Raw genomic sequence first — 286430 nt, forward strand, 5'->3', positions numbered from 1 at the left:
CTTTCCAGTTCCCAAGCTGAAGCCTTGCCCTTCCAGGTCACTTGTTTGGAGCCCGAGGTCACAGCCCGGGCAACACCGCCTCCTGGTGGCAGTCACCAGACGGCAGGCGAGCCTTCACCAACCAGCACGATCCAGGTTCAAATCCCAGCTGAGATTGCTCTGGGAGGCTTCCGGTTCTGCACCTTTGGGTCTGGCCCAGGGGGACTGCTCCTCAGAGAGTGGGGAAAGAGAGCTGCACAGTCAGTCGTTGTCAGGGTTCTTCCAATGCAGAGCGGCCGACGCCCTCCCACCCTGCTCCACCGGCACAGAGGAGAGTCCCTGGGACCATGAGGCTTCCTGTGTCATTGTGTCCTGCGAGCTGTCATGGCCTGGGGGGAGGCGGGGCTCAGTGAGTGCCCTTCTCCTCTGTCATCTTCACTACCTTCTTTCACCACCACCACGAAGCACTCAGAACACTTGGGTTCTGTAAGCACAGGCACATCCGCTTGACCCTGAGTCCTCATGGGAGCCCTTCTAGTTTGCTGATGGGAACAGAGACTCAGAGGGAGGAGAGATAGGGCCCAGGCCATCAGGCTTTTACACGACATTGCGCTGCCTTGTTCTAAAACTGCCTGTGGCTTCTGCTGCCCACAGGGCAAAGTCCCAGGGCCTCGCAGGTTGCAGCTGGTCACACCAGACGCCAGGCCCCACCCAAGCCTAGCCTCCGGCTGCAACCTTTCCTGTATCCTCCAGGTCCAAGGCAGTTAGGCGTCCTCAGCCCCACAAGGGCACAGGCCCCTGTGACAGTGGGCACATCTCACCCACCCCACATCCGAGAGCGCGGGGTCAGAACCAGGCTCAGGCACAGATTCTTCGGGATGAAAATAAGGGCCAGCCTTATTCCTCCTCCAACCTCCCCCTTCCTGCCCTAAGCCAGGGTCTACCCACCCTAAGGCTCCTCCACAGGACAGACGCTTAGTCGTTTTTAGTCGCTAAGTCATGTCCAACTCTTTGTGACCCCGTAGACTACAGCACCCCAGGCCTCCCTGTCCTTCACTATCTCCTAGAGTTTGCTCAGACTCATGTCCATCGAGTCAGTGATGCCATCCAACCATCTCATCCTCTGTCGTCCCCTTCTCGTCCCGCCTTCAATCTTTCCCAGCATCATGGTCTTTTCCAGTGAGTCAGTTCTTTGCATCAGGTGGCCAAAGTATTGGAGTTTTAGCTTTAGCATCACTCCTTCCAAAGATTATTCAGGGTTGACTTCCCTTAAGATTGACTGGTTTGATCACGTTGCAGTCCAAGGGACTCTCAAGAGTTCTCCAACATCACAGTCCAAAAGTATCAGTTCTTCGGCATGCAGCCTTCTTTATGGTCCAACTCTCACATCCATACATGACTACTGGAAAAACCATAGCTTTGACTATACAGACCTTTGTTGGCAAAATAATGTCTCTGCTTTATAATATGCTGTCTAGGTTTGTTATAGCTTCTCTTCCAAGGAGCCTTTTAATTTCATGGCTGCACTCACCATCTGCAGTGATTTTGGAGCCAGGGTGACTTGCAAAATCAAATACCATAATGCCAGAGGAACAGAAAACTTTGATGACATGCTCTAGCCACACAACCGACACGTTGGCTCCAATTACCTATCTGATAAAGCACCAGCTTCTAAATGTGGGCAGTGAGGTAGTCCAGGTCTGTGCCTGCCCACCACTCGGGCCACTGCCCTTGGCTGTGCCTGGACCTCACCTCCAGGGCTGAAACCCTTGCGGGCCTCCAGCGGCAGTGGCCACTTCCCGACTCTGCACCTAGCTGCTGGTCTCTGCAGCCTGCAGGGGCAGCAGTAACAACTAACCATGTATTGGGGTTTGGTTTCCATCCACTAGCTCATTGCAAACTTATTGTAACCTGTGCCAGAACTATGTTTATTATGCCCATTATAGAGATGAGGGAAATGAGGCTGAGAGAGGGACTCCTTGGAAGTGGGAGCAAGGTCACGGCCAGGCCCCAGGACCCCTGGAGACCAGCCCATGACTGCTGCTAAGCCTGAAGAATCTTTGTTGGAGGATGAAGGGTAATGGGGCTGCTCTCCTGAACTGGGGGACTCAAGCAGGGAATTTGTGTTTTTCAAGTCTCCCTGTGTGGAGGAGGCTGCTTGCTCCCAAGAGTGTCTCTAGAGGTCTGTGTGTCATGGCCCCTCATCCTAGGCAGCAGTCTGTGCTGGCAACCCACGCCGTGCTGCCTTGCTTTCGCTGAGACCCTGCTGTGTGCCGACTCCAGGCGGTCTGGTCCCTCTCCCCTTGGATTCTCCCCATTGGTGTTTTTCTTTCTGTCCTCCCGAGCCTCTTCTGACTGCCTTTCCCTTCTCTTCCTCTCTCTGCAGCACGGTCTGTCTGTCTCTCCCTCTTCTGTCCCTCTTTCTGCTGACCCCTCACTCCTGGATCCTCACTCCTTCTTCTGTCAGTTTTCTCTCTTGTCCGCCTGTCTCCTCCTGTGTTCCTCTCCCCTCTCCCTGTTACCATCCTGCTCCGTCCTCCTTCCACGCTTCCTGAGTCTCAGGGAACAGGAGGCAGGTGAAAACTGGGGAGGGATCATCTGGGAAGCCTGTGACTCTCCAATCCTTGTCTGGGGACTTGTGTCTCCAGGCTGGAAATTTTATCGTTCTTTTTTTGTGACTGATCAGGGAGGAAGAAATGGGAAATACAAAGACAGAAAGCATAGGAACTGGTTTGCAAGCCCAGAACTGACATAAAACAGGGTTTTATGAATATTTTCTGAAAAATAATTTCTTTTTATGGTGCCATTTAACAGGGGCTGGCCCGGTTGGCTTCCTGGCTGCAGCGAGTTGCAGATGGAGGTCCCCAACTCTTCTCACACCTCCCAGCTCCATCCTGCCAGGAATCGGCCAGGCCAGGGTGCTGCCCCTGCTGCAGCAGTCCGGTGGCGGGGTGGTGTGCGTGTAATGATGAGGTAGGGAGAGGGGAGGCTGATTCCTGGACCATTCAGTGAGCCCTGGAGCTCCCCAAACCCTCAACTCATGGGAGCCCAAGGTGTGCAGATCTAAGCTTATGATTTGTGTCCACTCATAACCCAGACATGGCCAGAACATTCTGGCTCCAATATCTCTGATTAAGATCGTCCTGGACACCAGCTCCATGGCTGACGTTCAGACCCTCCCAGAGTCAGTGGATTCCCTGGGGCTTATACTCAGGGAGGTGGCCCTCTTGGCTTCCAGTTCTCGGTTGTTTGACCTCACCACCTCTGCTTCACTCCATGCCAACTGGCAGCGAAAAGCCCCTCCTGTGGTCCCCTCATCCCAAATCTTCTCAAGCCATGGAGACTCTGCTTGGGATTGGCAGAGCAGATGGAGCTGGGGTTCTTGCTGCAGCCAGGAAGTGACTGTTATCTGCACGCTTTCTCTCTGCCTAGGAGGTGCTGTGCCCACTTCCCTCGGTTTCTCTGTCTTCCCAGTTCCTCGCTCCTCTTCCCTCCTCTTGCTCTCCGTTTCAGAAGCAGTATGACAGAATTGTTCCCCTGGTCATAAAGATCATCTTCCCCTTCACCTCCTCTGAGGTGGGAGAGGGTGGTAGTTTTCCTTCCTACCTCAGGCACCCACAGAGGAATATCTCCACATGAAAACGGAGGTTGCTCTTTCTCAAAGGAATTTTAGTGACTACAATCGGCTCCGCCTCCTTTCGTGTAAATAAGGAGACAGGTCCAGAGAGGGGCGTAGCTTGCCCGCGGCCACAGCGCTGGCAGCAGCAGAGATTGCAGCGCAGGGCCTGCGGTCCCCAGTACAGGTTCCGTTGCAGTGGACGCTGCGCCGCTGCAGGGTTGGCTACAGGGCCCTGGATGCTCAGGGCCAGGAAGGAGAGGCCTCGGGGGACATAGAAAGATGGAGGGGGAGCGAGGGCCCAGAGGGGAAGAGATCAAAAAGAAGAGTCCGAGTCAGAGGGAGCTAGAGATGGCCAACTAGCCCGCCTTTATCCTGGGGTGGGATCACTTCTCCATGGAGACACCCTGGCCCCTCGCACACACCTCCCAGAGTCAGAGAACCCTCCTCTGCCTCCTCAGCGTTGCATCCTGATTCTGAAGCTCTTCCGCACCCCCTGTAGTTTTCTCCCTGGACCCAGCTCTGATCTTTGTAGCTGTATGGAGAAAGCCTCTTATCTGGGGCCACTCTACAGAGAGGTGGGGCTGAGATGGGGTTCTCCCGAATCTAATGATCTACTATCAGAAGGAGCATCTGGTTTCTCCCAGGAAAAGAATGTCAGCAGGAGCCTGTCCAGAGCTCAGGGCAGGAGAGGTGGGCAAGGCTCCCAAGAAAGGAGGTGCAAACACGTGAGTGTACCAGGTATAAACACGGGGTCGCCCCTCTTGCCACCTGCTGCCATATGGAGAGCACGGTGTCAGGGGCTCTGATGAGTCCCTGGTCCCCTGGGTCACTCAGTCCATAGTATCTGAGACCCCATTCCTAGGCTGTAGCTTCTTGAACTGAGGACTACATCCCCCAAGGAAGGACAAGGGCTTCCTTTCCCACTGAGTGTCTAGGCAGGTAGATGATGGCTTCCTTTCCTGAGTACAACCAGAGCTGGAGGGGCAGAGAACACAAGGTCACAGGCTACAGCTGTGATATTTACACTATTGATGCCAACTCTAAAGACCATCACGGTGGGGCAGAGGGTGGGTGGGGAGCAGGAGGCTTCCTATCAGGAGCTCTGTCCAGAGTCAATGGGTGGGAGAGAGGTCTGGGCTGGCTCCAGGACACAGAAGAGGCATTGGGCCTCGGATGGGACCTAACCTCACCCACTGCCCTGTGAAATGGGGGAGGCAGAGGCCTCCTTGCTCACCTCACAGGCTGTAGCCAGCACAGCAGAGCTTGAGTAAAGGTTAAGGAAACAGTCTGGGAGCTTAACTACTTGGGTTGCGATCCTGGCTCCAGCATTTATAAGCTGTGTGATTGTGAACAAGTTACTTAACCTCTCTCTCTCTCTTTCTCTCTCTGTTATTTCATCTGTAAAACAGAGATAAGGAAGAAGAGTTGTGAGAATAAAATCAGACAGAAATGCTTGGAGCACTGTCTGATGCATGGGAGATGCTCAGTAAGCACTTGCTTGCAGTTGCATCTTGTCACCTGTCTCGCGGACGGGCTGCCCGAGTGCAGTCCACGTTATTATAGGAGCCAGCAAGGGCTCATTAACATGGTCAATGAATTGGCTCTGGTGAGGGCTCTGGGATTTCAAAACTAGAAACATGGCCCATCCCAAACCTCTACGTGACCTGCCCCCTTCTGCCACCAAGTCCCAGGGGCCACGCCTCTTCCCGGGTGGACCCTTACAGTACGGTCACCTTGTGCAGATCCTAGCCAGCTAACACTGTGATATCTGATATAAAAGCTCTATTGTTTACCCGAAGTCTTGCCTCCCATTCTTCTTCCTCCCCTCCTTCACTGACTGTGTCTTTCTTCCATGAGCACTCACTAGATGTCAAACCCTGTGCCTTAACAATACAGAGATGACCAACCACGGTGCCTGCCTCAGGAAGTCAAGGGGAAGGACAGCCACATGCAGGTCATTTCTGCACAACCCAGGTGCACAGTAAATGGGGTGCTGTGGGGCCGGAGGGACAGAAGGGCTGACGCAGCTTGAGGATTAAGGGAAGCCTCGTGGAGCAGATACCGCTGGAGCTGGGCTGTGCAGGAGGTACAAGAGCAATGAATGAGGGGGAGAGATACAGAAAGACAAGGAGCACCGGGGGAAAGTGTGTGCAAAGGCAGAGGATGGAGACGATTAGGGTGAGTTGAAAAAACACGGAGACAACCTGCAGTCCTACAGTGCTAGAAACCAGGCGGGGAATGGGTGAGATGTGAATTTCATGCTGGGGACATGGGCAGGTTGAGGTTATCAGAGCGCCTTGTGTGACCTTGACTTGTGTACTAGGAACAGTAATTTGAAAAAGCCGGGGAGGTTTGTGGTCGTTGTTGTGGTTTATAGAGTTCACTTGGGCTGCCGGGCTTGTAGGGGGTGGGGGGTGGAGAGTGGGCCAGAGAGCACACAGCCCTGGTTGGCAAGGGAGAGTGAGGACACCTGGGCTAGGCTGGTGGCGGGGGAGGGAGAGAGGTGAGAGTGTTAACAAAGTTGAATCAGTAGGTGCTGATGAGTGAGAAGTGAGCGAGGGGGCCCCACGGGTGAAGCCAGCTTCCAGGTTGATTGTTCAGATGAACAAAGCTGGAGAGGGCTCCACGGACCCCACGTGGTGTGAGGTCTCTCAAGCCGCTGGACCCCTGCCCAAACACCCTCCCAGAAGCTGCCTGAATTTTTACATGGAAAGTGGGCCCATGCTAGGTCCTCTGCACCACCGCCTCAGGTGCTGGCCCTCTGAGCAAAGGTGACTCCCCACACGGCCCCCTGCGGGAGGAGGGGAGCCATCGGCATGCAGAGACACTGTCACGTGGAAGTCATCATATCTTTTATTAATATATTATGCTACAAAAATATTCTTGGCAAAATAACATTAATAGCATCTTTCTTTGTCTTCTATTATATTCTTAAAGAACTCTTCAGGATAATTCACAGAGGTGAAAGGAAGAGGTGATTAAAAGCGCAACATCAGGAATACCTTTCCAATACATTACGATCTGAAGCTGTGTCACACAGAGAGAGTGGGGCCGGGACGCCCTGCAAGCTCTTTGAGGCCCAGGAATGGCACAGGGGCTCTGGCTTCCCTTGCTCTGGGCTAGAACATCCCTTGACCAGGAGTCAGCCCCTGCCGCCCCAGCCACTGGGGGCCCAAGATGGCTGAGAGCCCCGCCAGAAACTTCTTAGACTGAGAGTCTTATTCAAAAGTCCACTTTCCCGCAGTGGGACTTGGGATGAAGGGGCCCTTCGAGGTGCGCTACTCTCTCACCTTCCTTGCCTGCCACACGCTCCTGATCCCGTGGCAGCCCTCAGGTGCTGGGAGGAAAGCTGAGCATAGGGCTGGGGAGGGGGGAATGCCTCACCTTTGTGGAGCCCCAGGATTGCACGTGGCATTCCCCAAGCAGGAAACAAAGTCTCCATGTGACAGATAAGGAGATGGAGGCTCAGAGAGGGGCGGGGACGTGCCCAAGGTCACTCAGCAAAGTGGAGGACTCTCTAGGCTATCTCTGGCAAGGAAGAGCCTACACTCGGAGAAAGAGCAGGGAGAGCTGAGAGGCCTCCCCAGTGGCTCATCGGTAAAGAGTCTGCCAGGAATGCCGGAGACGCAGGGGACGTGGGTTCAATCTCTGGGTCAGGATAAGCCCCTGGAGGAGGAAATGGCAACCCACTCCAGTATTTCTGCCTGGAAAATCTCATGGACAGAGGAACCTGGCGGGCCACAGTCCAAAGGGTTGCAGAATTGGACACGACTAAACACACACACACGAGGGAAAGCTCAGGGTGTGCTGATGCTCCTGGGAAAGGGCCTGGGAAGGCTCAGTCGGTCCTCAGGCCTCCCCTTTTCTCTCCCTCAGTGTCGGCGCGGGGCAGGGAGGGAAGGAGTTCTGGGCTGGGAGCAGGGGCCTGGGTTCCGGTTCAGCCTTGCCCCACTGCCCAGAAGTCCCCCTGCCCCAGGGCAGCAGGCAAGCATGCCAATTCATGTCAGGCCTGGCTGGGCTGTTGAAGAATGGGGGTGGAGGGTGGGGGGAGTGAGGCTAGACTGATTTCTGAAACTTACTGGTTTAGAGAGCCAGCCCGGGTGATTTTTTTGGCTGCTTAGATGAATTTTTGGAAAAATAACAGTGTTCAAAGAACCTGAGTATTAAAGAGCCAGGAGGGACCCTACCCCACTGCCTTGCCAAGACTTCAGCTCTCCTACCACATCTCCAGCCAGTGGGCCAATTGCCCCTGCTCACACACCACTCCTGATGGGAAACTCACCACTTCTAGGGACACCTGCCATCTTACGACTGCTTTGGCTTTGCGGAGACCCTTCTGCCAGCAGAACCAAGGTCTGCCTCTCTCCTTTCCTTCCTCATTCACTCCTTTCTTCCTCCGTCCTTCTCTGCACATCTCTTGGGTGGCATTTTTGTGTCCAGTGAGGATACAGGGATGAATTCACAAGACCCTTGCCACTGAGGAGCTCACAGTATGATAGGAGAGCAGAGACACAGTCAGTGCAGAGGGCTTCCTGGAGGATGTGATATCTGAGTTGATCCTCAAAGGATGAGCAGTTAGGGGTGAAAGAAAGGCATTTCCAGGCCTGGGAAACAGCATATGTGAAACAGCCTGTCTGTCGTGGGAAGGACAAATATGCTTCAGTCTGGCTACGCTTCATAGACTCCAGATCTTTGACGCTCAGAGCTGGGGGGGCCCTTGGTGGCCCGCTGCAGCTTCCTGCAGCTTGACTTGTACACCTTCGTGGTCCCGGCCTTCACAGGGTTGCTGGTGCTCAGAACAGCCTGGAGGGAGATCAGGAGACAGGGCCATGCTGACCTGACCTAGAAAGCCCCTAGGTCATTCCGTCAGCCGTTCTGGGGGACAGGACCCAGGGCCACCAGGAACATGCCGGCCCTCAGTCCTTGATCTCCTCTGCCTGCCTCAAGGTCAAAGGTAAGAGTCCTAAGCCAAGGATTTAGGATCTTAACAATGCTCTCAGAGAAACAGGGGCATTTTGTGAGGAGAGGCACATATCATATGCCGGAAAAAAATGTCAGCAGTGGTGGGTGGATTATTCCAAATCACGTGAGTGACTGCGGACGGAATGATGGTTCCCTGGCCCAGGAAGAGAGAATTCAAATGCCCCAGCTGTGCAGATTTCTGTCCATATGCCTCTGGTCTTTGGAAGTATAAGTCAGCAAGTTCTCTACTGCTTGGGCGGGGGGGGCTTGAGGGATGTAAGTTTCAAATCCTGGCCAGTGGTGGTTCCTCAGGGAACAGTGGATATGGGCTGCAGATGTCTAACTCACACTGGCCCTGGCTGTCCTATCAGTATATGTCTACCTGATCAGGCGGCCCATCTGTCTGCGGCCCATGTGGCTTCCTTTAAACACTTGAGTACTTGGTGGAGGGAGAGCTTGGGATCTCCCAACCTGCTCAGAGGAGGGATCTGGGGAACCCGCCTGTGGTCAGGGGCCTGGACAGAATGACCTGTAAAGTTCCTTCTAAGAACCTGGGATTGGGCTGCTTGTTGCCTTTTGATGATGAACTTCTCTATGCCAAGAAAGGCGGCTAGATTTGGCCCCAGCGCAGAGCCTGGCACTGTGTGTGTTTGATAATCACACACTGCATTAATTTACCTCTTTGGCCCCATGCCTGGCACAGATCTGGGCATGCGGTCAGGTGCTTGGACTGTTTACCAAGTGCTTCATCTCTAATTAACCTCGGGCTCTATCTCAATACATCTCATGCCACACTCTGCCCTGAACAGAGGGAAATCTGGCCTCTGTGTTTCTAATTCCTTTACACTTATCTCATCCAAATAGCACTCCGCGCCATCTATTTGATGTCCAACAGGCCTTCTGAGCCTGCTTTAAAAGTCAGCTAAGCCCCTTCCGGCTCAGAAATAGGAAGTCACATTTCTGCCAAGGATAAATGGACTCCAGCCTTGGCCGGGGTCAAGTTCAGTTTACAGTGTGGTACCCACGGGGCTGGCTGGACCCTGTGGAGCAGAGCTCAGGGCTCCTGCCAGGTCTCAAGTTCAAACATATTCATTTGGGTCAGAACTGAAAAGAATTCAGCTGCCTGCCAAGATGCCCCTGGGGCTTCTGACCATCCAATGAGTTGCCCAGAACCCTACTGTCTCAGATAGGAGGCAGCTGCCAGGCTGGGCACAATGGCACTGATGCTAATCAGACACTACCAGGCCTGCTAGGGAAGCCCATGGTGCGGCATCGCTGAGCAACACTGAACTAGCATCAGCAGGCCTGCCCAGCTGTGCAGCCTTGGGGAAGTACCTCGCCTCTCTGGGCCTATCTTCTCACTGTTCTTTTCTGTTGAATGAGGGCCCTTTCCGCTCTTGCGTTCCAGGACCCTGTAACTAATGAGCTGCCAGCCCAGTGAGGGTCCAGGGCTGGGATGCAGCCAACCTGGGCCCTCTGTCTTCTTGGCTGTCACCCTGGGGACAGAGGAGCTGGTCAGCTTCTCTGAGTCTCGGTGGCCTGCCTGCCCCCGTTTGGCTGCTCTGTCTCTGCAGGCCCATCACAACTATCCTCCAGCTTCACTGATTTGGCAGGAAAGCCTCTCATTGGCTCCAGGATAAGACAAGTTGGGGCATGGGACACGTGGCAGAGCCTGCTGCCAGAGCCCTTTGGCTGGAGGGACCAACATGATGACTGTAGCCAAGCGGTCTCTTTGGCTGCAGTAAGAAGCGTGTGCTGGCCCATTTGGTGAGATCTGCCTACCTTGGAACTTTCCTCTGCACAGAGAACCTGACAGACATGGTCCAAGAGACAAGTGTTGCTTTTGAGTCACCCTGATCTAGGGCCAGGTGCTGGCTGGGGAACACTGAACAAGTCCCTTTATCTTGTCCAGGGGCTCAGTTTCCTTATCTGTGAAATGGGGACAATCACATCTCACAGAATGGCGTGAGGATCCGTGATAAAGTGAGTGTGCAAAATGCCTGCCAGACTTTGAGCTAATGGCAGCTCTCATTACGAGTATCATTACCATGGAATTCCTAGAGGCCCTGTCTCTAAAACCGCACTTCTGTGCTCCTGTCCTTTGGCTCAGCTCACTCCATTTGGTCATGACTTCAACAGCCTCTCCTATAAGCCGAGATGGATTAATGATACCAGCCAGAACAGGGGGAGTCTAGACTCACACCCCGGATCTCCCACTTGCTTTGTGACCTTGGGCAACCGCCTTCTTCTCTTTGGTGAGTTTAACCATCTCAGTTTAACCATCTGTCACTTGGGGCTGGGGGGACCACCTCCCTCAGCGCCAACAGCCCTTCCCCCACCCCAGTGCTTCGGTCGGAACACTTACCAAGAGTTCTGGAGGGCCAGTTCACAGACACTCAGGGTTTTCAAAATAGCAGCATTCTCTTTCCTAAAGTACCTTCCCAGCCCCAGGATGCATCCAGGGGAAGGAAGGACCGTCAGCGTTCACATCTCTGGCTCCCAAGTCCAGTTTCACAAAAGCTAAGCCTGTCTGCCTGCCTCTCCCTCTGAGGACCCCACGGTGGGAGAAGCCAAATCGGCATGCTGGAGGACTCCACTGATCCAGGAGCTAGCCAGTTCAAAGCCACAGTCCCTGCAAGGTCTCAGTTGTCCTGGCAACCTGGGTTCACCTCCTGGGTTGGTGATGGGGCTAGTTATTAACATCGGCCACATAAAAATAGTTTTATCAGTAGAATAAATACATTTTTCTTTTTTAATATGGACACATATTTTACAAAAGAGCCCCATAGCACTATGGGAAATTAAGATCCTTCTACAAAAAAGAAGATGTAAGTCAGGTACAATAAAGCTCTAGTGTTTTAACGGATCCCATCTGGACTGCCCGAGAGGTGTCAAGCACCCCTGAAGGGTGGCAGGGGCAGTGGGTGCGGCTGCAGACCTTCCCGTCGGTTTCTCTGGCTTCTTTCTCTGCTCCAGGCAGGCATGCGGCCGAGGTCAGGAGGGTCCGAGGGTGTGCAGCAGGGAGGAGGCTACTATGCTGGCAGCAATGGCAGGGAGCAAGCCCAGGGTGGCCAGGGAGCGGCCGGGCGCTGAGCTGCTGGCGGGTGCTGGCTCTTCCTGCTGCTGGAGTGGGTCGGAGAGCTGGAAGGGGGGCTTGGCGGTCCCGGAGCTGTGCGTGGTCTGGAAGGGCTGTGGGGGTGGCGAGGCTGTGGTGCTGGAGGGAGAGAGATACATGGAATGTGGAACGGCCGCTCAATAGCCTTGTTCTGGGCTGTCATCTTAGAGTTCAGATCCAACTTTCTGTTCTATCTGGGTTTTCTTCCCTCATAAAATGGAGAGGGAAACAGAGGGCTCAGGCATGGAACGTGAGCAGCCCAGAGCCACACAGCCAGCCTCCAGTGTGACCACTCAAGAGAACTGAGTCCTGGGCAGAAAGCAGTGAAGTGTTTTGGGAGAGATCCATCTGGAGTCACACTGCGGCAGGCAGTCCTCACACTTATGTACGCAGGGGCCCTGGGCTTCCTGCTGCCCTCCCCTCCCCAGCCTGAAATAAACAGAAAAAACAGTACACAAACAGCAGCCACTGTTAACTGAGCACCTACCGGGAGTCTACACTTCACTACCAGCAGAATCTCTGGTCCTCAAAACAAATGTTCCTCGGGTCTCATCAGATGAGAAAACTGAGGCTCCACAAGGCCAGCTCAGAGAGGGAGTGGGGTGGTGCCTCTGGGGGCAGGAACCCTGGTGACCTCACTCTGCATAATCACAGCGAGTGTTGGTGAAGGTGATCACTCATGAACTGATCAAAATAGAAGCCAGTTTGGGAGGTCACAGGTGAGGTTCCTGGCTCAAGAGAGCCCGTGTGAAAGAGACATGGAAGGACAGAGACAAGAGAGTGAGACAGAGAAATAAGAAGAGGTGAAGTACCGAAGGAATTGGCGGGCTGAGGCCAGCACTTGGTGGAACTGGGAAGCGGAGGGGAGGGCGGGGGGCCGGGACCAGGTTACTGGCTCAGGTCCAGCGGAGATAGGAAATGATGAAGAAAGACAGGGGCAGAGAGCAAGGCAGGGACTGGGGAGGACACAGGACAAGGAGGGAGGCATAACAAAGAGAGACCAAGAGGGAGAGGGCTCTGGATAAAGGAAAGCACTGGACCCCACAGGTGATGGACCTACCCCTGCCCTGTGCAGCCCCAGGCAGCGGAAGGCAGATGGAGATGCAGGTGGAGGATCTGACAAGCCCCATCAGCCTAGAAGGTCAAGGCTGGGAGGGAAAGGCCAGGGACACGCAGAGAGGCCCCAGCCCAGTGTGGAGCCAGGATGGCCTCGCAGACGGGGTGACACTGTGAAGGCGGCGAGGCCAGCTTGCTTATGGCTGAGGGCGTCTCCAGTGGTGAGGAGAGCACTTACGCACTAAGGGCCCTGCGACAGCTGTGCCAACACGCTGCTGCTGTTCAGTCACCCGGTCGCGTCCACCTCTTTGCCACCCATGGACTGTAGCACACCAGGCCTCCTGTCCCTCACCATCTCCCAAGTTTGCCCAAGTTCATGTCCATTGCATCAGTGATGCCATCCAGCCATCTCATCCTCTGACGCCCTCTTTTCCTTCTGCCCTCAATCTTTCCCAGCATCAGTAGGGCACTGCTAATCCTCAAGACAGCACTACGAAGCAGGCAAGACCATTATCCCGTTTTACTTGTGAAGAAACAGAGTCACAAAGAGGGTAAGCATTAATAACTCGCTCCAGGACACACAGCAGGGACGGGATCTGAACTGGGCGCCTAGTGGGTGCTCTCTAGCAGCTGACAGCTTGGCAGGGAGCCTGCCCCTCTGTGGCTGTCTGCAGAACAGGAAGCCTCCTCCCTGTAGAACACTGCCGGCTCCCCAGTGCTTACCCCTCTCCCTGATGGGCTGCTTACGCCCCAGATCAGCCAGGAGTCCCTGTGCCATCTTGGCTGTGTTCTCACGTGCTGGGCATGAGACCCCAACCACTGGCCACATCACTGTGGTGAGCCCTGTAACCATCACTGCTGCAGCCCAGCCTCATCTCTGTCCCAGCCAGACCCTCTCACCCACCCTGGCTTAGCCTCGGTGGGGGGTGGGGGATGGGCAGAGGAGCCCATGGGTTTCAAGCACATCCTTGTCTGTACATGGATCGGGACTTCTGATCAGTGTGTGTGCTCGGCAGTGAAGGGGCTTATCATTCTCTGCCCTGACCCTCCATCTCTGCTCTACTCCGAGTCATGCTGTGGCTGCAGGAACCCACCACATCCTCTCACCCTGGACTCTACAGCTGTTACCTGTGTGTTCCTGTCTTTAGAAATTCCCAGAGACCTAATCAGGAGAGGCGGGTGCACATGCACCATGGATGGCAGGAAGGTGTTTCTGGACAGAGACTCTGTGGGTGGCACAAGAAAGAGGGCGCAGACGGCTTCGGATGCTCCTTATGACCACCCCCCAAGTCTGGCCTGTCCTGCCTCCCACCCCGTGCCAGCCCTCGGAGCACCTGAGACCTCTCACATGATTTGGTGTGGGCTGACCTCCCCTTCCCGGGCTCTCTCAGGAACACTACCCTCCCCAGCCACATCTAATGTCCTGCCATTTTCTGACTCACCTTTGAAGACCTAATTCCATGTCCCCTCACCTCTTTGATCTGTCCTCCAAGCCCCAAGACCCCTGGAAGAGTTGAAGCTCCTATGAAGCCTTTCATATTTCTCACTGCTCACACTGCCATTGGCACCTAGTTCTGCACATGAGGCTTGAGTGGGTTTTGTACATGAGGCATTATGTACAAAACAATGCCTGGTACACTGGGACTGCTGTATGGCATTGGCTGTTTTTAGCATGATTATGACATTTGTGTCTTCATCTCTCTCACTAATAGCGTCCTCCATGTATGGAGCACTTCCTGTATGCTGGCAGACGCTGTGCTCCATGCTATACATATGTCGTCTCATTATTCCCATTTCCAAGATGGGGAAACTGAGCCTGAAGATGTGCAATGGACTGTCTGCCTCCCCAGTCTCAGGTGGGCTGAGGTGCCATCCCTAACTGGGGAGATGGAGAGCCTGGGAGTGAAGCATGGTGCTTCCTGTCGAGACCTCACACACCTGCGGATGGAGGCTTGCCAGGGTCAGAGAGGACGCCTCCTGCGGTCTCAGCCCTCGGAGGGGATCTTGCACATACCCAGCAGGGCCACTACCACAGCCCCTTCCCTCCCTTTCTTTTCTAGGGAAAAGTCCCTCCCAGCTGCTGCCCTATTTTTTCAGATCAAGAAGCCAGGAAGGCTGGCCTCAGAAGGGAGGCTGGGCTGCCACCTGAGATGCCCAGAATGGGAACCAAGGCTGGCTGCAGCCAGCCCCCCTCTAAGAAGGAAGACAAATAGGCATCTTGAAAACTGTGTCTCACAAGGTACCCAAAGGCATTTGCTTTCACACTTTGAAAACCAAAGATGCAAGCTCCCCCTTGGAGCCTGAGTAGGGGTTTTATATGTTTGGAAGGAGTCCCAGGGAAATGGAGTGAGGTTGCTGGGGGGGGGGGGTTGTCGCAGTGGGCAGAAATCTTCTCCAGATGCCCCCACCTCTTGGGCCCCCTCTAGAAAGCCCAGGCCCCAGTCCAGATCCCAGCCCTGCCCCAGGCCCATGCTGGGGAAAATTGTCTCATGGCAAAGCGGCCTCAAAGCCAAACCAAACACCCCGAGTGTTCCCAGGCTCTGCAGACGGCTGGATCCAAGGGCCGGGTGTGCTCAGAGCTGACAGGGACCCTGGTGTGGGCAAGGGCTCTCTGCCTGGGTGAAGGCAAGAGCCCGAGGTCCCTGTCCCCTGCATGACTTTGGGCAAGTCCTGCCCTCGAGGCCTCAGTTTCCCTGTGTACAATGAAGGAGCAGAAACAGACCCTTGGCTTTAAAGTGTTTTCGAGCTGTAGAAGCCAGAAGTGGGATCACAGGCAGAAGCAGAAGATATGATGCACAGAAACGCAGGGCTGGTGGCTGAGATGTGGCAGCTGGCTTCCCTGAGGCCCCACTGTGGGGCTTCCTGGAGGAGGGCCCCCATCCTGGCACTAGAGGATCCCTAAGAACCACCCGGGACTGGGTCTGGGGAGTCCTGGGGCTGTGGCTCTCTTGCAGTACAAGCAGGTGGGCTCCTCAGAGGGCTCCAAGGAGACAAACGGGAGATAGAGCTGGAGGCCTGGCTGATGGGCAGCCCTGCTGGCTTGGCGTGGCCCTTGCGATGTGGTCAGGCTGGAACCATCTGGGCAGACTGGGCAGATGCAGGCAGAGGTCTAAAGTGACCGGTATGCCCACAGCTCCCTGTCCTGATATCTAAGGCCCACGCCAGCCTCCAGGCCACATGGTCTTCTCTGTCAGGACTGTCTTCACCTTCCTCTCAGCTTCCTTGGGTCACTTCACCCCTCAGGGTCCCCGACCGTCCTCCCCTCACTGACTGGATTCCCTGCCAGGCACAGGCAGGCTGGCCGTGGCTGCAGGGCTCTTTCAGCTGCACCATAGCTGGGAGCAGCCCCTGCCTGGCCACAATCCAAGGCTCCTCCTGCTCTAGTCCCCACGAGCACTGGACGTGGGCTGGGCACACTGCACGTGGCCATCACATTCTTGTTTAACTGTGTGCTGCTCACCCAGGGGGTCATTTAAGCCTGAGGTGTGCTGATGGCCCAGGAGCCGTTTCCCGCTGGGGGATGGGGCGAGTGGTGCCCTAGACCCGACTCTGAGAGTCAGCCACCAACGGGGGGATAGCTGTTCCTGAGTGTCACCAGTGGCCTAATGCCAGCTCACCACTCTATAAGCACCATCTTTTTACTCTAAGACTCAGAGCAAGGACGAGGAGGGGCTGGGGATGCTGCCCAAATTCATATATGTTCCCATCCACTGAATGATCTTGTTCTCTGATCAGATGGGGTCCTGGCATCATGAAGAGACGCTGAGCACCCTGTCTAGTCCCGGGAGACAGCCTGGCTGTTCTGCGAGAAAGCTGAGCTGGAGAACCTCAGGGCAGGCCGGCAGACCAGTGGGAAGTATGCAGAGCCCTCCAGGGGTCCAGGGCAAGAGGACACAGTTCTCTCCTCCTCCGCGGGGCCTTGGGCCATCTGCTCAAACCTCGGGGGGAAACCGAGGCCCAGGAGGCCAATGACCCCCTGCTCATGTGTGTCCTGCACCCCCACTCCTGTGTGGTGGCACCCGCAGGGCTCTGCGTCCACCACATACAGACTCCCACCTCTGTGCTTGGCTTCCGGCTGTGCCCAGAGCTCGGGAAACGCTCTCTACCCTGCACCTGCTCCCTCATGATGGTCCCAGCGCCCTGCTCCCTCCTTTATCCAACTCCCCCCCTCCCCCAACGCCCGAGCACACACACACCCCCCAGCGGCCCAGCAGTGGACTGGGAGACAGCAGAGCTGGTGTGACCTACAGAGGACAGCCAAGGCACTAACCGTGCAAAAGGAGAAAACGAGGACTGTCGCAAATCTGACTGATCGGGGCAGTGGCCTGCACAGAGCCAGCGTGGGAATCGACTGCGCCCTGACCTGCCCCCTGCTGTTCACGCCACTGCCCTGTTGCCCCCCACCCGGCTGACAGACGCAGGGGGCTCCCTGACAGCGCTCCACCGCGGCTGCTCAACCATCTGCAGACACATGCCCCACCCCTTCCTTGGGTCCCCATAAATCATCCTGCCACGAGCTGCTGCTTCTCTAAACTTCCTTCATCGTGTTTACATTTGGGGTAATGAGGGGCGAGGGGAGGCCAGCCTGCTCCAGGTGGAGTCCTGGTCGGGCTCTTCAGCCCCCTCCTCACTCTTTCCCTGCTTCTCTGACTCATGCATGTGGTCAACAAACGCTCACGAGGCCTCTGGTGACCCAGAAGAGTCAACCCAGCTCTGATCCCCAGGGCCTCCCAGCCTAGACGCAAGTGAGGAACTGCTGTCTGTGAGAGCATGCCAGGACAGGGGCACCCGAGGCACCCATGGATGGTGCGGGTGGGGTGAGGATGGGGGCTGTGGGAGCCGGGGCCGGGGGGGGGGGCACAGGGAACACGATGCGGGGAGGAAGGCGAGGAGGAGGGAGACGCTCGTCAGGCAAGGACATCAGGGGCGTCTGCATGGTGCTGGACGACTGTGACTCTCAGCATCTGACAGAGCTGGCTGCAGCTTCTGACTCCCTACCTGGCTTGAATCCTGAATATTCATTGGAAGGACTGAAGCTAAAACTCCAATACTTTGGCCACTTGATGTGAAGAGCCGACTTCATTAGAAAAGAGCCTGATGCTGGGAAAGATTGAAAGCAGGAGGAGAAGGGGACCACAGAGGATGAAATGGTTGGATGGCATCACCGACCCAATGGACATGAGTTTGAGCAATCTCCGGGAGATGGTCAAGTAGAGGGAAGCCTGGTGTGCTGCAGTCCATGGGATCACAAAGAGTCGGACATGATTGACCGACTTAACAACAACAACAGCAACAACAACCTGATTTGACACACGGTCTTGGGCAAGACCAAGACCTCACTGAGTGTCAGTTTCATCGTTAGTCAAGCGAAGCTGACTTCCGGGACTCTTGACAGGACTAGGGGTCGTGATGGATGTAAGCAGCTGGCACAGCAGGAACTCAGCAAATGTCCACTCACACCCATTCCCCCTCAGAGAGAGAGGCAAGGACAAAGGTGGGGGTGGGCCATGCACAGTCTGCTGTGCGGCAGCACACAGCTCAGCCAGGACGCCCCAGGGGTCTCACAGGAGGAGGGCAGAAGCTCTGCATCCAAGTGTACCCAGTGAGGGATGGGCGGCAAGGGAAAGCTCTGAGAATCTCAGGCTTGAGGAGGGAGCTGTGCCGGGGCGTGACTGGGGGCCGGAGACCCGGGGTACCTCGCTTCAGGATCACGGGTGGAAGATGAGGTCCGGCAGAGGGAATGGAGAGCAGAGGATGTAGCCAGGGGGGTGGACAACTGTTCTGTGCTCAGTTGTGTCTGACTGTGCGACCCCATGGACCGTAGCCCACCAGGCTCCTCTATCTGTGGAATTCTCCAGGCAAGACTGGAGTGGGTTGCCATGCCCTCCTCCAGGGGATCTTCCCGACCCAGGGATGGAACCTGGGCCTCCTGCATTGCAGGCAGAGGGGGAAGCAAATTGAGAAAACCCTGAATGGAATGAACGCTATAAGGAACCCAGTACTGCCAGAAGGGCTGCAATGGACTCCAGGTCCCCTCCAGAGAGGCCTCCTCTGCTTCCTCTTGGAGAATGGCAAACTTGGAAGCTCTACGAGGGTGGGTAGGGTGAGACCTGGGAGTGGCGGGAGCTGGGCCCTTGCATCTAGGTCCTCGGGGACCTCAGCGCTGGCTTCCCTGTAACGCAGAGAAACTTGCAACAAACAGGCTGCCTGTTGGTGGAACTCTTCTTCTCCAATCCAACCAGATGGAAGAAAGTTATCCAACCACAGTTTATCTATTGGGACTGAGAAGGGATCCCTCTAGTCAAAGAAAAGCTGTTTTCTTCTCCTGAAACCAGGCTCTGTATTCCAGAGAGACATTTTGTGAGAAGGAAACCGTTTGGAGTCATTTGCTGAAATTTGCCTTTCAGACATGGTTAGGAGCTGGGGGTCTGTGGCTGGAGCTGACAGCCCAGCTTCCCTGCTGTCATCCCAAGGACCAGACCCACTGCTGGCCGTGTCTGGTCACCGGGCAGGCTGATCGGGGCCCAGGGTGAATGGCCTGACTGGGAGGGTTCATGGGCTGCCAGCCACTCCCTGGTGGCTCGTGAGCCCTCTCCAGGGCTGTGGAGCGGCTCTCGGTAATGCTGTGCTCTTGTTCCTGACCATGCCGGCACAGGAGCCAAATGTGTCGAGGCCAATATAACTACAGCAGTAACCCCGCCTTGGGCAGGGCAGGCCCGTGGGACCCCTGAAGAAGCGTGTTTCCCAGCAACCCAAGGCAGGCGCTCTGAAACCAATATAGGCCAGATCAGCAATGGACTCGACTCTTACTGGCTGGAAGGCTCTTTAAGACATTGCACAGGCCGCACGTTAAGGCTGTAGACTGGACTATGTCAGCTTTCTGTCTATGACTCAGAGACCTGGCTGAGGGAGGATCTTGAAGGGAATTCCTGTGCAACCCTGGACAAGCCCCCACCCCAGGCCTTGGCTCACCATTGGTAAACTCAGAGCTGGATCCACGTTTCCCAAAGCTGCTCAGAAGACTCTAGCGCACATTCAACAAGCAGCTTTCCGGTTCCAGTGCAGCATGTCCCCATATATCAGGGCCACAATGGGGCCTGGGGTATCATTTAACAAGTACCCAAGGAGATTCTATCTAGGGATGCGGAGGAAAACCCCAGATAATGATCTTTAGGGTCCGGGTGGAGACTCTTGAGTCTCCAAGGGCCTGGCACTGGGCACAACATCCGGCGCTGGGCACACAACCTCCAGCGCTGGGCTACCACGGTGGGCAGGACTCTGCCCGCCCTGGCGGTCATTCCCTGGGACGTCCTGGTTGCTCTGGGGACACTGTTCACCAGATGTGGAGATTTCTGCCCCAAAGTGGAATCTAGGGAGACCACCCACTGCTGGGCCTGCTGGTGGAGGTTGGAAGGCAGCGTCGTGGTTACAGCAGGAGCTGTGAGCACAGACAGGCCAAGGGATTGCTGCAGGGAGACATGGGCAGAGGACAGAGGACCACTGCAGCACCCGCCAGCCCTGAACAAGGATATCACAAACCCCTCAGCCCCTCCTCAGGAGCCCACGGCCTCCACCTGCCATCTCTCTGACCCGCTGCAGAGGCTGGCTGCTCAGACCATCCACCCAGGTCTAGGGAACTCACAGCCTTCTGATGTAACCAGCCTGTTCCATTTCCTCCTACTTTCACCTTCTGGCCCCTGGGACAAGTGGGGCCTGCTGTGCACCCCAGGTGCCTCCAGGAAAGCTAAGGGCAAAGCAGAGTTTTGTCCACTGCACCTGAAGGGAGCTGCTATTCACTCACCTTTAACTGGAAACTGACAAGTCAGGTGTGCGCATGCTCCGCAAACCCTGCCGGATGAACCCGGGACGAGCCTATTCCGATCGAGCGCCCACCCGCCACGCTTCCTCAGAGCCGGACTCGCGGATAACAGAGCGCGTCCGACCCTGCTGGGTCTGAGGTAGGCCGGCCAGAGAGAGGCCCAGCTCCCGCAGACCTGTCTCCCAGCTCACCTGTCCTCGATGCGCACCCAGAGGTCACTGAACTGCCGCGGCCGCTGGTGTTTGTTCTGCCGCTTGAGCCACTTCTTCTGCCGTCCAAACTCCTCCAGCTGGCTGAGGCTGTCGGGGAGCAGCAGGTGTGGGGACAGCGCTGGGTCCTCCTCCTCCGGTGGGGCGGTGGGGGGCGCCGATGGGGCCGCGGGCAGGGCAGCAGCTGGGGTCGCTGAGGCGGGGCTCGCCGAGGTCCCCGCGGGTGGAGGTGCAGGGCTCCCGGCGACAGGGCTGGAAAGGGGCAATGGTAGGTGAGGCATGCGTGTTGGCGCCTGTCATTCACGTGTCACAGGGCATACAACTCAGTGGGTGGGTTGTCGTGGCAGGAGAAGGTGCCAGGGTGCCCTGCTGAGAGGCACCCAGGAAAACTATTGCCTAGTGTCAGAGAGAGAGCTTTGATCCCTGCTTGCATTTATTGACTCAATGTGTGAAAGTGAAAATTGCTCAGTCGTTTCCAACTCTTTGTGACCCCGTGGACTATACAGTCCATGGAATTTTCCAGGCCAGAATCCTGGAGTGGGTAGCCTTTTCCTTCTCCAGGGGATCTTCCCAACCCAGGGATTGAACCCAGGTCTCCCGCATTGCAGGCAGATTCTTTACCAGCTGAGCCACAAGGGAAGCCCAATACTGATACAATAAATATTTATTAAGCATCTACCCCGCACCAGGAACTTTCTAGGCAGTGAATGTCAGTAGTGACCAAAATAGGCAAAGGCCCTGCCTTATTCGTGCTAATATTCTAAAGCAGGAGACAGAGAGGAAAATGTGCATGATGTCAGACAGTGGTAATTGCTGAGGAAAAAATAAAGCAGAGTCACGAGGGACAGTGTGGGCCATGGGAGGGGGCTGGCAGGGAGGACAGTTTGGTCCCTGTTGGTGACATTTGAGCCCAGACTAGTAGGAGTGAGCCCTGAGTGGGCATCTGGTTCCGTATCTGACCTTGGTCAAGGTCTTGTTCACTCAGCAGCTCTGGCTGAGGGGCCTGAGGCGAGTTGCCTAACTTGTAATGTGGTGTACCTCAGTCTCCCGCTCTGAAAAATGGGGATATTACAGCCAGTGCCTCATAGCTGCATCACGACGGTTTTGTGAGTTAACAAAGGCAAAGCACTCAGAAATGGTGCCTAGCAAATAGCGGCTGAAACATTCTAGTAATTGACATCCTTAAATATGAAATATTAACATTGCTGCTGTGTCATTTGTCTAACACACATCTCCTGAGCACCTTTTCAGGGGAGGCAGGACAGCTTGGAGCAGGTTAGAGCTCAAGCTGTGCTGGGCTCCAAGGTGGGTTCAGTCCCCGGCTCTGCACCTTCCAGGCTGTGTACCTAAGGACAGGGACACAAGCGTCTAAGCAGCTGCTGGCTATAAGCGGAAGTTAGTCACTTCATAGGGTTGTCATGAAGATGAGAGATGAGGTCTTAACATAGTGCCTGGCACAGATCTGGCCTCTCTTTAATGTCGCCCACAAGGGAATGGAGCTGGCTGCAGCAGGCACTGATGTGCAATTAAGTGTGTGGTGTGGAATCCATATTCCATACAGTGGTGCACAGACACCCTTCAGCCTGGAAACACCCTCCAGTCCTCTCTCTTTTATTCTTTCCTCCCTGTGGTCTACATGGAATTCCTGCTGGGGACATCTGACACGGGGAATGTTGGGCATGGTCCCAAGAATTGTAAAGGCGAGGTGGTGCCCAAGGGAGTCTGTCCCCCGACTCCATTCCACATGCATGAAAGGGGTGAGGGATTTCTCTCTCCTTGAAGGACAGAAGGCCATCAGCTAAGCCTGTCCTCCCCCAGCCCCCATGGCAACCCCAGATTCCCAGGGTCCAGGAGATGCCGCAGCTGCTGGGAAGATAATTCAAAACAGGCAGACAAAAAGATGGATCCAGGAAGCACCTGTGGTCGATGATGGCTTTTATTGTTGGGGCCTCCTCGGCATCCCCGCCCCCTCACCCCACCCGCAGGATTTCAGCAGAGACTCCGGCTGAGAGCGGGCCAGGGTCCATGGGGGCATCCCCCCACTACTGCCTGGGCTCTGAGATGAATAGGAGCTGAGGCAGCATTGCTCAGCTGCCTGCTCCCCTGCCCTGTTGGGACAGACACAATGAGCTTTGAGGTGAAGGTCCTTGGGGCCTGTGGGGAGGGGGAGCTTGAGGAGGGCCTTGTTCCTGAGGCTACCTTGGGTCCCTTACCCTTCAAGCACACGCCTACCCTTGACCCAGTACAGACTGATTTGTGCTGGGCTCAAATAGTCAGGAAGAGCAATCTGGTGAGGCTGACTCAGAAGATAGAAGGGGGAGGAGTCCAAGGTTTGTAAGTTCCTCCAGAAGTGCCATGGAGACAGGAGGGCATGGGCCTGGAGCTGGGAGACTAGACGTTCCAGGCTTCAGGCCCATCTTTGCAGAGTGAAGAGCAAGGCTACAGTCATTTCCGAGCACCTCCCACCCCTGAGCCTCACCCCCAGCCCTTGAGGGAGGGTTGTGGTGAAGACCTCAGGAAGGCCCTAGAGCCAGACTTCCACTGAAAGGAGCTCTGTTTCAGCCTGGGACTGAACCCCCGTTAGAGCCCAGGACAGCTTGAGCTCTAACCTGCTCCAAGCTGTCCTGCCTCCCCTGAAAAGGTGCTCAGGAGACGCGTTTTAGACAAATGACACAGCAGCAATGTTAATGTTTCATATTTAAGGATGTTAATTACTAGAATGTTTCAGCCGCTATTTGCCAGGCACCATTTCTGAGTGCTTTGCCTTTGTTAACTCACACAGCCTGCAAGCGGCTTCACCTCTCTGGGCCTCAGGTGCCTCAATTTTAAGGTGGGGATACTCATTGTTCCTGCCTCACGGGGTTGTCGTTAGGATTTGATAAGCTAAAAGCACTTAGAACCCAGTACACAGTGAGTAGTCAATAAACATCAGCAATGATTATTCAGGGCTTCCCAGGTGGCGCAAGTGGTAAAGAACTGACCTGCCAATGCAGGAGACATAAGAGATGCAGGTTCGATCCCTGGGTCAGGAAGATCCCTGGAGGAGGGCATGGCAACCCACTCCAGTATTCTTGCCTGGAGAATCCCATGGACAGAGGAGCCTGGTTACAGTCCACTGGGTCTCAGAGAATCGGACACAAGTGAAGCAGCTTAGCACACACGCACACATGATTATTCAAGCTTCTTTTGGACTCTGGGTTCATCAGGGACAAGGGCCTAAATCGCTCTGGCCATCGCTGTGAGGAAGGCTCCTGCTCAGGTTGGCCTGGTTTGGGATTCTGTCATCGTCTTCCAGGGCCGCCCAGCATGCGCTGATGCCTCTCCATGCCCAGCCTGTTGCTGGCACTGTGGACCACAGGTAAACCCAGCTGGCCTCCTCCCTTCCTCGGCTTCCAGCTTAGAGGGAGACAGAAAACCCCGCAGAGAGAGGGGCCTCTATCTGGCTCTTTGGGCTGAGTGAGTGTGCTCTAGCAGGAAAGTCAGGGGTGAGAGACCCAGCCAAGAGACAGCAACAGGCAGGTATAGTCAGAGGTGATGAAGACAAGGTTTGGGTGGGGCTGAGACTCAGGGCAGAGGCCTGGCCCTGCCTGTTGTCATTATGGCCTCATCTGGATTCAAGGCCTGGGCATCTGCCAGGTCTTCTAGGCAGCAACCCAGAAGTCCTACAGAGTCCCTGCACCCCACCAATCACCAGTCTCGAAATCTTGAACATCTCTCAAGACAGTGCTCCGCCCATTCCCACCTCCACTCTTCCCCACCGTCCTGACCTCCTGCCAGGATTACCCACCAGCCTCCTCCCGGTCTCCCCACCTCCAGCCTAGCCCCCGCTCTTGGGTGCCTGCTGAAGGCCGGTCCCTAGGAGGCCCCAGAGGGAGACTCTGCCCTCCAGGCCTGAGCAGGAAGGCAGGGTATGGCCCTCTGTGCAGCACGTGGTCAGGCATGGCCTGTGGACCAGCAGCAGTGGGCCAGCCAGTCCCCCGCCCCCAGAGGCCCTGGCTGCTTACCTATGGATGGTCTGCCCTGCAGGCGTGTGCTCCACCTCCAGCCCTGCCTGCCGAAGGACATCGATGACTGTGTTGTTCCCCAGAAAGTGACCTGGAACACAAGAGACGAAGTGGGCTCAGCCACATACCAGGTCACTGGTGATTGGAGAGAGCCCCAGGCCGACGGCCTAGGCCAAAGTCAAGGGCTAGACTCCCTGAAAGGCAGTGTGGTGTAGCTGGAAGATGGGCCAGTGCCGCCCTGCCTGGATCCAAACCCCGACTCTGTTGCTCATCCGTTGTACCGCCCTGTGCCTCAGTTTTCCCATCTGTAAAGTGGTAACAACTGTACTAGCAGCCTCGAGGGTTGTTGTAAGGACTCCAGGAACACTGGCTGGCATGCAGTAAAGGCTCACCGAGTTTCCTGTTGCATCACTGTCCCACACACCATCGAGCTGACCCCAGCTGTGGACTGTCCCGGTAGGGACAGCTTGCAGGAGTCACACAAGGACCAGCTCTGAGAAAACCTCCTCCAACAGGCCTCAAGGTCCAACAGGTTTACGGCTCAGCTTTGTCAGTTCCAGCAGCAACTCAAGTCTCCCTTCCTCGCAGGGAAATGGAGGCGGGGTTCTGTGTGTGCATGTCTGTCTCCTCACTAGGCTCCAAGAGGCAGGGACCACGTGGCCACTGCCCCCACATGCTCAGTACGCATTGTCTGGACCCAAGACTTTGAAGATTCGTTTGTTCACCATCTATCCACACACTGCGACCCAGGCCCTGGGATGGTCCCTGAAGACTCACTGAGGTGTAAGATTCTGGGGAAGGAGAAAGTAGTAGGATTCTGTGTGTTGGGAGACAGGCTTCCCAGGTGGCAACAGGGGTAAGGAACCCACCTCCCAGTGCAAGAGACAGGAGACAGACGGGTTCAATCCCTGGGTCAGGAAGATTCCCTTAAGGAGGGCATGGCAACCCACTCCAGTATTCTTGCCTGAGAGTTCCATGGACAGAGGAGCCTGGTGGGCTACGGTCCATAAGGTCTCAAATCCCCATGGAAAAGAAATGTGAAAAAGCAAAATGGCTGTCTGGGGAGGCCTTACAAATAGCTGTGAAAAGAAGAGAGGCAAAAAGCAAAGGAGAGAAGGAAAGATATAAGCATCTGAATGCAGAGTTCCAGAGAATAGCAAGAAGAGATAAGTAAGCCTTCTTCAGTGATTAATGCAAAGAAATAGAGGAAAACAACAGAATGGGAAAGGCTAGAGATCTCTTCAAGAAAATTAGAGATACCAAGGGAACATTTCATGCAAAGATGGGCTCAATAAAGGACAGAAATGGTCTGGACCTAACAGAAGCAGAAGATATTAAGAAGAGGTGACAAGAATACACAGAAGAACTGTACAAAAAGATATTCACGACCCAGATAATGCACTCACCTAGAGCCAGACATCCTGGAATGTGAAGTCAAGTGGGCCTTAGAAAGCATCACTACGAACAAAGCTAGTGGAGGTGATGGAATTCCAGTTGAGCTGTTTCAAATCCTGAAAGATGATGCTGTGAAAGTGCTGCACTCAATATGCCAGCAAATTTGGAAAACTCAGCAGTGGCCACAGGACTGGAAAAGGTCAGTTTTCATTCCAATCCCAAAGAAAGGCAATGCCAAAGAATGCTCAAACTACCGCACAATTGCACTCATCTCACACGCTAGTAAAGTAATGCTCAAAATTCTCCAAGCCAGACTTCAACAATACGTGAACCGTGAACTTCTTGATGTTTAAGCTGGTTTTCGAAAAGGCAGAGGAACCAGAGATCAAATTGCCAACATCCGCTGGATCACGGAAAAAGTAAGAGAGTTCCAGAAAAACATCTATTTCTGCTTTATTGACTATGCCAAAGCCTTTGACTGTGTGGATCACAATAAACTGTGGAAAATTCTGAAAGAGATGAGAGTACCAGAGCACCTGACCTGCCTCTTGAGAAATGTGTATGCAGGTCAGGAAGCAACAGTTAGAACTGGACATGGAACAACAGACTGGTTCCAAATAGGAAAAGGAGTATGTCAAGGCTGTATAGTGTCACCCTGCTTATTCAACTTATATGCAGAGTACATCATGAGAAACACTGGACTGGAAGAAAACACAAGCTGGATTCAAGATTGCCGGGAGAAATATCAATAACCTCAGATATGTAGATGACACCACCCTTATGGCAGAAAGTGAAGAGGAGCTAAAAGCCTCTTGATGAAAGTGAAAGAGGAGAGTGAAAAAGCTGGCTTAAAACTCAACATTCAGAAAACGAAGATCATGGCATCCGGTCTCATCCCTTCATGGGAAATAGATGGGGAAACAGTGGAAACAGTGTCAGACTTTATTTTTTGGGGCTCCAAAATCACTGAAGATGGTGATTGCAGCCATGAAATTAAAAGATGGTTACTCCTTGGAAGAAAAGTTATGACCAACCTAGATAGCATATTCAAAAGCAGAGACATTACTTTGCCAACAAAGGTCCGTCTAGTCAAGGCTATGGTTTTCCCAGTGGTCATGTATGGATGTGAGAGTCGGACTGTGAAGAAGGCTGAGCACCGAAGAATTGATGCTTTTGAACTGCGGTGTTGGAGAAGACTCTTGAGAGTCCCTTGGACTGCAAGGAGATCCAACCAGTCCATTCTGAAGGAGATCAGCTCTGGGATTTCTTTGGAAGGAATGATGCTAAAGCTGAAACTGCAGTACTTTGGCCACCTCATACAAAGAGCTGACTCTTTGGAAAAGACTGTGATGCTGGGAGGGATTGTGGGAAGGAGGAGAAGGGGACAACAGAGAATGAGATGGCTGGATGGCATCACTGACTTGATGGAAGTGAGTCTGGGTGAACTCCGGGAGTTGGTGATGGGCAGGGAGGCCTGGCGTGCTGCGGTTCATGGGGTCACAGAGTGGGTGACTGAGTGACTGAACTGAGCTGAACTGAAGTCATGTGTGTTGGAAGGGGAGGGGGCTGGTCTCCATCTCACCCTCCACCCACTAACCATTCCTCCAACAGACTTTTATGACACAGTTGCTGTGACCAGCCCCAGAGTAGACCCTGAGAACACAGAAGTGAATCATTTGACCCACTGCCCCAGATGAGACCAGGTTTGGCCCTCGGGCGGGATGCAGTTTTGAGGTCTGGGAATACGGTGGAGGCTCTCCCAGGTTCCAGTTAGGGAGGTTCCTCAAGAGGCCAGTCCCTGCTGGGAGTTGGCCCCTCCTCCGAGCTGGACCTCAGTCTCCCCAGCGTTCAATGTAGGCGGAGAGGTGGTGGCCCTGCACCCTCCCAGCCCGAGTCCTGCCTGCAGCCCCACACCCGAGGGCACTTCGCTCCTCTCCTGCTCACCATTCACCCCAGAACCTGAGGGAAAATTCTTGCGCTATCACTCTAATTGCCTGCAATGGATGGTGACAGGTGGGAAGCTGGGAGGTCAGCATGTTGACAGCCCCAGGGAGATCTAGGAGCAAGCACAGGAGGTGGACAGGCTGTTGGGGAACGGAGGGAGGGAGGTTGGGACTGCACAGTAGCTGGATGGGGAAGTGGGGCGGTGAACCCGGAAGCACCCCCCGCCAGCCAGGCCTATACACCCCCGGGCTGGCTTCAAGATGCCCTAGCAAGTCCCCCACCTGACAGTCTCCCTCTCAGTGACCTCCCACAGTCCCTGACATCCCACCTCTGGGTCACTGTGAACCACAGGTCTGGGAACGACAGTCTTTGATGGAAGCCCCCGCACTCACTCTGGGGCCCTGGGCCAGCCCCTTACGCCTGGACACTCTCGGGCTCTCTGTGGACAGGGAGGGGCTGGGCTGCACCACAGGCTGCCCTGGCTGCCCTGCTCACGGGGGCTCCGGAGACCCCTGTGAAACTGTGCTCTCCCTCCCTCCTCTTCTCTACTCATTCACTGCAGTTATCTGACAAACACTGAGTGTATATCCAGAGGTGGATGGTGGTGAACGGGGAGGGACCTGTTCAAGGCACTCATGGTCTTGAGAATGGAGGTCCTTTGATCCGGGGTATGCATGATGCTAAGGAGATCAGCCCTGGGATTTCTTTGGAAGGAATGATGCTAAAGCTGAAGCTCCAGTACTTTGGCCACCTCATGCGAAGAGCTGACTCACTGGAAAAGATTCTGATGCTGGGAGGGATTGGGGGCAGGAGGAGAAGGGGACGACAGAGGATGAGATGGCTGGATGGCATCACTGACTCGATGGACGTGAGTCTGAGTGAACTCCGGGAGCTGGTGATGGACAGGGAGGCCTGGCGTGCTGCGATTCATGGGGTCGCAAGGAGTCGGACACGACTGAGTGACTGAACTGAACTGAACTGAAGGGAAGCACAGGAGGTGGTGTGGGCACTCAGGAGGGCTCTAATTCAACCTGGGGGTAGGGCAGACTTCCTGGAGGAGGCATCGCTAGCTGAGGGATGGGATCAGAGTTAGCTAGGTGAGGATGAGAGTGGGGCAGCGGCGGGATGTTCCAGGCAGGGGTAAGGGCATGTGCAAAGGCTAGGAGGTCAGTGAGGCTCATCTCACCCCATGAGCCCTGACCCAGTGTTAGAGAGGGTGGAACACAGAAGATTCTGCCAAGGCTCCTCTGTGAGTCTCCCCTATGTGATCCCAGGCAATCGGCTGCCGCCTGCCTCAGTTTCCCTGTATGTCAGATGGGCCTGGATCCCTTCTCACGGAGGCTATAATAAAGCCCTAAGAGACAGGAGGAGTGAACATCCTTTGGAAAAGCCCAGCGTGCACCTTAGAGCAAGGGACTGAGCCAGCCCTGGGCTGGGACCACCGAGCTGACCCCACCCTTGCCTGCCCCCAAGCGTGGTTGGGCTGGAGGGGCACCAGGTGTGGCAGCCTCCAGGACATAGGCTGCAGAACTTCCTACCAGCAGCTCTTGGAAGGCACTCCTGGCAGCAAAGGCCATTCCTTCCCTGCATCCATGGAGACCCATTTAGAGACAGGGGCCTCTGGGCCCAGCAGTGGTCCACACAGAAGACAAGAGCCACAGGGAAAACAGGGCACCCCAGGCTGCATCGGAGCAGATGGCCGTGTGGCCGCTCTGAAAGGGGCGTTCCTGGAGCTGGCAGAGGGGGCATTCAGAGGGGCCCAAGCCTTACGGGGCACTGGCTAGGTCCTGCACGCTGCCTGGCAGCATTTCAGTGTCTGGTCTGCATCCTGTCTGCTCCCTCAACCTCAGTAGTTCCAGACCCTTACTGTGCATGGTAAGACCCCAACAGAAGACTTCAGATACTTTGAGAAGCAGGAAGCAATCAGCAACAATTTTTTTCCCCAAATTCCTATAAGCCTTACAAGCCTTCACCTCCTTCCCTCCAGAGTGGAGGGCAGGGGGGGAGGTCTGCCCCCTGCAAGGGGCAGCTCCTGCAGGAGGCCCGACTCCTATGGTGTTCCTGCCCCAGGACTGTCCGGCAGAAGCCCTCGCTCCTGACCGCGAGTTCCCGTCGCCACTCCCTCCCTCGCCCTCTTTGAGGCTTGGTGTCACAGGACACCACAGCACCATTCTGTCCTGTTTTCTTCACGGCTCTCACTGCTCCCTCTCTGTCCCCTCAGTGGGTTCCTCTTTCCCTTGCCTGATAAATGTGGGTACCCCTGTGAACGCCGTCCATGGCCTTCTTTTCTTCTCACTCTATTCACAATCCAGGGAATGTGAATCCATCCATCCATATGGTTTCAGAGACCGCAGTGCCGTCACTGAACTGTCACTGACCACAGCTGCTATTCAGGACCCACTGTCCTAGCCTGGACCCCTTTGTCCAGTGGCTTCCCGAGCATCCCCCACCCAACATCCCCCAGAGCCTCACCCTCCCCTCCTGGGTGTGTCTCAGCTGAGCTCTGCTACCCTTGTCAGATGGACCCATCTTTGCTCTTCCTTCTCTCTCCTCATCCTCGTCCCATCAGTCACCAGAGTTCCCCAAATCCCTCTGAACCGTGCTCGGCCCTGGCCCAGGTCACCACCAACTTCTGCCAGAATCACTGCGTGTCGCATCCTCCCCACTCGCTCCAGTCCTCTCTCTTCACCACGGCTGGAATGAGCTCCTCACACCTCAGAGCTGCCTCTGTCAGAACGAGTTCCCAACATGCCACTGGAGTGGAGACCAAGAGCCTTGAGAAGGCAAGGTACCATGCCTGATCTTTGCCCCCAAGGCTAAGATCAAATCTGGCACATGGTGGTGGCTTCACGAATGTTTGCTGAGTGAATGACTAACAGGATCTATTAGTCTATATCTTTTCCATGATCTCATCTTTTCTCCAGGAGACCTGAGCTCGAGGACCCCCTCACCCTGTAGCCCTGGCCCGACCCCTTGGTGAGGCTCCCCACAGATTCCATCGATCCTGGGAGCTTGGCCCTCAGAACAGCCCCAGTCAGGGCCTGGGGCATGCTGGCCCAGGGGTTGGTAGACAGGGTTTGGGCTTGCCTCCAAGGTCACAAATCCTGAAAAAGGTACCACACCCATCCTGGAACCTGCAGGGAAGGTGTGGACAGTTTCCAAAGGGGCCCCTCGGTGTCGGAACTTAGCCTGCTCGGCTTGCCCAGGCTCCCGGGGTCTCCTGGCCACAGCTCAGCAGCTGACGGCTGCTCCCCAGCCAGCTCTCTGCAGGAAGGCACATCCCATTTCATTTACTGAGGCTGCATGAACCAGGAGAGGAGGGTGGCGAGGGGGTGGGGCACACAGAGCCACTGAGACAGAGTGAGGGAGAGGGACACAGGGAGAGAGGCAGAGAGAGGAGAAACACTCGCGACAGACGGGGAGGGGAGAGCTCCAGAACACAAGGAGACTGAGAGGAGAAGAGGTGAGGTGACAGGGGCTGGGATGCAGGCCACAGCTGAGACTCAGAGACAACAGCAGGGAGAGAAGGAAAAGCAGAGATGCCGTGACAGCAAGAAAGAGATCCAAAGAGAGACAGGAGGAGAGAAGGGAGAGAGAGATGAGAAGAAAAGGAGAATCCAGCAATGAAAACAAAGGGCATGAAGGAGAGGCCGACACACTGATAGCATCAGGGAAGGCTTCCTGGAGGAAGAGCCCTGGAAGGGGAGGGTTCAAATAGACATATGGGCTTGGGCAGGAGGGACAGGCAAGAGAAGGAACAAGGGCCTGGAGGAGGATTATAGGTTTGACAAATGGTGGGCTGGTTTGGTCCCCTGACCCCACAAGCCAGAGCATCACTTACAAGACATCATATACAGTCAGGGTAGGGGTCTGGCTCTGAGCAGGCAGAGCCCCACAATGTTTTAGTGCAGAGACAAAGTTTCCCCTTCTTTAAGCAGGCCTATGCCAGGGTACAAAGCTCAGTGAGCAGAGCATAGGCTGGGTCTAGTCCCTATCCCAGGCTTTCCTGGTGGCTCAGTGGCAAACAACCCTCCTGCCAATGAAGGGGAGACTCGGGTTTGATCCCTGGGTCAGGAAGATCCCCTGGAGAAGGATCTGGCAACTCACTCTAGCATTCTTGCCTGAAAAAGTCCCAGGGACAGAGGAGCCTGGTAGGCTACAGTCCATGGGGTTGCAAAGAGTAGGACAAGGCATTAGTGACTAAACAATAAGTCCCTACCCATCAGCTGGGCACAGTCTGACAGCTCCCATTAATCCTCTGAGACAAAAGACAGGGTAGGACAGAGCTAATAATCCTGTCCTGAGGTTAGGACAGACCACCTGTCTCAACAGTCAACCAGCTATGTGATCTCAGACAGTTGCCTTCCCTTCTCTAAGTCTCAGTTTTCCTGCAAAGGAATCTCTCACCTTCATGATTCTATCATGTGATTACTTGAACATAACCTCCTCCTCAGTGAGTCTCCTGGGCCACAATAATTTTCAAACATTAATTCATTTCATCTTTGCAGCAGCCTTTCCAGGTACTCCTAGTTTACAGATGAGGGAACTGGACCTCAGCGAGGGGGCGAGGCCTGCTCAAGGTCACACAGCCAGCAAAGGCAAAGCTTGGACCTCCATCCAGAGATGTCCTAGCTCGCTGCATGGGCAGTACACCCACTCTGAAGTGCCAGTGGCTATGAGGGATCCCAAGCTCATGTTGTGGGGTCAGGGCATCATCAGAAACATGTGTCCCTTGCTGGGATCACCAGATCGGAGAGGAAAGCGTGTGAGCGTTCAGTGCAAAGAATGCTCCAATTAACAGGGTAATTTTAAGACAGTGTTGGGGGGCCCGGCGGAGGGGAGGAGGGGGAACCAGATGTTCCCACAAAGGCTCCAGAGTAACACAGGCTCCCCTCGGCCAGCACACATGTTTTCTCTCCAGCGAGTCCAACGGGTTTCCAGTTTTCTCTTCCTAGAAGAGGGAGTCCAAGCCCATATTTATGTTCTGTCTGAAATTAATGCAAGGGGAACTTTTAAGTGCTAATCTCGCTGCCAGAATCAGTTGCTGGGTATCAAGCAATGGCAGTGTTTGTTTTCCTGAGGAAGTGTGGCAGGAAGGCTAGACGGATGAACCTGGGGGTGGACGGACAATGAGGGATACCCTGGGGCTTCGAATCTCCCAAGGAGGGTCCACCTGGGAAACTGGCAGTGCTGAGCTTTCTTTCTCCAGCTCTGCTGGCCAGGCAGGGCTGGACTGGGGCCTTGTCAGTCCTGTGAGGATGGAGACGATGTCTCCCTGTACCCAGTTTTGTGCCAGGAGCTGAGGCACACGGTCCCCACCCTGGAGGGCATCACAGTGCAGAGGGGAGACGGGCGCACAAACAATCACAGGACAGAGTGAGCCAGGCGGCGGCAGAGGGGTGCCAGGGGCTACGGGGCCGAAGAGGAAGGGACAGGATGCAGCCTGGGGGAGGGGCCGGCCTCCTGCTTGGGCCCCATTCTCGTCCCATGGTGAGGATGCAAGCCCGGGGTTTTCTGCTGGACCTGCACCCTCAGGACCTGAAGCCTCAGGGTTTCCTCCGCCAGCCTTCACTGGGTCTTCCTACAGGCCAGGCACGTGCTGGACGGACTGGGGGACCCTGAGGTAGGTCAGATGTTCCTGCCTGCCCCTCCTGGGGTCTGGCACCGCCCCAGGTCCAGGCAGACTGTGCAGAGCGACTGGAAATCAGCAGGAGGCGCTGTGGAGAGAGCTGCAGAGATGGACCCTGTGATGGGCTCTGTGAACTGCAGGGGGCAGTGCCCAGCTCGGGGCGCCCTGCCTCATGGTTGCTGCTCTTTTCAGCATCCAGAGGCTCCTTTCCTAGAATGGGAGCACCCAGCACCCCGGGAGAGCACCCTGTTGGCCAACACGTGGGCAGGGACACTTCCCGAGCTTCACTGTCCCTTGGAGCTGAGACTGGCCATGGGGGTCTCTCTCCAGGGTCCCAGCTGGGTCCTCAGGGGCCACCGAGCACTTCAGCCCTTGGATAGCCCTGCTCTCCCCTGGAGGGAGTCCTGTTCCCGGGGGCCTCTGGGCTTTGAAATAATAGTGAGGAGGCAAGAGCTCATGAGTGCTGAGTGATGGCACTGTAGCATGTTCTGAGGCCACTTGTGCTGCCCAGTGGTGCCAGGCTCCTCGCCCAGTGATGCCAGGCTCCTCTTAGATGGGCTCTGAGGGTCGAGAGAAGCCAAGCACCTGCTCTATCCAGGCTCCTTCCTATGAGGAGAGGCACTGGGCTCCTCGTGCAGGCAGTCTGAGTCTGAAGCCCAGACACTCTCTTCTCTCCCTGCCTTCCCCACATGTCCAGCAGGAGTGCTGAGCCCGAAGCTGACATTTGGGCCCCCTGGCTCACAGACAGAGCTCCAGTCTAGTCCAGAGCGCAGTTAGGTTGGCTCCAGTTAGGGACGAGCTAGCAGATGGGATGTTCAAACTGGCTGGATGCTCTGGGCTGAAACAGGAAGGGTGACTCTGGCCAAGGACTGCAGGCTAGAGCAAGCATGCCAGCTGCCAGATGTGTATATGGTGGGGCGGCAGGGCCCTTTGAAACACCGTCGGAAATTCTGAAACACTTCTGGATACTGTGTGGCCTCATGTTCCAAGGTGGAGTATGGCAGATGATTGGTGTTTGCCTGGGAGAGGAGAAAAGTGGCTGGGCGTGTGCTGTTTGCTGGGCCCCTTGTTTCCAAGGTCCCCAGGGCCCTGCGTGAGCTGTGTGTGCTCTTCTGGGCTTGGCTATGAGCGCTGAGGGGTTTTGTTCCTGAGGCACCCAAGTGATCAACCAGTGGGGGAAGCAGGTGGGTATGGGCCTTGCCCTGAGGACTGTGGGGATGAACTGGAAGAGGAACTGGAAGGCAGCTGAACATGCATCGGGAAATTTCAACCAGCCAGTTCACACCTCCTCCAGGAAGCCTTCTCTGACTTACCTTCCCTCCTAGAAGAGTAGATGATAAATGTGCTCAGCATGAACAGAGTTGTGTTAGGAAATCCTGTGGGACTGGGGGAATCCCAAAGCGGAGGTCCAGGCAGGAAAGGGGAAGGGCATTCTCAGGTGAACAGAGGAGCAGCTAAATGACTTTTTGGTGGAGTCTGCCTGTCAGGAAGAATGGCCTAGTCATTGTTGACCACTGTTTCACTCAGTTCTAAGATTCTTGCTCTACTTATCTGTACCTCGATTTATCTACCCACCAAAGGGAATGATCAATATCATTTCGTCTCCCTCTGAGAGGCACTGAGGACATGAGAGTCACATGACCCGATGGATATGGGTGTTCTTCAAGAAGGATGGCACCCACTCTCCAAGGAGCAACAGCTGCTGTTATTAATTTTAAATGTTACCGGTATGCAGTGTGTTGGATTTCTGTCTCTCCCTTCCTCAAGCCCAAGCCTTCATCATGAATCAACTTCTGTGTCTCGGCCCCATCGGTGTGTCTCTGGTTATGGGTCTGCTTCAGCTGGGGTATGAGAGAGGCTGGAGGCTGGATGTGTGTGTGCTTGGGGTAACAGATACAGCACCTCTGTCTCTGGTGCTCCCACAACCTGGCTTTAGACTCTTCAAATCCTGCTTTAGATTTGAAGAAGCAGAAGTTTGGACTTCTGCTTCCTCTGGTAGGGGACAGGTGGCAACAGGCCCACGTGGAGGGATTTCCAGGCCCTGGAGGGCTCTTAGCTCCATCCTCCTTCCAAAGAATTCAAGAGTGATTGATGAAAACTCTGTGAGAGGGTTAGAATGCTATGATGATGGAAGGCTGGGATATCAGAACCACATAATCTTAGAACAACAGGCTGTTAGGGTCCAAGGAATTTGGAAAGTCAGAAGTTAGAATTATATTCAAATTATTGCATGCTAGGGTCACAGGATATATGATAACCACTGGCTGTCAGAATTCACAATGAACAGGCCCTGCAGGTTAACTGGTCTACCCTTGAGTTTGGCTCGTGTCTCCAGCCCAGCTCTGCCAGCCAGCCCCTACATTATGCGCTCTGTTTCAGATTCTATCTTAAGAAATGGTGGGTGAGGGGGGAAAACAATGCAGTTACCAACTTTCCATTTTGCTAAGGAGGGCCTCTAAAAGCCCCATTTGTCTCATATTACCATTGTTTTTTTTTAAGCAAAAGATGTTTATCTTTAAACACAGTAGAAAGATGATTTCAGAATATAAGATAAGCTTATAAACTGAATTTTTCATTAATAAATTCTCCACCTTGTACTTATTTTTCTCAGTTATGTGGAGACCAGAGGAAATCCAGGGACACACTTGGCTCTTTGAGAACCCTCAGGATCACCTTGCCAAACTGCATGGGCCTGGCATTTGGGAATCAGCCCTTCTTTCCCCAACCCCAGGCCAATACACCCTTCCAAGGCAGGGGCCTGGGTCCTTTCAGAACATCTGGGTTGCACCCTGGCCACAGCCACCTTACAGGGAGGTGGGGCTTCCATCTGGGCCTGTTTAGAGTTGTCACACATGTGCACACCCTACTGCCCCTGAACCTGCTGATTAACCTCCAGAAGAGGTCAAACAGCGCCTGGATACAGAAACATCACAGACACCAAGGAGGGTACTCTTCTATGGGATGTGCCAGATAGAAAGACACTTGCCCACAGTATTGTCAACCTGTCTGGAAGTACACAGCAAGGGCACCCTGTCTGGGTGGTGGGGGGTGGGGGGGGGGGGGGGGGGCAGGCGGGGAATGGCCTGGTAGAAGACCCAAGAGGCAAGGATTCAGGTTGAAGGTCTGCCTGCCTGTGGCCTTGAGGAGGCCGTTCATCCCCCCTGGGCCTTATTTCCACCTGCAAAATGAGTATAATAGCTCCCATCTCCTGGGATTATTGCAAAAAGCAGGGGTGATGCAGTCCAAGAGCCTGGAATGGTGGGGCTGGCCCTCAGTAGAGCTTTTCGGATAAGGGTCCTCCACCACAGTAGAGAGTTTAATGCTGCTTCCTAAAGCACATCTGCTGCTGCTAAGTTGCTTCAGTCGTGTTCGACTCTGTGCAACCCCATAGAAGGCTGCCAACCAGGCTTCTCTGTCCCTGGGATTCTCCAGGCAAGAATACTAGAGTGGGTTGCCATTTCCTTCTCCAATGCATGCATGCATGCTAAGTCGCTTCAGTCATGTCCGACTCTGCGACCCCATGGACAGCAGCCCACCAGGCTCCTCTGTCCACAGGACTCTTTAGGCAAGAGTACTGGAGTGGGTTGCCATTCCTCCTCCAAAAAGCACATCTAGCACAGTCCAATGAGGCAGGTGTATTATCCCCGTTTTATAGATGAGAGACTGAGGTCTTGGAGGTGAAAGGGCTTTCCTAGGTTCTCTGAATTAACAGTGATGAAGCCTGGCTTTTTATCAGGCAGACTAACTCCGAAGCTCTCACCCTCTGCATCAAATGCCCCCTGGAGAGCAGACCAGAAGAGAGACCAGTTGGCCTACAGCACTGGGAATCCCAGTCTGTGCTTCTGGACTCCCAGGAAGGGGTTCTAGAGCAGGGCTGGACTGGGGAAGATAGGTGCTGATGGACCAGGCAGGTGGAGACTCTTTCTCTCTCTCACTTAGCGAGTCTGAGGCTGGCCGCTGAGGCTGGTCTGCTGTAGAATGGCAGAACCTCAGGCTGTAGAGTGATAGAACCAGCAAGGCTGGGCTGGGGATGACTGGGAGTCGTATAATTATGTTTCTGTATCCTAAGCTATTTCCTAGGGACATCCATGAAGTTGGATTGAGAAAACTTTGCATGAGCAGACACCTGTTGGAGGATAGAGAAGCATATTTCCAGGGGTACAGACCCTTCCTCCCACAGCCTCAGGGGCCCTGTACCTCCTTTGGGGGCTGGACAGGACATGGGCTGCGAGTCAGGCTGACTCAGGTCCCCAGTGCCCAGGGGTCAGGGAAGGCCCAAAATGGAACAGGCATCCAGAGGGTGCCGTAGAGCAGGGGAGCCTGGAATTTGCAGACCATCCAAGAGCACTTAGCCTGTCCCTGCATGTACATCCTCAGCCTGCCAAAGGACATGGGACTCGGGAGGTACATGGACATAAGGACACAGCGAGGCAGGCATGGATTTTTGTCACCATGAGTTGTGTAGGGTGGGTCCCATGCCAACACACTGACTGTCACAGGTCCACTCAGCTGGCTCCCTGCCTGCCTGTGAGAGCAGAGCCCCTGACCACAGCTCCAGGACCAGGCACTCGTCCTGGCTGTACCCCCAAATCACCATGAGCTTCACCCACGTCCTGGTCTGTGTGGAACTCAGCCGGCCCATGGCTGCGATGAGGCAGGCAAGCTCGAGCTGGAGGCTGAACCCAGCTTTGAAATTCTTAGGATAAGGGTAAATGTGCAGCACTGAACAGGCCTTCTGCTCCAGGTATGGCTGAGCCAGAAGTGGCAAGATTGGCCCACAACCTGGGCCTGCTGCTACAGGGCAGAGGGTCTCTGAGAGCCAGGGTGGGGTTCCCATTGCCCTGGCTTTACTGCTGGCCCTGCCCAGGCTCTCCAGGCCCAGGAGACCAGGACTGGAGGATCTGGTCAACATTCGCCCATGTATTCCTCCCTTCACTCATACATTATACATTCATTGAGCTTGAAACCTGTTAGGTGCTACTGAAAACACAGGGATGATTAAGTGGAGTCTGCGCTCCCGGAGTTCAGGGCACGGGTGGGAGACAGACCCAGCACCGCTCACCCACTCCACTGTGGGAAGCAGACTGGAAGCAGCGAGAGGACCAGGAGGCTGGAGCTGATGGAGCTCACTGGGCCAGGACAATGGCAGGGAGGATGGACAGAGTAGACAGGTGTGAGGTCTTTTGGGTAGTCTGTCGAAAGAACTGACCAGAAATCAGCCAGACTTCAGAGGCAGGGAAGAACCTGAAGGCGGGCAGGAGGCGTGCATGCTGGCCTGTGCCTGAGTGGACACTTGTGCCCTGTGGGCTCGAGGTTTCAGTGTCAGGGGCTGCCCAGGCCATCGTGATTTTCAGCTCTAGGCTCTCCTGTTTCTATACTCACAGAAAGGAGGTGCTGTTAGCCACCTCCAGCCCATGGGTGCCTGATCCTGAGCCTGGGGGGACGGTGGGGCAGGTGGAGCGTGCAGAATGCTGGTCCCTCACTGGCCTCCCTCAATGACTGGGATCTCTAGGGGCTTCTCTTAGGCCAGGGGAGGAGCCTGGGGGCTAGCTGAGCTCCGAGTGGCTCCTCTTTCATGGTCAGCTGTGGGCCTTTCTGCCCGGGGACTCTGTCTATATGCCCATGGGGGGAGGGCTGGGATGGTGAGTGAGGGAGGGGTGTGCTGGGGAGCACTTCCTTTCCAGTACGGCCGGCCGGCCGCCAAAGCTGGGCCAGGTTCCCAGCAGGTGTCCTGCAGCCAAAGTCCTGCTTCCTTCAGGAAGCCCCTCCCACCGCTACAGGAATCCCTCCCGATCCTCAGAAGTCTGTTTTACAGCTCCTGGAATCGCGGATGGCCCAAGTGAGTCCTGGCTCTCTACTTAGATGAGCAAACCGTGGTTGCCCACGTCGAGGCAGAGGCCGCATCAGGCCATGGCACAGCCTCAGTGCGAGCCCACAAGTCTCTGTCCAGCTGCAGGTGTGGCTCTAAAGGGGCCATCGCAGACGTCCTGTGTTTCTGAGGCCCTCCCGTGTGCCTCTCCCGTGCTGAGGGCTGCAGGGAGGGAAGACAGGTGCAGATGCACGAACCCTGGCTCTTGCCCTTTAGCTAATCAGGGTTGAATGAGTGGGGATGGGGAAGACTTCCAGTAATGAATCAGGATGTCCATACAAGCCCTTTTGTGTGAGACCGCTTGGCTTGATCCAGCTCAGCCTGATGTAGGCAGGCAGCGTGTGGGTATTTAGCCAGGGTAGGGAGGGGAGAGAGAGCAGCCAACCACCTCGTTTAACTCTCACAAAACAGGAGGTGAATTCATTCAGCCCAAACTGCCAGTAACACGAATAAAAAGAAATAATGTTTGTCTTGCAGCTCTGGAGCAAAAGCTGACAAGGAGGTGAATGCGGTATCCTGGTCCCAACGTGGACAGCGCTGTCCTCAGCAGAGACAGCCATGGAAAAGAAAGAAAGAAAGAAAGAGTGAGAGAGAAGAAGGAGGGGACAGAGAAGAGAGGAACAGGGAGAGAGATGCTGAGCAGGTGCTGCACCCGAGAATCTGGTGATGATAAAATTTGTATTCATCGTCCTCATCATAATGGTGCCGATAACTGTGGCTGCCATTGTGAGTTACTCCTCCACGATACTGATCTTTATGACTATTCCACAAGGTGTGCGTGGGTGCTAAGTTGCTTCAGTCATGTCTGAGTCTTTGTGATTCTAGGGACTGTAGCCCATCAGGCTACGCTGTTCATGGGATTTTCCAGGCAAGAATACTGCAGTGGGTTGCCATTCCCTTCTCCAGGGGATCTTCCTGACCCAGGGATTGAACTTGTGTCTCCTGCACTGGCAGGCAGGTTCTTTACCACTAGAGTCATCTGGGAAGGGAGGTCTTTTCAATTAATCACATAATTATTGCCATCACTGCCCATTCATAGAAGAGAGACTTGAGCCTCTGAAAAGTCCTAGAGCCTGCTGAGGCCATGCCTCCCAGAGGGGGCTGGGATCTGAAGCCAGGGCTGCGGGATGGCAGAGCTGCCCTCTCCCCACTGGGCCACGTGGCCCTCACCATCTTGGCCTTTGCTCTGCAGGGTGGGCCCAAGGCTGGGCTGGACCCTGGGAACTGGCATCAGTTCTGGCCTCTCAACATGGCCTCCAGGGGCTTAAAGGGGCCACAGAAGTCGCCCTGCTCTGGGCAGCAGCCACTGCCCTTGCCCATGAGGACTGTTACAACAGAACCTTGGACCAGAGGTAGAGGACTTGCTTTGGCTCCCAGCTCTGTGGGACACTAGGTGGCTTTTCCTGCTCTTTCTGGGCCTCAGCTTTTCCCTTTAAAAAGTAGAGAGCCCAGCAAATTTCTCAGCCCTGAAGGATTCTGCAGACAATCCCCTCCCCACTCCGGCCCAAACCTGCTCCGAAGGCAAAGAAGCAGATCTTGTCTTCGTTCTCCTGCAGAAGCGCCATGACCCTCTTCCCCATGCGCTCATTCCTCTTGTAGATGAGCTCCTGGCGGAAGTAGCTGTCAATCTCCTGGGCCGTGACCTGCTCGTGCGGCGGGAGGGTGGTGTTGATAAAGTTGGGCAGCTGTAAAGGCAAGACAGAGGCTGCCTTCAGTTCTTTCCGGAGCAAGGAGGGCTTCCAATAAGCACACACAGCCCAGTGTGGGGCCAGGTTGAAGTGAAAGTCAAGTGTTAGTCTCTTTAACTCGTGTCCAGCTCTTTGAGACCCCATGGACTGTAGCCCACCAGGCTCTTCTGTCCGTGGAATTCTCCAGGCAAGAATACTGGAGTGGGTTGCCATGCCCTTCTCCAGGAGATCTTCCTGACCCAAGGATTGAATCTGGGTCTCCTGCTTTGCAGGCAGGTTCTTTACTGTCCGGGCTACTTACCTTTATTAAGGTAATTGATGTTTTTCATCAATTCCAAGATGCTTTGAGATGACTGTTGTTATCCCAGTTTTATGAGTAAAGGAAGAAGAGCAAAAGGTCCAGAGACAGGCGGAAAGTCACACAGCTAACTGAACAGAGAGCCCCGGATGCCGCCCTCGCTCAACGCATCACTCCTGCACCTCTGCCTTGTTGAACTTCAGCCTCTGGACATTGAGGTCCTGGGAGGCTCTCCCTGTGGCACTGACCCTGTCACTGGCACACACAGCAAATCTGGCTTAGCAAGCAGGAGTAGCGAGTCAGCTGAGCTGCCTGCCTGCTATAACAGGAAGGCTGACCTGGGCTTTGGCCCTGTTCTGATGCTGTGGGACTGTGGCCAAGTTACTAAACTTTTCTGAGTTCCAGTTTCCTCATTTACAAGGTGGGACTGACGCTACTGCGGCAGATTGCATGACATGATGGGTGCTGTCGTGGACACCTTTCAGCCCATCCCCCTCCAAAGAGGTTAGAGGAGGGGTCATAGCCTTTGGTTTTCCCAGCGTATGAGCACTAGTTGACCACTTTCCGTTGCCACCACTATCTTCCCATCCCCAGCTCTGCCACTTCCCAGGGTGTAACCCAAACCTTCCATCCCCCCCCCTTTTTTTTTCCTCCATCCCTTCTTGAAAACTTCAGCTCCAGGACCAAAGCCTCCTCCCATAATGATGGCTTGTTCAACAATCTGGCTTGGAACTATCCACATTGCCTAGCTCTCAGTCCCATGTCCACACCCAGCCATGTGGTCCAAGGCCAGCATCTCTGACATGTTCTTGAACGAGGCACAGAGCTCCTTGAGTTCAGGGACAGCACGTGTGCCATTCCTAGGCCCTCAGTGCCCGGCACAAAGTCGGTGACCAGCACCGGTTTCTGGAGCCTTGACTACAAAGATGTGCCGTCCCTCCCCACTCCCACTGCGTTGCCTCTCTAGCCTGGATGGTGGATCCAGTGCCCCAGGACTGTGTCCTTCAGCAAGTGGGTGGGACAGGAGAGGAAGCTGCGGACCGCAGAACCTGAGCCCATGAATCAGAATGAACCCTCTTTCCCCACAGCCCACTGGGGTCACTAACCTTCAAGCCCTTGCTCACAGAATATCTTCCCCCTGGAGTCCCCCCTTTCCTCACTCTGCCTCCACCAACCCAGGCCCAAAGTACAAGACCCGAGGCCCAGATGACTGGTGGACGAGCCAGGTGGAGAGTGCGGCATGCGAAGACTAAATTCCTGCAGGTTTTAGCCCAGTCACACGGCTTCTAGAGTCGCTGATGAGTTTTCAACCCTTTTTCTGAGGAAAATGGTGGTATCTGTGGAGGCTGAACCCAGAAGGACTCAGTGGAGGCTGCGACCCCTGCCTCTGCTGTCTGTGGCCAAGCATGAGTACATTCCCCAAGAGAGAAGGGAGGGTCTTCTCTGCCAGAAAAGCCTGGTATGCTGTTCTGGGAGGAACAAGACAATGAGGTGACTGGGGTTCCCTGCGCTGGAGCAGTGCGCAGCCTGGTGAGCTGTATGCAGCAGCTCTCCGAGTGCCCATCAGGGCCAGCACAGAGTCGGTGCTTAGGACTGTTTGGTAAATGGATACATGAAGGAACAGAGTTCTTACTCTCTCCCCTAATCATGGAAGAGATGCTTGGCAGCCCTGAAAAACCGGGCCACACCTGGACTTGATGCTGCTATAGGAAACTCTGCAGACTTCTGAGTGGGGCTGGAGCACAAGAGAGACTGACTCAGAGGGGTTATTTCTGGAACATGGCTCTCACAGGCTCCTCTCCATTCCTTGTGTATGGAAGAGAATGTGGGACACTGTTGTACCAAACAATAAATATTTTTTCAACGGGTGAGTGCATGGATGAATAAATAGGCTTGCAGGCAATAGCTCTGGAGATAGTGAACGGGAGTCCTGAGGTCAGACAGCCGGGTCAGCTCGGGCTGGAATCCCTCTTTTGCCATTTACCACTTGAGTGGCTACTGTAACTTATGTTACTTGGCCTGTCCGAGACTCAGTTTCCAAATTGGTCACATGAGCGCTATATACATTGTCATGGTAGAAAGGAAATCTTAACTAAACATCAGTACAACTAACTCAGAGGATGGAGCTGGCTCCCTCATCTTTCCCCTCTGATGGCAGAGGCTACAGCAAAGGGTTGCCTTGCACAGAGATGGAGATGACAGAAAGATGGCCTTCAGAATCATTGGAGGGCATGAAGGCTGCTTCCCTTCCCCTCTTCCAAGGGTCCAGGCATATGCCTTCTTCCTGGGACCTCTGATGTGTCCAGCCCTCTCTCCTTGGCTCCCTAAACATGAGCGTGCATCTGTGGAAGCTGAATCTCCATCCATTCTTTATGGAGATTTTCTTTTTAAAGAAAAACAAGAACCAGAAAGTCCAGCGTCAAAGTCGTGAAAAGGCTGGGTTAGCCATTCGGTTCCCTGAGCTGCCCAGCAGCTGGCTGATATTCTCTGCGTGTTTCATGCTGATGGGCCCTGGCTCCAGGCCAAGGATGAGGCCTGGCTGGATGGAAGCAAATTAATGATGCCATTAGGTTTGTTGGGAGCCTTAAATCTCTTGCGACAAGTTCAAGTGCAGGACGTATGAAAAAATTTTAAAGAGGATGTGTCAGGTCCCCAGGGCCCTAGAATGATGGATCCAAGATGGAGTGATGAGTAGATGGGCCTGGCAGAACTGGAACAGGGTCGTGAGACTCCCCTGACTCTCATCTAGGACTGGGTGGTTTAGAGGTCAAGTGCTCAGGTCTGCTAATGTCGCAACCTCATCCCTTCTCTTTACCTTGTCCATCCAATAGACACCTTCCAAGAACGTCCATGGGTCCAGCCCTTGGTCCACTTAGGAGGCCACAGAGAAACCTCAGACTGGGTCTGCTGCCCTGGATGAGGCTCATGGCCAGTGGGGGGATCAGAAGATTGGGGGATGTGTGATTTCAGAGGGCAGTGAGTGATGTGGGAGCATGGATGAGGCCCTGATAGGGTGGCCACGTGTCTTGGTTTGCCTCGGACAGTCCTGGTTAATGGCTCGGGTAGATTGATTGCTGCATGCTAATGAATTATTCTGACTCAATTATATTTGACTTTTTACTCTCAAAAGTATCTAAATATGAATGATAAATATATATATATATGGCTATTCTACACCTAATGCAAGCTAGGGGGCTCAGAGAAGGCTTCCCAGTGGATTGCCCTGCTGATCTGGGACATTGACAATGCTGGTGATTGGAGAGCGGTGGGAGGCCAGGGCCTCAGCTATTTCTGAAGGTGGGATGCGAGGTTAGGGGGATGAGGTGAAGCAGATCAAGAAGCAGACCAAGCGTGAGGTGTGCCTAGTCCCTGTCTGCCAGAGTTACCATCCTGGGCCCTGCCTCGGCCCCGGCCTCTAGAGGCTGCTCCAGCAACCTCAGCACTGCAGCCAGAGGCAACTTTCTGACCACATCTCTGTCTGGCTTAAACACCCCAGGAAGCTGGCCTCTCAGTGAGCATTCTCACCCCTGCATGGTCTGCCCCCTGCTTTCTGCTCGTTCCTCAGGACCTCCCACCATCCTGAGCACTGGCCACGCAGCTGGCTCTGCCGACCAGTCCCTGCCTTCATCTGCATCTGGCAGGCTCTACCCTCAAGCCTGGGACTCAAGACTCTACTCTCACAGCACCTTCTCCCTGAAGCCCTCCCCAACTGCATGTGATGATCGCTCCCCTCCAGCCCCTGGGTCCTGCAAGGCCTCCATCTGCAGAGCCCTTCTCTGTTAGCACATGGGCTCTGGATTCAGCATGGATACCCTGACGTCAGGCTCGTCTGTGTCTGGGGGCAGGGCTGTCTAGTCCCGTGAGTGCTAGACTCTGCCTGTGCACCCTGGGTGCAGCCTGGGTTGCTGTTCTAATCTGGGTGGGCGAATCTACCTGCGCCCTCTAACCCACTTCAAGTATAGGCACTGTGAAGAGACCCTCCAAGGCAGTTCACCCGCCAGAGATGTGTCAGTGGTTCTGGACACAGGCGCCAAGAAAATCTGAGCTTGTCATGCCCGGGGGTCACCCCACTCTTCCCTGTCTCAGTTGAGTGTTATGCTGTCTGTAGCCACAGCTCTGTCCTGCACACCCCTTGCCCCAGGCTCCCCTCAAGCATACAGCTCCCTGGCTGCCCAGGGCTCACCAGCCTCTGCCCAGCAGAGGATGCAGGGCCAGGCTCTGTCATGGGGTGACTGGCTGGTGATGCAACTGTGAGCCTTGTGCTGCCAAGGTTCTCCTCCTTCTCTTCTCCAGGAGCGAGAGGCAGAGCACCTGGAACCCCAGCCTCCTGTGCAGGACCTCCCGATCCTCCCTCCCGCACACCTGCGTTTGCCCTTGTGGCATTGAGGTGAGGTGAGGTGAAGTCGCTCAGTCGTGTCCGACTCTTTGCAACCCCGTGGACTGTAACCTACTAGGCTTCTCCATCCATGGGATTCTCCAGGCAAGAATACTGGAGTGGATTGCCATTTCCTTCTCCAGGGAATCTTTCTGACCCAGGGATCGAACCCGGGTCTCCCGCATTGGAGGCAGACGCTTTCACCTCTGAGCCACCAGAGTAGTTCACTGATATTTGCTCTGTGCCACACCCTGTGCAGGGCAGCCTCATGAGAGTGGGCAAGACGCCCTTGCTCTAGTGGGGTCCCTGGTTATGCCTCCAGCCTAAACTCTCACCCCTCCTCCCGCTCTCTCTTGCCTCCAGCCCATCCGCATGGTTTCCTCCACGGGCACATTCTTCCGCCTCCTGTCTGTGGCCAAGGCGGGTTTCTCCTCTGACCTTTCATCTTGCAAGAATGTTTCCATCTCTGCCCAGCCCTGCTCCACCCCTACCTCCAAGCCCACCTAAATTCCTGCTCCTGCCATGGGCTCCAAGGTCATTCTCCTTTCTCCCCTGGTCATGCTTTGTGCCATTGCGTGTTGAATCTCCCCTTTTCTCTTAAGAGACCCTCAGCCCTCTGAAGTCAGCTGTCTCTGGCTCCCTGCCATATCCCTTTCCATATCCCTGTGACTGGCATTTATAAATTATTTCTTTCAATCATCCAATATTTACTGAGTACTGTTCTGTGCCAGGCTCATTATCAGTGAATAAAACAGGCCCCAATTCTTGCCCTCAGGGAGTTAATGCTGTAGTGGGAACGGACAGACAACAAATAATCACTGACCAATGAATCGAGATATGTAAGTGTGCGAGAAGATGATAAAAAGCCATGAAGGAAAAGTGGAGCACAAGAAAGGCGACAGGTGGGGAGGTGGGAGGTAGGCTGCAATTCTAGACCAGGAAGCTGGGCCTTCCTCCCTGAGACGATGATATGTGAGTTTCTATCTTGAAGGGAGAGAGGTGGTGAGCCATAGTGATAGCTGGGGAAAGGCCTTCCTGGCAGAGCAAATAGCCAGTGCAAAGGCGAAGTGTGCAAGTGGGCTCATGGGTCAGCGGGGAGGCCCATGTAGATGGAGTGATGTGTTGGGGCAGGCAGAGGGCATGGGGTGGAGGACACCTGGTCCATCACGGTGAAAGACCATGGGGCCATGCAGGTCATCACAGAGATTCTAGCTTTACCCTGAGAAAAATGGGGAGCAATTGCAGTGTCCTGAGCAGAGAGATGGCCTGTTCGGACTAATTCAGCTGCCTCTTGAATGAATGGATTACTGAGCACCAGACGCAGAAAGCACAGGGAACCTAGAGGTGCCCAGGAGAATATCGAAATCCATCCAGAGCATCAGAGTAGTTTTGAAGAGATGACACTAGACCACGGCCACGCGGGAGGAAACCCAGAGAGAGGAGGCTGAACAAAGGCAGAGCAGTGGGAAAGGGCAAGGTAGGGGAGGGCTACAAGTGGCAGAGGTCCTCAGAAACAGGCCCTGGGCTGTGATGAGGTCCGTGGAGGGTGGGGGCGGGTGGGGGCCCCGACTGCCTATGAAGCGTCTTAGAATCGTCCCCAGGGCAGCGGGAGACCTGGTGGAGCCACACTCCACTCCTTGACTCCCTCCCACCGTCTGGCCAGCCGGGGGTTAATCTTTGCTCTAGGACTCGAATCCAGGCAGAGCGCCCTGGACTGGACTCAAGCCCAAGCTCTGAGCACCTGTGAGCTTTCCCTTCCCTGGGCTTTAATCTCCCCAGATGCTGCATGGAGCCAAGCTTCCAGGGTCTAGGTCTCAGAGCCACACACATCAGGCTCAAGCGGGGCTCTTGACAACATAACAACTAAGCTGTGTGGCCTTGAGCAAGTCTCTTCCCCTCCCTGAGCCTCAGTTTCCCCATCTGTAGCAGGGATGCCAACAGCTCCTGCTTACCAGCTGCATCTGGCACATAGTAGGTGTCTAATAAACACCGTCCTAGAGGCCTTGGTTATACGGGCACCCTGGAAGCTGCCTGGGCCTGGGGAGAGGAGCCTCACCTGGGAGGTGTCGTGGTTGAAGATGACGGCGTTGAGGTCCCCGCAGTTGTAGTGCTTGATGAGGTCCTCAGTGGTGTAGGGCGCCTGCAGGCTCCCAGCCCGCACGCTCTCGTGCTGCAGCAGAGTCTGGTTCAGGGCGAACAGCACCTGAGCAGAGGGAGGACAGGAGTCAGGGCTGCACTCACGGCCCCTGGCTGAGGTCCCTGACCCCTGAAGGGAGGGCCCTCCACCCACTGGACTTCGGGGCCACAGGCCTGAAACAGAGTGTGTGAAAATGAGGGGAGCCTGACATGAGCTGGTGCTGCTCGAATGCTCCACGGCCTTTGCTCTTCACTCGCTGGCTTCTCACCACACTCAGCCTGCTCTCATCCCCAGCCCTTTGCCCTCACTGGTCCCCACTCCTGCTCTGGGCATCAACAGCTTAGCGAAGAAGGTGGCAATGGGAATCCTAGTTGTTTCAGGGTTTTGGAACGATAGGTGAGTTTTTTTCCTGACTGTTTTCATCTGTGCTTAGAAAAGTTCTAGAAGAAGCACAAACTCATTTTGGAATCAAAATACACCCCAAACACTGCAAAACAAACAACGGAACCAAAAACCAGAAAGCCCATTAGATATCAATGCCCAACCCAAATGCAACCTCCTTCAGAAGCCATCCTTAAACCAGGCAGAGGGCTTAGGAGCTGGGACCTGAGTCAGATCTGTGTTGCCACTCAGCACGTGTTTCCTCCAGCCCCTCTGTGCTCTGGGCCACCATGCCAGGCCCTGGGGACACAGCTGTGCCCAGCCAGACCAGATGGCATCAGGATCACTTGGAGGTACAGCCAGGCTGTGGATTTTTAACAGGCATCCTGGGAACTTCTTTAGCAGTCTGATGGCTTCTGGTATTTGAGCCCCATGGCTCTAAAGGAACATGGTCTGCCCAAGGTATAAGGCCCTGAGAGATGATCTAAAATGTCTCATTTTAGGTGGGGAAATTGAGGCTCAGGAGGGGAAGGGGCATGCCCAATTCTGTATGGCTGGGACTAGAGCCAGCTCCACATATCTGTGCACCCAGACTCCTTTGGTCAGCAAAAGGGAGGAGCTTGACCATGAAATGGGTTATTTAACACAGTGAGAGGGAAAAACAATAGCAAATCCTGTGCAAAGCATCAGCAGGTAATCTCAGGCCTCCTGTCTTTGTTGTTTTTCCAGCTCCAGTCTACCTGGCAGGGCTCAGGCCCAGCTCATCTGGTCTGGGAACAGGGTCCACCCCAGCCTCTTGGTCCACATTGATTCAGGCCCATGCACCTCTCACTGCAACCCATGCGTTTTTGCAGACCCCCCCCCTTCCCATTTATATCATATTCTTCTGCCACAGCTATCTTTTAAAAACACAAATCTGATTGATTTTATTTTTCTCTTTTTTTGCTCAAAATTTTCATGGATGCCTCCTGCCCTGAAGATAAAAGCCTAGCTCTTCACTGGAGCACGCACGGTAGTGACTTGGCCCCTGCTGTGGTCAATGACCTTATTTCCAGCCCTTGTGTCTCCCAGTGCTCAGCTACTTAGCAATCTTCTGACTCTGTGCTTCGTACATGCTGTTCCCTGCACATGAGAAACCTCCCACCTCCACTCTACTGCTTGCAGATCCAGACTTGATCTTTCAGGCTCTGCTTAGATGTCTCCTCCATGAAGATTCTCTGACCACTGGGGGCTGGGTGAAGGCCTCCCGCTGAAGCTCTCATAGTCTCCCTGTGAGGTAGAATGACATCATGACCTCAAACCTTAACCTCCCCTTATATACATAGAGTGGGCATGTTTGGTTGTGAGAGCTGGACTGTAAAGAAGGCAGAATGCCAAAGAATTGATGCCTTCCAACTGTGGTGCTGGAGAAGACTCCTGAAATTCCCCTGGACAGCAAGGAGATCAAACCAGTCAATCTTAAGGGAAATCAACCCTGAGTATTCACTGGAAGGACTGATGCTGAAGCTGAAGCTCTAGTATTTGGTCATCTGATGTGAACAGATGACTCATTGTTAAAGTACCTGATGCTGGGGAAGATTGAGGGCGTCAAGGAGAAGGAGAGGAGGGTATCAGAGGATGAGATGGCTAGACGGCATCATTGATGCAATGAACATGAAGTTGGGCAAAGTCCAGGAGATGGTGAGGCACAGGGAAGCCTGGCGTGCTGCTGTCCATGGGGTTGCAGAGTCAGACACGACCGGGCGACTGAACAACAACAATATACATACACCTGGCCAGGGACCTCGGTAGCTCCCTCACGTTCTGACTCTGGACTTGCTACGTGACAGATGGAGGCCAACATCACAAGCCTCCATAGATGAATGGAGAACGCATTACACACGCCCTGCGGCCGCTGCCTCGTACATGCCCACATTGTCTTGGGAACAGTCCATACTGGCCTGCTGGAGGGTGAGAGGCGTGCAGGGCAGAGCCCAGCTGCTTCCATTGTTGTCCCATCAAGGCCGTCTTGGTCTGGCCAGTCAGCTCCCGGGCAAGCAAGTGAGCCCAGCTGAGCCCACCTGCCTGCAGCTGGGCCCAGACATCTGAGCAAAGGCTTCACAGCACAGCTGTGCTGAGAGATGAGCGACCCACCCTGCTTCCTCCAGCAGGGCGTGAACATCGGATTGTAATTACTATTTCACTACCTCTCTCCCCACTGAGGTTATGAGCCGCTTGTAGATAGGAATTACGTCCTATGTATTTTTGCACCGGCAGCACTCAGCGCTGTGCCTGGTAAAGAGATGGTGTCACACATCCTTTCTTTAGCACTTTGACACCTGCTGTGGTCAATCCATCATTCAAGGTTGCTCCGTAAATCCTTCACACTAGCCCCTAGAACTCTGGCATTCCATCAGCACTGGGGGCACGCTGCCACCACGTGGTTCCAGAACACCTAATCTGAACAGAAAACTCAGGCCGTATGTATACAAAGTCTGGGGAAAATACTCTCCTGGGCAACGGGACCAAGCTTGTGCTTGTGGGATCACCTCCGCCCATCCCCTCCCACTTTTGTTTCCAGCGGGGCAGGGGAGCTGGCGTGCACGGAGCTTGACAGCACAGGCTGCTCCCTCTAATAAGCCGGCTGGAGATGAGGTCAGGCCCCACCAGCCTACCTCTGGGCCTTCTCCGGGCCTCCAGGTTCTGGCTGTTCCCCTTGAAATCTGATCTGCAGCCACCTGGCGCGGGGTGTCGATGGCGGCTGGGTGGCTGGGGATGGATCACAGGAGGCAGTGGCCCTGTTGGCCTGGACTTCGCTAAAGCAACAGGCACTTCCTCCCGCCCGACACATGCCTGGGACGAAGGCATCCATGTCGGGCTGGAGTGCGCTCCTCCTCTGGGGGGCTGGGACACACAGACTTCCTGTGACCACACCCTGTGCTGCACACACCTGCCCCGCTGATTCTCAGTGCCGGCACCACCTGGCCTGTGCTGAGGTCACCGGCTCAGGCGCCCAGAAAACCTGGCTGGAGGGGAAATGGCCCCCCTGGGCCCTCTTCGACACATGGAGTCACCTCCGCAGACATGTAGCCTTCGTGGAGCTGGGAGGTGTTCTAGTGAACGAAGAACATCACAGTCTATAGGGTGCTGAGAACAGTCCTGGCATGTAGTAAGTGTGGAATAAATGCTTGTCAAATACAACTTGGAAGAAAACAGTTAGGCCTAAATATTCTTGGATTAGAGCTGGAAGATCCCTTAGGGTCCAGCGGTTTCTCAAACCTTTTGTAGCCATGGAATCCTTTCCTATTGTTATTGTTTTCCAAAGAAACCCTGCCCGGAACTCAAAATGTGCAGTGGATAGAAATGAAAACTTCCCTGATTGATGTAAAGGAAGCAGGCTAGTGCCTGTCTGAAGTCTCACTGGCTCAGTGACCCCTGTGACAAGCACCTAGTGCTTCTCTGTGGAACCCACAGGTGCCCTGGAGCCTAGTTTCAGAACCACTGATCTCTTCCTATGTCCTCTTCATATGGAAGAGGAGAAAGGACAGGGCTTCAGAGCAGGCAGGATGAAGCTTGCCCAAGGCCACACAGTGAGCTGGGGGCACAGTGAGCTCACTGTTCCCCAACCCCCAACTGAGGACCCTGTGCTGTGCCCTGGACCACGTCTGGGGCGGGGTTTCCAGATGGCCACTAGCACAGTCCACATTCGTCCCACGCACCTTGCCAGATCCATTTTCTTTCAGAGCCTTGAAAGACAGCCAGAAACAGGCAGGGAGCATTTGTTATTAACATATTAGAGATAAATCACTGCAATCAGACTATTCACGAAGCACCCCTAGGGTGGCACAGCTGAGGAGTGATGAGACTGGGGCTGAAACCCAAGCCTGTCATTCCAGACTCCCCTCACCCCCACCACAGACCCCCGAGCTCCCCTTGGTCTTGGCACTTATCCCACTGAAGTGTCCATTTCAGGCAATTCCCTGTTCCCTGTCTAGACTGAGAGCTTGGGGTGGGTGGGGAGCCTGCTTCTCTGGTCACAGCTGAAAAGCACACAGTCAAGAACTACTTCAGAGAGTAGGATGCTGGCCTGAATACCATGCATGGCCTTTCCCCACCATTCCCTGTCTTGTACCCATCCTCTGCAATTTGAAACTCGGTCCTCATCTATTTATCACTAGGATAAGTACATTTATTGAGCACGTATTATGTGTCAGGAACCCTCTAAGCCCATATTAACTTATCTAACCTCTGATGCTGGGAGGGATTGGGGGCAGGAGGAGAAGGGGACGACAGAGGATGAGATGGCTAGATGGCATCACTGACTCAATGGACGTGAGTCTGAGTGAACTCCGGGAGTTGGTGATGGACACGGAGGCCTGGCATGCTGCGATTCATGGGGTTGCAAAGAGTTGGACACGACTGAGCAACTGAACTGAACTGAAGTGAACCTTTACAACAACTCTGAGACAGGTCTAGTAGTAACTCCATTTAATAGATTGGAAAAAAAATAAATGAAGCAAAGAGATAGAGAGTAACTCAATGAAGGTGACAAAGCTGGAGAAGCCATGGCAGATGCATGGGACCCAGCCCTGGACCCCATCACCTCAATTCACCACTGCCCTTGGGTCTGCCCTCTGCTCTCCCTGGGAAAGAGCCAGCGGGGACAGTCCTTATTCACAGATGGGAAACTGAAGAAGCAGAGGGGAAGGGGACTCAAGGCCACTTGTCTCATAAAGGACAGATGTGGGCCATGAAATTTACTTTTGTCTGGCTCCCACAGGTTCCCACAACCAGGGCTTCAAAGTAATACATGCTTCTTCATGAACAATCTTGGTACTTCCAACAGACATAGGGAAGCTACACTCATTCAGGCATTCAACAAGCATTTACTTTCTGATTTTCTGCAGGCATCTGGGATGGTTGGCTTAATTGGACTTGGTTTCCACCTACAACACCCACTGGCTGTCATCATGGAGCGTGGTTGGTAAGTGGGGACTACAAGGCCCAGCGCACGGGCAGGAGTCAGTGCCCTGCTTCCTGCTTCCTTGTCATTCATCCTGAATCCCCAAGCCTGGCCCAGCTCAGACTCTCAGGCCTCGATGCCTTCTGCTCCCTGCCACTTTAGAATAACAAACCCTCCTTGCCTGTAGCCCTGGTGGCCAACTCTAGGATAATGTTTATGATAAGCCTTTGACATGAAATAACAAACATGGGGTGAAGGCAAGAGCCACCTCACTCCCTTGGATTGCCATGTGGGGAGGCCTGGCCACCAAGAGCCCCGAGGGTCCCAGCACCCCCCTCAGTGGTGCCTGCAGGCCATGAGGTGGTCCACAGTGTCTGCTGAGCGTACGCCCAGAATTTGAACACATCTTCAAACATGGGCTTCGGATGGAGGGAGGGAGGCAGGCGCCAGGAGGGTGGGGACAGGTTTATTGTTGCAGATTAGTCCAGTAAACAGTCCAAGAGGGGCTGGAAGGGTGAACACCACGACCTGTGTTCACTTGTGGGCCTAGCAGCGTCATGAGAAGTGTGAAGAGAAGGAAGGACCCGCTTTGTTAGGAAGGTGTTTGAGACAGGCCTGGCTCTCAGGCTGGTGCTGCCACGTCTCACCCACCCCGAAGCACAGGGAAATCACAGCCAAGGCCCCAACCCACTCAGTGGTGCGGACAGAGCAGCCAGCATGGGCCACACACTGTTCTAGGTCGGGGGATTTAGTCAGGGACAAAACAGACCTAAATCCTGCTCTCTCTGCTGGGGAGGGAAAGGAGAGAAATAAAATACTTGGCAAAATGTTAATATTTAGTGAGTTAAAGACACAACAGTGGTTCCATTTAACTGAAAGTTCAGACCCACTGCCCCCCGTCACTTTAGGCTCCTCGTGCGTCTTAATCAACAGGCAAAGAAGGGAGTTACTGTATGGGCTGGGGGATTGGTCCTGACGAACCGAGGGAATCAGACTGCTTTTCCACAACAGAGGTGAGGATGAGCATGTCCCCGGGGCAGGAGATCCCTTAGGGCATCTCAGATTACCAGGCCCTGTGCGTAACCAATGTTGATGGGAAACGACAATGACCCAGTGCAGGCAGGATGTCTCATGGCCCAGACCCTCCGGAATGAAGGTTTGGGTCATCCCACCAGGTAAAGAACCACGGCCAGCTGAGAAGCTTGCAGAAGGCAAAGGGAATGGGTAGTGGTGGTGCTAAGAGATGAAGGCAGTTATAAATACCAGTTTCGACCACATGACCAGTCACAGAAAGAAGGACCGTCCTGGAGTATTTCATGAATTTGTTAAGGATGTGTGTGTATAAAATCTTTGCTTTCTTCTTTCTCTTCTTTTTCTTTTCTTCTCTCCCATCATGGTAACAGAAGACATGTTGACTTTGTGGTTAAATTTTGTTAACTCAAGTACTTTAAGTATCAATTCAAGTTATGGTACATCAAGAAGAGTAAATAACTTCCACTCAAAGATTCTGCATCCTCTTTGGGGGAAGGCATTAGTGTGCTTTGGTTGTACATAGAATTGTTGTATCATGTTAGGATAAATGAGGCTTCGGTATTATTTATTTGGAGATTAGGTACCATTTTAAGGAGATACTGTATGAATGCCAACTAGAACAAGGGGTGGACTTGTGATGGTTAATTTTGCCAACTTGATTGAAATTGATTGGTATGACGGGTTCCGTGGGCCGTGATAAGGACGTTGAGAAACTATCCTACACCATAATCCTTCCAGAGAACGGATTGTTATTCCCATACGACACTTGAAGAAACCGAGGCCTTGAGGCTGGTGAAAGCTCTAGCGTGAGGTTTCACACTGAAGAACTGGAGCTGGTATTCGAGCTCAGCTCCAGCTGACAGGTCCTGGGCCTGACTCACCAGGCTGCTTCCGGCTACCCAGACAGACAAGCAGGGACCAGCCTGTGAAGCCCCAATTCTGAGCAGTCAGTTGGGCAGGAAGAGGTCTTCTAGGGCCTCAGTCATGGGGCCTGCTCAGAGATGGCATATGAGGAGAGGAAAGAGGTCACCTGGCCAAGGAACCGCACCTGTAACATGGCCTCCTGCTCTGTTTCTACTCTTTGCCCCGCCTGATGGAAACTTATTTGACTCCTCTCTTATGCTGAATTCTTCTTCTCAGCCTCAGGACCTGCCCCTTGCTCCCGCTTCTGCCTGGAACCCTCTTTCACCCAGCAGCTCCCACTCCCCTTTCACTTGGTTGCAGAGGCTCCCGTCTCAGGAGGACTGTCCTGGGCAGGGCCGGGCGAGTTCCCTGCTCAGTGCCCCCGAAGCACTGTCACTTTCTGAACCATTGCACTCCCCCTGCTTCATTGCTTTTTCTTTTAGTTTATTCATGTATTAGGTTTTGGCTGCACTGGGTCTTCACTGCTGTGTGCGGGCTTTCTCTAGATGCAGAGACGGGGGGCTACTCGCTAGTTGCAGCGCATGGGCTTCTCAGTGCGGTGGTCTCTGTGTAGACAGTAGGCTCAGGTACATGGGCCTCAGTAGCTGCAGCGTGAGGGCTCAGCAGTTGTGGCCTGCCCACTCTAGGGGCGTGGCTTTTAGTAGTTGCCGCACAGCGGGGTCATCATGCAGGCTTCAGTAGTTGTGGCTCTTGGGCTCTAGGGCACAGGCTCAGCCGTTGTGCACACAGGCTCAGTGAGCACAGGCCTGTGCAGTGTGCTCTGTGGCCTGTGGAATCTTTCCAGACCAGGGATTGAACCTCTGTCCCCTGCATTGGCAGGCAGATTCTTTGTGCCACCAGGGAAGTCCTGTCATTGCTATTTAATGCTCGTTCTTCCTGCTCGGTGGTGAATGCTCCAAGGGCAGGCAAATTGCCTTCCTTGGTCTTGGCTATTTCTCCAGCAAAAGGCCCAGTGCCTGACGCTTACATAGTAGATGCTTGAGAAATTTCTGTAGAAAGAGTGAATGGATGCATGCATGAAAAGCTGGACCACTCACCCCAGGACCACACCCTGAGCAGCTCCCTGCTGGGACTCCATACCCCCAGGGCACAGAGGTGGCAGCTGAGCCCCTGGCCCCTGGGCCACGTGTCTGTCAGCACTGATGTGGGTTGGGGTGAAGGGCAGCTCTGCCTTGCAGGAAGGTTTCTCCAGCCTGGGGGAGATTTCCTCAAAGGTTAGAGCTTGCCCGACTCTGACTGAGATTTATTTATTTATTCTCCTTGCTCCATCGGCAGGACCAAAGCAGCGCTGACAACTTCCCTGTTTCCTTCTCAGTACATTGAGTCCCCTGGCCCCCGGCACAGAATCCTGTCTCCTGACACTGTGCCACTGAGCAGCAGGCCTCCAAATAAACACAAGGCTTTCTGGAGCCAGGGACTGGCTCTGGGCTGCCAGCTGGGACCAGAGCTCCCATCGTCATCTAAATCTCCACTATAAAGCCCTGAGTAAGTCATTTTCCTTCCCTGGGCCTTGGTTTACCCACCAGCAAAAAGGACCCATTCACAGATTCATTGAATAAATATTTATTGCGTTCTTGTACCAGATGCTGTTCCACACCCTAGAGGGACAAGAGTAAACAGAGCAAATAGAGATCCTTGTCCTAATGGGAACTTTCATACCAGTAGCAGGAAGCTGACAATATACAAAAACAACTAGTAAAATATCTATGTTAGGGAGTGAATGTAGCTAACAAGAAAATAAGGCAAGGAAGATAGGAAGAGTGTGTGCATGTGTGTGTGTGTGTTTGTGTGTTGGGGGATGACATTTTACATGAGATGTCCAGGAAAGGCACAATGAGAAGTGACATTTGAGGAGAGGTCTGAAGGAGATGAGGGGACTGTCAGGTCATGGGAGTATTTGACAGATGGAAGGGTTTTCTGGGCAGAGGGAAGAACAAGTACAAAGGCCCTGAGGCAGAAATGAGACTGATGGGTGTGAGGAGCAGGAAGAGGCCAGCATGGCTGGACAGGAGTGGGCAAGGGGGAGCTAGTCGATGCGATCTGTCTCAGGCAGAGACCCCACAGAAAACAGATGGTGCACTGCCAGTGAAATGAGCTCCAATGAAGTTCAACTGATTGGGTAATTGAAGAGCATTGCATGATGGGAATATCCACAGGGGTGTGGGCCAGGGATGGCGGAGCACTGAGGAGCAGCAGCGATGGGAAGTTTTCCTGCCCCTGAGCCTTAATGGGACAGGAGGGGTCAGAGACCTGAAACCAGCCAGAGCCACAGCCGTCAAAGGGGACAACAGCCGTTGTTCCATAGTCTGGACCATGGTGGCTGGTAGGAAGGAGGAAGTGGGTGGCGGCAAGAACTATCCCAAATTTCTTCCCCTCCTGCCAGTTCATCCTCTGCCTATGCTTCTTATTGAAACCAGGATGAGACAGGCCAAGTGATATTGTGTCAGCTCCGGGCTCAGAGCATGCAGAGCAGAGGGTTGATCTGGAGAGGCGAGGGGGATTCCCAGGACACGGGCAGAAAGGTGGGGAGCACATCCTGTGGGGTCTGTGGGCCCTGAAGGCCTCTCGCTTTCCCCGAGGGGAATGGAAAGTCCCGGAGAGGCCGAGCAGAGGTAGCTGCATGGAATCTGGGGAGACAGCGTGAAGCAAGGAGATGAGGCTGAAGATGAAGGCGGCTGTCTTTCTCCTAAAGTGGAAGTGCTGAGCATGCTCCTCCCTCCCCTCCACATACACACCCTGTCCCCAACCCCAGCCACAACCCAAGAACTTGGACTTGTCTTCTAGTGCAGGCGTTCTCCGCTCCGTGGACGCCCACCGGTTAGACCTTGGTGGAGCAGCCACATCCTCTGTCTGCCCTGCAGTGTGGGCTGGCGGGCCCTCTGCGCTTTCCTGGGCCGGCCGCGGAGGCTGACTCACCCTCGCTTTCTTTCCTTCTTTTCTCTGAATGCCTCATTTCTCCACCCAAAGACCACCCTTCAAGATCCCAGCATTCCTCTTCTGTCCTTCAAGTCATGCCAGGAAATGCTCATAAATCCGGAGCCACCCACGGGAGGAGATTAGCATTCTGCTGGTAGGGAGGCTGATAGTTAGGCTGGGGATCAGGCTGGGGTGGGCGGTGGGGACAGGGCCGGAGGCTTGGGGTCTTCGGGAAGGGAGTTTGTATGGGAGTCTGCTCTGGTGGATGGCAGAGGGGTCCCTTGGTTTTTGGTTTTAGGCACAAGTAAGCCCAAGGGAGGCTGAAGACCTAGATTCTGTTGCTGCAGGCTCTAAACCCAGACTAGGAGTTGGCCCACCTTCTGGTCACAGGGTTTCCCTCTGAAACACGAGGGTGTGGGAGTATCCAGCTCTGCCTGCCATGTTCTATGAAGCCAACATTTTAGGATAGTGACACTCCACTATCTTATGATTTAACCTGTCTATGGTTCTAGGCACTTGGCATAAGAAAGTTCATTTATTCTTTGTAACAGTCCTGTGAGGCCAACATTATTGACTCCATTTTACAGACGGGGAAACCAAGGTGCAGAGAAATAAGTAATATCACATGCAACCCCACTGTTAGGGTTTTACATGACCCCAATGACCCCAGCCGCAGCTGTGCCTAGGCTTAGCACTCCCTGACCCCAGCACTGACTGTCTGTCATGAACAATTTTTGCTCCCCAGTAACTACTTCAGATCTCCTAAGTTGAATACACACCATGAATGGAGGAAAAAAATAAAAATATATCAGGATCCTCTAGGCCTGCCTATTTTCAGTTATAAACTTTTGAGGAACTTCAAGGTGGTGGAGGAGTTGGACAGAGAAACAGGTAATTATAAAACACAGGGATAAGTTAGTGATAAAAAGAAAAAACAGGGACCTTTGGGTTTCAGAGAGAGTTTGTGATGCACCCTGGGAGTTGGTGAAGGAATCAGGCTTTAAGCTGGACTGTCCAGGATAAGTAATGTTTGGAGAAAAGTGTATTCAAGGTAGAAGGGCTGGGAAATGCATGACATATTTTCAGATGTGTCAAGAGTTAGGCCAGGAGGGGACCCAGTGGTGAAAAGCCTTTAGTCTCAGGCCAAGGGCTCTGTGCTCCACCCACCCCTTCCCTGCTGGATGTTCAGACAGTGGGCTGGTCACCTGTGGAGGAAAAAATGGGTGGGGAACCACAGATGAGCAGACTGAGACCCTCAGAGGGACAACGGTCTATGCGGCAGGCAATCAGTTGGCGGTGGCCATGGTTACCACCATCATCGTCATTATCGTGAAGCAGCTGCATCCACTGGTTGGCAGCATGTCATTTTTATTTTTCCTGCTGTCTCAGACCTGCCTGCTGACACAGCTGCCTCGACTTCAAAAGGCAAGTCTCCATTTTCATTTGCAAAATCAGTATGAAATTCCTAGAGGGCTTGTCTAATTCCTTCTGGTCTGACCACACAGCAATTACCAATTTGCAAGGAGGAGGGGGGGAGCCTCGGGGGCCCGCCAGCAGGGAGGGGACGTGTTCTGCCTTGAGCCTGGGCAGCGGCCAGGGAGCATGGGTTAGGGGTGGGCAGTTCCAGGTGGCCTGGGGTGGGGGGTTGGGGGGCTGGCTCCTTGAGCACTCGGTGCTGATGAGTGAAATCGTTTCTCCGCTAAGTCACAGGCTACAAGTGTTCGGAGACCAACCACACAGAGCAGCAGAAGGGGCAGGGCTCTGACACTGACTCAAATCTGGGTCCTGGTGCATGCAGGCTGTGTGAAGTTGCCATTCTTTGGGTGGTATACTGCCATAAGAACACGGGCCAGACCCTTCTCCTCTCCAGGTCTCAGCTGACCCATCTGCCAAATTGGGGAGAATAATGTTTGTTCTCCCTGCCTAGGGAGCTAGCACCCTAAAAACCTTGGAAAATATTACTGTTCTTTAGGGCATTTAAAGAAGCTTCTGTTCCCTTAGCAGCGGTGGGGTGTCTCTGGGTGCAGGGGGAAGGAATGAGCCAATGTACATGGACTGATTCCTATTCACCCCTCAGTGATCACTATGGATTTGTACCAGGGCTGGTGCTGGGGCTGTGGAACACTATCAGCACCATTTTTATCCTCAAGGAGCTCAGGGTCAAGAATGGGGTAGAGTAAGGCTGGAGGCACCCAAGGTAGGCTTGCAACCCTAATGTCGCTCGTGAAGCTGAGCACAGGGATGGACACAGTGCTGTGGGAGCCCAGCTGGAAGGTTGAGGGGGGGGGATGCTCATTCAGCCAGGGGAGGACCGCACATGGGACTCATGGAGGAGGCGCTTCGTGGTAGGAGCACACATCTGCCACACAGAGGAGAGAGAAGAGGAATTCCAGGCAGTCTCAACGTCCATGCAAAGGCTGGGTGAGGCTGGCAAGGTCAGAGGAGTGCTGACGATCTCCTGGGCTGAATATAGCATGTGTGGCTGGTGAGGGGCGTGAGCTGGGACCAGAGCAGAGAGATGGGATGAGATCTGAAACTCAGACTTTATCTGAAGGACCACAGGGAGCCCTGGAAGTTATAAAGCAGGGAACAACCACTCAGACTTTTAATTTAGAAGCTGCCCTCTGGCTGCTTCACTGAGAAAGGATCCGAGGAGCCGAGGCCACAGGCAGGAGACAGTCTTAGACCTCTTTGGGCTGGGAGAGGTGAGAAGGCCCCACCTGGGCTGGGGGGCTTTGGGGATGAACTGAGGAAGTGAAGGCAGGCTAGAATTCCAATGCCTTCCTGGCTTGGATGATCTAGAAGCCTACAACTTAGGGCCTTGAGTCTCTCCCCTTGCTTACCACTGGTACCTCTCCCCTACCCCAGATTTGGGGCTGGGTCCTTACCTTCTCTTCCATTTCAGGAAGCCTTAGTCACACTCGGGGAAGCAGTTGGATGAAGAGGAGCAGGCTCAGAATGGCAAGGAAAGAAGACAGCATGGGACTGGAACGGGACCTGCAGCCTTGACAGCGCAGGGGATTAACAATCTTGCTAGGGTACATCAAAGGTGACAGCTGCATAGAACTTGGCCTCATGGACAAAACTAAAATACAGTCTCAAATTCTCCTGCTTTTCACTGGTTTAGTCACAGGGGACACTTCTTGGCAGCAAGAGAGCGGGGGACTCTGGCTCTACCAAGAGAATGTCAGGTGAGGGAGGATCCTTAGTTCCTCCGTGGGATCTTATTGTCAAAAGAGGACCTTGTGGCCCAGAGAGGGCAGGAAGGTGCCCAAGGCCACACAGCAGTCAGGAGGATGAAAACTAAGACAGGAATGAGGCTTTACTTGGGCAGCTCGGGTCTCCTAGGCCCCCTTATCCTTTTCTTCTCCCCACCACAGAAAAGGAAAATGTTTTTTAGACCCAGGCAAAAGAATGTGAAGCTGAAATCCGAGCCTTGGGTCTTGGGAAAAGAATACAGAGAAATCAGACATATTCTAGAGGAGCAGAGATCTGCTTACCCTGCAGACAGGAAATACTCAGGGCTGTCCAAGGCCTCCTTCCGCGCAGGTCAGACTTGGGAGGGCAGGTCGAGTGTGAGCTGATGGGAACACGGAAGTGCTGGGTAAAGGGCTAGTCCACCGTGGGCAGTTCCTTACCTGTAACCTTCTCCTGGGGCCTCAGGCCCAGGCTGGCATATTCCACTGCCTAGCCTGGATCTGTTGCCAGGGCCCTGCCAGGCCAGGGGCAGGCGTTCTTGCTGGCCCCCACGTGTCCACACTCACACCGCTCCGGCCCCATCTGGAAGCTTACCACCTCTAAGAAGGAATCCTTTCCACTCCAGTCTTTGCTTGTCTTCTCTTTTTGCATGCTTCTGCAATTGAGAAGGGCAGCAAAGGACCAGAGTTTCTGCCTTGCAGGGTCTGGGGCTCTAAGAGTCTGCGGGTTCTGTAAGGATATGCGTGTGCACGTGTGTGTGAAAGAGATGGAGACAGAAAGATAGACAGCTGAGAGATTCAGGACGGGAGCATGGCCTGTCCTGTGTGCTATCCACACCGTTAAAAGCCCTAACCACAGACTTACATTCACCCATGTATCAAACAACAAACATCCCATCTAGGCAGGAGACCCAGAAAGACTCAAATAAATGTGATTTAGTTTTGCTCCTGGCTGACACCTAGGGGCCCCATCAACCATTCTCCATGGTCAGTCTCAGGCTGGCTCACTGAGGTTCTCTGTGGTCTGGCCCCTACCATGTTTGGGTCTGCACCCTCATTCCCCTTCACTCTCTTCCTTTTAGTTTTACTGCCTCTTGCTGTCAGAGGGCACTGCACAGGAAGATCCTGAGCTCGAGCGTCAGGGTCTGGACTGTTCCTGGTACCAAGTATCCCTAACCTGATGCATGCCCACTGGTTCTGGGTCTAACAGGGAACGGGATGCTATGTATAGTCATGATCGTTAAAAACCATAAATGAGGCCAGGGCACTGCTGGGCTTAAATCCTCATGGCTCTGCTCTGCTCGAGGAATAACCATGGACTCATTCAACACGCCTCTCAGCTCTGCTTGGCGGGCCCTGCCTGCCTCCTCAGATTTACCGCGCTTCCTGCCCTCTTTGCTCTTTGTTTTCAGCATGCTGCCTTGACAGGTTTTATTTGAATGTGATCTTTTGTTCCCACCTCAGCCCCTTTGAACATGCGGTTCCTTCTGTCATGCGTGCCATTCCCATCTCTGCTCTCTTTTTGGCCCCATTAACTCCTATTTATATTTGTTAGTGGTTTAAACATCACCTCCTGAAAACATCTTCCCTGATGCCCAGATCAGTTCAGGGTCCCCATTCAAGTCTCTGCTATACCTGGCATCTTTCTTCAGTATGCTCATAATAGTCTGCCTTCATATATTGACATATATAATCATTTAATGTCTGGTCGGAAGTGAAAGTGTTAGTCACTCGGTCACATCCTACTCTGCTACCCTATGGACTGTAGCCGGCCAGGCTCCTCTGTCCATGAGATTCTCCAGGCAAGAGTATTGGAATGGGTGGCCAGTCCCTTCTCCAACCCAGGGATCAAACCCAGGTCTCCTGCATTGCAAGCAGATTCTTTACCATCTGAGCCACCAGGGAAGCATCATTTTGACTTCCTTTGATTAACCATTTGTTCAATGCCTGACACTGTACAAAATTCTTTCATTTAAGCTCCCAACAACCCTCTGAAGTAGTTACCATTTTTATCACATTTTACGGATGACGCAAAGGAGGCACAGAGTTGCTAAGTGATTTGCCTGAGGTCATACAACCAGAAAGCCCTGGATGAATCAAGACAATCTGGCCATTTAGCCACGGGCCAATCCTCTGCCTATTGCTGTGGAGACACGACAGGGGTGGGGACCATGTCTGCAATGCTCATCCTCACATCCTCATACCTCATCTTGGGCCTACCACTGGCAGCCACACCATTAAAGGGAAGGATGGAAGGACGGACTGGAATGCCCACTGTTAAAAAGATCTCCAGGAACAACCTTCAGAGGCCACATCTGCCCTGCCTCCTGCCTCCTGACTGAGGAGAGTAGTGTTCAAAACCAGTAAGTGTGAATGCTCTGTGGTGACCTAAATGGGAACAAGACCCAGGAGAGAGGGGATATATGTAAACATATAGCTGATTCACGTTGCTGTACAGCAGAAACTAACCCAACATTGTAAAGCAACTATATGCCAATAAAAACTACTTAAAAAAGAAAGAAAATCCTATTGATTGTTCAAAAGTTGATATTTTACAGGTTTCTATGTCTAGTCACAATCCAATAAAATTAGGAATAAATAATAAAAGTTGATCTAGAAAAAAAACCAAAACACAGTAAGTATACTTTTGTAAAAAAAGATGGAGCATGCAGAGAATGCAGCTATGGAGTCAGAGCTGGGCAAAAGCCCAAATGTGGACCAGAGCCTCAGGGTTTTCTGAGGGGCCTCAGAAATTGTGCAGTCCAGGGCTTCTCAGCTGCAGGGTTTCTTTTCAAAGTCCGTTCAGCCCAGGCGCCTGCCACATCTTCCCAGGGACACGTTGCAGGTCCAGGCTTGTCTGTGTGGTGGCAAGAGGCTTGTCTCTGCCTGCAGGCAAGGCTATCGCAGGGCTGAGATGTGGACCATGGAAAGGGCATTCCTTCTACGTCCTGATGTCTGCCTGCTGGAAGCTTTGCCTCCTGCTGGAGGAGCCAACCTGCTTCTGAGACTGGCATCTGTTCTGGAGAAGAGGTTCCAATCCCTTTACTGGACGTGAAGAGGGCCCCTCACCACCCTCTCCCTCAGCTGCACCTAGGCTCCAGCATCAGGAACAGGCCTGGGCGGTCAGTAAGCCTGGGAGGCTTCCCCCCAGCTCCCCGGCCCCCCTTTGAAGGGGATCAGGTTCCCCCACAAACATAATTGAACAAAAATATGAGAGAGAAAAGGTCTTTGTTCTCCCATTTACAGCGTCAGAAAATATGTAACAAATTAGCCGTTTATGAGGCAAGAGAACGGGGCCATGAGCTGCGGCCAGGAGGTGCGGCCGCCACACAAGGGGGCCTTTCAGCACGCCGAGTGCGGGGGGCAGCCAAGCTGAGAAGCATGGCTCACTGGGCCTGGCACTGGTGGGGCAGATGGAGGCCCCACCTGACCCCTAGCTCGGACTGGGTGAAGCCTGGCGAGTGGACACAGGGCGCCAACCAGGCAATGAAGAATGGGGTCCTAGGAAGGACCGGGCAGTGGGCGAGGGGAAGTGGGGACCTCAGAAAGCCTGGCTTCCCCACCCACCTCTGACCAGCTCCCCAGAGTGACTCTGATGACCTCCTCCGTGCTGGGGACTTGCTTCTCCATCCCTAACAGGGGAGCCTGGGCTATGCTCTTGCGGCTCATTTCTGCCTACAGAAAAGCCTGGTGATGGCTTCCCTGCTGGTTCCTCTGAACCTCAGAACTAGGAAGGTGGCTCTTGGCATTACGTAGGATTTTTCTCTCAAATATTTTTGATTTTTCTTTTAGGGTCTGATCAAAAATTCCAGCTGAAACACCAACAGAGGATATCATTGAGGTCAAGAGGAACTAGTGAGGGGATGGTTGGCTGGGCAGGAAGCCACCTCCTCAGAGGGAAGATGGGGAGAGCATTTCTTCTTCTTTTTGAGTATTTATTTGTTTTATTTGTCTGCTCTGGGTTTTAGTTGTGGCATGTGGGATCTTTTAACTATGGCAGAAGAGCTCGCAGTTATGGCGAGTGGGATCTAAGTTTCCTGACCAGGGATCGAACCTGGATCCCCTGCACTGAGAGCATGGAGTCAGCCACAGAGCACCACAGAAGTCTCAAGGGAGCACGTCTTTCTTCAACCTTGTCCTGGCCGTTATTTGCTTCACCAGCGTTTCCAGAGGAGCAAGGGGTGGGCTGAGAGCATTTGGAAGGGGCTCCTTTGGGCTATCCTGCTTGGCGATTCTCAGAGCTCGAGATTTCACATGACCTACGTGTCCCTCTGTGGTCCTGAAGCCCTGCGACCTCAGCAGTTCACTGGTGTTCTACGGTGCTGGCAACTCACGACCTGGTATTACTGATTCTGCAGTTGCCATGTGTTCCTGGGGCCTGTGTTTCCCCATGCCCTTCATGCTGCTGCAGGGCTAGCACATGGCCGGCCAGTGAATGTCCTGCAGTCACTCAGGGCTGGGGTCTCTCTTGCGGCAGCCGGGTCATGGATTCATGGAGTCACGGTGTCTGTGCTCACACTGGCATGCACTTTCCTTTCGTCGCGTGGGGCAGGGGGCCCACGACAGCCCCAGGCCTCTGAGAGCACAAGCTAGTGAGATCATGGGTCCATGCCAGTCTGGGGTAAGCAATTCCCGCGAAAAGCAGGGTGCTGGGCTTCGGCATGAATATCCTGAGTGTTTCGTTTGCAGTCACAAACACATCGCTTTCCTGGATCTGATTTTATTTATTTTGATTGGATCTTAACAGTTCTTTACAAGGTTGAAACCGAAGCCGCCTGAGGTCCCTGGGAGACTTGCTAAAACTTCAACTGCACCCAGTTTAGCAGAGCAACTTGAAAGTCAATCAGCGGTGAGGGACAATTTGCCTCATTATTTCCAGCCCTGGAATTTGGCAGCAGACGGAATTCTAGGCCTGGCGTGGACGTGGTGCAGGGCGATGAACACAGCAAGGTCTGTCGCCCCTGGCTGTGTCTGAGTAGGGTCTGGGGCCAGTTGGGCTGATATTCCCTCTGAGGGTGGGTGGTGCCATGAAGGCTCTCCTACTTGGGGAAACAAGGGCAAGAACCCCTCAGACCCCAGGTTCAAGGTTGCTGCTCCAAACCTGTGTGGATCAGTCCTGTAGGTACAGGATTCTGAACACCCCTGCGGGCTGAGCCCTGGCTGGGCTCTGAAGAAGCACATACGGAACAGGACATAGTTGCTATTCTCCATAAAGCAGCAGGGAGATACTGGGGCAAAATCTTACAGAAGAGAGCAAAGGGCCCTGGGAATGCCCAGGAAGGAACACGAGGGGCTGACGCCTTCTCCATTAGGCCTTCTTTTCTCTGTGAGGTCCACGCTGACCCCCAACCTCTGTGTGGTTCCCACCCCTCTCCCCACCCCCGCTTTGTAAGCACTATCATTTTCTTCATTCGCCACTTTCTAACACACGATGCTAATCACTCACTTATCACATTTCCTCCCACTAGAAGGTAAAACACTCACTAAATGTTTGGCATGTGAATGAATGAATAAACTTGGTGGCTTTTTAATACCAGTGACCATTCCCGGGACCTCCATTGCAAGTCCAGTGCCCCAAGCCTCCATCCCTTCAGCAGCAGGGTGTCAGTGCCGGGGAGAAGGGAAAGTGGGGCTTACATACCATCACACCCAACTGCTCAGAGAGGAGCAGGGGTCTGTCCAAGGTCACACAGTGCAGGAGACCTCAGGATGTGCTGGTGGATCCTTCTGCTCCCTGGTCAACCAGGGAGGGCCTGGCCCACTGCAAGCTCACCGGGACAGAGCCTGTGTAAGAAAGGAGGACCAGAAGCCCTTGGCAAGGCCAGCAGCAGTGGATCCCACCTTGCTTCCAGCCATCCTGCCCTCCCTCCTGGCAGGAGAATAACAACAGTCAATGGATACCGTTTATCAGGTACTGAGAAATTTGTATCATGTACACACTTTATAAAATCTCAAGCCTCTTGTCAATCCTAGAATCATGAATATTTCAGTTTGAAAAAACAACAAAACTAAGGCTCAGGGAGGGCGAACACCTTGTCAAGGTCATACAGGGCGTGTTCTTTCCTTGCTCCAGGTGCTTGTGGTGCCTCGTCTGGCATCTCTTCCCCATCCCTCCTCTTCTCCTGCAGGAGGTCCCCAGATGAGCCTAGGTTCTCCTCCTCAGCTGTCAGGGGTCAGTGTGTGAGAAGATCCAGGGCAACCCCTTCACACCACGGTGCTAATTGCTTGCTAATTGCTAATCGCAGGCAGTTAAGGGAGTCAGGAGTCGGGAGGCTCCCGGCAAGTGCCGTTCTGTGTGAGGCTGTGCTGCGGAGCCTCAAGAGGCTGGCAGGGGAGGAGGCTCTGGGTTTGAGTTGGCAAATCAGGTCACCTCTCTGAGTCATCATCCCTGTCTTCCTCCGGAAAGGGGAAAGAAGAAAGCCCAGGGCTGTCGGAGGAGTCGGGGGGGGGGGGGGGACCTGTGGGAACCTGATTCAGCACAGGGCTCGGCTCTGGGAGCAGGAACCACGGCTCTGACTCTCAGAACTGGAAGGACCCCACATGTCTCCCCGGCTTGGCGATCCTGGCAGTGTCACTGTCTGGCAGGCACGAGGTGGGTGGGTGGGGTGGGTACCATGGCTCTGGGGAAGACTGGGGGTTCCTGAGCACGTGTATCCCATCCCAGGCCACTACAACTTCTAGAAAGTGCTTTTCCCACTGAATCAGACCCTGCCCACCACCTCAGTCCAGCCTGCCGGCCCCTAGAACTGGTCTGTGCTCTGTGAGCTGGGGAAGAAGGCCGCAGAGGTTTGAGGCAGCAAACACCCTGCATGCGTGCAACCCACCTCCTCCATGGAGACGCCTAGCTCGAGAACCTGTCTCCTCTGGGCCAGCATGAACTCCAGACCCTCCAACCCAGGCCCGTACTCTGGAGGTGCACCCTCCAGCCTGTCAGCATCTCATCCAAAAGCACACATTTGAGGAAGAAGACATTCCACATAGGTTGAAACGGTGAGGTGCCGCCGATTAACTCTCAGCCTAGCCTGCCAGAAAATGTCATTAACCTCACTGCCCAACCCCAGCGCGGGGCACTCTGGTCTCTCTCAGACCTTCACACAGAGACGTGCTCAGGTGAGCACACACACACACGCACACGTGCACGTGTGCATTCCCCCTTGCATATATACTCCACAACACACCAAGAGATCCTGCACAAATTCTCCCGTAGACACACACCTAGATGTACACAGGTCCCCAGACGTAGACACAGACACACACACAGAGTCACACTTAATTATGCACACACTCCCTGTCACAGTCTCACACTCATGGTCACAACACACACAGAGACACACACCCACACACTTAAACACAATCATATACACATTCATACTCACTGTCTCTCACACACACACAGAATCAGACACACATTCACACTGTCTCTCACACAGTCACATACACACACAGTCAGGCAGACACTTCTGCTATGCTCTTGCTGCCCCCCACACACCTGTGGGCTTGCCCTGGGATAAAATCTCTCTGCTCTGGGGATCTATGATCCCAGAACAAGGCCACTGCTCAGGCAAAGTGACACATGCGGACCTCACCTCGGCTATCTTGGGCTCTAATAGACCTCTTCCGGTGCACCCCCACCGGCACCCTCATCACAGTCAAGCATGCAGGGAGGACACATCCACCCTCCTGTAGAAGTAGGACAAACTCCTACTCGCTCAGTGACCTTGGGCAGGTGCCTGGATCTCTCCAGAGCATTTCCTCATCTGTCAAATGGGGACATCTTTCTTGCAGGGTTGCTGTGAAAGTTAGAGATAATGTACATACCACACTTTTTGTTTAATTCTTTCCATTTCCTTAACAACCTTATGAGATGGGTGCTATTATTACTACCATTTTAAGAGAAGGAAATTGAGGCACATGGAATTTAAAGAGCAGACATGCTTGTGATCATTGGGCTTCCCAGGTGGCTCAGTGGTAAAGAATCCACCTGCAATGCAGGAGATGTGAGTTCCATCCCTGGTTTAGGAAGATCCCTTGAAGAAAAAAATGGCAACCCACTCCAGTATTCTTGCCCAGGAAATCCCATGGACAGAGGAGCCTGGCGGGTTACAGTCCATGGAGTCGCAAAAACCAATACAGTATTGTAAAGTAAAATAAAGTAAAAAAAAAAAAAAATAATAATAATAATCTGTAAAAAAAAAATGAATGAAAGTAACAAACAAAAAAAGGATCGGACACAACTCTTTCTTGGACTAAAGGCACTGAAAATCTCATCTTCTGACTTCAATTCCAAGTGGGAATGGAGGGTTTGCTGCCTCAGTACGGTAAGGTCAGGGTCACTGCCCGGGGCAGGATATTTTGGACTGTAGGGAGAGGCCTCAGATGCCCTGCCTGACCTCCCTGACCTGGAGCATGGGCCTCTGCTTGCATTCCCCTTATAACAGGGGGCTCACTAAAGCCTAGGGCTTCAGGGAGGACGGGCCTCTGGTGGGCATGCTTGGTTCTCGGTTGTGTGTTTGCTGGTACAGGGGGAGCAGGGGTGCTGCTGGTCTGGGAGGACAGAACAGTACCTCGGGTGAGGCCTCCAGCCCAGCTGAAGCAGCGTCAAAGCTGCAGAGGCCTGTGAAGGTCTTCCCTCTAGCCGAATCCTCTGGGTTTTCACTGGGTTGGATGGAGGCCTAGAACCGAAGCCGCTGAGTTCCTGTTCAGAATTTCTTCCTCTGGGAAGCCGTGTAAAGGGTGAGATTGGAGGGGCTCCAAGGGTCACCCCACTTGCAGGAGGGCTCCCCAGAGCTGAATGAAGCAGCACGCTGCTCCCTCTTGGGAGGGTGGCTAGTGTCATGCAGGCAGCTCCTTGGGCTGGCCCCTGGGTGGGTAAGTCCTGTCCTGGGGCCTGGTTCCTGCTGCTGGCCCCAGGAAGGTTACTGGCAACTCTCTTGTCCTTCCTGTGCCTGCATTTCCTCATCTGTAAAGTGGAGGCTGTTAAACTGACTCCCAGGGTCACTATGAGGGTCAGTGACACACAGGAAATCAGCCGGCACAGGGCTTAGGAGAGGACCCTGGTCAAGGACCGTGAGGAAGAGGCTTGCCCACAGGGTCTGCTGTAACTGGGAGAAACAGGGTTCCGGGACTGGTCATTCTTGGTCCTCTCCCCTCACTCCTTCTGTCTGCCTGCCCAGGCAGGCGGCCTCCTTAGGCAACACAGATCTGTTAGGTCTAAATCCCGCCAACACCACAGAGGCAGGGCTGGTGGGGGAGCCTCTAGTGATAAGGGTTATTAGCTCCCCTCAACATTCTGCAAATTCAGTCCTAGACTGAACTTACTGACCATCCACACTGGTGGGGGGCGGGGGGTGATGTGCTCTCTAGTCCACGATCTCAGTCATTACAGGATCCTATGGGTGGACAGGGTTGCCTCCCCATTTCACAGATGAGGAAACTGAGGCCCAAAGAAATGCAGCCACTCACCCAGGCATACAGCTCACCTAGTAGGTGGGGGAAGCGACACTTAAACTCATATCCAAAACTCATGTCCAAAGTCCACGTCCTATCTTCTCCCTCCTCAAACTTGCTAGAAGCAAAGATGACAGCAAAGGGCTGTGTGGCAGAGGGGTCCCTGAAACTAAGAGGGCCGGAACAACATTTGAGGCTCCTGAACCTTTAATAATTTCTCCCCTTCTACTCTATTCCATAGTTCCCAGGCCCCAGTGCTGCCTGCAGAGTGGCTAATCGCGGGCAGTTACCGCAACAGCTCGTCATAAACAGTCTGTAAAAGGCCCGGTAGCTCACACCACACAAATCCAGAGAGCACCCCACTCCCACACGCATACACGTGGAGGAGGCCAGCCTGGCCAGCTCAGGCCCCGGACCTGCTGGGTACTCACCTCGGAACAAGGCGCCACGAGGGAGACAGACAGCCAGCCCAATTTTCCTGCAGCGGGTCTAGGGCTCAGAGAAGAGGGCACCCTTTCCAAGGTCACAGAGTGGGCTACGGGCAGAGCAGGACGAGGCGTCTTGGTTTCAAAAACACATGAGCAAGAATAAAGGTTGACGCCACTGGTAATTTCCAAAGTACTTCCAAACCTGGGTTCTCACAAGTTCCCACAATAGCTGTCTTGGAAAGGTAGAAAGTGAGTCTCAGAGAAAGAAAGCCATAGTCCATTCCTAGCCCAGGCCCTGGAGTGACCTTCCCACAGCACGAGTCCAGCCACACCGTCTCACTCCCAAGCCCTTGCGGCTCCGCATGGCCCCTGAAGCACATACCTGACGTCTCCTTCCTTAGACGCACCTCCCACTCACCCGAATTACGATTCTGAAGCGGGGACTAACTACTCATGAGTCGCCCCAGACACCAGTCTCTTTCAGGCCTCCACACTTTTGCTTAAGTTCTGACCTTTGCCAGGACATTTCTCCTGCCACGCCTTTACCTGGCTGACGCTGCCTGGGTTGAGCATCTGTTCCTTATGGGTTTCCACTGAAGAATTCCTGGCTCACTAGGACTGGATGCTGAGCTGTACAAGGGCGGGAACACCCAGCCTGGTATGGAGCAGGTGCCTAGGAAGGCTCTCATTTCTGGGAGCACTGTCTCTTCTCCCAGGAAGCACCTAGCCCCTCAGCCACCACTAAAGGACTCCGTATGGGCTCGGGGAACCCTCTAGGGGAACGGAATGGGAAGAAGCTGCTGAGTTCCCGGCAGGTAGTGCTAACCCTTCAAGGGAAGCCCACTCTCTGCGGTGGGCCCTTGAGCTGGGAGTCAGGAACCTAGTTCACATTCTGCCTCCAGCACTGACTTGCTGTGTGGCAATGGGCCTGTTTTCTTGTCTGTTCCATTGGGAGAGGTCTGAGGCTCCAAGAGAACAGAGACAACGTCTATGTGCCCCTTAGAGTATGCTCTGTGCTCCACAGGTGGCAGAACGCAGCAAACAACCTTATAACCCACCAGCTGGGATTTTCAGTGGGGTGGCTGCAGTGTCGGACTCTCACTGGGGCTTGGGTGAAAGCTCGCACATACTTAGAGAGTCACGCAGCCCACCTGGCTTCAGGTGGCCTCCAGTGGGCTCCCTCTATCACACCTGGGTCAGGGCAGAAGGGTGGCTGGCGCTGAGCCCACAGACATAACTATGGTTGATGGAGAAATGTCTGTCTTCCCAGATGAAAAGCTATTCTTAATTTTACCACTGCTTTTGGTTTGTGGTTGAACTCATGATATATAATTTAAAATCTATTTAACTCATGATATAGAATGTATTTTACATCTGTCATTTATTTCAAAAGATACATTTATTTTGAATAAGTAAAAGAGGGTCTGAGATGTTCATGTTGAGTGAGAAGGGACCACATTGTTAAAACACAAAGAGTGGAGAGACACTGTCTTGGTTAAAGGGATGCTTCATGGGTCCAAGCTCCATGCAAAACCAGGCAGGATGGATGGGTGACTGTTGGGTGGGGAGGAAGGGGCTGGGGCTGTCCAGGGTGCCACCCAGGCTGCTTATCCCCCTTTAACACCATGCATCCCAGCAGGCTCCCCAAAGTCAGCCGCTGACATCTGAGAACTGGAAGGGATGTGATACAGGGAGGTGGCCAGTGAATTCCTCAACCCACTAGCTAGGGACTCCGGAAATATGAACGGATCAGGGAAGTCTGCAAGCAGGTTGCCTGATTTCTCAAATCAGCAGGCGTAGTTAGGGCATCCACACATGCTCTGCAGCGAAAGCCTTGGCTTCAAACGCCCACGTCACCTCCTCTGTGTGGCCCGTGGAGAATCCCTTGGCCTCCCTACTCTGCACACATGGCCCTTAAACTGTCGCAACAAGAAGCACAGCGAGGTGGAGATGGCCGAGGGCACTCCTGGAGGGTTCGGAGCCTGGAAGAAGCATTTCCCTCTCCGCAGATTCCTGAGGCACCTGACCTGCCTGTGATGGGGAGGTCAAGGCCTCTCATGGCCCAGAGGAGACACACGGGTGGATGGAGAAGAGGCCTCTGAGGGAGGAATCATCTCAACAGCGCAGAGCGGGAGCTGAGGCCCCGGCAGGTGGGCAGCCATCAGCACTTTGGCCCGTAGAGTTGTCCCCTCCTTTTTTAACAGGAGGAATTTAAAGAAACAATTTACTCAAGCTGGGGCCATCACTACCTTGGGTCAACCACCCCAAAGGTGCCACTTTGGGGCTTGGTCAGGAGAGCTGGGGCACTGGGGCTTCAGGAGCTGGAGTCCCAGCAGCTCAGATAGGCTGGGACCTCAGGCTAGGGACTCAGCCAAGAGCCTCGGGTTTTGCGTGTTAACTCGGGGAGGGTGAGCCTTTCCTCACAGGCCTGTGTCTCACAGCAGGTGCCCTGAAGAGCAGATGCTCCCTCCAAGGCTCAGCTCCCACCCGCTGTGCTCCTACCCCAATGGGTGGCACTTTCCCCCTTGCTGGCTGGTCCCCTGGAACTCTGAAGGCTTCTAAACTTTATCTGCCAAACAGGCCCCTGAGTTGAAATTCCCTCCCCCAGGCCAGATGGGGGTCTCTTATTCTCTGATTTGGCCCCCACAGCGAGGGAGGGAGGGGCCGTGCACACAGGAGGAGTTTGTCATGTCCCTTCCACCCACCTTTTGCATGGAAGAGGGTGGTTGTGGGTGAAAGGTGCACTCAGGTCACTTGGCCAGCAGCAGCTGCAGCCTTTGAGGGGACACATGGGCTCAATTCACAGGAGCAACAAAGAAAGAGTAGTTGGCGAATGGTGCCCTTTAGTGGCTGAGCTCACAGAGGCCAGAGGCTTGAGTCGGCTTCACTGGGGCCTCTGAGCTGCTCCTTGCCTAGGGTGTGGGCTTCTGGAGGAGCTCCCTGTGCTCAGACTGCTCGCCAAAGCCGCCTGTGGCCTGTAGATGAATTGAATATAACCCAATGACAAAGTGAGCCCCAACACCAAGAATCTAAATTGAGAAAGGAGGGTCTTTGAAGGTCAGGGGGCTGCAGCCCCTCAGGGCACAGGTGTCCCCTATAGGGGTATCTCAACAAGTGAGGTGGGGTAGCAGAAGTGGGGTCAGAACCCAGCCCCTTTCCTCCCTGGGCCCTCAGTGACAAGAAGCTGCTCCTGTCCCACATTGCCTGCTGAGGTCTTGTCAGGTGACAGACATTAGATAAGACAGCAGTCCTGGCGGGGACTGTGATGGGAATACCATGCTTTCATCTGACCCAATGCCACCCTGAGTCTGCAACACGGGCAGGGCAGGGAGGGTCATTACTGCCAAGGAAGCTGGGGCCTGGAGAGAGAATGACCAGCCCAAAGTGACCCAGAGAGTCCCTGTGCCGGCCTGTTCCCTTTTGCTCAGACATCAGGACTGGCCTGGCCTTGACTTTCCAAATTCTTACAAGAAGCTAATTTTAAATATTCCCCCCAGGGGGGCAGGACACAAGGAATGTGCCGACTTCTCTGATCTCAAGGCTGCCCATAGCCCTCTTTGGCCTCAACAAGAAGTGTCTAGTTTCTGGGGGAGCCCTAGGAGTCACTCACCCCCACCCTAGCAGAGGTGCTCAGCTTGCGCAGGGTGGGAGAAGAGTGGGAGGAACCTGGGCTGCAGCTCCAGGGACTGGGGGCTGTGCTCAGCTCCTGCCCTGGCTCACAGGGGCATGCTGATGTGCGGCTCCCCCATGCCTCAGTGTCTCAGTGGTCATACGGGGCTCACAGCCCAAATCCACCTGCAGGAGTAGATGCCTGGCCTGGGGGTCACCCGGGTCACCATCCCCCACTGGATCCTCAAGTCCACCATCCTCAACTCTTCACCCCACCACTCCTGTTGGCCCCTGCTCCCACGTTCAGGCCACCTCCTGGGTCCTCCCTCCCTCATCCCTGTCCCTTCCACTTCTTTCTCCATCAGTTCTAAGATCCGAATCAGAACACAAACACAAGTGTACAGTCAATGAACCTTGCATGAATGAATCCCTCCATGATACTGAAGATCCTCCTAAAACACACTGACAGCTTTTTTGCTGTACTCTATCCTTCTTAGGACCGGAGAAGGAAATGACAACCCACTTCAGTATTCTTGCCTGAAAAACCCATGGACAGGGGAGCCTGGTGGGCCACAGTCCACGGGATCGCAAGGGTCAGACACGACTCAGTGACTGAAACACCATCCTTCTTAGCATAAGGTCAAGTCATCACCTACCATCAGGGACCTGGCCTCTCCCTCCTCATCGCTCACTACTGCATACCCCACGTTATGCTTCACTGCTCTTTGAAAACCTCAGGCCCTCTCCAGCCTCTGGCTCGTGAACCTGCTTTTCTATGCCTTCTGTCTAACCTCTGACCATCCTTAGAAAGCCAGCTGAGGCCCTTTCTTAAGTCCCTTTCTCACTAGGTTGGAAGTCCTCCTCTGTGCTAAGCACTTCAGCTGGTCTTTTCAGGGTCTCACTGCCCTGCCCCAGGCAGGACCTCTTCTTGGACCGGACCTCTTGAGAACAACCCAACATGACCCAGAGAGTCCCTGTGCTGGCCTGTTCCCTTATGCGTGGACATCAGGACTGGCCTGGCCTTGACTTTCCAAATTCTTACAAGAAGCTAATTTTAAATATCCCCCCTGGGGGGCAGGACACATGCCTTCCTTATTCACCCCTGGTCTTGTTCCCAGACCCAGGGACAGACCTGGCCCACAGGATGACCTCAGTGCATCTTAGAGGAACAAACAAAAGTCAGATCTCTTGCAATGACATCAAATACAACAACCCTGATGGGCAGCTGGGCAAGGGAGTGCAGGGGTTCACACAAACCAGGCATTGCTTTGCTACTGAGAAATAAAGTGACTTAATACACTCTTTTGGATGAGAAAACCCTCCAGGCTGGTGATCAGAAGGAACTGGGTTCAAGCTCCAGATCTGCCTCAAAGCCAAATCGCCTCCCTTCTCCAGGGCCTCAGTTTCTCCTCCTAACAAAAAGGACATGACCCCACTTTGCACTTTTTAAAGGATCAGACAAGATAATGATGGTGAAAGGGGCTTTGACAAGTACAAAGCTCTAGCTAGATGTATAGGGTGACGGATATTATTCAGACACAAAGAGAGTTTTCTCTAAAGCCTGTTATCTCGTCTTTATTTTCTTTCAAGGAAATCAGACTAGCCCGCCTGCATTATTGTTGGCACTGTGCACCAGGGGGAGAGGGAGGCAGAGAAGGAATCTTTAAGAGAGACTCTCTGGGGGACACTAATATTTTTAATAGTTTGTGGGTTATGAAGCAAATCTCTGTTCTCCGTATTATATATCTCGGCCGAGCCTGAAGAATGTTTCCAGAGTCTTTAATGAAACTGAAGCAGTAACCCAGCAGAGAGAGAGAAAGGAAGAAAGAGGAGATTTATTTGCAGAGATGTTTGCTCAGAGAGAGGAGAAAGCAGTCAGAAGCAGGGGGCCTGACTCGGCCACATTCCCCTGCCATCGAGTGCCCTGATCCTGGCTCTGGTCACTGCCAGACCACCTGTCCTCACCTTTGAAGAGCATAGGTGGTGGCCGAGTCCACGGCCTCTTCTCTCCAGGGCTGGGGTTGGTGCGGGCGGGGGGCTGGTGGGGGGGTTTGCTGCTTTCCCATCTAATGGTCTGGAGAGGAGGGCGAGCTCGCCAGCAGCGGGTAGACTGGCTTTTACGGCACGTAAGAGAGCCGGCTGCAGCCCAGGGCCTCGGTGGGAGAGCGGAATTATTAATAGATCCTACCGAGGCCTCGGGAAAAATGCAGGACTACGTGGAGTTTAAAAGGTCAGCGTGAATAACAAAAACAGACTTTCTGGGGAGTCAGAATGGGTTTAAAATACACTCAGAGGGGCCTGGGGCTCCTTTGCCACGGCAGGCGCAGCAGGACCGGCTTTGTGTGTTTGCAGGCGTGCGTACACACCTCTGGGTTTGTCAGCTCCCAGGGCGCCGGCTGGAGACTTCAGCCTCACAGGCTGTGTGCTCTGGGCAACTTTTGAGTGCCAAGAATGGCAGCTCAGGGGCTCAGCTGCTGTGCGCTGGGGGGACCACTCATCTCTCTCTCTCTATAAAGCGGGGAGAGTGGATTAGCTGGGCCTAAGAACATTCCCCACGTGGCCCTGGCGCTGCACGGACCTGGGTTCATGTCCTCAGCCATCGCTCAACTGGTGAGGGGACTCTGGGCAAGTCGGTTTTTCCTTTCAGCCTCTCTGTGTCCTTCACACCCACAGGGTTACTGTGGGGATGAAGCAAGCAGAGTGTTCAAGACACGTGGTTCCGTGGTTCTTTCTCCTCCTGCCAGGCCTCTTCTTTCAGTCCATCTCCTATCCTTTCTCTGCATTTTAGAGGGTTCATTCATTCGATTAGACCAATATTTATTGAACACTACTATGCTCTCAGTGCTGTCTGAGGCCCTGGGATATGGTTAAAACCTCCTGTCCTCTGGAGCTCACATTTTATGCTCACTGGTATCCGCCTGTTCTGGGCTGGAGGTCAGAACAGAGACTGGGAGCCCCAGGGCTCTGGTCCAGTCAGATTAACATCATTATGATCCCAGGTTAGCAGGAAAAAGGATACACCACAAATGAGAAGATGGTGTCAGTTTTAAGATTAAGTCTCAGGTACTACCTGGCTGAGCAAGTCAAGAGTTACAGCCTAGAAGAGAGACTGAGAATTTAAAGCTGAAAACAGCTTCCCCAGATGGAGTAGTGGCATTTGGTTGAGTTCAGATAACCAAGACCCCAGCCAAAGGTCCAGCCAGTCCATGAGCACTGGCAAAAGAGGTTGCAGGTGACAGAAGATGCTGGGATGGGTTAACATACCTTCCCTCTTGGTAGTCATAGCAACCTAGCATCCCAGCTCCTCTTATAACATTTACTTGTACTTCATCCTACCTTGATCATACCTTTCTGAGGACTCCTATGACATTCATTACGAGCTTGCATTTTGGCACCTGGTAGACCTTCTGGACACCCCACTTTCCCCTTCATGCCCATGGATACTTCCTCCGGCAAACATGCAAGGAATTAGATGTCACCGAACTGTACAGTAGAGTAAGGACATATCAAAATTCTCTCCTCAATGAAAGCAACAAGAATATTGGGGGAAAGAAGATCAGAATCAATTTTTTGAGAAGTATGGAAATTAGCCTAAGGATTGCAGGAATCCAGGGAGCATGTACTCAAGAAAAAGGAGGTTAATTTTGGTAAGTATAGCAAATTTTTTGATATTTTAACTTTCCCTATTCTCAACCTCTACACTCCTTTGGTGGTAACCTTGAAAACCAACAACTGCAAATACAGTGAAAATCAGCAGTTTGGCAGTCACTGGAGAGTACAAAATAGTATTGAGGGAGCTCCTTTATAAGCCTCATTTCTAGAGAACTGCCATTCTACAACCTGCTGGTAATGACTTAGAAGTTCCAACTCTCAAGGCTGCCTGTATGTGATCTGACTTTGGGTGCCCCTCATGCTTATAGCCTTTTCCCCAGGGATGTTTACTGAAAAAAAAAAAAATCAGAGCAATTGTTTAACATCAATGCAGTCTGAGGTAGTGGATAACAGTTGAGGCAAATAGGGCTTCCCTGGTGGCTCAGACGGTAAAGAATCTGCCTGCAATGCAGGAGACCCGGGTTTGATCCCTGCATCAGGAAGATCCCCTGCAGAAGGAAACGGCAACCCACTCCAGTATTGCTGGGAAATCCCATGGACAGAGGAGCCCGGTGAGCTACATATATAGTCCATGGGGTTGCAAAGAGTTGGATTCTACTAAACCACCACCACCACCACCACCACCACCAATAAGCTAATTTGAGCAAAGACTTCAGTTGACCGCATATGACAAAGAATACACATGTAACATAACCGTCTCAGAAAAACCACAAGGGAAATAGTAATAACAACAAACAGCCTGAGGAGAGGGAGAATCTGATTTCCAGACTTGTCATCCTGCATTATTTTGAATGCCTAGTTTTCAACAAAATATATAAGAAATTCATAGAAACAATTTTGCCTATAAACAGGGGGAAAAAGTGATCAACCAGAAGTATCCCTGAGGAAGTGCAGTAGTTGTACTTACTGAAAAAAAAAAGACTTTCAATTATCTATTTTAAATATGTCTAAAGAATTAAAAATGTCTAAAGAACTAAAGGAAAGTATGAAAATGATGTCTCACCAAAAGGAAACTAACAATAAAGAGACAGAAATCCTTTTTATAAAAGAAGCAAATAGATATTCACATATTGTATAACTGAAAATCACAGTAAGTGAAATGAAAAGTTCACTAGAGGGACTCAACAGTAAATGTGAGCAAGCAGAAAAAAATGTGCTACCCTGAAGATATGTCAATTGAGATTATTCAGCCTGAGGAACAGAAAGAAATAAGAATTAACAATGAACAGAGACCCATGGACACCATCACAGTACCAAGACAGGCATAATGGGGGAGTCCCAGAAGAAGAGGGGACAGAAAACAGGGGCAGAAAGAATATCAGAGAAATAACAGCTGGCAACTTCCTGTATCTCATGGAAAACATTAATCTACACATTGAAGAAGCTCAAAGAACTTCAAGTACTATACGTTCAAAAAGATTGACACTACACATATCATAATTGAATTGTTTAAAGCCAAAAATAGAGAACCTTGAAGGCAGCAAGAGAGAAATGTCATTGCATACCTAAATAAAATTAATTGCTGATTTATCATCAGAAATCATGAAGGCCAGAAGGCAGTTGGAGGATGTATTCAAAGTCCTGAAAGGTAAAGAATGTCAATGAAGAATTCTGTATCCAGCAAAACTATACTTCAAAAATGAAGGAGAAATTAAGATATTTGTAACAAGATAAAAACAGAGAATTTGTTGCCAGGATGGCCCTATAAGAAATACTAAAAGGAGTCTTTCAGGCTGAAATGGAAGGACACTAGACAGTAACTTGAATCTACATGAAGAAATAGAGCAATGGTAGGGCTTCCCAGATGGTGCTAGTGGTAAAGAACGTGCCTGTCAGTTCAGGAGATGAAAGAGACTCAGGTTCGATCCCTGGGTTGGGAAGATCCCCTGGAGCAGGTACTGGCAACCCACTACAGTATTCTTGCCTGGACAATTCCACGGACAGAGAAGCCTGGTGGGCTAGTCCATGAGGTCGCAATGAGTCGGACACAACTGAAGGACTCAGCAGTAGCAGCAGGTAGCTTTATAGGTAAATATAAAGGATGGTATACATTAGTTTTTTGTAACTTTTCCCCTACCATCTCGTTTAAAAGGCAAATGCATAAAACAATAATTATAGATCTGTGTTGATGAGCTTTATTATACCTAAGGATATAATTGGTGCACCAAAAACAAAAGAGGGGGAGGGAAAGAAGCTATGTAAGAACAAAGCTTTGTATACTATTGCAATATAAATTGATATTAATCTGAACTAGGTTGTTATAAATTCAGTTCAGTTCAGTCACTCAGTCGTGTCCCCATGAATCGCAGCACAGCAGGCCTCCCTGACCATCACCGACTCCTGGAGTTTACCCAAACTCATGTCCATCGAGTCGGTGATGCCATCCAGCCATCTCATCCTCTGTTGTCCCCTTCTCCTCCTTCCCCCAATCCCTCCCAGCATCAGAGTCTTTTCCAATGAGTCAACTCTTCACATGAGGTGGCTAAAGTACTGGAGTTTCAGCTTTAGCATCAGTCCTTCCAGTGAACACCCCAGACTGATCTCCTTTAGAATGGACTGGTTGGATCTCCTTGCAGCCCAAGGGACTCTCAAGAGTCTTCTCCAACACCACAGTTCAAAAGCATCATTTCCTCAGCCCTCAGCTTTCTTCACAGTCCAACTCTCACATCCATACATGACCACTGGAAAAATCATAGACTTGACTTTGTTGGCAAAGTAATGTCTCTGCTGTTTAATAAGCTATCTAGGTTGGTCATAACTTTTCTTCCAAGGAGTAAGTATCTTTTAATTTCATGGCTGCAATCACCATCTTCAGTGATTTTGGAGCCCCAAAAAATAAAGTCTGACACTGTTTCCACTGTTTCCCCATCTATTTCCCATGAAGTGATGGGACCAGATGCCATGATCTTCGTTTTCTGAATGTTGAGCTTTAAGCCAACTTTTTCACTCTCCTCTTTCACTTTTATCAAGAGGCTTTTAGTTCCTCTTCACTTTCTGCCATAAGGGTGGTGTCATCTGCATATCTGAGCTTATTGATATTTCTCCTGGCAATCTTGATTCCAACTTGTGTTTCTTCCAGTCCAGGGTTTCTCATGATGTACTCTGCAAAGAAGTTAAATAAACAGGGTGACAATATACAGCCTTGACATACTTCTTTTCCTATTTGGAACCAGTCTGATGTTCCATGTCCATTTCTAACTGTTGCTTCCTGACTTGCAATAGGTTTCTCAAGAGGCAGGTCAGGTGGTCTGGTATTCCCATCTCTTTCAGGATTTTCCACAGTTTATTGTGATCCACACAGTCAAAGGCTTTGGCATAGTCAGTAAAGCAGAAATAGATGTTTTTCTGGAACTCTCTTGCTTTTTCCATGATCCAGTGGATGTTGGCAATTTGATCTCTGGTTCCTCTGCCTTTTCTAAAACTAGCATGAACATCTGGATGTTTATGGTTCACGTATTGCTGAAGCCTGGCTTGGAGAATTTTGAGCATTATTTTACTAGTGTGTGAGATGAGTACAATTGTGTGGAAGTTTGAGCATTCTTTGTCATTGCCTTTCTTAGGGATTGGAATGAAAACTGACCTTTTCCAGTCCTGTGGCCACTGCTGAGTTTTCCAAATTTGCTGGCATATTGAGTGCAGCACTTTCACAGCATCATCTTTCAGAAATAGCTCATTAAAATGCTAATTATAATCCCCACAGAAAACACTAAGAAAATAACATGTAAGTAGTCTTAGACCTGGGTTGTATACCAGGCCACCCAAAATGGCTGTTCTCTTGTTCTCTGTACATCCCCTGCTCAACCAACCTTGCTTCAGCTGCACCCTACTCACATGCCTGACCTTCCCTCTTAATGATAGAGCCTAATCAGTGAATGCCTATATACTTGGCCCAGGCCCCAGCTAGTGACTGCTCTAATTATGAGATCAGAACTATCTCTACTACAATAGTTTATCAAAGGGGTGATTGAGCGATGGGCCCCTCTGTCATGGGTTCCATGTAACCAGTGAGCCAAACTAACATCAGTTCCCTCTATAGCTGGTAATCTCCCTCTCTTTCCCCAAACCCGCTTCCCTGGAAGTGAAGACTGCCGCTGTGTTCTGCCCGCTATTTCCTGCACTATTTTCTGCCCGCTATTTCCTATGATGTGAAGTATCATTCCAGGACCTTGCTTCTGATGTGTAAGATCCCTCATCTATTAAACACCGATGTCTCTGTCATTGCTTCCAGACTCTTTGGTCAGTGAAAGACCAAAGCTGTATTTGCCCAGCTCTTTGAGGCTTCCAGGCCTGTGGGGTACAGTCCCACGTAGGCTCACATGATAGGGCTGTCATTTCATTGCTAGATGACCTTTGGCAAGCTACTTCCCATTTTAGCGTCTTAGTTTCCTCAGTGGCTGTAGTTAATCCACACGTTTATCCATTCCCCCAGCAAGGCAATGGATATGCTGTGAATATCAAAGAGAAGATCCCTTCCACTGGATGGTGGGGGCCACCCTGGTAAGCTGGTTGTGAACTTGTTCCTCATCCTTCTCAGCTGCATGACTTTGGACAAGTTATTCAACTTCTCAGAGCCTCAGTTTCTTCTGTGTACAATGGGGACACAGCAGTCTATATGGAGTTAAGTGTGGCCATGGGTACTATCCTTATCCGGCAGAGTGCCTGGCATGTAGTTGTTGTTGCTGGTTCAGTCGCTAAGTTGTGTCCGACTCTTTGTGACCCCACGGACTGCAGCATGCCAGCCTCCCCTGTCACTATTTCCCGGAGTTTATTCAAACTCATGTCCATTGAACTGGTGATGCTATCTAACTATCTCATCCTCACATAGTAGATATCCAATAAATGTTGGTGATTACTCTGAACTGCGAGCAACTAAAGGGCAGGGAGGTTCTTTAATCATCTCTGGGTCCCCAAAGCCTGGCATAGAGCAGCTGTCCAGTAGATGGAGTGTTCACTCAACTAAACTGAAATTCACTGTCCCTTTTGTCATTCAAACAGAAGCCTAAAATCCTGTGAAAGTTCACACCACAGGGAAGGGGCTTGGGGCTCACGAGGCCAGGGTTGGAATTAGGAGAGAAAAGTCATTGGTGGGATCCATCTCTGTTCCCTGCTGGGCTCTGAGAGTCCAAGGCCAGGCCAGGCAGGACCTTAGCAGGAAATGTCATAACCTTGGCATCAAGAAGGAGCGGATTCGCGTTTTTCCCACATTAGGACATCTTGCTAAGAATGGGTTCCTGGCTCTGAAAGATATTTGGGATTCAAGGTTAATTAGGCCTCATTTAAAATTTCTTAAAGGGACCATGTACTCCCTCCATCCCAGTCACTCTTCCTGACAGTCTCCACCTGCCGCCTCTCCCTGTCCTTCCCGTGTCACTCCATCTCCCTTCCACGGTCTCCAAGAGCCTCCTCATGATTGAGTCCAAGCTGAGCACCTTGGGCCCACCTCCTGCCCTGCTGTGTCACCTGTACCATCAGGCCTCTGCAGGGCTTGGAGAGGGGCTAATCAGGCTTCTGGGGTAACTCGACTACCATGAGTGGAAAGTCCTCCTGGGACCTCCAAGAGTGATAAGTTGAAAAGCATCCCACAGGGCAACAGTGCCCAAGACTCACACAGTGGGCCAAGGAGCAGGGAAGCAGGAATCACATTGTTTGTTATAAGGCCCTTCCAGGCCCTTCCCATGGGTGTCCTCACTTAATACTCAGCAGCACTAGAAGGCTCAGCATCCCTTAAGGAAACTGAAGCCCAGAGAGGTTCAATACCATGGTCAAGTCACAGAGGGAAGGAGTGGATCCAGGACTGGCATCCACACTGTCTAAGGGCAGAGGTCACACTCTCAACCAGAACCCACGTAGCATCTCAAGGTAGGACATCTGCCTGGGAGGCGAGGGAGGGCAGCAGGGCCCCCCGCAGTGGCTTAATTTAGGGTTAATTCACAACTTGGGGGGTTGAGTTTTAGGAAAACAATCAGCTTCAAAGAAAGCAGCAGCAGGAGAAGCAGAATGAGGGAGGACGGGAGGGTGCAATTTGTTTGAAATCAGAACTGGCCTTGTTCTTTCCTTCCCTGCTAGGGACACTGGCTTCCCTCCTGAGACACCCACAGCTGGGCCCTGGACCAGGCTCACTCTTCTGGGAGGCATTCGCCCAGGAATCTGGAGATGTCTTAGCAAGAAAGAATGTAAACTGTCCTGCTCAGACGATGGGGCATGAGCAGGGAAGGCTAAGGCCTGGGAGGGAATCACCCCGCATCTCTGAAGGGGGATCAGCAGCATCTGCACCCACAAGCAGCGAGACCACAGATCATCTCTGAGGCTCCCAGTGCCTGCAGCTTACTGGGTGTCCTCGGGCGCTTCATTCACCTCTCTGCATCTCCTGTTTCCTGCTTAGAAACAGGTGTTGAAAGATGCTTTCTGCAGTCAGTGACTGCTCACAGGGTTAGATATTCACATCCAAGTCATTCCCCGGAGAAGACTAGTCCCCTTGGGAGCACTTTTAAAGAGAGGTAGTGTAACACACAAGCCAGCAGCAGAAGAAGGGACTTGATTATCCCCTGGTGTAACCCCACCACCAACAGATGGGAACAAAGGCCCAGAGGAACAGGGACTAACAGAGGGCTACCCAGCAGACTCAGCACGTTGGGACGTTGACCAAGTGTGGAGAAAGTAGATGGAGGAATGAGCTGCTTACTCAGAGTCAAGGCTGACCCCTAAGTGCTTCCAAAAGGGATCACTGAAGAGAGCAAACAGGGGGCTCCAGCGGGAAGGGCACACGGCCTGTTGCCCAGGGCGGATCTCTGTCAGCCCTGGATACCCTCAGAGAGCCTCATGGCATGGGGGCACTGGCTAGGTGTGGTGACCATCTATCAGTTCTGCTTTGTCCTCTACCTTGAGTGGGCCATGCCGGGCTTCAGGCTCTGGGAACAGGCTGGACGTCCACTCAAAGCTGCGGGATCACTGATATGAAATGCTCTCATGACAGGTTATGTCACAAAATGTAGTAGGTGTTATCAAGAAGGCTCAACTCCACCAGAGTCTGTCCTCAAAGAAGAGCCCACTGAGTAAAGAGCAGGGCTCTGACAGGCACACCGTGACCAACTGCAGGGACACAGGGGACATGGGGGACCCCCATACTCAGACCATCCCCCACTTCATGTGCAAGGAGCCTTGAAGTTGAAAGTGTTAGTTGCTCAGTCGTGTCCAACTCTTCGAGACCCCATGGACTGTAGACTTTGTTCATAGACTTCTCCAGGCAGGAATACTGGAGTGGGCTGCCATTCTCCAGGGGGTCTTCCCAACCCAGGGATCAAACTCAGGTCTCCTGCATTGCAGGCAGATTCTTTACCATCAGAGCCACCAGGTCTTCCCTTTAATCTTACCCCTATCCAAACACACACACACACACACACACACACACACACACACACACACACACACACACACACACACTCTAGAGCATCGACATGCACATGCTCAGGCACCCACTCACACATGAATACACATGTGCACACACACTCACTCATCTATCCAGTCTCCTAGTCAGGCTGAGCTGGCCTCTTAAATGTCTGGATGCTAAATGTATTAAATGTCTGGACGCCATTGCCTCCAGACCGCCTCATTCTCCACCCAAACTAGCTGATGGACCTCCTCACTGAGTTCCTGCAGTCCGTGCTCCATCCAGCCTGCAGCCAGAGAAAACGTTAGGAAATGCAAATCACACCTCTGAGGGGAGAGGAACGGAAAGAAAGAACTAAGGACATTCAAACTCTGGAGCAAGCCCAGCTCCTGTGTCAAGTGGGGGTGACTCGACGAACCTGGCAGTGTTCCTCCACCCCCATGATTCTGACTGCTAGCAACTCAACTACTTACTGAGCACAGTCAAAGGGCCATGTGCTTAGCATCTGTGGCACTACTGAACCTCTCCCAGACTCTACACAGCTGTGGAGTGGAGACCCTGTCCACCTGGTGGAATAAAGGGGAGGAAGATGAGCCAACAGGTGGACGGCGTGGAGTGAGGTATCTGGCCCTCTGTCCCTGGCCAAGCCTATTGCTGTCACTACCATCACTCCTGTAAATCTCGGTTGGCGTGGGTTTCCCCATGTGGACTGCGAGTCCGAGGCAGGGGGAGTTTACGTCCTCAGATTCAGTTCTGGGCCCTGGGCTGCAGATCGAGCCTGGCCACAGATCAAGTTTGCTGAATGAATCTTTGTCAGCTCATCAGAGCTCAAAGGGGCAGGAAGAGACCAGAATGCAGAGCTAGCAAGTTCATTTCACAGATGAGCAAAGTGAGGCTCAGAGAGATTTCAGGATGGGTGTGTGCTTCCCCTAGCAGGTTATCCTTAATGGCGGGGTAGGTTTATCCTTTTACATATGGGTGCTCTCATGCTGGGAATAAGGAGGTTAGGCTGGCCTGTTCCAGGGCTGTCCTGTCATTCTCCATGGACATCCACTGCACATTGAGCCCTTTCAGGAGCATTGTCTCCATTAGCCCTAAACAGATCTTCTCCCTTTTCAGAAGCAGAGACTCAGAGGCTCTGAGAGTTTCAGGAACGTGTTCAAGACCACATCCATTAGGCTGGAAACGGTAAGAACCATGATTCAAACCCAGATCCCCCTGAGCCTAGCATTCTTTTCTTTGCTCACAGACCCTACAGCCCAGCTCCTTGGCCCTCCTCGAAACAAGACAGGGTGTAAAGCCAGCCCCAGACTTGGTCCTCAGCATCCCCCAGAGCACTCATGTCTGAAACAGAATTTGGCAGGCCCACTGGGATTAATTAATTACAGGCCTATCTCCAGGGTGGCCCTGTCGGCTATCAAGGCTGCTGCATACCTGTTGATTACATAATCCATAAATACATTTGACATCTTTAATTGGAATCAGGCCCCCCAGGCCCTGCCCACAGTTGAGTTACGAGCTCCAAACTCCCTGTTGGCAGCCTTGAGCTTCTGCCTGAATCAGGGCCCAGGGAGGAGGAATCAGTTAGGGGCTTGATGACATTTCTCCAGGATTAGGAAGCAGAGGGAAAAAAAAATAAAATCTCTAGTGTAAGGAAGGGGATCTTCCTCAAGCTCTGTGGCTGTGGGTCACCTCCAATCCCATCTCTGCAAATCCAGAAAGCCTCCCGTGGGCCTTCTGCATCCGAGCTGCTGGGACCATGTGACAGCAGAACAGCCATATTGGGTTTGACATGCGGGGATTTGGGGCTTTCTTGCTGGAATCCCGCAGTGGTCTGCCTTACCCCTCTCATCTCCCAAGGTAAGCCCAGCGCCTCCCCAGCCTAACACGCAGATCCTGCAGGCACAAGGTGAGATGCTCAACTTGCCTGGACACTGCAGGGGTGCCTGGGCTCGTCTGATCCCGGAACTGTCGCCCACCAGGGGGGTAACTTTGCAAAAGTGACACAACTCACCCGTGGTTTCGCGCCCTCATTCATTCCCTCCTTCATTCAGTGTCCCTGAGTGCCTTCCATCTGCCAGGCTGTCTGAGGGGTGTGATGCAGGGGTGGAGGGGAGCTGTATGTGCTGAGCACAGTCCTGTCTGGAGGAGCCCATAGTGCAGAGGGCAGAGTATGGGCACAGTATGGACAGAGGGGTGGGGTGATGCAGGGCTGGGGTGACACCTCAACTGGGGGAGGGCTGGGAGGAGGGAAGAGAGGTTCCCTAGAACTGAGCTGGTCTTTCTGGACAGATCTGCAGGACCTACCCACTGTCTCTTCTGCCTTGCTTTCTTTTTTCCTTTTACATTTTTTTTTATGTGAACCATATTTTTAAAAATCTTCATTGAATGTGCTTTATGTTTTGGTTTTTTTGACTGTGAGGCATGTGGGATCTTTGCTCCCTGACCAGGGATCCAGCCCCTCACTCTCTGCACTGGACGGTGAAGTCTGAACCACCGGACCACCAGGGAAATCCCTGCCTTGCTATCTTGACAACAAAACAGTTGCTGTGAAAATTTACACAAAAAGCTTGTGGAAAGTGCCTGGTATGATACAGCTGTATTGACACTAGGTTCTAAACTTTTTTCCCATGTCACATGGAAAATGACAATATTGGGCACACTGGGATAAAAGATGGGGGCTTTAGTTACCCTAATCCTTGCAGGAACACCCAGAAGGCTTATCTTTGGGGAAGCTCTGCCTCACTGGGGACTCACATCCCCCAGTCTGCCTCTAAGAGTTTACCGCCCAAGCCAGAGCATCGCCCAACCTCCTGCCCTGCTTTCTCACTCTACCTGGTCCCTCACTGGGGCTGGGACCTCCCAGAGGGAGGGGTCTGGTCCCACTGTCTCTTCTTCTCCCCCAGCACCAGATGCTGCAGAAAGCCTCCATGGTGTGGAAGCCCAAACACCAGGAAAGAGAAGGCGTGTTCTATGACGGGGCACGGGAGCAGCCAGGGCTGAATTTAGCTCCCACCATGGCTGTGTGCTGGCTGTTCCCAACCAGGCAAGTGGTTGAGCCTCCTTTTCTCCTCACAATGCTTCCTAATTGGTTGACTGGGTGATTCATTCATAGGAATGTGTCTACTCCATTCAAAGATTGTTTTAGATCCCGGGGATATGGCAGGGAACAAAACAAACCCTGTAACATGCTGAAATTACTTTCTAGTGGAAAGGCAGGAATTAACAAAACAAGTACATATTTTGGATGGTGGGTGGCGAAAACCACTGGGAGAACATGAGGCAGGGGATGGGAGACCAGAAGGGTGTGTGTGGGGCTAGTTTAATTAGCGTGGTCAGGGGAGGCTTCGCCAAGAAGGGCTCCTGTGACATGTGTGTTTCGCGCCCTCATTCAATCCCTCTCTCGCCCAGCATCCCTGAGTGCCTTCCACCTGTCAGGCTGTCTGAGGGGTGTGACGCAGGGGTGGAGGGAAGCTGTATGTGCTGAGCACAGCCCTGTCTGGAGCAGAGGTCTGAAGAGGGTACGAGAGTATCCATGGAGGACACCTGAAGAACATTCTAGACAGAGGGAGTCTCCCAAACGTGAGGATGGAGCACCGCTGGCCCGTCTGAGGAGCAGTAAGGTCAGTGTGGCTGAAGTGCAGCGACAGGGGTGGGGTGGGGAGAGGCATTAGGCGGTAAGTGTGCAAACGCGGGGTGATCATAAGCAGGACCTCGGGCCATCACGAGGACCTTGGCTCTTTCTCAGGGTGAGGCAGGAGGCACTGGATGGCTTTAAGTCAGGGGTGGTGAGACTTGCATTTTAGAAGCTGACGGACCACTGTGTGTGACTGGCTGCTGATGGACACCTTGAACAAAATTCAAGGGGGCAAGGCAGAAGCAGGGAGCCCAGGGAAGCAGCTACTTTGGGGGGCGGGTGGGGGCGGGGGGGGCGGGTTCGGGGCCGGGGAGGTAGAGGAGAGGTGGTGAGCAGTGGGGGGTCTGGACTCACCACGGGGGCAGAGGCGACGGGACGTGCCGACCAAATGGACACAGGGTGTGAGGGGAGAGGAGTGGGGAGTGAGGCCAGCTGCTTGGGCCTGGGCGCCCATGGAAAAAGTGAGAGTGCTAGTCACTCAGTTGGCTCCGATCCTTTGTGACCCCCATGGACTGTGGCCCGCCAGAATTCTCTGACCGCGGAATTCTCCAGGCAAGAATACTGGGAAGGGTAGCCATGAAGTTGGTAGCCATTCTCTTTTCCAGGGGATCTTCCCAACCCAGGGATTGAACTCAGGTCTCCTGCATTGCAGGAAGATTCTTTACCATCTGAGTCACCAGGGAAGCCCATTGGAAGTGTGAGTCCATTTCCTGAGATAGAGGAGAATGTGGGAGAAGGTATGCAAGGGAGGGGAAGACTCAGAGTTTGGTGTCCAGTGGCTAATTTGGGGCACCTGCCAGACAGCCAGATGCAGGCATCACAGAGCACAGCTGAACACCAAGCTTTGGGGTTGAGGAGGGAAGTCTAGGATAGAGCGAGACATTCGGGAGATGACTTCAAAAATGAGTGGAGGTGGAAAGGAGGTTTGAGGATGAGCCTGGAGCCCTGGGTGTGTGGAGGTCAGAGCTGTGAGGAGCCAGGCCACTGCAAAGGAGCGCCAGGCAGGCAGGAGGCAAAGACAGGGGCAGCCCAAAATTCAAGTATTGTAGAAATTGCTTCAGAAAGAAGTTCTCCACAGAGTCAAGGCTGCTGACAATCAGATGCCCTCGCAGGAGAAGATGGCTGAGGCAGGTGTGGAGCCTGAGGAGCAGAGGGGCCCATACACCAGGTCATTCACCTCCCTCCCGGGATGCACACTCAGAACAGGTCTTTCAGGAAATGGAACAGCAGGGCCGTGGTATCTCTCTAGATGAGTTCCTGGCCCCAGGCCCACAGCCGTGGAAGAGAGCCCCAGCAGAGGCTGAGCAGAGCCCTAACTCTTGGAATGTCTTTGAACCCCACAAGGAAAAGCGGGAGCTTGGGAAGCAGGTAATTTTAGCCAAGTGCTCAGTGTTTGCTTAGAGTTCGGGTGCAGCAACCAGTTAATTACTCAAGTAAATCATGTCATGTCCCTGCAGCCGCTGTGCAATAACACCAAGCCGACCACACTTTTAAGGGTGATAGAAGCCTCTGAGTGCGAGCTAAGAGGTTTTATAGGCCACCCTTGAATGGGCCTCTTTCTCCCCGAGCCTACAGGAGTCATATGTGTCTATGCCTGCTCAGCAGCGGGGCTGGAGGGTGGCTCTTGAGGGCCACTTTCTTAGACAAGGTCTGTATGACCTGGGGCCAGTCCAGGGCTTGCTGGTAGCCCAGTTGGGAGGTGGAAAATTCCATCTTGTGTGACCTTGCTCACATCATCGTCATTGTGACGTGTTTCCTCCACTGCTCGGACACCACCCAACCCTCCAACTCAAATTCATGTCAAGTCAACAAACATCCATGGGGCCTGGCCCTGTGTGTTGCACTTAGAACCCAGGGGCTGATGTACGTCTTCCCCTCCAGGCAAATGCAAGAGATGGGCAGAGACTCTGTTCATAGGGGATGACAGAATGAAGTCTGTGCTTCATAAGAGGCAACAGTGTAATGAGATGTGAAAGTCCAGAGTGAACAATGGATTCTGGGATGGTTGTTCCTACAAGGACAACTGGGATAAGATTGCAACATGGGATTTGGGGATAAAGGGCTTACAGACAGGGAAGCAGCATGAACACAGGCCCAGGGACAAGCTTAGAACTCTTGACTCAGACACTCGGAATCCAAGAATCTCAGGCTGCTCCATGAGTCACAAACTAATGGGTCCATAGTACCATTAGCAAATGCAAGTATTTCAGCTCTTTAAGGAAGACAGAGGTTTCCCTGGTCAGATCTCTTCCCTCCCCCCCAGAGCAGGCGATCCTTCCACCAGTCACCAACAGGTGACACCTTCCAAGATGGGTGGACACGTGGGTCAGGGTTCCATCCTGCACAGGTGTTCAATCAGCATCTTTATCACCATCCATCAATCTCTAGACACTGACCAGGTGTGTTCGTGTCACCAGCTTTGTCCCATGGTGTTCCAACATCTCTGCCATGACCCTTCCTTCCAAATGTGAAGTTCCCCTTGCCACCAGGGCTGGTGTTTCTGTTGCAGGTCAGGGAAGGGGCTGAGTCCATTGGCATGCTAACAACTGGTAAGAGTCTAGGACCGCAGTTAGGAGCTTGGTCTCTGGTCTAACCATACCTCGATGTATCTGATCTCTCCTTCCTTAATATTAGGATAACACTGGGCACCACGATGGCGTGTCACTTACCTAGAGCCAGACATCCTGGAGTGTGAAGTTAAGTGGGCCTTAAGAAGCATTACTATGAACAAAGCTAGTAGAAGCGACGAAATTCCAGCTGAGCTATTTCAAATCCTAAAAGACTATGCTGTTAAAGTGATGCACTCAGTATGCCTGCAAATTTGGAAAACTCAGCAGGGGCCATACGACTGGCAAAGGTCAGCTTTCATTCCAATCCCTAAGAAAGGCAACGCCAAAGAATGTTCCAACTGCTATACAATTGCAATTATTTCACATGCTAGCAAGGCAATGCTCAACATCCTTCAAGTTAGTCTTCAATAGTTAGTGAACTGAGAACTTCCAGATGTACAAGCTGGATTTAGAAAAGGCAGAGGAACCAGAGATCAAATTGCCAAGATCCATTGGATCATAGAAAAAGCAAGAGAATTCCAGAAAATGTCTACTTCTGCTTCATTGACTACGCTAAAGCCTTTGACTGCATGAGTCACAACAAACTATGGAAAATTCATAAAGAGATGGGAATACCAGACCACCTGACCTGCCTCCTGAGAAACCTGTATGCAGGTCAAGAAGCAAAAGTTAGAACCATGGAACAATGGACTGGTTCAAAATTGGGAAAGCTGCTATGTCAAGGCTGTATATTGCCAGCGTGCTCATTTAACTTATATGTAGAGCACATCATGCGAATTGCTGGACTGGGTGAAATCACAAGCTGGAATTAAGACTGCTGTGAGAAATAGCAATAACCTCAGATATGAAGATGACATCACCCTTATGGCAGAAAGTGAAAGTGAAAGTGAAGTCGCTCAGTCATGTCCGACTCTTTGCAACCCTGTGGACTGTAGCCCACCAGGCTCCTCCGTCCATGGGAGTCTCCAGGCAAGAATACTGGAGTGGGTTGCCATTTCCTTCTCCAGGGGATCTTCTCAACCCAGGGATTGAACTTGGGTCTCCTGCATTGCAGGCAGACGCTTTAACCTCTGAGCCACTGGGGAAGAAAGTGAAGAGGAACTAAAGAGCCTCTTGATGAAAGTGAAAGAGAAGAGTGAAAAAGCTGACCTGAAACCCAACATCAAAATACTAAGATCATGGCATCTGGTCCCATTACTTCATGGGAAATAGATGGGGAAAAATGGAAATAGTGACAGACTTTATTTTCTTGGACTCCAAAATCACTGCAGACACTGACTGTAGCCATGAAATTAAAAGACACTTGCTCCTTCAAGGAAAAGCTATGACAAACCTAAACTGCATACTAAAAAGCAGAGACATCATTTTGCTGACAAAGGTCCATAGGGTCAAAGCTATGGTTTTTCCAGTAGTCATGTATGGATATAAGAGCTGGGCCATAAAGAAGGCTGAGGGCCAAATAATGGATGTTTTCGAATTGTGCTGGAGTAGACTCTTGAGAGTCCCTTGGACTGCAAGGAGATCAAACCAGTTAATCCTAAAGGAAATCAACCCTGAATATTCATTGGAAGGACTGATGCTGAAGTTGAAGCTCCAATAACTTGGTCACTTGATGCCAAGAGTCAACTCATTGGAAAAGGCCCTGATGCTGGGAAAGATTGAGGGCAGGAGGAGAAGGGGGCAACAGAAGATGAGATGGTTGGATGGCATCATTGACTCAATGGACATGAGTCTGAGCCAACTCCAGGAGAGAGTGGAGGACAGGAAAGCCTGGGGTGCTGCAGTCCATAGGGTTGCAAAGAGTCAGACACGACCAAGAGACTGAATGAAAACAATACAGGGCAATTATTTTGCTCTTACTAAGAGTTTGGTATTGGGTTAAGAGATTTACAGGCATGATATCTTCTAGACAATCTGTGAGATGGGCGCTATTACTCTCTTCTTTTATACTGAGAGACTGGGACGGAAAGGTAAAGTAACTTGCCCATGGTCACCCAGCTAGTAAATGGTGGAGGTGGGATATGGACCACGGAAGTCTGACTCTAAATACGCTAGTAATGGCAATAATAATAACAACAACACATCCTTTTCCAGGGGTACATGCAGCAAATTCATTGAACAGGTGGTGTTTGAAATCTGTCTTTAGGACCTTTGTGTATAAAGAATATGAGTATATGGCCCAAGGCAGTGTGACTGCTGAGAGATTATTTTTTTTTTGTAGTGAGAAATACATTTTTTATAATCTGAGTAATTTCCTTCTAATGTGTTTAGTCCCCATTAAACTGTGCACTTCTTTGGGGAAATAAACATGCTGTAGTCAACTTGAAATCCCCAGAACAAAGCCCAGCAAACAATAGGTGCTTAGTATGTGTATGTGTGCGTGCCCAGTCACTAAGTCATGAAGTCTCTTTGTGACCCTTGGGACTGTAGCCCACCAGGAAATCCCAGGCCTGGGATTTCCCAGGCAAGAATACTAGAGTGGGTAGCCATCTTCTTCTCTGGGGATATACCCAACCCAGGGATTGAACCTGTGTCTCCTGCACTGGCAGACAGATTCTTTACCATTGAGCCACCTGGGAAGCTCAGGTGGCTAGAAGATGCTTGCCGACTCACACAGTGGGTTTCTTTTCTCTGGGGTTGACCCGCATGTCTGGCATGTCAAGGGCTGGAGGGAGTACATATCATCTTACATATTTGCACTGGGGGCCTGGTGTGTGACCAGGCATACGAACCTCCCAAGTTTGGCTTTATGGCAATACTTTAACAGCTTCTGTGCAAAGACTCCTACGCCTCTCAATGCAAGGGTTAAAAAAAAAAGACTCAATATAGTATATAGTTAAGATGTGGTTAATAACACTCAGCATGCCTCCCCCTCCAGTTAATTAGGAAACTTTATTACAGGAAAGTTGAAGTGGCTTTTTTCTTTTTCCCAAGGGAAATGTACCAACTTCTGAGAAGTGGGAAAGAGGGATGCCAAGGGCTGCTCCATCATCATTTCCACCCCACACTCCTCTGGCACTACTGACACTCACCCAGCCACCCAGCCAGTCTGGCTCATCTTCAAAATGGTCTCAGCTCACACCTGGACCGTGAGATGGAGCAACCTGATAGAAATGGTGTGTGCCCATCCAGGAGTCAGAATCCTGTTTCTCCAATTTGCTGCATGGCCCCAGCAGGTGATGCAACTGTTCTGGGCTTGGTTTCCTCACCTGTTGAAAGGACTGGCAGCTGCCCCTACCTTTGAGGAGCCTGGGTGGTTGAGTAAGACAGTCAGTGAGGTGCATGAAATATGGAGTTTGGATCTCTGGGAGGTCAGTACATCCGGCCATTTCAGGGAACAGAAGGAAAAAAGTTCCTTGCAGGAGCTCCTTAGGGCTACAGACTAAGCATCTGGGGGACTCTCTGGGTTTTTCCACTTCAGTCCACTGTTGAGCTGGTACACGGACAATGGGTGACCAGAGGGGGCTGTAACACCCACCTAGACTGGGAGTGATTCCCATCCCATAAGACATTCCAGCTTAACATAACACAGGCTAGGTTAGGTTAAAGCACACACACTCACTCAAAAATGAAGGTTGGGTGCCCTCTGACCCTCAGTTCAATAGCTACCTCCCGGGCAGTGATGCTTGGGAGACAGGAGAGTCCACATCAAAGGATGGAGATGGGCAGATTTATGGGTGTGCAGGGGCTTCTCCCAGGTGTTTCTGCTCCAAACCCCTCCCCACTGGGGCATCTGGAGCGGAGGTATTGGCCTTGGAACAGGAGGCCAAAAAGGGCTTTCCCGAGAGCCAGCTACTCCTCTGGGGTCTTGCAGGGGATCCTGAAGGGGGTCCTGCAATCAGGGAAGCTGGGTCCACAGCCAAAGCAATATGACCCTAACTGACAAAGCCTGAAATGAGTCCTTTCTGGCCAGGCAAAATGCTTCCCCTTCATGCTGGTCTTCACAAGTGCCTCCCCCATGAAGCCCTCTGTGGTTCCCACAGGAAGGAAGGATCAGTCACCTCTGTGTTCTCAGCACATATAACTCCTTTTATAGAGCTCCTCTTGGAGGGAGGCCTGTATTTAATTCACCCTTGTGCTTGCAACACCCAGCACAGTGCCTGACTTGGGTAATTATGTACCAAGAAATGTGGGTACGATGACTGTAAATGTTCTTGATGGAGTTATGGAGAATGATCTAAAGAGTGCGCTCTTCACCGGAAAGGTGTGGAAATTTAGGCCCCGGGGTGGGGGTGGGTGGCTGGGTATCACTGCCCAGCGTGGCTGCTGGCAGTCAGCCACCAATGCATGACGGAGCTCAGGACTCCTTCATGCCGGCTATAGAGCTGGTGGGTAGCTCTGGCAGGATCTGGGCTTGAGAAGCGAGTTCTCCCACCTTGCCCTGCTTGCATCCACTTGACTAGGCTGCACACAGCCCAGCCAGGAGAGGGAAGTGTCCACATTACAAAAATCATACGAAAGAAATTATGGATGGAAAAATCATTACCTTATAAATCGGCCGAGCTGTTCAGAACTTGTAGGAAACAGGGCATATAAAATTCATATGGCACATTGGGGCTTTGCTAGAGCCTCATTACAGCCCTCAGACTCCAGTGAAATATGTCCTGACCCAGAGAGGCTAATTTTCCTTTATTAATGACATGGGGCGGGGCTGACACCATAAATTCCAGCTACCTGAGGGCCCTGGAGCTTGGGACAAACTTTTGAGCGATGAGTCTCTCAAGGCTATACTGGTCCCACCACACCCTGGACTCTGTCGCACCCCCAGGAAGCAAGGCAGCCTCCCTCTGCCCCAGGTGCCCAGTCCGAGGACCACAAAACAGAATGGAGAAGGCGGAGGTTGGGGGCTATCTTTTCTCTGATGAGGGCCTGACCTGAAATGTTACATAAATCAGCCCCTTAATGGGAGATGGAGTCCTAAGAAGGGGATCCATGCATTACTCCCAATGCTTGGTGTGATTCCTGTAACAGAAGTGTCACGAACGATGCCATCTGCATTCCTCAAGCCTGGTCTATGACCAGGGTCAGGCTTGGGCTGTGACCAGTCTCAGGGCTCAGGCTGTTCCAAGTGGGTAGAATGAGACTCTGGTCACAGGCTCATAGAGGATCCGAGAATCCAGAGTCCCAGACATAATATCAGAGAACAGTCAGCCAAGCCTGGTCCCTGGAAGCACACTTGGCCCCTAGCCCGTGTTTCTGCCTTTGTTACAGCTGTGGTCAGCACCCAGGGTTACACAACTGAATAATCTTTGAGGTTAAATTCTCTCCTTGCTCATGATACAAACGAGGAAACGAAGGGCTCACCAATATCCCTGGTTGCAGGGAGCATGAGCCCAGGCCACCTGCCCCACCCACTGCGGTTTCTCCACCACCCACACTCCCTTTGCAACAGAGGATGAGGGTAAATGTGCAGCCACAGCCTGGCCCGCAGTCCTGGCTCCTGGCTCTTCTTGACCCTGTGTCCCTGGGACAGAAGAAAAGGGAGAGCTTGTCTGTCTTCCCGGATAATCCATCACACGTCCCCAAAATGTCTCCCCTGTGGCCATGGCTTTCTGAAATGCCCCAGCTGCCTTTGTCCCTTTGGGTCCACAATCAGCAACCTTCACACATAGATGTGGTGCTCACAGGTTGCCTAGTCGTTGACCTGGGTTGAGGCAGGAAGTCTGAGAAGCAGAGTAGCTGGGTGGCTGCTATGGGCTGAACTGTATCCCCATCCCCAACTTCATGTTGACGCTCTGACCTCAGAAAGTGACTGTACTCAGAGATGGAGTATTGAAAAGTAAAGATATAACTTTGCCAGCAGAGATCCATATAGACAAAAATATGGTTTTTCCAGTAGTCGTGTACTGTTGTGAGAGTTAGACCATGAAGAAGGCTGAGCACTGAAGAACTGATGCTTTCAAATTGTAGTGCTGGAGATCAAACCAGCCAATGTTATAGGAAGTCATCCCTGAATATTCATTGGAAGAACTGGTGCTGAAGTTGAAGCTTCAAAACTTTGGCTACATGATGCAAAGAACTGACTCATTAGAAAAGGCCCTGATGGGGGAACAGAGGGAGGCTGCGGGGGCCGCACGCCTGGAAGATGGTGGTTACTAGGTCTGCGCGGCCTCGGGAAATTAAATTAATTAAAAAAAAAAAAAAAAGAAAAGGCCCTGATGATGGGAAAGAGTGAAGGAAGGAGGAGAAGGGAACAACAGAGGATGAGATGGGTGGATGGCCTCACCAACTGGTTGGACATGAGTTTAAGCAAGCTCTGGGAGTTGGTGATGGACAGGGAAGCCTGGTGTGCTGCAGTCCATGGGGTCGCAAAGAGTTGGACACGACTGAGCTACCGAACAACAACAGCTGCTAGTTAAAATGAGGTCTTCAAGGTGGGTCCTAGCTCAGACTGACTAGTGCCCTAGTAAGAAGAGATGAGGACACATGGAGAGGCTGCACACGTGTGTGCAACATGGCAAACACGTGTGTATAGAGGGATAGCCCTGTGCAGAGGCAGGAAGAGGGTGGCTGCCTGCAAGCGCAGGAGAGGGGCTTCAGAGGATGCCAACCCTGCCAGCACCCTGTGATCCCTGACTCCACGGGAAAGCAGACATCTGCTGCTGAAGTCCTCAGTCTGTGATATCTGTTACAGCAGCCCACACTGACTTGAGAGAGGTTTACCTGAGATTTGCCTAGACCCGAACCCAAGTCTTCTGACTCTTAGTTCTGATTCTTCCCTACTGACCAAGTGGGCACCTCTTGATGCCCCTAGTAGCTAGAACGTGAGTTCTGGGACAACAGAAGTTGCATCTTTGCTTCGCTGTATCCATCATCTGGCAGACCATCATGAAGCGGGGGCTTCGTGAGTCTCTGCTGCTTTTGTTAAACCACGTGTGAGCCTGTGAGGTTTGTTTGCTGGATGAGGAGATGGACGGGGCTGCCCTTGGAACCGGAGGAGGGGAGGAAGGACAGGGCACACTTGGCCCCTCAAGGCTAACTTGGTCCCTGCCTGGTGCTTTGGCCTTTGTTACAGTTGTGGTTGACACCCGGAGTTACACAACTGCCTTCTCACTCAGTCCCCACCCCCTTGCAGCCGAAAGTGGAATCCCCTGATGGGACATTTGGCACAATGTAGGGTTTCACAGGCCTGTTCCTTCCAGAAGGAGATGCAGACCCGGCCAGCGCTGGCCCACAGACTCACAGGAGAATTGCAAAACCCAGGCGTTCACCCCAGATCAAATTCCCTGGCCTTGGGTCTCTGAGCTACTTGTTTATACCGAAGAAAACCTACTTCCCACCCTCAGCAGGGAGGCAGCTGGACACACACACAAATGTGTCATTGGGCCATGGCAGAGGAGGGACGGCTTCTTAGGGAAACTTCTGCCATTGCAAGTCCTCAGAGGATGCTGCAAGCTTTGCTTCGGAGCTAGTCCAGGCCCTTTGGCTGGGGCATGGAGCAAAGGCCTGGACACAGAGCCAGTGGACACAGATGACAGTGATGAAGAACTGTCTTGCAGTCTGAGCTATCTTATCACAGAGCAGGCTGCTCCTGGCTGTGCTGTGTTTGCCAGCAAGACAGTATGAAACAACCAAACATCACACAGCATGTTGGCAAATGACCCCAAAGACCTCTTCTGGCCTGGAGACAGTAGGAGTCCAAGAATCTAGATTCATTCATTCAATGAACATTCGTCCAGTACTGAAGCCATGCACTGTGACATATGAGACTCTGCCCTAAGGAGCTGGTGGGAGAGAGGGAAGTGGACAATTATAGTCCGGAATCATGTGTGCAGTGGCACACGTCCAAGACACTTCCGTGGGTTGGGTTCCCTGCCCACGTCCCACCATATCTCCACTCCTGGCCAACTTCCAACTTCCAGCCCCTGCGTGTTTTTGCCTGAGGCTTTCTCTGACCACTCAGGTCTACCCCACCCTGAGCCAGCCAGCGCTGGGGAAAGAATGCCATCCTCTGGACCAGTGATGGACAAGAGCCAGGGTATTAATACCTCAACTCCCCTGCCTCCTGGGTGTATAATTGTGAGGTGCATTGCCACTGTGAAGTGTTAATGTGATTCTCAGCGTATCCCAGAAGATTGGGCTTCCTCTGCCAAGCTCACTTCCCCAATGCCCTGGGTTCAGTCTCAAAAACATGACTTGTATTCAAATCCTTCACTCAGGGTCTGCTTAGACTTTAGAGTCACAGACTGGAGGGAAGGGACAGGAAGGGAAGTAAAGAGAGAGAAGGGGAGAAGTTGCTTTTTGACATTACACTCAGTAAGAAATGTAAGTCTTCTTTTGAGTGACACATAAGCTGAAGAAATGTCAGATAGTTTTCTAGAGTCAGAGAGTCCTGGTGGAGGCCTTCTCTGTTACTTGCCAGGTGCGTGACCTTAGGTGATGATACTCAACCATAATCAGAGTGATACTTCCAACTCCATAGGGGCATGGAGAGAATTAAATGAGAAGAACATGTGTGTGTGTGGATCTCACAGATGCTGACTTACTAAGTATCAATACTGCCACTGCCAGTGTTCGTTGCTCAGTCGTGTCTGACTCTTTGCAACCCCATGGACTATAGCCTGCCAGACTCCTCTGTCCATGGAATTCTCCATTGGGTTGCCGTGCCCTCCTCCAGAGGATCTTCCCAACTCAGGGATCGAACCCAGGTCTCCTGAATTATAGGCAGATTCTTTACCATCTTAGCTACTAGGGGAGCCATGTATCAATACTAGATGTGAGCAAATTACTCCACAAGTATCGCTCTCCTGACTCCTCCCATCAACCCTAAGAGGCAGGGACCATTACTATCACCATTTTATTGATGAGGAAACCGAGGCTCATGGGAATCAAGTGAACCTCCCAAGATAACTCAGGTAATATGTGCTGGCGCTGGTGGCTCTAGAATCTGTGCTCTTAATCAGTGTGATGAACACAGCAGGTCCTTGAAATAACAGTGGAGCAACCAGAAGCCCGCCTGAGCCAACGCAGGGGAAGCTGTCAAGAGCTATTTCAGAGCTCTGTGCTAAGGGCTACACTAAGAAAGCTGAACAGAAAGACAGAAACTGTCCAAAAAATAACCCGAATCCAAACACCCACAAGCCCCAATGGTGGTCCCTGGCGCGGCTGGGCTCCCAGGGAACCTCATGGGCTCTGGAAGCAGCGCTGGGCCCAGACTGTGGCCCGAGGAGGGAGGGTGGGGCTCAGGGCACAGCTGCCCGAGGAGGCCTGAGGGGCTCTTTGCTCCAAGGAGCCCATCTCATTAGGGCTGGAAGGCCGCCTTTGCAGCTGTAGGAGACCAGGAATTCCAGGCCAAAGCAGTCTAACCGACTATGACCAGAAATGAGCTTGGGTCTCCCCCCACTAGCTCCCAACCCACCATGGGATCCATTTTCATGATCCCCTTGGAATGGTGTGAGCTGGAGAGAGCTAGAAAGGGGCCCCTTGGGGCATGTAGCACAAGGGATTGTAACTGTCCCTGCAGCCCCCCTGGGCCACCACTGCAGGACAAGACTGGCCAGACTCCCTGGGAACCTGATCTCCTGGTGGAAGCGGCAAACCCTCCAAGTGCGCTGTGGCTGCCTGTAGCTCCCTGGTGCAATCCATTTCTGCTTAAAAGCGCCAGCTACGTTCTGGACACTCATTAAATACTATTTCACTTAATCTCAGAGGAGGGGCTACTACTGCTGTCTCCACTTTGCAGATGAGGAGATGGGGTGGGAGGTGACGGTATTAAAAGCTGAGTAATTTATCCAACTTCACTTTCCAAAGTGTCTTTGACTCAAAGGCTCTTAACAGCCATAATAGTTGCCCCCAAGCTGAGTGACTCAAAGTGTACTGGCTGGTCATCTTTAAAGTGGGGATGATGGGATGATGGTACCTCTCTGCGGGCCTGACTTGTCATATTCTCTTTGATGTTTTAGGGCTTTACTTCCATGACTTGGCAGAGGCAGCCAGAACCGGGTGGGATAGGTAAAGGGAGGGGTAGGGTGGGAAAGCTTCCCGCACATCCTGGAGACACGCCAAACAGAGAAAAACCTTTTCTAATGAATATAGACTAAGCAGAGAGGCCCCTGTACAAATATCCTGAACAGGGAACTGCTTGGTGATCAGGCCGAGGGCCACTCCCTGGGTGCTGTCAAGCCAGGGATGTCAAGCTCTGGGAAATGAGCAAACAGAATCCTGCAGAGTCCACATTCCTCAGCCTGCAGCCTAGGGCCCAGACCCAACAATGCGCCCTGGCATTGTCCGGCAGTGGTCCGGTTTGGGAAGCGGAGCAGGATCAATATTTGCTGGTATATATTGGGTCATACTTTCAGCAGCATCTGTGTTTGGACAGCCTGGCCTCCCACTGTCCAGCATCTCTTTCTGCATATACTATGGGCCCAGAAGGTTCCCACAGGAGGGTGGAGGGTGGGCATTAGACTTGTTGGCTGTGGGTTGGGAAAACTCTGGTGGGATTTCCTATAGTATCTGACTTCTAACATTTAATGTATTTCAGAACAAGGAGAGTCATGCAAGCAGGAGTCTAAAAAGACCTCGGGAAGCCTGGCCCAGGGCTTGCTTGCAGACCACATTATTTAATATGAGTTATTCCCTTCTTTCCTTTCAAACCCTATAACCTGTCCATCCATTCATCCATCCATAAATCCATCCATCCATTTATCAATCCTTCCAATATTTATAATGCTCTAAATACCTTTGAAAGTTTATTTCTTCTCAACCATCACTGGTCCTGCCCAAGTCCAAGCCCTTCTTGCCTGGATAACTGTAACCATCTCTTACCTAGGCTCCCTGCTTCCCGCCTCCCTCCCTGTAATTTAGTCTCCAGGTGCACCCAGAGAGGACTTCTGAATCACCAGAATGATCATGTCTCTCCCTGCCTAAACCTTGCAACAGCTCCCATGCCTGCAGGACCCAGCCCAGCTCCTCAGGTGGCTTTCAGTGGCCTTCGTGCTTTCATTACTACATCTTTCTCCCTCTGGTCTCATCCTGGTCTCCTCTCCACAATAATATAATGTAACGGTTATGAGCAGGACTTTAGAATCACAAAGACATGGCTTTCAACTCTACCACCTAGCCATGTCTTAGGTCACTTAAATTCCTGACCCCTGTAAAATGGGATGGGCTCTTAGAATTTCAAATTCTTAGCACAATGCCTACCACCTACAGAGCTGGCCACCAGCCAGAGAACAGGGAAAGGGGCCATACAATGATGTTTGAGCGCCTCACCTTCTCCTGAACTCTCTCTGTGAAAGGAGATGTTCACAGCTCGATTCTCTTCCTGCCTCTGATTTCTCCACTCAGAGATTCTGGTTCGGTTCTGATCAGGAAGGAAATTATAGGTATGATGCTTGGGCATCTGAACTAAGATTTCCTTCTTTTGAGGTTGTATAATCAGTATGCAACCAGAACAGAGATGTTTTATCTGGCCAGCAAAATAGAATCACTTTGCCAATTGTTTAGAATAAGCCACAGTCCTCTACAAATTGATGGTGAGGGTCTCAGCTCTGAGTGGTAGGCACCACAGGCAAGTTCTTTTATACATATTAACAACATTGACAAGGGCAGTTATCCTGTTAGGGAAGCCACCATGGTGCCATCTGCATTTTGCCCTGAGGGCAAGTGAAGCTCCAGGAGATAGTAGTTCTCAAAGGTCAGAGTCAGTATGTAACAGAGGGAAGGTTCATGTCAGACTTGAGCTGGTTTTCATTTTGTTTGGTGTTTGTTTGTTTCAGTTGGTTATATTTCATCAAAGAAATGTAGGTCGTATAGGTGGTGAGATGCGGAGGAGAGACCACCGCTTTGGGGGTCACATAACCAGAGTTCGAAGCTCAGATTTTCCACCTAAAGCTGTGTGACACTGGGCAAGTTACTTGCCCCCTCTGAGCCTATTTCCTCATTTGTGAAATGAAGATAATAAGCCCCCTTCTTGGAATGTGGCAGATTAAATGTGAAAGGGTTTAACAGAGCACCTTCCACAAGTCTGGCACTTCAGAGGCCCTTAGACTGTGGTTCATGTGGGTTTTTGAGTCAGACTGTCTGGGTTTTGTTTAAACATCTTATTTTTTTAATGAAATATTTCAAACCAACAGAAAAGTACAGAGAACCTAGCAAATGCTTGTATTTACCACTGAGATTTAACACACATTGATCTCCTATCATCTTTGCTTCACATATGTTCTAAAATAAATAAAATTACAGCATCCGAAGTCCCCTTGCCCCCTCCTTGATCCCATTCACCTCTCTCCCCTTACCCACCCCAAGAGCTAATCACTTCTGAGTTTGGGCTGCATCCTCTTTGTCTGTGTTCTTATTCTTTTATTACATGCATATGTGTGCATAAACAATACGCAATATTGTTCCTTCTTTAGATTTGCATAAGGGAGAAGACTGCGCGTATTGTTCTCTGATTTGCCTTTTTAACCCAATATTATGTAAGTGAGGTTTACCCATGTTGACACATGTAGGTCATTCATTCTAACCGCCACGTCGTGCTCCATCACAGGGACAGAGTATGCTTTATTTATTTCCTTGATGGACAGCTCCCAGCCCCCGGTCCACGCTGTTTTCACTAGACTATCACAAGGAAGAGAGACAGGAGAAGGGAAGCCACTTTCCCTGGAGAACAGACAAGCCACTTTCCGAGTGTGTGGCTGGACACAAAGGAAGTCCCCTTAAATGCTGATCAGCCTGGGTGAGGGTTACCAAGGCAGCCCAATATCTCCTTCCCCTAGTAACACAGGCTTGGTGTTCTCTGCGGGCGGGGGAGAGGGAAGAGTGGATAGGACCTCTGTTCCCTTCTGCTCATGCCCCCCTCACACAGTGTGGAGTGCTCCCTGCCACTGCTCTGAGCTCTTTCCCCTGCTCCGATGGGCCCAGGTGCACCTTCGGCCGCCCTGCTGCAGGCTCTGTGCTGGGCACACAGTAGGTGCACAGTAAACACTAGTGACAGATGCAGAAGAGCGTGACATGAAAACGAACGGGCACATGTGGACGATGAAGGGACCAAGTGGATGAGTGCCATTAGTTCTCAAATATAATTCTAGGCTTAGGGAGCTGTCTCCGTTGACCTTGGGAACGCAGACGGGAGCAGGGCTGAAGTGCCATCCTCGGTTCTAGACCCACTTCTGCCACTGATGGCCTGTGCTCCCCCACACAGCCAGGTGGCCAGCTGTGAAGCCCAGGACTCTGAGCTGTGTCCCTGCTCCCACACACCCACCCCCACGCCCGGTTGCACTGTCCTGTCGGCAGTCTCTACTTTCAAAGAGCACAGTCTGGGATGAATTCCACCGATGGTAAAGGAGATTTATTGCCCCACAAACTCTTTTTATGCTCCTCCCTCCCAGAGACTTTGATGGATTTTATCTTGATAAATGAGGAGGCCTGCACCCAGCGGGCGGGGACAGGGGTGCGCGGGGAGCGGGGAGCCTGGAAAGGAGAAGGAAAAGTAAAACGTATCAGAGGCTCTTCTCTGCTGCCATGCAGGTGGGGCTGGCGCTCAGAGCTCCTGCAGGGCTCAGAGATGGTGTCTGAATAGACTTTTGGACCACTTTCGCAAAGTTCCAGCTTTCTGGGCTTTGGACTTGAATGTCATAAATGCACCCTCTGTGTCTAAGTGGTCAGTCTTGGTGGAAGGCAAGGATTTTCTTTAAGTGCTCTCTCCTTCTCTCACACCTGGGCCTGAGGAGGCACTTGCTAATCAGGGACCTATTTGCGTCCTGGGCCTGACCCCTTCTTGAAGCCCCACGGCTGTTGCTTTTGTGTTCAGACTTTGCTGGTACCTGACTCAGATATTGCAGCTGGAGGCCAGACCACAGCTGTAGATTTGGCCTTGCCCTACTGTGCATATCCGCCTGGCATCCTCCTACTCATGCTTTCAGACACAGGGCCACAGACCCCTCCTCAGTGCCTTCCTGGGTATCCCTCCAGCTCCCTCCTAACCCCTGTGCCTGAGGCCTGATGGTATACCTGTCTCTCCAGCTGACCCCCTAGGGCATCTGGGCTGATCCCAGCGTCCAGGACAGGCAAGGCACAGAGAAGGCCCCCAACAATGCACAGAGGAGTTGAGGACACAAGCGACCTCTCCCTGGGTCCCTGTCCCTTCCTCTAGGGGGTTGGCTCCCTGGATGTGGGGACCGTCCCTTACTTCTTTCAGCATCATTTATGTCACGTATTGCTGCTCAGCCAATGGTAACTGCTGCTACCAGTGTCTACGTGCGACACTGCGGCAAGAACTTTATTTCTCATTGAACACTCTAACAGCCTGCAAATTAAGAACTCTCCTCCCCTGTGGCAGTCAGCGTGGGTGAGCCCGAAAGGGGGAAACAACTTCCAAAATTCACCCAGCTCTGAAATGCAGGGTGAAATTCTAACATGACCTCTCTGCCCCGAAGCCCCTGGGGTCTTCACTCTGCCTTATCCTGCACTGGTGGGCAGTGAGCGGCCACAGACCTTCCAGGAACCTGCCAGAAACCAAAGACTCGCCTTTGCCTTCCAGGAGGGGCTGAGCTCGCAGGTACTCTGGGGAAGGGCCTCAGACTGGTGGCCGGGTAGGGACGGGAGGGGTAGGGATTGGAGGGCACAGCGGGGAGCTCCAGACTGGGAGGGGGATCGAGTTGACTTGGTCAGGGTGGTGGCCCTGTCTGCTCCCTAAACCAAAAGCAGCCACAACTACCTCCCGCCCCCGATCCACACACATACACTGTCCCCTCAACCCCCAACACACAGGCTCCTTGAGCCTGCTGGGAGGTGGTCTTTGCAGCCAGGCAAGGTCGGTGAGCAACCGTGGGGCTCCTGATGGGAGTTCACTGTTTTCTCAGACGCAAGGCTGTCCGTCTGTTCATTCCAGCAGACCCAGCTTTGCGGGCCTGCCCCTTTGGCTTCCCATCCTTCCTTCCTTTCCTCTCCTCCTGCCATTCAGCCTGCCCCCCACTCCACCTTCAGATGCCCTCCCACTGCCAGCGCTGGGGTCCTGGTGGTTACCCAGAGCCAGCCATGCCTGACTGGGAAATGAATATAGTGACCAAGGGCCCGCCCAGCCTAGCTGGAGTTGGGCCCCAGGCCCTGCATCCAGAATCAGCCTCCCAACCCCATTTATAATGCCTCCTCTCAACAACTGTGTCTGAGAACAGATTCATGGGCCCCCGGGCATTGCTGGCCTTGGTTTTGACTTGTAAAGCTCTGGCCGGGGAATTCAGCAGTCTTCCTGCAGCAGCCCCTTTCTGGCCTGGCCCTGGGGTCACGGAGGCTTCTGAATGCACCAGCAGGCGCTCGGGCAGAGCCAGGCAGGGTAGAAGAGTGGTCCACGTAGGTGGAGATGCGGGGATGACGCTGCCTGGCCCAGCGTGGCTGGTTCCCCACCACCCCCACCCACCTGAATGGCAAGAGGCTCCGCCCGGCTGCTCCCTGGGGAGTCAAGTCCTCAGCCCCTTCCAGTTCTGATGCTTCTGCTTCAGTGCTGATCTTACCACACTTGGTATGATAACCATCATTCCTCATGCTGGGCAACTTTTTGTGGTTAACCAAACTCTCGGGACTCCTGATCTCATTCAGCCCTCACACAACCCTGGGGTGCCCTGCTGACAGGTGGAAATGCAGCTCAGGGAGGCACGGCCCAGCTGGGGATGCAGTGGGATGAAGACATGAATCGCCTGGTCAGATGGCCTTTCCGGGAGCCCCTGCAGCACCCTGGCTCAGGTGTCGGGGATGTGACGCCGCAGAAAGCAGGCCTTGGTCCTTGGAGTCCTGTGGCTCCCACTCTCCTAGAGATCTGACCTGACTCACATCACTGCCCCACTCCTTCAACTCTCCTGCCTCTTCGCAAAGGCTCCTTTCTTCCAGAATTCTTTCCCGCCGTGACCTGCAGCCCCTCCAGCCCTGCACAGACAGCTGCACAAGCTCTCCTGGTCATGCGAAGCCCGCCTGTGACCCGCACTGGGCGGAACTGTCTGGAGCAGTCCTGTCTCTTCCTCCCCTCTGTCTCTTAACCTGCACCTCCTGGCACCTGGCATGGGGCTGGGCACCCCTGATAGGCTAGCCAGGGACTTGAGCTTGGAAGGAAACAGTTCAAGCCTCTGAGGCCTTGTTACAGGTGATATGAAGAAGTGATGAGTTCCAGACTCTTGAGTGACAGCAGGCACCCTCCTCTCCTCTGGTCCCAGCATCTTCCTAGTAAACTGAGCGTCTCATAGACCGAGGGAATGCTAGCTTTAGGGAGCACCTTTCAACCCTCCCATGCAACAGCTGGTCTGACCTAGGTGACCCCAATATTCCCTTTCAGGTTGAAATTCTTTGGTTATCTACAACCGTGATTCTCAATCTGGGGGCAATTTTCTCCCTTCAGCTCCCTAGGAAACATTGTCTGAAGGCATTTTTAGTTGTCATAAGTTGGGGGGAAATACTCCACGAAGAGTGTCCTTGATACCTGGTAGAATTGGGCAGCTTCTATTCCTGGTAGAGGCCAGGGATGCTATCCTATAGGACATGGGACAGTGTCCACAACGAAGAATGAGTCCACTTCAAACACGGATAGTGCTGAAGAAGCTGGTCTAGGCTAAGGAAAATGACATGATTGTCTCAAAATTTCCTTCCTCCCGTATCTGTGGTTTTTTCCCAGAGTGGTTTGAAGCCATCTCTGTTTATTTGTTAGGAACAGATGGTGCCGCACTGGGCTTTTTCCCTCCCAGGAGCTGCATGGCAGCACATCCTGGAGACATGGTGAGGTGGCTCAGACAGAGACCTGGCGGTGGGGAGAGGCCCTGCTTTCAGCTGAGAGGGGGCAGGGCTGGAGGTTCTGATGGAGGTGTCTCATGAAGGCAGTGAGCAGCCAGACCTGTGTTGAAATCTTAGCTTTCCCACTCGCAGCTGTGTGTCTTTCAGCAAATCATTGACCTCTCTGAGCCTCAGTTTCCTCATCTGCAAGTTGGGCATGAAATCTTCTACTTGGGGTTATTGTAAAGGTCAAGTGCAATACCCCTGTGTATGCTGGGGCTGGGGAGGCCTGTGCTAAGCACCAAGCTGGCACTCAGCAGCTGTTCGTGTGGTCACTCCACCTCCCGTCCTCACCCCACTCAACACTCCCAGCTTAGTCTTGCCTGGGTTTCCACATTTCCAAGTAAAGAATTTGCAAAAAGGTAGGAACCAAGGCGTCACCTTCCCGTCTTGCCTCCATTCTCCATCTCTGACCAGCTCACTGGCAAGTTCTGAGGGTTTGTTTTTTTCAGAAAGGCTGTGTGCGGCTGGGCTCTCCTTTCCTGTCCCATTACTACCACCCTGTGCAGCCTCATGTCGCTCTGCTCCCAGCTGTGATTCCCCAGCTCTCCCTCCCAGTTACCTCGAAGGCCTCCCTCCTTACTCCCACCATCAGGCTGCCCTCTGAAGGCCCATTAGTCTTCCCTGAGAAGAGCTCCCATCTTGTTCAGGAGCCTCTGCTGGCCAGCCCCGAGGTGTGGGAGAAAGTTCAAGAGTTCCACTCAGACCGGAGGCTCTGCCCTTCTCCTTCAGGTCTCATCAGCCCAGTCTGCTCTCTGTGTGTGCTGGCAACTGTGCCTTTCCTATCTGCCAGCACTTTAAGCAGGCAGCACCCTGCCTGGCGTGCCCACCCTTACTGCCCATGGTCAGGCTCCGGTTCACCCTGCAGCATCCACTTCAATGCCAAGGATGCTGTCAGCCCCCAGCCGCCCCAGGCCCACCAGGGGACATCACTGTCACAGTGACCACTCCATGTTCTGATGGGCCCAAACTGTGAGCTTTCCCAGGGTACGGGCTGTGCCTTTGGGTGTGTCCAGGAACCGTGGAGAACATGGCACAGTACAGGCTGGACAGATGCCTCCAAGTGGCGAGAGCTGAGGATATGAACCATGAGTTACACATTCCACCATGTAGCAAAACCGCCTTTTGTCCACTCTCTTTGACCCTCACAAGAGTCCAGAGCTGCATGTTTATTACAAAAACTACATACCAAGAGGAAGAATCAGAAACTTCCCAGTGATCGGAAGCGGCACTTCTTTTTTGTATCAAAAATAGCTCTCTAACAAAGCCGGCCAGGAGGCCAAGGTGGCACTAAGGCTTGGCACCATCTGGCCAATAACAATAATAGCAGCTGGCAGAATCCTGCTTCCTGAACCAGGCATCCCACATCATGGCATTGACTGGCATGATGGCCCTAGCAGGTGGGTAGCACTGTCTCCATTTCACAAAGAACTTGACCCTCAGAGAGGGAAAGAGGCATGCCTGCGGTAACACAGCAAGTGGAACTGAGGGTCCAGGGGAGCTGCCCTTCCCGCTTGGTACCTTGCTCCCAGAGGGGCAAGTCTGCCAACTCCAGGCAGAGGCTGTCACAGACCTGTCCCAAGTGACCTTTGCCAGAGCCAAGCATGCTGCCGTGGAGGAACCTGTCCATGCCATCTGCCCGGAAGGAAAGCCTGCCCTTCTCTTCCCTCTTCATGGGTTGGGCACAGGTACCCCAGTGGCCTCTGGTCCTCCCCTTTCCTGTTCAACAGTCATTCCTGAATTTCACCCCCATGCCCCATGCACACCACCTGGGGCCAGATGCCTGGCCTTGGCCTCATTGCTCTCAGATCTGCAGGAAGGCCTGACTGTTGTGGGAGAGGAGGCTACAGGGGTTCCTGGGCACAAGGCCTCGCAATCTGCTCCTTTCCTGGGAAGCTCCTCTCTTTAAACAACACTTCTGTGAGATGCCAGCCTCCTTCAGCATCAAACTCTGTCCTAGCCCTCCCTTCTGACAGGCCATCCCCTTGGCTTGCAGCAGGAATCAGGAAACCAGGAGGTGTTTGAGAAAGGAGGCCTGACCTCTCCTCTCTGGTGGGCTTCCCACCACCGCCAGGCCTCCTTTCTTCACTCTCTCTCTTTCTGTGAGAAACCTCAGGGCCTCCCTCTCCAAAGTTCAGGTTTATGGGGACTGAAGTCCATCGCATCACTGGTACTCAGACCTGCTGGCGGACTCTTTATTCACTCACGTTCCCAACAAACTTCACCCAAGGTTTAATGATTAAATGGAATTTCGTTAGACATTTGATGGTTCACCTTTATGGGAAAGAATAAAATTTTATGGCCTGGGCAGTGTCCCAGAGTTCAGGAAACAGGCTTGTGGGAATTCAGAAGAGAAGTCAGGACTCTGGCTCCTGCTCTGGTCCCCACCCCCTCTCTGAGACTTATTTTCTCACTGGTCAAGGAACAAGTTTGCACCAGTTGGTTTCTAATGGCCTTTCAGCATCCCGGGCCCCTGTCACTTCCTGCCCACGGCGGTGATAATTCTGGCCAGACCATGGCCAGAATAAACACACAGACCAGTGAGAGGCAGGCGCTCTTGGGAGGTGGAAGGATGCTACTGTGCACTGCGGGTTAGGAAGCTGTCAGGTCTGGGGCTCAGATCTCAACTTTCCACATACTGACGGCTACTTTCCCTCCTTCAGTCTCCTCATATTTGACGGGAGATGCTAAGGATTGTGTAAGAACTAAAAGTGAAATGAGGTCTGGACCTAAAGAGCCCGGCACACCGCATGACTTGTGATCACTAAAGTGAGTGTTAGTCGCTCAGTCTTCTCCGGCTCTTTGCAACTCCCTGGACTGTAGCCCTCCAGGCTCCCCTGTCCATGGAATTCTCCAGGCAAGAATACCAGAGTGGGTTGCCATTCTTTCCTCCAGGGGACCTTCCCAACTCAGGGATGGAACTCAGGTCTCCTATATTATAGGCAGATTTCTCTACCGTTTGAGCTACCTGGGAAGCTATGACAATTGTTAAGCCTCATCGCAGCTCGAGGAACTCCTTCACATACGCCCTGTGAGTGGGAAGGTGAACCCTGCTCGCCTGCTTGCAAGATTCTCTTCTAGCAGGTGATCAGCCCTGACTAGAAAACATCAGACAACAGGCAGAGCTGTGCAAACCCAAGTGCTAAATTCAGCATCTGAACTCGTGGTCTGAGGGAGGCAGACACAGGCCAGTTAGCTCAGCTCAGGGCTGTCCAAGACTGTCAAGAGCAAAGAGAATGAATTACCATGTAAGCCTCAAAAGGGAGCATTACTTCCTGGGAGACCAGAGAAGGCTCAAGAGACATAATTTGACTCTGGAAGTCTTGGCTGTTTTTCTACACCTTCCTTCCTCCCAAGGATACTGTAAGGCAAGGGGGCCAGTCATGCCTACTTCCCAGAGATGAGGCTCTTGCCCTGGGAGAGGGATGCTGGTCCCGTGAGGCTTCTGAGCCAGCAAGTGGCCCAGATGATCCCACTATCACCAGCACAGACCTCTCAACCCTGCCTAGTCCAGGAGAATCCTGGAAAATTCCCAAGGCACGTGCTGGGATGAGGGTGAAGGATACACCAGAGGAGGCCCCTTGGCTGTGTTCCTCCTGTGCTTGAGAACTTGGCTAGGCCTGTGATGCAATTCAGTGGACCCCTCTCCACCCACCCTTCCCGTCCAAGTCTGTTATCCTTGACTTTCTAACAAGCGCCCAAATGAAGGCAGGCTGAAAGGCCCTGGGGGCCTCAACGTCCAGGAATGGGCTATTAGTGGATTTCAAAGGCCCAGATCTGACTGCTAGGCTGCAGCCAGCTAGACCCTCGCTCTCAGGCCCTGTCACAGCCAATCGGCCCCTCGCCAGCTGGTAAGAGGTTTCCCTACGCTCAGTTCTACCGTCAGACTTCAGAGCCACCTGCCTGTCTCCTGCAAGGCAGTAGAATGTGTAATGACAACTGCATTACAAGCTGCCCTGGATCACGGACCCAGATGCTCTGAAATCATTCTTGGCTGTAATGTCTGCAGTGGCACATCCGCTTACAAATGAGAAAACATGGTCTTTAGCTGAGAGAGAAAGAGAAAACGTTGGTCCTTTACTGGCTTACACCAACATCCTTTTCTACAAAATGGAAAAAAAAAAATGGCGTGGCATCAGAGTGTAAACTATAAGTCATTGATGGACGTAAGGGACCACGTAACTAAAGGTGCAGCAAGATGAAGGCTGCATCTGGTGTTTCCTTGCTGGACAACCTGGGTCAAGTTCATCAGCTTTTCTGAGCTTTGGGGTTGCTGTTGGGAGGATTAAATAAGATAACGTTTGCAAAGCACTTAGCATTACATATATTGGCTTCCTTCCATCTTTCTGAAAGGAAGAGGGAAGGATGGAGGGAGTGAAGAAAGAAAATGGTGATTCCTTCCAAGGACAGGCAAACATGCCCAGTGGACATCAGAAGTGTAAAATTGTGTTTTTGCAGGCTCCAGAATAACTTTCCTGTGACATTTTGGGTTTTAATGGATTCCAGAAACCTGAAATTTTCTCCACAGTCAGAACAGGATGTTTAACTTTCATCCTTCATGAAAAAAACCCAATGCACTCTCTAATCTCTTCATTCACTGGAAATATGTGGGAAATAACAAGAAATCAGGCTAAAAAAAAAAAAAAGCCAACATGAAATGTTCTGTTTTTAAATATGAGCAAACAAGAGTGTTGCAAAACATGGCTGGAATCAATAACAAAACTTTTGGAGATGAACCATTGAGAGTGATGCTTTATTAGGGGCAAAATGCTTGGGAGGTTGCAATTCTGGAGGCCTTAAATGGAGTTTGACTTCCCTTAGTACCTCAAGGGCAGAGAAGGGAAATGCTTTTATCAGAAGTAGATCGGAGGTGAACTAGCTCACCAGGAAAACACCACCTCCTTGCTTCTTTTTCTTGAATTCTTCCCTCATGTGAAATGGGGAAAAGGAAACTATTTCACAGAAAACACCAACATGGAGAAACTCCGCCATCCCCAAGTAATGTTGACATTTGGTACCTGGAGGCATAGTATCAGTCTTTAGTTTTAAAGTGATGTGAATCCTGAATTAAGACACTTTATGGAGCTGAGACCTGTTGACCTGGCCCATCACCGTTTCTAGAGTCTAACAACACCAGACACAGGGCTCGTGCTAGGGAAACACTTTTGAATGAAGAGAGGAGGGACAGAGGGAAGAAGAACTCACTGAGATCATGAGTGGGACGCTGCTTTGTAAACTTAAAGAGAAGAGCATTGCATGCATGCTCAGTTGTGTCTGACTCACTGTGACCATATGGACTATAGCCCGCCAGGCTCCTCTGTCCATGAAGTTTTCAGGCAAGAACACTGGGGTGGGTTGCCATTTTCTCCTCAGGGGATCTTCCTGACCCAGAGATCGAACTCAAGTCTCCTGCATTGGCAAGTGGATTCTTCACCACTGAGCCAGAAAGCATGATCCTAATTGGGGGATATTACTGTGCTCAGCTGCAATCAGCCTGGAAACAGACGGGGATTTAGAACTGTGGGGCCTCACCTTTCCCAGCTTGGCAGATATCCTCGGTTACTTTCGTAAAAATCCTAATGCCTGGTCTCATTCATTAGTAACCAGGTGATTCTTGGTCCCAATCGTTCCCTGTCCCTAGGGTCTTACTGTGACTTTGCCTGTGTGCATCTCACAGTAGTCATGGACAGGTTCCATGCCTCTGGGCCTGATTGGTCTCTCTTCCTCTTCCTTCATTCTCTCCTTCCCCCAAAGGATTGTGCCTCCCTCAAAGAATTCTATGCATGGAATGGCCTCCTGAAGCATTTGTTTCTCCTGCCTTGAGGACAGGAGCTGTTTTATATATTCTCATCTCCACTGCCCAGAATTTAGTTGGTTCTCAATAAAAGTTTACTAAATAGATAGGTACTGCTATGTTCAGCAAGAGAAAGAAAAAGAAAACTCTTAAGACTTGTCAAACATGAAACACATAAAAATATTTTCTGATTTTGAGCTATAGAACCACCGAGCTCTGGAGAGTGAACTTAACCACCAGGATAGTCAGCCAAGGCAGGCAGGCATGTCTCCATGAGAAAGGGATGCTGCTCTGGTGTCCCCCTGGCCTCCATCCTGGATGTCCACAGTCTCCTGGGCTCAAAGATTCAGCTGGGGGAAGTTTTGCCAAGGGTTGGGACTGTGGAGACCAATTCTCAGCCAGGAGGGCTGCTTCTGTCAAGGCAGGGAAAGGGGCAGAAAAGAAGGCTCGGAGAACATATTTCTGAGGCTCAAAAGCCATCAGATATCGCTCCAGATCACACTGCCTTTGAGCACAGGGGAGTTGAATCAGAAACACATGGCACACGTTCCCTCCAAGTCACACACGGCTTGAGAAATCAAGGCAAACCAAAGAGCACTTTGAGGCCACGGAGGCAACTGGAGCCGGTCCCAGCGGCTGTTCTAGGGAAGCAGGGTAGGCTGGGGAGGTGGATGTTCTCTTTAGACCTGACCCATCAGACCAACGAGAACTGGGGCCCCCGCATATAAGTTAGGATCCAATCCAGAGACAGATACCGTAGAGACTGAATGATTAGGACCCTCACCCAAGTTCATACTTGAAAACCCAATCCCCAGTGTGGTGGTGTTTGGAGGTGGGGCTTTGGGGTGGGTAGGTCATTAGGCAGAGCCTTCAGGAATGGGACTGGTCTCCAGAGTGCCCCCTTAGCCCTTTACTCACGTGAGGGCACAATGAGATGACAGCTGTCTCCGAACCAGGGAGCAGGCCCTCACTAGATGCTGAATTTGCTGGTACCTTTCTCTTGGACTTCCAGAACTGTGAGAAATGCGTTTTTCTTGTTTGAAAGCCCCCCAGTCTATGGTAGTTTCTTGTAGCAGCCTGAACTGAACAAGAGAAACCACAAAGAAACATGATCAGGTGTAATGAGCACATGGATGAAAAGTCTGTACTAGCATCTGTAAAAAAACTCACACCTTTAAAGCACTTTCATAAATAGCTGACAGCCCACAACTTCACCTCATCTTCCCAATTTCCTACCTCCACCCTCCCCAACCTCAATCAGCATCCGTCCCTCTCGCGAGTCCCCAGCTCTGTCTCTCACTCGGCTCGTCGTCACCACTGCACATACACCCTCCTGTCCTCCAGTGAACACTTAAGAAAAGAAATAAACATTGCTCACATCGCCTGCCCCAGTACTTGTGCTATGTTAGAGACACAGAGGTAGATTAATCACTATGGAGACAGACAGGTGAGGGGGTAAAGTACCAGTCCGCTCGATAGACACCCAGTGCCATCCAGGCACAGCAAGTGTGACAGTCAGGATGTAGCCAACTCGTCCACTCAAGACGTCGGAGAGGATGGACCAGACTGAGCTGAATCTTGAAGGATGAGTAGGGGTTTTCTAGACAGATCAGACAAGGAAGGGCATTTAGGCAGAGAAAATAGCACGTGAAAGGCAGACATGGAATGACAGAATTTCACAAAGTATCAGAACAGCAGGAGGATGTTCTCTGGGATTAGAGCACACTGCATATGATAAGCATAATCACAGTAGTAATGCTAGCTACCCTCAGATATTTTGTATAATGTTTTCTATACACCAGCCAGGATTCTAAGTGCCTTACATTTGATAACTCTTTTAATCTTCACAAACAAGCCTAGGAGGTAGGCACTATTATTTCCACTTTCCAGTTGAGGAGACTGAGGCAGAGCTACTCCTCTAAGGGTGCACCAGTAGTAAGGGGCTGAAGTTACCAGGGTGGGAGCTAGAGAGCTGGGCAGGGACAGGGGCAGGTGGGGTGGGGGTGAAACTCGAAGGACCCAGGAAGCTCCCTCTGCACCTGCCGATCAGAGGGGCTGGAGAGAATGACCTGGATCCTGGAACAAGCTCGCTGGCTCCCAGGTGAGGCCCTTTCACCTGAGGTGGGCTGCTTCCTGCAAGCCTCATATAAGCTGCTCCCACACTGGGGTGGGGAGGTGGGCAGGGCACGGGGGAAGATGTGTCAAGCAGGGCTGGGCATGCACCCTTGTCGCTGGGCTTCACAGAGATGGGGAAGTGAGGTCTGGAGAAGGCGGTGGTCCCCATAGACCCGAGCAGGTTCCTTGTAGAGTCTGCTCCGGGTACCTGGTCCTTGAAGCTGCATTCCAGGCTCTCTCTTTACCTCATTTGTCCAATCCCTCCTGCCCGCTGGAAGTCAGCTCTCAGCACCGGTAATCCTGGCTCTTGGGACAAACAAAGGCAAAATGGCATCTGCAGTGGTGAGGGCTTCTCTTAGGAGGGGGAGGCTGGCAGGGTGGTGGGGGGCAGGCAATAGATGCCAGTGTCTTGGGCACTACTGTGCCCTCAGGAATGCCTGGGAGATGAGTCGTTCCACGTCCCTGCCCCTGGGGGAACCCGTGTCTCCTGGAGACTCACTGACTGTGGGCTCCTGGGAGGCATGGCTGTTCTGGGCATGCTATACCTGTGACGCGCGTCCGCTGTGGCCACAACAGGGAGGAGGGCAGCACACAGGGGTCCCAGCAGCGCTGTCCCCATCCTCTCAGGGGACCCTGACTCCGTCGGCTCCATGTACTAAGAGCTCTGGTCCTGCTAGGCCTGTGTCTGCTCTCCTGCGATGACCCAGGCTCTTGTAGCTTCAGATGACCCTAACTGGGGTGCTTTGTCCCTTGACCTCACAGACCCCATGCTGCCACCCACCCTGCCACCCTAGGGAAATTTGCAAAGAATAAGGGGTGGAGGGAGGCGTGGATGGATAAAGAGATCAATGGCAGGTCCTAGGCCCCACTAGGAGCAAGGCAGGCAGCCAAGGGTCCTGGCTCCCGGTCCAGGCACATGCTTTTGCTCCCCATGTACTCTTGGCGTCTCCATTTCTTCATCTGTAAATTGGCGATAATATCGCTGCCTACCTTACGGGTTTTTTATATGAAGTTAAATATGCTGATGAGATTTTAAAGAACTGAGACAGCCTGGCGCCTGTGTCTGATGAGCACGCACTCTCGTGATCAGCGAGGAAGCACAGAGCATCAGTGCTGAATCCCCGAGGGGCACCAGAGGGTGAGTACGGAGCTCTCGGCCCACACCTGTGATCCCCATGTGCTGAGCAGGTCCCACTGACACGCCAGGACCACTCTCGGAGGGCCACACCTGCTCTGGGACCGTCCCCAGCATGCCTCCTCGGGACTGAGACAGGCTGCATGGCTGCCAGGCCCCCACCTCTGTCTGTTCCCCGATGTCACTGGTACCCACAGGTGTTCGCACTTTTGCCTCCACTGGCTTCCCAGTGGCCTCGTGAGGCAGGTAGGCCATAGTGGTATTTACACAAGAACAAAGTGAGGCTCTAGAAGGCCAGACACCTGGCTCAAGGGCAGCAGAGCTGTAAAAGTCCTGTGGAGAGTGGAGGAGTTTCAGTGCTGCTTTGAAGTACCAGGAAGGCGCCATAGAAGAACTCTCATATGAACCGAGTCTTAGAAGTTATCTTCCTGACCTCAAAGGAAAAGAGAGGCTTGGGGAGAATCTGGCTCCTTCACAGGACAGAAATTCTCGAGCAGCCTGAAGGCTGGAGGAAGGAAGGTCAAGGGTAGTATATGGAAGGCCGAGGGGTGCTTAGGTCTCCTGCGCCTGCCGGACCACAATGCTACTCATGTTTGAGTTCAGGCCCAAGACAAGGAGGGGCTCCCCTGGTGGTTCCGACTGTGAAGACCCTGCCTGCAGTGCAGGAGACCTGGGTTTGATCCCTGGGTCAGGAAGATCCCACGGAGAAGGGAATGGCTACCCATTCCAGTATTCCTGCCTGGAGAATTTCATGGACAGAGGAGCCTGGTGGGCCATAGTCCATCGGGCTGCAAAGAGTCGGACATGACTAACTAATGCTTCACTTCATTTCCAGGACAGGGTAGGGGGCAGTGGGCGGCTCATCCAAGCTCATGAAGGAAGCTTTCTGGATGCTGATGCCAGACACACAATTCACATGCCACTCTTCCCTGATCCACTGAGTGGAATGCATCCACTTCTGGCTCCCTGTCGAAAGAGCTCGAACACACAGCCTTTCCAACCCACAGGCACAGGGGCAGCAGCAGGCACGTGGCTGGTATGAGGGGACCGTGTTGCAGGAGCATACACACAGGGAAGTGGGACGTCAATTGTGATTCAAAACACAGTATCGTCTTCCAGATGTGTCTACACCGCCAGGTTTTCCTGTCTAGACCATGCGACTGCTTTCCCTCTCCCCGTGGAAAACTACGAGAAGGTCTGAACATATTCTGAACAGCACAGGGCCTCCAGTGGCTCCTGAGAATGTCCCACACCAAACCCCGACTGTGTGCCGGGGCCCTGGAACTCGAACGTTGCCTTGCACACGATATCACTAGGTCAGACCCTGCAGGAAGGAAGGCCAAGTCCAGAGCCCTGGCGCTATGTTTGGGAGCCATTCTGACACTAACTAAGGTTTGTCTTTGCCTTTTTCCCCTTTTTAAGATAAAAGCCTGGATTTCTACCTGAGAACGTAGGCTATGAGAGGATGCTGATGCCGGGGAAAGGGTGATGGGAGAACGTGTTGTCACATGTCTCAGAGCAGGCCATGGCCAGGCTGTGACCTTGTCTTAGAAAAAGAAGGCTGCCTACCTAGCAGAGGTCAAGATGGAGGTCACAACTTGTGAAACTGGAAACTTGCCAGGACGGAGCCTTGTCTAGCACGGGGCAGGGGGTGTGGGGAGGGGAGAGAATTTGCAACGGGCAAAGTGGATAATGAGTGAGCAACTCAGCAAGTTACTGGGCAGAAGAGGTCAGAGGAAGCGGACCTGTGAAATGGACTTTACAAGACAAAGCAGTGTCTCAGCAGATAATGAGGTGGATGGAGGACCAGGCCATTTATAAATCAGAGTGCACTTGAACGAGAACCCCTACAGGTTTGATGCTTGGCTGGACTGAGACAAAACCACAGATTCTCTCAGCTGGGCTTTTGCCTTCTGGATGCTTCAGGTGGGTACCCACGTAGTCTGGCAGAGTACGGAGGGTGGAGACAGTCAGGAGGCCTGGCGCCAAGCCTAGCTGCTGTTCAAGGAGCTGTGGGATCCAGTGCAGGACCTCAGTTTTCCCAACCACACAACGGGAACACAAGTTCTATGCTTCAAACCTCATCACCCCTATGGCATAAACACAGCTCATTAGGGTCTTCTGCAGAAAAAAATAAAAGGATGGATATAAACACCACAATGGGAGGTCTTTGTAACACACTTGCTATTCAGAGCCTAGGGAGACACGGAATAGTTGAAAGCCAGAGTTGAGAGGAGTCTCAGAGATAAAAGTGTTCAATCCTCCTTGCCCTTCCACTTCAGAGTTGAGAAGACTGAGACCTGAGGTCCAGAGAGGGAAGTGGTTCTTCTTGTCTCATCACTGCTTCTGAATCCAGGAGCTCCTCAGCTCTGTACCTGTTCACACAGCTGCTCACAGTGACTGTACCGAGGGCCGGTTAGTGCTGAGGGCTCAGGGCTCAGATGGAGAGGTTTGGAATGTGGCCTTAGGGTGGGCTGAGCCTTAGGTGTTAAAAGGAGATCAGTACCTCCCAGATAGGAAACAGTCTCTGCTCCAAGTTGTGAGAAGCCTGTTAGCACTCCACCAAGACCTCTTCCTGCATCCAGGGATGCCTGACATTTTCCTACTACATAAAGGTGAGTGCTCTTTACTTCTCTTTCTCTCTACACATGTGTGCATGCACACACACACACACACACACACACACACACACACACACACACAGAACCCCTGAATACATTACCCATAGAGCCTAAAGCTTACAGCTTAGATGCCACCAAGCTTTCTTTTCAACCAGAAGCACACTGTGACTGATGAGTCTGTCCCTGGGAAGGAACCAAACCTTCTCAAGGTCCCAAGCCCCTTGAAAGTTCTGATCCTGGCCCCCCAGCCAAGACATGCACCCAGTTAGAGACCAGCAGCAATGCTGGCCACCATCTGGCCTTTACATACATTCACAGCTATTCCTGTTTTTGTTTCCCACTGAACCTGCTACCATGCTGTGCATCATGTGGGCGCTCAATATATATATATTTACAAAATTATGTGTTGAAAGAATAATGTTGCAAATCAAATCCAAGACAGTTGGACATGCTCTTTCACAAGATGTACGGGACACCCAAAGGAAGTGGTGTTCCCTCCAGCCCAAGAGGACTGCAGGAACTGAGTTCATCCATTCACTGCCCCTACAGTAACAGGAACAGCCTGGATACCCAGGGGGCTGAGTGGTAAAGAATCCACCTGTCAATGCAGGAGATGTGGGTTCGATCCCTGAATTGGGAAGATTCTCTAGAGTAGGAAATGGCAACCCACTCCAGTATTCTTGCCTGAAAATCCCATGGACAGAGGAGCCTGGAGGGCTACAGTTCGTGGGGTCACAAGGAGTAGGACACGACTGAGCAGGGTAGAACAGTCAGGAAGTAACAGTAGCAGGTAGTAACAGTCAGGAAGAGAAGAGCCTGCGTCGGACAAGCCACGTTTCGTCATAGCTGGGCAACCCTGAACAAGTCAGCCACCCTCTCTGAGGCTCAGGGCTCAAGGGGAGCCCTGAGATCTTGGGACTGCTCAATTAAAATGACCCATAGGGAGCCGTGTGAACTCTGTCTTACAACAATGTAATGTTATTATTGCCGTGAGTGTGAGCACTCAAAGCAGAGATCCAGCGAGGGGGACGCCAGCCCAGGTGGCCTTGGAACCATAAGTATTTCCTACCCCTTGGAGACCTGGGGATGGAGGCGGATACTGTGGATGGAGAGCCAAAGGGAGGCATCCCTCCTCCAGGCTGAACTCTGCTCTTGAACTTTTTATCTTCTATTTCAGGTACTAGCTTCTGTTCCTTGTCCGACTGTCTCACACCTTTCACTCCCTTCAGCCTCTACAGAAAAGGAGGGTCCTTCAAGGTGTGAATAAAGAAATGAATAGATTCACCAACCCATCTATCAATCACAATACTCCTTTGGGGAGAAAGCTTTTATTCTTAAATTGGGAAATAATACAGCATGCGTCATTTTACTGTATTTCACAGATATTGCTTTTTAATTCTCTTTTACAAATTGAAGGTTTGCGGCAAGCTGGTGTTGACCAGATCTATCAGCACCACTTCTCCGGCACCTTTGCTCGTTAGATGTCTGTATGTCACGTACTGATAATTCTTGCAAATATATTTGTTATGGTGAAATCAGTGGGCTTTGGTATTACTACTGTAATTGTTTTGGGGCACCATCAGCTGTACCCATATAAGACAAGGAACTAAGCAATAAATGTCGTGGGTATTTTGACTGCTCCACTGACAACTGGTCCCCCATCTCTCTCTTTCTTCTCGGGCCTCCTTGTTCCCTGAGACACCGTAATACTGAAAGTTAGGCCAATTAATAATCCAATAACGGCCTCCAGGTGTTCAAGTGGTAGGAATAACTGCATGTATCCTTGCCTAGAGAATCCCATGCACAGAGAAGCCTGGCCGGCCAAAAACCAAAGCTAGAAATGATTAAACTTAGCAAGGAAACCATGGAGATACCCAAGACAGGCCAAATCAAGGTCTCTGGCACCAAACAATTAGCCAAACTGTGAACACAAAGGAAAAGTTCTTGAAGGAAATTAAAAGTGCTGCTCCAGTGAACACATGAATGACAAGAAAGCAAAACTGCTTATTGCAGATATGGAGAAAGCGTTAGTGGCCTGGATAGAAGGTCAAATCTCCTACAACATTCCCTTAAGCCAAAGCCTGACCCAGACCAAGGCCCTAAGTCTTCTGTTCTGTGAAGGCTGAGAGAGGTAAGAAAGCTGCAGAAGAAAAGTTTGAAGTCATCAGATCGGTTTGTGAGGTTTAAGGAATGAAGTTGTCTCCATAACACCAAGGTGCAAGAGGAAGCAGCAAGTGCTGATGCAGAAGCTGCAACAAGTAATCCAGAAGAAATAGCTACACTAAACAACAGAGTCTCAAGTGGATGAAACAGCTTTATACTGGAAGAAGATGCCATCTAGGACTTCCATAGTTAGAGAGCAGAGGTCAACGCCTGGCTTCTACACTTCAAAAGATCAGCCGACTCTCTTGTTAGGGGCTTAAAGCAGTCAGTGATTTTAGTTGAAGCCAGTGTTCATTTACCATCCTGAAAATCCTAGGGTCCTCAAGAATTCAGAATTAAATCGACTCTGTCTGTGCTCCATAAATGGAACAACAAAGCCTGGATGACAGCACATCTGTTTACAACATGGTTTGCTGAATATTTTAAGCCCACTGTTGAGACCTACTGTTCAGGAAAAAAAAATTCTTTTTAAAACATTTCTACTCACTGACATTGCACCTGGTCATTTAAGAGCTCTGATGGAGATGTACAATGAGACTAACGTTGTTTTCACGTCTGCTAACACAACATCCATTCTGCAGCCAGGGATCAAGGAGTCATTTCGACTTTCAAGCCTTAGTTTTTTAAGAAATATATTTCATAAGGCTACAGCTTGCACAGACAGTGATTCCTTGGATGGATCTGAGCAAAGTAAATTCAAAAAACTTCTGTAAAGGATTCACTGTTCTAGATGCCATTAAGAACATTCATGATTCATGGGAAAGGGTCAAAATGCCAATGTTAAAAGGAGTTTGGAAAAAGTTGATTCTAATCCTCACGGATAACTTTGAGGGGTTCAAGACTTCAGTGGAGGAAGTAACTACAGATGTGGCGTAAACAGCAAGAGAGCTAGAATTAGAAGTAGAGCCTGAAGATGTGACTGAATTACTGAAAACTCATGATAAAACTTGAACAGATGAAGAGTTGCTTCTTCAGTTCAGTTCAGTTCAGTCGCTCAGTCGTGTCTGACTCTTTCCGACCCCATGAGTCGCAGCACGCCAGGCCTCCCTGTCCATCACCAACTCCTGGAGTTCACTCAGACTCACGTCCATCGAGTTGGTGATGCCATCCAGCCATCTCATCCTCCATCATCCCCTTTTCCTCCTGCCTCCAATCCCTCCCAGCATCAGAGTCTTTTCCAGTGAGTCAACTCTTTGCATCAGGTGGCCAAAGTACTGGAGTTTCAGCTTCAGCATCACTCCTTCCAAAGAACACCCAGGACTAATCTCCTTCAGAATGGACTGGTTGGATCTCCTTGCAGTCCAAGGGACTCTCAAGAGTCTTCTCCAACACCACAGTTCAAAAGCATCAATTCTTCGGTGCTCAGCTTTCTTCACAGTCCAACTCTTACATCCATACATGACTACTGGGAAAACCATAGCCTTGACTAGATGGACCTTTGTTGGCAAAGTAATGTCTCTGCTTTTGAATATGCTATCTAGGTTGGTCATAACTTTCCTTCCAAGGAGTAAGCGTCTTTTAATTTCATGGCTGCAGTTGCCATCTTCAGTGATTTTGGAGCCTAGAAAAATAAAGTCTGACACTGTTTCCACTGTTTCCCCATCTATTTCCCATGAAGTGATGGGACCAGATGCCATGATCTTAGTTTTCTGAATGATGAGCTTTAAGCCAACTTTTCACTCTCCTCTTTCACTTTCATCAAGAGGCTTTTTAGTTCCTCTTCACTTTCTGCCATAAGAGTGGTGTCATCTGCATATCTGAGGTTACTGATATTTCTCCCAGCAGCAGACTTGATTCCAGCTTGTGCTTCTTCTAGCCCAGCGTTTCTCATGATGTACTCTGCATGTAAGTTAAATAAGCAGGGTGACAATATACAGCCTTGACGTACTCCTTTTCCTGTTTGGAACCAGTCTGTTGTTCCATCTCCAGTTCTAACTGTTGCTTCCTGACCTGCATACACATTTCTCAAGAGGCAGGTCAGGTGCTCTGTATTCCCATCTCTTTCAGAATTTTCCACAGTTTATTGTGATCCACACAGTCAAAGGCTTTGGCATAGTCAATAAAGCAGAAATAGATGTTTTTCTGGAACTCTCTTGCTTTTCCATGATCCAGCGGATGTTGGCAATTTGATCTCTGGTTCCTCTGCCTTTTCGAAAACCAGCTTAACATCTGGAAGTTCACAGTTCACATATTGCTGAAGCTTGGCTTGGAGAATTTTGAGCATTACTTTACCAGCGTGTGAGATGAGCACAATTGTGCGGCAGTTTGAGCATTCTTTGGCATTGCCTTTCTTTGGGATTGGAATGAAAACTGACCTTTTCCAGTCCTGTGGCCACTGCTGAGTTTTCTGAATTTGCTGCATATTGAGTGCAGCACTTTCACAGCATCATCTTTCAGGATTTGAAATAGCTCAACTGGAATTCCATCACCTCCACTAGCTTTGTTCGTAGTGATGCTTTCTAAGGCCCACTTGACTTCACATTCCAGGATGTCTGGCTCTAGGTCAGTGATCACATCATCGTGATTATCTTGGTTGTGAAGGTCCTTTTTGTACAGTTCTTCTGTGTATTCTTGCTACCTCTTCTTAGTATCTTCTACTTCTGTTAGGTCCATACCATTTCTGTCCTTTATCAAGCCCATCTTTGCATGAAATGTTCCCTTAGTATCTCTAATTTTCTTGAAGAGATCTCTAGTCTTTCCCATTCTGTTGTTTTCCTCTATTTCTTTGCATTGATCGCTGAAGAAGGCTTTCTTATTTCTTCTTGCTATTCTTTGGAATTCTGCATTCAGATGCTTATATCTTTCCTTCTGAGGGATGAGCAAAGAGAGTGGTTTCTGGAGACAGAATCTATTCCTGGCATAGATGCAGTGAAGATTTATTGAAATGTCAACAAAGGATCATTTAGAACATTACATAAACTTAATAAAGCAGCAGCAGATTATGAGAGGACTCTCAACCTTCTTTCCAATTTTGAAAGAAATTCTAATATAGGTAAAATGCCATCAAACAGTATTGCATATTACAGAGAGATAGTTCACGAAAGGAAGAATCAATCGAATCAGCAAACTTCATAAGTGTCTTAAGAAACTGCCATAGGCACTCCAACCTTCAGCAACCATCACCTTGATCTCTCAGCAGCCATCAAACTGGAAATAAGTCCTCAAGTCAGCAAAAAGATTACAGCTTGCTGAAGGCCCAGATGATGGTTAGCATTTTTTTTTTTGAGCAATAAAGTGTTTTTTAATTAAAGCATGTACATTGTTTTCTCAGGCAAAATGCTATTTCACACTTAATACGGTGTAAACTTAGCTTTGATAGGTACTAGGCAACATAAATATTCATACGACTATAAATTCATTTATTGCAATAGTTGCTTTATTGTGATGGGTGTTCTAGAACTGAAGGCACAACATCTCCAAGGTCTGTCTGTACTGATACAGACACCGCGAGAGAGTCGGTGTTGGGTCCCGTCGCTAAGTGCAGCGTACAGGCCTGTTACATGCTGTGTAGTGTACATGCTGTTACATGCCTAGGACACTGACGCAAGGTCAGAATTGAGGCCAAGAAAGCACACGGCAGGAGTGATGCTTGGGGAAGGGTGCGGGCAAACAGCATGTACACAGGTTCTCTGCCTCTCCATGCCCTCCACATGGGGTGCCTGTCCCCTCCAGAACTATAAATTCATTTATTGCAATAGTCGCTTTATTGGGAGTTTTTGTCTAGAACTGTGTGGGATGGCCCACCCCATTCTGGGACTCAGTAGGAGGCTTCTTTGCCTTTCACAATAAGCTGTGCGCTTCAACTCACAGCAATCAAGAACTTTCTCAGCAATCAAGATTCTATTCAGCCCCCATCTGCCATCCTTTCTCAGTTGTTCAGAACTGGAGGGGCACTGCTCATCGGGAGCCCCCACGGCGCAGTGCCGGGTTTTGATGCAAGGAGAGGGAGGGAGGCAGAGCATGGAAGTCTGTGAATTTCAGCCTCAGGAAGGGAGATTGGCTCTTGGCCAGAAGGTCATGGGGAGCCACAGAAGAGTCTGTGTTTTAGTGGCTGGAAACCACACCCGCAGCATGTGGCTCCTCAGCCAAGGACTTTGGTTGGCCTCAGCTCTGCATGGCATGGCCATGTACTGCCATCAGTCTGGGCTGGGCTGGTGGTGGGGGGAGAAGAGAGCGGGTGTGAGCACAGGTCTGCACAGGTCAGGTCCAGGCAGACTTATTTGTGAGCCCCAGGGGATGCCTCTGTGGTCTTTCTGTGCTCTCGTGTGTTACTTGGTCCATTTGTGTCTTTGCGTGTCTGAATGTCTACATGCCCACATTCCCATGTGAGCCCACGCCTGGGACGGTGTTGAGAGAGACTGCTTTTATCTAAGGTTCATGGAGGGCTTAGTGAGCACCAGGGGCTCTGCTAAGAGCGACTGTTCATTTTCTCATTTTTATCCTCACAATGACACCGTGAGATTAGTACTGATGTTATCCCATGTGATAATGGAGGAAACAGAGGCACAAACAGGTTAAAAAACAAGCTTCAGGTCACACTTCTAGCAAAAGGTGGATCTAGCAGCAGATTAAGGCTCTCTGATTTGGAAGCCATGCGCGCATCTCCATGACTGTGGGTGTAGGACCATGATATGAGTTCCGGTGGCACATGTGCCAGGTTTATCTGAACGTCTTTGCCAGGCTGTGCTTGCTTCACCGTGCACCCAGGAGCAGCTACGGCTCTGTGTGTATTTAACTGGGTGAGGCTCGGTGGGCCGATGCTTTGTCCTGTGAATCAGCGTGTTTCTATGTGCCTCCGGCTGCTGGGATGTGCCCCTGTTCTGCACACATCTGGCTCCGACACGCTGCCTGTGGGGAGAGTGGCAGCGGCTCTAATCCTGCCGTGTGTGCCTGCAAAGCTGGGAGAAACCCGACAGACGCAGGCAGGCGGCTCACTGCTGGGGGCCTGGCTGGGTTTATTTTCAGCAACCGAGAAGGCCCCGCGGCATTTAATTAATTCCACCCTCTATGTAAACATCAGCAAACACAGGGTTCCAAAGGCAGAAGCAAGTCCCGCCTCACACCCCCTGCGGCTGCCACTGCTTGGGGACATCGCTGTGGGGCCCGCACGTGTGTGCCTGAGCGCCTGCCAAGAGGGGCTTGGAGGTTCTGCTGTAGCAGCTCCCCGCGATCTGCTCCCCAATTCTGTCTCCTCACCCCATCTTCCCACCCTGGTTTCAGCCTCACAGTGCTGGCCTAGATCCCTGCAAAGTCTAAGGGGAGGGGTGGGGGTGGGTTGCTTTGGTGATCTCTGTTCCCAGCTCCTTCCAGTGGTCTACCCTTCTCAATGGATGCAAGAAAGGACCTTGCATCTTTTAAATGCACATTTAATCTTGTTAAATGCACATTCATGGGATGTTTGGTTTGGATGGGACAGTTATTGACCTTAACATGCACGTGGGGTGTCTGCACACGTGATAGTCACCTTGTGTGTAACACAGGGCACCTACAGCAGGAGAAGCAGAGAGGACCCCGCCACAGTCTCAAGGCCCCAGTGCCCAGTGCTGGCTTCACTAGGATAAGCTCTGTGAACGCTGAAATACTGTGCAATGTAGGAGAGAGGGGTTGCACGGGTCTCTAAACCTTAAAGGAACAGCGATCAGTGAGTGGTTGAGGGGAAAGTTTTCTTCTGAGGAATGAGGAAGGTGGGAGTGAAGTAAGAGGTACCTGGGAGCCAAAGCACGGATGGATATCAGAAGAAGGCTGGTAAGAGGTCTCTCGAGGGAGTCGGGGACCAAGGGATGTGGAGGAGTCTAGGGAAGAAGCTCCTGCTCCTTCTCAGAACACATGGCAGATCCTACCCCACTGCAAGCACCAACAGTACAACTTTGGGCAAATCACTTAGTAACCAGCATCTTTCCCCAAGTGCGACTGTGCCTTAAAACAGAGATGACGTATATGTTTGATGATATATACAAACATCTAGTAGCGTTCACTTCCTAAGACACAGAACCAGTACCTTCAACATCTTATCTCACTCACTTTTTGATGATCACAAAATACGTATCTGACACAAGTTTTATTTCTAAAATACATGAACTTTTACAAATCAGTAATAAAGAACAACCCAGTAAAAAAAGCTCTGACGTAAGTACTTGCTAGTGTTAGTGATTAGGTTAAAAAAGAAATCAGCAAATTAAAAAATGCACTGAGATACTTCAACAGTCACCAGAGTACTTTTCCCTTCTTTACTCTTACTTTCTTTTTTTTGAAGTATAATTGCTTTAAAACGTTGTGTTGATTCTAGAGTGTCATAAAGGTTGAAGTAAGTCACTCACTCTTCACAGCACCCCTATCCTCTCTCTGCCTCCATCCCCCAGGTTGCAGATGGGGACACAGAGGTTCAGGGATGTCAACTCTCTTATCCAAGGCCATACCCCAGTTAGGCAACAGAGCTAATCCCAAGCCAGGCTTCTCCCAGGCCTCCCGCTCTCACACTGCCTCAGTTTTCTCAGCTCAAAACATGAGTATTCTAGCTTGTGGTTCATGTTTGTGTTCAATCACCGTGGGAACTTTAACTCCACTGAAACGCAGACCTGTTGGGAACAAGACAGAGACATGACTAGCGGGCAGGGAGGAGAGAAGGAGGGCCAAACGGGGACAGAGCTGGGAGCGAGCCTGGCCCAAGAAGAGGGTGTCTTGGAGCTGCTCCTCTGAGATCCTGGAGGGACCAGGAGCCTGAACCCGTCAACTGAGCCACAAAGGCAGGACATCTGGTTGATCAGCCAGACCCAGAATAAGTAAAATGCCCAGGGGCACACGTAGTATCTACACCAAAGCAAAACACTTCAACAGTCATTTTGTTCCAACTGCAGGGAGGCCGAATGTTCCAACAGCTCTGAGAGAGGAACACAAACCAAAACCCATTCTGTCTCCCCAGCGTCTCACTTAGTGCCATTGGCTTTCTCTTTATTTAGCACATTGCTCTTACTGCTCACTTTAGGCAAAGTAAAAAATATGCATGAAGCATTTGGGAGGTCCACACCCAGCCCCCAACCATCCCAGGAGCTCTAAAGTTCCCAAACCATTCATTCTCTCTCTGTGGGGACTTCCAGGAGCTGAGCCTGGTGGCTTGGAAGGGATGACCCTGTGTGCCTCCCAGGCCCGATGGGAGCAATGTGGCCAGCTACAGGGAAATAACTTCTAGAAGCAGTGGGCCAGTGCCTGTGATAGTTATGTAAAGGGCAAGCTGCAGAGCCAGCAGCCTCACAGCGCTGGTCGTTAGGGCTACACCCTCAAATTGTCTGGTTTTCCGGTCTTCCCAGAGTGGGTAGCACTTCCCTACCTTCTTTGAAAACAGAAGCAGCCATTGCTTTGGCCAAGGAAATGTGAGTGGAAATGGTGTGTGTCACCCATGGGCGGCAGCTTCAAAACCAAGTGAAACCTGCCCGCTCTTGATGTCTCTCTGCGTTCTGCTGAGTGGCTGCTCTGAGGCCTCTGGTGGGTTTGTGACAGTCACGTGGTCACATGGGTGAGAGATGAGCGTCTGCTGTTTGAAGCCACTCAAGAGTTTCAGGGCTGCTCCTTGCTGCAACAAAACCTATTTATCCTGACCCTGACCTCCCACAGCCCACACATCTGCTGGGGGTTCCCAAGCACAGTGCGAAAGGCATCCTGCTCACCTCAGTCCCTCTGATGGTGTCCACTCTCAGTTCTACTGTTATCCACACAGCAGCCAGCGTCGCCCTTACTCTCCAGGCCACTCAAAACCCCCCAACAGGATAAGATTCCAGGCCTTCACGGCAGTAGCTCCAGTTCACCTGTCCAGCCTCAGCTCCTGCCACCACTGGCTTCACGCCCTCAGTCCCGTGCAGCCCAGTTATCCCTGTCATCCAAAGGTGCCATGCTTTCTCTCCCTTCCACAACCCTGCAGTGCTATTCCCAACACCCAGAGCGCTCCTCTCTGTCTTCACTTAACCAATTTCTACACCTCCTTTGGGCCTCAACTTAACTCCCACCTCCTCCAGGAAGCCCTCTCTGACTTCCAAGCCAGACTAAAGGCCTCCTCGGTGTCTCCACTCTTATAGTGTCGGTCACTGCATGCTGTCTACTTACTAGCAGCTCCCTCTCTCAGGCTGTGGGTTCGATGAAGGCAAGGACTGTATATATTTTTTCCCCATGTTATCCCCAGCACCTGTCACAGCACTGGCCACTTCATAACTATCAAGCAATGTTAAATGTATGGATGATGAATTCCCTCCACCCCGCACGTAGGTCCTCTGACTGTGGGAGGGGGCAGCCGTCTAATGATGTAGGAGAAGTGTCCATGTGCACCCTGCCTCCGCCACCACTCCTGCCAACTTGAAGGGGAAGGCAAGGAGTCCTTTTAATAAATGGAGGCCTTCCAAGTGGCTCAGTGGCTGGGACACAGCGAGGGCAGCAGCCTGGGGAGCAATAGTTTGGGGAGCAGTTCGCCAAAGAGTCCCTCAAACAGCCAACACAAAACATAACCCCTGCAGACCCCCTCTGTCCCAAGTGCTCAGCTCAGAGCACACTTAAAGGGGCTTAATGAATTATTATGTCCACATTTCTTGCTGATAAATGACAGCTCATGCTTCATTACCAATTGCTGGTAGTAATATTTAATCAAAGTCTAGTTTCATGCATCAGTTGGTTTTGGAAATAATATTTATGGGTCTGGAATGCCTTCAACCTTCAGGCATATGGCCAAAAAGAGTCATTGTGTGGCAACTACTGGTCAAGAATATAATAAGTGAGATAAAGAATTTCCAAAGATCATTGTTGCCTGTTCAATGCCAGCTCCTCTATTGGATGTTGCAGATGCCAGGATGGAGACAAACTGGTTCCTTCATACCCAGGACCCATCCTTAGATCCAAGCCTTAGCCCTTAGGTGCTTCCATCCTCTGCCAAACCTGATTCTTCATCTAACCCATTAGTTCAAGTCCCCCCTCCTCCAGAGAGCCCTCCATGACTGGCCCGCCCTCCAGGGAGCTCTTGTTCTCTCAGCTCTGCTTGCTCTCTGCTGGGCACACAGGCCTACTCACTGTTCTGCACCCTGGATGAACTTTACCCCTGGGAGTTCTGCCATCCCACTGGACTGCAGGCTCCCCTGGGACAGGCAGGTTCGTTTCTTGTCTCACTTCTCCTCTCCCCACGCTAGACACCTACTGGCATTAGTCAAGGTCCATTTGATTGGAATGAATGAATTTATAGCCTCTGGACCTTGTACACAAAGGAAGTTTAGAAGTTTTGGTTATATTATGAACCACTCTGTAGATTTTCTCTTCTCCCTGTGCTCCCTAGTTCAGTGAATATGCCAAGCCAGACACCTGGAAGTCATCTGGGAGTCATCCTTCTGTTGCTTTTAATCATTCCCTTATTTATTCATTCATCCGTTCACCTATCCACTCAGTCTTCTATTCCTTCTGTAATTACAGAAGAAACAATGTAATATCTGCTTACATGCCTGTTAGGCCATGTGCTAGGGGCTGGGCACAAGAAATGACGCATTAATCAGAAATGGTCTAGTGGGATTTTACCCTCTGAAGAGCTATTCACACTGGTTTTTCCCCTCTACACCCCCAAGGCCACTGCCTTGGTCTTGTTCTCTTCATCCCTGATGGGCTTCTAACTGGTCCTCTGCCTCCTGCCTCCAGCCTTCTCCATCATCATACCCGATCAGAACTTCCAGAATGTTGAGGGGGAAGTAGGGTAGGGTAGAGAGAGCTCTGAATCAGGGCTCAGAGGGCTGGCTCTAGCTCCCTATGTGAACCTGGGTAAGTGATTCTCTAAGCTTCAGTATTTTCAAACGTAAAGTGAACCAATAATCTACACTTTGGTGTGGATCTACCTTGGAGACAGGCCTGGAATCAGAGGAAATCTGTGCTGAACAAGCAAAGCGCATGCTACGTATTAACTCAATCCCCGCAGCAATCATGGGTGGGCAGCAATGCCTGTTACCGTTCTGCAACACGGAAGCTGAGGCTCAGAGAGGTGAACTGGCTTACCCCATGTCACAGAACTGCGATTCCACACACAGGACTGGGCCAGAGCCCCAGATCTTAACCTGGACGTTTTACTAGCTCTTTCAGACTGCAAGGGTGCACTTACTATGGCTAAAGGCTTTATATTGAGTAGAGTGTGGGGTTTTGGAATCATGACTCAGTTTCCCCTAAATACAGAACTAGAGATATCCTATCTTGGGAGGTAATCACACTTAAATCTGTGACTTGTCAAAACATTTTCAGATTCTTCACCATTAAGTGAAAGGTAGGAAAGCCCCATGGAGAAGGCAATGGCACCCAACTCCAGTACTCTTGCCTGGAAAATCCCATGGACGGAGGAGCCTGGTGGGCTGCAGTCCATGGGGTCGCTAAGAGTCAGGCATGACTGAGCGACTTCACTTTCACTTTTCACTTTCATGCATTGGAGAAGGAAACGGCAATCCATTCCAGTGTTCTTGCCTGGAGAATCCCAGAGACAGTGGGCCCCCGCCTATGGGGTCGCACAGGGTCAGACACAACTGAAGTGACTTAGCAACAGCAGCAGGAAAGCCCCAAGGGTGATTATGTGACAAAGCCAATAAAATAGCTTTAACCTGAATAAAGCATGTGGATCTTACCAAGGTCACAAACTGCCCAATGGTATCACTGCAGATGGAGGCTGGAGAGCAGTGCAGAAAGGGTCAGTCTGGAGGGGGAGGGGGACAGGTTCCCCTCTCCCAGAACTGCCTTTAGACTCCTCCCCCCAAACCAGTCCAGGGTGCTCCCCACCATCCCACCCGGCAGCTTCCTCTCTCATTAGGATTTCTCTGACAACCCCCAGGATTTACAACGTGAAATGTTTCCATTTCCCTGACATGATGTCTCCGCTTCAAAGCACCCGCGCCTGCCCTCCGGAGCCCAGGATGGAGGTGATTTTGAGAGGGAGACAAATGAATCAAGGGGTTGACACCCATCCCTTTCTTTTCCCCCCATAATACATCTGTTTATTATTGAACGGGGGCTTGCATGGTCCGTGATGAATCGTCTTCTCCTCCGTAGCCATGTCCCCAGACGGCTGGGCAGGCTGAAGTGTCTTCCAGGAGCATCTGCTTTTGATCTCTGGTCCTTTTAAATCTCGGGTTAAAATCTTTAGCCTGACGGGTCTGAAAGGCAGCTTCTAGCGGCAAAGGAGCCTTTAAAATCCTCAGAGAGGATGGTCTGTGTTCTCTCTGGAGAGAGCCCCTGCAGGATTCCCGCAGACAGGCTGAAAATAGAGTGAGGGGCCTTTCTGCTAGGAGGGATGCCCCCACTTTGGTCTCAAAGATGCAGCTTTCATCTGCAGGCGCCATGCCTCCTGGGGCCCCGGGAGGAGTGGAGGGGTTCAGGCTGTTCTCCTACCCAGGCTGGGTGCTGCCTGGAGAGAGGCTGAGCCTGGTCCCCTGGACACCTCTGAAATCCCACCTCTTTAGGGAAATCACTCTTGACCACCTCCAACTGGCCACCTGCCCACCAAATCATGCCCCCTCTGCCAGGTGCCATTCCTGCCTCCCCTGCAGGTAGGCGGGGCCACACACCTGGCGCTGGCCAATGGAACACAGGCCATTTGCAGGTCAGACCCTAAAACATCCCTGCATCATCCCATCCTCCCTTCCCACAAACACTGCCGGGGTGAACCCAGCCAGGGTAGAGCCTTTGTCCACCGGGGTACCCTCACTTTTCCTTCATTCCACTGCAGATAGCTACACTGGGGCTGTGAAGACACTGAAATTTGGGTTTGTCATCACAGTGGTTAGTATTGCCCCAGGTTTGGTCCCTGTGGTAACCAGCTCCCCTGCCCCAGCCTCTTGTTCTTCCTGGTTATGCTTGATACCCTTGAGACCATTTCATTCTCTGGAGGTGTCTCTGTGATATCTGCCTTTCTCACTAAAGCGTCCTCTCCCAGGTGGAGACTGTCTCTCCCTCACTGCTGAAGATGTGGGCCTAATACAGCATGTGGCACACAGCAAGAACCCAGGAGGCTGCGGCAGGATGACAGCTGGTTGGGAGATGGTAATCCTTCCAAGACCCACGCTACTCCTTGGCGTCAAAGTAGAGGTATTAGTGGGAGCTGCCTGGAATATGAAGCCAGGGGCCCTGGTTTAGACCCCAGCCTTAACTGGCAGGAGCTGAGTTTCCTTTTTCATGTCCCTTCCCTAAGCCTCAATTTTCCTTATCTGTTCACTGGAACAGGCAATATTCCCACCCCCCGAGGTCTGGGGGAGAATGAAGAATGAGGAGCATGTGCTTCAGTCGCATCAATGCAGGTACCTGAATCTTAGAACGCAAGGGTAGATGCGACCTCGGGGTGGCCCGGTGCACTGTTCATTCTCGCATAACAAACAGTACCGAAGGTAAGGCGGTGTTATCAGGAGATGATCAAAATAAGACCCAGAGAGGCTGAGCTGCTAGGTCAAAGGTCCACAACTGCTGAGACTCAGTGACCAGGTTCAGTGGGAGAATTAGATGGAGGTCTCTGGAATTCTGGACCAGGGCAATGCCGCCACATCAACACACCTTCCCTGAGCTCCAAGGCATAGGCTCTGGAGCCTGGCAGTGCCCTACCTCTGACCATCTGGGCAATCTCAGGCATGACCTCTATGCTCTCTGAGCCTCAGCTTCCCTGGGTTAGACATAAGGGAGATTAAATCACCATCTTAAAGTTATCATGTAGATCAGATGAGGTAAAATTCATGAATGCGCCCAGCATAGTATCTGATCTAGAGGAAGCCCTCCGTAAATTTCAGTTATTCCTTCACTTTGATCTCTGAGTTTTTTATGACCCGGATGGCGTTCTGAGCCGCTCAGCATCTCTGCCTGAGTCTCCTTTCTCTCTTCACTGCAAGATGCCTTGCCTACCGCACCAACTTGCCGTGACTGTCAGAGCAAGCATGATGTCACCCTGTTGATGAATTTCATGGTATTCTACATGCATTAAAAGTTAAGATCATTAAGAACAATAACCACAAGTGGTGGTGATAATAATACCAGCGGCTGGGGCTAGAATGGCAGAAGGAGCTGAACTGGAGTTGGGTTACAGCGTCAGAAGCCAGGGTGGGCCCAGCAGCGAGGGTTGTGATGGAGGGCACAGCACACGCTGGGGGCATGGAAGCCCTGGCAGGAAGTGGTAGTGGCAGGGGCGGGTGTGCTGTGGGCGGAGGGGGTGGTGGAGGCGGCAATTCCATAGAAGTGGCAGCAGCGACAGACAGGCTGGTGGCGGAGGTAGTCCCTCTGCTCAGACCACACTGTCCTGCTTCCTGTTAGCAGGCCCTGGCTGTCTGCTCTCCTGGGAGACGCCTGTGTCCCTGCAGCCCGTCCCCAGTCATCACTCTACAAGGTGACCAGGTGGGGAGAGGGCACTCCTTCAGGCTCCAGCTGCTAGGGAAGCCTAGGTGACCCCAGACGACGGAGCACCAATAGGTGGGCCCACAGGTCCACGGACCTGATGTTTCAGGCCTCTGGTCTGCCAAATGCCTCCTCAAATGCTCAGCCACAGGGACCTCCTCCAGGAAGCTTCAAGAATCCCCCAAACAAATTTACAGGTTTTCTTCTCCACTGTCCCTTAACACACACGGATTCATTCAATAATTATTTTCTGTGGACCCTGGAGAAGAACAAAACGGTGGCAGGCAGTTTTAAACAGGCCACAGACTAGGCAGGATCTCCGGTGTCCTGGACTGGTCCGGGCAGGGGGCTGCTGCGTTTGGGATGCTTACTGGGCTGTCCTCGATATTCATAGAGTCTGGTACACAGCAGCCACTCGGTGGCTGGATTTACACTATCCAACAGATACTTCTGGAGCAGCTACCACGAAAAGGCATAGGGTGCAGTGGTCAAGAGCCAGGTCCCCATCTTGGCTCTGTATGACCTCAGGCAAGTTTTTCAATCTCTGCTTCAGGTCTTCAACTGCAGATATTGAGGACCTAGTCCACAAGTTTGCTGTGAGGACTAAGTTATTCTTACAAGTAAAGTATTCAGAATAGTGTTCAATGCACATAGCGACATTGTAGGGAGTGTAAGCTGTAAAAAGGTGCCAGGGATCAGGCTGGGGCACTGGTCATAGAGCAATGAGCAAAAACCAAGTCCAAGCTCTCATGGAGTTTACATTTTAGTGGGGAAACAGATTATATGTATATGTATATATACATATGTATACTCAGGTGGTAAAAGGTGTTAGGAACAATACAGCAAGGTATAGAGATGGAAAGGAATGGGGGCTACTGTGGAGGTAGGGAGAGCTTCTCTGAGGGTGTGACATTTGAGCAGAGGCTTGGGTAAAATGAGGTACAAGCCACGTGACCAGCTGGGGAGAAAGGGTTCAGGGCAGAGGCCATGGCAAGTGCAAAGGTCCTGAGGTAGGAATGTGCTTTGTATGTTCAAGGAAGAGCAGGAACCAGTGTGGCTAGAGTGAGGGGGGAGGCAGGAGGTGAGATCATTGGGGTAGCTGGGGCCAGGTTAGGCAGAAGCTTTCAGGCCACACTAATGACTTGGATTTTACTAGGAGTGAAGTTGGGAGCCAGTGGAGGATTTGAAACAAGTGTGAATTGATCAGAGAATTTTTCGAATGATTGCTTTAGCTGCTGTGTGAACTGCAGACTCCCAGATGGGAGAAAGGCAACAGCAGTTACCCCTACAGTTAGGGGACTGCAATCGGGCTTGGTGCTTTGGCTGTGGGTCTACTGGAGCAGAGGATGAGACGGTTAGGCAGCATCGCTGACTCAATGGACATGAATCTGAGCAGACTCTGGGAGACAGTGGAGGCCAGGGAAGCCTGGCGTGCTGCAGTCCATGGGGTTGCAAAGAGTCAGACACAACTTATCAACTGAACAACAACAGCTAGGCAGGAGAGGTGGTGGGAAGCTGTAGGATCCTGGACATATTTAGAATGTGGAGACTACAGAACCTGCTGACTGATGTAGGAGATGAAAGAAAGGGAACATTCAAGGATGACCTAAGTCTTTCAGCCTGAACACCGGGCAGAATGGAGCTGCCCTCTGCTGAGCTGAGAAGCCAGGATGAGAATCAGGCCTGGGATGTAGTGTCAGGGAGAACCCACTGGTTTTGAAGTTGTTAAGTCTAAGATATGCGTTCACCATCCAAATGGAGATTAAACCAGATATCTGAGATCAGAGAGTTCACATGAAGGGAGAATTCAGGCTGAAGATATAAAGGCAAACCTCCAGCATACACAAATAAGAACAGTAACATTCAGATAAAGAAAAGAAGGTTTGGGACTTCCCTAGTGGTCCAGTGGCTGAGACTCCATGCTTCCACTGCTAGGAGCTTGGGTTTGATTCCTGGTCAGGGAACGAAGATCTCACACACCAAGTGGCAGGAACAACAACAACAAAAAGATGTATTGAATTGAGTAAAAATGAAAATGCAACGTATCAACTTAAAAACTTGTAAAAAAAAGAAAAAATAAGAGAGGAAAGGGCTGAGGATTGAGATGTGTGTGTGAGCATGCTCAGTCGTTGTTGACTCTTTGCGACCCCCTGGACTGCAGGACCCCCAGGCTCCTCTGTCCAGGGAACTTTCCAGGTAAGGATACTGGAGTAGGTTGCCATTTATTCCTCCAGGGAGTCTTCCCAGCCTCTGGGACCCTGCAACATTCAGAGGTCAAGGAGAGGAGGAGGAAGTAGCAGAGGAGAAGAGATGGCATGTCCAGTGAGGAAGGAGGAGGGCCAAAAGAGGGTGATGTTCTGGAAAGTAAGAGAAGGAAGTGTTTCCGGAAGGCAGGCGTGCTGATAGGTTGAGTAAGATAAGGACTGAAAAATGACCACCGGATCTATCAATGTGGATGAATGGCCAGGAAGTGATAACAGCTGGAGGGGGAATCACGTAATCTGGAGGAAACTGAAGCCATGATCTAAGTGCAGACCATCTCGGGGCTCCTGGAAGTATCCTGAAGCAGCACGCATGAGCTGTGTCTCCAGCTTAGCTCCCTGGGAAGCAGTCTGACAAGCAAAGCTCTTCAAGGTTTATGAGGACATCAGAGGCATAGGGAGGGGAGAAGAGGTCAGTAGGCAGGGCCTGATTTCTGCTTACTTCGGAACAATATAAAAAGTGCTGGGGTCCTGAGCACCCTGCACAAGCCACCATGAGATCAGCGGTGAGCCCATGAGGAATGGTTTCTGGCCAGATGGTCTCATCTCCCCAGGGTTCCCAGGAGGAGGTGATAAGTTTACTGATTTCTTTATTATTTTCTGTTTCATGATTTAATTCAGTTGACAGTATTACTGCTGATCCAACCAGTCCATCCTAAAGGAGATCAGTCCCTAGTGTTCATTGGAAGGACTGATGTTGAAGCTGAAACTCCAATACTTTAGCTACCTGATGTGAAGAGCTGACTCATTTGAAAAGACCCTGATGCTGGGAAAGATTGAGGGCAGGAGGAGAAGGGGACGACAGAAGATGAGATGGTTGGATGGCATCACTGACTCAGTGGAGGTGACTTTGAGCAGACTGCGGGAGCTGGTTATGGACAGGGAGGCCTGGAGTGCTGTGGTCCATGGGGTGGTGAAGAGTCGGACATGACTGAGTGACTGAACTGAACTGATACTATTTTCAAATACCTAAGAAAACTTGTTTCTGGGAACTGTCCTCCTCACCCCAGTTCCTGGCTTTACACAGGACAGGGGTGCTTCCACATGTCTGGCCAGAGGGAGCGGCCAGTGACAGATATTTTCTGAACATCTGACAGATGTCTGAGAGTGTCAGGGCGGGTGGAGCATCAGAGGAGCAGGACAACAGGGGTCTCTGCTACGTCTCCAGCAGAGAAGGCAGGACTCAAGAGTCTTGAGTTTGAATCCCAGCTCCACTGCCTCCTCAGTGTGAGCCCTCGTGTGTGACATTTTCCTTCTTTGGGCCTCAGTGTTCCCATCTGGAAAATGGGAGCAACGACCATTCCTGCTGCCAGGTGTGGAGGGCTGACCAACAATAATGATAAGAGTGACACTGCCTGTGCACATCTGCTGCAAATGTGACAGCCTTGTGTAAGCTTTCCATGCCATCAGATCAGATGTGTATTACTGCATAAAATGACTCTGGGGACAGAGACCTCAGTTCCGGATCCAGTCCTAACCGTCTGCTAGCTGTGTGTTCTTGATTGGTCACATCTCATCTCTGAGTCTGAATTTTAGCATCTGTAATGCGGGCTCTTGGGGCTGCTGGAAAGACTGAGAGCTGAGTAGGAAGTGCTTCTTGGGTCGTGAAGAGCCTCCCATGTTCTGCTGCTGCTGCTGCTGCTAAGTCGCTTCAGTCGTGTCCGACTCTGTGCTACCCCATAGACGGCAGCCCACCAGGCTCCCCCGTCCCTGGGATTCTCCAGGCAAGAACACTGGAGTGGGTTGCCATTTCCTTCTCCAAGGCATGAAAGTGAGAAGTGAAAGTGAAGTTGCTCAGTTGTGTTCGACTAGTAGCGACTCCATGGACTGCAGCCCACCAGGCTCCTCCGTCCATGGGATTTTCCAGGCAAGAGTGCTGGAGTGGGGTGCCATCGCCTTCTTCTCCCATGTCTTAGCAGCTGCTATTACTGCAGGGGATCATTTGACATAATCACGAAGAGCAGGTAACAGGGCTGCTTCCTCTGTCAGGAGACGGATGCCGGCACACCAAGGACTCACCAACATGGCACAATACCTTGGGGGGGGGGAGGCATTTCCCTCACTTAAGAATTCGGCTCCAGGGTGGGAGGGCACCCAGCAGTAGGCATATTCGAAGCTCTGTGTCCTGCTGGTTTTGCACAGAACACAGGACCAGTTCTGCCCCCGCAGAACAAGAAACACCGAGAGCATGCTGAAGGAGGTTTGGCAGAAAGGGAAGGTATGATGCAGACAATTAGAAAAGGAAGTGTGTCTTTCTAGTCAGTCAATAGAAATTTCATGGTACCTGCTAGGAGGAGACCCCATGAATAGTGTAGCTGGATGTCTCGTCTCCCTCACTCTGGGTTCCCCCAAAACTAACCCTGAGATAAGTACTCAAGGAGCTAAAATTTGCGACACGAAGCCAGGAAAGCTGGCGGAGAAGCAAAGAACTGAGACGGGAGGGAGGAGCCAAGAGAGGATCTAACGGAGCGCCTTAGTCCCACTGGGAGCTTGCGGAGCCCATGGAGAAAGCGAACCTCCAAGTTATGTTCCTCTTGGGGCCAAGGAGCGGAAGTCCTCACTGGTCAATCCCCCTTAGTCAGTTCACGAGGGTGTTCCCGGGGCCCCTGCCCCTGGTACCCCCAGCCTGCAGCAGCATGTGGCAAAGTAGACTCCAGGGACAGAAAAAGTTCTTGAGGAAAGAAATGCAGGAGGATCGGCTGGACATCAGGTTAGAATGCACTGATGAGGTGAGGACAGGGCGGCTCCACTATCTTCAAGGCATGTACAGCTTTCAAAAATCACAGAATACAGTGACAGAAAGCCTTGACAGGAGACTGCAGGCAGTGGTCACAGACTCAACGGTATCGCAGTAATCCCGCCTAGTTCCAGGGTTAGGGCAAACTCAGATGCTATGCATTTATTATTTGTGGTTTCTTTCTTAAATCTATCACTTTTAAAATATTGTATTGACATAGAACATACATGAGAAATATGCAGAAGTCATCAGTTATAGCTGGATGATGACATCAAACCAGTACCATGATCAAGAGGCAAAACATTAGTTCCCCAGAAGCAAGTTTCCCAAAGCATAACCACTATCCCTACTTCTAAAGCCGTTGATTAATTTTTCCTGTCTTTAAACTTTATATGGTTAGAACTGGAGAGTGTGTATTCTTTTGTACGGAGCTTCTTAAAGAAAAACAATTCAATATTCTGTTTGTGATTCACTCACATTATTTCATGTAACTGGTTCACTTGCTCTTGCTGCTACATTGTATCAGTCGTGAGAATCCACTCTACTCTGGATGGGTACTTGGGTAGCTTTAGCTATTAAGAACAGGGTGTTAACAACATTGCTATACCATCTTTTGGTGAATATAAATAAGGTTTTGTTTTGTTTTTTTTTTTTTTTTTTTTTGCTCTGAGGAGCGGACATCCTAGGCTGAAGGGTATACTTAGCTTGCCTTTGGTAAATCCTGCCAGCTCTCCAAAGTGGTTGTATAAACTTTGCACCCAGCTGCAGTATGTGAGAGTTCCGGTTGTAAAGGAGGACACCGCCAGTATGAGAAAGAACGAAATGGAAGCAAGATACATGGATGTGGAAATGAGCACATAATATCACTCATTCAGCAAAGAGGTGGCACAGACGTGGTTCAGACGAGACTCAAGATCAGGGCGATGGCCAGACATGACCACAAAGAAGCAGAACAGCAGGTAGGGAGAGCTCAGGGCAAAGGGCTGGGCCCAAGGAAGGACCGGAATGAGGCTCTTGATCTCCTGCCTGATCAGCCACCAGCCAGGTCTAGCCCAGGTTCTACTTGTCTTAGGCGTTATCTAAAAGTGCACCTTAAAGAGGCTGGCAGAAACTTAAAGAGCCCTCAGACAAAACTTAGCTCTTGTAACTCCTGCCCCATCAAAAGCTGACAATTTGACCTTCTCCAGGGAATTCCCAGGAGACGAGAGAGACTTGAGTTTCAGTGGATAATCCTTATCACAGCTTAGGACCCCCTCTTGGACACAGAGGATGAGCCCAGGAGAGCGGACAGACTCATGTGGTCTACCCAGCCCAACACCCGCTTCTCACTGGAGTTACCATAAAGCCCCGCCTGCATCCGGTCACTCCACGTGAGCACTGCCAGGAGCTGTGGGTTGCCCTGTTGAGCTGAGGGAAGCACACACACTTCCAAGTTCAACAACCTGGCTGCCTGGCAGTGGGTGCCTTGGGACTGCCCAGCCCTGGACCCCACTGGCCCCTCCCGCCACCGTCAGAGAAAGGATCCTTGTTGCAGAGAGGAGCTGTAAGGCTGCCTCCGTGTCTCACTCGCCCCCAAGGACCAGGTGTTTTGCTCGGCAGCAAACCAGACCTGTCCTGGAACCAACCTTGTCCAGACTTTGTCACCCCGTCCATCACCCTGGCTTGGCTGCAGGGCTCAAGGTGGCAGGAGGTGAAATTCACTCCTCATTTATTTTCAGAATTCCCCTCTGGGGGTGGGGGGCCTGGAGTAAAAGTCTCTTGCAGTGACAGTGTCTGAAAGCCCTTGGGTAATCCTCTCTGCTGATGGGGCTCTCTCAGAGATTTCCACAGGTCCTGTGACTGGGGAGGGGGCAAGGATGGAGCTGGAGAAGAACCCATGCTCTCCTTACCTGCCAGCCCTGCCCCCTCGTACTCAGCTTTGCCTTTCTCCGGAGCCTGCCCAGATTTCCCATTGCCGGGCCTTGCCACACCAGTGGAAGGAAAATAGTTACCTGGTGCCTGGGCCCCAGGACTTATTCCAGCCACGGCTCTTGGGGCACAGCGCCTGGCACAGGGCTGCAGAGGTGCACACCATGATCTCCAGTCCCAAACCGCAGGCCATCCCTGCGTCTGTCAAGTGCGATCTCTCCCGGGCTGCCGCTGGCCCCTCCAAACAAGCTATCTTTATGAAATGAAATGACTGCCCTCCATATATTAAAATAACACCTCCCCAGGAAGGACCTCACGTCAGGGCTGCGCACAAAGGGACATTCACAGGCTGGCAGAGGGGAGCCGGAGGAGGCTTGGCTCGGGGCCCAGAGGGAAGAGAGGATGGGGAGCTCGGGGCTCTGGGGTTACAGACAGGAGGGCGGGTTGAGGAGAGGCAGGGCTGGGGACTGTGGAGACTCAAGGCTAACAAAGAAACTCTGGGTTCAGCCAGGCGGTGCAGCCCACTCTGGGCTAATGGGCACGCCAGGGCTCCCTCTGAGTGTGACCTCAGGTTTGGCCCTTTCCACACTTGTCCATAAAGCCATGGTCTACACTGCCTACACTGCCCCCAGGAATACAAGCAGGGACCCTGGCAGAGAGATGGGGGTGGACAAGGTCTCAGAGGCCAGGACTTGCTTACCAAAGATGGTGTATCAAGAGTGGGCACAGAGGCCAGCCTGGGGGGCCATGGAACTCCTCAGGAGGGTTTACCTGCATCCTGTCCACAGGCTGCGTTGTGCCCTCTCTGAGGTGCCTCCACCTCTCAGCTTGGGAATGCAGCCCCAGATTCAGACTGACCTGGGTTTTGGTCCTGCTACTGCCATTTTCGGGACAAGAAATTCCATCTTCCTTGGCATCAGTTTCCTCATCTGAAAACTAGGGATCATGGGAACTAGTTGAAAAGATCCATCACGGAGGCTGAGTAAGAGTACTGCACATAGTAGGCATTCAATACTGGTTTTCTTTTCTTACACTTCTCCATGGATTAGGATTTTTAAATAAGCTGAGATATTTAATTCAGCTCCCAGAGTTCCCAGCCTACAGTGAGTTAGCAAGGTTGGCAGGAAAATTGAAGACCTACACATATACACAAAGCACTGAAAATGCAGAGGTTAGGCACTAAATGAAATTTATGGGACATCAGAAGGGCATCACATATGAATTCAACAAATATTTACTGAGTCCCTATCGAGCCAAACACCAGTATTGGGATGTTCAATGTACAACAGACTCCAGTCCTTGCTCTCTGGATCTTACAGTCTACTGTGTGTCGGGGGTTGAGACAATGAACAAAAGACACGGCGTAAGTTGAGGGCAGCTGAGTATTTTGGGCCTCCTAGACCATCGAGTACTATGGGCTTCCTCAGTGGCTCAGTGGTAAAGAATCCGTCTGCAATGCAGGAGACGCAGGAGACTCGGTTCAATCCCTGGGTCTGGAAGGTCCCTTGTAGGAGGGCGTGGCAACCCTCTCCAGTATTCTTGCCAAGAGAATTCCATGGACAGAGATACTGGAGGCTGAGGTCCACAGAGTCCAACACAACTGAACTGACAAAGCCCAGCCCAGCCCAGATGACTCTACAGCTTCTAACATCCCTGAAGAAGGACACAGAATGGCCTTTGATGGCTGAGGAATTCACTGGGCCAGGAAGTAGGAAAGCTCAGGAGTGATCCTGAAAACAGACTCTTTCACAGATAGAAGACCCAGGAGGGAGGCTGGCAAGATGGAAGCCTCCACTAATAAATGTCATTTTTTAAAACTAAATGTCATTTTGCAGAAACAGTCATTCATTTACTCAACCTACTCATTCATTCGTTCAGCACGTCTGCACTGTCTTTACCGTGCATGTCTGTCCCTTTGCTGCTGGAGACAGAGGCCCTGGCCATCCACTCACTCAAGCGCACGCTGAATCAGCTGGGGGTGAGCCCCTGAGACAGGCCCTGAGGGGTTCCTCTACTTCTCCCTGTTACTGAACTTGCCCCACAGAGCTATGGTTCTTTTTCCATCTGACCTCCACTCCAGGCCAGAGTTCCTAGGCCCACAGTGCTGAATCTTCTGCTTTGCTCACTAGAGCGTGGCAGGTACTTGGATTTCAGCAAATCAAGTGCCCGCAAGGATCCTCTCGTAGAAACAGAGAAGGCCCAGGCCCTGCTCTGCTGTGAGGTTCATGCACAGCTGGGGAAGCAAGCCACTCAGAATGAGACCTAGAGGAATCACAGACTAGCAGGGCAAGGAGGACTAGCCACGGTCACTTGGACACTGACTGCTACGGCCCCCTCCACTCCACACGAGGCCAGTTACAAAAGGCTCTGCTATTCAGCAGAAGGAAATCCACCTTCCTGGCATTCTCCCCATGAATCTTAGGAGTAGTGAGAGAAGCAATTTGTTCCAATAGGTGGGTGAAGGAGGGAAACCAAGGCAGGCTTTCAGGAGGAGGTAATAATAGAGCATTTTAAAGAAAGGGTGTTGAGAAGCCTAACATGCTTGTGTAATGGTGGTCCTGTGTGTGTGTACATGTGCCAATATGTGCTGAGCAGATACAGCATCCTAAGGGAAGCACTTGGGGACAGCCACGAATCCTGGTCGTGGAGTATGAGAGTGACGCGGCTCCGGACCCCACTTCGGTGAAGGACTTGCCTCCCAGTTGCTAGCACTGCCGCTGGAACTGTCAGCCCTTTCAGGGCTCACCTCAGCTGCAAAGTCACCTCACTCAAGGTCCTGCCCTTCCAGAAGCACTCACATTCAATGATGGATCAAGACAGGTGTATAAAGACCCAGGCAGTTATTTCAGATCCAAACTTCCCCATGGAAAGGCTTTAACCTGCATCTCCTCTGCTGATGCTTCCTCTCCAACTCCTTTCCCAAAGGTTGATCCCAAGGGCTTCCTTCATAAACACTGGGCACACAAAACTGTCTTAGAGTCTGCTTCCTGGCGACCTCAACCTGTGACACTGGGGGGCTCAAAAGAGGGTGCATGAGAGGACTGTCAGAACCTAAGGCTGGAGAAGTGGGCAAAAGGCACCCTGCCCTTCCAATGACAGGACCCACCCATAATGCCCACATCTCCAAGCAAGTTTGGGGTTCTTAGCATAGGGCCAACCAGCTTTCACAGGAATTCAAGGGGCCAGTCTCACCCTGTGAATTGGCACTGGCTGGGCACATGCTCTTTGCACACCTGTTATTTAACAGGATCTTCACAATGGCTTGGCTAGTAGGTATTATAATTCCTTATTCTTAATAGATAAAAGAACCTAAACACCAGACACATTCAGTAAATCAAAGAGCTAGAAAGTGGCAGAGCCTGAATTTAAATGCATGTCCAATTCCAAATCTGTGTATTTCCCCAAAGGTGGCCCCCACCCCTCTGCAGAGCAAAAGCGCCGTGGTCTCTAAGGTCCAAATCTGATCTAAAAGTTTGTGTTCTCTAAATGGAGGGAGTGAAAACCTAGCTTTGTTCTCCTGGTTCCAAGAGTGCAGACTATGGCCAGGGTCAAGGCTGAGGCTGTGGCTGGTCAGGGCTCAGTGCCTGACTAAGGGCTGAGCCCAGGTGTGTGGGGGAGTTCAGGTTCGGTCTGAGGCCCCAGGACAATGTTTGTGTAAAATTAGCAAACCGTGACTTTACTGGAGCCATCCTTCCGTCTCATCCCAAACACCATCTTTTAAGCGTTAAAAACAGCAGAAAGGGGCGGGAGCAGGCACCGAAGAGTAAGGAGACAGATTTGAAGGGGTTCCATTCAACCTTTTATCCATCATCAAAACCCTCCATCATTAGAATAGCCGTGCCCGTCTGTCCCATAACATTTATGGACAATCATAAAAGGGAGGGTAATGACTGCAATTACAACTGAAGGGCTGGCTTAATGAATATTAAACAGCTTTGAACATCAAAGTATTGACTGAAGTGGAAACCTAATCTCTCTCCTCACAGCCCCTTCTGCCCTGCGAAAGGGCAAGGCAGATGGCCCAGCCTTCTGCGGGGCTGTCAGGAGCAATTTGTGAGAGTCACCAAGTGGCACTTTGAACAAGGATTTCTACCTCAAGGCCGGCCCAAGAAATAAAGGGATCTGCCATGATCTTCTCAGGCAGCAGTCAAGCAGCGGGGGAAGCGTGGGTCCCTCTCACAGAGGAAACCTGGAGCCGGGAAGCAAACAGGATGCCCCTCCCAATGGAGGCCGCTCAGGTCCAAGCAGAGGGGCTCAGCAGCAGGAGGAGGGTGCTGTGCGCCTGGCCTGCCTCCTCTCACCTCCCTCTGCCAGCCTGGGCCCCTTCCTGGTTCCCTCTGCCCACAGGTCCTCTGCTTCCAGGCAGAGTTGACACAGAACCACCCCTCTCCTCCTGGTTTCACTCAACCGTTCAGGCAATTAGGGAGCTGAAGGAGACGGTCCCTGAGCTGAAAGGAGTTCATAGTCTAATGGTGGATCCAGAGATGGTTGTTGCTGTTTAGTCACTAATTGTGTCTGACTGACACTTTGCGACCTCATGGACACGTAGCCTGGCTGGCCCCTCTGTCCATGGAAATCCCCAGGCAAGAATACTGGAGTGGGTTGCCATTTCCTTCTCCAGGGGATCTTCCCAACCCAGGGATAGAACCCGGGTCTCCTGCTTGGCAGGTGGATTCTTAACCGCTGAGCCACCAGGGAAGCCCAGATACAGAGACACAAACAGGTAATTCTGATGCAGAGGGGGAGCAGTGGGGGCCGATTCATGGAGAAGCACAGTCAGGCCAGGGAGTGAGCACAGTTAAGGCAGGTCTGGGTCCTCAAAGCATCCAAGGTTGAGTTACGGACAACGACATGGCAGCAGACAAGTGCCAAAACCCAGGACACGGGCAGCTGGGGCGCTTTCACGAATCAGGGAAGGCCACTTAGAGGAGGTGACGTTGGAGCTGAGCGTGACAGAGGGAGAAACTGATCTGTGGGGCAAGGAGGCATAGGGCAGTGCGCCCCACCGCATGGCGCACTCAGCTGGCTCCCCAGGGCTGCTCTGTTCCCTGTGGCTCATGAATTGTCAAGAACTCTGACCAAGCCTCCCACAAGCTGCATCTTCTGGTGCTGGCCCTGACCAGCCTCCGCCGAGAGCTTTCTGGCAGGGTGGTGTGATGGACATGTGCTGTGTTTGCTGCTTGCTCAGAGCCCTGACAATCTCAGAGCCCTGACATCTCTGAGGAAGCATCTGATCCTTCTCCAGGCTCCTAGGCATATGCCTCTCTTGTAAACCAGGGGCACAGGGCACAAAGCAAAACTTCATACAAGGCTGTGGAATGTAGGAGCAACCTCTGTGCTCCAGCGCACGGAGGTCCAGGGAAGAACGGACTCTCTCCCTCCCCTAGGAAGGAGCCCAGAGTCCTTCACAGGTCACTCCAGGCTCCCTGTGGTCTGACCCCAGTGACTTTGTGGGCTCTTCTCTGGGGAGCCCCTCTCCTCTACACTCTAGTGCCAGTGTGGGACAATCCAGCTTCCTCTAATGATGGAAATTCTTTAATCCATCAGCACTACTAGCCACACCTGGCTGCTGAGCACTTGAAAGGTAGCTGGTGTGACTTAAATGTTGAATTTTAATTTTGTTTAATTTTAATGAATGTAAATGGCCATATGCTGCTAGTGGCTGCTATACTGAATAGCACCACTCTAGCCACAAATACACCATAGTCTCAGATTTTTCTCTGTGTTTCTGGGTCTTGGTATACATCATTCATTCTGCCTAAAATGTCAATTCCCTCCTCTGTTTGGTTTCACATTGCAGCTCAAGACTGCTTCCTTGGAGAAGCCTCTCCAGGCTGAGTGAGGGGACCCTTCCACTCCCCACAGCCCCTGGGCTTCCTCTGGTCACAGCACACACATACACCATCTCCTCTGTGCGTAGCATTTGTCCATTTCAGCTTCCAGCCTTGTGATGTCTGTGAAAGGGTGCCCTCTGACAGTGTGCAACAAACTTCCTGCAGGCTCTGCCCTCCTACACCTGGGGGCTTCCGCACCCCTACACCTGGAGGGTTCTGCACACCCCTACACCTGGAGGGTTCTGCACACCCCTACACCTGCAGAGTTCTGCACACCCCTATACCTGGGGACTTCTGCACACCTACTCCTGGGGGGATTCTAAACCCCTATACCTGGGGACTTTTGCACCCCTACACCTGCAGGGTTCTGCACATCCCTACATTTGGAGGGTTCTGCACTCCTACACCTGGGGGGTTCTAAATCCCTACACCTGGGGGGTCTTGATGAAAGTGAAAGAGGAGAGTGAAAAAGTTGGCTTAAAGCCCAACATTCAGAAAACTAAGATCATGGCATTCGGTCCCATCACTTCATGGGAGATAGATGGGGAAACAATGGAAACAGTGTCAGACTTTAATTTTTTGGGCTCCAAAACCACTGCAGATGGTGACTATGGTGACTGCAGCCATGAAATTAAAAGACGCTTCCTCCTTGGAAGAAAAGTTATGACCAACCTAGATAGCATATTCAAAAGCAGAGACATTACTTTGCTGACTGAGGTCCGTCTAGTCAAGGCTTTGGTTTTTCCAGTGGTCATGTATGGATGTGAGAGTTGGACTGTGAAGAAGGCTGAGCACTGGAGAATTGATGCTTTTGAACTGTGGTGTTGGAGAAGACTCCTGAGAGTCCCTTGGACTGCAAGGAGATCCAGCCAGTCCATTCTGAAGGAGATCAGCCCTGGGATTTCTTTGGAAGGAATGATGCTAAAGCTGAAACTCCAGTACTTTGGCCACCTCATGCGAAGAGTTGACTCATTGGAAAAGACTCTGATGCTGGGAGGGATTGAGGGCAGGAGGAGAAGGGGGCGACCGAGGATGAGATGGCTGGATGGCATCACTGACTCGATGGACATGAGTCTGAGTGAACTCCGGGAGTTGGTGATGGACAGGGAGGCCTGGCGTGCTGCAATTCATGGGGTCGCAAAGAGTCGGACACGACTGAGCGACTGAGCTGAACTGAACTGGGGGGTTCTGCACCCCTACACCTGGGAACTTCTGCACCCCCACACCTGCAGGGTTCTGCACCCCCACACCTGGAGGTTCTGCACGTCCCTGTGCCCTGCCTTCTGCAAAGACCTGGCTGTGCCTTTCCCCCTCCCCAGCTGATTCCCCAGGGTTTTGATGACTAGCTGTGAAGTGCTGGGCAAGAAGAAGGTCTGGGAATCATTTCTCAGGGAAGATATGAAAAATGAGGGGATTCCTTTGGGAGAAGAAGCTGCATCTGCTCAGGTGTGCCCCCAGTGCCCCACAGAGAAGCAGGCACAGTGAGGGAGTGAGAATTCGGTGAGGAGGGACTGGAGGGGGTGCTGGGAGCTGCCTGGGGTAGAGGCTACAGTGGAGAGCCCAGGAAAATCAATAGGAAGCCAAGCTCCACCTGCAGGAGGTTTCTGGGGCTTCCTGGTGGGGGCAGTTGAGTCTGGTGGCGGGGGAGGGCTCTGATGGCAGGTGGAGTGAGCTCCCTCCCCTAATCCCCCAGGGTAGCACATGCCTCCCATTACCATAAATGAGAATGGCTGCTAAATCCCACATTAGGCTAAAAACTTAACACCCAGTAAATATTTATTAGTCACATGGACCCCTGATTAACCCCTGCTGCACCAGAGGCTGCAGCAGGCCAGGCTACAGGTCACCACTTCCTGGGGCTGTTCTCCTCCCCCACACTCACTGCGCACACTCTCTGGGCCAGGCCCGCCACAACAAACCCACGACTCAGAGCTCCCTCAAGGAGCTCACTCTGGGGAAGGAAGGAGATGAGTTCAATCCCCCCAAACCTAACTTAAGCATAAAACAGCATGATACACACAGAAGAAGCTACAATAGGGCACTGAAGGGGGTGGGGGTGGGTACTGGCCGTGGAGAAGTGAGAGAAGGCTTCCTGGAGGAGGAGGGATCTGAGTCTAACCTAGAAGGATGGGGTGAAAGGATGTGGTAATGGGTCAGAGTCAGGGAGGCCACTGAAAGAGATAGGAATAGGGTGACTCAAGGCTGGGATGGGGGAAGTGGAACATGGGGGCAGGAAGAAATAAGGGTGCAGTGGCTGGCAGAGTCCAGGTCCTGGGACACCAGGCTTCATTCTGTAGGCAAAGACATCACTAGGTCAAGTCCTTTCCCATTCAGGGCAAACTCATGGGGCAAAACCCCATCCCCTGCAGGAAGCCTTGTTACTGTGGTCACAGCAGTGGAGCAGGAAACCCCGGCTGCACAAAGTTCCCCAACCAAGTGCCTAGGATGCGTCATCACCTCTTCCTTCTCCAGGTCAGCCTGGTACAGAGTGGAGGGTCCCAGAGCCATGTGGGTCCACCCACACCCTTGTGGGCGATTCTCTTCTAACATGCATCCCTGTCCTTCCCTCCAACAAAATGCTCCCAGTCCATCTCCCCATCATACCTGCCTCCTGCCAGAACCCCACCGTTAGTGCCAATCTTCCACTTGAGCAAGCATTGCTCTTCATATATTATATACTCTGCTTTCAAAATATAATTTCCTCCCTCCTCCCTCCCAACAGAGCTAACTCTTTAACTCTGCAAATCACATAAATGAAATTCAGTAAGCCTCCCTCCAGATTAATCAGATTTGACTCAACATAATTTAATTCAACAGAAACCAGTCAACACACAGGCTGGAGCTTGGGGCTGCAAAGACACAAGGGGGACCAGGGGCTGAGGCTGTCCTTGAGCAGCTCACAGTCAATGGGGAAGAGAGGGCATGGGGCTCAAATAACCATGGATGGAGGGAGAAATCGTGAGAACCAGATGAACGTTCATGGGCTAAGGGAGCTTGAAAGATCAAATTAAGTGAGACAAGGCATGCTGAAGTACCCAGCTCATGCCTGGAGAGTGTGAGGCTCTACATAAACGGTTGCTGAGTTTAACATTTTCTTTCTTTTTTGTCCACACAGCATGCAGGATCTTAGCTGTCAGACCAGAGACTGAACCCCTGCCCCCTGTAGAGGAAGCTTGGAGTCTTAACCATCGAACTGCCAGGGAAATCTCCGGTTGCTGTGTTGAAACTCCACTCCTTCATTTCTCAAAGTGTCCAAGTCTTGGGAGAATATATGAGGAGCAATGAGAACCAGCTTCCCAGAGGAGCAGGCTCGGCCAAGTAGCAGCTGAGGATGAAAAGCGGCACTAGCCCCATAAACGGAAGATGTCTGAAGATCCCCTCAGCTCAGCCCCCCTCTTCAGGCCTGTTTCCTGGGGAGTAAGTGCCATCACCTTCCCATTCCCGGCAGGTGCAAGGAAAAGCTTTAATTCTGAGGATGGTTTCCCTACTGGGAGGTCCAATCCTCCCTGGAATCCTGCCAGCCCCCACCCCTGCACCTGCCATTCTTAGACCCAGGCACTCCCAGTTACTCCTGGGCCTAGAGGTCATCACAGCACTATCACCGTCTCTCAATTTTCTGTCACCAGGAAAAAGTTAACAAGGGCTCAGAAAGTGGCTTGGATTTGCCTGAGGTCATACCAGGGACGGCCGCAGAGCCAGGATCAGAAACCAGGTGTCCTGACTCCCAGCTCTGAGCACTCCTTCCCCCCAACAGCCCACTTACAGCACTAAGACCCCCATGAAGGAAATGCATGAGCGGAGTTCGGTTGCCACAGACCAGGCACTGGACTCACTGCTTTGCATCAAAGAAGATTGTGACTCAGTTCATCTTGAAAATGACTGTAGGAGGTGGATACCGTATCAGTATCTCCCTCGTCTCACAGATGAGGAACCTCAGGCTCAGCAAGGTGAAGGAACTTGGTAAGGTCAACAGCAAGTACGTGGGGGGTGGTGGAGCTGGACTTAGCATGGGCCACCTAGCACCAAGCTCCATGTCCTTGGTCATGGTGTGCTGACACCTTTCTTTTTATAAAAGAATATTTTTACTTACTTATTTGGCTGCATCAGGTCTTAGTCGCAGCATATGGGATCTTGCTTCATGTGAGATCTTTTGTTGTGGCCCGTACACTCTCTAGATGGGACGTGTGGGCTCCGTTACTCCACACCATATGGGATCTTAGCTCCCTAATCAGGGATCGAACCTACGTCTCCTGCTTTGCAAGGTGAATTCTTAACCACTAGACCACCAGGGCGGAGAAGGCAATGGCAACCCACTCCAGTGTTCTTGCCTGGAGAATCCCAGGGACGGGGGAGCCTGGTGGGCTGCCGTCTATGGGGTTGCACAGAGTCGGACACGACTGAAGCGACTTAGCAGCAGCAGCAGCAGCAGCAGCAGGAGACTACCAGGGAAGTCCTTGCTAATGCCTCTCTGATCAAGGCCTTGTGCTGCCCTTCTCCTCCAGTCCTCAACTCTATTGCCCTGTGATGGGGTCTGAGTGCGACAGGGCTCCATCCAACTTCCCTGTGGGGACAGGACTGATTCCCCAAGTCTGGACTTGCTTTGTTGCAACCCTACTTGGTAGCAGCCTGGCTGGGGGCTGTCAGCCAGCTGTCAACCACCCTGCAGGGAAAGCAGCATTTCTCCACAGCTGCTCTTGCAGTTCAAAGGAACAGGGGCCCAGAATCTTGGCGAGGATGGCCTGTATTATGACAGGTCCCAGAACCCTAAAAGCAAAAGACAGCTTAATAATGCAGCAAAGAAAACATGTCTCTTAGCCTGGCTCTCGCGGGCAGTCAGGAGCTTGGTGGTGGGGGGGTGGGGGGCTGCCAGTGCCAATCCCTTGCTCTGTCGGTCCCCCTCTGGCAACAGGCACAATCGCCCTAGAAACACAACACCTCGTGCCTGCCTCGTTTCAGCCCCTTCCACGGACAGTTAGGAACTGTCCCCTGGAACCGGCTTACGAATCTCGGGCATGCACAGGACAGATAGCCCATGTGAGCACTGGCTAGCGCTGGTGTGGGGAGGAGATGCGCAGAGTCTGGTTCCAATAACATACAGGTTCCAGACACAAAAGTGGGGCTCTTCAGGCAGGAATACTACAACCTCCAGCAGCTGACGCTGCAGGGCCCGGGCTGCCGTGGCAAACACGCTTTCGTACTTACTGGAAACTCTTTCATGATGGGGAATTTGTTCATTAGTTGGCTGGGCTTCCCAGGTGGCTCCGTGGTAAAGACCCTGCCTGCCAAAGCAGGAGCCTCCGGTTTGATCCCTGGTCTGGGAAGATCCCCTGGAGAAGGAAAGGGCAATCCTTCCCAGTATTCTTGCTGGGAAATCCCATGAACAGAGGAGCCTGGCGACCTGCAGTCCATGGGGTTGCAAATAGTCAGACATGACTTAGTAACTAAACAACAACAACAATGGGCTGGGCCACTAACACAGCTTTCTATAAGGGAGTCTACGGTCACTGGGTTCTGACTTCTAAGCTCTCCTCAGCCACTGAATAGAGGGGACATTTAACCAAGAACAGGTGGGCCCACTTCTCTTAGAGAAAATTCTCTGAGGATAGAAACATGTATCTAATTTCAAAAATTATCTGTCGAGTACCATTCCATTTGGTGCCATATGCTCACCAACCATCTTTCAGAGTCCCTGTTTTGCACCCACTTAGCAGATAAGGAAACTGAGGCTCAGGCATGAATCAGGACCCTATAAATAAGGAGGGAGGGGATTTGAACCTGGTTCCTCTGACTTTGGGGCCATTACACTATATCAGGGTGGAGAGTGGTTGGTTTCCCGCTGCCTTCTTGTTTGTTCTCGCTCCTTATCCATCTGAGGGTGGAAGATCACAGGCCCCAGAGGCCATGAGAAAAGCAGCGGAAGGAGTCCTTATCACAGAGAGCAAGATAGCAGGAGAAAACTCACAATGTTTCATTTGAACTTGTTTGCCTTCTGTGCAATAACCGATTGAAAGAAGTGAGCTGTGACAGTCATTCCAGCAATAAAGTTAAGTAATTGCAGGATTCACTGGAGACACAATGCCGGCTTAGAACTCAGCCGGTAAGCCAGGGCAGGTGAAAGGTAGCTGGGTGTGTGCAGGAAAAGGGAAGAGGGACTAGTTAGAGCTTCGGCCTCTTCTTTCACTTCAAATTTCCTTGATTTCTTTTCCTTTCTTACTAAAAAGTCACCTTGATAAGTGTTCTCTCTTGGGTGACTGTGGAAGCTTGGGAACAATCTAAATGTGTCCTGCGGCTACTAAATATACCACGAATATATTTTGACTGGAGTAGAAAGATGTTTTTGATATATGATGAACTGAATAAAGGAGGTTTCTGAACAGTATGTACAGTAATAATTCTGCTTTTACAGTTAAGTATTCATCTACATGCACATACACAGAGATGCAAATGGGCATGGGGAAAAGTCTGGAAGGATACTCATTAAATGTTAACAACAGATTGAAGGCAGGAGGAGAAGGGGACGACAGAGGATGAGATGCTTGGATGGCATCACAGACTTGATGGACATGAGTTTGAGCAAGCTCTGGGAGATGGTGATGGACAAGGAATCCTGGCATGCTGCAGTCCATGGGGTCGCAAAGAGTCAGGCACGACTGAGGGACTGAACAGCAGTTATCCCACTAGATATCCTTGACTAGACAAACGTTTGTTGGCAAAGTAATGCCTCTGCTTTTTAACATGTTGTCTAAGTTGGTCATAACTTTCCTTCCAAGGATCAAGTGTCGTTTAACTTCATGGCTGCAGTCACCAACTGCAGTGATTTTGGAGCCCCCAAAAATAAAGTCTGACACTGTTTCCACTGTTTCCCATCTATTTCCCATAAAGTGATGGGACCAGATGCCATGATCTTAGTTTTCTGAATGTTGAGCTTTAAGCCAACTTTTTCACTCTCCTCTTTCACTTTCATCAAGAGGGTTTTAGTTCCTCTTCACTTTCTTCCATAAGGGTGGTGTCATCTTGCATATCTGAGGTTATTGAAATTTCTCCCTAGATGGTAGAATTTTATAATTTTTTGTTTTTGCTTTTTATAAAGATTATATATTCTATAGTAACACATACTAATAGCATTTTTTTAAGAGCAGAAAAACAAAATCCTTTGGAATCACATCATTGGTTGTGTGAACTTAGGCCGGTCTCAGTCCCATGGCCTCAGCTCCCTCACCTGTCAGTGGGGCTCACAGCCCCCCCCCACCACAGCTGCCTCCATCCTGACGGTCTGAGGAGTGCTCACAGTGTGCTGTCCAGCTCCTGTTCTCAGGCCTCACCTCCTGTCTCTTCCTGCCTCAGCCCTGGTTTCCCGCTTCATGCAGTCACCTCTCCTCTGAGCTCCTCTGGCCTGCACTCCGATTGCTGCCACCCTCCCTCTGAGGCAGTCCTGGGGACGACAGTCCCCGTATTCTGGAACTCTGCCCCTTGCTGCCCTTTTCCATGCCTGCTCTGCAAGGAGGCCATCACCTGGCCAGCTCTCCCCTAAATGCAGCCTCCAGACAGGAGGAGCAGACTCACTCTACAAGGCTGAGGGCACAAGCAGAAGCTGGCAGAGAGGGGCCGGAGGTGTGGGAGGGCTTCCTGACCTCTCTGCCTCCTCTCCTGCTGCCCCAGCCCCATCTTCCAGTCCAGCCTCCTGAGGCGACAGTAGGTGGATCAGCCATTTCTTCTGCTAGGTATGTTCTAAATAATATTAACATTATTACTTACAGATACTTGCTATAATCCTCACTTTAATGTGTGAGGTGGGTACTCTTCACAGCCCCATTTTACAGATGAGGAAACTGAGGTTGACGCACCTGAGCACGCATACACTGTTTACATCTCCGGGTCATTTTAGGATAGAAAGATACAGACAAGGGTAGGGGTCAAATGTCTTTTATTTCCAGGTGGGGAAAAAGGCCGAAGAACCCTCTGGAATCACATAGGGCAATACACCATCACTTCTCTATGACAAACATCCATTTGACAAGCACCAGCCACACGTAGGCAAAGCCTCGGTCTTGGGTCCAACCTGGACCCTGCCTCAGAAAGAGATGAGGCGTTCTTGTGAGTGCCATGTGTCCCCAGTAAGATCACATGCTCTCACATGCCCTCACCTCCTCTATCCCTTGGCCCAATGAGCAGCACCCAGTGAAAAATGGACACATAGGGCCCCCTATTTATAAACTCTTAAGAATTTCAAAGCAGTGACAGCAAAGCCCTTAAACAAGCATGCAGGGTGGGGGTGGTCTCGTGCCTGCAGAGCTGGCCTGCCCCACTCCGTGCCCAGCCCCGTGCCCAGCACAGAGTAGGCAGACAGCAAGCGAACAACCATAAAAATGAGTGGAATCTGTGTGGCTCGTGCAAATACAGAGCACTCTGGCCTCCTCAAGGCAACTGGGCTGGAGGCGGTTTGGATTTTCTTTTTCCTGGTCGCAGTCCTTGCCATCTCTTGGAGGAGGGGGTTGATGGAGGCACAGGGTTCAGGGGCTATAGTTCACATAGAAACCACACTTGCCCGGACGAGCGAGGGGACAGCAGGGAGCAAGAGGCATTTCTGAGCCGTTCTCCTTGTTTCTTGCCACAAGATATAAACTAATCTATTTAGTTAGAAAAACATGGTTTATTGCAATCTAAGTAATTTGTATTTCTTTTTCTACCACAAGATGTAAACTAATCTAGTTAGCTACAGCAAGTTGGTTTAACTGAATTCAGAGTAATTACACTGCAAAGTAAAGCGATGTGTGTGTTTTTTTGGTTTGCCCGGGCTTTTTTTTTTTCCCCCTTGCCAGTATTCAAAGGTTGAGACATATATGCATTTATGATTAAATAAAACCCAGCCGTCTTTTGGTTTGCCGGGGCCTTGGCTTCTCTGGAGGGTCTCAGCCCCCATCACCACCACCTGGGATTTCCCGAAAATGTGCTGGAGGTGGCATGGAAAATCTAGTATGTGCTCTGGTGGAAAAACAATTTGTAACAACATTTCCTGGAGCAGTCCAGCTCCAACTCACTGGGAGGGTATTTACCAAATGCTAGGAGGGCTGAAGGGGCAGCTCAGGGCTGGGGAGAAGGGACACTGGGCTTCGTCCTGGTCACTCTGGGGAGGCAGGGGGGCTCCAAGGCAGCCTTTCTGTGTGCTGGGCCCTGAATTCCCTCTACCCAGGCCTGTCATGTCCTGGGGCTGGCCAGGGCACACTGCTCGCTTCCTAACCATTACCGCCCCACCACGGGTCAGGGAGAGGATGGACAGTCATGGCCGGGAAATGACCAGCCTGAGGCCACGAAACAGGAATGAGCTCAGGACAAGTAGGCAGCATGGCTAACCTCAGAACCCCCCACCTTTCTACAGGGCCACACGACTGACGCCCACTGGCACGCCCTCTGCGGCAGGTTGCTGATCAATGCTCCCAGGGGCTGGGCAGCTTGACCCTGAGAAGTGCTTCCTCGCTTCTACTCTGCTTCTCCACCAGCCCCAGCTCTGGCTTCCGTGACCTGGTCTTTCCCTTCTGCTGCGGGACAGCCCTGCAGATATCCTTCTCCAGATATCTGGAGAAAGTGACCTCGTCCTCCGCAAGCTTCTTTCCCGGGTCCAACTCCAGGTTCTCGCACTTTCAGTAGCTCCCCTGCTCCACTCCCACCGCCTCCTCTGGACACAGACCTCCTCTCTCCTCACCACCCATGAGCACCGAGGAGTGCACAGCCTTTTCTTCAAACTGCCCTGTGGGCTGGAGACAGGGTTTGGCCAGGCTAAGCCAGTAAGATATCCAGTGGTGATCCCATGGAAAGAGGGACACTTTGAAGGGACAAATAGAAAAAGAGTACGTCAAGGCTGTATATTGTCACCCTGCTTATTTAACTTATATGCAGAGTACATCATGAGAAACGCTGGGCTGGATGAAGCACAAGCTGGAATCAAGATTGCCAGGAGAAATATCAATAACCTCAGATATGCAGATGACACCACCCTTATGGAAGAAAGTGAAGAACTAAAGAGCCTCTTGATGAAAGTGAAAGAGGAGAGTGAAAAAGCTGGCTTAAAGCTCAACATTCAGAAAACTAAGATCATGGCATCTGGTTCCATCACTTCATGGGAAACAGATGGGGAAACAGTGGAAACAGTGGCTGACTTTATTTTTCTGGGCTCCAAAATCACTGCAGATGGTGATTGCAGCCATGAAATTAAAAGACGCTTACTCCTTGGAAAGAAAGTTATGACCAACCTAGACAGCATATTAAAAAGCAGAGACATTCCTTTGTCAACAAAGGTCCATCTAGTCAAGGCTATGGTTTTTTTCAGTGGTCATGTATGGATGTGAGAGCTGGACTATAAAGAAAGCTGAGCACTGAAGAATTGATGCTTTTGAACTGTGGTGTTGGAGAAGAGTCTGAGAGTCCCTTGGACTGCAAGGAGATCCAACCAGTCCATCCTAAAGAAGATCAGTCCTGGTGTTCATTGGAAGGACTGATGTTGAAGCTGAAACTCCAATACTTTGGCCACCTCATGTGAAGAGCTGACTCACTGGAAAAGACCCTGATACTGGGAGGGATTGAGGGCAGGAGGAGAAGGGGACTACAAAGGATGAGATGGTTGGATGGCATCACCGCCTCGATGGATATGGGTTTGGGTGGACTCCGTGAGTTGGTGATGTACAGGGAGGCCTGGCGTGCTGCGGTTCATGGGGTCGCAAAGAGTCGGACATGACTGAGCGACTGGACTGAACTGAACTGAAGTGACACTGTTAAAGGTAGAGAGACGCCTGATAGGATGCCTTTGGTCTGGCGGATCCAGCTGGTGGCTGACCTGGCATTACCGTGCCCATCATATTCAGACCAGGTGTCCCCCTTTCCTACCTGACCTTAACAGATGAATTTTTTTTTTCTTTTTTGCCACACCCTGTGGCATGTGGGATATTTGTTCTCAACTAGGGATCAAACCCATGCCCTCTGCAGTGGGAGCGTGTAGTCTTAACTACCAAACTGCCAGGGAAGTCTCGACAGGTGAAATTCTAAGTGGCTGCTTTTTTGTCCCCTGAGACCCCAGCACAGACCCAGGTGGGAACACACAGGGTGGCCAGCACCCCATGGATGTGAGCTCCTATCAAAGCAAGAGACACACTGCAGAGTTACCACTCCCCTCTCCCTTTCCTGTCTCCCATCACGCCGCCCCACCGCCTGGCTCCAGCAGCAGAGTGGACATGTCCTTTTTGGTTGAAAACATCTAGAGAATAGCTGTACAGAAGTAAAGGAACTCAGGGGGCGAAGGAGCCAGAGCCTCCTCTGTGCCTACACTGCCAAATGGTACCTTTCAATCATCATATCATCCTCGCTGCCATTTTATAGACGAGCAAACTGAGGCATAGTCTATCAATCTGCTCAAGTTCAGCAGATGACTGAATGGCAAGGCCAGGCTGGAACCCAGCCCTCCCTCCCTGTCTATCCTGTGTCACCTCCACCCCCCCCACCCCACATGCCCTCCTGCCTCAGGAAAGTGTTAAAACTCCTGTTTCCAGGCTTCTAGACTCTTTGTATATTTCCAATGTTCCCAACAAACCCTACCTATGGCAGGACCTGGATAACTGAAAATGGGGGGAAGTCACTCACTTTTGGAAAAACTCTGGCAGCCAGCAGGTGAAGCTGGGAGCCCCGACCCCAGGCTGTGTCCCTGAAGCCAGCCAGTGACCACACAAGCCTTCCTTCATGGCCACCTTGCCAAAGTGACCCCTGGCCCAGGCCTGCGAAGGCCAGAACTAGCCCCAAGGACGCAGGCGTGAGGCCAACACCAGAGCATCAGGACGGGGAGGGCTCTGACCGGAGACGGCTCACAATCGCAGAGGTGTTTCCTAGGGCATTTCCTGCTCTCAGCTCTTCTCTCGGGTTCCCGTCCTCGTGACCCGGACAGACTCTGCGGGGCCAGCCATGGGAGAGGAGCAGGCCTCATTGGGGATGGTGAGGGTGCCGGGCGCTGCATGATGGACGGTTGGAATTAATGAAGGAAGGGGCTCGGAGCCAGCGTGCTTGCCCGTCGGCAATTTTAGCAGCAGTGTGCAATTGGATAATTGAAATCAGGGGTGAGCACCGGTATGCAAGGCACCAGCTTCCAATACAAATATCAACGACCACTCCAGCACCCACCCACCCTCTCTCCCTCCACAGCCAAATCTTCCAGGGTGTCTGGCTCGGCCCCCACTGTGGAGAGAAGGAGTGCTGGCGTTGATGAGGAGACCAAGTCAGAAGAACCTCAGAGTGGCCCTGCAAGGAGGATGGAGATGGGGTTACCCCTCCATCAGGGGCCAGCAGGGAGCTGAGTCGGCTGGGAGCCTACCAAGCCCTCGGCTGGATGCGGAGGGGTCGGTGGTGAACAGACAGATGTGACCCTCTGTGCACCGTGCTGAGGGTACAGGCCTGGTTAGATGTGGTCTCTCCCCTCAGGAGCTCGGTCGTGGGGAGAACAGGCTCACGTGCAGCACCCCCAATACAGTCAGATAAACCATGGGGCAGGGTGGCCAGAACAGGGGTGCCTGGCGCAGGCAGGGTCTGTGCGGAGGTGTACTCGGAGTCCTCGGAACACCCCCTGCTGCACAGCAGCTGCTCCGGAAGCATGTCTTGGGAGTGAAAGGAATGAGACATGGGGAAAGCCTTCCAAGCTGAGGTGTATCGCAAACAGAGGTTGGGAGGTGCCAGAGACTCAGTGACCTGTGCAGGAGGCCAGGCCTCAGGGGGTCAGGGAAGGGGTCAGAGGCTAGAGACTCTTCCTAAAGGCCCCAGAGAGTTGAAAATGCCTGCCTGAGTTCAGACAGTCCCTCAGGGATGGATTCAGAGCCAGAGGCACGGGGCTTACTTTTAATAATCTATGTGTTTTGTACTCCAGGCCCTGTGCGGGGTCACTTGCACAAGCGGACACACAAGCGGCTTCACCCAGTCTCCTTCCACGACCCACTGAGAGACTCTTTACTGACCCATTTTACAGGTGAGTCAAATAAGACTCTAAAGGAACAATTAGGTCCCTAGGCCCACACAGCTTGGATTAAGCAACGATGAAGGCCAGGTGATTGGGACATCCACACTTTCACTCCCTGGAGCAGAACTCCAGGTAAGGCAGCGCAGAGGGAACAAGAGCCAGGCCTGCATTCATGCTCAGCTGTCTCCTCAGGGCTGGCCTATCTGGACCCAGAGCTCCCTGGCTCTGCTGGCTTGGGAGGGGGTGGTCCTGGGAGTCACAGCCTCCTGGGACAAGGGTATGAAGTGGCTGCTGTGCCCTGTGCCAGGCTCTGGGAGCCAAACACTCGGGGGAACCCTGCAGTGCCACCGCCTCTCCCCTGCTCCACATCGGTGACCCTGAGCTGCAGCGCAGCCACGGCTGACAGGTTTCTGGGAGACACCTGTTTTTCATTGCAAGCCCCTTTGGCTCTCTGGCAACGACTGTGTTTGTTTTGGAGGGGAAGGGGCGGGCAGGGTGGGAGTGGAGAGCTGTTTCTGCAGGTCTGAAAGGCCCTGGGGTTGCTGGGGAGGCCACAGCTGGCCCTGAGGAAAATGAACGTTGGGAGGGCAGCCCGGTGCAGCATAGACCTTGGCCTCACTCCTGCCCTCACCAGCCGAGCAGCTGCAGACAGTGAGGTGCAGCAGTGAGCAGTCACAGGCAGGGTGGGAGGGAGACGAGACTGCGGAGGCCAGGCCTTAGGGCAGCCTCTCCTGACTCCCCGTCTCCCGTCAGAGTCATCGACTTGTGCACTCATTCAAAACGGACACATCCACTGAGCTGCCACAAGGACCCAGTACTGTGCGGAGGTCTCAGTCCCAGGCCCCTGGCCTCAAGGGGCTCACAGTCTGTCTGGTGGGGGGTACAGCTGAGCAAACAGACCAGACATGTGATGAGTGCTGTGAAAAGGGCAGCAGCTCAGGGAGCTGGGAGAGGCATGCAGGGCGCGGGGGCTCAGGAACAAGGTCAGTCAAGGAGGGCTTTCCAGAGGAGGGGGCATTGTATAGCCTCTGCAAAATGATGTCTCAAACAGGGTGAGAAGCAACGCGGAGGGAATGGCTGTGGAAGAAAACTGCATGCATGGCAACAAATTCCACATGGCTGGAGAAGAGCCAGAACTCAGGGCTGGAAGGAGAAAGGGGCAGGTTGAGGGGCTTTTTATCCCCTCCTTTAGTGCCCACTCCCCTCTCTCCTTTCTTCTCCTTTGCATTCTCTCTTTCCAGTCCTCTCCTCTGCCCCAGCCCAGTGGCGATGAAGAGTCACATCTTGAGAGCACCTTCTGTGACTCAGGTGCTGGCTACAGCTCTTGACACAGTTTAATGTTTGCATTAAAACTTTTACAGATGATGACACAGGCTCTAAGAGGCTAAGTAATTTGATCAAGATCACCCCATAGCTTCTGCAGAGCAGAGTCAGGATCACAGAAGCCCCAGCTTTGGTATCACAGACTGAGTCCAGTCCCCAAAGGGCCAACCCCAAGACTTCCCTGGACGATCGTGGACCAAGACGCTGAGAAGAAACAGTTCCACAGGCCCTGGATCTGATCCTGTGATGAGCACACCGGCCACACAAGAGGTGATCCAGGGCCAAAGCTCCCTCAGTGCGGTCCTAGAAAGGGGCAGCGGTCCTGAAGTGGTGCCTGGTCAGGGCGAGGCAGCCTGGGTGAAGAGGCTCCAGTCTGAGCCTTCACGTAGGATCTCTAAGGAGGGCCTGGGGGAGGTCAGGAAGGGCTTCCGGGAGGTAGGGGCATGGATGCTGGACTCCAGACGGCACACATGGTGAGCCTGAGATGCTGAATGCCTATGTCCGAGATGCCCCTCTGGGCCTATCTTTCCTGCTACAATCAGCATCCTTTCCCTCCCATTGAGGGGTGGAGGGTTGTACAGCAAGGAGAGAAGCCATTGCCTCAGTGTTCATGAAATGTTCTTCCCAAGCTCCAGTGACTGAAAAACCAGTGTTACTGCTTCCCTTCTGACCTTTCCTGGGCAAATCCTCCTGAATTCCTGTTATGATCTATGACACGTGTGTTGGCATGTACGTGTGTGCTATGGGGAAGAAATTTAGGGTCAGGATGAGCAGGTTTGGTTTTGCTTACTTGTTTGTGATAAGCAGCTCTTTCCCAGTACACAGCCTATTAACATGAATTGTCCTGACTTATTCTCATGATAGTTATTATTCCCATTCAGTTGAGTCAGAATAAGATAATTTAGCAGTCCAAGGTGCTGTTTGGACTCAGAAAAAAGAAAACCTCCTACTTAACTCAAGTTCAAATTACAATGTCACCTTCTCTCTAGAGCCTCCTAGGGACTTCAGACCCAGGCTCAGTCACCCTGCATGGAAAGCACAGGGCCAGGTGTCTCCCAGTGGCTGGGCTGTGAAAGCTTTCTTTATCTGGACCCTGAGCACCTTTCAGGCAATGTAACACACAGGAAGGGCTCGACAATTATGCAGCAAGTGCATCTTAAGACATTAGCCATCATATTTTGAGTACCTACAGTGAGTTGGAATGGACATACAAATACCTTCATCAATCCTGCAAGTTAGATGCTATTTACATTTTACAGAAAAGGAAACGTGCTCAGAGGAACCCATCTGAGGTCACATGACAAGTAAGTCCAGCAGGATTTGAATCCAGGTCTATCTGATGCCAAGCGCAGTGGCCCAGTGGCCTTGACCGCCATCCTCCTGCATGAAGACACTGCTATTGACTTTACTAATCCTCCCTCTCTCTCCTTCTTCCTTTCCAGTAGTAGAGGAGGCTACATGGAAGTATGTGCCCCAGGTAATCAGCTGGAAGACAAGCCATAATATCCAAGATGGGGCTGGAGAGAGAGAGGATCCAGCTGTTTGCACTCAACCAGACTCACCACCTCCTGCATCCCCACAGCCCGGGGAGAACCAGTGACCCTGGCCAGAGTCGGGGCCAAAGGCGAGCAGATCCAGAAGCTCGAGTTCCGCGTGCTCAGGCTGCCTGGGACAGAGGGGTTTGGGCAGCTCAAGAGCTAGGTGGCTCCTCATCAGGAGCTAAGGGACAGTCCTCCCTTCTCTCTCATCAACAGTTCTCCCGCTCATCCTCAGGGACCACTTGGAGGCCCTCCACTGGGGGGTCTCCCTGAAGCCCACTTTCCCTGAGTCAGTTGCTCCCTCTGGCCTGCCCACTGTCTAAAACAATCATTTTGTGTTTGGTTACAGTTTTTAGTATCAGTTTGATTATCAGCCTCTCCTTTGAGCACACGCTTAAGTGCTCTGTGTTGGCTGTGTTTGCTCGTTAAAGGAATGAATGAGTCAGTAAGTGAATAAGTGGACCGGTGAGTAAGTGGATGAATAAATGATTACATGAACAAGTGGAAAATAAAGTAAATAAGAGACGAATGAGAGATGAAAGGGTGATGAGGAGTAAGTGGCTGCGCTTAGCCTTACCCATGGCAAGCTCTCCAAGGTGATGGGAAAATCTCTCCATCGTAGGGAATCTATGTCAAGCCACACAGTAACTTCTTTCCTGAGGCTGTCTGAGGCTGCAGTCCTGTCCATGGGAGGCAGTGAGAGGGAGAAGTGCTTTCTAAAGACCCTTCCAGGGCAACTAGGGAAAGGAGCTCGAATGCTAGTCAGGGTCTGGTCTTCCCTGTCAGGTGACCTGGGGGAAATCACTGCCTGTCTCTGGGTTTCAGACTCCCCACCTGTAAGATGAGAGGACTGGACTAGACGGTTCCTAAGGGCCTGTGCACAGGGCAAAAACCCTAGGGAGAATGCCACCTACATCTCAATGTCAGCCCCTGTGCCCAAGCCGTGTCACTGGTCCAATCAGCTCGTGTAATCTGTCCTTCCAACATAGCACATTTAATGCACAGCCTGTGTTACCACATGCAACTGACTCTCAGGAATTGGGGGAGCTCAGAAGGTGGGATATCAAGGAGGGCCTCCTGCAGGAGGGCGTGCCAGTGTTGGGCCAGGAAGATTGCGAGGAGTTAAATGGGTGCAGAGGTGTTGCAAAGGCTCTTAGGTATGGAGCACAAGCAATGCCTGAGGTCAAGGGAGATGGAAAGGGAGCTAAGAACAGATGAGACTCAGCCTCCTGAACAGCCCTTTCACAGAAAACTCAAGTACCTTTGAGACCCTGGTCTGCAGCTTCCAGTTGTGTGTGTGTTAGTTGCTTCAGTCATGTTTGACCCTTGGAGATCTCATGGACTGGAGCCCACCAGGCTCCTCTGTTCATAGGACTCCCTAGGCAAGAATACTGGAGTGGATTGCCATTTCCTTCTCCAGGAGATCTTCCCAACCCAGGGATCAAACCCAGGCCTCCTGAATTGCAGGTGGATTCTTTACCATCTAGGCCACCAGGGAAGCCCTCAGTTGTATGCGAGACTTTGGTATTTTTATAGCAAAATGGGAATAATCATGGTGCTTATATTTAAGGGTTTTCCTGAGGACCAGGTGAGATTATGTGGACCTAGCAGCAGCCACAGTAAGAGCTCAGCCTCCCTGGAAGGCAGGGAAGGCAGTGTCACCACCTCTCTTGCGCAGTGAATGCAGTGAGATTCAGAGGGGAGGCGATATCCCCAGGGTCACACAACTACCCTAGGTCTCTGGATTTCCTGCCTTCAGACCTAATCCCCAGAAAAATCAAAGGTCAAGGTGCCATTGTTTTAAGACCCTAGCCTTCCCTGTCAAAATGATGTACGGCCTAGACCCTATGACTCTGAGTCTGAGCATTTTCCTCCCAAAAGAGATCTGCCCATTCAAGGTGGCCCTGGGGGAAGCGGGGTGACTCCTTTAGGAGGCTGCCACCCACCTGCTGGGGGAGCTGTGGCCTCTTCGGAAGCCACTCTGGAAGCAGGAAAGCATCCTCAGGAAGGCTCTGAAGAGGGGTTTGGGCCTGAGTCTGGGGTCTGGAAGTAGCCGAGACTCTTGGAGTCAAAAGCTTAGAGAGAAGCAGAGCTCAGTCACGCTGTGACTGTGCAGAGTTCCCAGCAGCTCCCTTGTCCTGGGCTGTCATTCGCTGGAGGGCAGGACCTGTATTCTACAGTGCTCAGCACAGAACTGTGCCTGCCGGGCTTCGGGAATGAAAGAATTAATGAGCAAATGACACAGGGGGAGGTCGGGGGGCTTGAGAGACGCCGCGAGGTCTACCTCTCTTATACAGAGGGCCCAGGAAGAAGGGGCTTCCCTTCGGGTCACAGAGTCAGTGCTGTATTCAGAACCCCAATCCATCCTCCCGGACTCCAAGCGCAGTGCCTCTCGCACCGTCCAAACTGCGCTGGCCGTGGACACTCCTGTGTTTCGCTGCTGACGTCTGCATCCCCAGCACCGCACATGGCCGGCCACACACTTGCTGAGTGCCTATTGAACTGGACCTCAGCATTTCATCTGTGCTCGGAGCTTGTGAAACCCCTCCGTATCTCCCATCTCTGGACTCCCCAAGCATGAAAGGTCAGCCAGGACCAACAGCTGGGTCAGTCTGACCTACGACGGACTTCTAGAAGTGGAGGCATTTCCAGGCCGCAGACGATGACCTCTAAAGATACGAAACACAAGCTCCCTCTGCCTCCAGGGCTGGCGGTCCAGGAAGACAAACCGATGGAGGGCTGGCAGGCTGAGAAGAAGCTTGCTAATCCCTTCCTGGACTCCTCTCAGCACACGCCAGCCTGACAGCACAGCGTTCATCCCAAGAGAGAAAACACAGAGTCACTGTCTTCCTCCTGGTGTCCCACATGGAGTCTCTGTGATGGGGGCTTTCTCCCCACTCACCCACACGGTGCTGTGTCCACTCCATTTTGAAACTGACTGGATGTTACGTGTTGGCTGTATCCCCTTGAGGTTAAAACTGATTGGATGAAGTGAGCTGGACGGTGCAAAGATGCTCCTGAGGAAACCTTCCCTGGCTCCATGGCCTTCATCTGCAAAGCACCGACTTTGTACAAGGGAGTGTGCTGGAAATACTGACTCAATGCCAGGAGATGCTGGCTGTCACTGCGAACATCCCCCAAATCTATTATAGTAAAGGATATCATATCTATAGTGGGCTTTCCTGGTGGCTCAGCTGGTAAAGAATCTGCCTGCAATGCAGGAGACCCCAGTTTGATCCCTGGGTCGGGAAGATCCCCTAAAGAAGGGCATGGCAACCCACTCCAGTATTCTCACCTGGAGAATCCCCATGGACAGAGGAGTATGACGGGCTACAGTCCATGGGGTCATAGGGGGTCACACATGACTGAGCGTGCAACATAACCTGTACAAACAATATCTCTAATCCACACCTCAGTTAGAAAAGTACGGCCTGGGATTCCCAGTTGACAGTGAGGAAACATGTTCAGAGAGGCAAGGTAAGCTGCCCAAGGCCACAGAGATAATAGGACTGGGTTCAGATCCAGGGCAAAGTCACATCTTATCTGCTCTCTGTACTGCAGCCACCAGCTCTCCATTTAGCCGGTGGGGTTATTGGCATCTCCACTCTCTTCTGGCTCCCTGGATAAACAGCAGTGTGAGCTGACCACAGGGCAGGGGCTGGAGCGTCACTAGCCCAGTGCTGGGCACAGAGCAGCTGCTCGCTGTCTGTCTGGAGGATGACAGAATCAAGGGGTCCTGGGCAGGACTCCGCCAGAGGCCAAGACCGGGACTGAGTGGGTGGCCAGGGTCAGGGCCTGCGCTGGAGCCAGATGGGGATTGCTTAGTCTATGGTGGAGGCCACAGCTTAATCCCAGGGTTAGGGCTGAAGCCTGTGGTCAAGAACTTGGAATGGACAAGATGGATCACAAACGGAACCTAAGCCTTGGCTTTATTAGCACCAGGGAGAACTCAGCTGCATGGAGCAGAGCCAGCTAGAAGTGAGACAGAGGTGAGCACAGAAGGCCTGGGCTGCAGAGCTTCGAAGGTGCTGGCCCACGAGCTCCGGGAAAATCGCTGGTCCTTGACCCTCAGCTGCCCATTCATAAAATGGGGATTATCACATGCGCCTGTGATCACTCCCTGCTCTTCCCAGATCTGCACAAACATGACGCTTTGTGGATGTGACCTCCTAAGTGTTCCTCAAATCTATCCTCTTCCGTCCATCTGCACAGTGCTTCAAAGGGCTTAAGTCCCTATGGTCTCCCTGCTGGGAGTCTAGAGTCATTTCCCAAGGTCTCCTTGTATCCACTCTGATCCCCTTCCAGTCTGTTCCCTGCAGTCTAGTGACGGTCACTTTTTCAAAACGACCAGTCTGCTCATGTGACTCCTTTGCTTCAAACATTTCAGAGGCTCCCTAGTGCCCTTCAGCTGAAGGTAGAGATCCTGGAAGGGCCTAGACAGCTCAAGGTTCAGCCTCTGCCTTCCTCTGCAGCCTCCAACAGGACCTCCCTCCCTTGCACAACCTGTGCTCACTGCCAGCTTCTCTCTGAGTCTCAAATGCTCCAAACCCTTTCATACCTCACCGGCTTCATACACATGGCTCCTTGGCCTGACACCTTCTCCTCCACCATGGTCCCCGTCCATCCTTCAGGTCTCAGCTTGGACCTTGAAGTCCCCTCCTCAGAGAAGGCCCCTCCAATCCTGACCCTGGGCCGGGTCCTATGCCAGCTGTCCCCATACGCCTTGTCTTACTTCTTTATGGGACTCACCACCTGGAAACACAATGACAGCTTTGGGTAGCTATTCATTCACTGTCTGTCTTCACCACTGAATTCTCAGGAGGGAAAGGATTACAGGTGACGTGTTAGATTAACCTAGGGCCTCGTGCAAAGTCGGAATTCAATGCAGCATGTTTACAGGATGAAACAATGAATCCTGCCCATTCTGACTATTCCTCAAGGCTGCCAGAGGACCACATTGACAGGACGGGGAGGATCATGTTGGCAGGACGGCTGAGAGAAGGGTTTTCATTGCCACTGATTCTTCAGAAGGGAAGCAATGTGATGCTAATTTGTTGTGTTACTTTTGGCTGGCTACTCAGATATTTGGTCAAACATTATTTTTGATATTACTGCAAAGGTAATAAGCTGAGGGGCTCTGACTCTTCCTGTGCCCTCTGAGATCTAACCTAAACCCAACCAGGCCCTGAGGCTCCAGCCTCATTTGCAGTGTGGACAGCGGGGGTAACTACATCTCTGGACTGTGTTCAGTGACGACTAAATGAAAGAATTCCCAGAAGATAGAACTTAGGAGGCTATTAGCTCTTAGTGTTAGTCGCTGTTGCTGCTGCTACAGTGCAGGTATTTTCCCCTTTCACTCTGAGATCGGTGCTTGACTCTGATAAAGTGAAATAGTGACCAGGATTATTCTCAATATAAAGTACAAAAAGTCCTCCTTCAAACCCCTGTTCTTTCTCATTCCCTTTTCAATTTATTAATAATTCCCTAATGCTTTTTCAGTTCCTCTTAAAGAGGAAAGATGGCTCTGTGAAGTGCCGATATGGCTTTGAAGTCGGTTTTCATGCTGTGTCATGGAACGTGTGAGAAAACGGAGACGGCACAGGGATGTTTTGAGGGAAAGTAAGAAGAAACTGGAGGTGGGGGCCGATAAAAACTGGAATCAAGAGAGGTTTCTGCCCTACTTTATGATGTAGGGAGGCTGACATTTCAAAAGGGCCAGGTTGGTTTGCTGGAAATATTAAGGGAATGATTTAGTTACTTCCTGGGCAAGATGACTTCCCTGGAATCAAGGCCATCTGGGGTCACAACCTGACACTTAACCCTGACCCCAGACTGAGCCTGAGTCCTGCCTCTGGTCGCAGGGAGAGCCTTGCCCTTTTTACCACCGCAGGTTCTGAGTCACCACAAGGGGTGGGGAGGGGAGGCTCCCCGCACCCTTCCCGCCTCCAGGCAGGGGAGCACCAGCCCTCTGCTGAGACCCAGAAGAGCCTTCTTTCATTGAAAGAAGCAGCTGTGCAAGTGGAAGAGTGGGAGAAGGCTTTGAGTTGACGTGTTCTGTACATGGTTACTTTTTTCCTCTTTCGGGAAAAGCGCAGGCAAATTACTGCTCTGAAGGCACCATTTGTCTGGCAGTTCATCTGGGGTTCCAAGAGCACCCACCCCAGCTAGGGATCAAGGAGGAGATGGTGGGAACTGGTCAGAGAATGGAAGGGCCCTGGGTGCCTATCTGGGTGGCATCAGATGCTGCTTCCCCAGGGTCCTCAGGACCTGGACGATACCCAGCCACTTAGCACCAATAGGGCCTGAGCTCTCCTTCTCTGTGATTTTGCCCCATAGCCAAGGCATGGCCCCTTCCTTGGCTGCAGAAGCCAGGAAGAGGTGTGCCCACATCTGCAGAAGAGCACAGGGTGCCCCCGCTCGGCGGCCGGAACAGACCGAGGCCAGCCTGTCCTTCTGTGACCTCGCCCCTGCACACCACCCACGCCACATCTGAGCCTGCCAGGGCACTGAGAAGCTGCCAGCTGCTCCCAGAGCAGGATGGCAGGTCCCTCCCAGTGGAGAGGTACGGCTATTGCTACCCCACAGCCCTGTGTACAGGGGGACTGGGGAGTGGGAAGGGGGTGGAGGGTGGGCCACAGCTTCCAAACATATTTACAGAGGAAGGAGGCCAAGCTGACTTCCCCAGGGCATGCTGCACCACAGGCTGTAGGTGCAGACCTCTCTGCCCTGTTCCCACCCTCCTCCAGCTCCTTGTGCTTCAGCGATCCCCTCCTAACAGCCTTTCCTAAGTGATGATTGTGTGCTCGGCTGAGAGAGGCAGAGGCAGTTTGAACATGAGTCCCGAGGTTCAGGAAGTGGAAGGAAACCAAGATCCACCCACAAGCAAGTCCATGAAGTTCGTATACACACAAGGTACAATGGCAGGCAGGTGCTGGACTGTTGGACGGAGGCCGAGTTCACAGAGAAGGCAGGTGGAGGTGGGAGTGGGGGAAGCCCCCTGGAAGGATGTTGGAGAGCCTGGAAGGACAAAGGTTGAGAACGGCAATCCAGGAAGGAGACTAGCTTGGGCTAAAGTGGGGGCAGGGGCTGAGTTGGCCTTAGTGGAGGCCTGGCGCGGGGAAACAGTGGCCCTGAGGCTGGGTGGGCTCAGACCACCAGAGGTGCCAGGTGCAGCCTTCCTGCCCTGGGTGACTCAGTCCTGCAACCCCGTCTCCCTGACAATACAGGTAAATACGAGGCCTGCAAATCCATTCTCAAACATCCACTCTTCCGGTGCCTTCTACCTTCCAAGTCAACAAACTCGAAGCCAAGGCTGGGAGTGTGATCATGGCAGTGCCTGGCTGGCCTGAGAACAAGATCCCCAGTGGGGAGGCTTACTCTTCTCCATGAGAGCCTCCCTCCAGAGAGCCACACCCTTCTCAGGCCCCACAGGCAGCAGGGGAGGAGTAGGCTGAAGACCCGGCATGCATTTAGGGTGCTGCTTCTTCGTCAGGAGGGCCCTCCCCATGAGGGGAAATGTGGGGCCGTCCACACTGGGAGGTCCTAGAAGAAAAGTGGGGAAGTGTGGGGAAGAGCACTGGCCAGGCGTCGCCAGGAGTGGCCAAGCCCTGAGCCCTCAGTGAGCCTCTGGTTCTTCTATAAGGCAGGAGATGTTCTACTTATCCTGACCTCTGCCCAGAAGCTGAATGGAGTGGAAAGGATTTGCAGGAATGATCTTGGTTTGAGAAGTGCTTCTGCTCCTCTCCCCAGCAGGAGTCAGTCTTTGTGGATAGGTGGGCCCTGGGCGATGGTCCAGAGCTTGGCACTCCAGGGGTGGTCCATGGACCAGAAGCATCGGCATCATCTGGGAGCCTGTCAGGGACCCCACCTCAGTTCTTCTGAATGAGCATACAGATTTTACTGAAGTCCCCAGGGATTCCATGCAGAGCGAAGTTTGAGAAGTCTTGTTCTTGTCTATCGAGTCTAGCCTCTTCATGTTACCAGTGAGGTAACTGAGGCTCACTCAGAGCAAGCCACTTGCAGAAGGTTATACAGTTACTCAGTGAAATTAAAAGATGCTTACTCCTTGGAATGAAAGTTATGACCAACCTAGATAGCATATTAAAAAGCAGAGACATTACTTTGTCAGCAAAGGTCCATCTAGTCAAGGTTATGGTTTTGCCAGTAGTCATGTATGGATGTGAGAGTTGGACTATAAAGAAAGCTGAGCACTGAAGAATTGATGTTTTTGAACTGTGGTGTTGGAGAAGACTCTTGAGAGTCCCTTGGACGGCAAGGAGATCCAACCAGTCCATCCTAAAGGAGATCAGTCCTGGGTGTTGATTGTAAGGACTGATGTTGAAGCTGAAACTCCAATACTTTGGCCACCTGATGCAAAGAGCTGACTCATTTTAAAAGATTCTGATGCTGGGAAAGATTTAGGGCAGGAGGAGAAGGGGACGACAGAGGATGAAATGGTTGGATGGCATCACCGACTCAATGGACATGGGTTTGGGTAGACTCTGGCAGTTGGTGATGGACAGGGAGGCCTGCCGTGCTGCCGTTCATGGGGTCACAAAGAGTCAGACACGACTGAGCAACTGAACTGAACTCAACTGAAGTGTAGACATAGGCCCTGTCTGCGGTGTGGTGCAAAGGAAGGATTATTGTAGCTGAAATCTGGACAACCTAAGTTCAAATCCTGCCTCTGCCATAACATGACCTATGACCTGGGAGAAAGCTAGCAAATTTCTCTGAGCTTTAGTTTTCTCATCTTTAGAGTGGGTACGATAATGGCTACCTTTAATGAATACGTTGAGGATTAAGATGAAATGACATATCAGATACCTTACATCTGGCATTCGCAGTTTTACCTTCCCTACCTCCGCTATTTCCAAACCCCATACCCTATGACCATGAGTCTGTGAAAAGCCTGCCTCTGCCTCCAACAACACAGACACAGTTGCTGAACTGATAGGACGGGGAAGGACAGGAGACAGGGTAAGCAAGGCTCTTAAAATTTAGATTGCTTTATCCTTTAAATTCCGAGATGTTCCCAATCAAATCCTCCAGCAAAAAGCCAGTGTGAAGACAGGTGCCCACAGCTTGGTAAGAGCACCCAACACCCAGCTGGGTCAGTCTGATGACGCTGTGGCTGAGCGGTCCCTCAGGCCCTCACTCTGAGCTCAGGAATGCTCACTTCTCCCACTCTCATCTGCCTGGCTTCTGCTCAGCCAAACACCGTCAGGAACTTCATGCTGACTCCCTTATAATGTATAAGGCCCTGGCTACCTCTCAGCCTCACTTTCTGACCCTTTGGCTAGTAGACCAGATGACTGACAGGTCCCTGAGCAGGCACCTCTTGCCTTGGGGTCTTTGCATAGATTATTCCTTTAATTATGCTCTTTCCATAAAACCTCCCCTTCATCGAATTCCTGCTCAACCTGGTGTCTCAGCCTACATGTTAGTTTAGACACAAATTTTCCCCTGCTGGGCCAGGACTAAGGTGAGGCTAATGAGGCACCGAGAGCACAAAGCTTACAGAGGCCCCGGCTCGCAGGGGCCCAGCCTGCACTTGCATGATCCTGAGAGAGTGAACCTCCTTACACTGTGAGTCCCAGGTGTCTCCACACCTCACTCTAGTCCCGCCACTGTTTCCCTGAATTCCTGGCTATTTCCACACCCTGTTCTGTGCTGTCCTCTCATCACACTCTTGCCCAAAGAGTACTGCAATTGCCTGGGAATTTATCAGCCCCCGCACCCCCTACCCCCCATTAAACTGTAAGCTCAAGAGCCAAGACTCCTGCAACTTGCTCAGCTTTTTATTCCTGGAGTGCAGCACACAGAGCAGGCACTGACCCTGTGCTTGCTAAATGGACAGAAACCTCTAGTCTCCCTCCTGTGCTCTTGAACCTCACTGAAGCACCAGTATCACAGCACCTGGGACCACCACCTGTCTTCTGCTCCACACAGCTGCCCTTGTCTCCCTGGATGCATGCCTGGGGGCCAGCCCTCACCTGCACATGCCGGGGACCAGCACAGGGCCTGCCTCAGCAGGGGAGCTCATGAGTGGGCTGGACAGGGCTATGCCACATGAAAGATGCTTCAGTGCTGGCACTCTGGGTGTTGAGAGCAGCTGGAGCTGAGCAACACCAACAACAGCTTACCTGTTTCCTCACCTCCAGCCTCTCCTTGTCCAGCTCCTTTGCAATCAGAGGAGCCCATTGGAAATACACATCTGTCTATAGCTCCCCGTTACTTAAATTTTTGCAACAAACTTCCAGATCTCTCAAGCGCGGCATGCCAGACTTTCCGTGAGAACTACCTTCCCCACTGGCTTGCCAATCCCAAACTGCTGGCCTTTTCTGCTCCTGCCCTGCCACACATACATGCTCACACACCTGTGGCATTTCACACACCCGTGCCCTTGCCCACTTCAATCCTTCTATCTGGAATGCCCTCTCCCCAGGCCTCCCATTCAGACTCCAAGGGGGTGCCTTCTCTTCCAGGGAGCCTTCCCTGGCTCTCCTCTTTTGCCTCTGGGTTTGGCACAAGTTATTCCCTTGTACACTCTTCCTGCTGGTTTTCATCTGTCTAGCTGCTTCTCATCCTTCAGCTTCCTTGAGCCAAAATCCCATCTCACTGCACGAACTCCAGTATGAAAATAGCAGATTACTGTGCAGACCTCACTTCCTGCTCCCCCTGTCTCCACCCTTTCACATACTCACCGCCTCTACGGCAGTGCTAGGGGGTAATGGGGGACCAATCCTCCCCCATCTCCGATTCCCCAGGATCTAGCCAGGTGGGCACTCAGGTGTGGAGTGCAGGCTATTTGAGCCACAGACCCTCCCAGTTCCTGGAGATCACACCACGACCTTCCCCTCCTCCCTCCCGGAAGGTGGATCCTGAGCCACGGTCAGCCGAGGTTGAGGGTCCAATTTCCTGAGTGCCTTTTGGTGTCTGACAGAAGACGCCAAAGAAGAAAAAGACCAGGAGGCTGGTGATTTATGAGGGAAGTGTTGGCTCTGACAACATCTGAGCCCCTGAGATTAGGACAGGCAGGAGCAAAGTGCGCGGTCCCTTCCTGGGGGGCGGGGGTGGGATTTTTCTGGGTATCTGCACCTTGATCCCTGTGGATCAACGCTATGTTCTTTGCTCCCTCCAGCACCGTCCCAGCTCCATGTCCTGAGTCAGAACAAGGGCCCTGGCTGTTTGGGAGGTTGGAGGGAAGGGAACTGCTGTCTCAGTGATGGTTAACCAGGACTGCTCTCCGCCCCCCACCCCCCCATCCCCTGCCCACCACTCTGCCCTCAGAGAAGGCTGGTGGACAAAGGAGACTCCCAGCTCACAGTGTGACGGGAGGGAGATGCACACGAATCTTTGTTCGAAAGCTGGTGGCGTATGAATGGAGGTTAATGTTTGTCTCCTGGTCCCCCAGCTCCCCACAGCATCCCTTATGCTGAGAAAACACACCTTGAGGCTTCAGTCCCAGGTCTTTCTCCCTCCTGGCAGCCCTCTTCTCCAAGGCCCACGACACTTAGAATGGGATCTAGGGCCAAGGTTCACTTTACTAATAGGACTGAGGTCCAGAGAGGGAAAGAAACTGACCCAGGGTCACACAGCAACTTGTGAGCACAGGTGAGACCAGATCCTACATCTGATGACTCAGGGACTCTCACAGACCCCAGGTCTTCTCGGCACACCTGTCCAGGTGGAGGAAACATAAGGAGTGTGGCCACTGGTGAGGGGAAGAGAAAGGTCTGGCCTTGAGTTGGAGGCCCTCTAAAGTTTGCCCTGTTCTTGAACACTCTAGGACTCCAAAAGAGAAGGCATCTCCATTTTTTCAAATAAGGAATTAAAACTTAACATAAGTTGCTTGTTCTGCACATAACCATTCCTTCATTCATCCACTCACTTGTCCACTGTTCAGATCCCTCCTATGTACCAGGCACTGTTTTAAGTGTTGGAGATAAAGCCGTGAGTAAAAGAGAAAAGGTCTCAGCCCTCATGAAGCCTGCCTTACGGTGACGACGCAGGACAGATAAGAGTAACAGATGACATGCTGGGACGTCATGCAGCCAATCAAGGGTGGCCCCAGAGCCTTCGCCATCCCTCCCACTAACAGGCAGGTCTGCGTCCCTGCTCCGTGGATCCTGGTGGGTCTGTGGCTTCCCTTAAGACACGGTGTGGAGGTGCTGCTGTGCCCCCGCCACTCCACCCAGAATGTCACTCTCCACCTTGTGGCCCTGACCTGTCAGCTCAGGCCTTCTCCGGTGGACCTTCTCCCTTGAGGCCCGTTTAGACGCCCTTCCTCTGGCCCAGTCTCCCGGCATTTCTCACACTGCGCGTCTCTGCTGGTGGAAGATGCGCTTCCACCACACCTGGAAGGAGGGCCAGGGCAGAGTTTCTGTCATCTTTGTGACCCCAGAGCCAGGTCCAATGAGTGGCTCCTGGACGCACTCCTCCCTGGTGGTAGATCGGGGACAGCCCTGGCCCACAGAACTTTCTGCAATGATGGGGATGCTCTGTACCCACGCTACCCACTGCAGTGACCACCTGGCACAGGTCGGCTTACCGAGCACTTGAAATGAGCTAGGACAATGGAGAAACGAAATGTTTTAATTCAACTGAGTTTAAATCTAAACAGTCAAAGATGACTAATGGCTGCTATATGGACTACACAGATAGAGGGCGGAAGAAAGGAGCTGGGGGAGGGCTGACATCATGAAGCACTTAGTATGTGTCAGGCTTCTGACACTGTTTAACATGTTAATCTTCACTGTTATCCAGTTGAAGATGGGGAAGACTATTATTCCCATTTTACAGACAAGGAAATCGAGCCTCAGAGAGAAGGGGGTACTTGCCGTTATCCCTTAGCAGGTCTTCTGATTCCCAAATCTCTGGTTCTTCTGACTCCTCACTTCCCCAGGCAGACCCCACACCTCTCCAGGGCCTGACTCTGAAGGTGCTTTAGTGGGAGACTCCTCCCACCCTGCTGCCCCCGCCTACTCTCCCACCCCCCACCGCCACGGTCCCTGCAGTACACACGTGTGAGGCAGAATCACGGCACCCACTCGCTAGCACACGTCTGGGGACGCAGCCTGTGTGCGGTGGGGCACGCGGCCCTGGGCCTGCCAGCATTCTGCTCCTTGGACTCCCACTCGCGGGAGCAGCGCTGGGGAGTTCTCTCGGTGCTATTGTAATTTATTGTTTCTGCTCTAATGATTGCTCCATGTCTGATTATAAATGCCTTCTGGCCAGGGGCCCAGATTCAGAAAATTCCCATGATCTGCTTCCAGAGTTGATGGAGCCACAAACGGGACCCAAGTCTCCGTTTCGTCATCGGCTGCATTTCCAAGGTGGGTGGGGGGAGATCAGGGCCAGACACAGGGCTCAGAGTGGAGCTGCAAAAGGGGGCCTCTGGTGGCCTGGAATTCCAGTAAGAGTCCCAACAAAGTATCACCTGCATCCCAAAGAACCTTCAAGGTGGCTCTCAGATAAGCCCACTGCTCTCCTCTCAAAATAGAAGGCAGAGTCTGAGTCAAAAGCAGAAAATGACAGAGCTCATAGTGAGGGGGCCACTGACAACACGCTTCTCCTTAGCCAGCTGGCAAATCCGCACTGACCCTTCAGGAGGCGGCTCTGGTTTCAGCTCCTGTATGAGGCCTCCTGGGACGCCCCTTCCCCCCTGCCCTGAAGCATGGCAAACACCGTCATCATCACACCTGCTATTTACTGATGCGCTTCTCTTTGCCCAAGGCTGTGCTAAGTGCAGTATGTATCTTATCTCATCTAATCCTCACCCCATTCCTGTGGGAGGCATTCGCGTTACCCACACTTTATAGATGAGGGCACAAAAGCTCAGCGAGGTTAAGTGACTTGCCTAAGGTTCAAACAGCTGCCAATTAATGGAGTTGGACTTGAATTCGGAAGATTCCAACTCAAAGCTTTAAACTCAGCGTATGCTTCCATACTTCTCATCACTGCAATGAGCTGTTTCATGTCCCTTTGCTGGGACAGAGCTTCTGGGGGTGGGGGGAGGTCTAATCCCATGTGAGGTGGGGTTCTGGAATTGACTGCTGAGTGTACTTCATGTAACTAGAGTACAAAGTAGGTAATAAAACTAGGGTAAGCATCTATTTTGGGGGGACATTTAAGCAGACTCCAAAAGAAAGGGACCAATGCTTAATGAGGATGCAGGACACGACTGCAGGGACAAACGCTCCATCTCAATGGGGACTGAAGGACCTGAGTGTTCTGGGTTAGTCCTCATTTCAAATTTCATATCCCATGAGCTGCTTATGTCACTGGTATGGCCTAGAAATCCCAATATCTAGGAATATAAACTGTACTTTTTAAACACTTTCTCATATCCAGAAGAGGCATCCCAAAGGGCCCACCACATCTTGTAATTTTCGATTTGGGACATAAAGTCACAGGAAGAAAGGCACCAATGTTAAAGGCAGGCAGACTCATGCTCAAGGTCCGCTTGTGCCCCTTGTTAGCTATGCAACCTTGGACAGAGTACTTCCTTCTCCGAGGCTCAAACGCAAAGATGGGGCTAAGAGCTGCCGCCTTGCAGGGCTGCTGGGAACAGAAACAGGAGAGCATATGGCAAAGCACTCAGCAGGGACTTGAGATTTACAAGGTCTCCCCCTCTCTCTCAGAGGAGGTCACGGAAGAGTCATTCTCAGCAACAGACTTGGCTGAGCACAGAGGGCGCGATGCTCTTGTAGGTCAAGCAACACAGAGAGGAGACTGGCTCACCCGGGCTGAGACGGTGAATTGGATGCGTCATCATTTACAGATGCACAAAGAATGTGGGTCAAATGATAGTCCACCCAACACCAGCCCAAACCGGGGTAGAGGGAGAGAGAGATGGGCAAAATCCTGCCTCCCTCCCAGCTACGAGCTCACATGTGCTGGTGTGGGAAGGAGAACAGAGGAGCTGGCAGGTGTGACGATAAAGGACAGGCAGTGTGGGGACCCAGATGCTGATGAGGACTCTACAGACCTGGAGAAATCAGGGGAGGCTCATGGCAGAGCTGAGTCTTAAAGAATGCGTGGAACTTACATGAAAGGGTGTCTCCAGTTACAGAGGAACAACAAATAGACAGAAAACATGAAAAAACATCAGAAGTTTTAAAAATGAGATTGCCATTGTATTTTCAGACTTGGAAGGAAGTTGAAAAAATCCACTGCACTATCCTTGCTGTCCAAGGTATTCTGCTTTTCTCCTGTAGGAGCTCCGTGATCTTGCCAAGTTAATCATCCAGTGCCTCAGCTTTCTCATCTGGAGAAAGGGGGTATTAATGGTATTCATCACACTGGAATGTTGATCAATAAACAAGGATTGTCATCTTCATTATTATTACCACCATCCTTACTATCAGCATCAGTTTCCTTACAGATGAAGAAACTGAGGCCCAGAATTTGTTCAGGGTGACTCAGAGGGTTAGAAGCAGGCCACAACACTGTTATTCTTCTAGCAAGAACAGGAATTTTTTTAAAAAAACAAGCTTCCTGTAACAAGTGGAAGCTCAGAGGTCTCTGACTAGGGAGCAGGCGTCATGGAGACTGGGCCAGCACTTGTGCAAAGGCACCTTCTCTCAAGGTCCATCTCTCTGCCTCCTGCCCTGCTGGTGCCAACTGTCCTTCAGCCAAGCTCTTGCCATCTCCAGTTGATGGCAGAGGGCAACATCCCAAACCCAGATGCCAGGGAGAGGAAGCACATGCCCCAGACTCAGGGAAGGGCTCTTGCGGGGGCGGGGCACACACATCTGTCCTGACTTCCTTGTTCCAAGAGGAAACAGGAAAAACCCCCGGCTCCTACCCCGATTCCACAGCGGTCTCCAACAACATCATCATTCTCCGCTTCTACCGCTCATTATATATTTTGCCAGCCGCAAATGGGGCCTAAATTACATACCATAGCCACCAAACCTCGGGTGCGGGCATGCAGAGCAAAGCTGCAGGGAAATTAGGGGAGGCCAAAGGGAACTCAGGCCTGGAAGAGGCCCGAAGCCTGCAGAAAGGGGTGAACAGTCCATTCCCAGAATCCTTCTCTCCTTGGGGTGTTACACATGTGATGGGGTTCTGGCTACAGGTGTGGAGGGGAGCAGGGCAGGTAAGAGAGGAAGCAGAGGGGACAAGAGAGGAAGAACTCAGAATTACACAGTCACAAAGCCTCTGGGTTACCCTAGTCAGAGCTCTACACTTCCTTGGAATACAGCTTTCTGCAAACTTTTCCCCCTTCCCATTGTTTATCTGAAAATGATGGTCTCTTCTGTCCTGAATCCTGGGTAAACATAAACAGCAGGTGGGTGGGGGGCAGGGGGTGGTATGCATGAAGACACTCGGTTCAGTCTGTTCTTTCTGGCACCACTGCTGTCTGGGACGGGGGAAAGAGAATGGCGGGGTCTCCCACCTTCCTTTCAGTGGAACCTTGGGTCCTTATCTGTAAAACAATGGAGTTGGGCCAGATTCAACTCAAGTCAAGCATGAAGCACACAGCACTTGGGCCGCTCTGGGTGGAGACGATGTGCACAGCTGCAGAGAAGCTACGCTACATGGCAGTCCCTGTAATAGACAAGCAGAGCTCTGTGAGACTGCCCGGGGTGAGAGTCAGTCCTTATGGGAGCAGAGATCTGAGAAGGCTACTTGGAAGAAATAGGTAAGAGGCTGACATGGATGGAGTCAGAATTGCACACAGAGAGAAAAGTCAGAGTGTGTGCCTTTGTGCCTCTGTGTGTGCACGTGTGATAGAGACAGGGAAAGAGGCAGACAGACACAGGGTGTTGGGGAAAACTGCGTAGGGAAAGCTTGGGAGGCAGGGAGAACGTCCCAACCTCAGTGTCCTTGGTGTCACCAAGGAAGAGAACCAGGACTAGGACCCAGGAGATAAACAGTGAGCACCTTGAATTCCTAGTGCCCCGCCAAGATTCGCTAATAACTGTTAAGCATTTCTACTTTGAAATAATTGGGAAGATGGGCCAGAAAGAGCAGGCAGAGACTTCTTTTAAAGTTTTTCAAGTCCAAAAATAGCCAGTGTGACAATGAAGTGGAGACATTCAAGGAGCAGCTTAGAGCACAGGGGATGAAGATGGATACTGTGATCTAACTTAGAGAAGTTCTATTTAAACACTTGGCTATCATGGAATGGAAGGAGAGGATTCTAAATTATAATCATAGTCATAAATTAGCCATAAGCAACAATAATGAGAGCGGCCAGTTACGTAGGTTTGCTGTCTGCCAGGCGCTAAGCTGTGTTTTTGTCTGGATTCTCTCTTTTAATTTGCTCAACAACGCATTGGGACTGGTTCTACTGTTGACCTGTTTTGTGGATAAAAGTCACAGTGGCTCTGAGAAGTTAAGTAACTCAACCTTGTAAGAAACCAGGCTGGGAGTCTAACTCTGATATTAATCACGAGACTATCTCAGTGGCTTTGCTTCAGATGGAAAAACTGAAGCCCCCAGGGGATGAGTGACTTATTCAAGGCCACACACGGTCTATCTCCTCTTTTCCAAGTCATTCATCCAAACCTCTCTTCAGAGGAGCTTATCTATCAAGGCCTGCCTAACTCAGGCATCTGGGACCCCTCTTCTGGACTATTCCACAGCCTTCTCCCTGCCTTGAGCCTCTCCTTTCTGCTCCATCCTTCTATACCGTACCCAGAGTGGTCCTTCCAAGATCCAAGCACAATTTAAAATCTTGCAGGGTTTCAGTGTCCCAGGAAAAACTCTGTCACTGAAGGCCCATCACAACCTGGTCCTTGTTTTCCAGTCTGTTCTCCCACACCAGCCCTGATACTCCCTCCAACCAAGCAACACCACGCTTCCCCCTGCCCCCGCCCCCAAGCACTCCCCCAGGTGACTGGGCTCATGCTCTCTGCGCCTCTGTTTATAATGTCCTTAGGTCTCTTCTCTGTTCCATCAACTCTGACTCTTCAAAGAGCAGCCCTGGAAAAGCTCCCTTGGCTCCCAGGAGGAGTGAGTGTTGCTTACCAGCCCCTGGTTCCCTACAGGACTCTGTACAGCAGGATTCCACTTGCCTTGTTGCACACGTAGCAGGGGGGTTCCCTGCTGCACCGTCAGGCTGTGGGCATCTCAAAAACAGTGAGCAGGCTGCTGGGCTATGCTTGGAGTTAGTGTGCACAGGTACTATTATCTCATTAGCATCTCATTGCTGTTCTCAGTGTTATTTTCATCACTCTTATCATCTCACTTCTCGTTCATAAGAAAGGAGGCACAGAGAGGTAGAGGAGCCTGTCCAGGTCTGTACACTTGGAAAGGAAGAAGTGAGGTGAAGTTGATGGTGTCTCTCTGAAGCCTAGGCCACGTGCCACCAGTGTGTCACTGCTGACCGTCACTACCTGTTTCCTCTAGAGAGCTGGGGAGCAGCAGTGCCAGCCCCCGAAGCCTCCTGGGCCCACTCGTGTACCCTGTCCCCATCTGCCACAGGCTGGCTCCCAGGGCCACTGCCCAGCCGTGAGCCGAGTCACCTCACCCCAGTCACGTGTCCCCAACACAGACAGACAGCAGCAAGACCTGAGCTGGCTCGTCCGTGTGCAGTCAAGGGACAGAGGTGGCATGCAGGAATAAAAATAGGCTTCGTCAGAGAGAAATAAAGTGAGCAGTGTGGGAGGGGAGCTTCGGGGGGCATGGCGGTCCAGGAATTTGGAGGAGAAAAATGTCCATAATGGCATATTTTCCAGCAGTGAAAAACATTAAGACCCACTTTAAAAATGTAGTTCTCACCACAGCTATTCCTGGACTGCAGCCCAGGAGAGCAGTCGGGCGTATGAATGACACTCCCCGCCCACACTTCCCCACTCCAGCCGACTATCTTGGTCCCAACATCTTGTTCTTGGGGCACCTCCTCGGTGCAGCCTCCCTGGGCCCATCCCCTCCCTGTTTACTACAGCCTGTCAGCAGCGGAGAGTGCCACAGAAAGGCAGAACCTTTGAGACCCTCCTTGCCCATCACTCACCCTGACTGAGGCTGGGGAGAGGGGAAGGAAACGGGTACAGCCCCAGGACCCTGGTGGTGGAGCCAGGATGCATGCTGAGGTCTTCAGGTGAGACCCCATCCACCCTCAGGGTTACCAACAGCCACGCACCCCCTCCTAACATACACACACACCTGCACGCACATACACCCAGGCATCCATGTGCAAGCACAGACATGTACACAGAGAAACATGAGTGCCTCTGAGCACACACAGATGCGCATGTGCACACCCACAGTCCCCTGTGACCACGCACAAACACCCAGGTATTAACACATGTACAGGCAGCCCAGTGCAGGAAAAAAGTAAATCACCTTAAGAGCCAGGAGATCTGAGTTCCAATTTAATCTGACTCTGAACTAGATGTGCAAACCTGGCCGTGTATGTCATTTCCCAGCTCTGGTCCCCCTCATTTATAAACTAGGCCAATAAGCCTTGCCTATCTCTCAGGGCTATGGAGGCTGAAAAAGGGCATGAGACAGGGACGATGAACTGATCTGCCTTCATCTCCTGTGAGGCCAATGGCACAGACGCTCTGTAGCCCAGCTACTTGGACTTAAATCCCTTCTCTGCCACGCAACATCTATGTGACCCTGAGTGAGTTATTTCACCTCTGTTTCCTCATCTGCAAAATAGAGATAATCCTAGAATTTACCCACTGGGTTTTAATGTGAGGATTAAATGAAATAACAATTAGGAAGTTTTTAGAACAGCACCTGGAATGTTATGTGTTCAACATTAGTCAATGGTATATAACTGTCAAAGTCATATTATGTATTAACTTTGTTCGGCCCAGTGCAAACCAGGAGTTCAGGAAATGTTTGTCCAAAGGATGAAGGAACATGATCGGGGAGGGAGTGATGCAACCAGTCCCACCTGTGCTGGAGTTGTTCTTGTGTGGTTGCTAAGTCATGCCCGACTCCCTGGGACCCCATGGACTGTAGCATTCCAGGCTCCCCTGTCCTTCACCATTTCCTGGAGTCTGCTCAAACTCATGTCCATTGATTCAGTGCCCCCTTCTCCTCCTGCCCTCAATCTTTCCTAATATCAGGGTCTTTTCCAATGAGTTGGCTCTTCATATCAGGTGACCAAAGTATTGGGAAAAGTATAGTGCTGGAGAACTGGTCTGAAATGATTTCTTCTGGCCCCTCTTGTCCTCAGACTTCCCAGTTCACTGGGGACGCCAAGATCTCCTGCTCTGCCTTTCACATGTCACCCTCCCCACCACCGGCTGAGCAAAGCCCTTCCTCTCCTGGAGAATAAGCAGGGCACTTCCTGGGCTCAGCTGCACAGAGCACTTAAGCACTTAAGACAGAGCAGGACCAGGGTTGGGAGGGGATGGATTGGGGTGAAGGGGCCAGAGCAGGGGAGGCAGTGTCTCCACAGCTGAGGTGTTTATACATTTTCAGGGTCCCGCTCCAGCAACCATCAAGCATTACTCCAGGAAAAGCTCTCAGGCCAAGCAGGACTCAGGCGCCTCGTTGCTCCTCTTCGTGAGTCACATGAGCTGGACCGCAGCCTAGCAGCTATGATGACAGTCTCCAGAAGGACATCCCCTGCCACCCACCTAGTGCCCTCCAGAGCAGACAAGCCAACAGAAACCTGCCAGATCCCAGGCTTGGATTGAAATAACTCTGACAACAACAATAACAACAACAGTAATTCCCAGTGCTTACTGCATAGTTAACCAGGGTGCCAGGGAGGCAGTCCCATAAGGCCTCTATGCAAATTAACTTATTTAATACTTACAACAGCCTAGGAGGTCGTGACTACTGTTATACCCATTTTACAGATGAAGAGATGGAAACCAAGGAGACTGAGGAACTTGCCCAAGACAGAAAGGCTAGTAGGGGGGTACAGGGGGGATTTAAACTAGACAGGCTAGTTGAGAGTTCATGCTTCTTACTTTCTATGCCCAAGTATTCAGTGATTGGTTGTTTCTAAAATTTTAGACTTTTTATTGGGTTTTTGTTTTATTTTGAAAACCTCAAAAGAAGAGCACAAGTGTTGGAGCCAGGAAGCAGTGGGTTCAAACACCCAATCACTTGGCTGTTCCAACTTTTGGAAAAGCTTCTTCCTCTTTCTTGGTCTTGCTTTCCAAGTCAAAAACATGAGGATAACACTGGCCACCCCAGAATGGGTTTCTAGAGGTTTGATGTGGACAGGCACACAAGGTCTCCACTGGGACACTGGCCCACAGCCAGCAATTAATACATGTTCGTTTTCTTCCCCCACTTTTGGCAGGAAATTTCAAAAGTGGGTGAAACATACCTAAGTTCCTCCACAGGTACATTGTGAAATGTAGTTAATATCAAGTTTTAAGGGATTTGTTGAACATCTGCTCTCTGTTATTATAAGTCAATCTGATGAACCCTCAGTTCTCCTAGAGAAAGGATGTGGGAAGTAGAAAAAGCAAAGATAATCTCAAAACAAAAAGCAAACCCAGGTTTATCTCTATTGGCTCTGGACCTTATTGCAAAAGCATAGCTCTATAAGGACTGTGGAAACCAGAGTCTGAGTTTCTACTACAGATGGTGAAACTGAGGCCCAGAGAAGGCCAGGATCACACATCGTGCTATCGGCAGAGTCCCCGGCTGGCACCACAGTCTCCTGACTCCAGACCCACGTTACCAGGCAATGAGGCCAGGACATCTGTGTCCTGTGTCTCAGGAAAGACAACACAATGCAGTTTGCACTCTCTCTCTCTTTCCCAACTATATGTGTGATGCATCAAGGGGAAAAAAAAGGCCACAGAATACAACAGAAGGAAACATCAGCTCTAATTTGTGAGATATGCCATCACATGGAATTTACTGGAAATCAACCATGTACATTTACCACACACCTACTGCCTGCTGGGCCGCATGCTTATTGCTTTACACACATTACCGCTTCTCATCAATCCTGACAAGTCATGTGAAAGTCACTCAGACACTCAACTAGTAATTTCTGCACCCCAGCATATGCTAGGCACTATCGTGAGCTGTCACCAGAGCCAGGTGCCATCAACCTGAGGCTTGTAGGAGTCCCACATGGAAGGAGCTACTTAAGGAATAAGAGGTGGCATTGCAAGACCCATTGCAAGACACTGCAATACAGGCATTGTGTGTACTGGGGGTGGAGGGGTCACGGGACACGGAATGGCTATGCATGGTTGTCAGGGGGCATGGCAAAGGAAGGCGCAGCTAGGGGCAGCGCAAGGAGAGCAGCCCAGGCCCTGAGCCACGGGTGCGCGGGAGAGCGGCACTGTGGGCTGGGGGCCTTGAGAGATATCTGTGGAACGAGTGAGTAAATGCATGAATTAAGAGCCAGTGGAGAAGGAAGGAAAGGCTAACAGGAGAAAAGGGAACAACCAAGGAGAGGTCCTCTAGGAAGCAGCAGCCAGGACGGAGGTGGACGTCCTGCTGGATCACAAACACTGCTCTGCTGGCTGGCCTCCTGCGAAGAGCGCGGACTTGGTTCGGCAAGGCAGACAGATCCCCAAGGCCCTGCTGCCTCTTGAGGCCTTCGGGGCTCTGCGCTCCCTGGCAGCAGGGACCCTGCGCAGTCAGAGAAGTGATAAGTGGACTGACTGGAGCACACTGAGGAGGACGCGTGCAGCTCTGTCTCAGGAGGGCTCCTCTGGACGGAGTGTCTCGGGGAACCTCGGAGGTTGAGAAGATAGAGAAAAAAGGGGGCTGGAATTCCTGGAACAGAGAACAGACCACCCCCAAAGGCACCAAGGTGGAACCGGGTCTGACTTGGGCAGCAAATACAAAGTAGTTCAGTGTCCCTGGAGCTTAGCAAGGGCCAGGGGAGTGAGGGGTTGGGGGAGCCAGTCGTGAGGGCCCTTTGGGCCATGGGATGGATTCAGACCTCACAGCAAGGCCAAGGGGCGCCCTTGAAAGGAGGGGTTGTGTGTACATTCCCATCTTAGACCCTGGGGCAGCACGCGCAGCAGTGGAAGGCGGGGAGGACACAAGAGGAGGCTGCCACCCTGCTCCAGGGAGGTGATGCGACTCCACAGCAAATCCTGGATTGGACAGGGGTGCAGTCTGAGAGAAAGACAGGTCAGAGAAAAACCTGGGAAAGACAGGATTTCCCAGGTCCAGTACATATTTGCATGCCACTCACCTACTCTGGAGATCTTGAAGCTTTACTAATCAACTCTTGGGGTTTAATTTTTTTCATTATTAAGACAGTTTTCATACAGGAAAATAACTGTACAGTGTATATGTTTTAACAAACACATACAGCTCCATCAGTCCCTAAATTGAGATACAAAGAAGTTCCAACACTCCAAAGAATTCTTCTGCGTCATATGTAGTAAACCCACCCCACCCCCACCCCGATAGCTGCCGCTGTTTTCTGTCCCCCTGGTTGTTTGCTTCCCAGAATGTCATAGAAATGCACTGCACGGCCTGCAGCCTTTCGAGACTGACTTCTCTCACCCAGCCTCACACATCCGAGCTTACCTGTGCCCCTGCACCAGGAGTCCTCTCCTTTCAGTGCAGAGCAGGATTCCATTTATGGACATACCCCAGTTTGAGTATCAGGTCCTCAGTTTAGGGAGATCTGGGTTGTTTCCACCTTGGGGTTATTCTAGATAAAGCCACTATAAACATTTGTGTACAGTTTCTGTGTGAACAGAGATTTTTTATTTCACTTGGGTAAACACTTAGCAGCGGGATTTTTCAGGTGTGGCAAGCATTTAACTGTATGTTGGTTTAGTTGCTAAATCACGTCCAACTCTTGTGACCCCATGGTCTGCAGCCTGCCAGGCTCCTCTGTCAATGGGATTCTCCAGGCAAGAACACTGGAGTGGGTTGCCATTTACTTTCTCCAGGGCATCTTCCTGACCCAGAGATCGAACTTGGGTCTCCTGCATTGCAGGCAGATTCTTTACTGACTGAGCTACGAGGGAAATCCCCTCGAAATTTAACTGTATAAGAAACTGAAAAACTGTTTTGCAGAGTACCGTTCTGCATTCCCAGCAGCAATGTATGAGGGTTATAGTTGCTCCACAAACTTGACAGCATGTGGTATTGCCAGTTTTCATTTTAGCCATTCTATTCAGTATGTACTAGTACCTTATTGTAGTTTTATTTAGCATTTTCCTAATAAATACAGCCATTAAACATTTTCTTGATGCTAAAGCTGAAACTCCAGTACTTTGGCCACCTCATGCGAAGAGTTGACTCACTGGAAAAGACTCTGATGCTGGGAGGGATTGGAGGCAGGAGGAGAAGGGGACGACAGAAGATGAGATGGCTGGATCGCATCACCGACTCGATGGACGTGAGTCTGAGTGAACTCCGGGAGTTGGTGATGGACAGCGAGGCCTGGCGTGCTGTGATTCATGGGGTCGCAAAGAGTCGGACACGACTGAGTGACTGAACTGAACTGAAACATTTTCTTCATGTGTTTATTTGCCACCCATGTATCTTAAGTATTCAAATATTTTGCTCATTACCTGGTGGCTCAGGTGGTAAAGCGTCTGCCTACAATGTGGGAGACCCGGGTTCAATCCCTGGGTTGGGAAGATCTCCTGGAGAAGGAAATGGTAACACAGTCCAGTATTCTTGCTTGGCAAATCCCATAGATGGAGGAGCCTGGTAGGTTACAGTCCGTGGGGTCACAAAGAGTCAGACACGACTGAGCAACTTATGACTTATGAAACTGTATTTATTTTCTAATTATTGAGTTTTTAAAATTCTTTTATATTCTGGATACAAGTCTTTTTTCAGATACACGATTTGACCAGTTCCCGATCTTAGGGAAAGGTATTCAGTTTTCATGATTATGTTTAATGTTAGCTGTAGGTGTTTTGCAGATGTCCTTTATCAGATCAAGAAAGCTCCCTTCTAATCCTAGTTTATTAGAGTTTTTTTCATGAACAGTGCTGAATTTTGACAATGGCTTTTTCTGAATCCACTCAGATGTTAAGAATTTTTGCATCCATCCACATTAACGACACAAAGAGGACTGCTTTATAGTTTTCTTATAATGTCTTTGTCTGCAGTTGGTCATCAGCATAATGCTGGTCTTATAAGGTTAGGAAGTAAGTTAGGAAGAGGAGTCCTTTCTCCTCTCAAAGTTTTATCTTTTTCCCTTCATTTCTCTTTGTCATCTTTTCCATCTGAGTTATCAGTTTTGCTAATTTTATTCACTTCAGGGACTATACTGTGCTATACACAGCAGCCAAAGGGGTACAGAAGAAAATATGACTAGATTTCTTCCCTAAGGAGGTAAATGGAAGCAATAATAAAAGATACCATTTACTGTGTGTCTGCTCTTCTCCGTGCATTTCACTAATATTAGCATGAGAAAATTGTTGTACTCCCATGACACCAGTTTGCAGGATTTTAAGGATGAAAAGGTTGAGACTCGGGAGAGTTAGGTAGCCTGCCTGAAATCACACAGCACTCATGGGGTACAGCTGTGGTTTGAACCCACATTCAGAGTTTATGTTCTTCTCACCTTAACTTACCATCTCTTCTAATATTTATGAGCACCTATCAGTCAAAGCTATGGTTTTTCCAGTAGTCATGTATGGATGTGAGAGTTGGACTATAAAGAAAGTTGCGCACTGAAGAATTGATGCTTTTGAACTGTGATGTTGGAGAAGGCTCTTGAGAGTCCCTTGGACAGCAAGGAGATCCAACCAGTCCATCCTAAAGGAGATCAGTCCTGAATATTCACTGGAAGGACTGATGCTGAAGTTGAAACTCCAATACTTTGTTTGGCCACCTGATGTGAAGAACTGACTCATTGGAAAAGACCTGGGAAAGATTGAAGGTGGGAGGAGAAGGGGATGACAGAGGATGAGATGGTTGGATGGCATCACTGACGTGATGGACATGAGTTTGAGCAGGCCCGGGAGTTGGTGATGGACAGGGAAGCCTGGCGTGCTGCAGTCCATGGGGTTGCAAAGAGTTAGACACGACTGAGCGACTGAACTGAACTGAACTAAGCACCAGCTACTTTAAATGCTTTAAGCCTAGTATTCTGCTCATTGCTAATCACAGCAACTCTATGAGGTATGTGTTCCTTTCTGCATGTTCACAGTGAGGAATTAAGATTCAGAAAGGCCAGCACCCTGTTCGGAGGTCAGTCAATGCTATTAGACTCCAAAGACTCATGAGTGACAGGGGACAGGAGGTATCCATATAATAACATAGTTAACATGTAGATGTACAGAGCCACTGTGGCAAGTACTAGGGTGGAGACATGAATGAGGGGGAGAAACAGGGAGGGATGAGCCTGATTTGGGCTCTCATGAAAAACGCATTGCAAAGCAGGAAAACAGTGAAACCAGGCGAGAGGGCTGGAGGAATTGGAGAGTGGATTGAGTTAAAATTCTGAATAAACAGCAAGGGTAGACACGGCCCACGGAGTAAATGGAAGCCAAGACAAGCAGGGCACGTAGCTGGATTTTCCAGTGTCACGATGCTGATGCTGAGCAGGGCTGACAGGCACTGAAACCGGAATAGCTCACATCTGCGAAGCACTTTCCATTCCAAAATGTTATCTTCCAAGCCCTGGCCAGCGTCCTCTGAGGCTGTTTGCTCCTCAGATTTTAAAGGTGAGGAAACTGAGCCTTATCCAGGTGAACAGCTTGTTGGTAACGAAGCCCTGCAGACCATAAGCCCCAGGACCAGACCTGATTCCTGGTCCAGGATTCTGCCAGGGGCAGGATGACAGGGACCAGGCAGACCAGACAATAGGGATGTAAAGTCAAGGAGGCACCTGAAAGGTTCCAAGATCTGAAAACCAAAGCACCCAAAGTTATGGAATTTGAGGGCCATGGGCTTTGGAATCTTGAGGTCAAAAGTTCTGAAATCCTAATGAAATAGGCTCTACGGTCAAAGACGATGAATGTCGGGAGTGGGCTCTGAGATTGCGGGGACAAAGATGTAGGCAGCTGCGTGTGTGCTAAGTCGCTCAGTCCTGTCTGCCTCTTTTTAAACCAGGTTCCTCTGTCCATAGAATATTCCAGGCAAGAATACTGGAATGGGTTGCCAGGCCCTCCTCCAGGGGATCTTCCTAACCCAGGGACTGAACCTGTGTCTTGAACCTGAACTGGCAGGTGGGTTCTATACCATTAGTGCCACCTGGGAAACCCGCAGATATGTGGGGCAAAGCTTATCCTAAAAGCCTTCCCTGTCCATGGCAAGCTGTCCTTCAGTGGGGAGCAGAGAAATCGGCTTAAGGCCTATAAGCAAATGGAGTCATGAAAAGTAAAAGGGGTTGAGTTCAACATTAAGCTTTCAAATCTGTCACCCCAGCCAACTTGCAGTCCCTGGAGCAGGAAGCAGTGAATTCACTTCTTTCAGGTCATCACCCTTTCACTTCTTGGTGTCCTGGACCAAAGGCGTAAAGGACAGCCTCCAGATTTGAACCCCAAGGGTGGAGACTTTCCTGCCTCTCTACTCCCTGGATTTGAAAACAAATGAAATCATATTTGGATTTTCAGGAGGGAAACAGAGAGGAAGCCCAGCTCAAAGACCTCACCCCAACTTCTTGGCACTTAGTTTGTTGGGAAGAGGAATGTAAAATGCCTATCCCTCTATAAGGTTCCAAAAGCCCCCCAAAGAGAGAGAATAAGACAGCCTCGCTCCCTTCCCCCTCTTCTGACACCTTACCCTCTGTATTCCTTTCCTGAAATTTCATGATGTTCCCCTTCCTGCTGTTTCCCTGCCCCTGAATCACCCCCTCTTGTTGCCCCACCCCACCTCTGGCCAAGCCTGCTCACCCTCTCGTTCACCCCTTGAGTCTCCCTTCTTCTGTCCATTAAGGCTCCAACTCCCATGACTTTACTAAGCGTCTGATGTGCATGTTTTCATTATATCCTCATGACAAACCTATGAGGCTAGTATTCTATCATTAACTTTATTTTGTAAGTAAGAAAATTGAGGCTTATGGAGGTTGGGTGACTAATATAAGGATACAAATGTTGTAAATGTCGGAGCTTAATTCAAATAATAACTGTATTACCACTAAGAATAGTAATAGTAGGGACACCTCTGGTGATCCAGCGGTTAATGCCGCGGGTGTGGGTTCAATCCCTGGTTGGGGAACTAAGATCCTACATACCGTGTGGCCAAAAAGAGAAATTAAAAAAATACTAAACATCTTTAAAAAGTAATAGTAAAAATAGCTAATAAATAATATCAAGAGTAATAGTTTATAATACTAACATAATGCTTGCTACGGCACCAGCATTGTTCTAAGTGTTTTTTATATATTGACCCATTTACTTCTCAAGACAGTCCTTGAGGGCAGTGCCATCGGAAGTCCAATTTTACAGATGAGGAAACGGAAGCAGGGAACCTATAGTGCCACGGTCTATTTGACTCTGAAGCCTGGTTGCCTAACTGCTCTGCCCGCCTCTGCCACTTCTCCCCAGCAACCTCTCTATACCTTCCTAGACCACAGTTCCGACCTGTGTTCCCAAGGACCCAGAAACACACTAGAGGAAACAATAAAATATTCTGAGAAGTCCCTGAAAATCAAGACACAACATTTTGGATTTCACTCATTCATTCAAAAAAGACATATATTTACTAAGTTCCAGGAATGCACCAGGCATGGAGCTTACATCCTGGTGGGGGAGACAAAGCTCCAACAAGCACAGCAGCATTTGCCTTCAGCAAGGGACAAATGATACAAAGGAGAGTAAGGCAAGGCTTTAAAAAGTGCGGGTGAGGGGAGACCACAGAAACCAGAGGCCCCCTTACATGTCAAGGACCACCAGTCACCAGAGGAGAGAGCTGCAGGCAGATGAGCCGCGAGTGCAAAGGCCCTGAGGCAGAAATGAGTCTGGGGGGCTGAAGACACAAGAGACACAGGGTGAGACCAGAGAGGGGAAGAAGGGGGGCAGCATTTGATGAAGCTGGGGTGGCAGACAGGAGCCAGCTACACGGGGGCCAGGCTGGACTCTGGTTCTGTTCTTGTGTGTGCTGAGAGGCTGCACCAGGTTACAAGCGGAGTGAGAAGAGAAGACTGCAGGCAAGGAGGCAGGGGCCTGAGGGCAGCGGCAGAGGCTGCCTTAGTCACTCTCGGCCTCTACTGACCCGCCCGGAGCAGCAGAAAGGCACCCCCCAACAAATCTCAGTCAATAAGACCTCGATGTGTGCACTTGGCAGGTTGCCTGCACTCTTAGCGCCTCCATTTTCCCATCTGTGAATTGGCAGAGGTGTGGGGCCACCAGGGCTCACCCGAGACCTGAACCTCGGACCTTGATCCAACAGGGAGAAGGGCTTCAGTTCTGTGGGTACAGTGCCTGGCACAGAGCATGCCCTCAACACACACCAATGGACTTGGGCTCCAGGCAGAGAGACCAGAGGACCACAGGGGCATGGTGGCCCCTGACGGCCTGCTAGGCTGGACTGGGCTGATCAGCTAGGGCCCCAGGCGTCTCCTTCCCTTCCTTCCCAGCAGCCAAGTCAAGCGGGCAGCAGCAGGCCCACTGGACCAAGGGCAGACAGGCGGGCGGGTGGGCAGGGGCGAGCCGCTGGGCACAGGGAGAAAGGAGGGCATTGTCTGCCGAAACCCAACTAAGGGGCCAGGGCCACAATGCAAGGGATTCTTTCGGGAGAAACAGACATGCCTTTCTTTCTACCAACTGCAGCTAAAATAGCTCGCTGGATTTGATTCTCTCCCATTTCGCCCCAAACAAATGATAAATAAATAAACCTTGGTGAGCTCAGAGCGCAGGAGCCAGGACCCTGGGCGCAGAGCAGGCTGGCCGCTGTCCTCCCAGGGCAAACGTCTCCGGTGCCAGGCGGCTCGCCTGCGCTCCTGCCGCCAGGCACGTGGACCAGTCTGCAGGGGCAGACTCCAAGCAGAGGCCTGAGGAAGCCTGTGTGGTCCTGAAGCCCGCGGGGACCAGTGATGGAGAGGGTGGGAAGCACATCACAGGCGGCGGGGCCCCGGTGGGAGGTTTGCTCTGGTGTGGTTTCACCATCCTCCCAGGTGCTCAGCGAGGTGACAGAGCCACCGTGCTCCAACCTCCCCAGTCGACAAACCTCCCCAGTCTGAATCCCAGAAGTGACGAGTCCTGCTCAAGGTCATGAGACAAGGTCATCACAGGAGGCCAGCATCCTTGTTTCCCAGGGGGTCAGACTGCGGCGTGGAGTGGTCACCCTGACCCAAGCACTCCCCTGGGATTCCTCCCCTGTACTCACTCCCCAGAGAAGTGAGCTCCAGCCCCTTCTGAAAGCGCCAGACTTTGTGTCACGTGACACCATGAGGCCTCTCTCAGTCTGAGGCCCCTCCACCTCATGTTCCCATCTGGTCCTGGTTCTGTGCTCCTATTAGGTGTCCTCTCGCTTTCCTTCCTACTTGTCCAACCCTCTCCTCCACTGAAGCCTCAGGTATGCCTCCTCCGCCAGGAAGCCTCCCAGGTTACTCCCACCTCCACACACCTCACCGTCCTTATGGCCTCTGCTGCCTGTCCTGACAGCTGGGCTCCACTGAGACCCCCGGGCAAAGACATGAGTCAGCCCTCAGGTGGGGTGTAGAGGGCAGCCACACCCACACCCTCCCTACACCAGAGTATCTCAGGCAGCTCCAGGTCTTGGTCCTGCCACTGACTGTTGTTTGTATTTAAGACATTTTCTCCTTCTTTTCCTTAACTCAAACTCCTCCAAGACCTTTGGGCACACCCTCTACCTCAACACCCATCACCCATGCCGGGACTCCTGAGCATGCCTGTCTCTCCCCCTACATGGTGAGCCCCTCCAGGGCAGGATACCCACTACAGAGCCATCTGGGGCTTCTACAACCCATACCTGGCTCTGCTCACCTAGGATTTGCTGAGACCCTGATGACTCGTTGTTGTCTAGTTGCCAAGTTGTCTCCAACTCTTTCGTAACCCCATGGACGGTTGCCCACCAAGCTACTCATCCATGCGACTTCCCAGGCAAGAATACTGGAGTGGGCTGCCATTCCCTTCTCCAGGGGATCTTCCTGACCCAGGGATCGAATCAGCATCTTTTGCACTGCAGGCGGATTCTTTACTGCTGAGCCACTGGGGAAGCCCAGAAGGACCCTACTCTTATATTTATGTAATTGCTCTTCCACATGACCTGTCTCCTCCCTAGAGGACACTGTGACCTCCCCAGTGCAGATCCTCTTTTTGTTTTCTGGACCGTTTCTACAGTCACCTCCAGGAGGGGCGGCCTGGGCATCCTCTCCTTCCTCAGTGACAGCAAAGGGACGCTAGGTCCTCATTCCTCACCCCAGGTTCCTGCTCAGTCCACAGGCCACCTGGCAATCCCCTGCTCTTGCTGACGGTTGAGGGGCAAGGTTTACTCTGCTCTCATTTTCTTAGCTCCTGACCATGTGTGATTCAAAAACACCCCTGAGGACAGCCCAAGCAGCCCAGAAAAAAATGGGACAAAGGAGCTGGGCATGCAGGACTGGTCCCAGTGCAGTCAAAGCACAGAGGGGCCTGGACCAAGTCCAAGGAAGAACCAGCGGCTCTCTGAGATAAATCAGGACAGCTGAAAATTGAACACATACGTACGTGCAAAAGCCTAATTCCTCCCTTGGAGTTTTGGAGAGACACTTTCATAGCTTTTCATGACATCATGTCAGATGTTTCCAGACACCCAAGACTGAGTTTGGCCCTAATACTCTGCGTTCAAGTCACACGGTCCTTTGCTGTCGGAATCCTAGGGCTCAACACGACATCCCTTCCCACTCCAGACTTCCTTGAAGGCTCACTCCTGCTCTTCTCAGACAAAAGCCAACCTCTTCTATTTCCAGAGGCCTCCCGGGCTGTGGGATGGCCAGATATATAACGTGCTTAGCAGAGAATCAGTGTCAGTGACATTTAAGAAATAAACAATCAGGCAACCTGTAACCTACCAGCTTGAGCTAGTTACTTCACCCCTCTGAGTTCCCTGATATTATTAAATAAGATGAAGCTGATGAATCAGTGTATGAGTCAGTATCCCAAGGTTGCTCTGTGGATTGATGAAACAAAATGCGTTTGTGAAGGTGCCAAGTCTTATGCTTGGCTTCAGAAGATACTCAGGAAACTAAGTTTCGACTGGGGTCAGTGGCTGCGTAGCACTACACCCCTGACTCCAGCGCTCTTTCTAGTAAATGGTTCAGCCTCCTTTAGGCGTTCAAATGATTTCAGAGGCTCGAGCAATCTGAGTTCCATTGGAAGGAGCTCTGAGCGGCAGTCGGATTCTCCTCTTTCAACAGTCCTCGTTTGACAACTGGCCACAATCCATTTAAACAAGCATTTTCTGAGGAGCTGGCAGTTACAGAAGGAGCTCAGGTCACAGCTTCAAAAGACTGCTGAAGCTGAGTCAGAAGGAAAGTCAGGTGAGGGGCACAGCCCGGGTACAGGGGGACAGTAGGTGATGGGCAATCTGGAGAGGAGGAGGTGGTCCTCTCAGCTGGAGTCATGGGGAGGTATTCCTTCCATCACACTTCTTCTCCTTCCACTTCCCACACGGGCTGCAGCCTGCAAAGCCACAGCCGAACACCTGGGTACCTGTTCAGGCCTCCATTTGCCCTAGCTCCCTTCTCACAAGAACTCTCCTCAACCAGCTGACACCAGTTCAGGGGCCCTGTGTGCTGTCCAGGGCTGTGGCCCCATGGAGGAAGCAGCCTGCAAAGCTCACATCGGATGGGGTGATCCTCCATTAAGCAGGCCATTGCCACGTCATCTGATAGGTGCCTGGAGAGGTCGGGGAGGGGCTGTGGGGATGTAGAGGAGGAGGAACGGGTGCCTGGGGCAGGGAGCTGCCCAGAGTTTTCCAGAGGAGAAATGACCTGAGCCTGCATCTGATAGGTCTTGGGGCTGAGCTATGGTGTGTGCGTACAAGCATGTGTGCTTGGGTGCTTGTGTGTCTATGAACAAATATGTGTGTGCAAACAAGCAAGTGTGAGTGTGAACATGTGTGTGTATGTGTGTGTATGTGTGTGTGTGTGTGTTGGGGACAAGGACTGTGGCAGAGCGTTCAGCCTGAGACTGGGCATGGGGGGAGCCGGGCTCTCCTGTTTGCCTCTGATGACATCTCTGGACGCCAGGAACCCGTGCTCTGAGAGCCTGCATCCCCTCTCTGCCCTCTTGGCCCTGAGGACGGCTGCTGTCCCCACGTCCGTCGCTGGTCTCCTCTGTTTCTCTCTGTGCTCCATCTCTTCCCCATCTGTAGCTCCAGCTCTGCCAAGGCCTCCAGAATCCTGCTCTCCAGCCCAGGCCCCACTCCCTAGGGCCCCTTCCTGATGGCCTATCCAATGGGGCCCTTGACACTCACCTTGAGTCCTACGAAATGGAAACAGAACTCACTTTGGTCCACAGCCGGCCTCCCCCTTTTCCCACTCCTTCTGTATCTCAGGAGCCAGAGCTTGTTGCTTCACAGCATTTCTCCCATCTCTCCTTCCCTCACTGTTCCTGCTGCCTCCACCCAGGCCTCTGCACTGTCCAGGCTCTTCACTACAATGGCTCCCAAGAAAGCTCTTCGGTCAGTCTCTTGCTCCTTCCCCCACGTTATAATCAGTCACTAAGTCATCTCTGACTCTTTGCAATACCATGAACTACACGAAAGCATCAATTCTTCAGCACTCAGCCTTCCTTACAGTCCAATGTTCACATCCATGCACGACTACTGGAAAAACCATAGCTCTGACTCTGCAGATCATTGTCAGCAAGGTGATGTCTCTGCTTTCTAATATGCTGTCTAGGTTTGTCAATGATGCTTTCGAACTGTACTGCTAGAGAAGACTCTTGAGAGCCCCTTGGACTACAAGGAAATCAAACCAGTCAATCCTAAAAGAAATCAACACTGAATATTCATTGGAAACACTGAGGCTGCAGCTGAAGCTTCAATACTTTGGCCACCTGATGTGAAGAGCTGACTCATTAGAAAAGACTCCAATGCTGGGAAAGACTGAAGGTGGGAGGAGAAGGGGACAACAGAGGATGAGATGGTTGGATGGCATCACCGACTTGATGGACGTGAGTTTGAGCAAGCTCCAAGACTTGGTGATGGACAGGGAAGCCTGGCATGCTGCAGGCCATGGGGTCACGAAGATCAGACATAACTGAGCCACCGAACAATAAAAGTTTGTTATAGCTTTTCTTCCAAGGAGCAAGCATCTTTTAGTTTCATAGCTGCAGTCACCGTCCTCAGTGATTTTTAGACCCCAGGAAAATAAAATCTGCCACCATTTCCACAGTATAGACATACAGAAGCTCTAATTGCATCAGATGCACTGTGATAGGGCTCACAAAATGGCCAGTGCTCCTCGTTACCAGCTCAGTTCCAAGGTTCCCCTCCCCTGGCCTTGGCTCCTGATTCTCGTCCCGGGCTTCTCCCCTCCACACACAGCCTCCACTCCGTTCCATCCTCACAAGTGTGCTCAGATTCCTGGACCTCATTATGCATCACCCCACCTGCATCTTCATTCCATTCTCCCCCTCTGCCTGGAATGCCTCAACTCTGGTCATCCAAGTCATCCTCCAGGGCCCCATCTCAACTCCAGGTCTTCATCAAGCCCCTCTTCACGTCTCTCCTTTCTGGGATGTGGGTCACTGCTGATTCTGCTTCTGTGGTCCTCAGACCAAGCCCTGCCAGGCCAGGAGCCTGCTGCTTAGCAATGCCAGTAGCAGAGGCTTATGGTCTGGCTGCCAGAGATCTGATTTCAGGTATGCCTGCCAGGAACTCTGGGAAACCTGTATCTACTAGGCTTCTCCCTCAGTTTCCCTACTAAGCACTCAAATATATCCCTCAGCTCTGGCCTATCTAGCTGGCTCTGGACCACTCTACCTGAGCTTGCCTGTTGCCTGGATGTTATTTGCTAAACTCTCACCCATTCAGTAAGAGAGAGAGAGAAAGAGAGAGAGAGAGAGAGTGTGTGTGTGTGTGTGTGTGTGTGTGTGTGTGTGCGTGTGTGTATGTGTGTGTTGAGAGGGTAGATGTTTATTGCTTAAAACCAGAACCAGGAGGAAGCTGCTGCTATCCACTTTCACCTATGACCTCCTGCCTCCACTACTGTAGAAACCTGCCCATGAGACAGGACCTGAGGGCTAGAGAGCCACGCTTCAGAAACTCACTCAAACTGACCACAGCCTCTGAACAAGCCACCTCCAACTGCAGCAGCCCTCCCTCCTACCCTTCACCCCTCTAAAAACTGAGCTGCCTAGAGGTCCTGACACCCCTGCCTCTCCTCCAAATAATAACATTAGAAAGAGCTAAATAATTAGTACTTTGTGCCAGGTCCGGTTCTAAGCACTTCACATGTATTGATTCAGTGAGGCCTCATAGCAACCTTTGAAGCAGGTTCTATTCTCCCTCCACTTTATAGATGAGCAGATGGAGAGGGGACACTAGCACAGGAGCTTCCACACTCCAGCTTCAGAGTGTGCGCTCTGAACTCTCTGTTTCCTGTCTCACCAGCAGGGCCACTGCACGTACTGGTGCGATCTGACCTTTGCCCAAAAGCTCCCAGCCAGAATGAGCCATGCATCCCACAAGGGGCCCCATGCATGGAGGGGAAGGCTGTCTGCTTCCACGTCACAGAGAGACATCAAGCAGGTGAGCCTGCTGCTTGGCCACGAAACAAGGGAAGTCTGGTTGCTGCTTTACCTCTGAGTTAGAATTGAACTTTTGTAATTCATTTGTTCATTCAGTAAGTACTGATTATATGCCTGCCACTGCTTGGTACTAGCTGCACTGGTCTCAGGGCAGTGAGCATAGACTGACTTAAACATCCGTTTGCATTTACCTGCTGGATTCTCTCCAAATAGGGATTGACAGGTTCCTGAGAGCAGGAGCCACCTCACAGACAGGTGCCTGGCTACATGCATTCACTGGGGGTTCAAGATGTGTTTATTGAGGATCCTTCCAATAACAAACACATGGATGAGGCTTGGATGGCCTCTACTGCCTCTGCCCCCACATTACAGGTGGTAAACAGAGAGACCGGAAGCCTGGGGACCAGAACTCACCTCCTGACTCCCCACTGCCTGGAGCTTCCTTTTGGGGAATAGAAAAGTTATCTCCCCACCAAAGCACATCAGAGAAAAAGAGCAGGCCAGTCCTTTAAACAAGGGCTGGAAGACCCGAGGCCCGAAGAGCCGTGAGAGCAACTTCAATTAATCCCGAATGTCGGAAGAATTGTGAAGGTCAGAGGAATGCAAAAGGTAAGTCGAGAAAAAAAGTTGGCATTTAGCAGTGGAGATAAACTGAGCTGATAAACGGCCTTTGAACACTCAGGTTATTTATTTATTTGCTTCCAGTTCTTATGCAGTTGCTAATTCCAGCGAAAATTCCCCAGCGCCCTGCTCACATGTGTGGTACATTATATACCCATCTGGCAGCAAAACAGACACCTCCCCTGGCAGCTGAACTCTGAAGTTTAAAACACACTTACATGTTTGTGTCACAACAACAACGCAGGAAAGCCTTCCCTGGAGTTTACTGCACTGATCCTCTGGCAGGGCTGCTAGTTCACCATGTCTTGTCTACGGCAGGAGTTCAACAGATGGAAGCCAACTGGGGCTAGGCCCAAAGGTGGGCTAACTGAGACGCTGCGTGAAGTGAAGGGTACAAGGCAGACTCAGGCAGAGATGTGGCCGGGGCAACCGTGAGGCTAGTGAGGCTGCCATTTGAGTCCCCCTTTGCAAGATGAAGGTAATTGGTTCTGGAGGGTTTTTTGTTTTTTGTTTTTTCTTTTTCTCACATTCCCTCTGCTTGAACAAACCCTGCTGAAAAGAACTCCTGCTCTGATTATCCATGGAAAGGTTCCCTGGAATGTTGGACCAAGTCTCTGGAATGTATAGATTTAACGAGCCAATCTGGAAATTAACAGAAATGGAAAGGGAGTGTTCTGGTTACATTACACATCGAATTACTACCTGAGTGAGTGCAGGGGGCGGAGGCAAAGGTACCTTGGAGCTTCCTGTGAGTGGGCTTAGCACTTTCCAGACCTGAATCTCGACCATTCTACAAATTTAGGCTTGGAAGAGTCTGAAAGATCGCCCACAGTGTTGTCTGAGGGAAGGAACCAAACTTTATTAAGAATTCTGAAATGCTGGAAACATGGTTTCCAAACTTTTTACTAAGACCTCCCCTTTCCACTCACAGCCTGTTGAGTGTTGTGTTTTGAAACATTTTCCCTGTTGAACAAATGACATCCCTGTCCCTAATGATGCTGTCAAAAATGCAAGTCCTATCTTCTGATCAGGAAAGAATTAACAGTTTAAGCCAAGGATACCGATGTATGTGAGGGTTAAAGACTTGCTGTTTGAGTGATCTCTGCAGTTGGCTTCCAATTACTATCATATTCCTTCAGTTGTTTGTTTAACATTGAACAGCCTTGGAATTTCAACCAGCACCTTCTACACAGCTGGGGAACTCGGGGCTTGGTCACTTTATCAAGAATCTCTCATGTTGCAGATGAAGTGATGGAAGTCCTGGGAAGAAGACAACACACCCACTGGGTACAGCACAGGAGGGACCCCTCAGAAGCTCTGCCCAGGCCGGGGCGGGGTGCTGCCCAGGACTGCAGGCAGACACCACCTCTCCTCATCTCAGGGCTCTACCTAATTCTTTTGAGCTTTTCCCTTTAGAGCAAGCAGGGCACTGAGCCAACCGACTCAGTCTTCAAAGAATACATTTCTTTGTGTACAGATGTATTCAGGACTATAAGCACCTCACACGATTCTCCCTTCATAGCCTTTGATTTTTCTTCCAGGACTTGATCAAGTGGGTTCAACTCAAGCATCAAGGCCAGGCTGAGGTTTCAAGCCAAAGTCCCTCTGGAAAGGATACCCCTGTCAGATGGGGCTGGGGGATGGTGAAAGGGGTTCCAGTGAGGACATAGTCTGACTTTCCTGGGGACTTGGGGGTTATACCTCTGCATTCCAAAGTGATGGGGAATATCTACCTGGCAGGGCCCACGACCAGGTTACAGATCCAGACTTGCAGTTAAGCATCCCTCTTCTTGCAAAAGGTTGCCTTCCTGACCAGAAGGTCTAATGAATGGCTGTGCAGGATGTTGGGGCAGAGGGAGGCCGGCCTTGGCAGCATCTGACATCTGACGTCACTCTCCCTCCCATGTCCTGAGGATGGCTCTTCAACTGACACTGGTCCTTCCCCTTCCCCAACCCAGACCCAACAGACCTCTGGGGGAGTCTGTTTCAGCAGGGCTTCTGACAAGGTGCCTGAGACCTAAATGTGGCATCACACCTCCTTTCTACTTCAGTACATAGGAAAATGGGATCCCACCTTCTTTCTTGACACCATGTGATCTGGGGTTGGCTTGAGTGAGCCTGAGTCCCTCCCACCTCTAAACACTCAGGACTCGAGGTTACTGAGAGCCAGGTTCTCCAAAACAGCTTTTGGAGATGTGGCCCCCGAGACATGAAGAACAGAACAGGGAAGGAAGAATCCTCCTCTCTCTACCCTTCCCATCCTGCCAAGAAGACAATTTTGCAGGCAGACACTCCTCTCTGTTTATAAAGCGGGGAAGAGCCCAAACAAATAAAAAAGGCCAAGCTGCACTCGGCACCACAGCCACGCGGAGCTCTGCGTGTCGCTAGAACGACTGTTTGGCGCTGTTTACAAAGAGGCCTATTAAATCCTTTTGAACACCAGCACAGGGTCCTAGGGTCTGAGTCCTCCACAGTGACTTGGCCGTAAACAGTAGAGAGGTGGCAGGTCTGTCCATGTGGCATCTGCAAGCAGAGGCCAGGCCGTGGGGAGCCAGGCGGCTGCTCCCAGCACAGACACATGAAGCCCAGCGCCGTGCACATGCCTTCTGGAAGCACTGGACTGTACTCATCAGTATTTACAGCCTTACAGCTGGGCTCTTGACCTGCCCCGCTGTCATCTGACATCAAAGGAAGCATCGCCCATCTCTAGTTATTTAAGACGAAGGTCTCACCTTGGGAGCCAAGGAGGGCGGGACACAAGGACACTCAGCTGTCAGTGTGAATGACAGAAGGCAGTGTTCCCCAGACTGGTTGATAAACTTCCTGGCAGAACCTCAGTAATTCAGACCCACCTGGGACCAGGGCAGCTTTCCTAGTCAGTTTGGGCTCCCGCAACAAAACATCACAGAGTGAAGAGTTCAGACAACAGAAATGTGTTTCCTCACAGTTTTGGAGACTGGAAGTCCAAGATCAAGGGGCCAGAATGGCCAAGTTCCAGAGAGGCCTCTCTTCCTGGGTTGCAGATGGCTACATTCTGGCTGTGTCCTCACCGAGAGGACAAAGAGCAAGCTCTCTGGCGTTTCTTCTTAAAAGGACACTCATCCCATCACAAGCGCTCTGCCATCACAAACTCATCTAAACTTAATTACCCCTCAAATGCCCCATCTCCAAACACCATCACATTGGGGTTTAGAATTTAACATACAATTTTTGGGCTTCCCAGATGGGACTAGGGGTAAAGAACCTGCCTGACAATGCAGGAGACATAAGAGACGCAGGTTCGATCCTTGGGTAGGGAAGGCCCCCTGGAGGAGGGCATGCAACCCATTCCAGTATCCTTGCCTGGAGAATCCCATGGACAGAGGAGCCTGGAGGGCTGCAATCCATAAAGCTGAAGAGTCGGACATGACTAAAGTGACTTAGCATGCATGCATATACATTTTGGGAGGATACATTTAGTTCACAATAGTCACTAAGCTGAACTATAGATTGCAGTGAAGTGTATATTTACATTTGGGTAACATAGCTTTGTCTAATTTTAAAAACAGATTTTAAAAGTCAACTATGTCAACCCTTCAAATATATACATTCAGTATACATTGATTATACTTCAATAAAGGTGAAAAGAAATTCTAAATTTAAGAATCAGGTTAATCACTTGAGGGATGTTTAAATCCCCTCAACCATGTCCTTAGATGTATAGTTACCTGGCCTTCATTAGAACAGTTCCAGCAGCCCCCAAGGCAGGCGTCCCATGACCAAACTTCTCTACTAGCAAATTCTTCTCTTGCTAAGCTGAAATCAGCCCCCTAAAAGCTTTCATCCAGTAAACAGGGTCATAAAGAACACACTGAATCCCTATATCGAAAGAGAGCCCTTCAGAAACTAAATTAACCACCCCACCCCACCCCATGGGTCTTGAGTATATGTGAATGAACATAGACACACGCACACACCACAGAGTAATACTTCATGAATTTATAAGTTCCATATCTGGTAACTTCCCGTGTCTAGAACACGTGTTCAAATAACAGAATTGGCACCACATCGCATTCGTGCACTTGACTCCTTGAAGAATAACTCAGCATCTTCATCTGAAATTAGTTTAGCTTTGGACTCGCTTTTAATAAATCTGGTCCTCTGGCTTCCTAGCCCATGAAATATTTAAAGCAGCCAAAAAGTTGCAAAGGATATTAGCTCCAGGAAGCAAGTCAAAACCTTCAGTCTGACTCTATTGGGAGAGATAGAGAAATGGTTAGCAGGACTCCCAGAAAATACAGAAAGACAGAAGCCACCAGCGGTCATCCAGAGACAGGGCAGCCACTGGCATGTACTGTCCAGGCCACTGGGGATGACCCTGAGTCTCCAAGCAAAAGGTAGACCAATGGAAGCGCCTGCCCTCATGTGTGACAAACATACTTTTAAAGAGCTTCCCATCCCAAGTGGGTATGTCAGCTAACATCATGAGATCCAAGGGTTATAATTCTGTTATCTAGACAATTATCTACCTGTACTTAATGACCTATATAATTCAATTCTGGTGGAAGAGCTCACAAAACTGACGTGGCCTAAATGAGGTGTCACTGTGTGTTATCTCACAGTATACAATGTGGCTTTCAGGGACAGACCGTACTGATGATTATAACGCAGAATCAGTGATGGGCATGTGGTGGGACCCACCCTGGTTGACTGATTCCCAGGGTAACTGGAACTAAGCAAGAAAGCACTGCCTAATAGAGATGCTTACACTACCTGCTTTCACAGAGATAAGAACTGTTGAAATTAACTTATTAATATTTGATTCAAAACAAGTAACATTCCTGCCTTGTGATAACTGCATGTTCATGACACATATGCATATTTCCTCATGAATATTTATTTTTAATTCTAATGTGTTCAGTAAATCAAGCCAAAGAAGGTAAACTACAAGCTGCTCCTAGGACGAAAGTTGTGATCTTACTCCGTCCTCAGGCCCTTAATTCCTAGACCGGCTGCCAGAAGGCCAAGACTCTGGGCATGAATGGTCATGAAGGGACTGCAACTCTTAGTTGTCTGGGCAGCTGGAAGAAATACTGCTGAGCAACTGAGGCAATTCCAATGGAGTCTGGTTGTCTTCATGTGTGTGTGTGGGCGTGCGCACACCTGGGTATGACCCCAGGATGTGATTGATCCTGTGTACCTGACCTCAAGATGTATGACTTTGGATTAACCATTGTTTTGGCATTAGCTGGTCCTGGCATTTGCTGGAGGAGGGCATGACAACCCACTCCAGCCAGTATTCTTGCCTGGAGAATCCCAAGAACAGAGAAGCCTGGTGGACTACAGTCCATAGGGTCACGAAGAGTCAGACACGACTGAAGTGCCTTAGCATGCACGCACACATGGTCCTATTTTCACAGCACACATTACTCTCCAGCTTACCAGTATATTTACTTAGGATATTTGCCATTTGCTGCCTTCCTGTCCCCTCTAGAATGTAATGTGCACAGAGGTCTTTCACACTGCTTGGTTTTGGAGCCACAGCACCGAGGACACTCCCCAACACCAAGCAGGGGCTCAGTAAGAACCTGTCGAATGATGATGTGCATGGGTGATCCTGCAGCCTGAGGAAAGAGCTCAGCCCTCACAAGCAGTTGGCACGTGTGGCCCCCACAACTTCTAATTCATCAGAGCCCAGTGTCCTAGCAAGTCCAATGGAGCCTCAGAGTCATTCTCAACCCAAGATTTCAGGAGGCCACTACCATTAGCACCTCTTTAACACCAGAAACAGGTTCTGGTACCCTTCCTGGCCCAGACTGTTCTCACTGAAGCCTGGGGATTCTGTGTGCTTACTTCTCTTTCCCTAGAGAATCTACCGGTAGGAGCTGATGTCTCCTGACCCAGAGCAGGTGAGTCTGCTCATACAAGCAAGGTGCAGCCCTGCATCGGGGGCTGATCTTCATCTCAACCAGCATCAGGCACTTTTTAAAAAGCCCCTGTTCTCTGAGAGTTCACCTCAGCTTCTCTACCACGTGCCACCCTGAGGGACCCTCCCATCTTGCAGGAAAGGAATGAGGTCACCTTTCAGAGCCTTGATCAAGTATCGACTCAGTTAAGAAAACACAGGCAGAAAGGTGCAGACTTGGGATTTGAATCCAGGCCTCTCAGTGGTCATTTTACAGATGAGGAAACAGACCGGGAGAAGGCCAGGCTGTGCTAAAAGTCACACGTTGATTTATGAACCACTGAACCTTGTGTTCCTCTAAGCAAGGGGCTTCCCAGGTGGTGCTAGTGGTAAAGAACTTGCCTGCCAATGCAGGAGATGTAAGAGACGCAGGTTTGATCCCTGGGTTGGGAAGATCCCCTGGAGGTGGAAATGACAACCCATTCCAATATTCTTACCTGGAGAATTCCATGGATATAGGGTCCACAGGGTTCCAAAGAGTTGGACACGAGTGAGGTGACTTAGCACAAGCGAGGGGCTGACCCAGAGCAGATGAGTGAATGAAGTGTAGACATGAAGCCTTAAAAGAATGAACAGCCTGGTGCAAAAAAAGAGGAAGTCCAACATAATGGAAATTCCCAAACCTAGTAACCCCTGCAGAACCAGTCCTGTGAGGTTTCAGCAAGCGGACAAGGGAAACTGTCCTGGTCCCAGGTGAAGCCAGAAGAGAGGACGCTTGAACCTGCTGTGTCCTCATGACTAGGAGCCGGGCACATCCCCTCCCTCGAGGGCACCACCGCCCCGTTCCCACACCCGAATGCCACGACCCCTCACCTCTTCACTCTCCTGTTCTAGCCCTACCTCCTGGTTGGCCTGACCCCTTTTCCAAAAGCTATGGGAAGGGTCCCTCCCCAAGTACTTACCCATTTCAAGGGCTCAGCAAACAAACGTGAACAAATAAATGGGTAAATAAGAGAATAATCAGGGACTTCTATATAAGTCTTCATTATCAATCCCCCTTAGGACAATATGTTATACATTTATTCATTCAACAAATATTTATTAAGTACCTTCCGTACACAGGGGACAATGCTGGGCTCTGGGACAGAGTGGAGAGCAAGTAACAGCAGCTTTCCAAGTCCTTTGACCTTTACTTCCTCCCCTCTCCATTTTAACTATTCTGCACTTATTTTCAAGTGTACTTTCTTCAGTGGGTTTGGGTCTCACCCTTCTGAGCTCAACAACTTTCCATGTCTCCCACTGCCTACTGGAAAATGACCAAATTCCTTCCACTGACATTCAAGACGTGAGATTTAGCTGGATCCTATACTCCCAGCCTCATCTCCTGCCTCTCACTCCCTCTTTCCCTCCACTACATATGCTGGGGGCCAGCCCTTGCCTGGGATGCCCTGCCTGGAATGTCAGCTACTGCTGTGTTACAAACCACCCCAAGGCTCTGTGGTTGAAAGCAACAATCCCTTCTTTTCACTGTGGGCCAGCGAGCAGTTGACTGGTCTGGGTTAAAGCCAAGCTGTGTGTCCGTCTGGGCTTGGTTCTTCACTGCAGGCTGGGTCTCAGGTCTACTGTGTTCACTGTGGGATCCAGGCTGAGCAGCCAGCAGCCACATGGGGAATCTCTTTCCATGGTGGTGGCAGACACGTGAGAGTGTGAGCCCAACTAAGCAAGCACGTCAAGGTTCTGCTTGCTTCAAGTCTGCTAATGTCACATTGGTCAAAGCAAGTCTCATGACAGAGCCTAAAATCAAGGAGCCAGTAAGTACACTCTGCCCAACAGGAAGTCAAGGCAAGGCACGGGGCCAAACCCAGCATCACTGGAGAGTGGCAGAAGGGGGATGCTGTGAGTATTTCTGAACAATAGTCTAACACACCCCACGGACTGTAGCCTGCCAAGCCCCCTAGGCTCCTCTGTCCATGGGATTTTTCAAGCAAGAATACTGGAGTGGGTTGCCATTTCCTTCTCCATGGGATCTTCCCAACCCAGGGATCGAACCTGCAGGCAAATTCTTTACCATGTGAGCCACCAGGAAAGCCATCTAACACACCAACTCTGCCTAATGAAACCGGGCAGTAGGGTAAAAGAAAGCAAGCTTTGGAAACAGGAGGCCTGAGTTTGTATCATGCACATATTACTTTCTGAAGCCTTCCAACACAGTGTGTTCCCAGAAGACTTCACTAATTCAACGCTGCCACTGCCGCCAAGTCACTTCAGTCGTGTTTGACTCTGTGCGACCCCGTAGACGGCAGCCCACCAGGGTCCCCCGTCCCTGGGATTCTCCAGGCAAGAACACTGGAGTGAGTTGCCATTTCCTTCTCCAATGCATGAAAGTGAAAAGTGAAAGTGAAGTCGCTCAGTTGTGTCTGACTCTTAGTGACCCCATGGACTGCAGCCTACCAGGCTCCTCCACCCATGGGATTTTCCAGGCAAGAGTACTAGAGTGGGGTGCCATTGCCTTCTCTGCTAATTCAATGCACATGCCCCCAAACCCTACTGCGTGTAAGCATACCACCTGGACCCTGAGCCAGACTGGTCAATAAAGAGGCCAGGCCCGCCCCGATCTCCTGGTGATATGAATGAAGCTCTGAGCCCCCAGAGTGGGGGCTCCCCCATCCACAAAGTGGGAAAAAACCACCTTAAAATACATGAGAAAACTGTGGGAAGCTGGCCGGCTTTGAATGCAGTCACAAGTGGGCCAAGTCCTATATCAAACACCATTTCTTCTGTGACACCCAGGCTAGCGAGTCCTTTTGGAAGCGATTGCTCATCAGTCTGAATCCTTAAAACAATTAACTACTGTGTGGTTGAAGGCTCATCCAATCAATGGGAATTTATTGAGGTCCACTAGCCAGTTAGGCTTGCCCAGTCAAAACCCCCTGCCCTTCCCACAGACACATCTCCTGATGGGAAGACAGGGGCCTTTTTCCTGCATTCCGACAGCACCCGTCCAGCACCAGGCCCGATTCGGTGTTCCACCCCTTTTGCTGTCCAAGACTCCAGAATCTTCTCAATCACTTTTCTCACTCCTTTCTGGAAATAGCCTCCAAGACTGAGATCTGTACCGAAGCCTTCCCATTCACCCAGAAAGAAAAATGCAGTTAATCAAAGCAATCTGGACTTCTCTTCCCATTCCCACCACCCCTACCCCCACCCCAGGACGAAACCTCCCTAAGTGATTAAATGTTATAAGAAGGATTTGGCATATTTACCTTGTCAAAGATTGTGCTTTTGTGGTGCCTCATGGAACACAAGCAGGTTAAAGAGCCAACAGTGAGATGGACAATCAGCAGAGACCAATGAGGAAAGAAAACAGCAAAACCTCAAGATAAAAAGTCCCTCTTGATCTCAGCCAATAACCTCTAATCACACACAGACGAGGCCAAGCATATAACTAACAGTTCCTTTCCGGCAAAAATAATGCTAATTAAGTAGTTATAAAAATTATTGTTATTATGAGCTGTATCATTATTATCATAAAAAATTAAATACTGGCTAGAAATTCAAAAATCTTTCTTCAGGATCTAGTTCCCTCCAGTTTTCTTAGACAGCGGTTCCCTGCGGCCCTTAGGAGACGATGGACTCCTTCGCTCAGCATCAGAGGCCCTCCCGGCAGTGCTATCAGCCTCGTTTCCACTCACTCACCCATCCAGCAGGTTTTGGTTTTTAGCACCTATTCTGATCCACATGCTGGTACCCGGGTGCTTAGTCCCTTCAGTCGTGTCCAGCTCTTTGCAGCTGTATGGACTGTAGCCCGCCAGGCTCCTCTGTCCATGAGATTCTCCAGACAAGAATACTGGAGTGGGCCGCCATGCCCTCTTCCCGACCCAGGGATCGAACCTGCGTCCCCTGCACTGCAGGCAGATTCTTTACGCACTGAGCCATCCGGAAAGCCCCTGTATGCTGGCAGACGGGCCATAATTGTGCCCCTCCAACACTGTCTACTTCCAATTCAATAATAAAGACCCTGGCCACATGGCCCAGTCCCCTCAATGCCCTTCCAATTCCTAGCTCTATTTCCATCTCCTCCAGGAAGCCCTGTCTGATACCTCCAGGCATCCCTGGAGACTTGTGCTTTCTTTCCCTCCCATACGTGGATGGCGGTACACTCTTTGCTAAATATGCTACTCACGCTCAGTCCCTTCACTGCGCTTACATCTTAATTTCCACAGAGGCAGGGACCGCGACACCTCACAGTAATCGGTGCCGAATTAACACTTGTTGACTGACTTTACCGTGGACATAATTCAACACAAACTAACACGTGCTTGCTTAATGGAAGCTGGGATAGGAAAGAGCAACTTCCCATGGGCTGGGCATGGGGAGAGGCAGGAAGGCGCCCCGCTCAGTGCCTGGCACATGCCCAGCAGGGCGCGGCAGGCGGCCAGGCCAGGCCCACCCTTCACGTCCGGACCGCCTGCCAAGGACATCTGCCCTTTGCACTCACCCCTCAATTGTGTGGGCTGCCGAGGAGAAAGGTGGCGACTGAATGAGCAAACAATGCTGTCCCCATCCCTCCAAACGTGCAGTGGAACGCAGACGGGCCATGAACAGCAGTGTTAGCAAGTGGGGTTCTGTGGGAGCCACTCTAACGCCCCCGAGTATTTGCATGTTAACCTCCTTAACGTGCTCCTCTGTCTCCTCTACTTTCAGTTAATGGCACCACCGGGGCCAAAGCACGCAAGCATGTTTCAGCTTCCTGATCTCTCCACAAGCAACTCATCAGACACACCGTCGACTCTGCCTCCAAAACGGAGCCAAACTGACCTCTGCCTGCTTTCGCCAGGTCCAAAGCACCATCACGCATACTGGTGTCCCAGTTTCCTCTTCTCTCAACTCCAGGAGGGCCCATTCTGCATACCACACCCAAAGCCACCGCTTATGTATAAAAAAGAAAATCCGATCTCCCCTGCTCTGAACCAATGGCTTCAAAATCTAAATGCCTTCTTGTGATCTGAAGGCCTCATGAGATCTCACGCCACCTCCTTTCTGCTCCATCTCCTGACACTGTCCAGTACACAAAGGGCTCTGATCATGACATCCTCTCCATTCCCTGAGCAGGCCTCAGTGCTTGGCATCTGCTGCTCCTTCTGCCCAGAATGTGCTTCCCAGATTCTCACGGCTGGCCCCTTCTCATCCCTCCAGACTCAGCTTGAAAAGCACCTTCTCCCGAAACCCCCAGGAAACCAGCAGCTGCTCCTCCCCTTCCTTTATCCCCGTAACACCCAGGTCCCTCTCTGGCCCACTGCCCTTTCCTTATACAACTTACCATGCTCTAAAATGATCTACTCATTCACTGTTAAACCCTCACTTCCATGCAGGAAAAAAAATTCTGTCTCATTCACAGCTATATTTTTAGCATCTGCGGCAGTGCCCAGCACAGAGCAAGTATTTGACAAACACAGAGCATGCGTGTGAGCAGTGCCCAAACACACTGACTGGATGAGGAGCAACACTCCCCATGCCTTAGGTATGGCCTGCTCATAGTGACTTCTTGCCCAAGTGGATCGTATGGAAAGATGGGGTGAAACGAGTAACTTTCAGTGGAGGAGACTGAGAGTGCCTGAGCCGGGTGACCAAGGTCAGTATCTGCAGTGATAAGTCAGGCTGGCAGTATGTGCCGTCACCAGAATGTGATAAACATGGCTTTATCTCTAGTCTTTTTCTCCTCAGAGCATAACCCCAGACTCATCATGAGAGAAACCGCAAAACAAACCCCAAGTGAGGGCCAAATATCTGGTTATTACTCAATGTCAAGGTCATCAAAAACAAGGCAAGTTTGAAAAACTGTCCCAGCCAGGAAGAATTGGAGGAGAGATGATAAGTAAATGTAATATGGGATCCTGGGACAGAAGAAGGACATTAGGGGAAAACTGAGGAAATCTGAGTGAAGAATGGACCTCAGTTAACAACAAGATGTCAACATTGACGCTTTCATTGTTAGAAAGTACCATATACTAATGTGAGATGTCAACAACAAGGGGAAATGGATAGAGAACTCTGTACTATCTTCTTAATAATTCTGTAAATCAGAAACTGTTTTAATTTAAATATTTATTTAAAAAAACACATTTGTTATGAGTGAGTGCACAGCAATAAATATATTTTCATGTCTTTTGTAACAATACACTGAACACAGGCTCCAGTATGATGCCAGGAAAGAGCAAATTCTTGAGTCTGTGAAGCACCGGGGCTGCTCTGCTTACAGCACTGGTTTGTTAACAACATACACAGGAACACTGTCAAGGAAGACCTCAGCCCTCTCCTAAGTGGACTTCCAGTGGTTCAAGATTAGAAGCACTTAGGTCAACAACAAAAATAACAAATCCTGCTCTCTTTGAAGATGAATCACATTTTTCCAGTGCTCTCAAGTCCATCCAGCCACAAGCATTGCTGAGGGCCTATGGTGCACCCAAGCCCAAGATCAGCTTAGTAGCCAGCTCCTGCACTAGACAGAGGACCAAGTCCCACCTACAGTGAAGCTGGTCCCCTCACTTTCAAATGGTGTGATACAGACTATAAATGGCACAGATGCTCAGAGATAACAGATCATGGGAACTACAGCAATCAAGGAACCCTTCCTATAGGAAGGGCCAGACTGGATCTGGAAAAGGAAACAGGATTTGAGAGCAGAATGAAGGAGAGAGGTAGCCAGGGATCATAGCACCAGTAGAGTCAGGACATCCAAAACCAGCTGCAAGGAGTAGTCTGAATAGACTTGCCGGGTCTCCTAGGGAAGCCATGGAAGAGGAAGTTGGTTTGCTGAGTAGAGGCTGGAGATCCTCCCAGGCTTTTCAGGCCAGGAATCAGCACCTCCTCCAGGGAGCCTTTCCCAAGCACCAGGTGAGCCCTCCCTCTTCAGCGCCCCTTGCCTAGCATTCTTTCATTGCTCACACCAGCTTCATCCTTCCTTGTCACGTGCTGTGTGCATTCCCATGCCCTCCTTCCTGCCCACCTGTAGGCCTCCTAGGGGCAGGATCCTTTTCTGCCTCCTCTCAGCCTGCTCTAGAGAGCCCTGCACATCGAAATGGCTCAGAGAAACATCTGGTGAATGAATAAAAAGAACAGTGAATTAATGAGTAGATTACAATCTAAGAAGCCAGGACTTTACCCCTCACACAATAGGGAAGCCTACAAAATCTGCAGAAAAATACACGATCAAAACAACATTTCCTTCCCCATCTCACCAGCCCCTTCTCTGCTTTCTTTGCCTTGACTACTTAGCCTATCCCGGCTTGTTTCTTATCTGTCATGTCTTATCTGTCAATGACGTCTCAGTCATTCAACAAACTTTAGCTGAGTGCCTACTACATGCCTGGCTTGTTCTAGGTGCCAAGGATACAGATAACACAGACAGAATTCTCTACTCTCACAGAGCTGACATTCTAGTGAGAGAGTGAAGGGCAATAAACAAAGTAAGGACGTAAAATATACAGAATGCCAGCGGATGACACCTTCTATGGAGGAAAACAGCAGGAAAGGACAGGAAGTTGAAGGGAGTGATCTGCCATCATAAACAGGTGTCACAGGGAGACAGACTACCTTTGAGCAAAGACCTGAAGGAGGTGGGAGAGAGGATTTTTTTCTTTCGCATCCACTGATACATGCCTAGTACCTGCAGCAGTACCTGACTGGCAGCAGGCACAGAAGAATGAGTGTGTTGAAACAGTTAATTCATTTTTTTTCATTAAACTTTTTATTTTCAGAGAATTGTAGAGAGATAAGCAGTTGTTAGAAATAATACCCTTCACTCAGCTTCCCCCAATGGTAACATCTCATGTAACTGGAATTCAAATTCAAAACCAGGACTGCGACATTAACACAATCCTCTGATGTGATTCAGACTTCAGAGTTTAATGCGTCCTTGCTTGTGTATATGTACGCAGTGGTGTGCAACTGATGCTTCCTTGCTTGTGTATATGTATACGGTATGTTCAGTGGTATGTAATTTTAAGGCCCAATCTCTTTCTGACAATTAGGAGGCCGGTTGAAGAGTTGAAGGAAAGTGGGATGGAGCAGGCTGGGCACTTCCACACGTGGGAGTTCTGTTTAATCCTCACAGCTCTCCAAAAGAGTAGGTGTTCTTATCCCCATTCTACAGACGTGAAGACTGACAACTGCAGGGCTCAGAGAAAGGAACTTGTTGAAAGGCACACAGCTGACAGGTGGAGAAACCAGAACCCCCAACCTGTGACTGTCTGGTTCCTTCACTGGGGCACATTCCTGCACATAAGAATGGCCTGAATTTAAAGAAAAAGAGAGAGAGAGAGAAGCAGCAGGGACCCAGAGGAAGGCCTGGCTCTAGGAAGGGAGAGGAAAGAAGGGAGGAGTTGATGAGGATGTCACTGGGATTCTGCATGAGGGAGACAGAAGTACCATTCATGAGAAAGGATGGAGAGCTGGAGAGTCCTCAGAGAGGAGCGAAGGGATGTCTTGGCTCAGCCGGACCCAGTGTGCAATCTTGGGCAAGTGGATTTACATCTCCGAACTTTGTGTTCCTCAATGAGACCAGGATGAGAATGGCCACTCAACCCATTTGCTCCAAGGCCAAGGAGAGATGAAAAGGTAGCCCTCTGGCAAAGCTGAAGTGCCAGACCAACTGCCAAAGCCAGAAAGAAGGCGACCCAACCCGACAGCCCAGACTGCCTGCGGCCTCCCGACGAGAACGATTGGCTGGCTTTCCCAAAGATGAAAATGCAGAATTTAGGTCAGCAGGCAGAGAGAAGCTCACTTTGTTTACAAGAGACAGAGAGCGTGTGTTCCTATTAAATGCCTTTGAATCGCAGCGATGATGAGAGACCCAGGGCTGTTTACCACTTGGGATATTTACTTTTCTCATATACAAATCAGTTCGGGTGCCGTCAGAGCTGACGCCACCTCACACTGCGGCCCTCTGACGTCTCTGTGCTTCCCCGGTGCCCACACATGGTTTGAATTTATCGGTTTTAGCAGCTTTCATTTATATTGTGTGAGGATCACGGAATGACCAGCAAACAGAAGCTCTGATCCGTGTCCTGGAAAACACACAGAAGTGTGAGGAAAGGGGGCGGGGGAGGGCTGGGAAGATGCCTCCAATCCCATGAGAAGCACTGAGGGCCCCCATGGGAATGAAGCATCAGCAGGAAAGCATCGCGGGCGAGAAGGGGCTCAGTGAGCAGAGCTGCCAAAGCTGAACACCTGGGCGCCACAATGGGACACGTGGGCATCTCCCTAGATGTTTGACCTCCTAGAACTGAACATCTGGAAATCTGCGAACAGAGTGGGGGTAGCTGGGGACTTTCTGTTTCCCACCCAGATACTCAGGTGGTGATGTGAGGGTACAGCTGGTAATTTTACAGCTGACCTCAGGATCCCTGGGTGTGTCCTGGGAGCCAGGCCCCAGGCAAACTCAGGTCATCAGATGAGGGTCCTGCCCTCAGAGAACTTCAGTCTACGGAGGAGACAGACATGTAAACACATCAAAGACAGTAAAATTAACAAATGCCCTTTTCCAGTGAGGTCAGAGCCAGCAGAGGTAGCGGCTTTGCAGCAGCGGGATGCCATGTGCGTCTAGCAAGTGCTCACATCCATGGAGCAGGCTCGGCCAGGGAGGAACCTGCCCAGGCTCATGCTGCTGGACTCCTGATCCAGCGCTCTCACGATGGACAGACCATGTACGAACTGCAGATCCTCCCATCCCCCAGCCTCCCAGAACCACCTGCATCATCCCACTTCCACACTGAACAGCTGGAATCCCTCCCCCCAGTTCTGCCATCAAATGGGCCATACAAAATCCAAGGCCATGTTATGCCATGGTAACTATTTTAGAAATGGTGATCAGGGTCTCAGGCTCCTCACAAAGAGCTGATCTTTAACTGCACACTAGTCTCACTCGGCAACTAGACCATCTTTACGGTCCCGTTTCAAAAAGACAACACACCCATGTTCCTGTTTCAGAAGCTGAGAGTCCTTCTCCTCTGGCTCAGCACTGAGATCAACTTGGAATTATTGAGGGAAAAGACCTTCACACGGGAGCTCCTCCCTCAAGCCAAGGGGCTTGGGAATTTCTAAGCAAGCCTGAGTGAGGTGCTCCAGTAAGAAGAGTGTATTACAGAACACAGGAGTGCGGAGCGGTGGCCCCCAGTGCTCCTAGGATGGAGTCTAAGTTTCTTAACACGGCTTAAGAGCACGCCACCATGTGGCCCTCGAGCCGCCCTGGCCGGTCCCCTGAGCCTCCTCTTCCACCAGCAAGTGCGCTCCAAGAGTACAGGATGGACAGTGAGTGAAGACGGCCCCTCAGTCTGAGTCAATATCACCGTCAGCTCCCAACCCTATACTGGTGCTCCTCCTGAACCCTGGGAACACCTGTTTTTCTATACTGATCTAAGGTGGCACTGTACTGCCAAGTATAGTATGAGCATAGGTATGAGTTCCTAGCCCAGCCAGGTACTCATAAAGAGGGGAGGTCTGTCTATTGTATACAATGAGCATCTTCATCAGCAAAGGAAACTCCAGGACAGCAAGGATGCTGTCTCATTCATCTTGATACCATGTGTAAGGCCTCCCACGGCCCTGCAAAGCCCCAGTTGCAGGTGGGTCTGGGGGCTCAGGGTCAGCATTCAAGGCAGATGGGAGCTGTTACGCTACCTAGCACGGGCTCCTGAGGCTGGGTTTGGGGGGTGACCCTTTGCCACACTTCCTCCTCCTGCTCCTGCTCTAGAGAGCTACACAAAGAAGTGTCCCAGCTGTCCAGCCTGTGCCATTACACATTCACGGCCTCCACCCCTGTTGGCCCTCAGTCTGCCCTGCTATCCCTTTACCTGCCAAGGTCAGCTTCTGCTCTCAACCCCTGCCTCCCTCCTCACCTCAGGTCCTGGCCAACAGACCACCTCCCTCTCTCCTTCCCAATGTGGCATTCTTTCTCAGGAGGGAACATCAGCTGTCTACCAACTCCCTACTGCTCCTAAGCTTTCTTACTTCTAGTCCCAGAAGAAGAGCTATGCCTCCCCCATCCACTCCTGACCCCTCCCACTGTCAGATTTCAGTCCCTTTTCATAGATGCAGAGAGTGTGAGTGCCCAGACTCTGCAGCCAGATTGCCTCAGTCTGAATTCTAGATCCTCCCCTCACCAACTGTGTGACCTCAGGTAAATGAAATCACCTATTGGTGCCTCAGTTTTCTCACCTGTAAAATGGGGTTGAATTATACTATGTCCCTGAGAGGCTGTCACGAGGATTCAGCAGAGCAGTGCATATATAAGACTCAGACGCATTCCTGGCGCTCTGCTGTGGAGCACTTCTCTCTGGGGTCTCTTCAATCCCTCCCTTTCTCACCAGCCCCAGACTTGTGACCTGGAAGTAAGCCTGGCACAGTGTGGTTTCCAGCAGGGTTTGGCAAACAACTGAAGGAAGGAATGGAGGGGTGAAGAGTTCCGTAATAACGAATTCAATCCACTGAGTAGATACAGGGTACTTCTCTTTGGGAGAAAGAGAAGAGGAGAAATACGTACTGAGCAGCACAAAGCACACAGCCCACTGAAGAGCTAATGAAGTCCGGCCCAGGCTTTAACCCCAGTTCTCCCTATCATTCTGGGTCACTGCTATTAACATACCAACCCCTGTGCAAAAGACAAACAGGACCCTCAGAGAGGGAATGGCCTCAGGTCATGCATGAGGCATGCAACCTGTGGCACAGCTGGGCCTGTAGCAGTCTTCAGCCTAAACTTTTTTTTCCTTTTTGACGTGTCCACACCCCAGGGAGTGGTGGGAAATCGTAGGCAAGCTGAACTAGAACAAGTATGGCTAGATGGTCAGAAAAAAATAACCACGCTCTGGGTGATCAGGTTGCAGGATCCCAATCAGGCCAGTCCCTCACCCTGCTCTGGATGACGTTCAGTAAAGAGGAGACTCAAGGATTGAGAACCACTTTCTCTATGGGATGGGCTTCACCTCCAGACACAGTGTGAAAATGGGCCAGTAACAATAATTAAACTGACCATGACTTAAACCACCACAATTAACATCCATTACCTCTGAGTGTGTGCCAGGCGGTCAGCTCTGTGGTGGATATGCATTACCTCATTCACTCCTCAACACACCAGGAGGTGGATGCTATTATGAGCCCCAGCTTTTCAGATATGGAAACAGACCCTCAGTCATCCAGTCTGAGTTGGTGGAGCTGGAATTCTAACTCCAGCTCAGTCCAGTCCCTTTCTTAAAGTATCAAAAGATCTAACTCCTGGCTCCATCATTCTGCACAAAGTACTTAGTCTCAGCTCCTAAAATGGGGGAAATGATACTTACCTTTCAGGAGTATTTTAGAAATTAACTGTAATAAACCTGAGGTCTAGCACATAATAGGCACTAAATACCAATGGCTGTCTTGGGAGCTGGAGAGGAAAAGGAGAAAGTACAGTCAATGGAAGGAGGGGTAGAAAGACCTTCCTTGCAAACCTTCTGCATTGCCCATCTGGCACTTCTGCCCAACAGTTTCTTTCCCCCAGGCAAGGCCGCTCCCACTCCTATCTCCATGGGCCCTGGTCCTGTTGAAACTGCAAGTTCTCCATCAAGAATCCTGCATCCCTTTCTCATCACCCTCTCCATAAAACTACACTGATGGAAGCAGAATAATAGAAAAGTCACCTGCAAGACCACCAGAAGGCCTTGGCATGGGGGCTATATAGTGCTGGGTCAACTACACAGTCAAACTCAAACACAGTGACCGTACCAGTTATGGCCCCTGAGGTCCCAAAGTGACTCAGTTCACCCACCCATGGCCCATACACAGTTCTTCAGACTGCATCTCATCCCCAGCAGAGGGTCTGGAGCTCAAAATATCCCATAATCCTGAAGAATTTATAGCCACCCAACTAGTTCTCCTGGGTGGGGGGGGGGGGGGACTGGGAGTCAAAATAGGGGAGATGAGGGGGTAGGGACAGGAAACTGGTCCAGCCCCCTTCAAGGTGTTTGTCTGGGGGGTCAGGAGGAATTCGGAGCTAGAGTTATTGCATGTGAAAGGCTGTGGAAACTGCAAACCTCGATGCAAATGGTTGGAATTATCATTGCCAATTAGGCTTTTGTCTCTCCTCAAACTCAAAGCAGAGCAGTTCAGGGAAAGGAAACCGTGAGAACTAGGGCAAAAAGATGAGACAGGGAGGTATCCGAAAGGCTTTCTCTGCCCACAGCTTCTTTTCTCAAAAGCGGTTTCAAATGGGGCTGGAGGCTTAAATTACAAACCGCCTAGAAGGCGCCCTAAGTCGCCAGGAGGTAAAACTGGTCAGGAAACTTTACAGAACCATAACAGGGAGGAAGCAGGTAAGTCCTTTAAATAGAAGAGGAACTGGAAAGGAGCTGGCCTTTTATCTGTGCACTTTGGCTCCCCAGGGCAGGGCTGGCCAGGGGACATGGGCGCAGCCTGCCTTGTCTCCTGCACAGTCGCCGGGGCTGTGCAGGCGGGGCCACGTGCAGCGCTTCTAGGAAACATGCATCTTCAATAGCAGAATCTCGTCTGAGCAAAGCCGACCGCACTCTGACCCTGACTGGGAGCAGAGGTGGGCAGGAGTGGGAAGCCGGCTCCCAGAGCACATCACGTTACCTGCCAAGACCAACCCCCCATCTTTGCCTATGACTCCCCCCTCCACCGTCCCCCACAGTGTAAGGTGCTTCTGGTCCCTCCCCTCCCCACCCTGGAAGGCATCACAGCCTCGTCCTTCTTGCTCACTTTTGTATCTCAGCACAAATCCCAGTATCTGGCACACAATGGGAACTAAAAAACATTTCTGGAAAAATTATATGATGATGCTAATTTAAAGATGCAATAACCATGGGTGTCTGGTACTTCATAATCAGTTGATCCTCATAGCAATCAGATGAAACTGGCAGATAGGAGACTAAGACCCAAGAAGGTTAGGTCACTAGCTTTAGGTGACCTATATTCCTGATGAGTGCAGTGATTCTGGGCCCTGCCTGAAAGAGCACTGGCCTGTCCTGGGCCCTGCCTGGAGGCATCCTAGGGGGCTTCTGAGCTGAGTTTGTGCTATGGTGGGTGAATACTGACTAATTCCTGGTTCTGAAGGTTAAGTCAGGCCAGGATGTTCCTCGGAATGAGGAAGCTTCATGCAAAGAAACAGGCTCACAGGTAAGAGAGGTAAAATTGAGTGCTTTCCCCTGCTCTTCCTGACCTGATGGGGAGAAAAGGAACATATATATATTGGGACAGGAATCATATATATATAGGGACATGCCCTATAAAGGGCATGGCAACCCACTCCAGTATTCTTGCCTGGAGAATTCCCACAGACAGAGGAGTCTGGTGGGCTAGAGTCCATGGGGTCCCAAAGAGGCAGACATGACTGAAGTGACTTGGCATGCACAGGGAGGGTGGATGGTGGTTAGGGTCTGATCTGAAAGAACCTGCAGGTCCCCTGGCCCCCAGAGAAGTCACCTTGCCTAGTCAGGGGAGGAACATGGGCCAGCAGCAGGGGCCACTGAAGAGACTGGATAGGACCTAGGCCACCACCAGAGACAGCTCCAGGGCCGTGACTTGTGTGGGCCAAGTCTGATGACCTTCTGGCTCTTTTCAAGGGCAGTCAAGCATGCAGAGTGGCCCTGGTATGACTCACTCGCTATTAGGGACTGCAGATTTGCGTCACTCTGTCCATATGCTAAGGTCCTAACCTCCACTATGATAGTATTTGAAGATGGAGACTTTACTAGGGAATTAGGTTTAGAAGAGGTCATGAAGGTGGGGTCCTCATGATGGAACAGGTGCCCATCACCAGAGCACTAACTCTTTCTCAATCTCTAATATAAATGTCAAACTGAAACTGAAGTCGCTCGGTTGTGTCCAACTCTGCAACCCCATGGACTGTCACCTAACACGCTTCTCCATCCATGGATTTTCCAGGCAAGAATACTGGAGTGGGTTCCCATGTAGTCAAGTAAGCCTCAAAAAAAAAAAAAAAAAAATCAGAAACGAAAAGGAAAAAAAATAAAACTTACAATGCTGAAAGCCAATCACATCATTGCACCTAAACTCAGACTGCCTGAGTTATGGTCAGGCAGTATCAGCCGAGAGGGGACAGTCCAATCTTGTGACTTTCATCTTCTCGGATGAAAGTCTGGCTATAAGGAATCATTTGCTTGAAGGGTCCAGGCTTTTCAAATGGCTGCCCTCAGGGACCCTTAAAGCCAGACCATCAAAACCAGGGAGGGCTCTCAGGTAGAGCAACAGCATAAGCAAATGCATGGAGGCCTGATCAGGGACTGTGTGACAGAGGGAGGGAAGGAGAGAGGCCTAGAACAGGTTGGCAGCACGGGAGCCCAAGCAAAGTAGCAAGTATGGTTGAAATTAAACATTTTTAAATGAAAATAAAATGGGGGATGTAGTGACCCTGGAGAAGCTCACATGAACTCTGAGTAGAGAGAAGGAGGGAAAAAAAAAAAAAAAAAAGAGGCCTTTGTTTGCAAGGAACAGACAAGAGAAGACACCAAAGCATTCCGGGATGGAGAGACAGAGACATTCAACAGTGACCTGTGGTGCCACAGAGTCCCCACCAATGGACTAGCGATAGCACTGAACTGCTTCCATGTCTCAGGTGGGCACTCTGAGGCTTTCTGTGAATCCAGAGGCCAACACGCAGCCTCCTGTTAGCATCCAGAGCTGCCAACACCTCAACCACAGGATACAACACAGGGCCCCAACTTCAGAACTGGAAAACATCCAGTCTCATTTTGTAATCAACTTTGAGCATATTTTGAGCTAGGTTTTGAAGCTGGGTTGATTAGGAAAGAAAAGACAGCCGCAGTAATAATCACAATAGAATGTAAAATATCTAAGTGGTGAAAGAATATCATAAAATGCCATCACACATTTCACAGAGGGAAAGAATAGACATGGCTGCATCATCAGAGAAAAGCTTGCCCCAAGTCCTCCCAAGCAGATGAGATTTAGAAGCATTCTGGGAAGACTTCCTGGAGGAGGTACAGCATGGAGCTGAGTCTTAGAGATCTCAGAGGATTCAGGAGTAGGAGAGAAAAGGAAATTCCTGCAGAGGGAGGGGGCCTAGCACATGCAACAGCATTTCCAAGCTTGGGGCAACGTTCTGTGTTCCAGCAGATATTCTGCGCAGATTTAAAAGCCTGTGGATCCTGGAGGAGCAGCTAGGCCAGACAGCTTGGCAGCCGCTGAGCAGAGCTGAAGGCTGGGCCACCGGCTGCCTGTGGATTAAGTGGGCGGACAGAGAGCCAGTGATGGGAGATAAAAGGGAGTGAAGTGGATAATATTTAGAAGCAAACTTGAGGGGGAAAGAAACACGGCCGCCTGGCTGGCTGGCTGCAGGCTCGTCCTATTCTTCAGTTTCCTCCCTCGGAAAGCTGCATTACCAGGCGACCTCTTCCTGGCTTTGAGAGATGTCCAAATGGGAACTATTAACAAAGGCACGCTCCCATTTTTATCTCCGTCACAAAGTCAGGCTTTTCTTTGGCCTGGGGAGGGCGGGAGGCTTTGTAGGGAGGAGATCACTGTGTTTGAGGATGGGACTTCTTGGAATTCTTGAGAACTGGTCCCTTCCAACTCTAAGATGTTAGAAGTCTGTGTGTATGAGCTGAAAAGTCTTCAAAGCTAAAGGGCTAGGATTTCACGATGTGAAGATTCTTCGAGTCCAAAAATGCCTCTGAGGCTAATGTTCTAAGATTTCACCATTCTTAGATTCCCTGAGTCTCCAAGTCCCAGCTCAGAGATTCTGTAAATCAGGAAGACTTCACGCTGTGAACTTCTGATTCAGAGACAAGAATATTTCATGACATCCTGGCCACACCTCCGGCTTTATGGCCTCACTCTCCTTTGATGGAAGGACCTGAGCCATCCTGTGTCTGCTTCTGAGCTTAATAACATTGAATGTTAAAGTTTGAAATTAACCAAGTCAGGGGAAAAAAGAAAAAAGAACAGAGCCTGCTGTGCTGGCAGGGGCTCTTTGCAAACAGCTCTCTGGGCACACAAAGAAAATGAGAGTACACACGTCTAGGGGTCAGGCCTTGGGGGTGCTCCAGGTGACTTCCACACCATGTGACAGATATTTGCTGAACAGCTCCTGACCACAGGGCTGGGATGGGAGCCACAGTGGGTGCTGCAGGCTGCGCCTGCTCCCAGGCCAGGATCTGCAGTTACAGGTGTGGACTAGCCCAGCCTGTGCTTAGAGCCAACACTGACCCCGAGGCTCTCTGTGGGTGACCCTGGGGAGAAGATGGCTCAGCATGGTTGCAGGTCCTTAGGGGTGCCCAGCTGGTCTTAAGAGAAGTGTCTTACCCTTTCGATCTGGGGAGGGCACACAGATCTGATAGGAAGCCACAAATAGGGATGAGTGCTATGGACGTGAGAGGCCAAAAGTCACTGCTGCTATTGCTGCTATAGCTGCCACGGAGGCCCAGAGGGTGGGGGTGGGGGTAGGAACAGCCATTCTTGGAGGATGGGAAGTAAGAGGTGGGTTCCATGAGATGGGAATGTATGACAGCAACAGAAAGGTGACGTGCAGGCAGGACACAGGGGAGACTAACACACAGGCTCTTCATGCCTCAGTTTCCACGGCTGTTAAGAAGAAAGCATTGATATTGCCCCTGGCTTGGCAGTAAACTCCCCGGGGGAAAAATCCAGGCTGCTCCCCGTACTATCCTGGCTGACACTAAGATGCTCTGGCTGAATGAATGGGGGAGCCAGTGAGGGAGGAGTCCTGGGGAAGGGCAGGCTGCAAGGCTGGGCAGCTGTACACCAGACTGCGCACGACAGGCTGGGGCTCCATCCACTTGACAGGCTGGAAGCAAGAAGCAGCAGGTCACCCACTGGAACCAGCAGGCTTCAGCACAAGTAGATGAGGTATAGGCAGCAGCCCACCATAGACAAGCTGGCCAGCCCCTCCCAACTGTGGAGAACTCAGCCTGAAAATCTCAGGGTGGCCCAGCCCCTCCAAAGTACGAGGACTGCAGAAGAGCACATGGAAGTCAGAACTGGGACAGAGCAGGCAATCTAGGCCCGGAGAGGGACAGGACAAGCCGAAAGTCATGGCCAAGGTAGAAACAGGGTAGGCCTGGAGCCTGTTTTGTACTCCACTGCCCACTTCATTATTTCCACGTTTTGTGTCCTTGTAGGACGGTGAGGAACTGTTAAAGTTCAAGGAGGGAGCTCTTCACTGCGGCTTGTGCCGTCTTTCTTCATTCATTCATTCCATAGTGCTGGACGAAGGAAGGGAAGCAGGGATGGTCATATCATTGTTTCTGACCATTCATTCTCTCCCTGAATCCTAATTAAGCACCCTATAATATGTGCCATTCCCTCAGATGTATTAATAGACTAGGACCTCTGACTATAACCAAGGAGACCCTTTATTCAGTTGTGTTGCCGAGCCTGTGTTAAGGGTGCTGTCTTCACCTTGGTCCCTTGGAAAGCTGGGCAAGCCTTTAGAAGAAAGAAAGATAGTGCGCTAAATCGTGTCCAACTCTTGCGATCCCATGAACTGTAGCCTTCCAGGTTCCTCTGTCCATGGGATTCTCCAGGCAAGAACTCCTATTTTAGAATCAGATCCAACTTCTAAGCCAGGGAGAAAATCAGTTTCAGCACTTTTCAATAATCTCTTTCAATACATTTTTTAAATATTTTATTTTATTTTTTAGCAAGATACGATGATCTCCCTGCATTACAATACACACATCACCAGATAATGCCATCTGACTGTTAAAAACAAAATTACATCAGCTCTCGGAATCTTGAAAAACATGCTCTGGCATCAGACACACTCACGCTTGAATCCTGAGTCCGCCTGACCTGGCTGTATAATCACAACTGAATGACTTAACCTATTAAGCTTTAATTTATTGTCTGTAAAAGAGATACAATGACAGGCCTTGTCACATCTCTGGGAGGATTAGAGATGATGTAATTACGAGGTCTAATATAGCGCCCTGTATGGAGACACAGCTCAATAAATGATGACTTTGGGCTTTCTAACTCCTTTGAGAGGAGGCTGTAGAATTTTACAAACATCTTGGACACCCTTGGCAGCCACGCCCAAGCCACACACACTAGATGAACAGCGTCGGCGTGTGAGTTAAATCACAGCCAAGTTCAGAATGGCAGTGTCCTTGTTTTTTCATCTTGCCTCGGAGAACCACATAACTTAGAGGGCTCCTCATCCAGTGCCTCCACCGAACTGAGTGGGGGCCACTGAGGCCCCCTAGAGGGAGAAAGAGGTCCCCTAATCAGTCCACTGCATTCGGGGCAGCTGGTACCAATCCCTAGAGGCAGCCAGCAGAGCTGATTGAAATGGGCAGGTCTCAAGATTGTCACAAGATCTAGACTCGAGACTCAGGCATCCCCTGGCCCCTGAGCGCAGGGGCTACCACCACCTCCTATTACTCCAGCTTTACTTTGTTCAGCAAAGCACAGGCAGTGGGCATGGCTGCTGGAAGAAGGTGCCAACAAGGTGAAGGTGATGCTTCCCATGCAGCCTTCTTTCCTTGTCCTGAAGCCTCCCAGACTCTTTTCCAAGCACGGGCCCTATGTCTAGGTAGTCCTCTTACCCTCCTGACAACCCCCCCCACAGGTCACGTTGGTTCACATCCTCACAAAACCAGCTCAGTTGTTAAAAAAAAAAAAAAAAAAAAGGCTAGTCACTATTGTTCCATTCAATAGATAACAAGAACACCAGAGTTATACACAAGTCATTGGCTTTGGGGCCAGAGCTGGGATCGAAACCTAGAAGCTAGACTCCCATCCCTCAGCCCACTATGCTGAGCTGCCTATAAACACATCAGAGAAATCTTTAGAGGACCTGCCTTTACCATCCCTGCTCCAGCCACAGAGCCAAAGGAAATAATTTCTCTACAAGGGTAAATTCTCCAAGAAGTAAATGATTAAGCCCTTTACCCTAAAGGAAAGAAGGGTACAAAAGAAAGTACTGAAGGAAGAACTGCAAGACACGAATCACCCAGACGCAGGACGTCCCGGGAATCAACCCAGGGCAGCAAGGGGACTGTGTCCTTCCCTTAAGTCAGGCAGACTGGCTCTGTTCCATGTGGCCTTGGTCAAGTCATCCAGGCTTTCGGAGTGCCCACCTAAGAAAGTCATAGGGTTGTGAGACTCCGACAAGATGAAAAGGCGTGCAGAGCCTCCTGCAGGGTGCCTGGCACATGGAGTTGATTATAATGGTCCCATGGAATGTCAGGGTTGAGTGGCTTGAATGATGACCTAATCCCAGTGTCTCATTTCACAGATGGGAAAAACAAGGGCCAGAGAGGGGAAGTGACTTGCTCAAGGTCACATAGCAAGCACACAGTGATGTTGGGTTCAGTGCACTCAGTTCATATTAAAATTAGAGACCAGGGCCAAGAAGCTTGATCTTGCGTGCTGTGCAAAGATGGAAGAAACTTTTACATAAGTCCTACCTTCAGCCGGTATAGCTTTCTTTCTCCATTTAGCTAGGGGAAATGTGGTATAATCTGACTAGAAGAAAATATAAGAATTTTGAGAAATACTAAAATCAAAATTAAAATCCCAGGTCTTAACAAAACGCACTCTCTTTTCAAGCTTTTTTTTCCCTCACCATCTTCTCTTTGCTCCCCGCTCCCCAAATATTTTGCAATAACAGTAATGCTGGGAGGAAAGAAAAAATAAAAATCTGATGCACTTAACAGATATTTCAGTACAATAATGCATCACAGATGTTCATATCAAACTGTGCACGCGTGCATACAATTTTACTGAGAAGGCTGTTGTTGCATTTCTGACTTTTGGGTTGGGGATCCCTAACAACTCCATCTGCCCAGGCTCTGGAATCGCTCCCTTCCCAGTTAGCCCATGTCTGCCCACGAGTATGGAGGAGAGATTTCATCACCTTGCTCCAAAATGATAACAGGACAAATTGGTGAGGTCAGGCACTCTGGCAGGTGGTGAAGGGTGTGCAGATTAGGGAACCGAGAGGAGTCCTGTTTTCTTTTGTTCAGGACTTGCTTCCTGCAGCCCTCTCAGGGAGCTGGACCCAAGAACAATTTTAAGAGACAGCCCAGGCTGGTGATGGGGTGGGTGCATTTTTGAAACCAGAAATTTGAGTCTGTTTGATCTTCAAACATGGGCTTTGGAGACTGTCAGCGGGCTTCTTGCTGGCCGATGAATGGCTCTCAGGAACTTTTCCTAAAACATAACCTCACATGCTTTCCAGCAAATGTTTTCAACCTACCAGAGCCATCCTTTGGTTGCACAGCAGTGTTTCCAGACCTCGAAGAAAGATAGTTTTGTTGTTTTAAGAGAGACAGATTAAAGCCAGGGGCTGTTTAACCAGAGGGTCTGCGTGCTCCCTTCGGCTTTGGTCAGATTCCTCTGTGGTTGGTACAAAGAGGGTGTTGAGAGGGACGGTGGGTCGCCCACCTTCCCGGCCTAAAAAAAGACATCGAGGCCAGACATGAGGCCTCTGAACAGAGAGGCCTCCCACAAACCTGTCTCCAAAATGAGATGGGTGGTGAGCACTGGGGAGCCTAACACAGATAATATCAGCTCCTGAGGCTGGCAAAGGAAAAGTCACTTCAGAGGGAGTGAGCCGGTACGTTCAGAGGAATCAGCACCGGGCCAGAGAATGCACAGGATTTTTCCCCGCGGAGAAGGAGTCAGGCGTAGTCAGAACCCTGCGGGGCGTGACTAACTGCCCCAATATTCCTGCCACCGGGCCCTCTGGGGAAGGACTCCACAATTATGGGAGAGCCAGCAGGAGAACCGACAAACCCGCCTTTCATTTGGCCGGCAAATCAATCTGGCTTCTTACCTCCCTGGGGACAATATTGCATTTCCCCTGGAAAAACAAAAGCAGAGATCTCTGAAGGGGGATCAGTTTCTGCTCCTGTTTCCCTGGTGAAGAGCTTGCAGCATCTCGGGAGCACAAGCAGGTCTGGTTCCAGCAGCAGAGCTTGTAGTCCAGCCAACCTACCGGGCTGGCTCCTTCCTGGAAAAGCATGTCTTGGGGACCACGCCTCACTTAGGGCATGGGCCCGGGGCCCTGCCTAGGGTCCTGCTTGCAGGAGCCACCAACCCCTGACTCGGAGGGCCTGTTCTGGGACTGACAGCCCGTCTCAAGGCACAGATGTGAACTCATTGTTCCCAGGGCCTCAGAGTTGAGTTTGGGGCCAGTGAGTTGTGAGTGACCTCTGCCCATGGAGACAGGGCTTTTAACGACACTTTGCTGGATAAGCTCCACCCTCCTCCCTGCCCCCATGCCTGAGGTTCAGAAAGCAGAACTGTCAACCTTGAAGTGAACACATCTCTCTGAAGTTATTAACCCCCAAACTATCCTTGCTGACTTTCTCTCAGCCTAGGGAGGCGGTCCAAGGGGCACATGGAGTTTTGTAGAGACCCTGGGAAATTTGGCAGTTCTTAACCTCAACCTGCAAGCCAGGGCCACCAGACCCCAGGTCCACTGCACCTCTCCTGCCTCCCAACACCAGAAGCACATCTCCCTCTATGTGTCCTCCGTACACATACACACACACTCACACTCACACACACACACACACACACACACACACACACACAACGGCTGCCCAGATGCATCCTCCCAATGGCCTCAGGACAGCCTCCTGCTCTTGAAACCCCAGGGCCTCAGGGAAAGTCAGATGCAAACTGGCACTCTCTCTGTTTCTCATCACTGTGGTGCTCCGAGGGGAATTCTTTCTTCTCGGGCAGGCACAGCAGGTGGGGAGTGTATATATCCCCACCAGGTAGCACACTGAGACAGAAGCAAACACCTGAACTCTCACCCTCAAGTCCAGCACACACCAGTCTGTCTTCATACCACCACAAAGGCAGCCAAGAGCTGCCCCACAGCTCAAAAGATCCTCTCCCTTTAAGGGAAGGACAGGATCTGGCCGCAGGAGGAAGACAATCTGAGAAGAGGAGGAAGGCACATGGGAACGGCTGGGCTCTGGGACCCAGGCGCCCCGTGCTTACCTGGGAGAAGTTGAGCCCATTGAGCGGATGGCATTGCTCCTCCACGCGCTCCACGGCCCCGGTGCTCTTCTTCATCTTCTCGGCCTGCTGGGCTAGGTAAAGGTCAAGCACTGGCACACCACGCGAGCGAACGTCGGTCTCCGTGAGCGAGTTCACCATGAGCATCACCCACACCGGCCTCTTGCGCTCCCAGTTGCCCGCAATGGCGTTGAATAGGTAGTCGGCGTAGAGCCCCTTGCCCCGCTGTGCAGGTGTCATCCATGACGGCATCATCAGTTTCACGTAGTCCAGGTGGCGCTTCAGACGCCAGTAGAGCTCGCGGGGCAGCACGTCCTGCAGGTTCTCCCCGTGCGGCAGCAGCTGGCAGCTGGCCAGCGCTGAGATCGTGTAGGGGTCGGTCAGGTCCAGCTCGAAGTAGACGCGGGCGCTGGCCTGGAAGGCTGCCTTGGAGTTGTCCGGGATGAAGTCCCAGACGCGGGTGTAGGGGACATGGATGGTGCCAAACAGATAGGCCGGGGGGTCACGCCGAATAGTCCACAGGAAGGAGTTCAGGTCCCTCTGCTGCAGAAGGAGAGGTGAAGGAAGGCCGTCAGGCTGAAGCCAGCAGAAGGTTAGAACAGAGGGGGCAGGTGGAGGTGGGCATAGAAGACAGAGACCGACTTAGGGCGATGGGAAGGAGCAAGGGCTTTGGAAACTGAGACCCACATTCAAATCCTGGCTTTGGCCTGTCTTGGCTGTATGATCTTAAGCACACTGTTTCACTTCCCACAGACTCAGTTTCCCCATCTGTAAAATGGGAGCTGATTGTTGGGAGGATGAAAAGACACAATCTATGTAAATAAGCCCAGAGAGCAGTGCCAGGCTCAGAAGGAGTGAAGGCAGTGAAGGAAGCTCTCGTTATGATTGGCTCTAGCTGTGAGTGCCAAGGACTGCCACACCACCTGAGAATATTTAATCTTGGCCAAGCCAAACCTTCACCGGCGGTGTTTCATGTGGAGGGTGGGGAGAGGGGGACCAAGAGTCCTGCTCTGGCAAGAAGGGAGGAAGTCATATAACTTTTAAATCCAACCATTAGAAGATACACGCCAAGAGCACTTTGAAAGCAGAACACCTATTAAAAATAGCCTATTTAAACAGCTACTTCCCCATTCAGCAGGGCGGATGCAGTTTTCTTTTTGGAGGGCAGGTCTGGGGTGTCAGCTACTCTGCTCCACCAGCTGAAACCACAGATGAGAAAGTGCTTTAAAACCTGCAGGCTAAGTAAAGTCTCAGGCCCTAGTTTGGGAGGGAAAGATTCCACAGAATTAGTCCCAAGAAATGTACATGCTTTCCAGGCTCCTCCCTTTAAAAGGTGTACCTGGGCTCCAAGTCCAATTGTCTGCCGTCACCTAGGCTCTGAAGAGGAATGTGCGTGTGTGTGTGTGTGTGTGTGTGTGTGTGTGTGTGCGCGTGTGTGTGTGTGTAGAGATGAAGGAGGGTCGTGAAGACATGGGTCATTTCTCCAATCCAGTTTAGGTCCAGGGGTCAAGGGACATGAGAAAGGGTCTCTCCTGTCTCTCAGGCAAAGTCACTGTCCACCCAGGAACATCCTCTGAACCATTACTGCCATCGACCCTGGAACACCCCCTGGACCGTCCACTGCCAGCCACCACCTGCAAGCTTTCCGTCAACTCATAAAATTTTTCTGCCTGATTCTAGTACAAAAGAAAAGTATCTGTTGGGGTGGGGAAAGGGAATAGTACCTTACTTTACCAATAGTCAACAAATGTAAATCTCAGCATCCTGGTGAGAGACTGGCACTGAGGACTCTGCCTGCCGCCTAGCTCCCTGTTTCCATACAAGTCAGGTCGCTGGAGGTGCACCTTGCCCAAGGTCAACTAGCTGGGCAGCCAGTGAGGACCTAACAGACGGTTTCCTGCTCCCTGGTCTCCAAACCAGGGTTATTTTCAAGGCACTAGTTTACACTTCGAGGGAGAAAGACTGAGGGAAATCAAGGGATTCCTTAGTTTGGAAGGAAAATTAGGAAACCTAGTAATTACTCAATCCCCAAAGAAATATTAGGCCAGCATGTCCTGGCACTTTCTTTTCCTCTCCTCTGGAATCTTCATCCTTTTCGTGAAACCGGGGGCACCTGGGAGCGTGGGTGCTGGGGCCTGGGCTAGAGATGCAGAAAGTTTGCCTGAGGTCACCGGCGGGGGTCAAGAGAGAGAGGGGAGCTTGCGAGGAGTCTGGGCGTGTGAACGACAGGAAGGGGCAGAGAAGAGAAAGGCAAGGAACAGCGTCAGAAGTGGGAAGAGAGGAACCAGAGGGTAAAGACGGGATCAAAGTAAGAGGGGAGTCCAAAAGGGCACAGAGAGGAAAGTTCCAAGCGGGACCGAAAGTCCGAGGAGAGCCCGAGAGCGTCAGCGGGTGGGGAAGGAGCTGGAGAGGGAGCGCCCCAGCTCGGTTCCCAGCACGGGACAGGAGCTCGGGCGGCAGAAGCCAGGGCAGGGCGCCCGAGGCAGCGCCCGGAGCGGAGAGGTGGAGCGGGTGGGCCGAAGTGGATGCGGAAGGCAGGACCCCCAAACCATCGTCCCCGCGGGGCTGGAGTGGCCGGGCGGCCGGGAGAGTGGCCGGGCGGGCGCTCGCTCACCGATCCGGGCGGCCGGCACTGTCCTCCGTCCGGGGGCTGCGGGCGGGCGCGGGCGGTGGCCAGGAGGGCGGCGAGCAGCGGCCCTGCCAGGGCGGCGTGCATCCTGCCGGGCCTGCGGGGCGCGGGGGACCGTCCTGGGAGGCGCCCCCTCGGCGGGGCAGGCAGCCCCCGGCTGGGCACAGAGGTTCCTCCGCAGCGCGGGGCTCCGGACGCGGGATGCCGGGAGCCCTTTGGGGCGTGGCTGGATGTCCCTGCCGGACCCGGGGGTCCCTTTGGGGCGGGGCTCCGCCCGCTGTAAGAGGGGGATCCTCTGGGGCGGGGCCCCCTCACCGGGGCGCGCCGCCCGCTTGGACGAGCCCCGGGGCTGTGAGAGCGCGCCGGGGTCCCGGGACTCGCGGAGGTCCCGGAGCTGCGTCGCGGTCCAGGGGTGCACGGTGTTCCCGGAGCAGTACCGGGACGGCGGGCGCGCGAGGACCCGGGGTTATGCTGGGGACCCGGGGCGCGCAAGGGTCCCAGGGGTGCGCGGTGCTCCAGGGGGCGCGCGGTGGGACAAGTGCGGCGGCGGGCGCGGCGGGGGCGGGGGTCGGGTCTGGGGCGCCCGGTGGCCCCCGAGCGGGGCTCAGAGGGGCGGCGGGCGGCCGCGCGGCCGCTGCCCGGGCTCCGCCATGCTGCTCCGCGGCCGGGAGGGAAGGAGAGAGGAGGGCGGGAGAGCGGCGCGGAGCCGGGCCGGGCGGGGGGCTGGGGCCGCCGGGGCGGGGGGAGGGGAGGACCCGGCGCGGGGGGCGGGGGGCCGGGGCCGCGCCGGGCCGGGCCGGGCCGCAGGGAGTCCGGGCGAGCTCTGCGCCCGGGCGCGGCGAGGCGGGGTCTGATGGGCATGGCAGGCGCTCACTCGCTCCTCTCCTGTTCCCTCGCTCGCTCCCTCATACACACGCGCGGAGGGAGGCGAAGCCCGCAGCAGCCACTTCCCAACTTTCCAAACTTCCCAGCGCAACTTTTTCCTCTCCTCCCCTGCCCGCGCCTCCTCCTCGATCTCCCTCCCTCCTCCCTTCGCCAGCTCCGCTCCGGGCCGCAGCTTCCGCGCGCGGCCGCCAGAGGGCGCCTGGGCCGATATCCGAAGGGCCAACTTCAATCCGCTCCGCTCTGGACTCCACTGGCCCGGGCAGAGGCAAACGTGGGCACATGGACCAGACAAGTCCTGGAGCCGTAAACAGCTAGAGAGGAGACGGACAGGAGGGGGTCGGCGCTCCCAGACTGGCTGGAAGGCAGCACTGAAAGGAAATCCCCGGAAGCTGGTATCTACAACTTTGTGTCATAGCCCTGTTCCCAATGCGGGCACGTGATTAGTAGGTGTTCTGGGGACACTAGTTGCATGCAAACAGAACAACAAAATGATCTTCCTCAAAATTTCCTCAGACTTAAACTGTTTAAACAGCTTTCTCCATCTATATCTTTGTACCACACAGGATCCTGGTGAGGGGTCCTGCAAGGGTGAGTATCAATATCCCAGTTCCTTAGACCTTAAAAGTTGAAAGAGCCCTTAAAACCAGCCTCCTTCAGTTCTGGAGAGGCAAATGAAACTTAGAGAAGGCCAAGAGGCAAGACCCAAGCCTCTGGATGGTTTCCAGCAAAGAGGGAAACTGAGTCATGGGCATGAAGTTGTCAGAGCCCTCAGCCTATGGAGGAGGGTAGATGGGGACAAACATGCAAACAGGTAATTAAAATATGGACGGTAAGTGCCAGGAGAGGCAGAAGCTCAGAGAAATGGGAACAGAGAGAAAAGTGTCCTCATTCAGCCTCAGGGCTCAGGGAAGACTCCTGGGAGTGGTCTTGAAGGGTAAGTCAGGGGTAGCTGAGTAAAGGAGCAGGTGGGAGAGCACGGGTACCTGCAGGGGACTGCTAGCAGTTAGGCATGGCTGGAGCAAAAACCCAGTGGTAAGAACTTAAGTTGTGTCCTTTGGCCAGGTGTCGTACTTGGTACATACTGCTGCTGCTGCTAAGTCGCTTCAGTCGTGTCCGACTCTGTGCGACCCCATAGACGGCTGCCCACCAGGCTCCCCTGCCCCTGGGATTCTCCAGGCAAGAACACTAGAGTGGGTTGCCATTTCCTTCTCCAGTGCATGAAGGAGAAAAGAGAAAGTGAAGTCATTCAGTCGTGTCTGACTCTTAGCGACACCATGGACTGCAGCCTACCAGGCTCCTCCGTCTATGGGATTTTCCAGGCAAGAGTACTGGAGTGGGGTGCCATTGCCTTCTCCTTGGTATGTACTAGGTGATGGGGAATCATTGCAAGACTTGAAGTAGAAGGTGGCTGGGGCCGATATGCTTTTAGGAGGCCTGGAGTGGAGGGGTCAAGCTGAAGGTAGACAGATCATTGGATAGAAGGGGAGTGAGTGGAGAGGGCCCCAGACTCCTGGCTCTCCCATGCCTCCCACAGCTTTAGGCAGCAGTGAGAGCAGCTGGAGAATGGCCAGTCTAGAAGCTGAGCAGGAAAGACCCACTGGGCTGCAGGGGCTGAAAAGTTCCTGGAGCTCAGGACCTGGATCTTTGGTGGGGAACCGAGAGGGTAAGGAGAGGCTGCCAGAAACTTCCAGGCTGACTCACCTGAGATCGTCATTTCTGAAGGTCAGAAATAATGACGGTGGGCAGTTTCATCTGGTTCCACCTGCTGGGTGTCAAAGCCGCCTCGACTCTTTGCTGTGCACACCTCTGGTGACAGATGCAGATCAGGCCAAAGGGTCCGGACGGTGTGAAGAACAGCGTGGCTCCGTGCTTCCCACACACAGAGCTCTGAGACCTGCAGCTGCGACCAAAGAGGCCTTGAAAGAGCCTCCACTCCTCGGGGCTCCAAAACTCCCCGCAAAGTCAGCACTCCCTGCGGCGAGGATGAGGTGAAAAGCCTGGGGAGTGGGAGGAGGATTTAATTCCACTGAGAGTGCGTGTGATGGTCTTCACAGGGACCTAGAGCACAAGGCAGATTGTAGGTAACAAAGGACATGATGAAATTCAAAGGAACCCATGTAGCTGAAGTGATGGTGCACGTGACTATGTGTATGAGTTTTTAAAATGTTCCGGGAATTTTTTGCTAAAATTATGAACGTTTCATTGGCTAATTATCATGAGAGCCAGTTATGACTTCCTCCTCCATGGTCCTTTACTATGGCTGTGTGACCAGGTCAAAACAATCAACTTCTCTGTGCCTCTCTTGCTTCACCCCATTTCTTGCCCTCACTATTTTTCTGGGTCAGTGTGTACAATAACACTTGAGGATCCTCACCGGTATGTATGGTTACTGATACTATTACTGAGATGCAAGAAGAAACAAGTTTTTCCACTCCTAGGTACCTACCCAAGAAAACAGAAAGCATCCGTTCTCACAAAAACTTGTACACAAATGTTGATAGTAGCACTATTCAAAATAGCTAAAAGGGAGAACTAACCCAAATGTCCGTTAACTGATGAGTGGCTGTACCAAATGTGGTCGGGTCATACAATGGAATACTATTTGGCCATAAAAAAGAATGAAGTGGTGATACGTGCTATAGTATGGCTCAATCTTGAAAAGATTATGCTAAATAAAAGAAGCCAGTCACAAAAAGGTATATATATAATATGATCCCATTATATGAAATGTCCAGAACAGGCACATATATAGAGGCAGAGAGTCCATTGGTGGTTGCTTCGGCCAAGGAGAAATGCAAAGATGGAGGTTGGTGGGGAGGAAGCACCGTGGTTAAAGGGAGCTGTATTTCTTTGGAAAATAATGAAACTATTCTAAAATTGATTGTTGTGATGGTTGTACAACTCTGTGAATATACTAAAAAACCCAGTATATTGTATAGTTTAAATGGGTGAATTGTATGGTATGTGAGTTTTATTTCCATAAACTTGTTACTCCCAAAGAAGAACAAACTAGTTTGAGGCCTCAGGAGAGGGTGGTCCCCAAGAATAGGGGTTTCTGTGTTTTCAAACAATTTTTCCCCCACCTGGTATATGGTGAGCATATGAGCTATCTTTAAAGTCCTGGAGATTCCACAGGCTTCTGCCAACCTCTCCCTGAGTGGCTTCAGGTGGTGGAGCTGTCCTGGCTAGACCTCAGTTGCCCAGTCAAAGCACAGGAATCAGAGACTTTTAAGGGTCTTCTGTGCCCAACACTTGAGTCCAGAGGTCCATGTCACTGCCTGCCCAGGGACCTGTAGGCAGGATGGGAAGGGGCACAGGGCTCAGGAGGCAGGCAGTGGACTCAGATGCCTGCCTTCTCTCCCCGGTCATATCCGGCCCACTTTCCTTTGATTGCATTTTAATTGAGTTGTTCAATCAGATGGGTACCAGGAATCTGAAGGCTGTAACAGCCGAGGCAGAAACAGAAGCCTTGTAGCGGAACTAAACCAACAAATTCTGCCTCTTGAGCAGATCCAGGAGCCCCAGTCCTGTCGAAGGGCGCCTCTCAGGCAGGGAGGCCAGGGGCTCCCCTGCTGGGCTGGACCAAAGGAGAAGCTTTGCTCTGAGCCAGAGGGCTGCCCTCTCGTCCAGCCATAGCCTTGGTTGTGGGCCACACTGGTATTTTCCAGTGGATGTGGCATGGCCTGACTCCCAGCTCCAGCTCTGTCTCAGATGTGCCCTACTTCTACCCACGCCCAAGCTCTGTCTTCCCCAGTCTTTTAAAAAATATATTTATTTATTTGGGTGAGCCAAGTCTTAGTTGCAGCTTGTGCAATATGTGGGATCTAGTTCCCTGACCAGGGGTAGAACCTGGGCCTCAGACACAGGGAGCACAGAGTCTTAGCCACTGGACCACCAGGCAAGTGCCCTTACCCTGGTCTTAGTGGGTTGGAAGTTAATCGTTGAAGGTCATGATGTCCTTGGGAGATGGGAAAGACAGAAAGAGGATTCTGAGACCATGCAGGGATCAGTAGTGCTCAATACACTAGAGTGGTAGAAAGAACCAGAGAAAAAAAGGCAGAGGCTGAGATGATTCCAAAAGTGTATTCATTCTCTCACAGGAGTGGGGAAATGCACACCACAGAAGTGCAACCGAGGAGCAGGCTTGCCAGATTAGATGGTGTTCGTTAAAAACAGAAAGTTCTACTAGATCTGGCCCAGTGGCGGAGCAGGACACAGAGGAATCAGCCCAGAGTCCTGTCCTCAGGGAGCTTGCCACCCAGGGAGGGAGACAGAGGTACCCACAAATGGCACTTTGGGAAACAGATGGGGGCTGAGGGAGAGCAGCAATCTTAGGAGAGAAGAAAGTCAGGCTTAGGAGGGAGGAGGCCAGCAAAGGTCTTGCTGAGAAGATGATGTTTGAGTTGATCTCTAAGGATGAGCAGTATTTGGACAGGGGGTGTGAGGAATGCAAGGTCATTTCAGACAGTGGGAACAGTGTGTGCGAAGGCAAGGAGGTATAGTGTTTGGCTTACTGGGAATGCCATAAGCTAGAACTTGAGAACCATTGGGGAGGATCAGAAATAAGACTGCACCGGGAAGGGCCATGTATGACCTTGGAAAGCCATTCATCTTGCCCTTCAGAGGATGCGATCGTCTTGGGCTATTCTCCATAAATTGTGCTAACTGAGGGTAGTGAACATGTCAGGTTCCTGAAGCGATGCATTCACAGCCCTTTGTGTGCAGCCATCAGTGATGGAAGAAAAATGATCTGCACTGACTGTGTTAACTCACAAATAGTTATGGGTCCCCATGTCTGCAGGTGTGAAGGAAGACAGTCCTGACCTCTCGCTACTTGCAATTGTTGAACAACGCAAAAATTATTCAGGTGACTACTTAAAATGCATTTCAGTGCCTAGTGAATCATGTAGTAATCGTAAAAGTTCAGGAAAAGCCAGTGAGAACTGGAAGGTCGGGGCATTAAACCAGGAGGCATGGGATTTGTATTCGGCTATAGAGGAAAATGGGATTTAAATAGGTGAAAAGAGCCTTGTTTGCAACCCAGTTAAGGGGGATGATGAAAGCGAAGAGGCAGAGGAGGGTCAGGGGCTAGGACATTCTGGCTGAAGAAGAGGGGTGATGTTGAGAATGGGTTGTAGTGGGGATGGGGTGATATGGACCAGGTCTCTGCAAGTGAAGGAGGAGTAAGAGCTGGGGATTATCGTAGGCCAGTTATGTGCCAGACTCTTCATCTAAAGCGGGGGACCCCAGGCTCCAGAATCTGGTAATCTGAGGTGGAGCTGAGTGATAATAATGGAAGTAAAGTGCACAATAAATGCAGAGTGCTTGAATCATCTCAAAACCATCCCTCTGATCCAGGTCCATGGAAGAATTGTCTTCCACGAAACTGGTCCCTGGTGCCAAAAAAGTTGGGGACCACTGATCTAAAGGATCTCAGCAACACTGTGGAACAGGTATTTTTACCTCCATTTTAAAGACAAGGAAACTGAGTCTCAGAGGAGACATATGACGTATTCAAGTAACACAGCTGATAATTTGACGTTCTAGACTGCCTGGTTCTTTCTGCTGAACCACTCCCTTTCTTTAAGACACCCGTGGGAAGGTAGTGAAAGGTGTTTGAGCCAGACTGGGTGCATCTGTGAACACACACACACGGTCACTGGGGGACCCATTCACACCACACGTGGCACATCCTCAGCTATCTCCTGATCTCATTAGGACAGTGGGACATTTGTCATTTAGGAAACCTTTGCCTTTCTCTTTAGCCAGAGCCATCTGAGGCTCTAGTCCTCCATTTAGGCATTAGTAGAAGTATGGAAAGGGAAAAAAGAAATGTGATGCTTGAAACAAAATACCCCATCGAGCTGACCACTAAATAGCACTTAGACCCCAAGTATACACACAGCTGCTTTATGTAATGAAGGCTGTGGACCATGTTCCTGGATATAAAATAACAAACCACATATAACGTTTTACATAGCTGTGTAATTAGCACGGATCTGTGAGTGTGTGAGCCGACCAGGGTGAGGGAAGGGGGGCTCAAGCCCCTAGTGCAGTGAGCTGGAAGGAAGAACATGTGCTGTTGGACCAAGAAGATGGGGCTTTGAATCCTTGCTGCCCACGTGGCAGCACTAAGACCTTGGGCAATTTATTTAAACTCTGCAAACTTCCAGTTTCATATCTGTCAATAGGTGTAAAAGTATATGCCTTATTGCAAATGGTTTGGCCCTTCTTGCCCCTAGAGGAACATTTGGCAATATCTGAAGATATTTTTGGTTATCATAATTGGGAAGGTGCCACTGGCATCTAGTAGGCAGAGCCTGGGGTGCTGTTAAACATCCTACAATGCACAGGATGGTCTTCCCAGGTGGCCAGTGTTAAGAACCCACCTGTCAATCCCTGAGTCGGGAAGATCCCCTGCAGAAGGAAATGACAACCCACTCCAATATTCTTGCCTGGGAAATCCCATGGATAGAGGAGCCTGGTGGGCTATGGTCCTTAGGGGGTTACAAACAGCTGGACATGACTAAGCAACTAAATGACAACAAAAAATTATATCTAAATATTTCCATTAATAATTCCTGGTAAAGGCTGAATCACAGTTTGAGAAATGCTGATTGTCTGAACCCTGATGATTCGAACAGTGATGATTCAGACATTAGCTCCTGAGTGTGTATTGGTGATTTGATCATGATTGCATTTTTTATTGTGCTTAAATACATATAACAAAATTTACCATCTTTTAGTACATGGTTCTATAGCAGTAAGTACAGATGACCCTTAAACAATGTAGAGCTTAGGGGTGCCACCCCTCTATGCAGTTGAAAATCTGAGTATAATATCGGTCCTTTATCCATGGCTCCACATTCAGGGATCCAGCCAACAGCAGATCATGTGGTATTGCAGTATTTACTACGGAAAAAGTCCTGCATATAGGTGGATCTGAGCAGTTCAAATCCTCATTGTTTGGTGGTCAACTGTATATTCATAGGGTTGTGCAACCAGTCTCCAGAACTCTTTTCCTCTTGGCAAAACAGAAACTCTGTATCCATTAAAGGGCAACTCCATTCTTCCCTCCCTCCAGCCTTTGTCAGCTGACATTCTACTTTGTCTCTCTGAATTTGATTATTCTAGATACCTAGGGCTTCCCTGGTTGCTCAGCTGGTAAAGAATCCGCCTATAATGCAGGAGACTGGTTTGATTCCTGAGTAGGGAAGATCCTCTGCAAAAGGGATAGGCTACCCACTCCAGTATTCTTGGGCTTTCCTGGTGGCTCAGACAGTAAAGAATCCACCTGCAATGCAGGAGATCTAGCTTTGATCCCTGGGTTGGGAAGATCCCCTGGAGGAGGGCATGGCAACCACTCAAGTATTCTTGCCTGGAGAATCCCTCATGGACAGAGGTACCTGGCGGACTATCAAGGTGTCCATGGGGTCGCAAAGAGTCCCACATGACTGAGCGACTAAACACAGCAATACAGATTAGGAAATTGGAGCCCCAAACTTGATCAGAATCCCCCAGCCAGTCCATGGCAGAGCCAGGTCTGAACCATGGCAGGGTGACCCCAGAGGCTGACACAAGCTGAGCAAGATTCCTGTACCGGCTCCAGCACCTGGAGCATGGCAAGGATGGCGACTCCTATAAAGAGGGAAAGAGGATCTGGCCATTCGTTACTGTGACATATGTGCTGAGAGTCGAATCGATGCTAAAGCCTGGTGAATAAGATAGGCAGAGATCTACCTACAATGGCCTTACTTTCTAGTTCATGAAGAGAAGCGATGAAGAAGTAACCCAGACCAGTGGGAGAGAGTGTGCCTCGTGGATGCTGAGGAGTCTGCTGTGAGAGGAGCTGAGGGAAGAGCATTCCCAGCAGAGGGACCAGCATTCACAAAGCCCAGAGGGAGGGACCACTTCAGTGTGCTCAGGAAACAAGATTCCAGCAAAGCTTGCCTGCACGAGGGGGAAATTCTAAGAGATCACATTAGAGAGATGGGAGGGGCCAGGTGAAGTAAGGGTTTGAAGGTCAAAGTAAGGAGTTGGAATTCCAGCTTTACTAAGAAACCGTGTGTGTGTGTGTGTGTGTGTGTGTGTGTGTGTGTGAATTGATCAGTCATGTCTGAGTGTGTCAGTTGCAACCCTATGGACTGGAGCCCGCTAGGCTCCTCCATGCATGGGATTTTCCAGGTAAGAATACAGGAGTGGGTTGCCGTTCTCTTCACCAGGGGATCTTCCTGACCCAGGGGTTGAACCCAGGTCTCCTGCATTGCAGGCATTCCCACCAAGGAAGCCCAAGAAACCATAAGAGGCCTTTAAAGAAAGCAACACAATCTGATCTACATTTTTATAAATTTATTTATTTTAATTGGAGGTTAATTACTTTACAATATTGTATTGCCATACATCAACATGAATCTGCCACAGGTATACACGTGTTCCTCATCCTGAACCCCCCTCCATCCTCCCTCCCCATACCATCCCTCTGGGTCATCTCTGTGTACCAGCCCCAAGCATCCAGTATCATGCATCAAACCTGGACTGGCGATTCGTTTCATATATGATGTTATACATGTTTCAATGCCATTCTCCCAAATCATCCCACCCTCTCCCTCTCCCACTAACGCATATATATGGAATTTAGAAAGATGCTAACGATAACCCTGTATGCGAGACAGCAAAAGAGACACAGATGTATAGTACAGTCTTTTGGACTCTGATCTACATTTTTAAAAGCTGGTTTAGACGCACTTTTAAAAGCTAGTGAGGAGGGCTCCCAGAGTGAGAAGGGCTCTGTGGAGGAGTCCTTGAGAAGCACTAGAGCAGGTAAGAGGCTTGAGATCCAGAGATAATGGAGGGTCCCATCCTTGTTAGGATGTTTCCTCTGTTATTACAGGAGCGTGGGCAGCAAGCATGTGAATGTTTTAAGTAGTTCAGAAAGCTGTTCTGAAATACTTCTTCCTCAGAAATATCAGTGCCTTGTCGTGGGCCACTGGTCAGCCCCTAGCCCTGGATGCTGATCCAGACTGAGTTCTGGCCCCTTGACTGGATATCTAACCCTTTGTTCATGAGGGAGACCCTGGGAATGATCATGGATGACTCAATGTAACCCATCTCTACAGCTGAAAAGACCGCTGGAAGCAAAGTAGTTGATATTCCGCAACCAGGAAGAATCAATAGATGAAGGCTGCCTTAAGACAGTATCCAGAAGTGGCATCCCCAGGACTTGAGAGGAGAGGGTTGTTAAGAGTAGAGCCCTTTTTGAGGAGTGTCTTAATAGGAGGATAGCTAAGAGACTGGGGCTTCGTAGGTGGTTCAGCAGTAAAGTGGTTCTGCGTGCAATGCATGAGATGCAGGTTCGATCCCTGGGTCGGGAGGATCCCCTAGAGAAGGAAATGACAACTCACTCCAGCGTTCTTGCCTGGGAAATCCCATGGACAGAGGAGCCACAGTCCATGAGGCCGCAAAGAGTTTGATGCGACTTAACAACTAAGTAACAAAAACAACAAGCCAAGAGGCCTTTCAAAGTGGGTCAAAGGTTGGGCTTCATTAGAATGAGAGGCCCAGACTGACATAAGATGTTACTGAGATTGTCAACAAGGACTCAAGCAGAGTGAAGAGTGGGTTAAGTGGGGTTATTGATGGTCAAGTAAATCTAGGAACACCGAGTGACTTGCAGCTTTTCCCTTTTTTGTGGGTCCTTGTAGGACTAATGTTGCTTGTGCAAATAGGCTAATACATTTATATGGTAATTAAGAGTTTATAACTCTTAATTATATGCCGTACAAGAAGAGGCTTCACAACTCCTAGCCTAATCCCTGAGACCTCAATTTCCTCATCTGTGAAACAAGAACAATAGCGACACATAGCACACAGGTGTGTTGTGGGGATCAAGCTGTTGGATGTGAAAGAGCTTTGTGTACTGTCAAGGGCATGGATGTTACTTTTATGATGATTATTAATTATATTGATAGCAAGAGGCTTCTAACATATCTCCTCTCCTTTGATAAATGCTTTCATGCTCTTCTAAGAAGTTATGAAAGAGCGTGAGTCATCTGTGACACAGATGCCTTTTGGAAGAGGTCATGAGTGTCCATGGAAGAGTGGCACCCAGAGCCACTGCACTGAGCATTTGGGCGGGGGGTGGGGGGGGGCTTGCACAAGGGCACTCTGCTGAGGGGGTTAGTGGGCAGTGAAATCCAGGGGCAAGGGGCTGCATCTATGTTTGATTCCACAAGGCACAATTCAGGCTGACCGTGGCTCTGATAACACCGGCCTGCAAACTTCCTCAAATATTTAATGCTTGCCTTACTCCTTAGAAGGAAAGTTATGACAAACGTAGATAGCATATTCAAAAGCAGAGACATTACTTTGCCAACAAAGGTCCATCTAGTCAAGGCTATGGTTTTTCCTGTGGTCATGTATGGATGTGAGAGTTGGACTGTGAAGAAAGCTGAGCACCGAAGAATTGATGCTTTTGAACTGTGGTGTTGGAGAAGACTCTTGAGAGTCCCTTGGACTGCAAAGAGATCCAACCAGTCCATTCTGAAGGAGATCAGCCCTGGGTGTTCTTTGGAAGGAATGATGCTAAAGCTGAAGCTCCAGTACTTTGGCCACATCATGTGAAGAGTTGACTCATTGGAAAAGATTCTGATGCTGGGAGGGATTGGGGGCAAGAGGAAAAGGGGACGACAGGATGAGATGGCCGGATGGCATCACTGACTCAATGGACATGAGTTTGAGTGAACTCCGGGAGTTGGTGATGGACAGGGAGACCTGGCGTGCTGCGATTCATGAGGTCGCAAAGCGACTGAACTGAACTGAACTGACCTTTGTTATTGTTGTTCAGTCACTAAGCTGTGTCCAGCTCTTTGCAATCCCATGGACTTCAGCACACCAGGCTCCCCGTCCTCCACCGTCTCCCAGAGTTTGCTCAGATCAATGTCCATTGCGTTGGTTATGCTATTTAACCATCTCATCCTGTACTTCCCCCTTCCCTTTATGCCCTTAGTCTTTCCCAGTGAATCAGCTCTTTGCATCAGGTGTTGGAGCTTTAGCTTTAGCATCATTCCTTCCAATGAATATTCAGGCTTGATTTCCTTTAGGATTGACTGGTTTGATCTCCTTGAAGTCCAAGGAGACTCTCACGAATCTTTTCCAGCACCACGATTTAAAAGCATCAATTCTCTGGGTCTCAGCATTCTTTATGGTCCAACTCTCACATCTGTATATGACCACTGAAAAAACCGTAGCTTTGACTATATGGACCTTTGTCAGCAAAGTGAGGCCTCTGTTTTTTAATATGCTGTCTGGGTTGGTCATAGCTTTTCTTCCAAGGAGCAAGCGTCTTTTAATTTCATGGCTGCAGTCACCATCTGTAGTGATTTTGTGAAAGTGAAAGTCTCTCAGTTGTGTCTGACTTTTTGCAACCCCATGGACTATACATTCCATGGATTTCTCCAGGCCAGATTACTGGAGTGGGTAGCGGTTCCCTTTTCCAGGGGATCTTCCCAACCCAGGGGTCGAACCCAGGTCTCCTGCATTTCAGGTGGATTTTTAACCAGCTGAGCCACCAGGGAAACCCAAGAATACTGGAGTGGGTAGCCTATCCCTTCTCCAGTGAATCTTCCTGACCCAGAAATCGAACCAGGGTCTCCTGCATTGCTGCTGCTGCTGCTGCTGCGTCACTTCAGTTGTGTCCGACTCTGTGCGACCCCATAGATGGCAGCCCATCAGGCTCCCCGGTCCCTGGGATTCTCCAGGCAAGAACACTGGAGTGGATTGCCATTTCCTTCTCCAATCCATGAAAGTGAAAAGTGAGAAGTGAAAGTGAAGTTGCTCAGTCGTGCCTGACTCTTAGCGGACCCCACAGACTGCAGCCTACCAGGCTCCTCTGTCCATGGGATTTTCCAGGCAAGAGTAATGGAGTGGGTTGCCACATGGATTCTTTACCAGCTGAGCTACTGGGGAAACCCACAGTGATTTTGGAGCCCAAGAAAATAAAGTCTGTCACTGTTTCTGTTGTTTCCTCATCTATTTGCTATGAAGTGATAGGACCAGATGCCATGATCTTGGTTTTCTGAATGTTGAGTTTTAAGCCAGCTTTTTCACTCTCCTCTTTCAGTTTCATCAAGAGGCCCTTAAGTTCTCTTCGCTCTCTGCCGTATGGGTGGTGTCATCTGCATTTCTGAGGTTATTGATATTTCTCCCAGCAATCTTGATTGCAGCTTGTGCTTCATCCAGCCTGGCATTTTGCATAATGTATTCTGCATATGAGTTAAATAAGTAGTGTGACAATATACAGCCTTGACATACTCCTTTCCCAATTAGGAACTGGTCTGTTTTTCTAACTGTTAGAACTGTCTAACTGTCTATTAAAACTGTCTGGTTCTAACTGTTGTTTCTTGACCTGCATACAGGTTTTGCAGGAGGCAGGTAAGGTGGCCTGGTATTCTCATGTCTTGAAGAATTTTCCACAGCTTGTTGTGACCCATACATTCAAAAGCTTTAGTGTAGTCAATGAAGCAGAAGTAGATGTTTTTCCGGAATTCTTTTGCTTTTTCTTTGATCCAACAGATGTTGTCGATTTGATCTCCGGTTCCTCTGCCTTTTTGAAATCCAACTTAAACATGAAGTCCTCGGTTCACGTACTGTTGAAACCTAGCTTGGAGAATTCTGAGCATTACTTTGCTAGTGTGTGAGATGAGTGCAATTGTGTGATAGTTTGAACATTTTTTGGCATTGTCTTTCTTTGGGATTGGAATGAAAACTGACCTTTTCCAGTCCTGTGGCCACTGCTGAGTTTTCCAAATTTGTTGCCATATTGAGTACAGCACTTTCACAGCATCATCTTTTAGGATGTGAAATATCTCAGCTGTAATTCCCTCACTTCCACTAGCTTTGTTCATAGTGATGATCCCTAAAGCCCACCTGACTTCACACTCCAGGATGTCTGGCTCTAGGTGTGTTATCATGCCATCATGGTTATCTGGGTCGTGAAGATCTTTTTGGTACAGTTCTTCTGTGTATTCTTGCCACCTCTTCTTAATATCTTCTGCTTCTGTTAGGTCCATACCATTTCTGTCCTTTATTGTGCCCATCTTTGCATGAAATGTTCCTTTGGTATTTCTAATTTTCTTGAAGGTATCTCTAGTCTTTTCCATTCTATTTTTTCCTCTATTTCTTTACATTAATCACTTAGGAAGGTTTCTTATTTCTCCTTGCTATTCTTTGGAACTCTGCATTCAAATGGGTATATCTTTCTTTTCTTCTTTGCCTTTAGCTTCTCTCTTTTTCTCAGCTATTTGTAAGGCCTCCTCAGACAACCATTTTGCCTTTTTGCATTTCTTTTTTCTTGGGGGTGGTTTTGACCACAGCCTCCTGTACGGTGTCACAAACCTCCGTCCATAGTTCTTCAGGCACTCTATCAAATCTATTGATATCCCTTGAATCTATTTGTCACGTCCACTGTATAATCATACGGGTTTGATTTAGGTCATACCTGAATGGTCTAGTGGTTTTCCTACTTTCTTCAATTTACGTCTGGATTTTGTGATAAGGAGTTCATGATCTGAGCAGCAGTCAGCTCCCGGTCTTGTTTTTTCCCTGCCGTTCTACCTCCTCACCAGTTCTTGGTCTTGTCCATGTTTGTAATCATAGGCATGCTAGCGGGTGTGAAGTGGTCTCCCGCTGTGGTTTCAGTCTGCGACTCTCTAATGACTAGTGATGTTAAGCATGTTTCCCTGTGTTTATCTGACATTCTTATGCCTTCTTTAGTGAGTCATTTGTTGGAATGTTCTGCTCGTTTGCATCAGGCTGTTTCTTTGGCTTTTCCCTGAGATGTGTTAGTTCTCTAGGCGTTCTGTTTGCAAGTCTTTTGTTAAACATAGTTTTGCAAATATTTTCTCCCAGTGCGTGGCTTGTGTTTTCATTTTCTTAATGGTGACTTATGAAGAGCAAATTCTGAAGAAATCCAAGTTATCAATTTTTTCATTTTATAATTTGTGGTTTTGGTATCTTATTTAAGAAATCTTGGCCTAACCCATGGTCATTAAGATTTTCTCTGCTTTGTTTTCTTCTAGAAGCTTTATAGTTTTAGGTTTTATACTTAGGTCAGTGATCCACTTTTAGTTGAATTTGTATGAAGCATGAGGTGAGGATCGAGGTCTTCTTTTTCTTCTTCTTTTTTCCTTCTTTTTGGAAATGGATATCCATTGTTCCAGCATCACTTGTTGAAAAGATCATCCTTTCTGTATTGAATCATCTTGGCACCCTTATCAAAAATCATTGGTTATTTATGCATGGCATATATTCTGAGTCTTCTTTTGATTTAGATATCTGTATTCATAGGAGCTCCACACTTTTTAAAAATTGCTATAACCTTATAGTTAGTCAAAAAACTGGGCAGTATAAAATTTCCAACCTTGTTCTTCATTTATGTATTTATATGGCTACCTTGAATCATTTGAATTTTCATACAGATTTTTGAATCAGTTTGTCTATTTTTGGACAGAAGCTTGCTGAGACTTTGATTTAGATTGCAATGATGATTGCAATGATTCTCCAGATTTACACCTTAAAAACACTATCTTCTGATACATAAGTATGGCTAATCTCTCTTTAGTTTTTTTTTTTTTCTTTTTACTTCCCCTCAGTGATCCTTTGAGGTTTTTAGTGTATACAACCTGCCATCCTTTGTAAAACCATTCCCTAAGTATTTCATCATTTTTGATGCTCTTAAAAATAGCCTTTAAAAATCTTCAGTTTATGATTGTACTTTCCAAGTATATAAAATACAACTGTATTTCGTTTATTGTTCTTATCTCCCATAATATTGCATGTTCTGAATCTATTGAAATGATCGTATGGATCTGTGATGATATCCCCTCTCAATGGCCAAACTTCTCTGGGAATTACAGGGCATAGGGGTATGGTTACTACCATGCGGAAAGGCCAGCCTCTCAGAGCAAGAGCAGAGTAGAGAATAGTGGAGAAGGGGTTGGAAGGGAAAGCAGAGTTGCTAGCACAGCGCATGGATATGAGAACGGCTGTGTCTCTGAGCTCTCTGTGCTGTACCAGCGGCGTGTTTGCCCACGTGTTCTTGTATCCATACCACAATGTGTTTATACTGTGGTTTTGTGTCGTGCCAGTAGCTGGAAAGGTGAGTTTTCCTCCCTTCATTTTTCTCTTCTCAATGTTTAAAGCTTTTAGGTTAAATCCATTTGTATTCCTCCCTGTATATTTTCAAATAAGTAGATTGAGTTCTCAAAAAAATCAATCGGAATTTTGATTGACCTTGTGTTAAATGTTTATACTAATTTCAGAGAAGAGATATGCTTTTTTTAAATGCTAAGTCCGCCCTGTCCAAGAACAGGAATGTGTCTGCTTATTCAGATAATCTGTGTCCTACACTAGTGTTACACTCTTTTTCACAGTGGTATGCTGTATTCTTGGTTAAATGAATTCCTGGATACTTTCTATGTTGTTGCAACAACGGATGGTGCAAATATTTAGTAAGTTCAGGCCCTGTGTTGGATGCTAGGAATATAGCCGTGAACATGACCTTGTCCCTGGTCTCATGGAGCTGACTCTGCAAAGACAGACATCGCACATGTAAACAGACAAATGGATGGCCACACATTGTAAAGAGTGTGCTGAAGCAAAGGCCCAGCTTTCCACCCTGGCCCTCTGCCTTCTCAGTGTCATTTCTCAGGGCTCCATGTCACTGCTCTTGCAAAGATCCCAGCCAGATGTCAGGGAAGCGGGCTTTCCAGTTCCAGATCTGATTCTATCTAGCCAGCTTTTTCATCTTCAGAATGAAGAGTTGGACTATGCAACCTTTGCAGACTCTTCCAGCTCCATCCACCATCTTTTGTTTCTTCCTGCCCTCCATTTTTCTTCCTTCTTTTTTTTTGTCTCTCTCTCCTTCCCTTCTTCCCTCACTTTCCTCTCCCACTTTCTTTCATGATTGAGTGTGAAGGAAAGAATGGTATTACCTTGGGGATGGAAACTGCTTAGTCTTCTTAAAACTGTCTAGTTTTAAGTGCTGTTGAATTGCTCAGACCAAATGCCTACAGTAAAACATGCAGGTGTGACTCAGGAGTAGAATTCATGCTGGAGAAGGACAGATGAGAAGATACACTGAAACTCATTATGTAAGTAAGACCACTTAGAAAAAGTGTATAAAATAAGAAAAGAGAGAGAAGGATTAAGAATAGAAACCAAAGAGTCATTTGAAGTAAAATTAGAGAGAGGAAAGGTCTTTCAGAGGAAAATTGCCATAGGCTTATTTTTGTAAGGCCAAGTGGTAAAGAATCTTCTTGCCAATGCTAGAGATGTGAGTTCGATCCTTGGGTCAGGAAGATCCCCTGGAGAAGGAAATGGCAACCCACTGCAGTGTTCTTGCCTGGAGAATCCCATGGACAGAGGAGCCTAGTAGGCTGCAGTCCATGGGGTCACAAAAGAGTCGAACAAGACATAGCAACTAAATAATAACAACAAAGACACTTTGGAAGGAAGTTTTATGACTCATAATCTTTTAGAATTCTTTTTTACATCATCTTCACTCTGGAAGGAAATTGGTCAAATTGATGGCCTTCTACGATTCAAAAATATAGCACTGTTTTTAGTCTTTTTGTTAACAAGATGCTGGAGAAAGCCATCTCAGTCCTCACTGACTCAATTTCCTTATCTAAAAAGTGGGCATGATAAGGCTTATTTGATGAGGCTGTGATGAATATGAAATTTGAGTCTAGGAAAGTAAGAGATTTCTATGGAGTGAGGAAATATAAGTGTATCATTTTGTATGATAACACCAAGAGTTAAATTTGCTTTCTGTCTTTGACCTTTGTTTTCCACATCCAGTGACTAACATTTTCATAAACTATTGTGCTTTCCATTCTCACATATCTTTTCCTTCTGTCTCAGCTCCTCTGGGCTACCCACACCCAGCAGTTGGGAGATCAGAAAGACACCATCTGCTGGTTAATAAACAGACGTGTATTCGTTTATAAGCTGATTGGATCAGGGTGTCCTGAAGTCCGTGATCTGAATGTTCATACATTTCACCACCTATCTGAGGTCACACCCAGAGGCTGTGTGGCTGGAATGAATCACAGCTGAGCTGACCATCCTTCCTGGAATCCATGGACTGCAATGGACATGAGTTTAGCCAAAGTGGGCACCTGCCACCTACTCAAATCAGAACTAACTCCTGGTGATCACATCTTTACAGACTCTACTTGGGGCCCCAATCAGCATGGGTTGAGGATCATGGATGGAGCTTCTATTGAGTGCCTTCTGCATGCTCAGCACCGGGGTGGAGGCTGTGTATGGGGTGGAATTAGAATAAATCAAGAGACCTGGAGCTCCTCAGAAGGAAAGAGGATGGGGGCATGGCGACAGGTTTGGGACAGAAACTTAAGGCATTTCACGGGCATCTTGTAATTTATCTAGACCAGGTTGGGATCTAATAATACATAACATCCCCCAAATGAATGAACACTCTGCCTAAAGATTCAAAAGCCTCTCTAGTCCCTCTGAGCTTATTGATGTCTGTTGGCTCCCCTCTTGCCCTGAAGCGTGTTTACTTCTCTGGGAGTTGCAGGCTCTCATGTTCACAGGGCTTGGCGAGGGCCTTGGTCTCTCCTCCTCCAAGTGGAGACAAAGAGCTGCAGATTTATCTGGACTTCACAGCCATCTTCCTTGCATTCTTTATCCCCCAGCTGGATATCCCAGAGACATTAACAGATGAAGTAGGGGTTGTTTGTTTTTATTTAAGGAAGAGATATTGGAAAAACAGAAGGAAGCATAAAGCACAGAGGAGTCAGTCATCTCACCACCCGAGAGTCTATAAGACCAAAAAGATCCTATTGTGAGAAAGGCGTCCACAGTCATCTGTTTACCTGGTATTGCCGTTTTTCAGAAAGGTGCTCAGGCCCCCAAATATCTTTTATTCTTTGGTTAGTAGAAGTTAATTTTTTAAATTGGAGAATAATTGTTTTACAACATGGCATTAGTTTCTGCAGTAGAGCAAAGGGAATCAGATATACCTACACATAGATCCCCTCCCTCTTGAGCCTCCCTCCCACACATCCCCATCCCCCCCCCCCCCAGGTCATCACAGACGCCGGGCTGAGCTCTCTGTGTTATACAGCAGCTTCCTGCTAGCTGTCTATTTGACGCATAGTAGTATATAGATGCCAACGCTACTCTCCTGATTCATCCCACCCTCCCCTTCTCCCCTGCGTGTCTCTCCCAGACTTAAAAGTGCATACCCAAAGTCTTTTAAAGTCAGTGGCAGAATTGAGATTAAAATCAAGTGTCTCTTCCCCAGTCTGAGCTTCTGTTGTGTACTGCAGGGAGGACCTAGGACAGTTGAAGAAGAAGGCTGTAACAAGAGTGGCCGAGGCCAGGCGTCCACGTGGGCAGTCCAGGACAGCGCTCGGAGCCCATGGTCATGGTGTCCGGGCTGGTCAGGCCAGTCCTGTCTTGCTTTCTGGCTTAGTCTCTTTTCCTGGAATGTTGGGCTTTTTAGAAGTGCTACCCTCAATAATAGGGCTGATCTGATGGGTGGGGGGCACCCAGGGCTGCACCTGTTGGGACTTTAGGCCTCTCCATGCCAGCTCTGAGCTGCACTTCCACCACCAAAAGTCAATCTGAAAGCCAGTGGGTGGGGCGTGAGCGGATATTGGCACTAGAGATGAAACACAGACTCACAGATTGACATTCAGAACCCAGAGCTACCAATTCTCAGTTGTACCAACTTACAGAAGCTGCCGATTCTTTCTGGACCTCGGTGCCTGAATCTGATTTTCATACCAACCCGTGTAAAGAAGGCCTATTAGAAAACTAAACATCAGAGAGGCGGAACGGCGGCCCGGATGTAACACTAATCATACAAGGGGTTAAGTCCTGGCCAAGTTATAGCCTTCATCCGCGTCAAGCACTACTTATCAATCCTCACTCCAGCTCTGGGAGGGAGGCACCACGCTTCTCCCATTTTATGGATGAGGAAACTGAGGCTTAAAGACAACGGGTGCTTTTTTGGCATCTGCTATGTTCCTCATGTGTTTCCTGAGGCAGACATGGAAGTCTTTCCCACTTTACAGAGGAGGAGCTGAGGCACAGTGTACCTGGGTCACCCAGGAAGGAGCTGGGGGAGGACCTTCGTCTGAGTCCAGGTCTCCTGGCTCCCGGTTCAGGGCTCCCACCACCCACCCTGACTGGGCCCTGCCAAGCCCCAGGAAGGGCGTCCCGCCAGGGCGCGTGCTCTCCCCGGCCAGCCTCGCCCCTCTTGCCTGGGAAGCATGGCCCTCATCCCCTGCCAGACAGCCTGGTTGCCCAACTCATGGGCAGGAGCCAAGCCTGGCAGCCTTTGGTGGGCGTCCAAGTCGAGCTGCTCTTTCCTGCGCCGAGTTTAGCACGCAGCATGGCTTCATCATCCAAGTATGTCCTGCCAGACAGGCCTCAGCTGCTGGCCGGCGGGGCACTTGGCGGCCCGAAAGAGCTTGGTGCTAATTGGGCCCAGCCGACGTAAATCAGGGCTCTCGTTAAAAGGAAGTCCAGCCGTTCTCTGGCAGGCGAGGGGCGAGAGATGGGAAGGATGGCAGGATGAGAACCCCCCACAGAAAGGGGTTGAGTCCCACCAAGTCCCAGTGACCTTAGCAAGTGTCCTGAACCATTCGGGGTCTTCATCCATCTGAAGAGTTAAGAGGCCATACACAGTGATCTCTGATAGTTCACGCCAAACTGTGGAGCTGTCCTGTTGCTTCAGAGCATGTGATGTCTTTCCTTTCTGTTTGGAGCACCATTGGAGGTAAATCTCGTTATATCCCGTGGTGCAGAGGGCTGAATGCCTGTCATCTGACTTGGGGGAGCTAAGAGGAAGTCCTTCCCAGGAACGCAAGATCTCCTGAGTGCTGTTTCCGTGTCTAGAACCTTTGTGGCAGAAGGCTTGGATTCCCCCTGGAAACAGAGCCAGGCACTCTAGGAAGGCAGGGGCGGGGGAAGAGGGTGCTTTCACCGACAGGTGGGTATGAGATTGATGTCAGGGTCTGTCCTAATAGCAGGCTTGAACTGAAAGTAGTCCATGGTCAGCTGTGCTGAGATGAAGCTGGAAAATGGTGGGACTGTTTGAAGACAAATTGTACCCACTCTATTCCCTTTTCCAAGCATGCAAGTGCTTAAGCAGCTGTCCAGTCCCTGGGGCACCTACTCCCATGTTTAGGAAGCACCCAGTGTGTCAGGTACTCTGCTAGATACTGGGAATGTCGACAGATGAGATTCCACTGTGGCCTTCTTCAAAGTCATGGTCAACAGGGAAGGACACACATTGGAAAAATTGACAAGATGGTGCGATGAGTCCTTTATCAAAGATACGTGCATGCTCCTCTGAGTGCAGAGGAGGGCGTAGGGACTCTTGGCAGGGGTGGGGTTGGTGGAGGGGGTAACAGATTGCTCAAGAGCAGGTGGTATCAGGTGGTACTTAGAAAATGAGTTCAAAGCACTGGAGAGGAAAGTTAGAGGGAGGGAGAGAGCATGAGAAAAGCTGAACAGAAATACCAAAGGGCTGCTATGATCAGAGACCGGCAGCGCTCTGTGTATTTGTGAGGGGGCATGGATGCTTGGTGGAGGGTAGGGGTGGAATGAAAACCAGAGTTGAGGCTGAGTCTTGGTCAACTCAAGCCCTGTCCCAGCTGGGGACGGGGGATCTTAGTTTTTTCCAGTGTTCTGTGTTTTTGTTTTTACAGCTGTTCCCAACCCTGCTTGTGCATCTGAAATACCTAGAGAAGAGATTTTGTACAGTACAAATGGTCCCCACCCTTGAGCTCCAGACTTAGCTGGCCTGGGAGTTTTTGAGGTAGCTAGCTGAGCAGCCCAGCATTACTTAAAAATGTAAGTCATTGATAAACACGATGGAGAAAAAGAAAGTAGATGAGAGAGTCCAAGAAGGCAGAAGGCGGCACAACTTCAAATTGTGTTTTTAAAAGCTCTGGAGGAGGAAGCCATAGGGAAATCTGGAGGAAGACCCCTCGGGTGGAGTCGCAAGTGCAAAGTCCCTGAAGCAGGGCTGACTATTGTCTTGAAGGGAGCACTAGGAGGTCAGTGTTGCTGGAATAGAGGAGATACGGACAGAGAGGCAATGGGGTCAGGTGGGTTGTATAAGGCGTATATGCTGGCCTTTTTGAACCATTAATTTAGTCCAACTCATCCGGCATTTAGTGAGGAAACTGGCCTGGAGAAGGGACACTTGACTAGACACATCTGTTTCCTCCCTCTTTTGCACAAGACTCTGAACTAGGCTGTGTGGTTGGGTGGTGTAGGGGAGCATATTGCTGATAGAATACAGGCTCTGTTTCCCCATAGGTCTCAGTCTGGGAGGAGAGGCCCAGGCTCACACCACCCTTTCCAGAAGAAGGCAGGTTTCAACCCCTGCTGCTATCCCAGTTCTGACTATAGCGGAAATGGCATCACAGTTCCAGTGGTCATGGAGAGATGGGGCACCTGACCAAGCCACTGTGGCTGAGCAAGCAGCACCTTGAAGAGGGGTAGGACTTTAGCAGGCACAGCAGGAAGCACTTGCCCAATGAAACAGGACAAGCTAGAGGCCGAGATGGAGCCAGAAGGCTTTGGGGGAGACGGCAGTAGAGTGCGGGGGCATGAAGTCCTGGGTTTCTAGTCTGCCTCAGCCTCGAAATTTGGGACCAGCTGATTGTTCATGGTTTTACATCTTTGTGTCTCCCTGGTCTCAACTTCCCCATCTTTTCCATGGAGTCAATCCCATCTCTGAAGATTGGCAGTGAAAATTAGAGAAGTAATGTGCGCTCACGTGTCTACCAGCCCAGGGTCTGTTGAGGCGTGAGTCTCGGGAAGTGGGCCGTGTGTGGTCCCTGCTGATAGTGAGCACCCACTCTTTGCTGCACCAGGCTGCTCCCATCAATTGCAGGAGGAGGACGGGAGCCAGGTGGGGAGGGCAAGAAAGCATGGTTTGGTCTGTTTTCCTCTCCACGTTCAGCATCTCTTTCTGATTTTATGGAAGCCGTTATGAGCAACGCGCCACCTAACAGTACCCATAGCCGTTCCCCCCGGCTGTCCCAGTGGTCATTGTGCCCCATAGCCCAACCACGCCCTGGAGCTGGCATCCTTATTGTTGCCCTGTTTTGTGGGGTGGGGGACATGTGGAGGGGGCAGCAACATCAGGAAAGGAGCCAGGGCTTCTCTGTGTGTTTTCTCCTCTCTGCTGTGCTAACCTCTATAGCTGGGCCAAGGACCTACAGACCTCTGAGGAACTTAGCACACCAAGGTAAGCTTGAGCTGCTCAGCAGCAGGGGGAGCTGGGGACACTCCCCCTAAGCCAACTCTGTGGAGGGGTCCTGAGTGACGATGCTCATGTGGCCCTGTCCTGCCCCCTCCACCCTGCCAGGGCTCTCAGCTTGGCCCTGCCCTAGCTCTACCCTCTGACCTAGGCCTCCTTCTAATTTGATTGAGGTTTCTGCGGAGAGGGGGCTGAGCCAGGGAGAGGTAGGTGCATGCAAACAGGTTAACCCTCTCTCTGCCAAGAAAGGAATGTTTCTGAGGCAATTTGTTGAGATGCAAGTTCTTTGTTCTCTTGATCATTCATTAAAAAATATATATATTTAATTGTTGGCTGCTCCAGGTCTTAGTTGCCGCATGTGGGATCTAGTTCCCTGACCAGGTATCGAACCAGGACCCCTGCACAAAGATGGGTTCCTGGGGAATTGCACTGATCACCTGCTGGGTATCCAGTTTTAGTTCTTATTTAAACTACCTGGGTCTTATTTGAATGGAAATATCGACTTGGGGTTGGTTTTTGTACTCATATTTATGTAATAATAGTTTCACTAAAGGCTATATCTGCTCATAGACTTTCTATGATTTGATTGCTTTCATCAAACTTTTCAGAGAAATCAATCAGATAAGACTAGGCCATTCTCAATATCACCTATCTTGATTCTTGGTTCAGAAATATCGGCTCTGTGCTCATATCCACCAGCTGGGGTCTAATCTGACTTCCTAACTTAACCACAAGGTGTTCTCAGGAAACGTTCCGTCCTCAGTCAGCTCCCCTGAAGTGGAGGGGGTGGTGGGGAGAAGGAGATGAAAGGATGGGGGTCCCAGTTCCCCTCACCAGGTGGAAGGTGGGATAGCATCATTAGCATTCCCAGCTTGAAATGACTCCGAGCCCCAAGAAAGAAAGCTCAGGGGTAGAGAAGGTTTGGTTATCTTGCTGGTTAGGAACAGGGGATTTTGAGTCGGCTCTGTCTTCAGGCAAGTCGCTTACCTGATGCACCTGTGTCTCCTGCATATTTGGTAGGGTCACTGAGGGCATCGTACGAGCTCTTGTAAAACATCATCAGCTTGTATCTGGCACTTCGTAAGGACTTGAGAAAAGGTGATCGATCAGATAGTCCTGGTTATAGCAGTGGACGCTGATCATAGATACGACTTTTGGGACCAGAACCTTCACAGCCCCTGAGATTCTGTTACCACCGGGACTGTCACCTAGCCCTCCCTCACCACTTCCAATTCACACACACCTGAGCAGGTGCGATTAGAGACCAGAGGCTGAAATGCTCAAAAATCATAAAACAAAAGAATGAAGACAATGACAGGCTGGGTTGTCTCTGGGGGGAATCCAGGGTCCCCCAGATCCCCTAAAGCCAGCATTTTCTCTTTGGGCACATACTTCAGAAGAGGGCCCAGGGGCTCTGTGCCTTTACAAGGCCCTTTCTTCTCTGCATTCTGCTGGTTCTATCCATTACCCCTGAATGGAAGTGGAAGCTTGATCTTCCTCGCTTGAAGCCATTAACACTCTGGGCTCTTGACAGGAAACACAGCTCAGCTTTAATTAGCTACAGCAAGCTCCCTGCATGAGCTTGTATCACAGCCTGGGGACTTCAAAGATAACGGCTTCTCCATTCCTTCTAATCACATCTATTAATGAGCCAATTAAGGCTTTCTCTGGGGCCGAGGCAACCAGCACTCTTACTACCTTAGATACGCAGCTGCTGAGAGGCTTGAAAATGCCTTGGACTGGGAGCCCCAGTCTGCAGTTTATCTGCCATGGATCCTCAGATGGAACAAATGTCCTCTCTGAGCTGCTTTCCACAGCAAAGGAGAGTAACACTGTTTTCTGGAGGAGTGATTCTTATAACAAGAAGAATCGCAGGTCATCGGTTCTCAAAATTTAGAGTGCGTCAGCATCACCCGGAGGCCTTATCAGAACTCTTCACTGGGCTCCTTTCTGAGCTCCTGACTCAGTTGGTCTGGAAGGGGTGGTGTGCAAGAATTTGTATTTCTAACTTATTCCCAAGAGATGCCAGTGCTGCTGGTTCGGGGACACGTTTGGAGAAGCCCTGCTCTAGACAGGTGTGAGGTATTGCTTGAAGATTTGGGTTGCACTCCCATCTATAAATTAACTCCAACCTCTTTCCTTCACCTATGCCTCACCTGATAGTTTCCAGGGGTCTCCCACATGGGCTATCCACACGTGGACACACCCCTGTTTCTGGCTGTGCAGTGGCCAGCCAGTGGAGAGTACTCCAGGGGCGATCAATCTGGGGCAGAATTCAGCAGGACCACTTCTTTGCCTCATCTTCTAACCAAGATTTTAGGTCCTGATGTTGATCAGAAGTCTCTGACGTCACCAGCATCTCCTTTAGGAGCAGACATGCATCAGGGCTTCCTGATGCTGGAGAAGGCAGAGAGCACGACGTCTTCAAGGTCTTCTCGACAGATGCGCTGCCTGGTGGATGCTGGGAAGGTGAAGCTGAACAGGAAGGAGGGCATCTCATGGTGTGGAACATGAGCAAAGTGCTGTGGCAGGACCATGCATGTGATTTTAGGAGACAAGTTAGATCTTCTACTGATGACCTGACCGAAGTTTGACTGAAGCTTTTTGCCCGTAACCTTACACAGCAGAGACAGACTCTTACTCATTTCAACTGCTGCCCCCTGCCTGCAATGGCTGAGAGCGTGACTAGTGTCTCTCCAGGCTTCTGGCTTTAAAGACAGACTTCTGTGGTCAAAGGTGTTAACAGTTTGGGTACTTAGGTTCTGGGTTTCACCTGAGGCTGTGGCCTCCCCATCCAGACCCTCATGGTACTCACTCCCAGAAGCTATGCCCTTCCTTCTTCACCCCTCCTCCCTGCCCCAGGTCTAATTCAGCTTTCGAGTCCAGCTCGGAGAACTTGCTCTCGAGTATGCCCACTTTTGGAGAAGGCAATGGCACCCCACTCCAGTACTCTTGCCTGGAAAATCCCATGGATAGAGGAGCCTGGTAGGCTGCAGTCCATGGGGTCGCTAAGAGTCGGACACGACTGAGCGACTTCCCTTTCACTTTTCACTTTCATGCACTGGAGAAGGAAATGGCAACCCACTCCAGTGTTCTTGCCTGGAGAATCCCAGGGACGGGGGAGCCTGGTGGGCTGCCGTCTATGGGGTCGCACAGAGTCGGACACGACTGAAGCGACTTAGCAGTAGCAGCATGCCCACTTTGGTAGTCTTTGCTTTCTAGATAGCATGTCCCAAAGTGTGTGCCCATGGGCCTCGGGGAATGTGAACAACTGTCATGTTACTGAGGTGTCCCTCAGGGGGTGTTGGACTAAGTAAAGTCAATCAGATATCTTCTCTGCAGGACTTCTCAGAGCCTGGAACATACTGTTGGAGGTGGGTTGGAAGATCCAAGAGGGATGCTTAACAAAACATTTCCCAAACTCCTTTCTCCACAAAGTGCATACTTTTTCCACAGAGGACCTTTCCTCTTTTGGATATTAGAATTTTTATTACTCTTTTAAAGAGTGGGTTGCTACTGTGTTTTTTTTTTTCTTCTAGTACTACTGCTCTACAATGTTGTGTTAGTCTCTGCTGTGCAATGAAGTGAATCAGCTTCATGTACACAGATCCCCTCTCACTTGGACTTCCCTCCCACTTGCTCCCACCATCCCACCCAGAGTTAAATACACTTCAGAGCCCAGCGGACTTGTGTTTCCCATCTTTGGACTTTTTGAGCTTCAGTCTCTTCATTTATCAGAGAAGACAATGGCACCCCACTCCAGTACTCTTACCTGGAAAATCCCATGGACGGAGGAGCCTGGTAGGCTGCAGTCCATGGAGTCGCTAGGAGTCAGACATGACTGAGCAACTTCATGCATTGGAGAAGGAAATGGCAGCCCACTCCAGTGTTCTTGCCTGGAGAATCCCAGGGATGGGGGAGCCTGGTGGGCTGCCGTCTATGGGGTCGCACAGAGTCGGACACGACTGAAGCGACTTAGCAGTAGCAGCATGCCCACTTTGGTAGTCTTTGCTTTCTAGATAGCATGTCCCAAAGTGTGTGCCCATGGGCCTCGGGGAATGTGAACAACTGTCATGTTACTGAGGTGTCCCTCAGGGGGTGTTGGACTAAGTAAAGTCAATCAGATATCTTCTCTGCAGGACTTCTCAGAGCCTGGAACATACTGTTGGAGGTGGGTTGGAAGATCCAAGAGGGATGCTTAACAAAACATTTCCCAAACTCCTTTCTCCACAAAGTGCATACTTTTTCCACAGAGGACCTTTCCTCTTTTGGATATTAGAATTTTTATTACTCTTTTAAAGAGTGGGTTGCTACTGTGTTTTTTTTTTTCTTCTAGTACTACTGCTCTACAATGTTGTGTTAGTCTCTGCTGTGCAATGAAGTGAATCAGCTTCATGTACACAGATCCCCTCTCACTTGGACTTCCCTCCCACTTGCTCCCACCATCCCACCCAGAGTTAAATACACTTCAGAGCCCAGCGGACTTGTGTTTCCCATCTTTGGACTTTTTGAGCTTCAGTCTCTTCATTTATCAGAGAAGACAATGGCACCCCACTCCAGTACTCTTACCTGGAAAATCCCATGGACGGAGGAGCCTGGTAGGCTGCAGTCCATGGAGTCGCTAGGAGTCAGACATGACTGAGCAACTTCATGCATTGGAGAAGGAAATGGCAGCCCACTCCAGTGTTCTTGCCTGGAGAATCCCAGGGATGGGGGAGCCTGGTGGGCTGTCATCTTTGGGGTCACACAGAGTCGGACATGACTGAAGCGACTTAGCAGCTCTTCATACATAAAATGGAGAGTGATCCCTACCTTGAAAGGTTGTTGCAACATTTAAGTGAGGTGACATAAAAAATGCACAGCCCAGGGTGAGATAGACAGTAAGGGGCTTAATAAATGTGAATTTTCTCCTCTCTATCTTTTTCTTTTCTGGTGGAAGCTTTCAATCTGAGTCAAAATATGCCTGGTTGTGCGCCAAGTACTCGGCCTGTGAGGGTGAGTACCCAAAACACTCAAATCCGCAAGGTCAAAAGAATGAGAGCTCAAAAGGGACTGGGCCATCCAAGAAGGCTTCCTGGAGGAAGTGATCTTTGCTGGCCCAGATTCTGAAGCTAGCTCTCCAGTAAAGACCTAGGGCAGCGGAGGCAGGAGGGGACGTTTAGAACTCCCTTTTTCTACAAGCAAGCTCCAGCAGGAATCCTTTTCTTTATTTTTCTTTTCCACCCTGGAGGCCCATTTCCCCACCAAATCCAGCTGACACAGCACTTACCTTCCCCTTGCACTGCCTGAACTTGGCCAACGGCTCAAGTTCCAGAGGTGTGAGCCTCAGAGTGAGGCCCTCCTGACTTGTGGAAATTCACTGGGCCCACAGAAGCCTGTTATACTGACACCCTCAGGGAGCTCAGGGCAAGAAGCCACCAGGACCTGGATACTGGCCCAGAGCCTACCTCCCCGACCTTGGTCACAAGGGTAGGTGGGAGGAGTCCATTCAAAGCTGAGGAGGAAGCTGTACTGGAGGCTTTCTCCCCAGACTCTGTATTAACCCCTGAACCCTGACCTCTACCAACCAACCATTTCAGGAGACACCACTTCGAACCAGGCATATTTCCTCCCTAACTCATTTAATCTCCTAAACTGTCATAATAGTTTCCATTTTATTGATGAGAAAACAAAGGCTCAGAGAGTCAGCTTGAAACTAGGTCCATTTGGTTCAAAGTCCAAGCTTTTTCCACTAGTGCCTCGGAGCCATTATTTCTCTTTGGGCCTTACCTAGTTTGTCTGGAAACTAGATGTCACCACCTCCAGAAAGCCCTCCTGGTTGTCACCCAGGGCCATGCTTATCTCCCCTTCTGAATGTCTACAGTTGAAACCACAAGGCACGTCTCCTGTCAGTCCATCTTTCGGGCAGGGAAGGACTGGATGGATGCCCTACCCTGTACCCCTAGTACCTGGTACAGCTCACACAGTAATCTCTGTTGAGAGAAGGGATGAAGAAGTATAATTTTCGAGAGTATACAGACCTACCTGGTGCTTTGCATCCCTGTCAAGTCCTGAGCTGCTCAGCATCTTCTGATGGCACCACAACCCTCCACCCTTCCCTCCACCCCATGGGCTGGCCTCACAGATGCTAACTGACTCAGTTTTCCAAGGCAACATCCACTTCACCTCCTGTGATTCAGCTTGCTTCTTGGACTTCTGCAGGACCCCCCGATGTTCATGAGCAGATCCCTGTAGCTGGACACCCTCAGGAGGGCCCTGTAAGATCTCAGCTCCAGCTCTTCTCCTCCAAGTGATCTGCGGTCCAGCACGTCCGCGTGAGACCCAGAGGTCACCCTCCGCCTGCCAACACCCACTTCAATGATTAGCGAAGGTGCCAGGGAAATTATGAAAACCATGTGACAGGTAAATGGCTCTTCCTGAAACTTGCTTAGGTTTCAAAGGGAGGATGGCTTACCCCAGTGTGTGGGCTGGGAATTCAGGCTTTGCAAACACTTTCCAGAAGGCATGGGCATGGCAGGCCTTACAGGGTTCTGATTTCCCTTCAGTGAAATCCAACTGGGCCTCTTGGCCCCCGGGACTGAGACCAACCATGGACCAGGCTCCTTTGAAACACTGTGGCTTTGTTCCCTGCGTGAGGAGCAGACATGCCAGTGGGTGGGGAGCAGGAAGGGAGAAAAGCAAACAGAGGGTTCCAAGGATGGAGAACATGTTGGGTCACTAAGCCCATTCTTTTCACTTTCAGGACAGGGAAACTGAGGCCCAGAGCGAGGTGTTGGCCTAGTGTCAGACAGCTTCTTGGAGACTGAACTGTGGCTGCAGGGAATACATTGATGTCTCTCTAAAATCTTGGGCAAGCTGGAGTGATAAACGAATGTCCCTGAGGAATTATATCCAGAAGCTTCTCTTTGTACTGGCTGGTAGAAATGCCACAGGTACATGGATTGGGCTTGCCCTATCTTTGGATAAGGCTGGGCATGGGCTGCTGAGGTCTAGAAGGACAGTGAAGGCTAGTTGGGAGGCATAGCCAGAGGCTTGTCTTCCTGCCTCTGGCCACCTGGCTGTGTCTCACAGGTATCTTTATGCCCACAGAACTCATAGGCAGACTGCATCCTGGAAAAGAGCCCAATCTGGGCACAAGTTGCCTTTGGCAGGCAGAGACAAGAATCTACAGTTGCCAAACACCATGCTGTTTCTACAGGGTCCCTTGAAATACCTGTGAAAGCATTTTCTGTACATCAATTCTGGGGCTCCCACATGTGGTTCTTATGTGAATGTATTTTGAGCAACTCTCATGTGCTCGCAGCTTCAGTAGCTCTCTATTACCTGCAACAAATGGAGCTTAAACCCTTCCCATGCTCAACACCCTTATGCATTTATCTGTCCTATTTCTTACGTGTCATTTTTGAAAACTCAGTTCATACCATTCATAACCATCATCCTGAAAGCACCAGCCACTCTTTCGCTTCTGAATCTTTAACAAATACTGCCTGGAATGTTCTTTTCTCTTCATCTGGAGAACTCCTCATTCTTCTCTCTAACCCCGCAGCCCAACAAAGAAGGTGACACTTCTCCGTCAGGTTTTCCATCTCCCAATTCCTGGGCAGTTGTACCTTCAAAACATATCTCAAACCTGACTCCTTATTGTCTGCACTGCCAACTCCCACCTCCAAGCCACCATCATCCCCTGCCTGGTCTACTCTGGTAGGCTCCTAACTGGTCTGCCTGCTTCTAATGTTTTCTTACCACAAGCTGTTCTGTCTGCAGCAGCCAGGGTGATCTTTCATGCATCATAGGTCAGACGTGCCTCGTGCTCAAGACCCTCGATGGCTGCCCACTGCGATCCGTACTGTGGCTGACCTCACCTCCCCTGCCTGTCTCTCTACTGTCACATCATCCATTCCCCACCTTTTCTCCATGTTCCAGCCACAGTGACTGCCTTCTTGTTCCTGAACAAACTGAGGTTATTTAGGATTGCCTTCATCTGTCCCTGCAAGGCTCCCCAACCCCAGCCTCTCTCTCACAGTTGACTGTTTTCATAATTCAGGTCTTGGCTCAAATCACTTCCTAGAGAGAGCTTCCCTGACCATTCTCTCCAGAGTAACCTCCCTTATGTCAGCCGTTTATTGTCTTTGCAGCGATCATCCCTATATAAGTGACTTCGTGTATTTCCCTATTTATTTTCCATGCCTCCTGCTGCAGCAGCAGCTCAGCGATAGCAGAGCTGTTCTCCTCTTTATTGATGTGTCCCCAGCGTATGAAACACTCCAGGTGCCCAATGGGTGCTTAATAAGAAACTTATATGAAGGACTGCCTGAACCAGTGTCCTGGCAAACAGAGCCTTCTGGAAGAAGGAGATCTTTGTGAGCTTTCTATAGGAAAGGAAACCTGGATGAGCCATAGAAACATGGTGGGATTTGTGTAGGTAGAGAGACTCAGAGATGGTGTCCCAGGAAGTGAGTCTAGCCAGGAGCACAAGATGAACGGTTGGAAGGAGAGAAGAGCGCAGGGGAAAGCAAGGCCAGGGCCGAAAGTCTAATGCTGAGTAGAGAAGTAAGGTCAGCTCTGAGCCTAGGTAAGGGGCTGGCGGCAGGAGAGTGGGCTGAACAGGAAAGGTCGTGCCCCTTGGTCATCTTTGCACTGCTTCCCTGCTTTGCATGCACACAGGACTGTTCTAATTGCAAAGGCAGACAGGAGCCACAGAAACTTAGAAGCTTAGGGTATCATATAATATGCTCATCAGCAAATGAGAATGAAGCTCACCCTGGCTGGGACTGAGCAATGTCTGTGCCGGTGCAGGGGCCTCAGAGAGGCTGGGGCAGGACTATCGGGATGGGCAGGAATAGCCAGTTACAGAGACTTTGCCTGCAAAGGGAATCCAGCCACAGACTTCTGAAATCCCAAATGTTCAGAACACACTGCTCTATAGGCTCCGGAGGCTCTCAGCTGACCTCCAATGCCCTTCAGCCTCCTGTTCCAAAGGGCCTCTGTGGCTCCTTTCACACCTCCAAGGATGGAGCGCTCCCCACTCACATGCTGGAAAGCTCTGACACTCAGAAAGTCTTCCTCGTATTAAGATGGATCTGATCTGCCTGGAACACTCTGCCTGGACTTCACCCTGACTCCGAGGCAGCCCCCTCTGCTCCCAGGCAGAATGGTGGACGCACAACAGTGGTCTTCTCACCAGACCCCAAGCTCTGCGCCCTTCCACCCCTTGTCTGTGGAGCTCCAGTTCCCTCCACGCCTGAAACACATCCTCTGGGCTTGCCTCAGTTTTTACTGCACTGGTTCCACTGCTTTGAGGAAAGTCTCCACAAAGGCACCCTGGGAGACCACTGGACACTCCTTTCACCTCCTCCTTGAAGACCATCTGTCATCCCTGGTGGAAATGTAAAATGGTGCCGCTGCTGTGGAAAACAGAATGGCAGTTCCTTTAAATATTAAAAGTACAAGTAACTGTATGATCCAGCAAGTCCACTTGTCAGAATAGACTCCAAAACATTGAAAGCAGGAACTAGAACACTTGTATACCAATGCTCATAGCAGCACCATTCACAACAGCTAAAAGGCAGAAGCAATCCAGGCTTCCCAGGTGGTTCAGTGGTAAAAGAATCTGCCTGTCAATTCAGGAGACATAGGTCCGATCCTCGGGTCAGGAAGATCCCCTGGAGAAGGGAGTGGAAACCCACTTCAGTATTCTTATCTGAGAAATCCCAAGGACAGAGGAGCCTAGCGGGCTACAGGGCGTGGGTTTGCAAGAGTCAGACATGACTTAGCAACTAGACAACAAAACCAAATGTCCATCAGCAGACGAATGGATAAGCAAAATGTGACATGCCTGTAAAATGGGATATATTTTTTTGTTGTTATTTTTAAGTTGCCAAGTCATTCCAACTCTTCATGACCCCATGGACTACAGCACGCCAAGCTTCCTTGTCCCTCACCATCTCCCAGAGTTTGCCCAAGTTCATGTCCATTGAATTTGTGATGCTAAAATGGAATATTATTCATCCTTAAAAAAGAACAAAATTATGACATATGCTACAACATAACAAACCTGGAAAATAATGTGTGCATGGGTGCTAAGTCACTTCAGTCGTGTCCGACTCTTCCCGACCCCAGGACTGTAGCCTGCCAGGCTCCTCTGTCTAGGGATGCACCAGGCAAGAATACTGGAGTGGGTTGCCAGGCTCTCCTCCAGGGGATCTTCCCGACCCAGGGATTGAACCTGTGTCTCTTACGTGTCCTGCAATGGCAGGTGGGGTTCTTTACCACTGAGCCACCTGGGAAGCCCCTGGAAAACAATATGCTAAGTGAATAAGTTAGTTGCAAAAGGACAAATACCATATGATTCCACTTATATGAGATACCTGAACTAGGAAATTCATAGAACAGAAAGTAGAATAAAGTCAGCTATGGGGTTGAGGGGAGGAAAGAAACGGGAAGTCATTAATGGGTACAGTTTCCACTGGGATGGTGAAAAAGTTCTCAAGACGGATATTTGTGATGGTTGCACCAAGTGCTGCTGAATTGTACACCTTAAAATAGTTACTATGGCAAACTTGGTGTTACGTATGTTTTACCACATTTTAAAAGGCCACTATATCTACTCTCCATTCTCTGCCAAACAACAATCAAGCAGCAAGCATTTGCAAAGCAAATGATGCCTGTGGGCCATTAGACTGGCAGTGGAGACTGTCCTTGTCCATACCGACACTAACAGCCAAGTGCTAGCTTAAGTACTTACCATGAGTTACTTTATTTAATCCACATAGCCTTCCCAAATAACTATTGTACAAATTTGACAAATGGAACTGAGACTCTAAGAGGCTAAATAGCTTGTTCAAGATTACACAGGGGCTGGACCCAAGGTTCCAGTGTGACTGTCTGATTCCAGGGGTTAGTCATGCTACTTGAGGACTTCTTGAAAGAAACTTGGGAAGTTCTTAAGAGCCAGAACACACACACACACACACACACACCCTCTGAGATGCTTTGCTCGGTGAAACATATGCAAAGACTCTTTTCAGAAGGGAGCAACCTTAAACTCCTTGAGTTGTGGCTGGTCTGTCTGGTTCAGCCTTCTATCCTCAATCAGTATCTGTTGAATGAGTGCCCATCAGTGTGTCCTGAGGGAATCAGAGGTGGCGTTTCCGCTGGGCCCTATGGTGTAGGCAGGAGCGAGGGAGGAGGACCTCAGCGTCCACTTTGTCCAGGAGCTTCTGCTGGCCTTGGGACTGGTTTCCGGGAGCCTGTGCTCCGCTGCCCTCCTCCACCCACTCCATCCTTTGATGGTCCACTGTTCACCACGCGACCAGATGGGTGCTCCTGGTGGGCGGGGCCCCATCTCATCCTCTCTGTACCTGGTGTGCAGCCTCATGCTGGCCAAGAGCCGGTGCTCTGGGGTTTCTCACTGGAGAGATGAGCAGGGGAGAGCATTGGAGAAACCCGACAGAAGAGTTCAACCTTGAGGAGCTCTTGTTCAATTCTCCTTATTTCCCTATAATTAGAACAAATTCCCTGTTAGCTCAGTTTCCATTCCCGAAGGTGGAAGGAATTCAGGAAACTTCTCCCAAGATGCCGAGCCCCATTCTCAGTCTGACTGTCTAGACATATGACCCGCAGGCTGCCCCCGGCCTGCTCTCGCAGAACTGGTGGGGGCCGCGGCAGCAGCTGGCGCACATTACCCTGGGGCTGGCAAGGCCTCCATCCTGGGCCCAGGAGTGCTCACGCAGGAGCAGCAGCCCCGGCTCAACAGCGGCAGAGGCTCACACCCTGGCTGCCAGGGCAGCCAGTCACCAGGGCAGGTGAGGGCTGGGCCACTGCTGCGTCACACAGCCTTGGGGGCAGACTTCACTCAGAAAGCAAAGCAAACGGGCTTCCCTGGAAACAGGCAGAGTGGCCACATTGGGCAGAGGTGAGGCTGTGGGGGCACTTTGTTGCTGGGCCACTTCCCCAGCTGTGTGAAACTGCTGCTGTCAGAGCTTATTTGCATGGACCCTTCTGCCCTGGGGCCTGGACCCCCTGCTGCCAATACTGTATATTACTGGGGCTTCACTTCTCTGACCTCTAACCAAGAAACTGGACGTAGAGGAAAGGGTACAGGACAGACCTGAGTTCAGACTTAAAGTGATCACATTTTAATTGCTCTGTGATCCTGGAAAAGTTATTTTCATCTACGCTATTGGCGTTTCAGCCTTCTCATTTGTAAATTGGGGATAGTAAAACCTACCTTCAGGGCTCTTAGGAGGATTAAATGAGATCATATTTTATAAGGTGCTCAGAACAGTGACTGGCACATAGCTGGTTTCATGGAAGTGTTTGTGAAATGAGTACAAATGTATCTCAGCATTCCAAGTGTCCCGCTTTGAAATCTGGGGATGTGGAGTAGCTGAATCCTGAGTACTAAGTACCTAAGTACCTGAGTCCTCACCTTACCACTGACTTTGGTAAGTGCCCTGCCTTCTCTGAGCCTCACTTTTCCTTTTGTACAATAGGGGTGCGTGACATGTTATTCCGATGGCCTCTTCCAGTTTGAACATGCCAGGACCCAAAAGCTTGTGGCGTGGGACCCCACCATCCATCTTCAACTGTCTCTAGTCTTGCCCTGCTTTATCCTCAGCTACCCCCTGATCCCTAGAGGATCCCGGCTTTCTGAACTATAGAACTCGACCTCTTGGAAATGCCAGGGCCAGGGGTTGTCAGCATGGATTAGTTCTGGGAAAGGCGACAGCCAGCCGAGTGTCCCCAGAGAGGGCACTTATCCTGCCTAGCCCTGGAGGGGGTGAGCTAAACATTCCGATCAGCCAAGTGGCCTCAGGGGAGCATTAGAGAAAAGGGCAGTGGGAAGCCGGTGTTGGAGATCTCTTAATCCCAGGGAATTTAAAGTCACCGTAAAGTGGACTCCTAAATGAGGAGGGATTTGCCTCTTCTTCCAGCTTCAACAGACTGCCTCTGCCCAGGGAGAGGTTTTAAATAGAAAAGGTGACTTGGCTTGATTTGGCCAAACTCACAGTCGGACACATTCCTCCCTTGGTTCCCAGGGTTCAGAAATAGTCTGGTGGAGGCATGGAGGTGCCTTGGGAGAAAGGAGATGCTGTGTTCTCAGGTGTCCCTGACAAGGGCATAGGCTGTGCCAAATAAAGGTGGAGAGGGCATCCTGAACTATCATGGGGCATTTTATGACTCAATGGGTCTCAGTTGTGTGGTTCTCCTAGATGGAGACCCCAAGTCCCATGGAAGAAAAACAGACCTCCTCAAGGTCCCTCTTGAGCAAAAGAGTGTGCAGCAGGGCCAAGGGTAAGATTGGGTCTTCCGACTCTAAGGTTGGCTGACTCCTACTCCTTAGATACATAGCCTCTGCATCAGCCATGACAAGCACACCCCAGAGCAATGTTTCATTCAGTGTACATTTTTCGACTTTGCCGTGTGCAGATCCTGGGCAAGCCGCAGGGAGGGTTGGAGCTGAGGTGAGAAAGAAATGAGCCAGGCTCTACCTTTGCCCTCCAGCTCCTAAGGCAGGGACTTCAGCCTTAGGAGGATGAGTGTGCAACCAACCTGAGCACAGATGCTTTAGGAGGAGGTGCTGGGGGGAGGAAGGGGCTGGGAGCTGGAAAGCTGCTCCTGTTTCCTCATTTTCACTGGTCTTATCTCCCCTGTTAGTCTGAGAGAGGGATTAAGGCTCCCTCATTAGCTGGGGTGCTCCCTCTGGGCAGCTTGCTGCGCCAGCCTCTCCTCTTCCAAAGCCCAGCATAATTGCCCTGCAGTCTCCCTTCCAGTGACAGCTTTGTGGGAAGCTGATGCAGCCTCCAGCTCTCTCCAGGGCTGTCCTGGGACAGGTGCAGCCAGCCAGGTTCTGGCAGCCACAGAGGTCAGAGTCAGGACCCATGGGAGAAGTGCGAGGGCAGGTTTCAGCTCTGAGGAAGCTGGCTCAGTCTGTTAGCCAGACGGCCCAGTGTTCTAAAGGGCTGCTCTGCTGGCAGGAGGGGAAGAGGGAAGAGGGGGAAAGGATTTCTGCCACCTCGGGAGGTGTATGGGCTGGAATTTGGGCCTCATTGCTTACTCTGACATAGTAGAGGGTGTTTAGGCATCATATACAGTTGCCACATTCCAGACCAGGACCTAGGATTAGAAGCACTCCAGTACACTGGAGTTCCATGTCTGTATCCCTTCTTGGGCGGGGAGCATTTGAGAGCTGTGTGTTGGCAAAGAAGCGTGTGGGTCTGATTCATCTCAGCCTCCTTAGCTTTTAGTATGGAGCCCAGCACTCGCTAGGGTCGGAAGTGAATGAATGAATGAAAGAGCGAATGCATGATTTGTGAGAGCGGAGATCTCAGCATTTCTCCAGAATGGGCCCAACCGCTCCAGCTGAGGGATGGTGGGGACTGGAGCGTGGAGCGAAGGCTCCCCTCCGGCTGCCAGTCTCCGAGAGCTCCCGTACTTCAAAGGACTTGTAGATAAGAAGGGCTTTCTGGGCTAAGTGAGATCCGGCCCTCCCCCAGTCTTCCCTCCCCCGCAGCCCCACACCAAATGTGCACACGAAAATCTAGCTTCCTTATCTGCATGGGCTCAGATTTGGCACCCTGGGGCTTGAAAGGCTGACCGAGCAACTGATGGTACATCCAGATGTTCTTAAAGACCTCCAGCTGTGGCCCATGGGACATTGCTCCTTCTGAGGTGCCAGCCTCAACTTTCACCTGCATGGAGGTGTGAGGACCTGCTTGGGTAGGAATGAAAGAGGCTGTCCTAGGAAAGCAGAGGATCCCAGTGAGGGTGATGGGCTTGGCTGGAAGGATCCCAGAGGAGGGAGGAATGCTAGAGGACGAAGAAATTGGAGGGTGAAAGCCCCCGGTGTGAAGGGTGCATTCCCTAGACAGAGTCCTTAATCCGCATTTGAAGAGGGGATATGACTGGATGACTGGAGGATGGGTGGCTGAAACAGATGGTGGTCCGTTCAGAGATTTATAGGACGCTTCCTTAGACTCCGTGCAATGAATCAGACCCAGCGTCTGTCCCCAAGGAAGGAGTTCACAATACACAGATGATGACACCACTGTTGTAATTCAACTTGGAGATGGGCCTTGAAGCATGGAGAGGGCTGTGGCTACATGCTGAAGATGAGTCTAAGCAGAATTCTCACTGAGGTTCAGGGGTCACTCCACTGGGATTTGAAATGCTTGTGACATGTCACGAGCCACTTTGAGGTGAAATTCAAAATGAGCAAATATATTGGTTGAAATTAATGCCTTTTTAAAGCAGATTTCAGTATGGTTGAGATATTGTGGGCATAAAACGTCACGAAAAGCTTATAGAAAAAAATTAAAAACTGGAAAAACTGTACCTCCTCATGTAGTTTGTGTGTGGATTGAACACTTGAAGGGGGGACTACTCTCTCTACAGTCTTTTGTTCAGTACAATACAGATGAAGATCATCACATACAGTCTCTTCAAATAAGAACGCTTGGGTTCAGTGAGGTGGAGTAACTCATTCCAGATCGCACAGCCAAAGGGGCAGAGCAGGGGTGTGGTGCCATAGCTGTAAGTTGAAAGCCAGCTGATTTCTCTTCCATCACTGGCTCTCAAACTTTCTCTCAGCAGAAGTGCCACCGGTACAAGTCCTGGAATCAGAGTCAGCAGAGACGAGCTGGAAAGTCTTGGGCCTGCACAAAGCCCTGGAAGCAGGAGAGTGGGGTCACCTCAGTGGAGAAGTGGTTGTTGTTCTCTCGTGACTGAGGAGAGCCTTTGCTCAAGGGAGGAGAAGAGGATGGGTGAGGAAGGGACAGCCAGTTCCTTTACTGCTGCTGCTAAGTCGCTTCAGTCGTGTCCCACTCTGTGCGACCCCAGAGACGGCAGCCCACCAGGCTCCCCCGTCCCTGGAATTCTCTAGGCAAGAACACTGGAGTGGGGTGCCATTTCCTTCTCCAATAGCTCCTTTACAGAGGGCTTTAAACACCAGACCCGGAGCTGCCCCTGTAGAGAAGTGATGCCCAGTAGCCGTTTGTCGGAAATTACTACAAACCAACAAAATGCAAAAGAACCTTGGTATGGTAGGGAGAAAAATAAGGCTTGAGTTACTTGAATCCAGTGTCTGCTGCTTTTTTGAACAGAATTTATGGCAAGGGCTTCAGCTAGTAGTAACATTTATTAATTTCTTGCTTTGTGCCAGGCATGGTTCTAAGAAAATTACAGAAATTAACTCATTAATCCTCACAACACCCCTGTGAGGGGGATACAGCTATGGACCCATTTTACATATGAGCAAGTGGAGGCAGTGGTTGTGTACCTTGAACAAGTGACACATTCTATGGTCCCAGATTTTACACTTAAAGCATAGGGAAGGCATCCCCAACCCTTGAGCTGTGGACAGGTACTGGTCCATGGCGGTTAGGAATCAAGCCGCACAGCAAAAGGTAAGTGGCAGGACTAGGGCGTGAAGCTTCATCTGCTGCTCCTCAGTGTGCCTGCCTCGTTGTTTGCATTACTGCCTGAACCACCCTCCACACTGTCCGTGGAAAAATTCTGAAAAACAGTTCTCTGGTGCAAAAAATGTTGGGGACCACTGGTGTAGAGAACTGAGTTAAATGAGATAACTCACGTGAACATGGTCCACACCCAATCAGTATGCGAGAAACATCTGTGGAACCAAAGCCTGACATGAGTAATGAAGTGACAAGGCCAGTGTTTTGCGACGCCAAACTCTTTGATTCCTTTGCCACTCCATCCCCCATCCCAGAGGTCTCGCATGTAGTAGATGAGCATTCAATATCTGGAAAGTGGTTGATGAAATCTTTGTGAATTCCAGTGTCTGCCTTGGTCCGACTACTTCTCTGCATTCCACCCAAAGAAGGGATGGGGTGTGTTTTCTTGAGGTGGGAAGTCCCCCACCAGACACTTCTCTGTCTCATGGGCCTGATCTCAAAGAGGAGAGTCTGTGTGCAGCCTCAGGGCAGAGGTGGTGGGGATCCCCTGATGAGGTTATGCTTTCCTTTCTGGTGGTATCAGCCCTTGGGCAGGGTGGATCCCCACTCTCTCTGGGTGGTACAGGCAAGACGGGTTGGCTTGTCTGAGAGCCAAGGGTGGATGGGGAGCGCGTGTGCCTCCCACTGCCGGGTGTATGTGTGGCAGCGTGTGTTTGTCTTAGTGTGAAACAATCAATCTTCATGCCCGTTGCCTTCAAGAAGTGGATTATCTGGTTCTTCAGAAAGAAAATCACTCAACTAAGGAAATGAGTGCTGGGCAATGTCAGGCTGGAGGTTCTGACTGTGGGTGTCAGACAGTGGGTGTCCTGCCTGTGCTCTTTGCAGGGAGGTCTCACTGCCTGCCTGGGGCTTCCCAGGTGGCACTAGTGGTAAAGAACCTGCCTGCAAATGTAGGAGACATAAGAAGTTCGGGTTGGATCCCTGGGTCGGCAAGATCCCTGGGGGAGGGCGAGGCAACCCACTCCAGTATTCTTACCTGGAGCATCCCATGGACAGAAGAGCCTGGAGAGCTACAGTCCATGGGGTTGCAAAGAGTCAGACACGACTGAAACAGCTTAGCATGCATGCTAGGGTTACTGGAGAACTCGTAACAAGACCCTTAGGACAACAGCCGCTCTTGGAGGAGCCCTGGAGGGAGGAAAGTGGGAGATGAAGCTGAAGTGAAAGGTAAGACTATGGGGCAGAGAGGCTGGAGAGAAAGGACTGCTGGGCAGGGAGACCAAGCCCATGGTGTCCCCAGCTTCCCTCCATCCACGGCTCTGGTGCAGTGGGAGGTGGGTGACCCCTGATGTCACTTACACCTGGGGCTTGCTGCAAGCCTCGGGGATTTGCCCGGAGTCCAGTCAGTGCAGAAGTGACCAGGGAGGGTCCGTCCCCACTGCGCTTGGAGCAGGGAGGTGCGTAGAGTTATTTTTAGAGTCTGCCTGCGGGCTGAGATCACAGCACCTGGAGTCAGCCAGACCCAGCCAGGCGCACCCCTCCCTTGGGCCTGCTGAAGGATGCATTCTAGGCCACCTTGGCTTTCTCAGGAAAGCCCAGTTCATGCTAACCTGTCAGACCTGCCAGACCCTCCCCCCAGGCTCCTTGGAACCTTTCAGCTGGAGTCTGTTTGCTCAGCTGGGGTTGGGGTAGAGGATGGGTGGGGAGGGGCTGCCCTCTGGGTCCTGAGGCTCTGGCCAGATATTCTTAGGCCACTTGGAAGTGGCCCAGAATGATGGAAAGGGGCCTGTAGACCCAAGAATAGGATGTGGAGTTCTGGGCTGCTGCATTCCAGCTGCCGGGTCTCTAGTGGGCCCCCGGCCTCCATGAACCTGCATTCCCTTATCTGTAAAACAGAGAGAATAAAACACACAGCAGTCTTTTGGGAGGACAAAATCTGATGATACCAAAGAGTAAGCAGCCTAATGCCTGACACATAATGGGGAACTAACCATGGTGGTTCCCTTCTGTTTCTTCCCTATCCCTTTCCTCCTGATTTCTCTCTGCAGACTCAGTAATCATTTTTTAAAATTTTAATTCATTTATTTTATTGGAGGTATGATTGCTTTACAATGTTGTGTTCATTTCTGCCGTACAGTGAAGTGAATCAGCTACATATATTTACATGTGAAGTCACTCAGTTCGTGTCCGACTCTTTGCAACCCCATGGACTGTAGCCCTCCAGGCTTCTCTGTCTGTAGGATTCTCCAGGCAAGAATACTGGAGTGGGTTGCCATTTCCTTCTCCAGGAGATCTTCCCAACCTAGGGATCAAAGCCGGGTCTCCCGCATTGCAGGCAGACGCTTTACCGTCTGAGCCACCAGGGAAGCTCAGTGTGTGTGTATATATATCTCCCCTCCCTCTTACACCTCCCTCCCTTACCCACTAGCTATCTATTTTGCACTTGGCACTGTATTCATATCAATCCTAATCTCCCAATTTGTCCTACCCTTCCCTTCCCCAACTGAGTTCGAGTGTCTGCTCTCTACATCTGTGTCTCTATTCCTGCCCTGCAAATAGGTTCATCAGTACTAATTTTTTTTTAGATTCCAGATATCGCGTTAACACACGATATTTGTTTTTCTCTTTCTGACTTACTTCACTCTGTATGAAGGCTCTGTGCATACATGCTAAGTCGTTTCAGTCGTGTTTAACTCTTTGCGACCCCATGGACTATAGCCTGGCAGACTCTTCTGTGGGATTCTCCAGGTAAGAATACCGGAGTGGGTTGCCAGGCCCTCCTCCAGGGGATCTTCCCCACCCAGGGATGGAACCTGCGTCTCTTATGTCTCCTGCATGGGGAGGCAGGTTTTTACCACTAGCGCCACCTGGGAAGCCCACGACAGACTTTAGAGCCACTCATTATTATTCTGGCCGCTATTCACTGAGTGCCATTGCAGTAGGCACTATAGATGCTGTGGTGAACGAGGTGGGCCCTGGTCCTCGAACAACTTATGGCCTCAAGGCCAAGACAGAGAGACAAGGGCAATGTCACACAGCAAGCAGAAATAAGACCACCTTCAAGAAGAAGTGCTGCCTGAACTGATCTTAAGGTCTCCTCAGACCTTCCTGAGTAGTCAAAAGCCCTCTGCTTCCCTTCACCCTTGCAGTGCTGCCTCCTCCATGAAGCCATCCAGGCTTTCCCCTGATCTCTCACAAGGCATCATACTAAATACTTTACCCTCCAGTTCTTGGAATGATGCCGTGAGATGGGTAACACGATGGCCTGTTTATGGATAAATTGCTGGGACTTGGAGAAGGCAGGTACAGCAGCAGGGTGTCATCTGAATTCATCCCCTTGTTCAGGATCCCACCTCTTTCCACAAAGCTAACTGGCCTCTGTCTCAGGCCTTCCTGCTACCTGGGGCCCTCTCAGAGAAGTTATCACTGGCTTATTAATGATTTGTTGTCTGAGCTACTGTCCCCACAGTCTAGAGGCCCTTCAGGAACTGGGCCGTATCTGATGCCGCCTCTGATCCAGGGCCCAGCGTCCGTCTGGCACAGGGCAGCCATCAGTGCACCTTGGTTGAGACGACACTGGGTCAGAAGCACATCACGACTGTCTCCCCAATTCCACTGGGCAGAGTCTGTGATTAGAACACTCCTCTCTCTGGATGCCCCCGGGCAGCGTGACCCCACGCTATTGGCCCAGGTCCCTTCCTCAACCTCCTTTCCTCTTTGTCCCAGGTGCTCTGGGCCCAGCAGGATGCGACAGGACAGGATGTGTGCTGGCCTCACGTGTCCAGCCAAGCAGGCCGACCCCGGAGGCGAGGACGAGAACATGCTGAGGTAGGGCAAAGGCCGGGGCCGGAGACACGCCTGACAAGAAGTCGTACCTCATCAGCCCAGTACACCTCAGCAAGGCCTTGCTAAGGAGCTTAAGGAATTGAGGGCTGGGACACAGTGCTCTGAGAATGAGGCCCCCAAAGCAGGAAAAAGGTCCGTCCAGCTCCTCAGACATGGGTCCCTCTGTTTTGACGTCCGAGTGGCTGCTTCTCCTCCCCCGTCAGAGCCCAGCTATGCTTGGCCTGTTTGCTTGGATCCTAGCAGGCCCTGAGGCTGAGGGGAGCCTGGGAAGGAGCAGCCCCCGCCCCGGGGTGGGGGTGGGGAGTAGTGACTGACAGGTTGTCAGGGGGCTGACTTTTGTGTGGGAACTTGGGCAGATCAGACAGCAGCTGAGGTCCCGGGGTGGGGGGACTGGCCCTGCTGATGGATGTGCTGAGTCTCTTCTGTCTGTCTCTGCTCTGCCCCCGTCCACGCCCCCAGCTCCCATCCCTCCTTCTTGTGCTCTCCTTGGTCACTGGCCAGCGGTGCTGGGGCTGGAAGAGCCAGCAGATCCATCAGGCACGGGATGCAGGGAGGCTGGCGTCATCAGTTCATGAATCGGCTCAGCTCTGGGGCTCTTGTCAGTGGGCGCCAGCGCAGTGGCATCTGGGGTATGTACCCCAAGGGTATAGTACATGCAAGGGAGAAAGAGGCCGCTGGGGCCAGACAGACCTGGCCTCAAACCCTGGCGCCACCACTTCACCAGCCCTGTGACCTGGGGCAAATCGCTTGACTTCTGCAAGCCTTAGGGTCCTCCTTTGTAAAACAGGGATAATGGAACCTGCCTTACCTAACTCGCAGGTCGTTGAGAGGATCAAACAAGGGAAAGGGTTTCCAGATTGCCTACGGTAAACTTCCCTGGTGGCTTAGTGGTAAAGAATCCACCGCCAATGTAGGAGACGTGGGTTCAATCCCTGGGTCAGGAAGATCCCCTGGAGAAAGAAATGGCAAGCCACCCCAATATTCTTGCCTGGGAAATTCCACGGACAGAGGAACCTGGAGGGCTACAGTCCATGGGGCCACAAAAGAGTCGGACACAACTTAGTGACTAAAACATACCGCCGCCACCAGTGGACGTTTGCATCACTGCTGAGCACAGCGTGGGCTTGTGGCAGGACCCAGCTCCCGCCTGCCTCTCTGCCTCCCAGACTTTGGTTCTTCCTCTGCACTAGCCTAGGCTTCAGCCTGGTCTGGAGGCAGAAGGATAGACTTGACCTTGAGAGTTGAGCCCCTCTGGGTCTGCCTGATTCAGTTCCAGGCGTTGGGAGCACTTAAGAATCGGGCAATTGCTTTGTTTGTTTAGCTGATTACATGACTGATGAGTGAATGTGGCTGATGAAATTGTACCTTCCCATGAATTCTTAAGCTGATCACTAGAGGGTCATCTTGAAGGGTGTTTCGTGGCGGGGGGAAGCAAGCAGAAGTTCCAGCCATTGAGTGACTTGCAGCTTTAGGGGGAGAGGCAACGCCCATTAAGAGCTATTAGCTAAGAACCCAGGGCAGATAATATATTAATGCCATGTCTGATCTATTAATAGCAATATCCCCAGTACTAATGCTCATCACCAGCATTCAGTCAATTTCTGTCAAGGGAAGGAATACAGAATGACTGACACAGATTTTGCGTGTTACCTAAGCCACATGGCACTGCCATGCTCCTGGGAGATTTGGTGAAAACTTGCTCTGAACCTCAGACTGCTCATCTGTTCCACAATTTGTCACACTTCTCATCCCCTGCTCAGGAGAGGGCAACTTCCTCCATGTTGTGTTAAGCCACTAGACCCCCACACAACAGTTTGTCCTCCTTTTTCTACAAAAACATAATTGCCCTGAGAATTTTGCCACCACTGAAGATTTGAGGGTGTCACAGGGGAGGGGCCACTGGTTTTACCAACCGAGAAGGTAGAACTCCCCACCTTCCAAACTCCAAGTTCTTGACCTGTGATCCCTCTCCCCAGGCTTCTGGGAAATGTCATTCAGGGGGTCTCCCTGCCCCTGCCTGCCCCAACCCACTGTTTTTCTTGCAGGGAGGAGGGCTTCCAATCTGCCTTCCCCAGGCCCCAGAATTCCAAATGACACACTATTCTCATCTATTTTCTCTTCCATATGAATCTCCCAGGCCCTGTGGACCCGAGGCAGGTTAGGACTCAGGGTAGAGAAGCCCTGTCTAAGGTTCTAAGTTGGAGAGCTCTCTAGACTGCTGAGCTCCCTGTCAAGGGAGGTGAGTCAGCTCAGTGATGCTGTAGAAGCTCCTCCAGGGTGCAGATGTCAGTCCCAGCTCTTTATTCAGCTTGGGGGTTGAAGAGGTCGTGAAGCTGGGAGGCAGAGAGCCCATGTTCTTGGCCCCAGTTCTCTTCCTGTCAACATGAACCTGCTCAAAATCCCGCTCCATCTCCGAGCTTCAGTTCCTTCATTTGCACAATGCAGTGAGGAGCAGAGAATGAGGAGGGCAGACTGGATGCTCTCTCAGGGTCCCTGCAGCTCTGAATCACTGCAGTTTCCTGGCATCTCAAGAGTGGAAGGTGATTTGTTTTCCTGCAGCAGAAACTGAGCGTCAAGTTTGTGGGGATTGAGAAAGACTACATCTTAGTGCTCTGGCCCTGGGCCCAGCTGGGGCTCTGTCTGGCTGCTGCAGGGGGGATGGAAGACCCTGGACTGTCCTCTGGCCTGTGGAGAAAGTAAAGCTGGCCCTTGGTGTCCAGCATGGACTGGGCCAAGCCACAGTGATGGGCTCCCCAGCCTGTGCAGAGACAGGATGGCAGCAGCGCAGAGCTCGGCGGCCTCTGTCCAGGGACTGGGGTGGGGAGCATCTCTCTGCTGGGGTCACAGAGGTGAGCTCTGCTCTGTGGGTGGGACTGGGATATGGAGGTCGTTCCTGTCTGTTTTCCTCTTGCAACGCGGGCTGCATGGGAGGATATGGGTACACAGGGCTCTCTCTGACTCTCATTGAGATTAGTCCAAAGCTTTTCCTAAGTTCTCCAGAGATCTTTTCAATTGTAGAAACAGTTAGCTGCTCAGTGGTATCCAATTCATTGCAACCCCCACGGACTGTAGTCAGCCATGTTTCTCTGTCCATGGAATTCTCCAGGCAAGAATACTGGAGTGGGTTGCCGTACCCTTCTCTAGAGGATCTTCTTGACCCAGGGATTAAACCTGGGTCTCTTGCATTTCAAGCAGAGTCCTTACCATCTGCACCACCAGGAAAGCCCAAGAATACTGGAGAGGGTGGCCATGGCCTCCTTCAGGATCTTCCTGATTCAGGGATTGAACCCACATCTCTCTCTCTTACATCATTTTCATTGCCAAGCGGGTTCTTCTAGTGTCACTTGGGAAGTCTCTTTTTAATTATCAGTAATATTAAAAAAAAAAAAACCAGCTCCCACATGCCAGGTTCTGTGTTGGGCACTGAGGTACAGCAGTGAATAAGAAATGGCTGTGGGACTTCTCTGGTGGACTTGTGGTTAAGACTGCATGCTTCCAGTGCAGCGGATGTGGGTTCAGTCCCTGGTCAGGGAACTAGGATTCCATATGCCAGGCAGCACAGCCAAAAAAAGAGAAAGAAAGAAATAGCCTTTGGCTGTGGCCCTGTAGTGCACCCCACCACCCGCCTCTGCTCGTTTCTGGGACCTCACCAATGTGGAGTGCATCTTCACTGCCTTCCAGCCAGAGGGCAGGTAGCTTGGCCAGGCGGGGAGAGACCTGCAAATGTTTAGAGCCGAAGGGATTCTGCCTCGTGGCCAGGAAGTTCCCTCAGGCCCCTGAGGAGCTCTAAAGCAGCACAGCACTGACCTGAAAGACCACCCACTCTTCCTGGAGGTGGAGAAGTGCTTGAACACAGGGTCAGCCGTGGCCATGATCTGGAGGGACTGAACGTGGCAAAGGCAGAGTGACTGATGCTTGGGGAGACCAAACCAGTGGAATCCAAGTCAAGCACAGTACAAGGGGACTTCTGTGTACAAGTCAGAAGGAACATCATTCAGAGCAGTGATGCAGTCAGAAGTGCTGAAAAATAAATCAGCCTATGGTTTAAGCCTGAAGAATTGGGGACTGCAAGTTTTTTGCTTTTGGCTGGATCTATGAATAACAGGGAAGCAAAGCAGCGGTCTCTTTCACACCGCTTAATGTGTCCTTGGGTACAGCTCTACATTCCATGGATTTGGAAACAGTGGGATTAATCTTTCCTTCCTAAAATACTTGCCAATAAAAGACTTTGAAACCTAAAAAGAAAGATAGATAGAAAGAGAAAGAAAGGAGGGAAGGAGGGAAGAAAGAGACAAGGAAGGAGGGAAGTGAAGGAGGAAGGAAGGGAGGAGGGAAGAGCCCCTGTCTAACTTGCGGAGAAAGAGACAAGCATTACGAGACAAGGCAGTCCATTCTCTGACAGGAGCCCACAGAAGGCTATGGGAGAGAGGGGACTGGCACCCAGATGTGGCAGAGCCAGACAAAAATTCTGAAGTCTAAGCAAGAATTTGCTAGATTAAGGGAATGTAGGGATGAAACTGGCCTGTTCTGGGGAGAAGGAGCAATGCCTGCAAAAGCCTATCCTAGGGCAGGGTTCATTCTGAGCCCTGCAGGGGCTGTTTCTCTCTTGCGAAAGACTGGTGTAGAGCAGGAAACAGGAGTTGGGGAGGGGAGTTCAGGACATGGGAAGGCACTGAGGCTGGAAAGGAAGGGCCTAGAATCAGGCAGGGTCTGGAACCATGAAGGTGGAGGAGGCTGAACATGATCCTGCAGTGGGAGCCAGTGAGAGGTTTTGGCTGGAGTGACACGGTTGCATATGTAATTAGACATGTCAGCCATGCTGTGTAGAAGATGGACAAGAGGGAGAGGGGTCTGGGCACAAGGTGGGAGACTGGTTCAGTGAGTCAGATGCAGACGGAGGATGGATGGGCTGCCATAGTAGAAACAGAGCTGGAGATAAACAGTGAGACTGTGGAGGTGGAGTCAACAGGACCTTCGTTCCCCTGAACTCTGGATTCTGAATCCTTTAATTTTCCTAATTCACTGTGTCTTTTAAGCCATTCGATGATTACATCCACCAACACAGTAACAGTAAAGGGACTAACATGGAATCATTTAGGTTTTATTTGTGCAGCTTTGGAAACTGGTCTTACCACCCACCCCCTATCATGATATAATAGGAAATCAGAACTTTGGATCATCAGAACCTGTATAACTTTGCCTCACTTAGTCGATACAGCCTAAAGCAGAGAAACCTGATATTTTAGTTACCTGAGTTGCAGCTGGTCACCAAGATCTGGTCTCTCTTATCTCTGGCATCACCCTGCACATGGTTGTCTGCATGACAGTCAGAAAGCTCTTTCTAAAATGAAAATTGGATCTTGCCTTAAAATTCCATGGTAGTGCCAGGTTCCTCTCTCCTGTCTCAGCACCCTGTCCCTCAGTGGGCCTTGTCCGCATCCAAGGATACTACCTCTGTGCTATTTTCTCTCAAGTACATCTCACGGTCAGAATGCTATCCTGATTTTCAGCCTCCAGATTTTACCTGACAGCCTTAACTTGATCTTCCATCAGACCCCTGTCACCCAAACCCCGCATCTCCTAATGCTTCCCAGTGTTGTAAACGCTGCTACTAGTCAGGGGAAATCATCCCTGGTCATCATTTTTCCTCTCTCTTACCTCCATGCTAAAATCACTCTGATTTACCTGCTTCTCTCCAACTCTGCTGACAAGGCCCCCACCCTCGAATCTAAACCCCCATGTTCTCTTGCTGGGATCCCTTCAGGAATCTTCTGTGTGGAATCCCTGCTCCTGTCTTGCTGTTCTCTATGCCAGTCTTCACACAGCAGCCAAAAGGAACCTGTTTTTGAAAGATATTTTTAAAAATATGGATCATTTTTAGAGTCTTTATTGAATTTGGTACAGCGTTGCTTCTACCTTATGTCTTGACTTTTTAGCTGAGAGTTATGTGAGATCCTAGCTCCCTGTGTGCTGTGCTGTGCTCAGCTGTGTCCAGCTCTTTGCAACCCAAATGGATTGTAGCCCACAGGCTCTCTGTCCATGGGATTCTCCAGGCAAGCTCCTGGAGTGGGTTGCCATTTCCTCCTCCAGGGGATCTTCCCAACCCAGGGACTGACCCCGAGCCTCTTGTGTCTCTGGCACTGGCAGAAGGATTTTTTTTTTTTAACCACTGAGTCACCTGGGAAGACTTCTAGCTCTCTAACCAGGGTTCAAACACACACCCCCTGCGCTGGAGGGTGAAGTCCCAACGGCTGGACCACCAGAGAAGCTCCCACAGGGACTTTTAAAAACATAAAATGGGTCATGCTATTCTCCATCCCTCTGCTGAAAATCAAGTATCACTTCCCACTTCTTGTAAAACATCCAAAGTTGAAGGGCCCAATATGATCTGGCCCTTGCATACCCGTGTTGCATTTGTAGTGTATCGAGTCAGCTATGTTCTGACTCTATGGAGTCAGAACTACATTTCCCAGAATTCCCTCTGCTGCATACCCCAGGTGTGCAAGGCACATGGAGAGGGTTTGCTGGAGGTTTAGGAGGAGGAAGCGAAACAGCAGTCTTCTACACTCTGCGCGCAGGGTCCCAGGCAGTGGCTGGTCAGTCCTCACTACCTTTCTTTTCTTGAACATGTGACGTGCCTCCACTGCTTAGCCTTTATGCGTGCTCTCTCCCCTGGATGCTCTGCTTCAGTCTCTGCCTTAGCACTCCTGTTCTTCCCACAGGTCTCAGGCCTGCTAAGTTTTCTCATGGCGCCAAATACTTCTTTTATTCACAGCTCTTAATGGTTTGTAGGGTCTTTTCCAATGAGTCAGTTCTTCGCATCAGGTGGCCAAAGTATTGGAGTGTCAGCTTCAGCATCCAATTCTTCCAGTGAGTATTCAGGGTTGATTTCCTTTACGTTTGTCTGGATTGATCTCCTTGCTGTCCAGGGGACTCTCAATAGTCTTCTCCAACACCACAGTTCAAAAGCATCAGTTCTTCAGTGCTCAGCCTTCCTTATGGTCCAACTCTCACATCCGTACATGACTACTGGAAAACCCAGTAAAAAGTCAGACACAACTGAGCTATTGAACAACAATGGTTTGTGGGATGTTTTGTATGTACCTGTATATATGGTGTGACCATTTCTATGCGTCTCCCCAGCAGACCATAACTTTCTTGTGGGCAGAGGCCACATCTGGTCGCTTCGCCTCGTGTAGCCCTGTCTAAGAGGAGTGGGTGTGCCCACAAGTTGTGCTTTCATGATGACTCATTTAATAATTGAATGAAACAAAGAATGAGTAAACAAAGGGAAAAAAGAAAGGAAGAAGGAAAAAAGGATAAAAGAGGGAGAGAGAATGGAAGAAAGGAAGAAAGAGAAGAAAATGAAAACAGCTTTTCTTTGTTGGGCAGTCTTCAGCTAAATTACCACTTCCCCAGGAGGCGGGGTTAGAGGCCCCTCTGGGTTCCTCCGTGCCACACCCCTCCTCATACTGGATCCTGAGTGTCTCTTGCTTTTCCCTCTCCCTCACCAGACTGTAAGCCCTCCGAGGTGGGGCCTAGGCAGGAGGAGTGCAGTGAATGTGCAGTGAAGGGGCTGGACTCCGGGGAAGCCTAAGGGTCTCTGCCTGGCATTCCTTTCAGATCTTCCTTGCCGGAAATACCCACTCACCCCCAGGGCTCAGCTCTCCCTCTCCCCAGAGTCTTCGCTGTTATCTGAACTGCCTGCCATACCTCCCTGGCCTCCCCTTCTCCATCCAGCAGCAGCCACGTGCCCTTCCCAGCAGCCTTCTAGAACAGGCCCCGCTCGGCCTGCCAGAGGACGGGCCTCTGGGGCAGTAAAGGCTCACTCAGGACATGGGTCAGACTGATCTCTTTTCCAAGGGTGTTCTTCCTTCCAAATGCTTCCCCAGTGACTGAAGGATTTGCCTGAAATAACAAAGGTCACAGGGCCAAAATAATCCAGCAGAACAGAAGGGAGGTCTCAGGCAAATCATGGGTTCTCTGGGTTCCGGGGAACGTGACTCCCTCCAAGGCCAACACTCTCCGTTCTGCCCCTGTGGGGTGTCCTACAGCACGCCCTGCTCTCTGTCTCCTCCCAAGTCGGTGCCTTCCCCACCCCTGACCCCCTGCGAGGCCCTGGGGTTAGCTGGCCATCTGTAAAATGCCTGAGGTCCAGAGTTCCAGTCTTTATGTTGTTGTTTGGTTGCTAAGTTGTGTCCGACTCTTTTGTAACCCCAGGAACTGTGGCCCACCAGACTCCTGTATCTATGGGATTTCCCAGGCAAGAATACTGGAGTTGGTTGCCATTTCCTTCGCCAGGGGATCTTCCCCACTCAGGGATCGAACTCCTGTCTTCTGCATTGCAGGCAGATTCTTTACCACTGAGCCACCTGGGGAGCCCCCCAAATATCCAGTCCTCATACTTCATTCATTCATCCTTTCACTCACATATATTCCTTCCAGGCTGGGCACTAGGGGTACAAGATGAACAGTCTCTGCCTAGACGAGAGGCACATAAACAGTCAGAGCCTCATATGACAGATGGGATCACAGGCCAGAGAAGAGGGACACGGGGGACAAGGGAGAATTTTCTGCAGAAGTGACATCTAAGCGGACACCTGAAGGACTACAGGCTTCGGCCAGTCTGGGGGCAGGTGTTCCGGCATTGAGAACAGCAGGTCAGGCTCACAGCAGAAGTGAGCACTTGATGGGGACGACTTCACAAAGGGACTTAGAAGGCCACGATGACAAGCTTGAACTTCCTCAAGGGGCAGTGGAGAGCCACCTATAGGTGCATGTCTATCTAACTGTGAACCGGAACTGACCACCCTGCACTTGATCAGGTGTGGAGAGCAGCCTCTTAGCGCCTATCCTGCTCTTATCTCACGGTGGGGCCCAGGGCCTGTCCTTCCAGCCCCAGATCTCAGCCTCCTCCACATCCAGGCCTCTTCATCTAGAAAATGAGGCCCTGGGACGAAAGGCTCCTCCAGCTCTGAGATGCTCCTGTCCTGGGACATTCTCTTTCATTAGTTAACTAATTGATTACATAACATTTTCTGAGCACAGATCAGACGGCAGGCAGGCATTTTATGAGGAGACGGGGATCCCAGTGCTGTCCTGCAGGAGCTCATTGTGTGCTGGGGGGCAGATCATTGGAGCTGGACCCACAGCAAAAAGCAGAGTTTCAGAGCTGTGGGAGCGAGTGGAGCCAGTGATTCATTCTCCCTCAGGGGCCCCGGGGGCGGCTTCAGAAAGGAGGCGCTGATGATCCAGTCCTTGAAGGCTGAAGATAGGGCTGGCTTTGTTCAGGCAGAATGAGTCACCTGGGGGCCGGAGGCAGGAAATGAGGCCTGGACTCAGGTAGCTAGCAGGCCCCTGGGGGCCCTGAATGCCCTGAGAGTGTGCTCTGTCCTCTGCAGGGCAAGGGGAGCCCAAGGAACCCTGAGGAGGGGGTCGAGCTCTTCCCTGTGTCTTTGGGATCCTGGAGCGGACTTTGCTTCAGTGACTGGAGTCAGTTCATGTTGTGCAAACGAGAAAGGAGGGGTGATCTTAGGAACCCAGCTATTGGTCAGGCTGTGAGCCAGGTGGCTGAAATACATATCTTCACTATTTTAACCCTGAGGAGAACTCTCTTAAATAGAAATGCTAATTCAGTTTTCAAGGGAGGAAACGGAAGCTCAGAGCTTAAAGCACCCGGTGTGACGTGGCACAGTGAGAAGGTGGTGAAGCCAGGACCACACATGTATCCCCCAAGTGCCTGACCTCAGAGCTCTGCCCCTCCCATCAGCCACCCCTGACTGCTCCGAACCAGCCTTAGGCTCCACCAGGCCCAGCGCCTGCACCCAAGTGCTCTGTCTGAGATGTTCCTGCTGGCCTTGGGTGATGCTGGGGTTTGGAGGGGAGTGAGTGTTGGCAGGGAAGGAGACCAAGTGCCCCCTTCTGTCCTGTCACTGGACACCCTCCAAGAATGGGCACCAGGCTCCCCACTGGCCCGAGTGGGAATAAACTCTTGAACTCGCCCCAGAGATAAAAAGTGCTATCTCCTCCTAGGCCTGAGTGTCGGCAGATGGGGACTCTCGGGCGCACCTCCGGCTGCCTCCATCCGCAGCTGTGAGGAAAAGCTGTCTGAAGAGGGTGGGAAGGGGACCCCTTGGGCCCTGCCCTCCCCTGGAGATGCCCCATTGCTTGCTTCTTTAGGGTCTTTCTGCACAGACCCCCTGTCCTGCAGAGCCTAGAGTAGGGGTGCAAGACTCAAGGGAGCTGTGAGGTCACATCCCGGCTCTGCTACTTCTGGGAAACGGGTTTATAAGCAGACTTCTTTGAGCCTCAGCATCTTGTAAAATGGGGATGATGACCCCTCCCAGGGGCCAAGTGACACCAGTGCCTGGAACAGAGCGAGCTCTTTGCAAACAGAAGATCATTGCAGAGCAGAGATAGAAGGGAGTCTGACTGCCTGGGTTCAAGGGTCCAGCTCTGCATCTCCAGCTGTGGGAACTCACGGAGATTTTTCCTCAATTCAGCCTTGATTTCTTCTTCTAGAAAAAGAGGGTTGTGAGACTGACCCTGGCTAATTCAGGCAAAGTATCCAGGACAAT

At 51.2% G+C, this 286430-nt stretch overlaps 1 protein-coding gene and 2 long non-coding RNA genes across 4 annotated transcripts; 2 read left to right on the forward strand and 1 right to left on the reverse strand.

Moving 5' to 3' along the window:
* Nucleotides 1–6433: 6433 nt before the first annotated feature.
* On the reverse strand, nt 6434–232615 carry TRABD2B (TraB domain containing 2B). 2 transcript variants are annotated; one of them, XM_027969797.3, is made up of 7 exons: nt 232384–232615; nt 229752–230312; nt 48018–48164; nt 41111–41285; nt 24764–24854; nt 20742–21011; nt 6434–11774 (listed from the first exon to the last, which is right to left on the reverse strand). In XM_027969797.3, exons 1-7 carry the CDS (start codon nt 232483–232485, stop codon nt 11555–11557), a joined length of 1566 nt encoding a protein of 521 aa, XP_027825598.1. In that variant the 5' UTR covers nt 232486–232615; the 3' UTR covers nt 6434–11554. The 2 variants fall into 2 exon arrangements, with proteins under 2 accessions (XP_027825598.1, XP_042103638.1); XM_042247704.2 differs by lacking the exon at nt 48018–48164.
* LOC121819229 (uncharacterized) lies at nt 12541–17249 on the forward strand. Its single transcript, XR_006059476.2, has 3 exons — nt 12541–13282; nt 14444–14970; nt 16467–17249. It is a non-coding gene; the product is annotated as an uncharacterized LOC121819229 (long non-coding RNA).
* A 20240-nt stretch (nt 232616–252855) lies between the features above and the next one.
* Nucleotides 252856–265050, forward strand: LOC132657883 (uncharacterized). Its single transcript, XR_009596655.1, has 2 exons — nt 252856–261994; nt 262335–265050. It is a non-coding gene; the product is annotated as an uncharacterized LOC132657883 (long non-coding RNA).
* The last annotated feature ends 21380 nt before the right edge of the window (nt 265051–286430 follow it).

The sequence above is a fragment of the Ovis aries genome, chromosome 1 (genome assembly GCF_016772045.2).
Source record: "Ovis aries strain OAR_USU_Benz2616 breed Rambouillet chromosome 1, ARS-UI_Ramb_v3.0, whole genome shotgun sequence".
Taxonomy (NCBI): Eukaryota; Metazoa; Chordata; class Mammalia; order Artiodactyla; family Bovidae; genus Ovis; species Ovis aries.

Coding starts and splice junctions, on each gene's coding strand:
- TRABD2B (XM_027969797.3), bottom strand. CDS start 232,485: ATGCACGCCGCCCTGGCAGGGCCGCTGCTCGCCGCCCTCCTGGCCACC. Junction 24,855..41,110: donor CTTCTTTGCCTTCGGAGCAG/GTTTGGGCCGGA, acceptor CTTGTGTTCCAG/GTCACTTTCTGGGGAACAAC. Junction 21,012..24,763: donor GCAGGGCAGACCATCCATAG/GTAAGCAGCCAG, acceptor GCCCCTTTCCAG/CCCTGTCGCCGGGAGCCCTG.